This window comes from Scyliorhinus torazame, chromosome 2 (genome assembly GCF_047496885.1).
Source record: "Scyliorhinus torazame isolate Kashiwa2021f chromosome 2, sScyTor2.1, whole genome shotgun sequence".
In the NCBI taxonomy this organism is placed as follows: Eukaryota; Metazoa; Chordata; class Chondrichthyes; order Carcharhiniformes; family Scyliorhinidae; genus Scyliorhinus; species Scyliorhinus torazame.
Genome location: NC_092708.1, coordinates 83,883,103 through 84,112,840, shown reverse-complemented (window position 1 = coordinate 84,112,840; position 229,738 = coordinate 83,883,103). Strand labels below are relative to the sequence as shown.

The 229,738-nt window shown below is 48.0% G+C and overlaps 1 protein-coding gene and 1 pseudogene across 1 annotated transcript; one reads left to right on the top strand and one right to left on the bottom strand.

Moving 5' to 3' along the window:
* Positions 1-43,676: 43,676 nt before the first annotated feature.
* heg1 (heart development protein with EGF-like domains 1) lies at positions 43,677-222,464 on the bottom strand. The gene is made up of 13 exons (XM_072473269.1): positions 221,767-222,464; positions 118,016-122,368; positions 86,628-86,741; positions 82,588-82,710; positions 65,510-65,595; positions 61,940-61,998; positions 61,652-61,809; positions 59,366-59,500; positions 58,451-58,493; positions 58,316-58,353; positions 52,807-52,894; positions 49,918-50,095; positions 43,677-46,057 (listed from the first exon to the last, which is right to left on the bottom strand). Exons 1-13 carry the CDS (start codon positions 222,050-222,052, stop codon positions 45,914-45,916), a joined length of 5,805 nt encoding a protein of 1,934 aa, XP_072329370.1. The 5' UTR covers positions 222,053-222,464; the 3' UTR covers positions 43,677-45,913.
* Positions 222,465-223,437: 973 nt separating this feature from the next.
* LOC140406688 (nuclear cap-binding protein subunit 2-like) lies at positions 223,438-224,286 on the top strand (annotated as a pseudogene).
* Positions 224,287-229,738: the final 5,452 nt, after the last annotated feature.

The window sequence follows — 229,738 nt, the reverse complement described above, 5'->3', positions numbered from 1 at the left end:
CCGCAGTGCTAACTCACTGCGCCACCATGCTGCCCTTGTGCATGTATTGTCTTAACCGTGGCCCGATCTGCTGCCTACCTCGATACAGGGCAGGTAAAGCTGCACTGAAAATGGTAGATAACTTGTAGTTAGTAAAATCTCCTTCTGCACATCTCTATAACTACAACATCAAACATTAATTCTAAGAATGATGATCCTTTGCCTTTATCTTTTTCATCTAACCTTTATAACTTCATGAAATAATTTATTGCAAAATATCATTAAAGTCCAACTAGTGATAAAATTTGGGAGTTTGTCATTTAAAGCACACAAACCCCTTAATGTCTACCTGATGAGTAAAGGACTCCAGGAAACAAAATAGACCAGAGGTAGAGGAATGTACTGACAGAGAGGTGTAAAGTCGACACTTTTATTTAAATAGTACAAGGTTCTGATCGGTATTCAATGTGAATCAGAATGTTATGGTCATTACAAGTTAGTTTTATCCTTATTTCAAATTGAATCAATAAAACATTTCTTGAGCTATTTTTCAACATAACTAAAATCCTGAAAATGGTTCCTGATTTAGTAAGGCTTTGAATTGGCATTCTGCTTGAGAAACGTTTTGTACCCAGCTAAAATAAAGAAAAGTTCTCAAAAGTAAAGTTTATTTCAAACTGCCACTTTTGTTTCCATTGACTTTTGAAATCAGAATTGAGGTTGGAAGAAATTCTCCTCCCCCCCGCTTAAGACTCTAAGCTTATAACACTGGGGCTTAAATTCTGCCCCACGTGTCAATGGGGCAGGGCTGACAATAGTTGTAGAAAGTATGTGGAAAGTATACCAGCTTAATGCTGGTATAACTCTACAGATGCATTGCCCAGGACTTTCCAACCACTCACACTTGGGGTGCACTTGGGGCTTATATTTCTCCAAGTTGAGCCTCATTTAACCATTCAAATTTCTAGGTATCAAGGAGGGCCCCCTTTGCTGGGTAATTCTTGGCCATTTGAGCTACTGAGGTCATTGTTGTGTATAAGGGTGGGAGGGTGAGCTGTGAGGAGGATGCAGAGATGCTTCAGTGGGATTTGGACAGGCTAAGTGAATGGGCACATGCATGGCAGTATAATGTGGATAAATATGAGGTTCTCTGCCTTGGTAGCAAAAATAGGAAGGCAGATTATTATTTGAATGGGTGTAAATTGAGAGAGGTGGATACTCAGCAAGACCTTGGTGACCTTGTGCATCAATCACTGAAAGTAAGCGAGAAGGTACAGCAGGCAGTAAAGAAGCAAATGGTATGTTGGCCTTCATAGCAAGAGAATTTGAGTAGAGGAATAGAGGTCTTTTACTGCAATTGTATAAGGCATTGGTGAGGCCACAGCTGGAGTACTGTCTGTAGTTTTGGTGTCTTTATCAGAGGAAGGATGTTCTTGCTATGGAGGGAGTGCAGCAAAGGTTTACCAGGCTGATTCCTGGGATGGCAGGACTGTCATATGAGGAGAGACTAAATCAGTTAGGATAATATTCATTGCAGTTTAGAAGAGTGAGAGAGAATCTCATAGAAACTTACAAAATTCTAACAGGATTAGACAGGATAGATTCAGAAAGAATGTTCCCGATGGTGGAGACACCATGACTAGGGGGTCACAGTTTGAGGATAAAGGGTAAGCCTTTTAGGACTGAGGTGAGGAGACATTTCTTCACCCAGAGAGTGGTGAATTTGTGGAATTCACTGCCACAGAAAGTAGTTGATGCCAACACATTGTGTAATTTCAAGAAGGAATTAGATATAGCTCTTGGGGCTAAAGGGATCAAGGGATATGGGGGGATGGATCAGGGTATTGAACTTGATGATCAGCCATGATCATAATGAATGGCGGAGAAGGCTCGAAAGGCCAAATGACCTCCTCCTGTTTCTATTTTCTATGCTTCTATGTTTCTAAACAGTGCACGCCAGCATTGAACAGGGGCAAGCCTCCAGACATGACTACCTGCCCTTGTTTAAAGATTCCTCATTATGATTACAAAGTATATTTTTTGTGGAAGGGTGCTAATTCTTGGCACCCCTTTGTTGCATTTATTTCACATCATTCCTTTTTTCCTCACATTTCAGTTTCTTTTACCTTTATTGTTGTCTATTATTCAGGAATGGTTCAGAGTAATATTGAATAACCCTTGCTGATAGGGTGAGACAGCATTGTGCAGGAACTCCTAGGGCATTTAGCGAAGAGAGGTCATTTTTCTGGTTGTCGTGTGTCCCCAAAGTGACCATTAGAAATTTGGTGCTGGGGCATTTGGAGGTAAAAAAGTAGAGAAGTAGAAGGAAACGATAGGGCAGCTCGGTAGCATAGTGGTTAACACAGTTGTTTCACAGCTCCAGGGTTCCAGGTTCGATTCCTGGCTTGAGTCACTGTCTGTGTGGAGTCTGCATGTTCTCCCCGTGTCTGCGTGGGTTTCCTCTGGGTGCTCCAATTTCCTCCCACAGTCCAATGATGTGCAGGTTAGGTGGATTGGCTATTCTAAATTGCCCTTAGTGTCCAAAAAGGTTCGGTTGGGTTACTGGTGTAGCCATCTCAGATGGCCACCTGCAAAGGACCATGGGAATTGTGGCCAGGACTCAGACAGACTTAGAGCTTCTGTGTGTATTTGCAACCCAAATGGCTAGACGCGGTCGAAAACCCCACTTGTTTGCATTCTAATGGCCCATTTCCCCCCCAAAAAAGAACTGTACTCAGGTAACCGATACAGATACAGACTAATCGGCGCCACTCCCTTTACTCAGGGAGCCCAAACAGTCAAGGTCAATGACCGTTAAGGACACGCCCAGCCATCAAGACACCCACCCCTTTATTGGCCAAAATCAAAGGCAGTGATCGAAGCCTGTTGAATTATTGGGTTCAAGTTAAGGACCGCCGCAAAGAACGCAAATTCCCAGAGGGATAAGAAGAGACACAGCCATGTGCTTGGTCTCTTTTGGATCCGGCCTATGCCAACCCAAGTTCATCATAACGACCAGACAGACAAGTTCAAGACCAACGATCGCTACCAGACAGATGATCCCAGCAGAAGCAGAGCCACTTCTTCCACCCAGCCATGCAATGTCCAGACAAAGGCCTTGTCCATCTGCATAGAGCCGGTTGCCCTGAAGTTAAGTATAGGTTATTGTAGTTGTTAGGTGTAGTTTAACTTGTAGTGTTTTCTGTTGCAGGTCGAAGTAATCCTTGTGTGTAAATAAACCATCTTTGAACTTGAACTGACTAACTGGTTGTGTGGTGCTTTGATCGATATCCGGTAAAGTCTTGTGGTGGTATCATTTGAAACCTGGCGACTCTAAAGGACATCATTATTAAATTGGCAACATTGTTGGTGACTCTGGTGCCGATTGGCAACATTATTGCCGACGCTCATGGGTTGGTTTTCCCTTAAATTGGCAACATTCTTGGCGACATCTGACAGGACTCGAATTAGAAGTGATTTTGTCACTCCGAGAGAACCCACAAACTTTGAAATCCAATTGCATGAAAGAGAAAGAACCGCAAGTGCAAGCCCATATCGACCAAATCACCGAATTTCGGAAGTGTGTACTAACCTGCATGTGTACTAACAGGGATGTAAGGTAAACTCGTTAGATTGTGTCAAAACTATCGAGGGAATTGTAAACCGGAAAATAGCTTGGGCCATACCCGCAGTTCAAATCGCCGCCTTATCCCCCTGTCCCAAATTAATGATAGGAAACAGAGATTAACGGTAGGAAAAGAGATATTAGAAGTAATGGCCACAAAAGCGATGGAACGTTCAATGAACCCACAGGAACCCGAGGTCGCAGCGACCAACAGAGCAGAGCAATGCCCCATATGGGAGGAAGAGTTGAGGAAGTAGTTAAAGGGGAAAAGATGGCCCCTTTGGTCCAATATTTGTGCGAATGACGAGTCAGGTCCAGGAAGCATAGGACAAACTTGGTGGGACAACCTAACTGAGGTCCATAAGAAAAATGCAGCGAAAGTCCGAAAGCCGATGGCAATGGTGTCCTGTTTGGCACAGTTGCGAGGCACAGAGGAGGTCGTGAGGACACTCCGCAGGCAGATAGTTGAGAAAGAAGAAAAGAATGAGGGAAACAATAGTGTAATCTAAAAGATTATTGAGCAACTCCAGGATCAGTTGACAGCTAAAGATAAAGAGATGGCTGATGTGAAACGAGCACACCAATCTTGTTTAGTTCACCTTCGCAGCTTTCAGGCCCAGTACGATAAAGCCTACCAAGATACACAGCGTGTAATTTTGGTATGAGAAGAAACAGAACAGCAGGTAGCACAGTTAACGAATCAATGCACGGATTTAAAGGCAGCTTTATGAGCGCTCCACAGCTCCTCTACAGAACAAAGACAGAGCACAGTAGACCACACAAAATGTAGACAACAAATAGAGAAGTTGCAGTCACTGCTTTCAGTGCAAAATGGATTTAGGTATACTTTTGGACAAAATTTAGATGAGAAAGGTGCCCCCAATTGGCAAGAACTAAATGAAACCGCCCAGAGATATGTGGAGGACACAGAAAATCACAATAGAGCCCCCCATGCCGCGAAAAGGAAAGCACCCGCACCACCGACTGCACAGGCAGCACACACCCGCATGAATCGAGTCACCACACAGCGCAAGTCATGGGATCGGGAGGAGCCCAATTGCGTTTACGCCACCCCATTATCCATCACTCAATTGAGAGATGCCTGCGCTACAATTGATCCATTCAAACCCACTGCAGACCCGCATAATTTCTTTGAGAGAGTACGCCAGCAAAAAGTTATGTATGGTCTAGACGAAAGGGAAGAAGTTAAACTTATAGTAATGAGCCTTGACCAGTCCATCAGCTCAGCTTTGCCAGAACCCCAGAATGTAGGAGGAGGAACCCTGCAGGAGATGAAAACGGCCATTTTAGATGTGATTGGGTACAACAAGGGAGACCCCGTAGAAGGTTTAAACCGCTGTAGGCAAAAGAAGGAAGAGCATCCAACCGCATTTGCAGGTCGCCTTTGGATCCATTTTTAGGCAGTATTTGGGAATTTGCACCGCGCACACTTAAATGAGGACGACACCACAAAATGTTCCGCACTTACGTCTCGCACGCCACAGAAGCAGGTCAAAATGCTTGTGTGAATTACCACCCGCAGACCACACACACAATGAAGTGTGGGTATTAAAGAGACTCTCCAGAGCTTGGGAACAATCCCTACACAGGAAGGCAGATCAGGAACAGACAGAAGCAAATATGCACCCAGTCTGGACTAACCAGGATCCAGCATGGATAAATGAGGGTAGACATGAAGGACAGCACCCCAGAGCACAGGCACCACGAGGTTGCTATAATTGTGGACACATGGGACATTACACCCGCGGATGCCAACAAAACCCCCCGAAACAACAACCAGGCCCCCCACCTAGGAACAATGTTAGGCCCATACATAGTGTTAGCACCCGTTCAGATAATTCAGCAATCAACACCACAGATTGACGGTGTTCGGACTCCCCAACTTGGGTCTGCGACACACTCGGGGACAAATTAGGCAGACCAGTAGTCACAGGCACAGTCCGGGGACATCCAATAGAATTTCTTTGGGACACAGAGGGGTCCTGGACCACTTTAAACTCCTCCACAATGTTCCAGCGTGACAAATGGCCCACCACAGACACCATCACCCTTAGTGGATTTACCGGACACGTACAACAGGGATACATCACAGCCCCCGTAGATATTCAGATAGGAACCATAAGCACCAGGAACCCCGTTGTTTTGCCCCAAACAACCGAGCGCATTCTAGGAATCGATTTTATGAGCTCCCACAACCTTTCCTTTGATCCCGTGAATAGATGTGTGTGGAAAATGGCCAAAACAGCAAGAGCCCCCGCTACGCTCACAGTAGGGGACTATGAACATCAGGGGCGAGATTCTCCGACCCCCCGCCGGGTCGGAGAATCACCGGGGGCAGGCGTGAATCCTGCCCCCACCGGTTGCCGAATTCTCCGGCACCGGAGATTCGGCGGGGACGGGAATCACGCCCCGCCGGTTGGCGGACCTACCCCGGCAATTCTCCGGCCCGAATGGGCCGAAGTCCCGCTGCTAGAATGCCTGTCCCGCCGGTGTGGATTAAAACACCTCTCTTACCGGCGGGACAAGGCGGCGCAGGCGGGCTCCGGGGTCCTGGGGGGGCGCGGGGCGATCTGGCCCCGGGGGGTGCCCCCACGGTGGCCTGGCCCGTGATCGAGGCCCACCGATCCGCGGGCGGGCCTGTGCCGTGGGGGCACTCTTTTCCTTCCGCCTTCGCCACGGTCTCCACCATGGCAGAGGCGGAAGAGATCCCCTCCACTGCGCATGCGCGGGGATGCCGTGAGCGGCCGCTGACGCTCCCACGCATGCGCCGCCCGGCAAAGTCATTTCCGCGCCAGCTGGCGGGGCACCAAAGGCCTTTCCCGCCAGCTGGCAGGGCGGAAATCAGTCCGGCGAGGGCCTAGCCCCTCAAGGTTAGGGCTCGGCCATTCAAGATGCGGAGGATTCCGCACCTTTGGGGCGGCGCAATGCCGGACTGATTCGCGCCGTTTTTGCCGCCGGTCGGCGGATATCGCGCTGATTGCGGAGAATTTCGCCCAGGATTTGCTCACTAGGAGACTATTGGTTTGATCCATCCGCAAACAATTAGTGCAGACCAAACAATTAGAGAAGTCCTCAGAAAACATAAAGCTTCCTTCACCCAACACAAACACGATTGCGGGAAGATCCCAGGAATGGTCACAATTTCAGGTCCCGATCCTAAGCCACAGAAGCAACACGGTTTCCCACAGCAAGCCGAGGGTGATATTTCAAAAGTCATCAATAGCTTATTAGATCAAGGAGTAATTCGGCCAGTAGCCTCAACAAATAATGCTCAATTAGCCCCGTGAAAAAACCTTATGATTCTTGGCGACTGACAATCGACTACCGAAAACTTAACAAGGTCACCCCTTTAGCAGCCCCCACTGTTGCCATGTGTCCCGAGACCATGCTCAAGCAGGGAGTACAGGCAAAGTACTTCACAGTGCTGGACATCAGCAATGGCTTTTGGTCCATCCTGCTGGACAAGACCTGTCAATATAAGTTTGCGTTCACATTTCAAGGGCAGCAGTATACGTGGACATGCCTCCCGCAAGGATTCCACAACTCCCCCTCCATTTTCCACTGACAATTGGCCAACGGATTTTCCAAATTGTCCCGCCCCGAATGCCTTATACAGTATGTGCATGACTTACTCCTACAGACGGACATAAAGGAAGAGCATGTAAAGCTTCTTTTGGGATTACTAGGTCTTTTGCAATCCATTGGCTGCAAGGTCAACCCAAAAAAAGCCCAGATCTTAAAAGAAAAGGTCCTTTATTTAGGCACCATCATCACCCACAGGAAGAGAGAGATTGAACAGAAGTGAATTGAGTCAATAGTTAAATTGACCCTGCCCCACAATTTCACTGCACTCCGGTCATTTTTAGGATTAGTTGGATATTGTAGGAACCATATAGATAGTTTTGCCACAAAAACAGCCCCACTCTCAGATCTCCTTAAAAAGAACGCCCCATGGGAATGGCTTCCTCAGCACACAGAATTAAAACGTGCCCTAGGCACAGCCCCTGCTTTGCAAGTTCCAGACCCATACTCTCCCTATGCCATAGAAGTAGCAACCACCGACCGAACCCTATCAGCAGTACTCCTAGGAAAGGCATGACCACTTAGCCTATGCCTCACGAATTTTGGATCCCATACAGCAAGGATGTACAGCCTGTGAATGGCACTTGCTTGCAGTCTTTTGGGCAGTACAGTATTTTTCATACATCACAGGCCTTTTGCATACATCACGATTTTAACCGAGCACACCCTAACGCAGCTATTGTTAGATGGTAGGTTAAAGGATGGTTCAGTCAGCCAGGTCATAGCAGCTCGCTGGACACTGTTGTTACAAGGATGGGACATTACAGTCAAATGTACAAAGACCCACACATTTCGAGCAGATAACCTTCAGTATGCAGGGACCCCACATGAGTGCCAGATCATAGCAGCCCAACACCACACAGGACACTTTATTCCGAAGTCACTGCACACACAAACAAGCAGGAAGTAAAAAGCAGAATCCACACAACTATGGACAACGCTTTAAAGATTTATGTAGACGGTTCCTCCACAATAGAAAATGGAAAGAGAATAACTGGTTGTGGAATTTATGTAGAAGACGCACAGGGACGCGCATTAGAAGAAATATCTTTAAAATTTCCCGGCCACTTAGGATCACAAGCAGCAGAACTAGCAGCCATTGCAGCTCCCCGATTCCTTTCCAACCCTCACAGACATATATTCAGACAGTTTATATGTGTGCAATAGCTTGACAGAATTCCTGCCCCTATGGGAATATCGAGGATTCGTATCCGTTGATGGTAAACCCCTACCCTCAGCCCCATTGTTGAAACACATTCTTAGGACAGCCAAAGACCACACGTACGGTATTATTAAAGTGAGAAGACATCATCGTTCCTCCCCACCTGGTAATGTAAAGGCAGCCACCTTAGCTAAGTCAGGGTCACGACACGGTCACTTTTGGCAACCCCCCGAAAGTGAACTGATACACGCAATCCAGGTTTCTCAGACCAATATCGACGATCTATCCCAGGCCCAAAAGGCAGACGACACTCTCAAACAAGTTTTAGACGGTAACTTCCCAGCCCCCTACGACAAATGCAAGGACTCACTGACGGTACAGGACGGTATAGTTTTGAAAAATGGAATTTATGTGGTCCCCACCCAGGACAGAAACCAGATAATTTACCAGTTTCATGACGGACACGGACATCAGGGGATAGACAATACCATTGCCCATTTAAGACCTTGTGCTGGTGGCCCGATTTAAAATCCGTTATAACACATTATGTTGAGAATTGTTTAATCTGTGCACAGACCAATCCTGAAAGATACTCCAAGAAGGGACAATTGAGACACACCCAACCTGTTAATGGCCCTTGGACAAATTTGCAACTCGACTACATTGGCCCCCTCCCCCCTTGCAGAAATGGTTTCAAATACATATTAGTGGTAATCGACATCTTTACAAAATGGGTAGAAGCATTTCCCTCACGGACAAACACTGCAAAGGCCACAACTAAGATTTTGACTCAACAGATATTCACACGCTGGGGACTCCCCCGCAGCATTGAGTCAGACCCAGGGGCGAAATTCTCCGTTACTGGCGCGATGTCCGCCGACCGGCGCCAAAAACGGCGCAAATCCCACCTGCATCACGCCGCCCCAAACGTCGCTAAGTCTCCGGCCCGGAATGGGCTAGCAGCGATGTCACGCTATCCGCGCTGGCTCACGTGGTTCACGGCGTGCGGCGTCATGCACGCCGTTCGGCGTGATGCCTCAAAAGACGCGCTGCTCCCCCACCCGACCAGAAGACCCGACCGGGTGGCCGCCCGCCGCTCAGCCCCGAGGTTCCAGTCCCGCGACATTGAGGCGCTCCTGGACGCAGTGGAGCAGAGGAGGGAGGCCCTGTATCCCGGACACGGCCACAGAGTCGCCCCACGCCACAGCCGGCGTCTGTGGAGGGAGGTGGCAGAGGCCGTCAGCTCTGTGGCCCTGACACCACGGACAGGCACCCAGTGCCACAAGAAGGTGAACAACCTCGTCAGGGCAGCCAGGGTGAGACCCCCTCCCTGCCCGATATCCATAGACCTAATATCCCCCCTCCCCATATCCCCCATATCCCCCCTCCCCATATCCCCCCTCCCCATATCCTCCCTCCCCATATCCCCCCTCCCCCATATCCCCATATCCTCCCTCCCCATATCACCCCTCCTCCATATCCCCCATATCCCCATATCCCCCCTCCCCCATATCCCCCCTCCCCCATACCCCCTTCCCCATATCCCCCCTCCCCCATATCCCCCTCCCCCATATCCCCCCTCCCCCATATCCCCCTCCCCATATCCCCCTCCGCCTTATCCCCCATATCCCCCTCCCCCATATCCCCATATCCCCCCTCCCCGTATCCCCCACATATCCCCATATCCCCCCTCCCCCATATCCCCCTCTCCCATATCCCCCCTCCCCCATTTCCCCCACTCCCCCATATCCCTCTCCCCCATATCCTCCCTCCCCATATCCCCCTCTCCCATATCCCCTCCCCATGTCCCTCCTCCCCATATCCTCCCTCCCCATATCCCCCTTCCCCCATATCCCCCCTCCTCATATCCCCCCTCCCCCATATCCCCCCTCCCCCATATCCCCCAAATCCCCCTCCCCCATATCCCCCTTCCCATATCCCCGATATCTCCCCTCCCCATATCCCCCCTCCCCCATATCCCCCCTCCCCATATCACCCTCCCCCATATCCCCATATCCCCCCTTCCCCATATCCACCTTCCCCCATTTCTCCAAGTGAATCCAGCCCTAACCTTAACCTCTGCAATACACGCGCAACCGATGGCGTGCATTCATATACCTGCCTAACACTGTTGCCTTTTACCCCTGCCACCACCCCCCACAGGAGAAGCGCGCACACAACACCAGGGAGCATGTGAGGATGGAGGAGGCCCAGCTGATGAGAGGTCACTGACCGAACATGAGGGAAGGGCCCTGGAACTGGCTGGCGGACCTGAGGACCGGGAGGTTGCTGATGCAGAGGTCGGGGGCCAACCGGCAAGTGAGCCACCGACAGCCCGTCCCCATATCCCCCCTCACCCATATCCCCCCTCCCCCATATCCCCCCTCCCCCATATCACCTGATCACTGCATGCTTCATTGTGTATCGCAGGAGCAAACGTCGAGGCACCCATCCCCGCAGATGCAGACCGCCCACACGATGCCCCTCGGAGACCACGGGAGACGGAGAGACCCGGACCCTCTGGCATGCGACGCCCGCACGATGCCCCTCGGAGACCATGGGAGACGGAGAGACCCGGACCCTCTGGCATGCGACGCCCGCACGATGACCCTCGGAGACCACGGGAGACGGAGAGACCTGGAGCAACAGGGAGACGGTGCCCCCGTCTCATGCGGGTGCGGCGACGCAGGCGTGTGCCACCCAGCGACGAGAGGGGCAGCCACAGGCCCCCGTCACAGCCGAGCCTCGAAACCACAACCCAGGACACCCCTACCCAGGAAACTGAAATACAGGACAGTGACACAGATTGCATGGGCGGAGACGAACCCCCACCCCAAAGTGCCATGGACTCAGAGTCGGACGATGCGCACGACACAACGCCACTGCTGTCACCAACACCCTCCACCATCGCAGAGACGCTCACCTCGGTTGGGCACTTTAGTGATGAGGCATCTGGTACACTCACTGGTGCGCACAACACAGCCGTCCCGGTACAGCAGGTGGAGGTAGGAGCAGCAGAGGGGCCGGGCGGTCGGAGGGCAGCCCGGCGCAAGCGAACATCTGCCGCCCAGATGGATCCCGGGTTCCTGGAGTTACCACACCCACCCATAGGTCCGATGCAACCACCGACCCGGAGACGAGCGAAGAGGGTGACGGCCGGCTTGCGGCGGCTGCAGTCGCAGGTGGAGGAGTCCACCCGCGTCCAGGAGCTGGGAGTGGTGCCGGTCATGCGTGCCACCCAGGCCGACACCGCACGGGTGGCGTCCGCGGTGGAGGCAATGGGTGCGACGGTGTCAGACATGGGGAGCGGTTTGCGAGGCCTGGGGCTTTCCGTGCAGGCGGCGTCTGTGGCCCAGGACATGGCTGCCCTCTCACAGGAGGCCATGAGCCAGCGCCAGCGGCAGATGGCAGAGGGGCTCAACTCCGTGGCACAGTCTCTGCAGGCCATGGCCCAGTCTCAGCAGACCATCGCTGAGGGCATCGGCGCCATTGCCCATGTGCTAGCCAGCGTTGCACAGTCACAGACAGGGATTGCCAACCCCCTGAGCTCCATGACTGCAAACCTGCAGACCCCTGTCGATACCAGCACAGGCCTCCAGGACTGGCAGCGCCAGATGTCGCGGGGGCGTCGGATGGCCAGTCCGTTTGCATCCCCCACCCAAGTAGAGGCCTGGGGGCCATCGGGCACCCCGAGGGAGGAGGAGGTGCTGGGGCCTGTTCCGGGTCCCATTGTAGGGGAGGTCCCAGAACACCTCAAGACCTCGGGCTCCCCACCTTCCGTCCCAGGTGCATCGGGTGGGCAACAGGCAGGACAGGCTGGCAGCTTGCCATCCCAGTCGCCCGGGCCGCAGCATGGCCCATCTAGGCCAGGACGCCCCAGGAAACGGCCGCCAAAGGGATCCCGTGTCAGAGGGCAGGAATCACAGGAGTCCACCTCCAGTTCTGCTGTACCGTCTGGGGAACCACCTAGGCGTAGTCAAAGGGCCCGTAAGGCCAAACAATTAGACACTGAGTAAGTTGGCATGGGTGCAGGGCACAGATGAGTTTTAGGGGCTAGGGCACGTGCATGAACTCCTTTCTTTATTAAAGTCAATGTTACACCTACAGAAGGTGCCTTTGTGCTCTGTCCAAAGCGTGCGGGGGTGTCATGCACGTTGAGCGCCAGTGTGTGTGTGAGGGGTGGTCTTACCTCAGCCCCAGGTGAGTCTGCCCCCTTCCCCCTGGGCCGCCATCAACATCCCCCCGGGCAGAGGACGGGACCGTGCACTGCAGTGTCACAGCCGCATGCAGGGATGGTCCGGGTGGATGGTGGTACTGTGGCCATGGGTCAGACATAGTCCAACGATGTGGAGCCAGGAGCTCATCGCAGGGCGGGTTGTCATCATCCTCCATGGCCTGCAACTGTGTGAGCCCGGCCCGTTGTGCCGCAGGTGGATCGGCAATGGGGGGGGGTGGTGTGCATGCGGGTGGGGTGGGTGGGGTTGGGGAGGGGGGTGAGGGTGCTGGGTGGGTGGATGGGTGGGGGGTGTGGGTGGTCGGGTGTTGCCATGGTGTGCGGTCTGTGGCCATACTACCCGATTCCCACGCCCATCTAGTCAGTGAAGCGGGCGTCTATCAGCCTGTCCCGTGCCCGCTGGCCCAGCCGGTAACGGTGGACAGCCACCCGCCCATGTCTAGCCCATCTGCCCTGACAATTGCCCTCATCCCCCTCTTCTGGGGAGGACTACGCCTCTTCCTGCTGCTCCTCCACTCCGCCCACCTCTGCCTGCGGCACATCACCCCTCTGCTGGGCTATATTGTGCAGGACGCAGCACACCACAATGATGCGGCCGACCCTATCTGACCGATACTGGAGGGCGCCCCCAGATAGGTCCAGGCACCTGAAACATATCTTCAGCACGCCAAAGCACCTCTCTATCACTCCCCTTGTCGCTACATGGGCATCATTGTAGCGGTTCTCCGCCTCATTGCGTGGCCTCCGTATGGGCGTCATCAGCCACGATCGCAATGGGTAGCCCCTGTCGCCCAGCAACCAGCCCCTCAGCCGGGGATGGCGTCCCTCGTACATGCCGGGGATGTATGACCGCCACAACACATATGAGTCGTGTACACTGCCCGGGTAACGGGCGCAGACGTGCAGGATCATCATGCGGTGGTCGCAGACCACCTGTATGTTCAGCGAATAGGTCCCCTTCCTATTGGTGAACACGGCCCTGTTATCTGCAGGTGGCCGCACGGCGACGTCCATCCCATCAATCGTGCCCTGGACCATGGGGAACCCGGCCACGGCAGAGAAGCCCACGGCCCGGGCATCTTGGCTGGCCCGGTCCACAGGGAAGCGGATGTAGCGGTGCGCAATGGCATATAGGGCGTCTGTCACTGCCCGGATGCACCGATGCACCGATGTCTGCGATATGCCGGACAGATCCCCACTCGGTGCCTGGAATGACCCCAGTGCATAAAAGTTCAGGGCCACCTTAACCTTGACGGACACGGGGAGAGGGTGTCCCCCGCCAGTGCCACACGGTGACAGGTGCGCCAGCAGGTGGCAGATGTGTGCCACAGTTTCCCGGCTCATCCGGAGTCTCCTCCTGCATTCCCGGTCCGTGAGGTCCTGGTATGACAGCCGGGGCCGGTACACACGGGGCATCCTCGGGTGCCTCCGTTGCCGTGGGGCCGCGACGCCCTCCTCCCCTTCCTCGTCCTGTCGGTCAGGTGTCCCTCCAGCCTGGTCGGCTGCCGCCTGCCCCTCTGCGGCAGCCTGCGCCGCCTCTCTGGCACGCTCCTCATCCTCCTCCTGATCCAGGGCAACATGGACATTAGCGGCGGCCGCCACAGCGGCCAACATCGCTGGCTGACCGGAAAAGATGACGGCCTGTGCGGGGGTCGGAGAATCTCGCCCCAGGTTCCCATTTCACCGGCAGTCATGCAAAATGTCCGAACGATTTTTGGAATCAAAGAAAAATTTCACATCGCGTATCTCCCCCAATCTAGCAGCATTGTTGAGAGAATGAATCACACTTTAAAAGCGACCAGAAAGGTGGTGCAACAGAATAATACCACATGGGACACAGTTCTCCCATTTGCCCTTATGTTTATTCGGAACACCGTTTCCAGTTCCACAGGTTTCACCCCCCCACACTCTTGTGACCAGGTGGCCCAGGTGAATATTTATTAGGTCTTGATTTGGCAAGCCCCACAGTCACCGCCCTCACCCATGAAAAAGCAGTCCAACAAGTCACAGATAACATTAAAGCAGCACAGCTCGCTGCAGCTGTCCGACTAGGCGCTAGAAAGAAGCCGAGTAAAGCCTGCTTTGACAAAACCGTCCACCCCGTAGAGTACACAGTCGGCCAGCAAGTAATTGTTTCCCTTTACAATCCCAGTTCTTTCCTCCCTCCCAAACTTGCAGGACTCTGCAAGAAGGTTAAGAGGTGACTTAATTGAGGCATACAAGATGATCAGAGGATTGGATAGGGTGGACAGTGAGAGCCTTTTTCCTCGGATGGTGATGTCCAGCACGAGGGGATATAGCTTTAAATTGAGGGGAGATAGATATAAGACAGATGTCAGAGGGAGGTTCTTTACTCAGAGAGTAGTAAGGGCGTGGAATGCCCTGCCTGCAACAGTAGTGGACTCGCCAACACTAAGGGCATTCAAATGGTCATTGGATAGAATATGGACGATAAGGAAATAGTGTAGATGGGCTTTAGAGTGGTTTCACAGGTCGGCGCAACATCGAGGGCCGAAGGGCCTATACTGCGCTGTAATGTTGTATGTTCTATGTTCTACTCCATTTCGGACAAAGTAAGCCCCTCTGTGTACAAGATAACGTACCCCAATGGTAAAACTGGTTGGTTCCACATCAACCAATTCAAAATCAATAGAACCCAATGTAGCCACTCCCACCACATCTCCCTCGCAATAGCAGACGATTCCGCCCCGCCGATCGACAACCTAGTCCAATCCTCCCCCAGCCCTGACAGCAAGTCCATGCCCACAGACCCGACGGCCTACGTGGCCACGGCACAAAACGGCAGACACGAGTCTGGCAAACGGGAGATGGTGATGATTCAGATTCTGACTCTGGTTATGGTAATCATTTTACAACGCTTTTTGATACAGAACCCTGAGGTGTCCAGATGATGAGAAAAGACGCCGCATAAGAATTACGGTGTCCTACTTTCTGATGGAGCCTTCCCACTTTTTAAATTTCTTTCTTTCTTTCTTCTTGTTACATGGCTTTAATTAATGTCGGCCTGACACCCAATTTCGTGATGCAGTCATAGTTACTCTTCCAACACCATTTACTGACCAATGGCTGTTAAAGTAACAATTGTTTGATCTCACTTGTGTTTCAAATTCTTACCGCTCGTTTAGGTCACCCAGGTAGGGAATAACGGCACTAATCCCCACCCTGCCTGAGGCCCCAAATGCATCTGGTCAGTTAAGCTCGGGTAGTGGAGCAACGGCACTGATCACCGCCCTACCCGGGGATTCCACCCACTCGTGCCCTGCCGCGGCCCACACGCACCTCATGTTCCCATCACTTTGCGTACTCTGGAATGGTTCTTCACACTTTGCACTGTCTTTGGCAGGTCTTTGTTTCCTTTCTCTATCCTTTTATTGTGGTTTAAAGAATGCCCTTTGCCACAGTCTGTACACTCATCCCTTTACCTTCTGCGACCCTCTGGTCGTTCCCCACCTGCTATTTACACGTTTGACACACTTGGTTGCCACATATGCTGCTACACGCAAACTACCTCTGGACCCTGGGCCGAAGAAACTTTATAAAACTGGCCGCCCTAAAATTCGGCTGGTTAAGATGAGTCTCAACCACCACTGGTTGCAAGTAAAGAAAAGACTGGTCGGAGAAATTGTCCGCCCACTCCCCGCATCAACCACAAGCTGCGAGAATCTCTGTACTTTAAAAATTGGTATTTCTTGTCTCTCAGAATGTTATTTTTTTTAAAAATGAGGGAGTCACACATGGTGACGAATTCTACTGGGTACTTGAAGTTAAGGAGAGAAAAACAAATAAACGAGATGTTAACCGAAGATAATAACCTTATGCTTGCACCCCCAGGAATATAAGGAAAACGGAAGACAGAAGACAAGATGAAGAGAGGACTGATGACCTACATTGTGATCATCGCTGGACTCCTACAACTGCGCGCGTTACAAGCCTCTGTACCACACACCACACCAGCCCCGAACACCACCACACAACATGACACCCCTAGCCCGGACACCACACCACACATAAAGATAAACACTGAAAGTCCCACTTTGTGTGAAAACATTGTCAAATGGTACCCCCTTCCATACACAGTAGAGGCCCTTCTGGTAATTGCAATAATCTGCAGTGTCATCCAGACATTTGGGGCGTCATTCTCCGACCCCCAGCGGGTCGGAGAATGGCCGTTGGCCGCCGTGAATCCCGCCCCCGCCGGTTGCCGAAGTCCCCGAAGGGAGAAAGTCGGCGGGGCGTTAATGGCGCCGCAGACGTCGGAGAATGGCACGGGTGTGCGCAAGGCAGCCGATTTTGGGCCTGCCGATATTCTCCCTTCCGGATGGGCCGAAGTCCCCGTCGACGTGATGACGGGTCACGTCGACGTAAATCAAACCTCCTTTTCATCGGCGTGAACCTGTGCTCCAGGTTCACCCCGACCAGCGTGGAGGTGGGTGACGGCCCTGGGGGTTGGCCGCTGGGCAGGCGATGGCGTGGCTGCAGCCTGAATGTGTGGGGAGAGGTGTGTCTAGGGTTGTGTGTGTGTGTGTGTGTGCGGCGGGGGGGGGCTGGTTAGAGTGGGCTGGGCTCCGGGGGAGTGCCGGGAGGGGGGTCCGTGCCGGGGAGAAGGATGGGAGGTCCGTGCCGGGGAGGAGGATGGGAGGTCCGTGCCGGGGAGGGGATGGGGTGTCCGTGCCGGGGAGGGGGATGGGGGGGGTTCCATGCCGGGGAGGGGGGTGGGGGGGTTCCGTGCCGGGGAGGGGGGTGGGGGGTCCGTGCCGGGGAGGAGGATGGGAGGTCCCTGCCGGGGAGGGGGATGGGGGGGTCCGTGCCGGGGAGGGGGATGGGGGGGGGTTCCGTGCCGGGGAGGGGGGTGTGGGGGGGGGGGTTCGTGCCGGGGAGGGGGGATGGGGGGGGGGGGTCCGTACCGGGGAGGAGGATGGGAGGGTCCGTGCCGGGGAGGGGGATGGGGGGGTCCATGCCGGGGAGGGGGATGGGGGGGGGGGGGGGGGTCCGTGCCGGGGAGGGGATGGGGGGGTCCGTGCCGGGGAGGAGGACGGGAGGTCGTGCCTGGGAGGGGGGATGGGAGGTCCGTGCCGGGGAGGGGGATGGGGGGGGATCCGTGCCGGGAGGAGGATGGGAGGTCCGTGCCGGGGAGGAGGATGGGAGGGGGGGGGTCCGTGCCGGGGAGGGGGATGGGGGGTCCGTGCCAGGGAGGCGGGGAGCCTGGGCGGCTGCCGCCTGCCCCTGGGCGGCTGCCGCAAAGGGGCAGGCGGCAGCCGCCCAGGCTGGAATGCCGGGAATGCAGGAGGAGACTCCGGATGAGGCGGGAAACCGTGGCACACATCTGCCACCTGCTGGCACACCTGTCACCGCGTGGCACTGGCGGGGGACACCCTCTCCCCGTGTCCGTCAAGGTTACGGTGGCCCTGAACTTTTATGCAACGGGGTCATTCCAGGCACCGAATGGGGACCTGTCCGGCATATCGCAGACATCGGTGCATCCGGGCAGTGACAGATACCCTATATGCCATGGCGCACCGCTACATCCGCTTCCCTGTGGACCGGGCCAGCCAAGATGCCCGGGCCGTGGGCTTCTCTGCCATGGCCGGGTTCCTCATGGTCCAGGGCGCGATTGATGGGATGCACGTCGCCGTGCGGCCACCTGCAGATAACAGGGCCGTGTTCACCAATAGGAAGGGGACCTATTCGATGAACATACAGGTGGTCTGCAACCACCGCATGATGATCCTGCACGTCTGCGCCCGTTACCCAGGCAGTGTACACGACTCATTCGTGTTGTCGCGGTCATCCATCCCCGGCATGTACGAGGGACGCCATCCCCGGCTGAGGGGCTGGTTGCTGGGCGACAGGGGCTGCCCATTGCGATCGTGGCTGATGACGCCTGTACGGAGGCCACACAATGAGGCGGAGAACCGCTACAATGATGCCCATGTAGCGACAAGGGGAGTGATAGAGAGGTGCTTTGGCGTGCTGAAGATGCGTTTCAGGTGCCTGGACCTCTCTGGGGGCGCCCTCCAGTATCGGTCAGATAGGGTCAGCCGCATCATTGTGGTGTGCTGCGTCCTGCACAACATAGCCCAGCAGAGGGGCGATGTGCCGCAGGCAGAGGAGGGCGGAGTGGAGGAGCAGCAGGAAGAGGCGCAGTCCTCCCAGATGAGGGAGATGGGGGCAATGGTCATGGCAGACGGGCTAGACACAGGCGGGTGGCTGTCCACCGTTACTGGCTGGCCCAGCGGGTACGGGACAGACAGATAGCCGCCCGCTTCACTGACTAGATGGGCGTGGGAATCGGGTAGTGTGGCCACAGACCGCACACCATGGCAACAGCCGACCACCCACACCCCCCACCCATCCACCCACCCAGCACCCTCACCCCCTCCCCAACCCCACCCACCCCACCCGCATGCACACCACCCCCCCGATTGCCGATCCACCTGCGGCACAATGGCCGGGCTCACACAGTTGCGGGTGGACGCGTGTCTATTGCAGGCCATGGAGGATGATGACAACACGCCCTGCGATGAGCTCCTGGCTCCACATCGTTGGACTATGTCTGACCCATGGCCACAGTACCACCATCCACCCGGACCATCCCTGCATGCGGCTGTGACACTGCAGCACACGGTCCCGTCCTCGTACCGTACATGACACCCCCGCACGCTTTGGTCAGAGCACAGAGGCAGCTTCTGTAGGTGTAACATTGACTTTAATAAAGAAAGGAGTTCATGCACGTGCCCTAGCCCCTAAAACTCATCTGTGCCCTGCACCCGTGCCAACTTACTCAGTGTCTAATTGTTAGGCCTTACAGGCCCTTTGACTACGTCTACGTGGTTCCCCAGACGGTACAGCAGAACTGGAGGTGGACTCCTGTGATTCCTGCCCTCTGACACAGGATCCCTTTGGCGGCCGTTTCCTGGGGCGTCCTGGCCTAGATGGGCCAGGCTGCGGCCCGGGCGACTGGGATGGCGAGCTGCCAGCCTGTCCTGCCTGTTGCCCACCCGATGCACCTGGGACGGAAGGGGGGGAGTCCGAGGTGTCGCGGTGTTCCGGGACCTCCCCTACAGGGGGAGCCGGGAGGGACCACACCACCTCCTCCTCCCTCGGGGTGCCCGATGGCCCCCAGGCCTCTACATGGGTGGGGGATGCGAACGGACTGGCCATCCGACGCCCCCCCGACATCTGGCGCTGCCAGTCCTTGAGGCCCGTGCTGGTATCGACAGGGGTCTGCAGGTTTGCAGCCATGGAGCCCAGGGGGTTGGCAAACCTTGTCTGTGACTGTGCGACGCCGGCTCGTACATGGCCACTGGCGCCGATGCCCTCAGCGATGGCCTGCTGAGACTGGGCCATGGCCTGCAGAGACTGGGCCATGGCCTGCAGAGACTGGGCCATGGCCTGCTGAGACTGGGCTATGGCCTGCTGAGACTGGGCTATGGCCTGCTGAGACTGGGCCATGGCGTTGAGCGCCTCTGCCATCTGGCGCTGGCACTGGCTCATGGCCTCCTGTGAGAGGGCAGCTATGTCCTGGGCCACAGACGCCGCCTGCACGGAAGGCCCCAGGCCTCGCAAACCATTCCCCATGTCTGACACCGTCGCACCCATTGCCTCCACCGCGGACGCCACCCGTGCGGTGTCGGCCTGTGTGGCACGCATGACCGGCACCACTCCCAGCTCCTGGACGCGGGTGGACTCCTCCACCTGTGACTGCAGCCGCATGTGACGGGGCCGCCGCAAGCCGGCCGTCACCCTCTTCGCTGGTCTCCGGGTAGGTGGTTGCATCGGATCTATGTGTGGGTGTGGTAACTCCAGGAACCCGGGATCCATCTGGGCGGCAGATGTTCGCTTGGGCTGGGCTGCCCTCCGACCGCCCGGCCCCTCTGCTGCTCCTACCTCCACCTGCTGTACTGCGACGGCTGTGTTGTGCGCCCCAGTGAGTGTACCAGACGCCTCATCACTAAAGTGCCCAACCGAGGTGAGTGTTTCTGCGATGGTGGAGGGTGTTGGTGACAGCAGTGGCGTTGTGTCGTGCTCTTCGTCCCACTCTGAGTCCATGGCACTTTGGGGTGGGGGTTCGTCTCCATCCATCCACTCTGAGTCACTGTCCGGTATTTCGTCTTCCTGGGTAGTGCTGTCCCGGGTAGTGCTGTCCCGGGTAGGGGTGTCCTGGGTAGTGGTGTCCTGGGTAGTGGTGTCCTGGGTAGTGGTGACCTGGGTAGTGGTGTCCTGGGTAGTGGTATCTTGGCTCGGCCTCTCATCGCTGGGTGGCACACGCCTGCATCGTCGCACCCGCATGTGACGGGGGCGTCGTCTCCCTGTTGCTCCAGGTCTCTCCGTCTCCCGTGGTGTGCGAGGGGCATCCTGCGGGCGTCGCATGCCGGAGGGTCCGGGTCTCTCCGCCTCCCGTGGCCTCCAAGGGGCATCCTGCGGGCGGTCTGCATCTGCGGGGATGGGTGCCTCGGCGTTTGCTCCTGCGATACACAATGAAGCATGCATGGTTAGACATCAGGCAGTGATCAGGTGATATGGGGGAGGGGGCTGTAGGGGAGGGGGGATATGGGGACGGGCTGTCGGTGGCTCACTTGCTAGTACGCCCCCGACCTCTGCATCAGCAACCTCCCGGTCCTCAGGTCCGCCAGCCAGTTCCAGGGCCCTTTCCTCGTGTTCGGTCAGTGGCCTCTCATCAGCGGGGCCTCCTCCAGTCCTCACATGCTCCCTATTGTTGTGTGCGCATTTCTCCTGTGGCGGGGGGGTGGTGGGGGTGGTGGCAGGGGTAAAAGGCAACAGTGTTAGGCAGGTATATGAATGCACGCCATCGGTTGCGCGTGTATTGCAGAGGTTAAGGTTAGGGCTGGATTCACTTGGGGATATGGGGGAGGGGGGATATGGGGGAGGGGGGATATGGGGGAGGGGGGATATGGGGGGAGGGGGGATATGGGGAGGGGGGATATGGGGAGGGGGATATGGGGGAGGGGGGATATGGGGAGGGGGGATATGAGGGATACGGGGGAGGGGGGATATGGGGGAGGGGGGATATGGGGAGGGGGGATATGAGGGAGGGGGGACATGGGGGAGGGGGGATATGGGGGAGGGGGGATATGGGGAATATGGGGGAGGGGGGATATGGGGAGGGGGGATATGGGGGAGGGGGGATATGGGGAGGGGGGATATGGGGGATATGGGGGAGGGGGGATATGGGGGAGGGGGGATATGGGGGAGGGGGGATATGGATATCGGGCGGGGGAGGCTTACCCTGCCTGCTCTGACGAGGTCGTTCACCTTCTTGTGGCACTGGGTGCCTGTCCGTGGTGTCAGGGCCGCAGCGGTGACGGCCTCTGCCACTTCCCTCCACAGACGCCGGCTGTGGCGTGGGGCAACTCTGCGGCCGTGCCCGGGATAGAGGGCCTCCCTCCTCTGCTCCACTGCGTCCAGGAGCGCCTCCGCATCCCGTGACTGGAACCTCGGGGCTGAGCGGCGGCCAGCCATCCAGACGGGTGTTCGGGTCGGGTGTTCCAGTCGGGTGGGGGGAGCAGCGCGTCCTTATGAGCCGTCACGCCGTGCGGCGTGTATGACGCTGCACGGCGTGAACCACGTGCGCAAGCGCGGATCCCGTCACGTCGCTGCTAGCCCATTTCGGGCCGGAGACTTTGCAACGATTTTTCCGGCGTGACGCAAGTCAGATTTGCGCCGTTTTTTGCGCCGATCGGCGGACTTTGCGCCGATAACGGAGAATTTCGCCCTTAAACTCTGCAAATGGCGAAAAAGAGCCTCCCGCTCCTCGATATATACACTCCCAGCCCCATTCTTTGGAATTCACCCAACTCAACAAACACTGTAATCGCTGATAAAAATAAAGACCACGGGCGAAATTCTCCGTAATCGGCGCGATGTCCGCCGACCGACGTCAAAAACGGCGCGAATCAGTCCGGCATCGCGCCACCCCAAAGGTGCGGAATCCTCCGCCCCTTGACCGGCTGAGCCCTAACCTTGAGGGGCTAGGCCCGCGCTGGACTGATTCCCGACCCGCCAGCTGGCGGGAAAGCCTTTGGTGCCCCGCCAGCTGGCACAGAAATTACATTGCCGGGCGGCGCATGCGCAGGAGCGTCAGCGGCCGCTCACGGCATCCCCGTGCATGCGCAGTGGAGGGAGTCTCTTCCGCCACCGCCATGGTGGAGACCGTGGCGAAGGCATAAGGAAAAGAGTACCCCCACGGCACAGGCCCGCCTGCGGATCGGTGGCCCCCGATCGCGGGCCAGGCCACCGTGGGGGCACCCCCTGGGGCCAGATCGCCCCGCGTTGCCTTGTCCCGCCAGTAAGAGAGGTGGTTTAATCCACGCCGGCGGGACAGGCATTCTAGCAGCGGGACTTCGGCCTATCCGGGCCGGAGAATCGCTGGGGGGCGCGATTCCCGCCCCCGCCGAATATCCGGAGAATTCGGCAACCGGCGGGGTTGGGATTCACGCCAGCCCCCGGCGATTCTCCGACCCGGCGGGGGGTCGGAGAATCTCGCCCCACATACCTCTCTAACTTTGATGGATTAAGTAGGAATGTAATGCTGCTGTTTTGAAATATTGTTTTGTTTTTTTATTCTCCTCCTTTTTCACATTTTCTCCCACATTTGCATCCATCAACAATAAACAATAATCAGCAAGATATGTCAGTCCCCATAATAACAACGATCCCATCCGCCCACCAACCCCCAAACATCAGCCCGCATGTTTACATAAACAAATGACAAAAAGGAATCAGGGATTACCCGTAGTCACCCTTAATCTTACACAGCTACCCCCCCCCCCCCCACCCCCACCCCCCACCCCCTCCCACCCCAGGTCTCCAGCTCCTCCCCTCCACTGCCTCTTGTAAAACTCCTCTTCCCAACCTCGGTTCCTTCCCCCCACCTTTCCACCCCAGCTAGACCACTCGGACCCTGTTCTGCCAGGCTCCGATGGCCGCAGCCCCTCCCCCCACCTCACTCCCGTTCACTGGCCGGCTTAAACCGGCCAGCGTGGAGGCCCCCGCCCGGGTCCCTTTCCCACTTGCCCGGCCCTAGGAAAGTCCAAAGATCCCCTTTTAGCACACAAACCCCGCATATCCACCTACACCCCAAAGAACTCTCATTTCGAGTGAAAGTCCCGTCCCTTCCCTTGTCCAAATATATACCACATTGGCTCCTTTAATCTCTACACCCGCGCGCAGTGATACAAAAAAGAAGAAAATACAGTCATGAGGTTACATCGGCACATGGCCATTCCTCAATTTGTCAGTTCTGCCACAGTCCTTCTGCTTTCGCAAACTCCTCCTGCTGCTTCTGCCGTTCCAAAATAAACGTCCCTGAGCTTGTAAGTGACCCTCAGCTTCGCTGGATATACAATGCTGCACCGCACCTTGCTAATGTACAGTGCCCTCTTCACCCGGTTGAAGGCAGCCCGCCTCCTCGCCAGCTCCACCGTAAAGTCCTGGTATACACGTATACCAGCTCCAGCCCACTGCACCACCCGCTTCTGCTTGGCCCAGCTCAGGACCTTCTCCTTCACCCTGTACCTACCGAAGCACAGAATCACTGCCCTTGGCGGCTCACTCGCCTTTGGTACAGGCCTCCACGACCGATGAGCCCGATCCAGTTCATATCGGGAGGGATCCGCCCCCTCCCCCAATAGTTTCGCCAGCATCGCGGCAAAGTACTCAGTCGGCTTCGGTCCTTCAACTCCTTCGGGCAGCCCCACAATCCTCAAATTCTGTCGCCTGGATCTGTTTTCCAGATCTTCCATTTTTCCTCGCAGAACCTTGTTAGTATCCATCACCTTCCGCATCTCTTTCCCCATCGAGGCAAGTTGATCGCCGTGCTGCAATAACGTCTCCTCCACTTCCTTCAGCGCCTCCCCTTGCTCTCGCACCTCCGCCACTGCACTCGCCACCTCCGTCATCACCGGGGAAACCGCCTCCTCCACCAGCACACTCAAAACCTCCCTCATCTCCTTCCTCACCGTCTCCATGCATTTCGCAATCTGCGCCAACTGCTTTTCAAATTCCGCAGCCATCACCTTAGTTATTTCTTCAGCCGTAAGCAGCGCGGCCTTCCCTGGTGCTCCAGCCTCCATTTTTCCTGGTGACCCCGCGGTGACCTTTCCACTCCCCGACGGACCTCCAGCTGTTTTTTTTCCGGCCGTTTTCTTGCTCACCCTCGACATTTTTCTTTGTTCTTTTTTTCCTCCTGTGTCTTCACTGTGCCTCCTCCGTGCCTTCTCCCTGCTTTTGCCGCCTCCGCGGACCCTGGGACCGGGCTTAAAGCCCCGAAAATGCCGTTCCCGAGCGGGAGCCCTCCATTGTGCGGCCGCCTCCCGCCCGCCGTCACCGGAAGTCTTGAAATATTGTATTGTACATAAGTTCTTCTTGATATTTGCCAGCAGCATGAGAGTAGCTTAGATAGTGCCAGTTAGATATTCAATTGTGCGGAACAGTGAAATGTTTTATAGTGACCCGTTAGAAATTATGAATGTATGATGTTTTAGTAAAAATGTTAGGTAAATGCTCCAAAAACATAGGACAGAGTAGTGTAGAACCTGTCCGTGACCAATGGTAACCGGCACACCAGGGATGGATAAGTCAACAGTGTGATCCACCACGCTTTGCGTTCAGGATCAAGAGGATGGGATGTAGCCATCTCAGATAGCCACCTGCAAAGGACCATGGGAATTATGGCCAACCCAGGACTCAGACAGACTCAGAGCTTGTGTGTATATTTGCAACCCAGATAGCTAGACGCGATCGTAACCCCTGCTCCTTTGCATTCTTAGGGCCCCATTTCCCCAGAACAAAAGAACTGTACTCAGGTAACCGATACAGATATAGACTAACCGGCATCACTCCCTTTACTCAGGGAGCCCAAACAGCCACGGTCAATGACCGCTAAGGACATGCCCAGCCATCAAGGCACCCGCCCCTTTATTGGCCAAAATCAAAGGCAGTGATCGAAGCCTGTCGAATTATTGGGTCCAAGATAAGGACCGCCCCAAAGAGCACAAAACCCCAGAGGGATAAGAAGAGGGGCAGCCATGTGCTAGGTCTCTGTTGGATCAGGCCTATGCCAACCCAAGTGCAGCAAAACGACCAGACAGACAAGCTCAAGACCAACGATCGCTACCAGATGGATGAGCCCAGCAGAAACAGAGCCACTTCTTCCACCCAGCCACGCAGGATCCGGACAAAGGCCTTGTCCAGCTGCATAGAGCCGGTTGCCCTGAAGTTAAGTATAGGTTATTGTAGTTCTTAGGCGACTCTAAAGAGCATCATTATTAAATTGGCAACATTATTGGTGACTCTGGTGCTGATTGGCAACATTGTTGGCGACGCTCATGGGATAGCATTCCTTTAAATTGGCAACACTGGGTTACGGGGAAAGAGGGGATGGGGTGGAGGCATGGGGCTTAAGTGGGGTGCTCTTTCCAAGGACCGGTGCCGACTCGATGGGCTGAATGGCCTCCTTCCGCACTGTAAATTCTATGACTCTATAGAGAGGTCATTGTGAGGAAGTTCAATTATTCTCAAATAAAAACAGAACATGCTGAAAACTCAGGCGGTCTGGCAGAATCAATGGAGAGAGAAACAGAGTTAATGTTTTGAGACTGACATGATTCTTCATGAGAACCTATGGGGGGGATTTTCTGCGGTCCCTGTGGCATATTTCTCAGCGGCTCGCTGTTGGCCGGTGGCAGTCCGTCTCTATCAATGCAATTTCCCAACGAATCTACCACCGCCACTGGGAAACCCACAACAGGGGTTCGCCGTTGTTGGGACCGGAAGATCCCACTGGCAAAAATGGCCGGAAACCGCCCCCCACCTCCCCATAATTATTATTTTATTTCAGTTATTCTTTTTTTAATTTTAGAGTACCAATTATTTTCTTCCAATTAAGGGGCAATTTATCCTGGCCAATCCACCTAACCTGCACATCTTTAGAGTTGTGGGAGCGAGATTCACGCAGGCACAGGGAGAATTGCAGGCCTCTACGTGGACAGTGACCCGGGGCCGGGATCGAACCTGGGTCCTCGGCAGCGTGAGGCAGCAGTTCTAACCACTGCGTCACCGCGCAGCCCGCTTTTTTCAGCTATTTTAATGTAGACTGGAATAATAACACTGTGTGGTAGTCGGTATTAGAGGTATTACGGTACCCTGTAATGCTGTAAGACCATTGGTGTAGGAGGTACTGTTTTCATTGGTTAGGCCTGTCTGCTGGTTCCGCCCAGTAAGGCGGAGTATAAGAGCCCGTGTTGCCTCAGCAGCTGCCTTCTGTACCTGGGAAAAAACTAGTGTAATAAAGTCTTCAATTGTCTCCAATCTCGCTTCTGGAGTTATTGATCGAGCATCACACTGTAAATGATAAGGAGAGAGAAGAGTTTCGGATGTGCATTAATTATCTTGATTAGTACAATGATGGTTTAATGAGGAATGGGCATTGCTGGATTTGGTTCTGGAGAAGCTGTTGCATCAAATGGATCAAGGGTCAGATAGGGAACATTTAGGGAACAGTGAGTATAGGTTTAGATTAGCTATGGAAAAGGATAAGAAGGAATCCAAAGCAAAAATACTTAATTGGAGTGGTCCCAATTTTGGTGGATTCAGAACGGTCTGGGGTAAATTGGAATCAAAGATTGAGTAATGGGTTGCCTTTAGAAAGGTAATGGTTTGGGTACAGTCAAGGTACATTCCCATGAATGGAGAAGGTAGGACAGCCAGCCTAAAAGTGAATCCAAAAGACTTCTGTAGACATATAAATAATAAAAAGGCAGTAAAATGGTGGGAGGGGGATGGATGGGGGGGAGGGGGAGGACAGATCAGGGACTGAAAAGGGGATGTACACATGGAGGCAGGTGACATGTGTGAAGTACAAAATTCACACGCTGCATTTACCATGGAAGATGTTGCCCAAGTCATAGTGAAAGAGGAGTTAGTTAAGACACTGAATGGGTACAAATTGATTAAGACGATTGCGGGAATTCTCCAGCTGTTGCGATTCACTTTTCCCACCGGCAGCGCACTGTGCCCACGGGTTTCCCGGCGGCATGCGTGGTTTCAATGGGAAATCCCATTGACAAGCAGCGGGAAGATAGAATTCCAGCACCAGTGAATGGCACACCACCAAGAAACACGCGGCAGGCAGATCGGAAAATCGGCCCATTAACTCTGTTTCTCTCTCTCCACAGATGCTGCTGGATCTGCTGAGTTTTACCAGCATTTTCTGTTTTTATTTCAGATTTCCAGCATCCGCAGTATTTTGCTTTCATATTATATTAGGTTTTTAGTGGGGTTTCCTCGGAATTTTTACTGCTTCTTTTGATATATATTAATGATTAAACTTGGGTATACGAGGCACAATTTCCAAATATGCAGATGGCAAAAAATGTGTAAATACTGTAACACTGAAGACGATATGGGGTGCACTGGTGTAATAGGCAGACATGTAGCAGGTGAAGTTAATGCAGAGAAAAATTATTTTGGTAGCAAGGACAATGAAAATCAAGATAAAATAAAGTGGACAATTTTAAAAAATCAATTTAGAGTATTCATTTTTTTTTTCCAATTAAGGGGCAATTTAGCATGGCCAATCCACCCAACCTGCACATCTTTGGGTTGTGGGGGTGAGAGTCACGCAAACATGTGGAGAATGTGCAAACTCCACACAGATCAAGGTAAAGTGTACAATTTTAAAGGGAGTTTAGGAACAGAGGGACTTGGTGGCAGGGCTGAAAGAGTAGTTAGAAAGGCTTTATAAATAGAGGTCTTAAGTACAAAGCAAGGACATTACAGTCGGTGATTGGGTCAACGTCCGGCGGAATTTTGGATCGGCCATTTCAGGCTAATAGAAGAAAGGTTTTCTTTAATTAAGGACCTAGTTACAGAGTCACCATTTTCACCTATTTTCAGTTATCTTGGCACATCTTTTATTTCTATGCAGGAAGGTGAGGCATTAGGTTGCGTTAAAGGCCTAATAAAAACAGCAGAGGCAGAGATCTGTTATCTTGAAGAGAAGGAAACACCTTCAAAGTCCACAACTCAGGAATGAACAAGTAGAATGCATTTGGTATTACCGTTAAAGCCATCTGGATCCTGGCATTTACAATTTAAACTGCCCAAAGCAGGTGGGATTCTAATTCACATATGCAAATTAGGCTCAAATGTCATAAGACCATAAGACCATAAAACATAGGAGCAGAATTAGGCCACTCGGCCCATCGAGTCTGCTCCGCCATTCAATCATGGCTGATATTTTTCTCATCCCCATTCTCCTGCCTTCGCCCCATAACCCCTGATCCCCTTATTAATCAAGAACCTATCTCTCTCTGTCTTAAAGACACTCAGCGATTTGGCCTCCACAGCCTTCTGCGGCAAAGAGTTCCACAGATTCGCCACCCTCTGGCTGAAGAAATTCCTCTTCATCTCTGTTTTAAAGTATCGTCACTTTAGTCTGAGATGGTGTCCTCTGGTTCTAGTTTCTCCTGCAAGTGGAAACATTCTCTCCACGCCCACTCTATCTAGGCCTCACAGTATCCTCTAAGTTGCAATAAGATCCCCCCTCATCCTTCTAAACTCTGAGTACAGACCCAGAGTCCTCAACTGTTCCTCATACGACAAGTTGTTCATTCCAGGGATCATTCTTGTGAACCTCCTCTGGACTCTTTCCAAGGCCAGCACATCCTTCCTCAGATAAGGGGCCCAAAACTGCTCACAATACTCCAAATGGGGTCTGACCAGAGCCTTTTACAGCCTCAGAAGAACATCCCTGGTCTTGTATTCTAGCCCTCTTGACATGAATGCTAACATTGCATTTGCCTTCTTAACTGCTGACTGAACCTGCACGTTAACCTTAAGAGAATCATGAACTAGGACTCCCAAGTCCCTTTGTGCTTCTGCTTTCTGAAGCATTTCCCCATTTAGAAAATAGTCTATGCCTAAATTCCTCCTTTCAAAGTGCATAACCTCACACTTTTCCACGTTGTATTTCATTTGCCACTTCACTGCCCACTCTCCTAGCTTGTCCAAATCCTTCTGCAGTTCCCTTGCTTCCTCAATACTACCTGTCCCTCTACTGATCTTTGTATCATCTGCAAACTTAGCAGTGCCTTCAGTTCCTTCTTCCAGATCGTTAATGTTTATTAATCAGATCCCGACCGCCATTTTAAGTTGAATGGGAAAGCCAGGGAAGCTTTCCCACTGGATGAAGATCACTGTGAAGAGGAGAGGGAAATTAAAGAGACCACCCCGTGCCCTCCATTAAAGTTTTTTTCTTTACTTTGTAAGACCTGGAGGAGCAAGAAAGCCCTGGGCCCCACCATATATTTTTAAGATTTCCCAGTCTGGAATCTCCCTTTCCCTAGTTTGAGACTGTGCCTCCCACTGCCACCTCACTCCTGGGACTCCACTCTGATCTTGCGTTCTAGCAGGCTGCTCATAGCTTTTTGATTTTCCTGAAGATGGCAGCCAAACTCCTGCCCACTTCCCTTCGAATAAAGGCAGAAGGTGGATGGTCCCAAGGTAATGATGCCTTGTATCCTGGCAACTTACTGCTGCAGGTAGGCGGGAAACAAACTGAAACCAGCAAATTTCTATTGGATACCTGCTGGCAGTTCACCATTACATAGATTCACTGTTACAACTCAAATTTTCCAATGTCTTCCATGTGTGACAGTACTGCTTGAGAAAGGAAAATAGCTAGACTCATGAACTCCTCATTGCTGTCCTGTTCAGCAAAGTTGCGAAAGGACTTCACTCTCTGGTGAGCTGCCTGCTGGGCTGTCCCAGCCATTGGCAAGGAAAAACATAGGGCGGGGTTCTCCGTTTCTGAGACTAAGTGTTGATGCCAATGCAGAATCCGTGGATTTTTACGACAGAAAAACCAGTGGAGTACCTGGACTGATTCCGCTGCCGTGGAGGGGCTCGCACCAGTGTCAGGTGGAACACAATCGATTTCAATGAAAAATGGGGCGAGATTCGCCGGGTCCATGATTGACACTCGGGAGGCTGATAAACTGCAGCCGCACATACACATTACACTCCCCACACACACCATCCCAGCCAACAAGATGGCACTGGTTGCGTTGGAGCTTGCCCATACAGCTGATGGTTCAGCTGGGGCCAGAGGGCACCCAGGGGCGTGGCCTGGGGGAGGGGGGGGTGCTATACGACCCGTGGCAGTAAGTTCACAGTGGGCTGTTAGCGGCGTGCGCAGCTTCATGGGCTGCGGCAATGGTGCTCCGTGCCCGTCCACCCCGACACCACAGCCCACCTCCTGCCCACCCCTCCTACTCCCTCCGGCCCTGGCAAAAGCCCCCCAGCCAGCGGCACAACTGTCAGCAAACTGTGGCGAAGTTGGATAGCTTTCGTTCCCCCCTCTCTGTCCCTCAGTAGCCACCAGGCCGATTTCATGATTTTTAAAAGCACAAGTGAACCACGCCATCGGGAACTCGGCCTATCGGAGGCGGAGAATTGCAGAGACCCCGGAGAATACCGGCTCGGGCCTGCTAATGATATGCAAACGGTGTCTACTGTTCGCGTGTGCCGGAATGCATTGACTCCGCTGTCGAGGTGCTAGAGCATTGCGATATGGTGTCAAATCGGCGCCTAACGGAGAATCCTGCCCATGGATTGCCATCTCTCCATTGCTCTCATGACAATTGACAACACACCCCCTTCATCACCATTCTTGGCAACTTCTTCCCTTCCATAAAATCACACGTTTACACCTCTATCATAGGATCAGAGAATGGATAACTGCACAGAAGGAGGCGGTTTGGCCCATTGTGCCCATTCCAGCACTCTGCAAGAGCAGCTCAGCTAATCCCACTTCTCTCTCCATTTCCTGCAGCTCTGTTTTCAGATAATTAGACAATTCCTTTTTGAAAGCCATGATTGGTTCTGCCTCCACACACTCTCAGATCCTAACCACGTGACAGATGAAACGTCTTCCTTCATGCCATCTTTGGTTCATTTGGCATTTGGCTCAATTTTGTGTACTCTGGTCCTTGACCTTCCACCAATGGGAACAATTTCTCTCTATCGACTCTGAACAGACCCCTCATGACTTTGAATACTTCTGTAAATTCCCCTAATCTTCTCTTTTTTTTTTAAATAATATTTTATTGAAAATTTTTGGTCAACCAACACAGTACATTGTGCATCCTTTACACAACATTATAACAATACAGATAATAATGACCTTTTTTATTTAAACAAGAACAAAAGAAAACAACAACAAATAAATAAATATTAAATAACAAAAAATAAAAACTAGCCCTAATTGGCAACTGCCTTGTCTCAGGCCACAACCCCCCCCCCCCCCCCACCCCCACCCCCCACCCCCCAAGTCCTGGGCTGCTGCTGCTGCCTTCTTTGTTCTCCCCTATCTATCTTTCCGCAAGATATTCGACGAACGGTTGCCACCGCCTAGTAAACCCTTGAGCCGACCCCCTTAGGACGAACTTAATCCGCTCTAACTTTATGAACCCCGCCATATCATTTATCCAGGTCTCCACCCCCGGGGGTTTGGCTTCTTTCCACATTAGCAATATTCTGCGCCGGGCTACTAGGGACGCAAAGGCCAAAACATCGGCCTCTTTCGCCTCCTGCACTCCCGGCTCTTGTGCAACCCCAAATATAGCCAACCCCCAGCTTGGTTCGACCCGGACTCCTACTACTTTCGAAAGCACCTTTGTCACCCCCATCCAAAAACCCTGTAGTGCCGGGCATGACCAAAACATATGGGTATGATTTGCTGGGCTTCTCGAGCACCTCGCACACCTATCCTCCACCCCAAAAAATTTACTGAGCCGTGTTCCAGTCATATGTGCCCTGTGTAATACCTTAAACTGAATCAGGCTTAGCCTGGCGCACGAGGACGACGAGTTTACCCTGTTTAGGGCATCTGCCCACATCCCCTCCTCAATCTCCTCCCCTAGCTCTTCTTCCCATTTCCCTTTTAGTTCGTCCATCATAGTCTCCCCTTCGTCTCTCATTTCCCTATATATATCCGACACCTTACCGTCCCCCACCCATTTCTTTGAGATGACTCTGTCCTGCACCTCTTGTGTCGGGAGCTGCGGGAATTCCCTCACCTGCTGCCTCGCAAAAGCCCTCAATTGCATGTACCTGAATGCATTCCCTTGGGGCAACCCATATTTCTCGGTCAGCGCTCCCAGACTCGCAAACTTCCCATCCACAAATAGATCTTTCAATTGCGTTATACCTGCTCTTTGCCACATTCCATATCCCCCATCCATTCCCCCCGGGGCAAACCTATGGTTGTTTCTTATCGGGGACCCCCCCAGTGCTCCGGTCTTTCCCCTATGTCGTCTCCACTGTCCCCAAATCTTCAGTGTAGCTACCACCACCGGACTCGTGGTATAGTTCCTTGGTGAGAACGGCAATGGGGCTGTCACCATAGCCTGCAGGCTGGTCCCCCTACAGGACGCCCTCTCTAATCTCTTCCACGCCGCTCCTTCCTCCTCTCCCATCCACTTACTCACCATTGAAATATTAGCGGCCCAATAATACTCACTTAGGCTCGGTAGTGCCAGCCCCCCCCTATCCCTACTACGCTGTAAGAATCCCTTCCTCACTCTCGGAGTCTTCCCGGCCCAAACAAAACCCATAATACTCTTTTCTATCCTTTTGAAAAAAGCCTTCGTGATCACCACCGGGAGACACTGAAACACAAAAAGGAATCTCGGGAGGACCACCATCTTAACTGCCTGCACCCTCCCTGCCATTGACAATGCTACCATGTCCCATCTCTTGAAATCTTCCTCCATCTGTTCCACCAACCGCGTCAAATTTAGCCTGTGCAATGTGCCCCAATTCTTAGCTATCTGGATCCCCAGGTAACGAAAGTCTCTTGTTACCTTCCTCAACGGTAGGTCTTCTATTTCTCTACTCTGCTCCCCTAGATGCACCACAAACAGCTCACTCTTTCCCATGTTCAATTTATACCCTGAAAAATCCCCAAACTCCCCAAGTATCCGCATTATTTCTGGCATCCCCTCCGCTGGATCCGCCACATATAGTAGCAGATCATCCGCATATAAAGATACCCGGTGTTCTTCTCCTCCCCTAAGTATTCCCCTCCATCCCTTGGAACCTCTCAGCGCTATCGCCAGGGGCTCAATCGCCAGTGCAAACAGTAATGGGGACAGAGGACATCCCTGCCTTGTCCCTCTATGGAGCCGAAAATATGCCGATCCCCGTCCATTCGTGACCACACTCGCCACTGGGGCCCTATACAACAGCTGCACCCATCTAACATACCCCTCTCCGAACCCAAATCTCCTCAACACCTCCCACAGATAATCCCACTCCACTCTATCAAATGCTTTCTCGGCATCCATCGCCACTACTATCTCCGTTTCACCCTCTGGTGGGGCCATCATCATTACCCCTAACAACCTCCGTATGTTCGTGTTCAGCTGTCTCCCCTTCACAAACCCAGTTTGGTCCTCATGAACCACCCCCGGGACACATTCCTCTATTCTCATTGCCATTACCTTGGCCAAGACCTTGGCATCTACATTGAGGAGGGAGATTGGTCTGTAGGACCCGCATTGTAGCGGATCCTTTTCCTTCTTTAAAAGAAGCGATATCGTTGCTTCTGACATAGTCGGGGGCAGTTGTCCCCTTTCCTTTGCCTCGTTGAAGGTCCTCGTCAGTAGCGGGGCGAGCAAGTCCAAATATTTTCTGTAAAATTCAACTGGGAATCCGTCCGGTCCCGGGGCCTTTCCCGTCTGCATGTTCCTAATTCCTTTCACCACTTCTTCTACCGTGATCTGTGCTCCCAATCCCATCCTTTCCTGCTCTTCCACCTTGGGAATTTCCAGCCGATCCAAAAACTCCATCATTCTCTCCCTCCCATCCGGGGGTTGAGCTTCATACAATTTTTTGTAAAATGTCTTAAACACTTCATTCACTCTCTCCGCTCCCCGCTCCGTCTCTCCATCTTCGTCTCTCACCCCCCCTATTTCCCTCGCTGCTCCCCTTTTCCTCAATTGGTGTGCCAGCAATCTGCTCGCCTTCTCTCCATATTCATACTGTACACCCTGCGCCTTCCTCCATTGTGCCTCTGCAGTGCCTGTGGTCAGCAAGTCAAATTCCACATGCAGCCTTTGCCTTTCCCTATACAGTCCCTCCTCCGGTGCTTCCGCATACTGTCTGTCCACCCTCAAAAGTTCTTGCAACAACCGCTCCCGTTCCTTACTCTCCTGCTTCCCTTTATGTGTCCTTATTGATATCAGCTCCCCCCTAGCCACCGCCTTCAACGCCTCCCAGACCACTCCCACCTGAACCTCCCCATTGTCATTGAGTTCCAAGTACTTTTCAATGCATCCCCTCACCCTTAAGCACACCCCCTCATCCGCCATTAGTCCCATATCCATTCTCCAGGGTGGACGCCCTCTTGTTTCCTCCCCTATCTCCAAGTCTACCCAGTGTGGGGCATGATCCGAAATGGCTATAGCCGTATATTCCATTCCCCTCACCCTCGGGATCAATGCCCTACCCAACACAAAAAAGTCTATGCGTGAATAGACTTTATGGACATAGGAGAAAAACGAGAACTCCTTACTCCTAGGTCTACTGAATCTCCACGGGTCCACCCCTCCCATCTGCTCCATAAAATCCTTAAGCACCTTGGCTGCTGCCGGCCTCCTACCAGTCCTGGACTTCGACCTATCCAGCCTTGGTTCCAACACCGTGTTAAAGTCTCCCCCCATTATCAGCTTTCCGCTCTCTAGGTCTGGGATGCGTCCTAGCATTCGCCTCATAAAATTGGCATCGTCCCAATTCGGGGCATACACGTTTACCAACACCACCATCTCTCCCTGTAATTTGCCACTCACCATCACGTATCTGCCCCCGTTATCCGCCACTATAGTCTTTGCCTCGAACATTACCCGCTTCCCCACTAATATAGCCACCCCCCTGTCCCTAATCTTCTCTAAGGAGTACAGCTCAGCTTTTCCAATCTATCCTGAAATAACTGAAGTTCCTTCTTGTACATCTTATTAACGGGCCTTTTTCAAATTGGCAGGGATCGGGGCTGGGACCCCAGCTATTCAGAATACATATTAATGATTTAGATGATGGAACATAATGTAAATTCTCCAACTTTGCAGATGACACAAAATGGGGTGGGAGGGTGAGTTGTGAGGAGGTTGCAGAGATCCTTCAGTGTGATTTGGGCAAGTTGAGAGAGTGGGCAAATGAATGGCAGATGCAGAATAATTTGGATAAATGCGACGTTATCCACATTGGTATCAAAAATAGGAAAGCAGACTATTAATTGAATGGCCATAAATAAGAAGAGAGGAATGTGCAACGAGACCTGGGTGTCCTCATACACCAGGCATTGAAGGTATATATGCAGATACAGCAGTGGGTAAAGAAGGCAAATGTCATGTTGCCCTTCATAGCAAGAGGATTTGAATACAGGAGCGGGGATGTCTTGCTGAAATTATACAGGACCTTGGTGAGACCACACCTGGGCGAGATTCTCCGACCCCCCGCCGGGTCAGAGAATCGCCGGGGGCTGGCGTGAATCCCGCCCCCGCCGGTTGCCAAATTCTCGCCCCCCCCCCACCCCCCCCCCCCCGCAATTCACGGATGGGCCGAAGTCCCGCTGCTAGAATGCCTGTCCCGCCGGCGTGGATTAAACCACCTCTCTTACCGGCGGGACAAGGCAGCGCGGGCGGGCTCCGGGGTCCTGGGGGGGGGCGCAGGGTGATCTGGCCCCGTAGGGTGCCCCCACAGTGGCCTGGCCCGCGATCGGGGCCCACCGATCCGCGGGCGGGCCTGTGCCGTGGGGGCACTCTTTTCCTTCCGCCTTTGCCACGGTCTGCACCATGGTGGAGGCGGAAGAGACTCCCTCCACAGCGCATGCGTGGGGATGCCGTGAGCGGCCGCTAACGCTCCCGCGCATGCGCCGCCCGGCAATGTCATTTCCGCGCCAGCTGGCGGGGCACCAAAGGCCTTTTCCGCCAGCTGACGGGGCGGAAATCAGTCCGGCGCGGGCCTAGGCTGTCTCGGTTAGGGCTGGGCCCCCCAAGATGCGGAGGATTCTGCACCTTTGGGGCGGCGCGATGACGGACTGATTTGCGCCGTTTTTGTCGCCGGACATCACGCCGATACCGTAGAATTTTGCCCCTGGTTCTGGACACCCCACCATTGGGAACATCTTTCTTGCATCTACCCTGTCTAGTCCTGTTAGAAGGGCCAGGCCACCGTGGGGGCCCCCGCCCCCCTGGGGCCAGATCACTCCGCGCCCCCCCCAGGACCCCGGAGCCCGCCCGCGTCGCCTTGTCCCGCCGGTAAGAGAGATGGTTTAATCCACACTGATGGGACAGGCATTCTAGCAGCGGGACTTCGGCCCATTCGGGCCGGAGAATCACCGGGGGGGGGGGGCCCGCCAACCGGCGCGATTTCCGCCCCCGCCGAATCTCCGGAGAATTTGGCAACCAGTGGGGGCGGGATTCACGCCAGCCACCGGCGATTCACTGACCCGGCGGGGGGTCGGAGAATCTCGCCCCAGGTGTCACAGTCTGAGGATACGGAGTAAATCATTTAGGACATAGAGTAGGAAAATCCTTTTCATCCAGAGAGTCGTGAGCCTGTGGAATACGTTACCACAAGAAGTGGTTGAGGCCAAAACATTGTTTTCAAGAAGTAGTTAGATATAGCACTTGGGGGAAAGGGGATCAAAGAATATGGGTGAAGGTGGGATTACGATTGAGTTAGATGATCAGTCATCTGCAAACTGCAAATAGTGGTCCTACAAAGCTTTCGCATTGTTCGTACTCCCTTTTGCCTTTGTGGGATACACCTTGTCTGGATTTGAATCATCTCCTTTTTAAAGGTAGCCCATGCTCCAACATGGTTTTGCCTGCCAAGCTTTGATTCTAATTTACCAGATCTGTTCTCACCCCACTGAAGTTAACCCTCACTGCAGCACCCCCCCCCACACACACACATTAACCCTTGCTGCCCCCCGCAAATTGATCATTTTTACATTGCATTCATTGAATCCCTACAGTTCAGAAGGAGGCCATTCGGCCCTTCCTAAAGAGCATCCTACCTCTGATACCTAGAGCTTGAGCTGTACCAGTCAGTGGCATGTTCTGCACACGTGGTTGCCCAGGGCTTTCACACACTGACAACACATATTTCTCACATCCAAGCAATTGCGGAAGCAGCAATTCCTCCCAGGACTCTTTTCACATTTCACATTCCATACACTTAGCTGAAGTAGCTGCTGCTGGAGGTCTTTCTTTACACAGGTGTAGTTGCAGAGTGCATCCTTATGGTTATTGCCCTCTTCAGGACAGCCTTGTTGCTAAGGATGAAATGGAGAAACAAGAATAAATAAAAGATTCAGGATCTGATCTTGTGCTACTTCCACAGAAAAAAAAGAGTGAGAATTAGTGAGAGGTTGGTGAATGGGTAAGTGGAGATGTGTGGGGCTTGTTTACTTAGTGCATATATTGTGTGTTGGAGAAGAAGCAAGGGCTGGATTTTACACCCCTCCTCTCTGATCTGTCAAGTTTTCAATGGGGGAGCATGCAAAATATGGTGGGTGGCAAGCCCACCATCTTCCTGTCCATCCATGAGCTGTAATATGCCCCATAATATGCTGGGTGGGCAGGTGCCAAAATCAGCAACCTACCTGCCATATTTAAATAAATAATTGCCAATTAGGATTGTTAGCATGGTTGGAGGGTACTGTTTTAGTTAAGCCTTGAGTAGCCACCAGAAAGCGAACAGCATGAATCAATGAGGTACACATTTGTTGATGTGATCAAAGGGGAAGACTTGTTAAATTAGGCAGAGAGTAACCTAGGCTGTGCGTCGCACTAGTTATGTCATGGGGGCTCACAGATCACCCTTTCCTGCTGTCTTCCCCAAATTAAAAATTGAGCTTGGAAAACATCCTGCCAATGTACAGAAAGAAACAAAACCTGTTCAAAGGAACTTTATTTAAAACCCATTTGGGAATTTCCAACTTCATCTAATCTCAGGTTTATGGCCATATAACTACATTCAGTCACACAGTTCATAAATGAGTATTTCAAGCTTCTGTCAATCATTAACCTCCTGTCAGCAATTTCAGTGACAATAACGGCTGAAGATTTCCATAAATTTTGTTTCTCTTTACCAGCAAGAGAAAAGCTTTGTGCGGAATTAGTCAACTATAAATCTCAGAATTGAATGACAATCAAGTTTCACAATCAAGTCTTACACATATCTAGCATTTACCACTTTACCTATCACTACCAAATATTTCTGATGTTACTGTTTGGTACGATAGGATAATATAAAGGCTGCTAAATTGATGAAAAGCTGCCACAAGTGCATAATTTTACATTTCTGTCTCTGTACGACTTTATTTTATAGTTTTTCATCTAAATGGTTTCATTAACAAAACATCGATTGAGGGTAAGCAGATGTTCTATAGACAGCACATTATTTCTGGGTTAAGCTATATTGCAGCAGAGTATCTGAGACCATCAATGATGCTGTGACACATGCACATATATCTCAGTTCTCGCTCAGTCTTTCGGAGTGAGCATGCAGATGGTGGCTGGAGGGAAATTTAGAAAGTGCCTTGATTATCTGAGGATGTTTTGCTATACAGGGTGTGCAGAGGAGGCAGGACTGACGTATGTGGAGAGATTGATTTGGTTCGGATTTTATACGCTGGAGTTCAAAAGAATGAGGGGGGAATCTCATTGAAGCCTATAAAATTCTAACAGGAGCAGACAGGGTAGATGGAAGAAGGTTGTTCCTGATGATGGGGCTGTCCAGAATCAAGGATCACAGTCTGAGCATATGGGGTAGACCATTTAGGACTGAGATGAGGAGAAATTTCTTCACCCAGAGAGTGGTCAGCCTGTGGAATTCGTTACCACAGGAAGTGGTTGAGGCCATAACATTATGTTTTCAAGAAGCAGTTAGGTCTCGCACTTGGGGTGCAGGGGATCAAGGGATATGTGTGAAGGCAGCAACAGGCCTGTTGAGTTGGATAATCAGCCATGATGAATGGCAGAGCAGGATCGAGGGGCTGAATGGTCTCCTCCTCCTCCTCCTAGTTTCTATGTTTATATGATGTAATTAATGGGAGGACCCAGGTCTGTCTGTACTTTGCAGTTTTGTTGCCTGGTCTGGAGAGTGTTAACTATGCCGAGAGACTAAATAGACTTGGACTGTTTTAATTAGAATGACAGAGGTTGAGGGGTGGCCTAATATAGGTTTACAAGATTATGAAAGGCATGGATAGAGTGGACAGGCAGGCACTCTTTCACAGGGTAGAGGGGTCAGTTACTAGGGGGCATAAGTTTAAGGTCCGTGGGGCAATGTTTAGAGATGTGCAAGACAGGTTTCTTTACACAGGTGGTGAGTGCCTGGAACGTGCTGCCAGGGGAGGTTCTGGAAGCAGTTAAAGGGCAGCAGGGTAGCACAGTGGTTAGCACAGTTGCTTCACAGCTCCAGGGTCCCAGGTTCAATTCCCGGCTTGGGTCACTGTCTGTGTGGAGTCTGCATGATCTCCCCGTGTCTGCGTGGGTTTCCTCCGGGTGCTCCGGTTTCCTCCCGCAGTCCAAAGATGTGCAGTGTCGGTGGATTGGCCATGATAAATTGACCTTAGTGTCCAAAAAAAGTTTAGGTGGAGTTACAGGGATAGGGTGGAGGCGTGGGCTTAAGTAGGGTGCTCTTTCCAAGAGTCGGTGTGGACTCGATGGGCCGAATGGCCTCCTTTTGCACTATAAATTCTATGATTCTATGAAAATCTCGACAAATGCATGGATAGGATGCATATAGAGGAGGGTGGCACAAGTAAGTGCTGAGGGTTTTGGCCAAGGGTGGCATCATGACCGGTACAGGCTTGGAGGGCCGAAGGGCCTATTTCTGTGCTGTATTGTTCTTTGGCCAAATACTGATAGGTTGATCAGAATATTCTGACAAGACAGAAGTGTACTGAATCTGCTCTTGAAAGGGTCTCACTCCAAAGGGGGGAAGGCAGGATCCGGCTATTGAGTTGGATGATCAGCCATGATCATAACGAATGGTGGAGCGGAATCGAAGGGTTGAATGATCTCCTCCTAATTTCTCAGCTTCTATGTTTCGATTTGTCTCCTCATTTGTGCTGGTTCATGCAGAGCACACTTACCCATATGAACCATTATGCTTGAACAATTATTCAATTTTGGGACCATCAGATGTGAGCCCCATCCAGTCTTTGGCAGGCACTCACACATACACCTTCTACCTTCGCCTAACAATCAGTTAGGGACACATAAAGGCAAATTGTGAAGCCCCGAAAGATACCGTGGTTGGAATCACTTAATGAAGCACAGACCAAGGGGTTTATTTTAACCATTTCCAGTGGTAAGGGACTGGATACCTATTTACACCCTGCCTGAATTTCCTTTGTATTGATCAATGGAAAGGAAGATAGAACGTAAAATATCCAACCTTTTATTACCCAATAGCTACCTAATGAAAAACTGTTAAAATTGATGCCCGAGAGGTTGAACCTGCAGCCTTTATACATTTTACAGCTCAGTTCTTAATACTGCAACAGATAGCAAATGAACCCACTGTATAATTGTTAAACTCATATGACAATTTCAATTTTAAAAGTTTCTTTCACTTGTGAAGTACCAACACTTCAGCATAGTTCACCATGTCACCGTGCTACCGACTGCAGCAAATTATATGGTTCCTTGCTGTGCCCACAGAAAAGAGAACAATCTCCAGACAAGTATTTTATTTTTCTGCTATGCGATCCTGACTAGAACGCCAGTTTTTGAAACTCCTTTGGAAAAACAAATGTTCATTTTCTAAATACGTTAAGCTGCAAATATAGTTCACTCCAAACAAAGTATTCAATATTCTTTGTATACACAGGTAGCCGCTGTCGATCAGAAAGACACAGCAAAAAAATAACAGAAGCAACAATAATTTAGACAGAAAGAACATAACTTGTTGGGTTCACATGACATTTCCAGTGTTGAATCATATCAATAAATGCATGGGTAGTTACAAGAGTCCACACTTAAAGCACAAAGCTGGGTAGATTTATTATCGTGCTGGCTTTCAGAATCTCACCCATAGTCATCAAAAATAAGAAAGTAAAACTTATGATGCAGTAACTTGGGACAGGCAGATGGACTTTTAGATTGTCCAGTAACACCATCTGGTATCTACTGAGCCCATAGTTTCCCAAGGAGTTCCTACATATCTTTGGTGTGGTCACCTTAAAGTAGCATGGTTGGAACAGCAGTAATTGCCACTTGCTCCTGGTTTTCCAGTGCAAGGTCTGACACTATAAATAAGGGGCAAAAGAAAGGTGACCTTAGAGGTAACCATTTTTCAAATAGGAGTTTGGCGGCAGCCTTCAGTGTTATGTTGAACAGGTGTTGAACATTTCCTGGGCTTAGCTGCCGAACTCTGATAAAAGAATAAAACCACCTTAAAATTTCCATGTAACAAAAATATCTCCTATAAGCTAGAGACATCGTCATGTTTTAAGAAGTCTATGTAGAAAAGTAACTGGAAATAAGGACCTCTCCCAATCTTTTCATCTGTTTTAAGATCAAAACACTCTCTATTATTCACAGTACTTTAACTGAGTCACAGAATTGTTACAGATCAGAAGGAGGCCATTTGGCCCATCTTGTGTGCACTGTCTCGCCACATGAGCAATTGATTTAGTGCCATTCTCTCACCTTTTCCCCGTAATCCTGCACGTTTTCCTGTTCAGATAACAGGAATTCCCTTCTGAATGTTTCGATTGAAAACATTGGGAGAACTTCCAAACGTTTCCAAAGGACACAATGTAAAAGCTGCAAGAACCATCTTCTACACATTTGTAACAATTCATATTTCGAAATTACAAGAGTTGAATGCCCTCAGAAATGAGCTGGACAGTGAGCAGTGTAGACTCCAACAGATATGCTGCAATGTTAAGGTTTCGATGTAGTCTAACATTTTGAACATAAGTGTTATTTTTTCAAAGTCTCACATTAAACTTTAGACGACCCAGTAGATTGAACTGTTTAATATGTTGGCACTTATGAGGGAGAGTAGGAGAGCACGGACACTGATTTTCCTCTTCAATCTGCTATTACAGCTATATCTATTACTGTCCCATTATAAAGTAGCATTGAGGGCTGATCTGCAGTAGTTCATGACCTGCACTGTCCCACTGGCTTTGCTGGAGTAAAGATATTAGGAACAAATTTTCATTGTTGGAGCAAATATTCGCAGGGTTTTGGCTCATTTCATTTCCTGCTGCTTATACTTCCTATGGCGTGCACTTCATGGAAAGTACGCACATTGATTGAAACTGTGAGCCATGCGACTATTGGCCAAAGACATTAACAGAGGTAAAAAATCAATAGAGAAAATGAGTATATGGAAACTATTGTTTAGCCAGCTAATTATTAGTCGTAAGTAAAATCTACAAAATGACTTTGGGGGAGGCTAGGCATTGGTAAAATCTAATGATTTTAAAAGTTAGTCACCAAGGTTTACCAGTAGGAAGTCACACTTATATAATCTACTGTTTTTTTCCAAATATGTAACGGACATAGGGGACAAGTATAATGCAGTTGGTATAGCCTTGGATTTGATAAGGTGCATACTAATGACAAGATAAAATAAACAACTAAAGCAAAAGATGGATAGATAGCTAAATAGATAGATGGTGAGAGAGAGGGAGAGAGAGAGAGAGAGAGAGTGACAGAGTTAGATACAGATAGAGATAGAGAAAGAGAGAGATAGAGAAAAATAGAGATAGAGACAGATACATAGATAGATAGATATAAATGGAAATTTCTCAAACTGCAAAGTAGTCTTAAAATAGGGCAAGCACTTGATTTAAAAGAAAGAATCATTATCAATTTGGTGATACCAGATGTATTGGTATCTTTTTGGTAACTGGGCCAAGAATACGATTCACACAATCCTTGGTTGCAATTTTAAAATTCACTCAGATTGTTATGGCCCCTTGGGGGGGGGGGGGGGGGGGGGCAGGCAATGATGTGCTCCATATGATTCCCCCCTTACACAGCTGAGTATGAACTCCTCCAGTAATTGGGGTGGGGTTTCCCCTTAACAAGGGGAAGCTACTCAGTATAAAATTCCTGACTGGGTGCAGGTCAGGGAGGGTGGCCCTTCGGGGAGAGGTGTCATAGTTTTATGATTTTGTGTATACCGTAATAAACCAGTCGTTCATTTCTACCCTACCGTGTGCTCCTGTTTTCTCTCCCGTTCGGGAGCGACACAGATCATTTTGTAGATTTTACTCACAGTTAATAATTAACTAACTACATTTTAATTTCAATTTTACTTCTGGTTTTCAGTTCTCTATAGGCTACATTAGCAAATGAACAGAATCAAAAAAAATCAATAGAGGTAATTTTGTTGCTACAAAAGGCATTGTTCAGATTCCATTTCTGTTTAGTTCTGTTCAACTATTCAATCACATGTAAGATAGCCCAGTTGATTACAGGTATCGGTAAATTATAAGGAAGATTAATGAAGTTGTCTGGTTCTGAATGGAAAGTTACCAAATTGAAATGTTGAAAATACTACAGGGTGAACAAAATTGATCCAAACAAAGAGTTCTAGTGCCAATGTACATAAGTTTTTTTAAAAAAAGGAATATCAAGCAGGGATATCACTTAGAACTATGTAGAGTATTCATGGGTGGCACGGTAGGACAGTGGTTAGCACTGTTGCTTCACAGCTCCAGGGTCCCAGGTTCGATTCCCGGCTTGGGTCACTGTCCGTGCGGAGTCTGCACGTTCTCCCCGTGTCTGTGTGGGTTTCCTCCGGGTGCTCCGTTTCCTCCCACAGTCCAAAGATGTGCAGGTTAGGTGGATTGGCTATTCTAAATTACTCTCAGTGTCCAAAAAAGGGTAGGGGGGTTACAGGAATAGGGTGGAGGTGTGGGGATAAGGTGGAGGTATGGGCTTAGGTAGGGTGCTCTTTCTGAGGGCCGGTGCAGTCTCGATGGGCCAAATGGCCTCCTTCTGCATTGTAAAATCTATGATTACCTCAGAATAAATTTAAATCGGTAGAAAATTCTTATCAGTTCAGATGATAGCTGCCTGAAGAAAGAAAAAAATGATAGATTGGATGAACGAATGTTGTCTGTAAATTAGGTTGAGATCAATCAAAATGAACAAGGTTTGTTAGCCCTAATTGTCTTATACTGCTTTGTAGAAAGACCTTTAGTTCTCAACATGTTGGGAGCACAGATGCCAGCTGTGTTTAAACAAAAATGAATAAGTACAGCAAAGGCGGGGGAGGCAACAGGGAGAGTATTGTCATTTTATAGTTGTGGATTAATCAGGACCAATTGAAGTAATGCAGTAGTACTTGTGATGGTACCCACTTAGCCCCTCAACGGAAATGGTGCAGAAATTTCAATGGTTTGCAATGAGAAGGTATGAAAAGAATCCAAATCTTCTGAAATTACTTGCAATGAGAACAACCTAATGAGAATCAAAACCAGATTCTAGCATTCTTCATTTCCCAATGGGCTGCTAAAAAGCTCCGAATAGAGCATTTCAACTAAAAAAAGGGATGGCTCTATTCACACTTCCCACAGTATCAGAAATTGTCCATTCCAGCTCTTTTTTTTTGTAGTTGCTGAAAGATCTATTGTAGTTGATGAGAAAAAACAAGGGGGGGTATCAGGACGCTACATGACCCAGACACCAGAGGTACACAAAAGGATTGAGAAATGTGCCAGCATGTTCAGAGAATTTTCCAGCGTGAATAAGGTCTGTATCCTGAGAGATCTCAATGCCCCAGTTCACATGAGCAATCTGACAGCACCAGGTCAGAGTGTCCAGTTCTTCTACAAGTTCATCAGTTAGTGTTGCTTACAGTTGTGCAATATCATCATTTGGCCAGTCTGAAAACACTGTAGCTGTTTAAAAGTTATTAACAAACTAGAAACATGAACCACAAAAATACACAGTGTATATTGTCCATTTGTAAGCAAAGTTTTCACGTGCTGACGCAACTAAGCCCATTCAGTACAGCGGATGGTGTCAGTTCCATCACTCGTCCGTCACAGTGTGACCTGTGATAGCTGCTGTGAACAGTGCGCTGTCTACAGCTTCTCCTTCACATTCCACCGGTCCATTACTATAAATGTTCGGAATCCAGCTTTTCTGCAGTAATTCCTCATGTTGCTTCATATATCCCACATTTTGGTCTGACACAAAAATAAATCTCTATTTTAATTTGGCTAAAAATAGTCTCGTCTTCTTGCTTCTTCACTGCTGAAGGATGGGTTGTATTGTCCAGTGTAGATGCAAGAGTAGCGTGAGCCTGGTAGGCCACTGTAAGGGTGCAAGCCATTCCGATCCACTTCTGAAACTCTCAGGCCAGACTGGGGGGGAAAAGAAAACAAAAAGCCATAAGTACTCCAAGGCTGGCATTTTTATGTAATCTTTACTTTCTTAAAGAGGCAAAGGTATTAAATAAGATTTAAACTGGTCAAATTTAAATCTATTCACAGTTTTATTACTGAGGTCAGCAAAAAATATATCTCCCATGCTATCAATCGAGAACCAGGAGGGTGTTCTTGGTCCAAAATAGGAAGCCTGTTTCACAGTGATTCTGTTTTCACAACAACCAGAGTTTATTTTCAGAAGATAAGAATGTCCCCTTGAGCCTGCTCCATCATTCAATACGATCATGACTAATCTTCGGCCTTAACTCCACTTTCCTGCCACTCCCCATATCCTTTGATTCTCTGAGAGAACAAAAACATGGGTGGGATTCTCCGCTCTCATCCATGGCGGGAATCGTTGTGGGTGAAAACAAAAAATTTGGAGTTCCAGCCAAAACTCCATTCACTGTCAACAGCATCGGGAAGTCCAGGCCGTGAGGGCGGAAGATTTAAGCCTGTCTATCCCAGCCTTACATATAGTCAAATAAAGATAGAGTTAAAAATTTCAAAGTTGCACAACCCTTTGAGTGAAGTAGCTTCTCCTCATCTCAGGTCTAATTGATCACCCTCTTATCCTGAGACTGTGCCCCCATGTTCTAGATTTCCCAGCCAGGGGGAACAACCTCTCCATGTCTAACCTGTCAAGTCCCTTCAGAATCTGCACATTACAGTGGGATCACCTCTCATTCTTCTAAACTCCAAAGAGTACAGGTGCAATTTGCTCAGCCTCTCATCATAGAACAGCCCTTTCAACCCAAGAGCCAATCTAGTGAACCTTCGCTGTACTGCCTCCAAGGGAAGTAAGTATATCCTTCCTCAGATATGGAGACCAACATAGCAGTACTCCAGGTGTGACCTTATACAATTGTAGCAAGACTCTCTTATTCGTGTACTCCAATCCTCTTGCAATCAAGGCCAAAAGTGCTCTTTGCCTTTTTAATTGTTTGCTAACCTGCTTTCTAACTTTCTGCACAAGTAGAGGTAAGTCCACTTGAACATCAATAGTTACAAGTTTCACACCTTTTAAAAAAATTCTGCTTTTATATTCTTACGATCAAAGTGACTACCCTGATATTTCCCCACATTGTACAGGTTAAATCACCACCAGTCAGCTCTCCCCCTCAAAGGGGAGAGCAGCCTATGGTCACCTGGGACTATGGCAACTTTAGTTACTTTACGCCATGTGTCGCCCTGCTGCCAATGCTCATTTATTAACTTCAAACTATTCTGAATCATATGCCATAAGGTTTGATGTAACTTTATTTTTGACTGAATACAACAGAGGATTCATTGCATTTTAAAGCCTTTCGAGTAATCGGCTAACTGTTGTAAGAGTGGGGACCGTCCTGCCAGTTAGTGCCAAACTATGCCAGTTAAACGTGTGGCATGTGAAATATTCGGCATTTGAAGATCAAGAACAGGTGCTCCTGGAATCACAGGACCCAATGGTAAGTGAAATATTTCCACCTTTGATTTTCCCAAGGTGTGCTTCTGGTGTCATTTGCAAGCACATTCCAGAGGGAAGTCTCTGTGCACTTTTTGCTCAGAAGGTTAGGAGGTCTGAAGCACAAATTTTCTGGATCAAGATTTATTGATTGTTAAGCATGAAATTTACAATGCCCAATAGTATTATGCACATGTCTAACATGCTTCAAGATCACGTTTGCCCACAGAACAGAACTGCTAACCTGATCACTTTATGCCGGTTAACACCTCAGTTAAAATAAAAAGACAAAAATATTTGATTCATATAATGAGACTGAATGGTGTAATTTGTTGCTTTAATTATAGCTGGAAAATCCAATACAGGTTTAGAGCAAAGGTATGGAGATTTTAATGGGTTTTGAATGAGGTAACTTTGATGTTCCCGGTCCTCCAACTGTGATGCTCCGATTCACCCATAATTTGAAGCACTGTCGAGTTGTGGAGGAGTCAGGGAGAGGCTGGAGAATTAGAGCTACGTTTGTTAACAAGCAAGTGGAAAGAGACTTCTTGGCTCCAGATATTGGCTGGGCTGAGTTCCATGGAAGGAGGAGTTTTGCTTGGGAAGACCAGGGCCGGGATTCTCCCCTACCCGGCGGGGCGGGGGGTCCCAGCGGGATAGAGTGGCGGGAACCACTCCAGCATCGGGCTGCCCCAAAGATGCGGATTTCACCGTGAGGGGCTAGGCGCGCGCCGGAGTGGTTTCCGCTCCACCGACTGGCGTGGAAGGCCTTTGGTGCCACGCCAACCGGGGCCGAAAGGACTTCGCCGGCCAGCGGAAGTCCGCACATGCACGGGAGTGTCAACGGCTGCTGACATCATCCCCGCGCATGCGCGGGAGGTCTCTTACGCGTCGGCCATGGTGAAGGCTGTGGCCAAGGCAGAGGGAAAAGAGTGCCCCACACGGCACAGGCCCGCCCGCGGATCTGTGGGCCCCGATCGTGGGCCAGGCCACCATGGGGGCACCCCCCGGGGCCAGGTTGCCCCGTGCGGGGGCAGGACCCGGAGCCCGCCCCCGCCGCCAATCCCGCCGGTAAGAGACGTGGTTTGACTCTCGCTAGCAGGACAGGCATTCCAGCAGCGGGACTTCGGCCCATCGCGGGCCGGAGAATCGGCGGGGGGTGGGCCCGCCGACCGGCGCGATTCCTGCCCCCGCCGAATATCCGGTGCCGGAGAATTCGGCAACCGGCGGGGGCAGGATTCAAGCCAGCCCCCGGCGATTCTGCAACCCGGCGGGGGGTCGGAGAATCCCGCCCCAGGAGTTTACGATTCACTGCAGGCTGTATAGTTTTAAAATGGACAGAAAAAAGGTCATTCTACACTCTTCCAGAGGATGCACTGTTGAGGTATACCACAGAACACTAGCCCTAAACAAGCAGTTTAAATGCACTAAAACCTTGACCGGAGTTCTCTGGCCACTCACACCAGGGGGGTTCTCTAATCCCGCTGCCAGTTCACACCCTGTCGCAGGTTTCCCAGCAGGGTGGGATGACTTCAATGGGAATTCCCAATGATTGCGGCTGGACCAGCGAATCCCGCCACCAGCGAACGTTGTGCCGCCTCCCGCCACCAGGAAACACGCTGCTGGGAGGCCGGAGAATCCCGCAACCCCCACTCTGACCCTGCCAGTCTCATTGAAAAAAACCTTGAATAGTATGGTGAAAAGAGTATGGTGCTTTAATAATTACTGCCAAACCACCTCACCCTGAAAAGCTAACTGTATATTTGTGGAATTCCAACTATTTCCATTATGGTAGAAACAATTCTACATATTTTTGAAATAATACTTTGCAAACGTTTTAGCCTAAATCTAAATCCAATCACATCCATTTATTATGCTATCTGAAAATTTTAATCTAAAGTGAAGGGATTCAGTACTTTTAACTTCCTGGTTTGCTGTCTGTGAGAATACTTCAATGTGATTGGTTGTTTATGTTGCTTGCTGACATCATTGCTGCTGCTGGATGCTTGGAGATCCCCTTTACTTGGCACCAGGCTTGAATTGGTATCAGGAAAGGGGAAATCAGTGCCACATAGATCACTAGATCTTGAGGGCAACTTCTTCAAGGTAAAGGAGAGCACCGTTGCTTTGCTGCTGATTGCAAAATCCAACTCATTGCGGATTCTATTCCTGGGCACTCAAGCCCATATAAATTTCTATGCGTAATGACTGCTTTAATGCATCTCTCTTGTCATTTCAAATTTCAGTTGAATTTTGATAGAAACCCAAGGAAGGAAAGAAAATATTGAATAACTGAAGTTCAATATTTGATTAGTGCTCATTTTTTCACCCCACATTTTGCTTTGATACTTGCCGAATAGTACACATCTGTCATCTGCAGCAGGTTTTTTGTGCTCCCATTCTCCTGCATCTCAATGGTTTCCCTGCCCCACTCTACAGATATCCGAGGATTTTTGGGGAACTCGGCATAAGGTGATCTCTGAAAATCGCCACTCTTGAAGATTAATTTGCTGATGTCATTTTTGTTTTTCCTGAGAGAAAGAAAATTCAGGACAAAAGTTTTAGTAACATGGACAACATTCATACAGAGCAAGGTTTTGGAAAATAACAAAACTGCCGTCACCAGTACTGCTGTTTTTAGCTATTACAGTGTTTTACCGCCACCGTGTATTCCTCAGAACTGGATTGGGAGTCTGGATTTTTAGCTTACTATTACTTTGAACTAATGTTATAAACTTTCAGTCATCAGTTCTGATTAAAGGGACGCACCCATCATGCGAGGAACCTTACATACCCTAGTTGATCTGCCATCTATTTTCCATTTTTGTTTTTATTTAATATAGTATTTGTTTTAGTTTTTAATTAATATGCCTCCGTTACCTCTAAACTTGACTATTCCAATTTACTCCTGGCTGTCCGCCCACGCTCCATACTCTGCAGGAGTGAGGTCATCCAAAACGTTGCTATCTGTGTCTTAACTCGCACTAAACCCAGTGCCCTGATCACCTACACCGAGTCAAGCAACACCTTCGTTTAAATTTCCTTTCTTGTTTCCAAATCCCTCCATGCCTCTGTAACCTCTCCAGCCCCACAACCCTGCAAGATATCTGCACTCATCTAATTATAGCTTCTTGAGTAGCCTTGATGGTAATCACTCCACCTTTGGTTTTTGGACCATTAGTTGTCTCAGCCCTCAGCTCTGGAACAGCCTCCCTACATCTCTCTCCTCCTCGCTTTCCTCCTTTTAGACATTCCTTAAACCCTGTTTATCTTTAACTAAGCTTTTGGTCATCAGACCTAATGGCCAAATTCTCCGGCCATTGGGATTCTCTGTTCCCGTCAGCAGTGCACCCGCACCCAAGGGTTTCCCGCCCTTGTGGAGTGGCTTCAATGGGAAATCCCATTGACAAGCAGCGTGCCGCCGAGAAACACGAGGCTGGGGAATCGGGGAATCCAGCTAAATGTTTCCTAATATAGCTCAATGTGATATTTTGCTTTATAAGGCCCCTGTGACGTGCCTTGGGATTTTTATTGTATTCAAGATGCACTATAAATACTTTGTAAATCTCAGAATAAAGTATATAAAGGCCCCATTCGTTAACACTGTCACGTTTTTGATCTGTTAATATTCATTGTTAAAATATTCAATGTTAAAATAGCATTGGTTTATTTGATTGTCCATGTTGTTGGTCACAGATAGTTTGAGAACAAGAGTATAATTTTAATGTTTAGCTTGCCTTGTTCTTTAAATGCCTGGGTAATTCCTGTAATCAATTTATTTGTTGCAGGACGTTTCTCTTGATCGGCAGCTACTTGATGCCTCATCTTATTTTCACAACATTTTCCAGAATATTTCAAGGTCAGAATGCAAAGAAGACGCAACTGTGTTTCGCTCTCATTTTGCACATCTTGAGTCAATGTGCTGAAAGATTTATTATACTATCAGAAGCAGTTCCCGCACTAAGGTTGATTCTGCATTAGAAACTCTTCGAACAATTGTTTCCTTTCATCTGATCCCAGTAAACCTATTTTTACAGCCACATATTTTCATAGTCTCTCATTGTATAAGACAAAACTAATTGGAAACTTTCTGCACCATCACAGCACAGGTCAGTAGCGCGCAAAGTACGGTCTGCAAACCACTGGCGGTCCACAGAATTATCAAGAATGCAAGTCACTGAGGTGCAACATGACGGGAGAGGTCACATGAGAAAACAGACCAGAATCCTCATCCCCACAACTCACTTGGCATCACAGAACCAGACTGGCTCCAATGTGCACTGTGAGAGTTGTCATAAACACAAACAACTATAATGTATTTTTATAAGCGAGATTTATGTCACAGTTGAATTTATTTGGTTAATATACCTGGAAGATAAATATTATTTTCTCAGAAGATCTATTGTGGTATTTTATTAGAATGTTTCAAATAAACATGTTCTCTTGCAGTATCGTAAGGTTCATAAGACAGAGAAGCAGAAATAGGCCATTTGGCCCATCGAGTGTGCTCCACCAGTCGATCATGGCTGACCTCATCCCGGCCTTAACGCCACTGTCCTGCCCGTTCTACATAACCCTTCAACCCAGTATATTAGTGTTCAGAGGATCAGGGGTTATGGGGAGAAGGCAGGAGAATTGGGGATGAGAAAATACCAGCCATGATTGAATGGCGGAACAGACTCGATAGGCCGAGTGGCCTAATTCTGTTCCTATGTCTTATGGCATAAATTAATAATTTATGTATCATATTTAATTTTTTTTTTAATGCACATAGGTTTATTAAATTTAGTCGCGAAAAGCAGCACAATAATTATAGTTTCCATGAATTCCCATTAATTCTGATGAGTTATTTTGTGGTGGCAAGTGGAAATGGGCGAGGTAGGACTGGTAGATGATTCACGTGGTCTCTTGTCTCACCTAAGTAGTCCATGGATTAAAACGGTCAAGAACAATAGAAAATACAGCATTTTGTGAAAATCAGCTACATTTAGCGCTATTCCCAACGCTGTCGTGCAAATGGAAAATTCAAATGGGCATGTAAATAGCATAATCATTGCTTTTATGATTTAATGTATTATTGGGATATCTAAAGTGTGTCATAACCTTATTCCAAAGTCCAGATAACTTTATGTAAATATTTCACAAGCCTTCCTGAATGTATGTTGCGATTGTTTTTTTGGTCACGTCAATAGGCTGTGACGGGAATGGTCGGATGGGGCAAAGGGCGAGTCCTTGTACACACCTGCAACATGTGATAGTTAATGCAATGCCCAAGATAAGCAGCAATCCTCCTCCAGCTGCCGCAATCACCACGGTGATGAGCTTGTAGGCTAAAAATAAGGGAGAATTTTTTTTTTTAAATACATAAAGGCAGGGGAAAATAACATTTTTATTTTTCTATCGCACAATATTCTCTGGTGCATAGAGCTCAGCAGCAGTAAAGCCTACGGTTCACAGATGTGTTTAATCTTCTTTACTTGGCGATCTTGTGGAATAGAACTTGCTTATACAGTTTAGGGTGGGAAACTTAGCTGTCGCTTCTCAAATCAGTAATGCTGAGTTTTCTCATTTTTCTTTGTTGCTTAAAGTGAAGGCCTGTTTCGACCCCCCGAAGCTAAACACCTCACGTGCTCCTGCCTAATCTGTAGCGGAGCACGTATTACCATCATGCATAACATGTATGATATTGGAGTTGATCACTCGATGCTCAGAGCTGCTAGCATGGCATGTTGTTCAATGACACAGATTAGCAGGGCCTGCTGTGTATATTCATAGACTGACATTTCCCGGTGTGCTGAGGAGCACCTGGTGCACCTGATGTACGCTTAGGCTCATCAACGCTGCACAACATGTATTAATGGGGTGTCGGTTCCATAATAATCTCTCGTTGCCTCAACTGCTTTCCTGTTTTTCGTCACCCACATAGTGAGTATGCTGGATAGTAATTCCTTTTTTAAAATTGGGTAAGCTTAGTAGCTGTATTTTGATAGAGAGATTATTTCTCCCCACCCCCCCCAGTTCTTTCCCCTGGTATTCCCCACGAGTGACGGTAAGCATGCTTTTTTTTAAAGGTGCGCCCCAGTTCTCTTTTGGGTACTTTGCAGCCAAGCTCCAAATGTACTCAGTCCAAATAGTATTAATGGGTGCTCTACTGTGCAACCTTTTTTATCTGTAAATTCTAGGGGAAGAAAAAATGAACATCTGAACTAGGAGCAGGAGTGGGTCATTCGGCCTCACGAGCTTGCTCTGCCATTTACAAATCTGACATCTGGTGAAACACAAAGCAGGCATTTTTACACCGCCAAGTGTTTACAAAGTCATGTTTAAGGGGAAATTGATTAGATAAAACATATGCCAAAACATAGTTAAATTATTCCTTTACATTACTGAAGACAAAGCAATTATGTAGAAACAGTGCCAGAATCCAACATTGATCTTTGCATCAGAACGTCCACACCAATCATTTTATGTCAAAACTGCAAATTTGCCTCCCTCTTGTGGTCAAACCAGTGAGCTACATTAGGACAGGTTGAAACTCTATGGGACTGAAAATTTGCAGACGTGCATCTCCGTGTTAATGATTTCCATCACTGACCCCACCAGAGCTGTCAACCAATGAAAATTACAGACAAATAGTGGAGGCCCAAAAAAGGTAAGTATAACATTTTTATTTGTTGGCTGGTGCTCTTCTGAAAGCCATGAGGAAAGTTGGGACCGGTAGAAATCACAGCAGCTCTTTCCCAACCACGGAATATCCAAATCCCCACCCTTGCCCCTTAGCACTGTCAGAGGATCCGATCAATCTTACTCACTTGTTCTGGGCCAGGTGTGTGCCGAAGGTTAGAAGTGAGGATGTTCATTGATGAATGCACAGTATTCAGTACCAGCAGCTCCAACAAAACCCAAAATGCTTGATGCCATCCAGGGCAGAGCAGCCTTTTGATTACAAATCCACCATCACCTTCAGCATTCACTCCCAGCATCGCCAGTACACAGTGGCATCACTGTGTACCATCCACAAGATGCACGGCAGCAACTCATCAAGAGGTGCCTTCAACAGCACCTTTCAAACCTGTGACCTCTACCACCTAGAAGGACAAGGGCAGCAGATGCATGGGAACACCACTACCTTCAAGATCCACCGCCAAGACACTCACCATCCTATTGGAACAAATTTGTTATTACTTCACTGTAGCTGGAACTGTCTCCCTAACACCACACTGGTGAATCTACACCAGATGGACTGAGCACCATAGCTCAGCAGTACCTTTTTAATGGCCAACAAATGCTGGTCTACCCAGCGATGCTCATATCACAACAAAAGAAACATTCCCCAATGCATTGCACAGACTGATTACCAATAGAGAGCTGTGGGAGTCAATCTATGGGCACGATTCAGCGGGAACATTTCTCAGTGACATTTTGGGGGTGTTTGCAGGGCTATTTCCTGACGGCCATCAGCCTGTGTTCTATGGTACTTAGTGCCGAAAAATGAGCCCCCATGAACTTTGGCCAATCGTGGCCAAGTCTGATTCGCCAGACCCGTACCTCAGCAGCTCGCCGCTAAGAGGGAGCTGCTTTTAAACTTTCCGTCACCACTCATTCCCAGTCAACACACAAGCATGGCAGCACGCAGACCTGCTTCTCGCTTTGGTGATGCCAACCTGGCCTGGCTTTTCGACGCTGCGAATGAGAGGCGGGACATCCTGTTCCCCCGAGGGGGTCAGAGGACCAGCAGCAGGGTCAGCAATACCGCCTGGGAGGCAGTGGCAGCAGCTGTCAGTGCGGGCAGCATGACCAGGAGGACCGTGTCCAATGTCGGAAGAAGACCAATGATGTCCACTGAGCTGCAAGGTTAAGTTACCACCTCTCTCCTGGCATCAGTTCCACCTGCCACCCCTCAAACTCCCCCGCCCCACACCATAAATCACTGGCTGATACCTTGCACTCTCCCCACATCCGATCTTCGTGCTTGCTCCTCAGAACCCTCTGGCACCACCAGCACAACCCCTTCATGTCCAGGTGCAGTGTCCACACATGCCACCTGCCATTGACATCCCAACCCATCAAGCAAGCGGCTCACAATGCCCTCTCTTTGTCCCCGCAGGAGAACATAGCCCGTAATGAGCAGGAAAGGGCCAAGACGGGGGTGGGATGCCTGAAATTCTAGCTCTCACCCCCTGTGAGGAATGGGCTTTGGAATTCGCAGGGTTGACCAAGGAGGGGGTAGTCACCAAAAGCGAGGTTGGCCTGTGCCAGAGAGGTGAGGATCCACTACAACGTCAGCCAGGTGACCTGTCAAGTGAGTTGTTCATGTCAAACAAAGTGATCCTTCCCTCTCACTAACCACATGTCCATTCTCTCACAGGATCTTCATCTGATGAGCTAAGCCATCTGGAATCATTCCCCCCCTGCCACCCAAGATACCACTTCTAAGGAGAACTCCAAGGAGACCACCTTGAGGCGTCACAGCTCACCCCCACCAGCACAGAGACACACCTCGGTGGGCGACATTAGTGGACAGGCTTCTGGGGCACAATCTGGTGAGCACCACACAGCACCTGATGCACATCAGGTGGAGACAGGAACATCCAAGGGAATCAGCAATCGGAGGTCTGCTGGATCCCAGGACTCAGCTGGGTTCCAGACAGATGCCGAGTCTCTGGACAAGGTTCACCCCTGCACATGGGGTGCCTCCTCCAGCCTGCATCATCGCTGTTGCCTTCTCTGGTGCCTGGCCGCCTGCGCTGCCACCAGCAACGTGAGGGCAGCTGCTGTGAAACTGACACCAGGAATTGGAGAAAGAGATAGACCGACAATCAGTTTGGGCTTCCATACCGGGACCCTCAAATCACTCAAGCCTCCCCGCACTTACATGTCCCGCCTTCTAGTGCCATCCAGCAAGCCAGTTGTTTTGGCAAACCTTGCCCTGCACACTCACCACCGTCACATCAGGAGCCCCAGACCCCAGCGCTCTGCCGGGAATGTTACGGAGACCATGCTCAGGGCCCTCCCCTGATCCACAAACTTACCCTTTGGCTGCGAGATGAACCCGAGTGCTGAAGCCCAGCTCTTGAGTGTTTGATTGTTAGCAGCTGCCTCTATGGTGCTGACACTCCTAGAGTTCAGGTACACTATTGAAGAGGTAGAATTCCGAATGGACTACAGAAGATACAACATGGATGCCGCCTGATATAAAATGGACACTGTCAATGTTCTTGACCCTCTGTTATTATCAGTGTCTGCTGCTGAAGTATTAAAGCTTTGTGCAAAACAAGTGATCCACAAGCTGCATTCGGAGAGACAATTAGCCGTTAGCAAACTTGCCCAATGTCGGTATTGTTAGCTACTTAGCTAACTGACAAAGGGGCCCCAAATTAAGGAACTAGCAAGGAATGAGGAAGAACATGTTCAAAGTGGCTATATGTAACCGTTATCTATGTAATGAATTCATCGGTTCAGGCAAACTACCAATTACAGGCTATAGGAGCTAACTTGTAGCCATTTATGGCATTGAAGATGCATGTTATGAATTTGTGACGCGAACAGAATTGATTGGGTATATGTAAATGCGAATGTAAACTAATTCCGCTTTCCTTCTGTATATTAACCTAGTGCGACCTCAGCTCAGGCGAGAAAGGGTGCTGCAGACCATGGGGGTCAAAGGCCTTTCTCCCAGAATTCTGAAAATTAATAAATCGCTTCTTTACTCACTCAGAGGTCTATTCGTGAGTATTTTCACCTACACTATTCAGGCATCAAAGGCTGCTTGAAATGCAATGCAGTAATCATCCTCTGAGACATGGCATGTGTGCCCTCGAGGGGTGTGAAGTGCACTCACAACTAACAAGGCAAATTCGTCATTTGCAAGAGCCTTAAGCTGTGAAGTAAGAGGCCGGCCACAGTCAAAGGGTGTGAAATTGACTTTCAGCATTGAAGCCACAGCAGGGCTCTGTCCTGGAAGTGTTTGGTAGGACAGACAGACTGCAGCTGTGGTTGCTCCTGTTATGGGTCTCCACAATATTTAAAGATGGCTTGAAGGTTCACAGACGTACCGCCCCCCCCCCCCCCCCCCCCCCCCGGTCCAGGGACGACCCCCGATCTGGAATACTTCAGCCTCCCAACCACCCTGAGGGGTTGAGCAAGCCCAACCACCCTGAGGGGTTCCCCACCCTCAGGCACTGGGGCATCAGATCCGGTGCCCTTGAGTTGTATGTCGGAAAATGGAAATGGCTACTGATCTCCTCACCCCCTCAGTAGCCTTTGCGCCAGCTTCACGCTTTTGAAAAAAGGAGTAGTAAACACTGCCTGCGTGACTTCCCGGTGGGGAGTTGGGTAATTCCCGGGAGGTCGCTGCATTCGACTTCAATCTCGCGAAAGAGATTTAAATTAATGCAAATGAGGGTTAGTGATATGCTCACCATTTTGGTGTGAGATCTGGTATTGGCCCTCGGGAGCGGGCCGGGTAAATTGCAAACTGGTTCCGGCCCGGCGCGAATCTCGATTTTGGCCTTTCCCGCCCAGATCCGCGCCGGACGCAACACGATGGTTAAATCGCATCTGTAAATCATTTATGGTGTCAGCCAGAATGTTCAAAATTTTACCTTTGGGCATTAACACTGACAATTCATGGAAATAAATTATGTCCCATGACTCCTCCTTATATGTTGATGTATTATGAATGAGCGAGCTACGTAACACTGAACAGTGTTTTCACATGATATAGAACATTAAAGAAAAAGGAAACTTACGATTTTTGCAGTTGAATCCACCAAATCCAAAAATACAACTGTTAAACACAAAAAAGAGAAATCAATAGGTTTCCCCACAGGTCAATGATTTCTTACATCTGCAATTAAGATAAGGATTATTTACAGTCTACTTACGGTGCACAGGTTCCATTCTCTAGCTTGTAACCATCATCACATGCTGCAGTAAGATGAAAGCATAGAAATTACTGGCTGCTACTACCAAAATATTCAAACAATTTCCATGTGCTGTCATTCAGTAAAATCATTTTGGAAAAGACTCAAACCGATGCCATTTTCTTACCAGAAACAATTGTAAAAATGCATGGTAACGGGGATTCTAATGCACTTCCCTTTCTCACAAACAGGGCAAGATTCTCTGACCTCGCCGCGCGCGGCCTGTTTCTCAGCAACAGGAGGAGGCCCGCTGTTGGCTGGCTGCTGGATCTTCGGGCCCCGCTGCTCTCAATGGGATTTCTCATTGAATCCACCCCATGCTGCCGAGAGATCCGGGGAGGGGATGTACCAATCGGCGGGACTGGAAGATCCTACTGGCGTGAACTGCCAGAAGATCTCGCCCATAGTCACCAAGAACAAGTCGTACGACTGGCTTTTGAGAAAATTGCCAGATCATGTGGTCCAGTATCTCTCATTATTCAAGAAAATTGAAGTTGATCTCTTTGCAACTGATGCAAAATCTTAAAAGTCCTTTTCCAACATTTTAAAGAAATTGCAAATTTTTCTTACTGTCCTGCTTCTGGGTCACAGGTCAACACATCTGTTCAAACCGGTATTCAGATACCAGCCCCAACAAATATTCCAACTTGCCTGTCAAGCTCTGGATAATTCTTCCAAACTCATACAGGGCTGCAAGATGGAGAATTGCGGAGCAACACCAGCAGTGTTACATCTTACGATGTAGGTATAGCCAGCAATTCCTATTCTCATTCCAGGAAGATACCGCTCCTATCCACAGACCAAAGAGCATCACTGACTGCGGCCATGGGGAAAAGGTTATAGATAATAAATAGATCTGTTGTTAGCAGAACGCACCTCTGCATGAATGATCCATGGCATTGTATTTGAAGTAACCACCTTTACACTGGCAGACTGCAATCCCATTATAATCGTTACATTCCGCAGTTGTATTGTCACATTTGGGCACTTTCACTCGACATAACTTTTCAGCTGTGAATGAAAATAAGTGTTGATTTAGCAAAATATTTAAAAGTGTATTCACCTATTTAGTAGCCCCTAGTTAATTGCCGGTTCCATAATCTACTGGTCAATCGTAGTACATTTAATTTATTAATTTCAAATCCCAGGCCATTGATTAAATCTCCGGTGGATTCAGTGATCGACTATTAGGACCATCATAAACAAATCCATTAAAAATAAAAATGCTATTTAATGTAAATAACATCCAATATAATAACTGCATTAAAATTACTATTTGGTGTGCATTCATTATTAGAAACATATAGACTTTTATGCAGTGTTAATTCTTTGAGGTTCAATAACAAGGTGACATCTTCAATTGCAACAATAACAAATTTGAATAACATTCCTGGATACCGCAAGTCAATACCTCAATGCTAATATCACCTGTGGAACAGTTATATTCTTCACTTTTCATTGTATAAATTATCCAACATATCAAAAAAGATAGAAAATGCACATTACGGAGATTGATGGATAGGAATTCTAATTTGTAATTTGTGGGAGAGGGGGGAAGGAGTCAATATACATTTTTGTTTTAGTATCCTTGAAAGAGGATTTACTTTTGTTTAAATGTATGCATTTGATGACTGGCATCATTGAGGCCTGTTGGTGTAATTTTCCATCTATTGCCACTGAGTTCTCAATATCACAGGTAAAGAAACCAAAAAGACTGCTGGTGTTGGGAAATAGAAGTGCCACATTGGTGTGGCAAAGAAGTAAACTTCTGATTTCAAAGTGCGCGGTTGGTCAGCGCGTAGCCTGAATCAAATTCATTCTATTGCTGCCCTGAAAATGCAAATAATCATGGATGCTGGAATAAATCGACAATACTGTCAGTTTTATTGCACACCTAAGTATTATCTTGAGCACAAAAAAAAATCTTCCTGTCCAAAAAGGATGGCTTTCAAAAGGCAACTGGATAGGCACCTGTCGGGGAAAGAGGGGTCCCTTTCATCATACAGGGCTATGATGAAAGGGACCCATAGCTAAACTGTTCTTACAGAGAGGCAGCATGGGCTCAACAAGCTGAATAGCCACCTTCTGTGCTATAACCATGATTCGCTGATGCATGGATAGATTGGGGAAATTAGGTCCGTTCTCCTTAGAGGAGAGAAGATTGAGAGGAGATTTGTTAGAGATATTCAGAATCATAAAGGGTCTGGACAGAGCAGATAGGGAAAACTGTTTCCGCTGAAGGAAGCGTCAAGATCTATAAGACAATGATTCAAGGTGATCGGTAGAAGAAGTGGCATGACATGAGGAAAACCCTTTTTATGCGTAAGGTAGTTAGGATCTGGAATGCATTATCTGAGAGTGTGGCAGAGGCAGATTCAATTGTGGCTTTCAAAGCAGGAGTTAGATAATCAACTGAAGAGGAAAGATTTGCCGGGCTCCTGAGAAAATGTGCGGTAACGGGACTAAGTGAGCTGCTCCCGCAGAGAGGACAGCAAGGAGTGCACTTTAAACGTTCTGTAATTCCGTGAGATGGAATTTCTGCAAATTCCGAACCAAGGATAACAAGTGGAGTTGATTGTTCTTTCATTCAGGGATCTGTTTTTGAATCATTCGAAATTGAGGTTAAAGGTCCGACATAAAATATGTTTTGATGGTCTCAACTTAGCATTAGTCAGCATGGACCAACAACACTAAACTTATATTTTGGCAGAAAATGAGTCTCGAATTTGTGGTGCCATTTGGAGGGATGGCCTGCATGAAAAACAGAAGTGTCCATTTTGCCGGCATGAAGGCACAAAGAGTTATGATGCGTTAGATTGATGTATCGTTGTGGTCCAAACCCTTTTAAATGTCCATACAGGAGATTGGAAATCTCATAACACATTGTTATCGTCCTACTTCACTCGATATTTAAATTTTAAATTGGTCAATGCAGCCAGAATTGAATATTGTTTTGTTGCTGTCGAACATTAAATGGATAACAGGGAAGTCTGTCGATGACAGTTATTCTGCTTTCAACTGTAGTTGGCTTTTATAGTAGGTGGTCAAAGTCCATTGGATAAATTTATTATTTAATCAGTAATTAAGTAATCATAACTGCTAAGTAAAAAATAATTGACTGGATTGAAAGTAATAGTGGCTGCCTGAAAAGCTGCCTTTTACCTTTATATGATAGCTGATGATTTAGCACAAACTGGCAACTTCCAGTGTTAGATCTGCAGTTCGTAATGTAATTTTGCACACTGCTCAATACCTCAGGGTTCGTCACATTGGATGAGAGTATAAACATGTTCAAGACAGACACACTGCCGTCAGCCTCACTGTAAATGACATGTTAGATTGTTAGTACTGTCACCCAGTTTAGTTAGAAGTCCATAAAATATTTATGTGATTATCAAATCGTATTGTGGCTCTCAATAATTCAGTATATAATATTCTGTTTTACTTTACCTTAAATCTGCAACAACAGATGTGTGGTAACCATTCAGAAAAAAGAGAGAAGCATTAAGCTGTGGGAAGAAAAACATCATAAATGTAATAGCTAAAGACTGTACTTGTTTTACAAAACGTCTTAAACCCAAATAACTTCTCAAACCAGACCCAAAGAGACTATCTCGACTCTAAACGACATTTTCCTTGGCTCCAACATCCAAACAGAGAGTTAGGAATTGGCCTCCATTCAGAAAAATGTTATCCTTGGATTCCAATTTCATAATGATTTTATGTTGAACCACTTCTCCAAGATTAGTGTAATTCTTCCAGAGCACCCTTTTTCCCACCTCTTCCACGGAAACAGGCTGGCATGTTGTGACTGACAGTGTAAACAGGAAATTATATACGAGACTGAAATATCAATCAAATTCTCAGCTCCAATCACTGGAATGACGGAGGGATCCTCACAGAAAAACACAAGTCAGTCAAACATTCAAAGAGTTCAGGTCATCAATTCGAGTCACTGGCCTTTTCTTTGGATGCAAAATCCATGTCAGGGGATCACCGTGGCGGCACAGTGGTTAGCCCTTCTGCCTCACAGCGCCAGAGACCCAGGTTCAAATCCGACCTCGGGTGGCTGTCTGTGTGGTGTTTGCACTTTCTCCCCGTGTGTGCGTGGGTTTCCTCCGGGTGCTCCGGTTTCCTCCCACAGTCCAAAGATATCCAGGTTAGGTGGATTGACTATGCTAAATTGCCCTAGCTGGGGTTACAGGGATAGGATGGGAGATTGGGCCTATGTAGGGTGCTCTTTCAGAGGGTCGGTGCAGACATGATGGGCGGAATGGCCCCCTTCTGCACTGTAGGGATTCTATGAGAGGATAGGGATTCTATGATCCATCCAAATTAGGCTGAATGCAGATTTCACCAGAGTGCAAGGGAATTTAGTGAGGTGGAATTAAGAGATTCTGCTTGATGCACGGAAAAAAATAAACAAATAAGGTTAAATTAGGATTGTGGGTTAAGATACGATGAAGACATAAAGCATATAACTAAATGTAATAAATTAAACAAGATGCTTACTGAGATTAAAAGCTATGGATAGACAATTGAGTGATTTTCAAAACTTGAAAGCCTAGTTAGTTAAATAAAATCACAATAAAGATGGCAGGGCAGGTGATGTATTCCAGCTGTAGCACATGGATACTGATGGGCACCTGTATGGTGCGCAGCAATCGCATCTGCAGTAAATGTCTGCAGCTTAAGGTTCAAGTGTTGAATTTATGGTTCAGTGTTGATGAACTGGAGTTTGAGCTTCGGCCATTGTGATATGTCAGGGAGGGTGATTGTTATCTGGTTACTTTGTTCCAGAGTATGATCACACCTCTTGGATTAAGTACTTCAGATTTGGTCCACTGTCAGTGGCAGGAGGGTGTGACTGTGAGTGAAGCAGGCATGGGGATCCAGAAGGTAGCACTGGAGGATCCTCAACCTTTACACTTGTCCAATAGGTTTGGGGTTCTTACAGTCTGGTTCTATGAGAACAGGGACTGCAGGGTGGATGAGCAAACTGATCACAGCATCATGGCACAGGGAGGCTACTCAAACTGAGGGAGTAAAATGAAATGTAGTCATGGTGAGGGACAATATAATTAGGGGGTTAGGGACTGTTCTCTGCAGCTGAGGGTGTGAGAACCGGAGGCTGTGTTGCCCATCCGGTGCCAGGGTTAAGAACATCTCAGGGCTATCGGGGATTTTGAAATAGGAGGGGAAAGATCTAGTTGCCATGCGCTACGTCAGTACCAACAACATAGTTAGTTCTAAGAAAGAGGTTATGGTGAGGGAATATGAGCAGCCAGGGACTAAATTAAAAAGCAGAACCACAAAGTACTACCTGTGCAACAAGAAAATTGACATAAGGTCAGTGAGATGAGAGATAAATGCATGGGTCAAAGAGTGGTGTGGCAGGAAAGGGTTTCAATTCATGGGTCAATGAACTCCAATGCCTTCACAAACAGGGCAGCTGTCACCTCCCTGATGCTATGATGGGTGACCATTTGTAAAATTCCACGCAGGTACACTGCTCCTCCTAGATACTCTCCAGAGGCAAAGAAGTTCAAGGTTATTGTTATTTACCCGGCCACTGCCAGGATGTGCCCATGCGGCTGGTGAGACCTGTGGTCCTCATCATGGGCGCACACAATCAGAAACCACCGGCCTCGATAGACACAGCCTCCAGTAGCAATGTTGCTCCAGCATGTCCCAGAAATGGGGACTTTAGCGATACACGGGATGGTGAGCGTATCACCGTTGCGCCCTCTCTGCTCTTGGGTATCACCTCTGCGACCCTCTGCACCAAAGTGCTACCTGTGTTGCTGGAAAAGCTGTTCCTCATCACTATATTTCACGGCCTCGGAGAACTGAGCCACCGATCCAGGGGTAGCCTCATTTGCCACCAACTACTTGGGAATGTCTGCCTCAACATCTCTGCTTTGTCCAGCAGAGCACTGCCCCACAATTACCTCAGTGCCTCCACCTAAACTGCTCTGGAAGTTCTCCGAGCGCAATGATCACTGTGTGCCAATGCGTGAGCTGCTCTTTCAATGTTCTCCCATTTATGCAGCATCAGGACTAGCTCCGACTTAGGTGAATGGCTCTCCGCTGTGCAGCCGACTCCTCTCCCTGGTCGTGCTGCTGAACCCGTCACTTTGGCTGGGTTGCTACGACCACCAAAAAGCTTCCTCCACCAAAATCGTTGCAATGTGGGAATGTATTAGGAAACCATCGCGCCAATCAATGCCGTGAATTTCTCAGCATTCCTGCGTCAAAATCTGCCTTCACCTTGGCATGAAAATGTATGCAGGAGATCAATATAAAATGTTACCACTGTTGCTAAGCAGACCATTAAAAAATTCCTTCAGCTATTTAAATCTGGAATGAAACGTCATGTCTAGCTTCTTCCCCAATGAGCTATGGATCATTCTCTTGAGCACTTGTTATGTAAAATTTGCAGTGCCTGAGGCAGCCTTTGATACCTCAGCCAACTTGATTGCCTCACACCTTTGGTACTTGGCAACATCTTCAACCTCATAACATTTTTCTTAGATTGGAAGGTCTGAAAAGAACCAAGAAAAGAAGATACCAAAATCAAGTAGGAAAGTTATAACGCAAAAGATCTTCCAGGAGAAGGACAAAAGTAAAGAAAACATGAGGAAGATGGTACAAGCTACTGGCAACAAATAGATAGCATAGACCCAGGTGCATAGCATACCGAGGCTGTTATGTTAAATGCAGCAAACACTGATCTCACACAAATAAATGGGTGGAGGGCGGAAGGTGGGGGGGGGGAGGGGGGAGGGGGGCTAATATCCTCTCTTTTTTGATGATTTAAAAATCAATCTTTCATAATTTCAAAATTTTAATTAAGGATAGAAGATAAGTTAACAATTCAATGACTAGACAACAGTAAATTATGGCAATGTATACAGGTAAATTATTTTAAAATTATTATTTAAAACGTTTTTTTTTTCAAAATCTGCATTACAGAGTATTAATTGTTCATAGCATTACTCTTTATCAAGCTAAACTTACCATTTTTAAAATATCCCCTTCTAACTCCTGCATTCCTGAAATTCGGGATTTGTTGTCATTGTAGAAAACACCTGCGAACGTCCGAGCTATGGAGCAATGAAAATAGATTTAAACAACTATTGTGAAAAATTGCAACGCAGAACAATCATTCAACTCCTCAGTGCAGCACTGAGGGATACTGCATTGTCAGAGGTGCTTTCTATCGGATGTTAAATCAAGGCCCATTAGCCTGTACTGATACCCAAAACGAAATCTCGTCACTATTCACAGAAAATCAGGGGAGGTTTCCTGGTGTCCTGGCCAGCAGGTTTCCCTCAGCCAACACCATCAACAAACAGGTCAACTGGTCTTTCATAAATAAAGACAGAAAATGCTGGTAGGACTCAGCAGGTCTGGCAGCATCTGTGGAGAGAGAAACAGATTTACCCTTTCCACTCTGTATGACGCAGACTCAAAACGTTAACTCTGGGCGTGATTTATTGGCCACGTCCCACTGAGGCCCGAAACAATAACTGAGTCCGGTTCGATAGCGGGGTGTTTCGTGGTGCTACATGCGCCGAGAACGACGTTGCTAAGCCTGTCCAAAACGGGCACTCTGTTTTTTTCCTTTAAACGACGCCCTCTGTTTCTCTCTCTCCACAGATGCTGCCAGACCTGCTGAATCTTTCCAGCATTTTATGTTTTTATTTCAGATTTCAAGCATTCACAGTATTTTATTCAACTGGTCATTCATCCCATTTCCTGTCTGTCAAACCTTGATGTGCACAAGGAGATGCATTCACCGACAAAATAACTTTGACTACTTTTCAAAAGAACGTGCAGACTCCGCACAGACAGTGTCCCAAGCCGGGAATCAAACCTGGATCCCTGGTGCTGTGAAGCAACAGTGCTAACCACTGTGCTACCATGTCACCCCTATTCAATGAAGGCACATCATAGTATCGCGAGGTTTAGGTTTGCAATAGAAAAGGTCATTAAGCATTCAAGAATAAAGATAATTAATTGCAGGAGGACCAACCTCACTGGGGTGAGGATGAATCTGGGCCAGGTTGTCATGATATGCAGACACACACATAATGATATACAGACAAGCAGCTAATGGACAGAGAGAACAGGACATAACCAATAAGCAGGCAGGACACTCAGGGGTGGGATCTGACTATAAAAGACATGAGGCACTCACACTCCTCCTCTTTCCACTGATGAACATCTAGAGAGTCAGTCAAGGATGTTGTTACAATCTCACACCTCCACCACGTGGCTAAGAGCTAGTCTGGTTCAGTCAGACAGAGTAACCACACTTAAGTTAGCAGAGAGCTGAACTCACAGAGAACGGTGCTAACTGTGCTATTAGTTCAATAAATCTGATTGAACTAACTTCAAGGTCTGGAGCATTTTTCTGATCTAAGCTGCATCCAGTTGCAGCCAGTGTTAGACCAGTGTACCTAACACGACGTGATACCAGGAGACTACTAATTTAAGGTGGCTTACCTCAGTCTATTCCATGACGACCAGCAAATGTATCCCGGCACCATGAAGAAGATTCAGGCTCCTCACTAGCTCAGGACCTCCGGCACTCTCAGTGCCAACTGGCGGATATCCAAGCAAAAGCTTTTGCTGTACTTCAAAGCCTCAGACCTCGAACGTGCGTCTAATGCAAGAAAGATCGCGCTTTTCCTCTCAACAGAAGGTGATCAAACCATCGAACTCTTCAACTCGTTTAACTTCACCGAAGGCCAGGACACGACAAAGTTTCAGACCATCCTGCACAAGTTCGATAGTCACAGTGAAGTGGACACCAATGAAATCTTCGAGCGCTACATATTCAAACGTCTTTCAATGCCTTCTTAACTAGCCTCCGCCTGCTAGCGCTGTCCTGCAACTTTGGTGATATTGCTGACTCCATGATCAGAGACCAAATCGTGTTTGGAGTTCACTCTGATCCTCTGAGAGGGCAACTCTTAAAAATCAAGCATATGACCCTGCCAGTCGCGATTGAAACATGTACAGTGCATGAGCACGCGGAAAATCGGTATTCCCAATACAAATCGGCTGAAAATGAGAAACCTGCCTCCCACGAGGCAGTGAGTGTGCAGGCCATCTCCCAGATGCAGCGCCTCAGCATTGAAGACATCGTCCATCTTGTGCACTTTTCCCGGAGCCCCGCGCATGCGCGATGCGAACGGGATAACGAAGCGGCCGACACCCACACTACGCAGGTGCAGACGTCCGCCAACCGCACTGCGCATGTGCGACGACATACGCCGCGTCACGACGTCGACGTCAATGCGTGCCCAAACTGTGGCAACACCCACTTAAAGGGACACTGCCCTGCAAGAGACAGGCAATGTTTAAACTGCGGGAAACCTGGATACTATGCAGCCTTGTGCAGGTCTGCACCACCAGTCAGAGGCCAGTGCTCCCAATTCCGACGACAGCGTGTCCAGAATGTGCAACGACGATTACAGGATTCTGATCCTTGCAGTACAACGGATCCAGAGGACGAGTCCTTCCAGCAGCCTGCCAGCTCCTGGACTATAACGGTAATGCCATCACGGCACTGGGGTCCTGCCATCTACTCGTCTCCAACCGGAGGACCCATGCACGGCTAAGGTTTGAAATTGTCAAGCCGGACAGGGCATCCCTACTGGGCACGCATGCCTGCAAAAAGCTAAACCTGGTGCAGCGGGTTTATTCAACGACATCTTCCAAAGTTGAACTTCAAGCTGGCATTGACGACATCCTCGCTCAGTATCCAGCTGTGTTTGACGGGATGGGCACTTTGCCATATCGGTACAAGGTCCTACTGCGACCTGATGCCAAGCCAGTGGTCCATGCACCACGCCGGGTCCCGGCTCCGCTGAAGGAGCGCCTGAAGGAACAGCTCAAGGAGCTGCAGCAGCAGGGGATCATTTCCAGGTTAACCGAACCAACTGACTGTGTCAGCTCGATGGTGGTGGTTAAAAAACCCTCTGGAGACCTGCGCATCTGCATTGATCCCAAGGATCTCAACCAGAATATAATGCGTGAACACTACCCCATCCCGACGCGGGAGGAACTCACCAGTGAGATGGCACATGCATGGTTTTTCACGAAGTTAGATGCATTGACATATGGACGATAAGGGAATAGTGTAGATGGGCTTTAGAGTGGTCTCACAGGTCGGCGCAACATCGAGGGCCGAAGGGCCTGTACTGCGCTGTTATGTTCTATGTTCTATGTCACATGGATTCTGGCAAATCCAGCTGGATGAGTCCAGCAGAAGGCTCTGCACCTTCAACACACCGTTTGGCAGGTACTGCTATAACCGTATGCCGTTCGGCATCGTCTCGACATCGGAAATATTTCATCGCATCATGGAGCAGATGATGGAGGGCATCGAAGGGGTTCGTGTGTACGTGGACGACGTCATCATATGGTCCACGACCCCTGAGGAGCATGTTTCCCGTCTCCAGCAGGTATTCCACCGCGTCCACGCCAATGGCCTGAATCTGAACAGGGCCAAATGTTGCTTTGGCATGTCGACACTCAAATTCCTAAGAACCAGATCTCTCAGCAGGGCGTGTGCCCCAACACAGACAAGGTCAAGGCCATCGCAGCCATGAAGGTCCCAGAAGACAAGAAGGCGGCATTGTGCTTCCTGGGCATGGTCAATTTTCTGGGCAAGTTCATCCCAAACATGGCCTCACACACCACGGCCCTACGAAACCTAGTGAAGAAGTTCACTGCCTTCGAGTGGAAGGCGATCCATCAGGCAGAGTGGTTGGAGCTGAAAGCCAAGCTCACCACTGCACGCGTATTGGCATTTTTCGACCCAGACAGGGAAACCAAAATCTCGACAGATGTGAGCCAGGTTGGCATCGGTGCGGTCCTGCTGCAACGCGAGGACACCTTATCCTGCGCACCGGTTGCCTACGCATCAAGGGCAATGACGCCCACCGAACAAAGGTATGCACAAATCGAGAAGGAATGCCTGGGCCTTCTCACTGGCATTCTCAAGTTTCACGACTATGTCTACGGCCTGCCGACATTCTTAGTCAAGACAGATCACAGGCCCCTGGTCCACATTATCTACAAGGACCTTAATGACATGACACCTCGGTTGCAGTGCATCCTCCTCAAACTCAGAAGGTACGACTTTGACCTGGTCTACACGCCTGGCAAGGAGCTCATCATTGCCGATACACTGTCCCGCTCCATCACCGTGCCTAGTGAACCACTGAATGTCATCCGGCAAATTGAGTCACGGTTGAGTCACAGGTGCAGCTGTGTGCTAGCACCCTCCCGGCATCTGATGAGAAGGTGATTCGTATCCGTGAGGAGACAGCCAAAGACCCCCTCTTGCAGCGTGTTATGCAACACCTCGCCAATGGATGGCAAAAGGGCAGTGCCCTCAATTTTTCAATGTAACTGACGATCTGACGGTGGTTGATAGTATCCTCCTCATGACGAATGTGATATAAAATAGTTACTTTAGAGTTACTAGTTAATGTAATGTAGAAATAAGCCACTTTGATTCTTGCAGTTAGGGACAAAGGAATTTGAGACCGCATGGAAAAAGCAGGAAGAGGTGTGTCTATGAGAGTGATGCTGCATTGATAGGGGCCAGAGAAAGGGATTGGAAGTGAGCCAATCAGAATAGATCGAACAGGTCAGGAGGGACATAGGCTGACCTATGTCCGTCGAGTATGTGAAACTTGATACCATTTGAATTGATTTTGCAGAGATCCCTTTGTCTTTTAGTTCAGTCGTTTTCTGGGATGTAAGAGGCTGGATGTCTCTTACGTTTCTGTAAGATGATTCAAGCTTGCAAGCTAAATAAATAACTTCTGTTTACGTGCGAATCCGTCTCAACTTTTATTGAGGCCAGACTGACAGAGAAAGAAATTTGGAGATCTACATTTGGTGCCGAAACCCGGGATTTCTCTGGGCGATCCTGATCCAACTGCGGAATCAGAATTAGACTGATTATGAACAGGAAGATGGGGAACAAAGGGCCCTCAATGTAGAACTGGAAAACGACCGCGCATTGATTGTTCCCCTCTTCTTATCGTCTGATTAGTCTGGTCACTCGCGGTTGGCACAGAAAGACCGCCTCGACGAAATCACAGGTCAGTCTGGGGATTAGCACTTTAATTGATGGGATTTCATATTGTTGTTTCGGCTTGGGTTAGGGTTTTGGGCTGATGGGACTTTAATAATGAAGGTTCAGTCTATTATCAGGGTTCAGAGGCTGATGTGACTTAATTAATGAAGGTTCAGTCTATTATATGGGTTCAGAGGCTGATGTGACTTCATTAATGAAGGTTCAGTCCAGTATAACTGTTTTTAAATCTGAAGATGGTTCAACTCTATGTGTGAGTGTTTTAAATATATAGTTGATTAAGCTAAAATTGTCTCCTTGGACTGTAAAGTTCCGAGGTCTAGTTGAGATTGTGAGGAATGCTGCATATTGGTTGAAGCAGAAGTCTCTCAAAGGGTTAACAGCAGCAGGCGGAGTTGAAAACAGACAGTGCTTCTCACTCAGGCTTTGAGATAACAGCAGCAGCCGTAGTGTAATCGGATACCTTTCCTTTGAGTCAGTGAACACCAGCAAAGTTACGTTTTGAATTAATTAAAGGAAACCAGTGGGTTTCTCCACCTCTTTGATAAAAGTTATTATTTTCGAAAGCAATTGATTGAAATTGCCAGAATCTTAAATTTTACTTACTTGAAATAAGGTTTATCTCATTTTATCTGGAGATTAATAGAAACTTAAAGAAGATCATGGACACCATTTTAAAAAGTGTCAATCTGGAGATGATAGTTGATTTTGCTAATACTTATGATAGTTGATTTTGCTAATACTTATGTGTATGTAAAAGAAAAAAAACTTGTTAAAAGAAAAATTGTTAAGATAAAGAAATAATTAAGTTGTAAATGTTATACAAGTTTGTGTTAAGCAAATTGTAAATTTAGTTCTGAGTTGAGATCAGAGCTAAGCTTGCAAGTTGCAGTAATTCAATTTGAATTTTCAAACATTTTTAAGTTTTAAAAAAAAAGAGAGCAAATAGAGAAAAGAAGGACACAGATCTTGAATGCGTTGAATAGCACATTTCAAAGGCCCATAAATCTTTCTGTTATCTTAGACCTAAAACCTAGGAAGATTGACGAGCCATAGGAATTTCTGGGGCGTTTTAATGAAATCTACCGGGGGCAGTTAGGCGATTTGCTGTATCAAAATGGTCAGAATTCCCCTCAATACTGTGCTATGTTAATGCATTGCCTACCACCTTCTGTGGTTACTGCTGTGAAATGTAATAACATGAATTGGACGGAGAACGACCCTTCCCAGATGGCAAGGGCAGTCAGATTTTACTGGAAGGAGGGTGTAGGCCAAGAAGGAGGCTCAGTTACAAAGGTTAAGACTGAGTATGTAATGAAAAAGGATGATCTGCGACCCCAACAAGCGGCAGAAATGGTAGTTTACCAGCAGGAGCTCCAATATAGTGACTTTGGGTGGGTGGATCAGCGAAGAGGAGGATGAGACAACAGTGCTATATTTCTATCACCCCCCCCAGTGGTGGACGTTAGACATTGAACAGTCACTGCATCACGTTACCCTGGCCTATGACAGAACTGGACGAAACAGGGAGTTGGTTGACAAATACCGGCCATTACTTGAGACCGAATGGCCAGTCAAGGTTACAGCCACAGTCACGGGAAAAGAAGGTACAGCCGATTTTGTTACAATATCACCACATTTATGGCCACAGTCAGCTTCGGTAAGCCCTCATATTACACGTCAGGTCCATGACCAGTACCATGCCAGGGATATGGGGCGAATGGTCAGCATCTTACCGCAGCTCGTCAGAATAGGTATGAGATATACCTTTTGAACAATCCACGTCTGACATTTAAATACTGTACCACTATCAATCCAGCCTGTTTTCTTAGTGGTCCCCCTGTCCATGAAGACGCACCTGGCCACGACTGTTTAGCCTTGATTCAGGAAACTACCACAATAAGGGGCGATTTGAGTGACATTTCGTCAGAACAACCTGATATGATTATATGTGGTCAAATATCCCACCGGGGTTTAGTTAATGACCTACTGCAGGCCCTCCTTCTGCCAGCGCAGATTTCCGTTATTAAATGCGCTGTCCACACGAATGGTACAACCCCAGTTGACGTTGGTAATGAACGAGCAGATTGTGCAGCGCGCACAGCCGCACAAATTCAGCAAGTGATGGTGCCTAAAATGTTAAGTCAGACTAAACGATCTACTATGAATGTGTGTGCTTCTGACAAGCCAATGCCAACCATCCAAGACGTCATAAGGTTACAGGAGGACGCTCCTGAGAGTGATAAACAAATGTGGAAACGGTTAGGTTGTACATATGATTCTGTTTCCTCTTTATGGACCACGCCTGCACATCAGACTTGTATGTCTGATGTACTGGCTTTATGGGTCATCGAATGTGTACACTTTGCAACTCATTGAGGGGCTCGAGGGACTAGTGATTTGTTGCTGGACACTTGGTGGCACCCTAAAATGCAGGGGTTGGCCCAAAGTATCAGTAATCGGTGTTTGATTTGTCAGCAATATAACACCGGAAAAGGTATCCCTTGTGGGAAGGGGCAAACCCCGTTGCCCAGTGGTCCCTTTGAGATGCTCCAAATGGATTACATTGAGTTGGAAAGGCGTCAATGTTACAAATATGTTTTGGTCATTGTGGATGTGTTCAGCAGATGGGTCGAGGCGTATCCGACTATCTATAGTAAAGCTGCTACTGTGGTTAAAGTCTTGATGAGGGAAATCATTCCCCGGTACGGTATACCAGCTCAGTTAAGTTCTGATAATGGGCCTCATTTTATTGGACAAATTAACAAGGAGTTTTGCTCCCAGTTGGGCATACGCCAGCAGTTACACTGTGCTTACAGACCGCAGGCAGCCGGGTTGGTTGAGAGACACAATCAGACCCTCAAAACTAAATTGGCTAAATTAAGAGCAGACACGGGACTGACATGGCTTAAGTTGCTCCCCGTTGCCCTCTTCCAGCTGCGGGTTACACCTGCGGGACCAGCCCGGCTCTCTCCCGCCGAGATTCTTTATGGCAGGCCTCTTAGAACTCCTTGGAGCCTGCAGGTTCCCAGACGGGTTCAGTTTCATCAGATGACTGAAGAAATGACCACCTATGTTCTAGCCCTTACGCAAGTGCTCAAGGAACTCCATGGCCCAGTCCGTGCGGCTCACCAGCCATTGCCCCAGTACCTAGCTCACTTTCAGTCCAGCCCGGTAGTTATGTCATGGTCAAAAAATTGGACTAGGAAGGGGTCGGAGCCGCGATGGGACAGGCCCTTCCAAGTTCTCCTTACCACCCCCACAGCAGTTAAAGTGGAGGGGCGAAGTGCTTGGGTCCACCTACATCACTGTAAATTGAGTCCATCTCCACTACTGTAAAAGGTCGGATACTAACCTGCCTCCCTTCTCCAGTGCTATTTTACAGGTGTGGAGCATGATGGAGTGGCTACGCATCGTCTGTCTGATATTTGGCCTCACTTCGCTTGGCGTGTTATTGGCGATGGACATGGAAAAGGGGAATATTATGTATCTGTGTAGCCCCAAACAATCTACAAGGATACATCACCTATGCAAAGGTGATGTTCTTCACTGCCCCCATATACGAGGACATGGTATCGACTCATGGAAGGTCATCAAAGTTAAGGAGAATGCGGGAGTCATGAAGCAGCTGCACCGGTCCCGGCGATGGGAAGGGAACATTATATGGACATTGCCTTGTTTTTGGAATACATGTAAATTTGATTTTGGATGTGTTAAAAGTGGTACAATAAAGGTAACATCAGGCTGTCAGAAGAGTGTAGGAAGAGACCATGAGAAAGAGAAAGGGACTAGAGAGAGGACGGGGCATGTGAGAAGGGAAGTACAGCTAGAACGTAGGTTACCGGGAGATGCACTTAAGTTAATTAAAGGCCAAACTGAGGAAAACCCGGGTAGTATGAATCTCTTCTACCAGATTTACCACCGTCTGTATGGCCAGGGACGGGTTGTCTGCTACCCAAACCCCGCAGCGGTGTCTAGGTTATTTTCTGTTTCACCGCTTTGGGGCACTCCCCAAACGGTGGTTCATTGTCGGCGTTCCGAGCCATTGCCCGAGCACGTCACTCTTCCTTACGATCCGGATTCAGCACCACCGGCTATTTGCCTTCCCCTCCCTCGGGATAATTCCCATTCACAGTACGATAGGCTGCGACGGTGGAGGGCGTACATACCTAGCCACTTCACTCCCAATAGGGATTCCCGGTCGTACGAGAATTGCTTCAGCAGTGAAGGATATGGCTGTTTGCTGGTAGAGGTGGACACAAATATAACATGTCTGTTTCCCACCTGTACGGACAGGAGGTGCCATATCACCCAGGCGTCTGGCCAATGCGTTTGTTATAACACCACTTGCGTTCCATTGAACGCTGGCCTCCAGCTCCTTTGTGGCTGGGCGAATGTCTCTCATATCACTGTTGGGAATAGGGTTTTCCGCATTGCTGGGCGGCCCGAATGGGCATTTCAAAATTGGATAAACTGGGCTACTGGGAGGTCCTTACGCAACCGATATGCTGATTGTGATGCTAGTCTCCACACGGAACAAGGATACTACTTTTTATTTAATGGTACGGCGACCAACGTTTTGTCACCCCATTTCCCCGCCGAATTGCTATAGGGACTCTAGTCCCTACCACAGTCCCCTGCCCTTCGGCGTGGAACCTGCATAATCAGTTAGCACGCCGGGCAGTCTCTGCTGAATTTTGCGAGAACTGGAAAAAACCTCAGGTTCTTGCACCCAACCGGGGCCACTCAGCCGGGTGGGGCATTCTGAGCGTATTGACACTGGGAGGTGTGGGGGGTTCCTTGGCTGTTAGTGATCGGAATTATTTTATTTGCGGCCTTACCATCTTGGGAAATGAAACCTTGGGAGCCCTCGGGGCAATAACTAAGGAGTTGTCTCAGCTACGGTTGTTTGCAATGCAGAACCGGTATGCTCTTGACTATCTTCTGGCCCGTGAGGGTGGGGTATGCGCCATAGTACAGGGCAAGTGTATCATGGGTGTTCAGGACTTGACCGCTAACATTACTAAATTTATGGATCGCATACGGGATCACTTGGACGGGATGCAGGATCCTGACTCTTGGGGTAACTGGGGATTTGGAGGATGGAAGGACTGGTTGATAAATATGGCCATGTATCTAGTGGTAGCTATCGGCTGCATCTTTGTGGGCCTGGCCATCCTTAAATGTGTGATGGGTAGAATGCGGGGTGCACTAGATCAGATCACCGCCCCAATCACCGAAAAAAAAATTTAACTGTTAAAATCCATGAGGGTGAGGCAGATGAAGGGGGGCTAAGACAGGAATTGGAAATGCAGCGACGGATCTTTTTAGATGAGGAACCGTAGCTATAGATTGGATAGTTCGGTTATCATGGAATGATAAAAGGAGGGAATGACGAATGTGATATAAAATAGTTACTTTAGAGTTACTAGTTAATGTAATGTAGAAATAAGCCACTTTGATTCTTGCAGTTAGGGACAAAGGAATTTGAGACCGCATGGAAAGCAGGAAGAGGTGTGTCTATGAGAGTGATGCTGCATTGATAGGGGCCAGAGAAAGGGATTGGAAGTGAGCCAATCAGAATAGATCGAACAGGTCTGGAGGGACATAGGCTGACCTATGTCCGTCGAGTATGTGAAACTTGATACCATTTGAATTGATTTTGCAGAGATCCCTTTGTCTTTTAGTTCAGTCGTTTTCTGGGATGTAAGAGGCTGGATGTCTCTTACGTTTCTGTAAGATGATTCAAGCTTGCAAGCTAAATAAATAACTTCTGTTTACGTGCGAATCCGTCTCAACTTTTATTGAGGCCAGACTGACAGAGAAAGAAATTTGGAGATCTACACTCAAACTGGACCGGATTGTAATTCCACACAGTCTCCAGAGCTTGGTGCTCCGTCAAATCCATGAGGGCCACCTGGGATCAGGCAGTACATCGTGAACATGTTCCTTAACTGTGCGATCTGTTAACATTTCCAGCCAGCGCAGAGTAAGGAGACAATTCAGCAGCATGAAATCAAAACTTCTCTGTGGTCCAAGGTTGGCATCGACCTCTTTCAGGCAAATGGTCGTGATTACGTGTTAATCATTGATTACTTTTCCAATTACCCTGAAGTCGTGAAGCTCTCAAACCTCACATCTCGGACCGGCTTCAAGGCCTGTAAGGAGGCGTTCTCCAGGCATGGTATCCCACTCACTGTCATGAGTGACAATGGCCCGTGCTTCAGCAGCCGTGAATGGTCTCTGCCCAGTCGTATCAGTTCAAACACGTCACTTCCAGCCCACACTATCCACAGTCAAACGGAAAAGTTGAGAAAAGGGTGCACATAGTGAAGCAGCTCATCTGCAAGGCCGCGGATTCTGCGTCTGACATTCAGCTTGCGCTGCTTGCATACAGGGCGACCCCACTGTCCACTGGCATGTCACCGGCTCAACTCCTGATGAACAGGGACCTGCGAACGACCACTTCCAGCCATAGACGTGCCCAACCTGGGTCACAGAGAAAATAACTCTGCCAGAGGGGTGAGGAAGGGAGATTACAGTCAGGCGGTGAGGAGGCAGAGAACAATGTCCGGGAAGGTGAGGGAGGAAGATTACAGTCAGGCGGTGAGGAGGGAGTGAACATTATCCGGGGAGGTGAGGGAGGGGTAGAACACTGTCGGGGAGGTGAGGGAGGGGTAGAACACTGTCGAGGGAGTGAGGGAGAGGGCGAACACTGTCGGGGAGGTGAGGAGGGGGAGAACACTGTCGGGGGGGTGAGGGTGGGGAGAACACTGTCGGGGAGGCGAGGGAGGGGCAGAATACTGTAGGAGTGTTAGGGAGGGGTGAACACTGTCAGGGAGGTGAGGGAGGGGGAGAACACTGTCGGGGAGGCGAGGGAGGGGCAGAACACTGTCGGGGGGGTGAGGGAGGGGTGAACACTGTCGGGGGGGTGAGGGAGGGGGAGAACACTGACGGAGTGTGAGGGAGGGGAGAACACTGTCGGGGGGGTGAGGGAGGGGGAGAACACAGTTGGGGAGGTGAGGAGGGGGAGAACACTGTCGGGGATGTGAGGGAGGCGGAGAACACTGTCGGGGGGATGAGGGAGGGGAGAACATTGTCGGGGGGGTGAGAGAGGGGAGAACACTGTCGGGCAGCTGGGGGAGGGGGAGAACACTGTCAGGGAGGTGAGGAGGGGGAGAACACTGTCAGGGAGGTGAGGGAGGGGGAGAACACTGTCGGGGGGGTGAGGGAGGGGGAGAACACTGTCAGGGAGGTGAGGAGGGGGAGAACACTGTCAGGGAGGTGAGGGAGGGGGAGAACACCGTCGGGGGTGTGAGGGAGGGGAGAACACTGTCGGGGGTGTGAGGGAGGGGAGAACACTGTCGGGGAGGTGAGGAGGGGGAGAACACTGTCGGGGGGAGTGAGGGAGGGGGAGAACACTGTCGGGGAGGTGAGGGAGGGGGAGAACACTGTCGGGGGTGTGAGGGAGGGGGAGAACACTGTCGGGGGGAGTGAGGGAGGGGGAGAACACTGTCGGGGGGGTTGAGGGAGGGGAGAACACAGTCGGGTGGGTGAGGGAGGGGAGAACACTGTCGGGGGGAGTGAGGGAGGGGGAGAACACTGTCGAGGGGGTGAGGGAGGGGGAGAACACTGACGGAGTGTAAGGGAGGGGAGAACACTGTCGGGGGGTTGAGGGAGGGGGAGAACACTGTCGGGGGTGTCAGGGAGGGGGAGAACACTGTCGGGGGGATGAGGGAGGGGGAGAACACTGTCGGGGGGATGAGGGAGGGGGAGAACACTGTCAGGGGGATGAGGGAGGGGAGAACATTGTCGGGGGGGGTGAGAGAGGGGAGAACACTGTCGGGGAGCTGAGGGAGGGGGAGAACACTGTCAGGGAGGTGAGGGAGGGGGAGAACACTGTCAGGGAGGTGAGGGAGGGGGAGAACACTGTCGGGGGGGTGAGGGAGGGGGCGAACACTGTCGGGGAGGTGAGGAGGGGGAGAACACTGTCAGGGAGGTGAGGGAGGGGAGAACACTGTCGGGGGGGGTGAGGGAGGGGGCGAACACTGTCGGGGAGGTGAGGAGGGGGAGAACACTGTCGGGTGGGTGAGGGAGGGGGAGAACACTGTCGGGGGGTTGAGGGAGGGGAGAACACTGTCGGGGGGTTGAGGGAGGGGGAGAACACTGTCGGGGGGGTGAGGGAGGGGGAGAACACTGTCAGGGAGGTGAGGGAGGGGAGAACACTGTCGGGGGGGGTGAGGGAGGGGGCGAACACTGTCGGGGAGGTGAGGAGGGGGAGAACACTGTCGGGTGGGTGAGGGAGGGGGAGAACACTGTCAGGGAGGTGAGGGAGGGGGAGAACACTGTCGGGGGGGGTGAGGGAGGGGGCGAACACTGTCGGGGGGTTGAGGGAGGGGAGAACACTGTCGGGGGGTTGAGGGAGGGGAGAACACTGTCGGGGGGTGAGGGAGGGGAGAACACTGTCGGGGCGTTGAGGGAGGGGAGAACACTGTCGGGGGGTTGAGGGAGGGGAGAACACTGTCGGGGGGTTGAGGGAGGGGAGAACACTGTCGGGGGGTTGAGGGAGGGGAGAACACTGTCGGGGGGTTGAGGGAGGGGGAGAACACTGTAGGAGTGTGAGGGAGGGGAGAACACTGTCGGTGGGGTGAGGGGGGGAGAACACTGTCGGGGGGGTGAGGGAGGGGGAGAACACTATCGGGGGGGTTGAGGAGGGGGAGAACACTGTAGGAGTGTGAGGGAGGGGAGAACACTGTCGGTGGGGTGAGGGAGGGGAGAACACTGTCGGGGGGTTGAGGGAGGGGAGAACACTGTCGGTGGGGTGAGGGAGGGGAGAACACTGTCGGTGGGGTGAGGGAGGGGAGAACACTGTCGGTGGGGTGAGAGAGGGGAGAACACTGCCGGGGGGGTGAGGGAGGGGGAGAACACTGTCGGGGGGGTTGAGGAGGGGGAGAACACTGTAGGAGTGTGAGGGAGGGGAGAACACTGTCGGTGGGGTGAGGGAGGGGAGAACACTGTCGGGGGGGTGAGGGAGGGGGAGAACACTGTCGGGGGGGTGAGGGAGGGGGTGAACACTGTCGGGGTGGTGAGGGAGGGGGAGAACACTGTCGGGGGGGTGAGGAGGGGGAGAACACTGTAGGAGTGTGAGGGAGGGGGAGAACACTGTCGGGGGGGTGAGGAGGGGGAGAACACTGTCGGGGGGGTGAGGGAGGGGGAGAACACTGTCGGGGGGGTGAGGGAGGGGAGAACACTGTCGGGGGGGTGAGGGAGGGGTGAACACGGTGAGGGAGGGGGAGAACACTGTCAGGGGGAGTGAGGGAAGGGGTGAACACTGTCGGGGGGGTGAGGAGGGGGAGAACACTGTCGGGGGATGAGGAGGGGGAGAACACTGTAGGAGTGTGAGGGAGGGGAGAACACTGTCGGTGGGTTGAGGGAGGGGGAGAACACTGTCAGGGAGGTGAGGGAGGGGAGAACACCGTCGGGGGTGTGAGGGAGGGGTGAACACTGTCGGGGAGGTGAGATGCGGGAGAACACTGTCGGGGGGTTGAGGGAGGGGGATAACACGGTCGGGGGGGTGAGGGAGGGGGTGAACACTGTCGGGGGGGGTGAGGAGGGGGAGAACACTGTCGGGGAGGTGAGGGAGGGGGAGAACACTGTCGGGGGGGTGAGGGAGGGGAGAACACTGTCGGGGGGGTGAGGGAGGGGAGAACACTGTCGGGGAGGTGAGGGAGGGGGAGAACACTGTCGGTGGGGTGAGGGAGGGGGAGAACACTGTCGGGGGGGTGAGGGAGGGGAGAACACTGTCGGGGGGGTGAGGGAGGGGAGAACACTGTCGGGGAGGTGAGGGAGGGGAGAACACTGTCGGGGAGGTGAGGGAGGGGAGAACACTGTCGGGGGAGTGAGGGTGGGGGAGAACACTGTCGGGGGGGTGAGGGAGGCGGAGGACACTGTCGGGGGAGTGAGGGTGGGGGAGAACACTGTCGGGGGAGTGAGCCTGGGGGAGAATACTGTTGGGGGAGTGAGGGAGGCGGAGGACACTGTCGGGGGAGTGAGGGTGGGGGAGAACACTGTTGGGGGAGTGAGGGAGGGGGAGAACACTGTCGGTGTGTGAGGGAGGGGGAGAACACTGTCGGTGTGTGAGGGAGGGGGAGAACACCGTCGGGGGGTGAGGGAGGGAGAACACTGTCGGGGGAGTGAGGGAGGGGAGAAGACTGTCGGAGTGTGAGGGAGGGGAAGAACACTGTTGCGGGTTGAGGGTGGGTGAGGACACTGTCGGGGGGTTGAGGGAGGTAGAACACTGTCGGGGGTGTGAGGGAGGGGGAGAACACTGTCGGGGGAGTGAGCGTGGGGGAGAATACTGTTGGGGGAGTGAGGGAGGGGAGAACACTGTCAAAGGGGTGACAAAAGAGGAGAACACTGTCGGGGGTGAGGTACGGGATTTATATTGTCCAGGGGCGTGAGTTAGGTCGGAGAACACTGTCGGGGGAGTGGTGGGAAGGAAGGGGGATAGTTTGGGGAGAATGAGGGAGAGGGTAAGATCATTGTCGGAGGAGTGAGGGACAGAGGAGCACGCTGTCAGGAGCTGAGTGAGGGAGTGGACATTGTTGGGGATGAGGGGGGATTTGCACCATCACTGGGGCGAGGCTGTGCAGTTTTACAATTTGACAGTTCGAGGCAATTTTAAAACCATAAGTTTTTCCCTCAAACTCGGCCTGTTCATTAAAAGAATTGTAAGTAATTTGATTTAGAAATCCAGGCCTTGCGTTATTTAATAATTGTAGATACAGAAAAATCACATTTTCTACTGTGAAACAGATCTGTGAAACAATTAACACAAGCTTTGTGACATTTAAATTCTTACTTCCCAGAATACAGCGGCTAATGCCACAAAAAGAAGACACGGTTTAACATCTACACTGTACCATAAATCCTGACTGATTATCTACGATGGGGGCGGAAAGGATTGAAAATCAGGCCTTAAAAATTCTGGCAATATGTTTACCTGTCATTAGTGTCAGTCAGAATTGTTTGGATGCTAATCGGGAGAATTGGGCCATATTGTTTATGGGTTTGTGCCAATGGGATGACTATCAAGGTGAGCAAGTCAGCCGAATGTAAAGTTAAGAATCTTTTTACATAGTGTTAGGACCACTTGAATGAGAGCGGTTAAATAAACCCGGTTTGTTCTCACTGGAACGACAGAGGTTGAGGGGTGACCTAATAGAGGTCTACAAAATTATGAGGGGCATAGACAGAGTGGATAGTCCAGTGGCTTTTCCCCAGGGTAGCGGGGTCAATTACTAGGGGACAGAGGTTTAAGGTGCGAGGGGCAAGGTTTAGAGGAGATGTACGAGGCAAGTTTTTTTACACAGAGGGTAGTGGGTGCCTGGAACTCACTGCCCCGACAGTGTTCTCCCCCTCCTCACCCACACGACAGTGTCCTCCGCCTCCCTCACCTCCCCGACAGTGTTCTCCCCCTCCCTCACCCCCCGACAGTGTTCTCCCCTCCCTCACACTCCGACAGTGTTCTCCCCCTCCCTCACCTCCCTGACAGTGTTCTCCCCTCCCTCACTCCCCCGTCAGTGTTCTCCCCTCCCTCACCATCACTGGGGCGAGGCTGTGCAGTTTTACAATTTGACAGTTCGAGGCAATTTTAAAACCATAAGTTTTAAGGAGGAGATGGTGGAAGCAGGGACGATAGTGACATTTAAGGGGCATCTTGACAAATACATGAATAGGATGGGAATAGAGGGATACGGACCCAGGAAGTATAGAAGATTTTAGTTTAGACGGGCAGCATGGTCGGCACGGGCTTGGAGGGCCGAAGGGCCTGTCCCTGTGCTGTACTTTTCTTTGTTTTTTGTTCTTTGTTAAATTTAACTAAAGAAAAATAGCTTCTCCGGAAAGCTAAGCAAAAGTCAGAAGCTAAGGTTTTCATCCATTGCATCTCCAGAATGGCAAATCATGTTCTTACCCAAAGTGCATCTTGCTCCCTTCTCAAGGTAATAACCAGGGTAACACTTGCAGGTGAAAGAGCCCAAATTATTGACACATTTTGTCCGAGATGGACATGGATTGGAAAGACATTCATCCACATCTGCTTGAAGAGAACAACAAATTACTAAGTAAAAATTCAAACTGGATTGGAAGTTTAAAGAAAGCACGTTGTATTTCATTCCCAAGTCACTGACAACATGATAATACAAACCAAAATATGATGGCCTGTGAATTACGTAAAGATACAATATCATGATTAACCAATATTGGCTGATGATGATTTTTTTTGTTTTGCTCTTAGTTTCCCTCTGTGTATCCTCAACTATGGCAAAATTTAAGCCAGGTAACTTGCTGCGCCATCTGTTGGTGCTGCAGCAGCAACAAAGACTTGCGTTTATTTGGCATCTTTAATGTAATAAAACATTCAATGCACTACACAGGAGCATTATAAAGACAAAATGGATATCGAGCCACATTAGAGCATATTAGAGCAGATGGCCAAAAGCTTGGTCGAAGAGGTAGGTGTTAAGGAGCAGCTTAAAGGTGGAAAGCAATATCGAGACTGGGAAGTGTAGGGAGGGTGTTTGAAAGCTTGTCGGCCATCCAACTGAAGGAAGAGTCACCAATGGTGGAGCAATCAAAACTGGGGATGCTCAAGAATCCAAAATTAGAAGAGTGAAGCTGCCTTGGAGGGTCGTAGAGGGATGGAGGGAGTGACAAAGCCATGGAGCAATTTGAAAACAAGGATGAGAATTTTAAAATTGAAGTGTTGCAACCTTAGTATAGGGTCTTTTGATTTGGTCAGTGGTCAGGGACAGGAGGATGTGACTGCAAGTGAGGAAGGTATGGTGATTGAGAAGATCAGAGTGGACAAGCTGCAATCAGATTTGAGGTTCTTTCTGCTTGTCTGGATGAGCAAGAGAACCATGGCACTGCAGTACAGGAAGTCGTTCAAGTGGGGAGAGTAAATAGCAATGTCGTGGTAGTAAGGAGAATAGTCAGGGGGATAGACACACTTCTGTGTCGCCAAGATCGAATGTCCAGAAGGCTGTGTTGCCTGCCCAGTGCCACGGATATCGGCTTAGGGCTAGAGAGGAACTTGCAGTAGGAGGGTGGGATCCAGTTGTTGTGTTCCATGTTTGTGCCAATGGCATAAACAGGACTAGGAAAGAGGTTGTGCTTAGTGAGCGTGAGCAGCTAGGGGCTAGGTTAAAAATCAGAACAACGATGATGAACCATGACCAAATTGGCATAGGGTAACTAAGATTGGGGTGTTGTGTGCTTGGCTGAAAATTTGGGGTAGGCAGAATGGGTTTTGATTATTGGGGCACTAGAACCAGTACTGGGGATGGTGGGAGCTGTAACATTGGGATGGTTTTCAACTGAACTGTTCTGGATCCAGTGTTCTGGCAAATCATCAAACTAGGGCTGTAGAAAGGGCTTTGAACTAAACAGTTATGGGGTTTGGGGGGAGGGATCACTTGAAGGAATGTGTGGTAAATTAAAGGGAAGTAACAAGGCAATTGAGAACGGTCATAATAAGGCTCATGATAATCAAAGCAAGGCAGGAAGGCGTAGAGTGTACAATGTGGCACCAAAAAAGTAGGACAGAGTTTGCAGAAGCAGAGGAAAAAGACAGAACTAAAGGTTCTATATCTGAATGTGCATAGTATTGGTCACAAGATGGATGAAGTTTCAGCCCAAATAGAAATAAATTTGTATGATCTTATTGTTGTTACAGAACGTGTAAGGTGACCAAGGCTGGGATCTGAATATTCTAGAATCTTGACATTTTGGAAGAAAGTTAGAAAAAGATTGTGGGGTAGCTCTGTTTTTAATAATGACATTAGGACGATAATGTGAGATGACCTTAGTTCTAAAATGAAGACTCAGTTCGTGTAGGGATAAGCAATAATAGCAAAGGCAAGAAATCACTTGTAGGAGTCGGCTCCCTAGCAGTAACTGTGCTTCAAAGACAGAGTATTCAAGAGTAAATAATGGGGGCTTGTAGACATAGACATAGAATTTACAGTGCAGAAGGAGACCATTCAGCCCATTGAGTCTGCACCGGCCCTTGGAAAAGAGCACGCTACCTAAGCCCACGCCTCCACCCTATCCCCTTTATCCCCATAACCCAGTAACACCACCTAACCCTTTGGACATTAAGGGCAATTTAGAATGGCCAATCCACCTCACCTGCACATCTTTGGACTGTGGGAGGAAACCGGGAGCACCCGGATGAAACCCACGCACACACGGGGAGAACGTGCAGACTCCACACAGACAGTGACCCAAGCAGGGAATCGAACCTGGGACCCTGGAGCTGTAAAGCGACTGTGCTAACCACTATGGTACCGTGCTGGTACTTGTACCTTATTTGTAAGAAAGGTACTGAAATAATCAAGGTTCATGGTTGGCTTTAAGCAACAACATGGCGATTGGGCGAATCAGATTGGCAAAGCCAGTCTGGAAGATAAGTTCATAGAGTGTGTTCAGAACAATTTCATAGGGCAGCATGCTCTAGAACCAACCAGAGTCCCCAGGACCTGAATGCATGAATCCTAGTGTCTTAAAAAAATTGGCTGTTGAGATAGAAGGTGTATCCATTGTAAGTTTCCAAAATTCCCTAGATTCTGGAAAGATCCCATCAGATTAGAAAATAGCAATTGTAACTCACTTATTTAAGAAAGGAGGGAGACAAACAGCAGAAAACTACATGACAGTTAGCCTCGACTATCTAAAATCTATGTTAATGACTTAATGAAGGGACCAAATGTATGGTTGCTAAATTTGCTGGTGACACAAATATAGCTCAGAGTGAGTAGTGAGAAGACAGTAGGAGTCTGCAGAGGGATATAGATAGGTTAAATGAGTGGGGAAAACTTTGGCAGATTAAGTATGATGTGGAAATAGGTGAACTTGTCAACTTTGGCAGGAAGAATAGAAAAGCATCATATTATTTAAACAAAGAGAGATTGCTGAACTCGAAGGTACAGAGCGATCTGAGTGCCCCGGAACACGAAACACAAAAAGTTAGTATGCAGGTACAGCAAGTGATTAGGAGGAAAAATGAAATGTTGTTATTTATTGCAAAGGAAATGGAACAGAAAAGTGGGGAAGTTTTGCTATAGTTGTACAGGGCTTTGCTAAGACCACTTCTGCAGTATTGTGTACAGTTTTGCTCTCTTTACGTAAGAAGTAATATCACTGCATTAGAAGCTGTTCCGAGAAGGTTCGCTTAACTGATTTCCGTCATGAAGAGGTTATTTTATGAGGAACAATTGACAGATTGGACCTCTATCCATTGGAGTTTAGAAGAATTAGAGATGATCTCCCTGAAACATATATCTTAAGGGACTTGGCAGGGTGGATGCTGAGAGAATGGTCCCCCTGTGGGAAAGACCAAGACTAGGGGACACAGTTTTAAAAAAAAGGTTTCTCCCATTTAAGACAATGATGAAGAGATTTTATTTTTCTCCCAGAGAGTTGTTACTCTGTGGAATCCTCTTCACAGAGAGCAGTACCACTGAAAATGTTTAAGATTGAGTTATAAAGAGTCTTGATTGACAAGGGAGTCAAAGGAGGTTGACAGGAAAGTAGAATTGGAATAATAATAATAATCTTTATTGTCACAAGTAGACTTACATTAACACTGCAATGAAGTTACTGTGAAAATTCCCTAGTCGCTACATTCCGGCACCTTTTCGGGTACACAGAGGAAGAATTCAGAATGTCCAATTCACCTAACAAGCATGTCTTTCGGGACTTGAGGGAGGAAACCGAAGCACCCGGAGAAAACCCACGCAGACACGGGAGAACGTGCAGGCTCCGCACAGACAGTGACCCAAGCCGGGAATCGAACCTGAGACCCTGGCGCTGTGAAGCAACAATGCTAACCACTGTGCTACCATGCTCAGATCCACCATGATCATATCAAATGGTAAGGCACGCTTGAGATGTCAAATGGTCTTCTCCTGCTCATAATTCATATGTTCGTATCACAGCAGAATATGTTACCTTTGCTGCAGTTCACTCCTTGCCAGTTGGGTGGGCATGCACACTTTTTGCTATTATTGCAATGATTGACACAAGTGCCTCCATTAAGGCAAGGATTTGATTTGCAGAGATTCTCTGTTTAAAAGAAAATATAGAATTTATTAACATCTAATAACTTGACAAGGTTCTAAAATATTTGTAACATTAGCTTTAATAAGGACATGGGGGGTCTATACCAAGTATAATAAAGAACTTTGATTTATTTACAATTACGGTAGATACATTTCCTGGTAGATCCTTACTGGCCGACCTTTTATACAATGCTACATGGAGTTACCCTGCCCCGCAGTGGGGGAGCTCGTTCTCCGCGAGAACCACGGTAAGATAATCATTCCCAGCCCGGACGTCTTGTGTGGGATGTTACATTAGCAAACAGAGTACTCAAACCAAAATCATAAGTGATCAATCAGGTTGTGTCATTAAATATAGAATTTTGAGCTGACAAAATGACAGGTAATAGATGAAATTCTCCAACTTGGGATGGAGAATTGGGCGTCGGGGCAAAATCGGGGTCGGCATGGAAATAAATCCAAATGGGTCTTAATAATCTATTTGCATCTATTTAGCGGGCCCAGCGCTCTATGCTCCAGCCTCCCACGATTCTCCAGTCCCCGTGGCAGTGAATTATGTGAAATCCGTTTAAATGAGGTTTCTGCCACTGTGGGCATCAACTTCATGGGGTCGCCGTCGAGAGGCAAGGAAAATCAGGAAACATGAGAATCGCATGTCCTGATTCTCTCTGGATTTTCCACCCAGATCGCCGTTCTCTCTGATGGCAATTGCAGGCTGAAAATCACCCCCAAAGTGTCTGGGTATTTGTATAAATTAATTGTAGTAATAATGATACATAAATATAAAGAAACTAGCAGTTTTCAAATAAAGTTCACCTTTCTAGGCATCATTTATTTATGAACATTTCTTAATGAAATCTTACAGGAGGTAACTGGCAACATAAACTAAGGATGTCTTATAAATAAAGATAGCAAACAGTAAAAGTGTTGTGAATAAAAAGATCCTTCTCAGACAGTTTCAGGCTACTTTTTATATTGCATCACGAAAGGTGATAACATAAAGTGAATCATGATACAGTTGCAACGACAGATATAAATATTGTCCTCTGATACGTATATCTTTAGCAACGTAAATCCCAGTTTAACCCAAATGCTATCGGCAAAAGTCACACCTCAACAGTGGCTGGAAATAGTGCTTAACAAAATTGTTTCAGCAGCTTGACTCTGCTTTAAAAAGATGGGAATCCATCGTATGAAAATACCCTCATTCAAAAAGCAACAGAGTTAAATATACTGCGAACTTCAGCATCAGCAGTCAAGGAGCTAACAATTGGATTCATATATCTTGGAAATAACTGGGCACTGAAAAGTTTGATCTGGTGATTATTTGTGAATCGTATTCTTCTCAGACTGGTTATACTGTAGGACACTTTGGCTCAAGTTGATTGGTTGCTGCAGTTGTTATGTCGTTCTGCAACCTTTCCACTTTCTGATCCCCTCACACGTATTCATTGTCAAAGAGGCTACTAGCATGTAGGTAGATGCAGCATCACATCCTAACCAGTGCTACATCTGTCCAGTCATCCATAGCTTTAGTACATACCTCGAGGTTATTTTCCAAGATGACTTTGTGCCATATCTGCCTATGACTGGAACACACAGCATTTTTCAGCTCAGTGTGAAAAACCTAGTTTATAAAATTTCCCTCCAGCCTCCCATGACCAGTTTACCAATGAAACGGCTTTATAGAGTATTGTGTTGATGCTAATTGCATTGGCCGATTTCATATTGATGCCTCTGCCATTCCCTTTGCTGCAATTTTAATTACAGGGGATGCTTGTGAAATCCATTTACAACCTTTCACATGGTATCTAACGGAAGATTGCAACCAACACTCCTAAATAAAATTAGAAATAAAATCTGAATCCTATCAGACTTCACTCTATCGAGAACAGAACCTGAACGTGTCAGTGACAAAATATTAATACTCAAATAGCAAGGTTAAAATTTGGTGCACACGATGAGATGATTAATGAATTGTCAGCTGGTGTTCATCAGAGGGAGATCAAGGAAATTTGCTAGTGACTGGGGAATGCCCTCTGGCTAATATACTGTAAGTCATTATAGTTACTAAAAAGATTTAAAACTTGTTTTTCTGCAATACTTACCTTTGTTAGGTATCGCTTAGGCGTTTTTTTCAGTTGGTGATTTTTTTTAAATCTACTTTTTATCAGTGATATAGTTAATTGAATAAATAAACTAGTTTTTCAATATAAATTACACATGGGTCAAAATAGCCATCGACCAGTTTAAAAGTGAAACAGCCATTTTCTAATACTAGCAAATTCTGATTAAACAGGAACTTATAGTGGTTCGACAATTGTTGATTAGTAATTTAAGGGTTAAAATATTATAGAGATTGATAACATTTTTGTCCCTGAATTATAATCCTTTCAGTAAGAAATTGACCCCCAAAAATCTATGGGCCTTTGATCTCAGCGTAAATCACCCAGATTCTCCATGCTGGTTCTGAGGCTATGATCTAACTTAGTGATAAATTGCACGCTCACTCTTTTGAATTATGGTAAAACTTGACCTTTGCAGCTTCATAGTAATACAATTTGGCAATAACGTGATTGTTTGCGTTGAGTGGCAATTTAGATTTACGTATTTTTGAACATTTTCAGCTGAAGTAATTTTGTTTTTGTAGCTCAGATATATTCTGAAGTAACCTGGAGGTACAGTGCATTCCAAAAATGAATACAGTACTGTATATACTTGAAGTATATCCCACAAATCAACCAAATGAAAGTATTAGCATAGCAATGCGTTTTATTTTTAAATACTTCAATTCAGAATTTATTTTATTCCTGTAAACGATGCACATTTGGAATCCTGCATCAAGAGTTTTTGTTTAGGAAATATTTTATTGAGGCATTTATAATTTTAACATTTTAAACAGCGAGATCCAGCACTCGCAAGAACCCCGCAATAACACACCAACTCCCCCCCACTCCATCAGTTCCTTGTATATTTCCATGACCCCCCCCCCCCCCCAACCACTGGTTTAGACATCATCTTATCCTATAGCCCCCTTTGTGGGAGGAGAGGAAAGTTCGGGCCCTGCCTCTGAACAAAATCCTGTCCCTGCAGGTACCAGAACCTATCCCCACCGGCAACTCAAACTTGTCCTCTAGCTCCTCCAGGCTCGGGAAGCCCTCCTCAATGAAGAGGTCCCCAAATCTCTCAATCTCTGTCCGCTGCCACCTCCTGAAGCTCCCGTCCAGCTACCCCCCGGAACAAACTGGTGGTTATCACAGATTGGTGACCACACCAATGACCCCTCCAGTCTCATGTGGTGCCTCCATTGCTCCCACACTCTCAGGGCTGCCACTACCACTGCGCTTGTGGAGTACCGAGCCGGGGAGAATGGCAGAGATGCTGCTAACAAAGCCTTCAGACTCGTGCCCTTGCAAGATGCCGCCTCCATTCGCTCCCACACCGACTACTCCCCCACTATCCATTTCATAACCATCGATATATTAACCGCGCAGTGGTAATTAATAAAGTTCGGAAGGACCAAGCCCCCCTCTCCTCGTCCCCGTTCCAGAAGGACCTTCTTCACTCTTGGGGCTTTCCCGGCCCATATTAAACCCGAGATCGCCGCATTCATCTTCCTACAAAATGCCTTGGGGATGAAGGTTGGAAGACACTGAAACACAAACAGCAATCTCAGGAGGACTGTCATTTTCTCAGTCTGTACCCTCCCTGCCAGTGACAGTGGGAACACGCCCCAGCTACGGAAGTCACCTTTCATTTGCTCAATCAACGTGCCCAAATTTAGTTTCGGAAGCTGACCCCAGTCCTTTGCCACTTGAATCCCTAGGTACTTTAAACTCCCTCCCACCACTTTGAACGGCATCTCCCTCAGTCTCCTCTCCTGCCTCCTTGCCTGGATCGCAAAAACCTCACTCTTGCCCATATTCAGTTTGTAACCTGAGAACCGGCCAAATTCCTCCAGTATTCCCATAATGCCTGCAATTCCGTCCAACAGGTCTGTTATATAAAGGAGCAAATCACCTGCATAGAGCGAGACCCAATGTCCCACCTCCCCCTCACTATCCCTCACCATATGCATTAAGAGTAAGGTTGATTATGAACTGTTTTACAAGCATGGGTTGATTTTGATGTGATGACATCACTTTAATTTTCAACAATATTTTGACTGATATTTTGTGGTGACATCACTTTGAAATGATTCGCATTGTTACACATCTATTTACGGAATATTTTTTCAATAAAGGACTTTGTCCATCATGAACTCCATAAAACAAAGTGGGGTGCAGTACAAAGATGGGTAGCATGTGAAAAATCATGGTAATCTCTGTTTGAGGACTCTAGGTCTGTTCTCGATGGAGTATGGAAGGATGAGTGGGGATCTTATTGAAACTTACAGAATACGGAGAGGCCTGGAAAGAGTGAATGCGGCAGAGAGGATGTTTCCACTAGTAGGAGAAACTAAAACCCGAGGCCACAGACCTAGACTGAAGAGACGATCCTTAAAAACAGAGATGAGGAGAAATTTCTTCAGCCAGAGGGTGGTGAATCTGTGGAACTCTTTGCCACAGAAGGCTGTGGAGGCCAAGTCACTGAATGTCTTCATGAAGAAACAGATAGGTTCTTGATTATTAAGGGGATCAGGGGTTATGGGGAGAAGGCAGGAGAATTGGGATGAGAAAAATATCAGCCATGATTGAATGGCGGAGCAGACTCGATGGGCCGAGTGGCCTAATTCTGCTGCTCTCTCTATTCTCTCTTGGGCAGTCCCTCAACGTAGAGGATGACTTGCTTCCACTCCGGGAGGTGGGTTCTGTGGTGGCTGAATAGTCCAATCCTGGAACTGCAGACTCAGCCACAGGTTTGGCAGGTGTTGCTTGATGAACTGGTTGGGTGGGACGCTCTGGATTCTGCGCTCTCCTTCCGCTATTTACGCTTGGCCTCTGCATGCTCCACCCTACGGCGCTCAAGGTGATTAGCGCCTTTGGGAATGCTTTTTCTCCAGTTTGTACGTTCTAAGACAAGTGATTCCCATTGTCAATGGGGATGTTGCATTTATTTAGGACGGCTCTCAGAGTGTCCTTGTAGCATTTCCTCTGCCCTCCTAGTGATTGCTTGCCATTGTGGAGCTCAGAGCAGATCACTTGTTTTGGGAGTCTTGTGTCAGGCATGTGGATAATGTGGCCCGTCCATCACAGCTGGTCAAGTGTGAGCATTGCCTCGACACTGGGCATATTGGCCTGGGAGAGGACGCTCACATTGGTACGCCTATCCTGCCAGTGAATTTTCAGGATTTTGCAGAGGTAGCATTGGTTTTATTTTAATTTAAACGGGCAGCATGGTCGGCGCAGGCTTGGTGGGCCGAAGGGCCTGTTCCTGTGCTGTACTTTTCTTTGTTCTTTGTTCTTTGGTGATATCTCTCCAAGGATTTGAGGTGTCTGATGTACGTTGTCCATGTTTCTCATGCATACAGGAGGGCGGGTCCACAGCTGCTCTGTAGACCATGAGCTTGGTGCTGGGGTTTGAGGTCTCGGTCATTGAATACTCTGTTCCTCAGGCGTCCAAAGACAGCACTGGCGCATTGGAGTCGATGCTGGATTTTGTCGTCAATGTCTTCTCACACCGAGAGGAGGCTCCCGAAGTATGGGAAATTATCCACATTGTACAAGAGCTCACCGTGGATCTTGATGGTTGGGGGGCAGTTATGTATACTTATGGTCTTGACAATTAATGTGCCATCAATTAACACAAGACGAGTAGTGAACGAAACTGTGGCTTTAATAAGCTAAACAGGAAGCCTCCTGGCCACTGATCCCGAACTTGGGCAGTGCCGGAGGTCAGCCACCTTTATACCGAGCCCGAGGAGAGGAGCCACAGGCGGAGCCATCAGGCAGTGGTTTACCACAATACATGTAGTACAGTAACAGTTTACCACAATACATATAATACACTAACAGTGGTTTACCACAACAATGCTGGGTGCTAAGCTTGGAGCATATATAACAAGGAGCATTATACATTTGGAACATACCTACAAAGTAAATGCAGTGTCTGGATAAGAATTGAATATAAAGGGGTGAATGGGAAGTGACCTGGTAGATTGGAATTCCATGTTTGGATCAGGAATCCACGTTTCTGGAGTGAGTTGTATTGTATTTGGCGACATATCAGTAACACTGCAGATTATTGTGAATATCAATATCATCCAAAAAGCTAACACTCTCCAGTCTATGAAAATAACAAATCGCAAATGCATTGGAGGAAAATATTATTAAAGCCTTCCAGTATTGCAGCAGCAGTGAAATATGCAGATGTAAGTTTTGGTTGGAGGCACATTTAAACTGCAAAAATCACATAATTACTTTACGTTTACCCGGCTTTACATATTCATAACAAAGCACTGTGGAAATGTCTCCACCTCACAACGCCAAAAACGCGAACCGCGATCGGGCAGAAAATCGAGCTTGCAGCCAAAATCGAGGTCCACGGCCGGTGCCGATTCAGACACCATGCTCCAGTCCAGGCGATAATGAGGTTTGTGCCCCATGCTAGCAGCAAAACAGGTATTTGCATGCATTTAAATGTGATCAGCAGGTTGGACACTATAGGTCCCGTGCTTTCACGATGTTCCGCTCCTCTATGGCGGAAGTCTCGCGGGCGTGAATTACTACAAGTATTGAAAAATGTGGACTGGGCTCCATGGCTGCGGAGGGAGAGCCTTGAAAACTGTCGGGCTTGCTGGGGAATAGCTGCTCGGGTCGGGGCAGTCACGGGCAGTGACTTGGCGCCAGGGCCGTGGACTCGGGGTGTCTACCTCAGGAATGGGATGGCCTGGCTCAGACCGCCATTGCTGAAATCTGTCTTTTAACCGCATCCCTTTGGTGCTACAGGCTCCTGGCTGCTCACACTGCTGAAAGCTGCCTGTGCCCTTCAAATGCTCAGAAGGACTATGGTCATCTGGGAGTCTACCCTAGCTGCCCATCTGGACACCCTCGTATCCCAGCTGTATCATCAAGAGCCAAAGTCAACGGAAATCCCGTTGACAGGCCGCCTCCGCCGCCGAAAAAACATGCAGCGGGTTGGTTGTTAAATCCCACCCTTAAATGTGAGCTAAACCGGTGAGAAACTCCCAGGGCCCAAAAAAGTGACTAAATGTTGTTAAGATAATGGTGGGGAACTCTCCGAGAGAGCTGAAGGGAACGCCCCCCCCCCCACCCACCCAAGCAAAACAACCACAAATGACACTTTGAGGGCAGGATTTACCAACTTCCCCGCCACATGTTTTCCGGCGGCGGAGATGGCCCGCCAGTCAAGGGGATTTCCGGTTGATTTCACCCTTCGTCACCGAGAAAGACAGGGGAAGCTGTCAATCACAGCCAAGTAAGGGAAATGGATGAATGGCTTTCAGCTCAAGGATCTGAGGGATTTAAATACAGGTCACTGGTTTCCCTTTCAAGGAATTGATGCGTGGTGCTTTCTGTGTCTGAGCCAGTCTCCCAAACGCAGAATCCTGCCCTTCACCTCCCAAACGTAGAATTTCGCCCACTACCACATTCAGTCACCTATGTGGAACTTTACAACATGATGTGATTGAAGCCAACGTGGCTTGAAGTATTGTCAAAGCAGCAGCTGATCAGCTATACCTCAAAGGTGTTTTTTGGACCCGTATTCATGCTTATTTACCTTCACAGTTGTTTAAGAAGCATCACTTCTTCTTTTAGTGATGTTTAAAAGCTAAATTTAATATAATCCTTCCGATATCCATAATGTCCATGTTGTAAACATTCACAGGTGAGAAAATAAAACGTAATGGCATCCTGTGGTGAATTCACCACCTCCCCAGCCACGTGTTCCTTGGCTGCGCGCCGTCGATGGCAGCGGGATTCTCTGTTCCCGCCCTGGCCAATGGGATTTTCCATTGTGGCTACCCCATGCTGCTGGGAACCCCACGGGCGTGGGTGCGCTGCCGGCGGAATGGAGAATCTGGCGGGCAGAGAATTTAATCCCCTGTCTCTGACAATGCCCTTTATTCTTGGGTAACTGCAAGAGAACTTACCCATAGGTTGATTCAAACCGCACTGATTTCCAAGAGTGATTTTTTTCCCACAATACCAATGTCGAATTTGACTTGAACTAGATAGTCAAATTCAACAGTGGCATTTTTGATAAACCGGTGAAAACAGAGCATGGGTGGCAAGGGTGGCACAGTGGTTAGCGCTGCTGCCTCACAGCTTTGGGATCCGGGTTCAATTCTGGCCTCAAGTGACTGTCTGTGTGGAGTTTGCACGTTCACCCCGTGTTTGCGTGGATTTCCTTTGGGTTCTCTGGTTTCCTCCTACAGTCCAAAGATGTGTGGGCTAGGTGGATTGGCCATGCTAAATTGCCCCTTAGTATCCAAAATGGTAGGTGGGGTTGTTGGGTTACGGAGATGGGTGCAGGGCTTAGGTAGGGTACTCTTTCCAGGGACAAGTGCAGACTCGACGGGACAAATGGCCTACTTCTGCACTGTAGCGATTCTATGACAAAAATCATTGGGTATGGGGCATATCTTGTTTCACCCCAGTAAGTTCATAATTTGAATGACAATGACTTCTCCCAGGTTTTATAATGTTATTACTACTGAGGCTAAATCGCAATAAAAGGAGGATTATTATTTCCTATTTTCTTCTAAAAATGTGCAAACAAGAATCCTATTATTCAAGGCAACTCAGAACTAATTTAAAAAGGTTAAAAAAACATTTCTTCTTAGAGATAGCGATAGGGAGGTGTCGAAGGCAGTCGTCTGGGAGGCTCTAAAGGCGGTGGTGAGGGGTGAGGTAATTTTGTTTAAGGCCAGGGTGGACAAAGAGCAGAGGTTGGAGCGGCACAGGGTAATAGATGAGATGTTGGAGGTAGATAGGAGGTATGCAGAAGATGGGGACCCAGCGAAGCTGGAAAAGACGAAGGAACTACAGGCGAGCTTCGACCGACTGTCCACCAGGAAGGCGGTGCGCCAACTGAGACGAGCAAGGGGTGCAGTTTATGAACATGGAGATAAGGCAGGTATGTTGGCAGGTCAGCTCCGGTGGGAGGCAGCGGCAAGGGAAGTTCTTCAGATGAGGGATAGAGCAGGGAGGTTGGTGGTGGCTCCGGAGCTGATTAACAAGGTTTTTGAGAAGTTTTATGAGAGGTTGTACAGGTCAGAGCCACCCGGGGGAGACCGTGAGATGCAGGAATTTCTAGATGGGTTGGAGTACCCGAGGCTAGGGGAGGGCGACAGGGCTACATTAGAAGGAGCAATAGTGTAGCAGGAGATAAAGGATGCGATTGGAAGTATGCAGTCGGGGAAGGTGGCAGGGCCGGATGGGTTTCCGGTGGAATATTATAAAAATTCAAGGATAAGTTGGCACCCCTGATGGTGGGGATGTTTGAAGAGGCGATAGGGAAGGGGGTGTTACCACAAACATTGGGGCAGGCATTGATTTCACTGTTGCTAAAAAAAGATAAGGATCCGACGGAGTGTGGGTCGTATCGGCCCATATCACTTCTGAATGTGGACGCAAAAGTATTGGCGAACGTACTGGCGGGTAGGCTGGAGGAGTGCCTCCCGAAGGTGATAGGGGAGGATCAGACAGGGTTCGTGAAAGGGAGGCAGCTGTTTTCGAACATTAGGAGGGCTTTGAACGTTGTTATGGCACCGGCGGAAGGGAAGGAAAGAGAGGTGGTTGTGGCATTGGACGCCGAGAAGGCGTTTGATCGGGTAGAATGGGGGAACCAGATGGCAGTGCTGGGGCGGTTTGGGATTGGACCAAGGTTGGTGAACTGGGTAAAGCTATTATATAAGGAGCCGAAGGCGAGTGTCCGCACAAATAATATCAGTTCAAGATACTTTTCTCTCCACCGTGGGACGAGACAGGGATGTCCTACGTCCCCCCTGCTGTTTGCACTTGTGATTGAGCCGTTGGCCATCGCATTCAGAAGTTCGGGAGCATGGAAAGGAATAGTGCGGGTGGGGGGGGGGGAGGAGATAGAGCATAGGGTTTCCTTATATGCCGACGACTGGCTGCTGTATGTGTCGGAACCAAGTGCGCGATAGGAGGAATATTGGAGCTACTGCAAGAATTTGGGTCTTTCTCAGGGTACAAGCTGAACCTGGACAAGAGTGAGTATTTTGTGGTATCTCGGCGGGGGTGGGGGCAGGGGTGGGGGGGCTGCCATTCCGTAGGGCAGGGACTCACTTTAGGTATCTGGGGGTGCAGGTTGCCCGGGAGTGGGGGAGGCTTCGCAGGTACAACATCACTAGTTTGGTGGGGAGAGTGAAAGCCGATCTGGCAAGGTGGGATGGTCTCCCTCTGTCACTGGCGGGTCGGGTACAGGCGGTTAAAATGAATGTGTTGCCGCGATTTCTGTTTATTTTTCAATGCCTACCGATTTTCCTGCCAAAGTCTTTTTTCAGGGAGATTGAGGGAAGGATTACTTCGTTCATATGGGGAGGGAAGATGGCCAGAGTGAGAAAGGTGCTGCTACAGAGGGGAAGGAAGGCAGGGGGTTTGGGTCTCCAGAACTTGATGTACTACTACTGGGTGGCGAATGTGGAGAAGGTGTGGAGCTGGATTAGAGGGGTTGATTCCCAGTGGGTCAGAATGGACGAGAGTTTGTGCAGGGGGTCGGGGCTGAAAGCACTAGCAACAGCGCCGCTCCCGATAGCTCCGGGGAAATACTCAGGGAGTCCGGTAATAATAGCTTCGTTGAAAATCTGGAGGCAGTTTCGTCAACACTTCGGGTTGGGGGCAGGGTCAAGGGAAATGCCGATTCGGGGGAACCACAGATTTGAGCCAGGGAGGTGGGATGGAAGTTTTCGGAAATGGGAAGAGAAGGGGATTAAGACGCTAAAAGATTTGTTTCTTCGGGGTCGGTTTGCAGGATTGAGGGAGCTGGAAGCGAAGTATGGGCTGGAGCAGGGAGAAGTGTTTAGATACATGCAGGTTCGGGATTTTGCCAGGAAGGAGATACAGAGCTTCCCAGAGGAACTGACCTCCACATTGCTGGAGGAGGTGTTGACGACAAGGGGACTGGAGAAGGGGGCAGTGTCAGCGGTGTATGGAGCTATTCTGGAAGAGGATAAGGCACCACTGGAAGGGATCAAAGCAAAGTGGGAGGAAGAGCTGGGAGAGGTTATAGAGAAGGGGGGTCTGGTGTGAGGTGCTCCGGAGAGTGAATGCCTCCACCTCACGTGCGAGGTTGGGGCTGATACAGCTGAAGGTGGTATATAGAGCGCACCTCACGAGGGCAAGGATGAGCCGATTTTTTTAAGGAGTAGAAGATGTGTGTGAGCGTATCGGGGGGTCCCCCGCTGATCACGTTCATATGTTTTGGTCCTGTCCAAAGCTAGGGGAGTACTGGAAGGAGACTTTTAGGGTAATTTCCAAGGTGGTGCGCGTGAAACTGGACCCAGGACCCCAGGAGGCCATATTCGGGGTGTCGGACCAGGCGGGGTTGGAAACGGGTGCGGAGGCAGATATCATGGCCTTAGCCTCGTTGATCGCCTGAAGGCGGATCCTGCTGGGGTGGAGAGCAGCCTCTCCACCCTGTGCCCTGGTGTGGCGGGGGGACCTGTTGGAATACCTAACCCTTGAGAAGGTTAAGTTCAAATTGAGGGGAAGCTCGGAGGGCTTCTACAAGTCATGGGCACTATTTATTATGCACTTTCAAGAACTGGATAACATCGAACATTAGTTGGGGGGGATGGGTGGGGGGGTTGGGGGAGAGGAGGGCTGTGTATATTAAGGATGACTATGGATAATCCCTGATGCCTTTTTGTCATTTGTTTATGTAAACATGCGGGCTGATGTTTGGGGGTTGGTGGGAGAATGGGATCGTTGTTATTGTTATGGGGATTGACATATCTGTTGCTGATTATTGTTTATTGTTGGTGGGTGTAAATTCGGGAGAAAATGTGAAAAAGGAGAATAAAAACATTTTTTTTTTTTTTAAAAAGAGATATCGATCAGTAATTCTTTCCCCCTTTCCAAATTTTATTCAACTCTTTTTTTCCCTGACCTGCTGCGTGACATTGCCGTACCTTCGATATGATTCAGATTCCGAAATGAGCAGAGGGTCACCCAGTTCTGCATTAGGTTCCACATATGGTAAACGCAAACATGTTATTAGGTGCTGTGCATGATGTTTTGTCACTCAACCATCTGGAGAAATGGTTTGTCGAGACTTTTATTGGAAAGAAGTTTTATAAAAAGAGGAACATTTGTAATTATTGGAGTATCACATGGGTTGTGAATTTGACTTTTATTCTTTGCAGTCCTGCTCCATTTTCTTCTCATTGCCTCTATTTTCCAGATCCTGTGCTAATATTGCCAGCTGGAATGGCGGGTTCATTTTCCGACTTCCATGCAGAGTGTCATCAATACTATTCATTGCCAAGTGGCACAATGAATCACTCCCTCCTCCTCAATCGTTACTCTTCTTGGATCCTGCTCTATGTCATTGCCCCATTCCTACACTCCTCTACTCTTTCAAAGGAGATTGGTTAATTCAGTTTGCTGTTGGTGATACAGAGTCACACCAACAATGCGGGTTCAATTCCTGTACTGGCTGAGGTTATTCATGAAGGCCCCACCTTCTCAATCATGCCCCTGGCCTTAGACGCAGTGACCCTCAGGTTACATCACCAGTCAGCTCTCAAAGAGGAGAGCAGCCTCTGGGACTGTGGCAACATTAACACTTAATGTTTTTCGCTCTTAACTATTCAAATTATATCAGCAGATTTCCACAGCAGCTCTTCCTACCACCCAGGTGCTGTCACCTCCATTTTAGTACAATGCTCCAGTGTTGACCCCGTCCCCCTCCCTTGTTTTCTCCATCTGCAGGCATGGTGGCATTATTTGTCAACTTGGTGATCACATTCAAATCTAACTTTATACTATGACTATTTAATTACCTTCTCCAGTGCTTTGAGATGCCTGCTGTGGGTTGTCCAAATACCACCAGTAGTGCTTTCACCAGATCCTCAAAATCCAGCGTAAGGAAAGACCGCCTAACAGCGGTGCCCTATCCCAAGACAACATGCCCTGAATTGAGGCACTCATCACTCAAAATCAGCTCCGCTGGGCAGGACATGTAGTTCGTACACCTGACACCAGATTCCCAAAGCAATTGTTCTACTCCAAACTCAGTCATGGCCAGAGACTCCCAGGGGGACAACAGAAACACTGAAGGGATGTATTCATCCTCAAAGAGGTCAAACATCCCCATTGACTCAAAGGAATCCCTGGTCTGTGACCAACCAAAATCGAGAAGGTTCATTCAGGAAGGCGGCGAACACATCGTGGTAAAGCATCACATTGCATGCAGAGATGAGTCGAGATATCAGAAAGAGTGCACAAATCTCCAGACAATTCATCTACCCAATCCTCCAAACACCACTTGCCCCTGAAACAGATGTGCAGCTCGCCCATCTTAGAACCCATTAAGTCGGAGTGAAAGCAAGTCGTCCTGAGGGACTGCCTAAGATTTAATCAGCTCGAAACTGTCTAGCCAATTAGCTGACATCAGGTTGCACAGGTGCAGCAAGTTCCTTCAACTCAGTATTGATAATTTTGCAACTAGCCTGTTTGGATCCTCCTTAAAATTACACACCTTATCCCCCGACTTCATTCTTCACTCTAACTTCTTCCTCGGACTTAACCTCACCCTTCAGAACCTCGTTGACCTCTTTGCCCCTGAGCTCAGCTATAAAACCCCACATCCTAGCCGCCATCGAGATCACCTGTTTTAATATCTGCAAAATTACCGTTCTCTGCCTGAAAAGCATCATCCTCAATGCCACTGGAACTCTTTGTCACCTCTAGCCTGGTCTCCAAACATTTCCTCACTATCCACTTGAGTCTCACACTTCACATATCACGACACTACCGCCATTGTCCTATCCGGTTACACCCAGGAAGATGGGAATGGGGTGGTGGTGCGCCTGGTGCCTCCTGCGCCAGCATGGTGGCACAAGCAGAGGCAAGCTAATTCCAGCGCAGTCAGGTAAAATGTCCGTCTCCACCGCCATCTTTGTGCTCCAAGAGTTTAAAGGTCTGTAGTGAAGGTGTCAAAAATCCTCAGAAATGCTGGCTGAAATTTAAACTGTAAGTAGTAACTGTCACTGTTGATATCATTGCTGGCCAATTGATTGATTTTCCTGTTATAGTTGGCCCAGCATAAAGGAAACGCGCAGTATGCTCCCAAATCATTGCAGGATCTCCTGAGTTTCTGCTCCACTGCATATGCCAACCAACTCTGATGGACTGGTTAATCTGGCTCTGCAATCCCCTGTAAGTGGCTGCACTCTGGCTTGTGCAGCTACAGCAGGTCCCAGCACAGTAGAACATAGAACATTACAGCGCAGTACAGGCCCTTCGGCCTTCAATGTTGCGCCGACCTGTGAAACCACTCTAAAGCCCATCTACACTATTCCCTTATCGTCCATATGTCTATCCAATGACCATTTGAATGCCCTTAGAGTTGGCGAGTCCACTACTGTTGCAGGCAGGGCATTCCACGCCCTTACTACTCTCTGAGTAAAGAACCTACCTCTGACATCTGTCTTATATCTATCTCCCCTCAACTTAAAGCTATGTCCCCTCGTGCTAGACATCACCATCTGAGGAAGAAGGCTCTCACTGTCCACCCTATCCTCTGATCATCTTGTATGCCTCAATTAAGTCACCTCTTAACCTTCTTCTCTCTAACGAAAACAGCCTCAAGTCCCTCAGCCTTTCCCCATAAGATCTTCCCTCCATACCAGGCAACATCCTGGTAAATCTCCTCTGCACCCTTTCCAATGCTTCCACATCCTTCCTATAATGCGGCGACCAGAATTGCACGCAATACTACAAATGCAGCCGCACCAGAGTTTTGTACAGCTGCAACATGACATCATGGCTCCGAAACTCAATCCCTCTACCAATAAAAGCTAACACACCGTACGCCTTCTTAACAACCCTCTCAACCTGGGTGGCAACTTTCAGGGACCTATGCACATGGACTCCGAGATCTCTCTGCTCATCCACACTACCAAGAATCATACCATTAGCCCAGTACTCTGTCTTCCTGTTATTCCTTCCAAAATGAATCACCTCACACTTTTCTGTATTAATCTCCATTTGCCACCTCTCAGCCCAGCGCTGCAGCTTATCTATGGCCCTCTGTAACTTGTAACTTCCTTCCGCACTGTCCACAACTCCACCGACTTTAGTGTCATTTGCAAATTTACTCACCCATCCTTCTATGCCCTCCTCCAGATCATTTATAAAAATTACAAACAGCAGTGGCCCCAAAACAGATCCTTGTGGTACATCACTAGTAACTGGACTCCAGTCTGAACATTTCCCATCAACCACCACCCTTTGTCTTCTTCCAGCTAGCCAATTTCTGGTCCAAACTGCTAAATCACCCTGAATCCCATGCCTCCGTATTTTCTGCAGTAGCCTACCGTGGGGAACCTTAGCAAACGCTTTACTGAAATCCATATACACCACATCAACTGCTTTACCCTCACCCACCTGTTTGGTCACCTTCTCAAAGAACTCAATAAGGTTTGTGAGGCACGACCTACCTTTCACAAAATCGTGTTGACTATGTCTAATCAAATTATTCCTTTCCAGATGATTATACATCCTATCTCTTATAAACCTTTCCAAGATTTTGCCCACAACAGAAGTAAGGCACCGGGGTTACCGGGGTTGTCTCTACTCCCCTTCTTGAACAAGGGGACAACATTTGCTATCCTCCAGTCTTCTGGCACTATTCCTGTAGACAAAGATGACTTAAAAATCAAAGCCAAAAGCTCAGCAATCTCCTCCCTAGCTTCCCAGAGAATCCTAGGATAAATCTCATCCGGCCCAGGGGACTTATCTATTTTCACACTTTCCAGAACTGCTAACACCTCCTCCTTATGAACCTCAAGCCCTTCTAGTCTAGTAGCCTGAATCTCAGTATTCTCCGCGACAACATTGTCTTTTTCCTGTGTGAATACTGACGAAAAATATTCATTTAGCCCCTCTCCTATCTCCTCGGACTCCAAGCACAACTTCCCACTACTGTCCTTGACTGGCCCTACTCTTACCCTAGTCATTCATTTATTCCTGACATATCTATAGAAAGCTTTAGGGTTATCCTTGATCCTACCTGCCAAAGAATTCACATGTCCCCTCCTGGCTCTTCTTAGCTCTCTCTTTAGGTCCTTCCTAGCTAACTTGTAGCTCTCGAGCGCCCTAACTGAACCTTCATGTCTCATCTTTACATAAGCCTCCTTCTTCCTCTTGACAAGTGTTTCGACTGCTTTAGTAAACCACGGTTCCCTTGCTCGACCACTTCCTCCCTGCCTGACAGGTACATACTTATCAAGGACACGCAGTAGCTGTTCCTTGAACAAGCTCCACATTTCCATTGTGCCCATCCCCTGCAGTTTTCTTCTCCATCCGATGCATCCTAAGTCTTGCCTCATCGCATCATAATTGCCTTTTCCCCAGATATAACTCTTGCCCTGCGGTATATACCTATCCCTTTCCATCACTAAAGTAAATGTAATCGAATTGTGGTCACTATGACCAAAGTGCTCACCTACCTCCAAATCTAACTCCTGTCCTGGTTCATTACCTAGTACCAAATCCAATATGGCCTCGCCTCTCGTTGGCCTATCTACATACTGTGTCAGGAAACCCTTCTGCACACATTGGACAAAAACGGACCCATCTAAAGTACTCGCACTATAGCGTTTCCAGTCAATATTTGGGAAGTTAAAGTCCCCCATAACAACTACCCTGTTGCTTTCGCTCCTATCCAGAATCATCTTTGCAATCCTTTCCTCTACATCTCTGGAACTTTTCGGAGGCCTATAGAAAACCCCTAACAGGGTGACCTCTCCTTTCCTGTTTCTAACCTCAGCCCATACTACCTCAGTAGACGAGTCCTCATCAAACGTCCTCGTCAAACGTCCTTTCTGACACCGTAATACTGTCCTTGACTAACAATGCCACCCCTCCCCCTCTTTTACCACCTTCCCTGAGCTTACTGAAATATCTAAACCCCAGCACCTGCAACAACCATTCCTGTCCCTGCTCTATCCATGTCTCCGAAATGGCCACAACATCGAAGTCCCAGGTACCAAACCAGGCAAGTTCACCCACCTTATTCCGGATGCTCCTGGCATTGAAGAAGACACACTTTAAACCACCTTCCTGCCTGCCGGTACACTCCTGCAACTTTGAAACCTTACTCATGACCTCACTACTCTCAACCTCCTGTATACTGGAGCTACAATTCAAGTTCCCAAGCCTCTGCTGAACTAGTTTAAACCCTCCCTACAGTGCTACACTGCTGGCTCAGGGGCAGCTCCCCACAGTCAGCTCTCAACTCTGCAGTTCCCCACAGTTCCCACTATCCCTAGGAGAGAAACAACTGAACAGTCCCCTGGTTACACCTGGCCTCACATCATCTCAATGCATCTGTACCCCTCAAGAAGCTTTGAGAATCCAAGAATACTGCTGTATATTATCAACACATGCCACACTGGCATTCACACGCCAATGGTGAGGTCACTGAGCCTACAGATGTCGAGCCCATCACTGCTATTCAAACCAAAACTCACTAGCCTGTCACTATTATGTAATCCTGCAAGCTAATGATGCAACTCACACGAAGCGAACACTCAAACTGACCCATGTATGTCATCTACGCCAATGTCAGAATATTTCAGCAAACCAACAGCCTGGAGTGCTGGAGTTCGTCACTCTAAAATTCTCCAACCAGAACCTCGATCTATTCTTGCAAGACGTTAATGACAAGAGGGACATCCTGGACATGTCCAGCCTCCAGTTGACCTTCACGCTCACCAAGAGGGTATGGTTCCAAATCTCAGAGGTGGTGAGTGACTCTAAGGAGCACTGCCAAAATGGGTGCAAAGAGTTTTCATGGCCTGTTGTGTTTGTAAAGGTGAGTGAGACCTCCAGCTATTCAGTGTTTTCCACTGGCTCTCAGCCTGCATTATGCACACCAGCAGAGTGACACAGGGTGACTTCTGTGCCTCAGCGTTCAAGGAGATTGGAGATTGTGCAGAGGACAATGACGCAGTACCCTGTGTCTATGGGTTTGGCTGCTGATAAATAAATGCTTTATTAAAAGGAGCTACCCTTCTCCATTCATTCTGCAGAAACTTTTCTCCTCCCTCTTTTCCTTGCAGGAGAAATGGGTGCACAACCCCGACAGGAAGGCATAGGCTGAGGGGGAGATGCCATTGCTGAGGGTTATATGGATCATGAAGGAGAGGACTATGGGCAATACCAGATCCCCTTGCTTGCTCACTTCAATGAAATGCTTCCATATTGCTCTTCATTAAACAGGAAAAGTAAAGGTTCGTGTCCTTGTCAAATTAAAGCAAACATTGGTCTTTCTGAGTCTTCAGGTGAACTGTTCCATTTTACAAACTAAGAACTAATTACTAAATCACATGAAAAATGATTCTTAATGAAGCTTAATAACTTTACAGTATTTTTTGCTTCAGCACATCAAAATAGAATAATGATGAATATTTCCCTCAATCTGACATTCTGAAAATAGGTGATATAACAACTTGTGAGGAAAGTTTAATTTTATAAAAGAGCAGTGCAATGTTTAACACTCAAATGTAATTTCATACCGTGCATCAAGTATTGGGATATAAATACAAACATAGCCAAAAGCGAAGCTTGACGAAGACTGGTAATGTTTGGAATGGGCTGTTGAGTATTTTCACAAACAACAAAGTCGTGGCCCCAAATTCCAACTGTGTTGTTGTGCAATAGAAAGTGAGGCAAGCTAGGGCTTATGTCACTGACCCTATTATAAATTCATAGAATCATAGAATGGTTACAGCACACGAGAAGCACATGAGATTATTCAGTCCTTCATGTCTGTGCCAGCTCACTGAAGGAGCAGTTCACTCCATGCCTTATCTCTGCAACCCTGCGTTTTTTTCTTTTCAGACAACGATCCAATTCCCTTCTAAAAGCTTCAATTGAATCTGATTGCATCACACTCTCAGGCAGTCCATTCCAGACACTCGCCACTCGCTGTATGCAAAAGATTTTCCCCATTTGGCCATTTCTTATTTTGCCAATGCCTTATATCCGTGCCCTTGTGTCCTCAGTCCTTCCACTAATGGGAACAGTTTCTTCCTATTCCATCCACACCCCTCATGATTTTGAATACCTCCATCACATCTGCTATCCACCTTCTCTTTTCTAAGGAGAGCAATGCCAATTTGTCAATTTCTCCAATCTACCTACATAACTGAAGTTCCTCATCAGAAACAGGAATGTTTCTGCAGACCCTGTAAGGGAACTTGCGTTGTATAAGGGGCCTGAACAGGGAGCGCACAGCTGAGACCACACATAGCCCTGTTTTGTACAATGAGGAGATCCGCTCGCCGGAACTCCCCAGTGTAGCGAGAGATCGGGATGCCATTTAAAAATGACATCCAAATCTCCGAATCCCCCAAAGCAATCCCCAACCTCCCCCCCAGCCTGAACACACTATGGGAGGACCCCCAGCCCCCATGCAGCAACCCCCTCCTGACATCCATACAGGGCACCCCCGGCCCAATCGCGCACACCCAGCCCAATCGCGTGCACACACAGAAAACGGCAGCTTGGCACATTGGCAATCCGCACCAGTCCTGGCCCCACACCTAAGGGACATGTTCGCGGACTCACTGGCAGGGGGCACCCTTCCCCCAATGCTAGCGCAGGCCACAATCTCACCAATACCCGAAAAAGATAAAGACCTGACGGAATGTGGATCATACAGACCCATTTCACTGCTGAACGTGGATGCGAAAATACTCGCAACGGTCCTGGCCAAAAGGCTGGAGGGCTGCGTGCCAGAGGAGGTCGCAGAGGACCAAACGGGCTTTGTCAAGAGTAGGCAGCTCACAGCGAACATCAGGCGGCTGCTGAATGTGATAATGACCCCCTCTGGGGAGAGAACACCAGAGGTGATCATCTCCCTGGACGCAGAAAAGGCCTTTGACAGAGTCGAATGCAGCTACCTCCTCGAGGTACTGGAACGGTTTGGGCTAGGAGCGGGATTCACCGCCTGGGTGAGGCTCCTGTACAACGCTCCCAAAGCGAGTGTCCGAACTAACACCACCAGCTCTGAATACTTCCAGCTGCAGAGAGGAACAAGACAGGGCTGCCCCCTGTCCCCACTCTTGTTCGCACAAGTGATCGAACCCCTGGTGATAGCCCTGTGGATCGCAAAAAGCTGGAAGGGAATCCAGAGAGGAGACAGAGAGCACAGAGTCTCACTCTATGCAGATGACCTGCTCCTCTATGTCTTGAAGCCACAGGAGGGACTGAAGGTAATACTGTAAATATTGAAAGAGTTTGGAACCTTCTCGGGCTACAAACTTAACCTGGGCAAAAGCGAGATATTCCCAGTGAACCCAAAAGGGGGAGGGACAGAGCAGAAGGGGCTCCCATTCAAAACTGCCCAGAACAGATTCCGTTACCTGGGGATCCAAATAGCCAGAGACTGGACACAGATCCACAAGTGGAACCTGACCAGCCTGGTGGAGGAAGTAAGGAAGGACCTTCAACGGTGGGGCTCACTCCCACTCTCCCTTGCAGGAAGACTGCAGACGATCAAGATGAACGTACTGACAAGGTTCCTCTTCCTGTTTAGATCCATCCCGATCTTCATCCCCAAGGCCCTTTTCCAAAACGTAGACAGGCTAATCATGGCGTTTGTGTGGGGGGCAAGAACCTGAGAATTCCCAAACCGACACTGCAAAGAGGGAAAGTCAGAGGGGGCCTGGCTCTACCGAACCTACAATACTACCACTGGGCAGAAACGGCAGAAAAAGAAAGAGAATGGGTACAAGAACCCGAGACAGATTGGGTACAAATGGAGGAGGCATCCTGCAAAGGAACGACCCTCCGGGCCCTGGCCACAGCAGCACTCCCATCCTCCTCAACAAGGTACACAACGAGCCCAGTGGTAGCGGCCATGCTGAGAATGTGGACAAAGTTGAGACAGCACTTCGGGATAACCAGAATGTCCCTTATGGCCCCCATCTGCGGCAATCACAGATTCCCCCCAGACATGCTAGATACCACCTTCAAAAGATGGAGGCGGGACGGGGGCACACTGACGGTCGGGGACTTCTACGTTGGGCGCAGACTGGCGACACTAGACGAACTGACGAGGAGGTGGAAACTAGCAAGAGGACAGGAATTGAGATAACTTCAAATAAAGCACTTCCTCCGCAAAGGGACAGTAGAGTACCCTGGGGCACCAGAAAGCACAGGACTAGAGGACCTGATCAGCACAAGCAGTGAGAAGGGGGGGCTATGTGGGAAAATATATGGACAGCTACTGGACAAAGCCCGAACACCACTGGACGGAACCAGACAAAAATGGGAGGATGAACTGGGGACTGAGGTAGGATGGGGACTCTGGAGCGAAGCACTGAGCAGGGTGAGATCCACCTCCTCCTGTGCAAGGCTAAGCCTAATGCAGCTCAAAGCAGTGCACAGAGCGCACCTGACCAGAACCAAAGGACTGCGCAACCCGTGGGGGGGGAAGAAAAATGTAATGTATATCAGTAACAACTGTTTATCAAGATGAGAAAAGCCAATAAAAAGATTTTCCAAAAAAAAAAGAGAATCGTGAACAAGGACTCCCAAGTCCCTTTGTGCTTCTGATTTCCTAAGCATTTCCCCATTTGGAAAATAGTCTATGCCTCCATTCCTCCTTCCAGAGTGCATAACCTCACACTTTTACACATTGTATTCCATCTGCCACTTCTTTGCCCACTCTCCTAGCCTGTCCAAGTCCTTCTGCAGCCTGCCTGCATCCTCAATACTACCTGTCCCTCTACAGATCTTTGTATCATCTGCAAACTTAGCAACAGTACCTTCAGTTCCTTCTTCCAGATCATTAATGTATTTTGTGACCGATCCCCGAGTTACACCATTAGTCACCGGCTGCCATCCTGAAAAAGACCCCTTTATCCCCACTCTCTGCCTTACGCCAGTCAGCCAATCCTCTATCCATGCCAGGAACTTACCCTTAACACCATGGGCTCTTAACTTATTTAACAGTCTCCTATGTGGCACCTTGTCAAAGGCCTTCTGGAAATCTAAATAAATCATGTCCACTGGTTCTCCTTTGTCTCGCTTCCTTGTTACCTCCTCAAAAGAACTCTAACAGATTTGTCAGACATGACTCCCCTTGACGAAGCCGAGCTGACTCAGTCCTATTTTATCATGCACTTCCAAGTACTCCACGATTTCATCTTTAATAACGGACTCTAAAATCTTGCCAATGACCGAAGTCAGGCTCACCGGCCTATAATCTCACGTCTTCTGCCTCCCTCTCTTCTTAAACAGTGGTGTTACATTAGCCACTTTCCAGTCCTCTGGGACCTTTCCTGCCTCCAATGCCTCCACAATCTCCTCAGCTATCTCTTTTAGAACCCGTAGGGTGCAGCCCATCCTGTCCAGCTAATTTAACCTTCTTCAGACCTATTTGTTTCCCCAGAACCTTCTCCTTAGTGATGGTCACTACACTCACCTCTGCCCCCTGATTCTCCTGGTGCTCTGGCATCCCACTGATGTCTTTCACCCTGAAGACTGATGTAAAGTGTCATGAAAATGTCGCTTTAAGAAATGTTTGGCTGCTCATGTTACTGCAGTAATGTCAGAGTATGGGTGGAGCTGAGCTCTGGTTCTGCTTTTTAGTTTCATTTTGAGAAAAGCTTGGGTGTGTCTGTCTTTTGGCTTCGTTTTTCAGTGTGTTGCAGTTGAAGTCAGCCAAAGCAGCTGTATTGTTGAGCTCTCTGCCATGAAGGACTATCTCTTAATCATTTGGTGAATTCAGAATTATAAATGTTTTCAGTATTGAATGTAAACTCTAATGTGCTTCTGTTTAAAGGTTTGTTAAGTCTTTTGGGTGTAAAAGGACAGCATACATGTTACTTAGTGTTGTATTTCTTTGGGGGTTTTCTTTGAATTAATGGTTGCAAAGATATTCACTGTTTGTTTTTAAAAGGTTAACTTGAGTTCATAGAATAAACATTGTTTTGCTTTAAGAAAGAACTTTTCCATTTCTGAAATACCACACTTGTAGAGTGGGCGGTGTACTCCCCATACCACAATCTATTAAAATTTGTGGGTCAGGTGAATTCCATGATACACTTTGGGGTTCTCTAAAGATGAGGTAATTATGGTGGTGACTAAGCATTTAAAGTTGCCTGAGATACAGTCTGACTCATTAGAAATGGTAAAGATCCAGTTGCAGATTATGCAACTTGAACATGAAAAAGAATTAAAGTAGCTTGAATATACAATGAGAGAAAAAGAAAAGGAGAGCAAAGAAAGAAACAAAGAAAGAATAGCCCTAGCAGAACAAAAAGAAAAAGAAAGGGAGATACAGATCAGGAAAAGATAAAGAGAGAGAGTTTGAATTTCAGGAAATGGCCATGAAACATGACAGTCAGTTAAAATTGGCAGACGTAAAGGGAAACATACAGTTGGATGATAGTGATGAGAATAGTGAGAAAGAGCGTCATCGTCGAAGCCGTGGTGGGGATCTATTTAAATATGTCCAAGCATTGCCAAGGTTTGACGAGAAGGAGGTTGAAGCCATTTTCATTTCATTTGAGAAGGTAGCTAAACAAATGAAATGGCCACAGGACATATGGGTATTACAGATTCAAACAAAGCTGGTAGGTAGGGCTAGTGAAGTGTTTGCATCACTACCAGAGGAGGTGAAAAAAATCCATCTTGGGTGCATATGAACTAGTGCCTGAAGCCTACAGACAAAGGTTTAGAAATTTAAGGGAAGAATCTGGTCAAACATACATGGAGTTTGAAAGGATCAAACAGAGTAATTTTGATAGGTGGATAAGGGCTTTGAAAATAGACCAAACGTATGAAGCTCTCAGAGAAATTATACTTTTGGAGGAGTTTAAAAATTCAATTCCTGATGTAGTGAGAACTCATGTGGAAGAGCAGAGAGTTAAAACTGTGAGGTTAGCAGCCGAAATGGCAGATGATTATGAATTAGTTCATAAATCAAAGCTTGGTTTCCGACATTAGTTTCAGCCTGTGAGGGATAGAAACTGGGGATATGAGAAATACTCAAGTGGTAAAGGTAAAGGTGATCTGATGGGAGATAATAAGGAGAGTGTACCTCAGATTAAAAAAGAAATCCAGGAGGGTGGAAACGAAATGAAAAGTTTCAAATGTTTTCTGTAATAAACTAGGCCATGTAAAGTCACAGTGTTGGTGGTTGAAGAAAAGCACTGGGAAGGCTGATATGGTAAAACAGGATAAGACAGTGGGGTTTGTTAAAGTGGTAAAGGAAAGCCCAAGTGAAGCGAAGGAGGAGCGAAAGATTGTACAGCCTGATCAAGAAGTGATTGATAAGAAGGTGCCAGAACTCTTTAAAGAATTTACTTGTGTGGGTAAAGTTTACTCATGTGTATCAGGCGGAGTAGGTAAAGAAGTCACAATTTTAAGAGATACGGGAGCTAGTCAATCTTTAATGGTAAGAGATGAGGAGTTATGTAATTTGGGAAGAATGTTGCCAGAAAAGGTGGTAATATGTAGAATTCAGGGTGAGAGGAGTTGTGTTCCAGTATACAAGGTAAGGTTGGAAAGTCCAGTGAAGAGTGGTGAAGTGGTAGTAGGAGTAATAGAGAAACAATCTTGTCCAGGAATACAGTTTATCTTGGGTAATGATATAGCTGGATCACAAGTGGGAGTGATGCCTACTGTGGTTGATAAGCCAGTGGAAAAGCAGACAACTGAAGTGTTGAAGGACGAATATCCTGGGAATTTTCCGGATTGTGTAGTAACAAGATCGCAAAGTCACAGGTTAAGACAAGAGGAGAAATCAAAGAGTGACGATGAAGTTGAAGTGCAATTATCAGAAACGATTTTTGATCAGATGGTTGGAAAAGAACAAGAACAGGTGGAGGATGAGGCGGATATTTTTAGTTCAGGAAAATTGGCGGAGTTACAATAAAAAGATATAGAAATATAATGGATGTATCAGAAAGCATACACGGAAGAGGAATCTGCGTGTATACCAGAGTGTTATTACCATAAAAGTAATGTCTTGATGAGAAAATGGAGACCTTTACATATGCAGGCAGATGAAAAGTGGGCAGAGGTTCATCAAGTAGTATTGCCGGTAGGGTATAGCAAGGAGGTGTTGTGAGTTGCACATGAGGTACCAGTGGGGGTCATTTGGGAATAAGGAAAACTCAAGCTAAAATCCAAAAACATTTTTATTGGCCTGGACTACATAAAGATGTAGTTAAATGTTGTCAATCATGTCACACATGTCAAGTGATAGGGACACCTCAAGCAGTGATAAAACCAGTGCCCTTAATACCCATTCCAGCATTTGAGGAACCTTTTACAAGTGTCCTAATTGATTGCGTAGGACCGCTTCCTAAAACAAAAAGTGGGATCAATATCTTTTGACTATAATGGATGTGTCTACTAGGTTTCCAGAGGCCATTCCAGTACGTAATATTACAGCTGAAAAGATTGTGGCGGAGTTACTTAAATTCTTCACTAGATATGGACTACCCACAGAAATACAATTGTATCAAGGATCAAGTTTTACCTCGAGGCTATTCAAAGAAGTAAAGGATAGCTTAGGAATAAAACAATTTAAATCAACTGCGTACCATCCAGAATTGCAGGGAGCATTAGAAAGGTGGCATCAGACATTAAAGACAATGTTGAGGGCTTATTGTCAAGATTATCCAGAGGATTGGGACAAAGGAATTCCATTCGCACTGTTTGCAATTAGTGATGCACCTAATGAGTCAACCAAAGTTAGTCCTTTTGAACTAATTTTTGGTCATGAGGTAAGAGGACCACTTAAATTGATTAAGGAAAAATTGGTGAGTGAGAAATCGGAAATTACATTATTGGATTACGTGTCAAATTTTAGGGAACGATTAAATAGTGCAGGTGAATTGGCTAGACAACATTTAAAAGTTGCACAAAATGTGATGAAACGGGTAGCGGACAAGAAATCCAAAGTTCGTAGTTTTGCCAGTGGAGATAAAGTTTTAGTGTTGTTACCAGTGGTAGGTGAACCTTTAAAAGCTAGGTTTTGTGGGCCTTATCAGATTGAAAGGAAATTAAGTGAGGTGAATTATGTGGTAAAACACCAGATAGAAGGAAGAATCACCGAGTGTGTCATGTGAATATGCTTAAAAGGTACTTTGAAAGGGAAGGAGAGAAAAAGGAGGAGGTTTAATGATTCTAACTCAAAGTGACGAACCAAATCCAGATGACTGTGAATTTGACATACCTCAAATTAAATTGGAAAATGAGGATGTTCCTAAAAATTGGGATAAATTGTTGAGTTATCTTCCAGAGGAAAAACAAACTGACCTGAAAGAGTTATTGATATCACATGGGCAAGTTTGTGGAGATAAATTGGCAAGTACTAAAATGGCTATACATGATGTAGATGTGCGAAATGCTGTTCCAATCAAACAACATCCATATAGACTTAATCCTTGAAAATTGGCACAGGTTAACAGAGAGATTGAGAGTATGCTTAAAAATGGCATAATTGAAGTGGGTTGCAGTCAATGGAGCTCACCCACAGTGATGGTACCCAATGGTTAATACAGTTACAATAACGGACTCTTATCCTATCCCACGTTTGGAGGATTGCATTGAGAAAGTAGGACAATCAGCTTTTATTTCCAAACTGGATTTAATTAAAGGTTACTGGCAGGTACCTTTATCCGAAAGGGCGAAGGAGATTTCAGCTTTTGTGACTCCAGATGGTATATACCAAAGTTATACCATTTGGCATGAAAAACGCCCCAGCCACATTTCAACGGTAAACTAACAACGTTTACCCAATTGTGCGGTTTATACATCGACGATCTGGTAATTTCCAGCCAGACATGGAAAGACCATTTAAAACATCTGATGGAGTTATTCAATCGACTTCAGGAGGCGGATTTGGTGATAAACCTAGCCAAAAGTGAATTTGGAAAAGCCCAAGTCACTTTCCTTGAGGAGTTTCGATACCCTCGAGACGAAGGGAAATAATGCGATTTCTTGGCATGAGTGGATTTGATCGAACATTTGTGCAAAGGTTTTGTAGCGTGATTGCTCCACTGATGGACTTGTTTAAGAAAGGTCGAAAATTTCAATGGGCAGCGGACTTTCGACAGGCATTTGGCTGCCTGAAAGCTGTGATAACCAATGCACATGTGTTGGAGAATTACAAAGAACTCTGCGATCAGATTGAACTAAAGTATCTGATTTTAAAGAGAAATGCCGAGGCGTAGAGAAATGGACGGATCGTGCGGAGACATGATCAGGGGCTGATTTAGCACACTGGGCTAAATAGCTGGCTTTTAAAGCAGACCAAGGCAGGCCAGCAGCGTGGTTCAATTCCCGTACCAGCCTTCCCGAACAGGCGCCGGAATGTGGTGACTAGGGGCTTTTCACAGTAACTTCATTTGAAGCCTACTTGTGACAATAAGCAATTTTCATTTCATTTCATTTCTTGTTCAAAGAGACTGTCAATCATGAAGGATTTCAGTTGGAGGAAGAAGAACGGGAAAAAAATGGACTATATTATTATACCTGTTTGCGTGTGTTGTTTTTTGCAACGATAAAGTATATTTACTGTGTGCATTTCATAAAGGATGGTGAAAAGGTGAAAAATGAAACCATCTTGAAGTTGATGATTTTTTTTTTCTTGGGGGGCGGTGTCATGAGAATGTCGTTTTAAGAAATGTTTGGCTGCTCGTGTTACTGCAGTGATGTCAGAGTGTGGGTGGAGCTGAGCTCTGGTTATGCTTTTTAGTTTCACTTTGAGAAAAGCTTGGGTGTGTCTGTCTCTTGGTTTCGTTTTTCAGTGTGTTGCAGCTGAAGTCAGCCAAAGCAGCTGTATTGTTGATCTCTCTGCCATGAAGGACTAGCTCTTAATCATTTGGTGAATTCAGAATTATAAATGTTTTCAGTATTGAATGTAAACTCTAATGTGCTTCTGTTTAAAGGTTTGTTAAGTCTTTTGGGTATACAAGGACAGCATACAGGTTACTTAGTGTTGTATTCTTTGGGGGTTATCTTTGAATTAATGGTTGCTAAGATATTCACTGTTTGTTTTTAAAAGGTTAACTTGAGTTCATAGAATAAACATTGTTTTGCTTTAAGAAAGAACTTTTCCATTTCTGAAATACCACACTTGTAGAGTGGGCGGTGTACTCCCCATACCACAATCTATTAAAATTTGTGGGTCAGGTGAATTCCATGATACACTTTGGGGTTCTCTAAAGATGAGGTAATTATGGTGGTGACTAAGCATTTAAAGTTGCCTGAGATACAGTCTGACTCATTAGAAATGGTAAAGATCCAGTTGCAGATTATGCAACTTGAACATGAAAAAGAATTAAAGCAGCTTGAATATACAATGAGAGAAAAAGAAAAGGAGAGCAAAGAAAGAAACAAAGAAAGAATAGCCCTAGCAGAACAAAAAGAAAAAGAAAGGGAGATACAGATCAGGAAAATAGATAAAGAGAGAGAGTTTGAATTTCAGGAAATGGCCATGAAACATGACAGTCAGTTAAAATTGGCAGACGTAAAGGGAAACATACAGTTGGATGATAGTGATGAGAATAGTGAGAAAGAGCGTCATCGTCGAAGCCGTGGTGGGGATCTATTTAAATATGTCCAAGCATTGCCAAGGTTTGACGAGAAGGAGGTTGAAGCCATTTTCATTTCATTTGAGAAGGTAGCTAAACAAATGAAATGGCCACAGGACATATGGGTATTACAGATTCAAACAAAGCTGGTAGGTAGGGCTAGTGAAGTGTTCATAGAATAAACATTGTTTTGCTTTAAAAAAGAACTTTTCCATTTCTGAAGTGCCACACTTGTAGAGTGGGCCGTGTGCTTCCCATACCACAATCTATTAAAAGTTGTGGGTCAGGAGAACTCCATGATACACTTTGGGGTTCTCTAAACCCTGGCCCATAACAAAAGTAACTATTCAGTTCCTCTGCCATTTCTTTGTTTCCTATTATTACTTCTTCAGCCTCATTTTTCAGTGTTCCAATGTCTATTTTTGCCTCTCCCTTACCTTTTATATATTGAAAAAAACTCTTCCTATCTTCCTTTAAATTACTAGCTAGCTTGCACTCATATTTCATCTTCTTTCCCTTTATTGTTTTTTAGTTGTCCTCTGCTCGCTTTTAAAGGCTTCCCTATCCCCTTCCCACTAATCCTCGCCACTTTGTATGCTTTTTCTTTTGATTTTATGCTGTCCTTGACTTCCTTTGTCAGCCATGGATGGCTTGTCCTCCCCTTAACATCTTTCCTCCTCCATGGGATGAATTTCTGTTGTGCCTCCTGAATAACCCTCCAAAACACCTGCCATTGCTGTTCCACTGTCTTCCCTGCTTGGCTCCTGTTCCAATCATCTCAGGCCAGCTCCTCTCTCATGTCTTTTTGTCTATTTTGTCCCTTTTTGTCTACAAAATTATGTAGGGCATAGACAGAGTGGATAGTCAGAGGCTTTTTCCCAGGATAGAGGGGTCAATTACTAGGGGACATAGGTTTAAGGTGAGAGGGGCAAGGTTTAGAGTAGATGTACGAGGCAAGTTTTTTATACAGAGGGTAGTGGGTTCCTGGAACTCGCTGCCGGAGGAGGTGGTGGAAGCAGGGACGATAGTGACATTTAAGGGCCACCTGCCCCGGAAGAGATCCCAATGGTCCAGAAATCTGAAACCTCTCTCCTACACCACCAGTTTAGCCACGTGTTTAGCTGCACTATCCTCCTATTTCTAGCCTCACTGGCATGTGGCACAGGGAGTAATCCTGGGATTACAACCTTAGAGGTCCTGCTTTTTAGCTTACTGCCTGACTCCCTGAACTCCTTCTGCAGAACCTCATCACTCTTCCTACCTATGTCGTTAGTACCTATGTGTACTACGACCTCTGGCTACTCCCCCTCCCCCTTCAGGATGTCCTGTATTCGTTCAGAGACACTTGACCCTGGCTAGAGGGAGGCAACCATCCTGGAGTCTCTTTCACGTCCACAGAAGTGCCTGTCTGTGCCCCTTACTATAGAGTCACTTATAGCTATCGCTCTCCTGCACTTTGCCCTCCCCTGCTGAGCAACAGAGCCAGTTGTGGTGCCACTGTTCTGGCTGCTCTTGTTTTCCCCTGATAGGCTATCCCCCCCAACGGTATAATTGTTAGAGAGGGGGATAGTCACAAGGGATTCCTGCATTGACTGCCTGCCCTTTCTAGTGGTCACCCATCTGTCTGCCTGCATCTTGGGTGTGACCACGTCTCCATAACTCTTATCGATGACGCTTTCCGCCACCTGCATGCTCCTCAGTGCATCCAACTGCTGCTCCAACCGAACCACGCGGTCTGTGAGGAGTTGCCATTGGTTACACTTGCTTCAGGCGTCATCGACCGGAATTCTGGAAGCGTCACAGAACTGCCACATCTCACAGTTCGAGCACTGCACCCCGCTGAGTGACATTTAAGCACTAGTTAATTAATTTAAAATAAACACTTAAATTATTGTTAGATTAAGTTACAAGTAATTATATGGCCCTGGCGCTAGAGTTTTACTGCAAAATTAAATGCTAAATACTAATCTCTGCCCACAGGTTAAGTTACTCCTCCACCTAGTTAATTAATACTTTTTAATTCGTTTTTTTCAATGAATAATTCTATGTTCATTTGTATCCTCATTATTTGGCCATATTTCTGACATTTTTACGGCATAGTTCCTACCACCCAACAGCCCCCAGTTCGGGCATCTTATTACCAATGTTTCTGGGCAGCACGGTGGCGCACTGGTTAGCACTGCTGCCTCACAGCGCCACGGTCCCAGGTTCGATCCCGGCTCTGGGTCACTGTCCGTGTGGAGTTTGCACATTCTCCCCGTGTTTGCATGGGTTTCTCCCCCACAACTCAAAGATGTGCAGAGTAGGCGGATTGGCCACAGTAAATTGCCCTTTAATTGGAAAAAATAAATTGGGTACTCTAAATTTATCTTTTTTAAATTACCAATGCTTCTAACATTCATCGTAACAAAAATAATTATTATCTGCCAACAAAACGAATTTCAATAATTATCGATTAACCAGATCTGGTTAGGAAAACACAAAATATACCACTGCCTGTATATGATGCGAATTTTAAGTATGCTATTTTCATATAAATCACAGTCACCATTTTAAATTACCTGTGGTTGCTCTGGAGATTTCAGGTACACTTGTACTGGTAACATGAATCACAGTCATTGGCTCAGAAGTAACTCTTCCTTTAGTAGTCGGAGGCTTTGTGCTTGTCAGCGTCCTTGTGGGAGTAGTTGGAATCTCTGTGGTACTGTCTGAAATTTGTGTGCTTGTTGGTATCATTGTACTAATTGGAGACATTGTACTAGTTGATGTCCTTGTGCTAGTTGAGGTCCTTGTGCTAGTTGAGGTCCTTGTGCTAGTTGAGGTCCATCTGCTGGTCAAAAACTTCACGCTAACTGAAGTTCTTGTACTAGTTTGTTCAGTTGTCTTAATAACAGCAGTTGTCGGTGTTTTGACTTCTTTTGAAGTACTCATAAAAATAGGTGGATTAGTCCATTCAGTGGCAAATTCAGTCCCTGTTGTACTAATTATTGCAGGCTTTGGTGTGACAGATGGAACTTGCAAAATTGTAGTATATCTTCTGGTCTGAGACCTCGGTGTTATTACAGTTGGTGCCGAGGATGTTCTTTCTACTTCTCTAACAGGTAGTTCCATGGTAGAAAATGACAAATGGGCACTTGTTGTCATAGGCAGTGAAGTTCTAGAATTGTCTGGTGTTCCTTCAGGAAGTACACTCCTCAGAGTAGTGCTTGGCGTTGTTGCAATTTGTGTTTTAACAAAATCCTTGGTTTCTGATTCAACTAAATCTAGTTCAGAAATATTAGCTGCTGTAAAGTTAGAACTTAACTCTGTGAAATCATTCACTAAGCCTTCAGAATCTGAATGTACCGAAGACAATGTTGTTGCAATCAAGTTCTCAATGTTGTATATTTCAGACAGAACAGTAGTGGTTAAGAAACCATCTGTAATTCTGGGAAGTAAATGACTTGTTGCTGTGACGGCTGTTATAGTTTCAGCACCTGAGATAAAAAGGGAGCGACTTGTCGACCTTGAACCATTTGTCTGAGTATCAACTGACTGTGTGGAAGATATACTTAGTGACCCTAATGCATTTGACCCATTAGTAACATCATTAATTTCAATAGGTATGGATGTTGCATGTGAATGAATTGTCTCTTCAGAACTATTTGTTGCAATACTGAGTATTTTAGAATGGCTCAATGGAGTACTTAAAGGGTTTTCGGAACTATTTGTTGTAGAACTTACAAAAAGTTTAGAATCATTGAGTGAAGTACTTAGAGAGTTTTCCGAATAATTTTGAGCACTATTTAAAGCACTTTCAGAAAAATTTGGTGAAGTACTCACTGTTTCAGAATCATTCAATGAAGCATTTAAAGGCTTTTTTGAATAATTTGGTGAAGTGCTTAGAGATCTTTCACTATCACTTGGTGAAGCATTTGAAGAGCTTTCAAAATCATTTGTCAAAGTACTTGAACTTATCGAATAATTTTGAACACTTATAGTAGATACTTTATAAACATTTGGCAAAGTAGTTAAAGATCTTTTAAAATCATTCAGTGAAGTACTTGATTTTTCAGAATCACTTGAAGAGTTTGAAGATTTTTCAAAAACATTAATCAATGTACTTGACCATTCAGGACCATTATGAGCACTATCTGTAGATATTTTGGAATCATTTGGCAAAGTACCTAAAGATCTTTTAAAATCATTCAGTGAAATAGTTGATTTTTCAGAATCATTTGAAGAGTTTGAAGATTTTTCAAAAACATTCATCAATGTACTTGACCATCCAGAACCATTATGAGCACCATCTGTAGATATTTTGGAATCATTTGGCAAAGTACTTAAAGATCTTTTAAAATCATTCAGTGAAGTAGTTGATTTTTCAGAATAACTTGAAGAGTTTGAGGAATTTTCAAAAACATTAATCAATGTACTTGACGATTCAAAACCATGAGCACTATCTGTAGATACCTTCGAATGATTTGGCAACGTACTTAAAGATCTTTTAAAATCATTCAGTGAAGTAGTTGATTTTTCAGAATCACTTGAAAAGTTTAAGGATTTTTCAAAAACATTAATCAATGTACTTGCCCATTCAGAACTATTTTGAACACTGTCTATAAATACTTTTGAATCATTTGGCAAAGACGTTAAATATCTTTTAAAATCATTCAGTGAAGTACTTGATTTTTCAGAATCATTTGAAGAGTTTGAAGATTTTTCAAAAACATTAATCAATGTACTTGACCATTCAGAACCATTTTGAGCACTATCTGTAGATATTTTAGAATGATTTGGCAAAGACGTTAAATATCTTTTAAAATCATTCAGTGAAGTACTTGATTTTTCAGAATCATTTGAAGAGTTTGAAGATTTTTCAAAAACATTAATCAATGTACTTGACCATTCAGAACCATTTTGAGCACTATCTGTAGATATTTTAGAATGATTTGGCAAAGTACTTAAAGATCTTTTAAAATCATTCAGTGAAGTAGTTGATTTTTCAGAATCATTTGAAAAGTTTAAGGATTTTTCAAAAACATTAATCAATGTACTTGACCATTCAGAACTATTTTGAACACTGTCTGCAAATACTTTTGAATCATTTGGCAAAGACGTTAAGTATCTTTTAAAATCATTCAGTGAAGTACTTGATTTTTCAGAATCATTTGAAGAGTTTGAAGATTTTTCAAAAACATTAATCAATGTACTTGACCATTCAGAACCATTTTGAGCACTATCTGTAGATATTTTAGAATGATTTGGGAAAGTACTTAAAGATCTTTTAAAATCATTCAGTGAAGTAGTTGATTTTTCAGAATCATTTGAAAAGTTTAAGGATTTTTCAAAAACATTAATCAATGTACTTGACCATTCAGAACTATTTTGAACACTGTCTGCAAATACTTTTGAATCATTTGGCAAAGACGTTAAATATCTTTTAAAATCATTCAGTGAAGTACTTGATTTCTCAGAATCATTTGAAGAGTTTGAAGATTTTTGAAAACCATTAATTAATGTACTTGACCATTCAGAGCCATTTTGAACACGATCTGCAGATATTTTGGAATCATTTGGCAAAGTACCTAAAGATCTTTTAAAATCATTCAGTGAAGTAGTTGATTTTTCAGAATCACTTGAAAAGTTTAAGGATTTTTCAAAAACATTAATCAATGTACTTGACCATTCAGAACTATTTTGAACACTGTCTGCAAATACTTTTGAATCATTTGGCAAAGACGTTAAATATCTTTTAAAATCATTCAGTGAAGTACTTGATTTCTCAGAATCATTTGAAGAGTTTGAAGATTTTTGAAAACCATTAATTAATGTACTTGACCATTCAGAGCCATTTTGAACACGATCTGCAGATATTTTGGAATCATTTGGCAAAGTACCTAAAGATCTTTTAAAATCATTCAGTGAAGTAGTTGATTTTTCAGAATCACTTGAAAAGTTTAAAGATTTTTCAAAAACATTAATCAATGTACTTGACCATTCAGAACTATTTTGAACACTGTCTATAAATACTTTTGAATCATTTGGCAAAGTCGTTAAATATCTTTTAAAATCATTCAGTGAAGTAGTTGATTTTTCAGAATCACTTGAAGAGTTTGAAGATTTTTCAAAAACATTAATCAACGTACTTGACCATTCAGAACCATTTTGAGCACTATCTGTAGATATTTTAGAATCACTTGGCAAAGTACTTACAGATCTTTTAAAATCATTTGGCGAAGCACTCAATCTTTCAGAATCATTCGGTGAAGTACTTAAAGACCATTTCATATAGTTCTGCATGCTATTTAAAGACCTCTCATCAATATTTTGCAAAATACTCATTACTTCAGGATCATTTGGTGAAATACTTGAAGATCTTTCTAAATTGTTCTGCTCAGTACTTAAAGATATTTTGGATACATTTGGCAAGGTATTTAAAGGCATTTTTAAAACATTTGGTTCAGTATATAAAGATCCTTCAAAAGTGCCAGATGAAGTAGTTAACAACCTTTCAAGATTATCAGTCCCCTTTGACGTTTTGTCATGACTCCAGCTTCTAAATTCTTCAACTTTCCTTGAAGCCTCATTGTCCAAAAGTGATGTTAACGGGTGACTTCTGGAATCAAACAGATCTGTAGATATGATGCCTCTTGAAGGTATTGTGGAATATGAATGATTAGTTGATTCAGAATCAGTTCTAATACTTTCTCCAAATTCTGATGTTGAAGTCAGGGTCGGTAAAGGACTTTGTGAACTGTTGGTAACTGGTATGAAGGAAGTGGACACTCCACTATTTTCCATAAATGTGCTATTAGTTAACATATGCAGTTCCACTTCTCCAGTCCTGGAGGTATATGTGCTGTTATTTTCAGAATCATGTATCCAACTTTCTGGTGTGACGCTGCTGTTTGTCTGAATTCTCCTCCCAGGCCCTAAAAACAACGAACAAAAAGCACTGTGGTTAATTCCATGTACCTTTTTGTTTTATACATAGGCAGTGGGATAATATAACAGTAACATTTGAAAATGTCAAGTAATTTAAGTTTGCAAGAAGAAAAATTGCTCCAGAATATATCATTTTAGGTGTATATTCAGAATGCCAAATGTGCAATAATAAAATACATCATGTTTCGATTTCAAGGCTGGGTCTGTGAAGTGTTGAAATCCTACAGTTATCAACACTCTAAGAGCATGGACGCTGGTCTGTCAGCTGAAAGGGAGATCAAAACTAACATCCGCTCTCTCTGTCAGGGCAACCCCGTTTCCCACCAGGTGTTATGGACCATGGATTCGATATCTGGAGGGATAGAGATATTTGAAGGCTGAGCAATATATTTAGTAATGTTTTCTTGTCATCTTTTGAACAGCTGTGCCAATAGTTTGCCATACCAAGATACTCCTTTTTCAAATATCTGCAATGAAACCTAAGCAATTAATCAGCAAGTTTTATGACACTTTATGTTTTAGATCCTGTTTGAGGATATTAGAAACACTGCGACCTTGGGAAAAAGACTTCACAGCCAGTATTGTAGAGGAGACCTGGGGTAATATATGGGAAAATGCCAATGAGATTTCAGTCTGTAACAGAACAAAGGTGACTCAGTTCAAAATATTACACCATCTGCATTTCACACCAAGCCTGAGATCTCTATATCATTGCTGTGCCAAAGGTGCAAGGTAGTTGAGGGAGACTACATACACTGTGTGTGGTCCTGTGTCAAAATTAAATCCCATTGATCTGGTTTACTTAAAGAGTTGAGAAGATATTCATTATGGCCTCATAATTTGATCCTTTGTTCCTAACTCTGGGGCTCCCGGATAGAAGAATTATTGATGCTAATGAAAAAAGGCGGGAAAATATCCTAACTTTTGCAGCACCAAAGAACATCCTTTGCTCCTGGATTAGCGGCAAATATCCTTCAATTCAGAATTGACATAAAATTATCATGGAATGTATCCCTATGGAGTTCCTAACTTGCATACTGTGGTAGTATGTATTGGGGGTCATGTGGGACTGGAAGCCCTAATGTCATTGGCTGACAGATCCCGGGTCCTGGTTGGCCGTTGACCTCTAGCTCCGCCCTGAAGGCGGAGTATAAGAAGCCGGAGTCCTCCCCCGCAGGCCATTCTACTATCGAGCTGCGGGGGAACAGACACGCTTAATAAAGCCTCATCGACTTCACTCTATTCGTCTCACGGAGTCTTTGTGCGCTACACATACTCTGTTAAAAATCCGATGCATTCCAAAAGGTTTGGGGGCCCTATCTCAAATTTATAGGTTCCGTATCAGAAATATAGAAACTTATAAAATAGGAGCAGGAAGAGGCCATTTGGCCCTTCAAGCCTTTTTCCCTCTTATTATGATCATGGCTGATCATCCAACTCAATAGCCTAATCACATGTCTGACTTGTTCCTCCTGAAGCACCGTCTTAAACTTGCTACACGTGAGGGTGCATATCATATTGGGGCAGCACGGTAGCCTTGTGGATAGCACAATTGCTTCACAGCTCCAGGGTCCCAGGTTCGATTCCAGCTTGGGTCACTGTCTGTGCGGAGTCTGCACATCCTCCCCGTGTGTGCGTGGGTTTCCTCCGGGTGCTCCGGTTTCCTCCCACAGTCCAAAGATGTGCAGGTTAGGTGGATTGGCCATGATAAATTGCCCTTAGTGTCCAAAATTGCCCTTGGTGTTGGGTGGGGTTACTGGGTTATGGGGATAGGGTGGCGGTGTTGACCTTGGGTGGGGTGCTCTTTCCAAGAGCCGGTGCAGACTCGATGGGCCGAATGGCCTCCTTCTGCACTGTAAATTCTATGATCTATATTACCATGTTTTCATGACTTTATCTTCCTCTCCCCGTCCTCTAACTTATCTGTTTACGTTTCTTTATAGTATAATCAGAGGCACCAAGTTTAATGATTAAGCTGAATCAACTACATTGGGGTTTGTCTTGTCTTCTTCTGTATTCATGTACGCAGAAAGGGCGGCATGTGGCACAATGGTTAGCATTGCTACCTGCGGGGCTGAGGACCCGGGTTTGAATCCCGGCCCTGGGTCACTGTCCGTGTGGAGTTTGCACATTCTCCGTGTCTGCGTGGGTTTCACCCCCACAACCCAACGATGTGCTGGTTAGGTGGATTGGCCACGTAAAATTGCCCCTTGATTGGAAAATATATAATTGGGTACTCTAAAATTTTAAAAAAGATTAATGTACGCAGAAGCACTTATGCTCTACTCTGCCAGTTTTGAGGGTTTGTTGCGTTATTTGTAAAAATGGAAAAAAATCTAATTTTTAAAAATCTAAAAATCATGTCACTACCACATCAAGAGTGCTTACATTTGTACCATTGTAAAATTTTGTCAATTTAATTTCAGGTTTTAAGATGGATGAAGGTATATTATATGATGATTTAAATATATATAAGTATCACTGTCTTGTATTGAATAGCAACTAGATTATTTCTGCACATGTTTATCAAAGAAAATAACACTGCTGTACATGTGCTAATGATGATGAACTTGTATAATAAAGCCATTAATTAGATAGAGTAAAACTTTAAAGATCTTGGTACTAAAAATTGTACTCCAGTTACAATGCCCCAGGGCTCGGAGGTCATGGGTCAAAATGTTCATTAAATTGGTGGACAAATTATTTCTGCATCAGAAACTGTTACAAAACGGGCAACATGCCTGGAACACGCAAAGACATCGATCTGAAGTCTCAAATTATTTACATCAAACCAACGAGCTGTAGACATCAATCCGGCATACCCATGGAGCTTGACAGTCAGAGCATTGAAAAATGCGGCAGGGCTGGCCTACAGGCAAGTCATGGGGAGTGGGTTGGGAGGGAGAATTGTATGGGATGAGGCAAATGTCTGATGGCAACAGCTCACAGGATTGCTGTGGATCTAGAGGCAGAATCTTCTGGCCCCACTAGCAGCGGAAGCTTGGTGGGTAAAGGAACTTAATTTGGCAGGGGACCAAATATCAGTTTCCCGATAACAGATGCATTTTAGCAATTACGTTTTCCTGAGCTTGGTTCTCATCTCATGTTAAGACTCGCTTCCCATTTTGAGGAATCACAGTTTCAGTGTGACAGCATTGTACAGCAGAGAAAGCGACAACAGTGCACCACATTCTCAATTTGCTCGACTACCTTCTCCCCCTGTCACCACCAACTTTAAACAATCAAAACTCCCAACACACTTGACGCACCAAATCAATTGTCTTCCTTCTGACACCCTTGAACGTCCGCCATTACCTTTACACCTATAACTATCATCCTTCACATGCCTACTCTCCACTCTGAGCCTATATCCGTTATCATCCCCATGCCCACCTCCCATTATCCAAGCTGTAGTGATATGCATAAACAAGTGTATGTGTAAATATGTAGAGCCTCCGACCAGTAGGTGTCAGGCAAGTCAATGGCACTGCATCATGGAGGGAGTCTGGAGAAGAAGCCGTTGTGGTCAGTCGTGTTTGTGTTAGTTCCGGTTTGATAGCATTAATTTCCTACCCACGGTTTGGTATACTATAATAAAATCAACTAGTCTTGAACTTGATGTTCTTTAGTATGCCAACTCAGTAATTGTCTCTGTACAAGAACATAACACAAGCCTTATTTTTTTCCATTTATGTGACCCCCCACCATGAAACCTTCAGCTACCCGACTATCACCCTGGATCTGCCACCCGACTGCATCCCACTACCGACCCCCCAACCCCCTTCACGGTAACTGTTTGCTCCCTTACCATTAGTTCAATCCCTAGGTTCTACCGTAGACAGCACCAACTCCACCATCTGGGACCAACTCTCTCCCACCATCCCTACTCAGAAGCCCCCTCAGCCAAACATAGGAGCTCCAGAGGAAAGAAGCAAGACCCTGTTCACCATCCCTGCATCGTTGGATACCCTCACGGTCTCCATCCCTTCCCAGCTCGTCCTCTGTTGCTGTCCTGGAGAGTTTGATTTCCTTCCCGCCTCTACTGGATGAAAATCTCCAGGGAGGTTTTGCTGAATTGTGGTGCCACATGTTGTCTGGTCTGCCACATCCACCTCTTGGTAGAATCTGGAGCTCCTGGTTTACAGCCAAGGAATGAATGACTGGGTGGCTTTTAAATACGGTGCCCAGACCTTCAATCCCATGAGGTAATGGCAGGGACAGTAACTTTGTATCCGCTACCTTCCACCTCTGCTGCAAGATTTGGCAAGCTCCTTACAAACACATATGTAATGGGCTGAACTGTGCAAGGACGCATGTGCTCAGCCATCCTGCACCCCCTCAGTGGAAATGGCTGCCATCTCCACACCCACCACCGAACCAGAACGGAAGATTGCGGCCTGTGATTATGCTCCTCCTGACTCCACATTGATGTTTGTGAAAAACACTTTACTTAGCATTTCAGAAGCGCTGTCTATGCCTCTATATACCCACAAAAAGTGAGTAGAGCATGAGCATAACATTCTCTTCCCAGATTGGCAATGACACTCTAATGGGCCCCTGATTAGCACATTCAGTGGTTCTAATGCCTGATTTAGGCCTGTGCACTTCCGGGGTTGTGGTGGAATTTCACATAAAAGATTATGAAACTAAATTGCGCCCCCCCCCCCCCCCACCCCCCCCCCCCCCCACCCCTCCGATTCTAACTCTTTAAAAAGAAAAGGAAACACTTGCATATATGAAGTGCTTTTCACAACAACTGCACATCCTCATAGCACTTTTATTGCTCATTAAATCCTTTTGAAGTGCAGTCACCACTGTAAAATAAGGAAAAAGACCGTGCTGGTACCAATATCTCCCCCCGTAAATTCTAGATGCAAGAAACTAGAATGGGGAGGGGCGGAGGGGTATTGCTATTTTGTACTTGAATAAAGTGAGAGAAAAAGTATAATTATTACTGATCCATTCATGTCCTTTTTGAAGATATTGTCAGGTAAATGTTTGGAATTTGGACTCTCAGCACAGGGTTCTCCTACTTGGATATGATGGGGAAGGACCTGCAGGATTTTAGTGGCCGGGCCTGTTGATTTCAACAAAGAACAAAAAACTGTACCGCACAGGAACAGGCCTTTCGGCCTTCCAAGCCCGTGCCGACCATGCTACCCGACTAAACTACAATCTTCTACATTTCCTGGGTCCGTATCCCTCTATTCCCATCCTATTCATGTATTTGTCAAGATGCCCCTTAAATCTTTCCCTGCAAAAATTCCCAATATCCATCCTTAGCAGGAAAAGTTTCACGGCATGAGTCCAAATACATAAGATTACTCCTGATATCTTCTTGTCTAAAATTTAATTGACGCTTTCACACAGGTTCCTGTGACTCTCTGCTGACCTGGATTAATGGTCTCCATCACTGAGCAGTACATTCATAAGTGAAGACGTATAATAAAGAGAAGAAAGGACTTTTTACATCTTGTCAAAAACAAGATAGGCGTGAGAATGTACAACATATTCATGTTCCTAGGCCTGCCGCTTTCCAAATATTTATCAGAAGCATCTAAATAATTGCGGACACATTTATAGATGTTACAGGATGGAAAACAATCCCTCTTTTAAACACCCACATAAATAAAGTCAAAAGCAGAGCTAATCCAGAATTTATACATAGGTTTGCACAAATATAGATTGAAAATTGTACTCTATATTTCAACTGGAACCTTCTAAGAATATGAGCAGTGTTGCTCAGGGTAAGCTAACTATTGTAAGGGCCCCTCCTACTTATTTCCTGTTTATTCCCGCTTTGCCTCTTTCTTTTCTTTTTTGCTATTATATTTTTGATCCATGGAGGATTAATGGACATGTGACTTTAAGGCAAAACAGCTTGTAAGTGGTCTGTGCCTTTAATTCGAGCAGAGGATTGCAGCAGCAGGAAGGCATCAGTGATGGCTCACTTTGATTGCCTTGGCTGGTGACCACTGAATTGGCTCAAATATCCGTGCCCTGACCTGTGACCAGTGGTCATTGGTTCTGATCTCACTGATATGTGCCTCAGTGTCACAAGGCTGAAGTTTGTTTCACTTTGATTCTGAAGCCTCGATGGAGGAGTTCCAACTCTTTCCAAAAGGTCTGATGCATTTTCTCTAGAAATCCAGTTAGCTGTGCAAAAATCTGTCCTGGTCCACCCACATCGACGCCTCGACCAAGGAACACAACAGCGCCTATACTTCCTCAGGAAACTAAGGAAATTGACATGTCCACATTGACTCTTACCAGCTTTTACAGATGCACCATAGAAAGCATCCTATCTGGCTGCATCGCAACCTGGTATGGCAACTGCTCAGCCCAAGACCGTAAGAAATGACATAGAGTCATGAACGCAGCCCAGTCCATCATGTGAACTCACCTCCCATCCATTGACTCTATCTACACCTCCCGCTGCCTGGGGAAAGCGGACAGCATAATCAAAGAGCCCACCCACCCGGCTTACTCACTCTTCCAACTTCGTCCATTGGGCAGGAGATACAGAAGTCTGAGAACACGCACTAACGGATTCAAAAACAGCTTCTTCCCCATTGTTACCAGACTCCTAAACAATCCTCTTATGGACTGATCTGAACTCGTCACACACCTTCTCTACCGAGTAGTACTACACTCCTGTATGCTTCACCCGATGCCTGTGTCTATGTATTTACATTGTGTATTTTATATTGCCCTATTATGTATTTTCTTTTCATGCACGGAATGATCTGTCTGATATGCACGCAGAACAATACTTTTCACTGTACTTCAGTACACATGACGATAAACAAATCTAATCCAATTCAAGAGTGCTTCTCTCTAGCAAGACTGGGCACAGTTCTCTTGGGACTGCAGAGATGTAAAGCCAAACCAAGTGCTGAAGAGAGGGTTTGATGTGAAAGAAAGAAGGAGGCCTAAATATGAACCTTCGAGTTGAGGACCCAGTTTGATAAGAACTAAAGTGACTCTCTGGAAATCTGCTGCCTGTATGTCCTACATTCTCTAACCTGTGGGACCCTTCAATTAATTATTCTGCAAGGAAGGGGCTGTTTAGCACAGGGCTAAATCACTGGCTTTGAAAGCAGACCCAGGCAGGCCAGCAGCACGGTTCAATTCCCGTAACAGCCTCCCCGAACAGGGGCCGGAATGTGGCGACTAGGGGCTTTTCACAGTAACTTCATTTGAAGCCTACTTGTGACAATAAGCAATTTTCATTTTCATTTCATTCATTCATTTCATTTCATTTCAGGAAGGGCATTGCCAACTGTAAACCAGTGACTTTGATCAACCAGCGGGATTTAAGCAAAGGCAACTAAAAGATCCACCATCTGAAGCAAGGGCTTTATTTTTTCAACTTAATCCTTATTATTTTTCCACCCTTTCCACTCCCCTCTGTGTTTGTCTGTCTTGTGTGTGTGGGTAGAAGTTGGGGCTATTAAATAGGAAGTCAGGTATTCGCTCACCGCTAACTAGTTGTTTTACTGAATATTTTATATTTGTTCTGCTTATAAATAAACAGTAATTGTGTTTCAACTTACAAACCTGGTGACTGTAATTATTGGGCAGTCGAGAGCCAATGTATTTTTTAATGAATTATTGGTTAATTCACTTGTGTTGTGATTCCGAGACGAGTGGGGCTGGAATTGACCGCGCACTTGCCCAGGGTGACGTGGCACTATACATTAAAACAAATGAAGATTAACAAACCAAAACGCTGGACTGGATTTTCAAATGGCAGTGGCCTTGAGACCTAGCATGGGCTCGAATTGAAAATCGTGATCCAGGAGGCCATCAAGGGATGCAGATGTCTTCAGGAGAAGTTTGATTTTTTTTTTTAAAGAGTTGATGGCTGGTGGACAGAATATTCACTCACTACAAATTAACTTCCTATTAAACTATTTTAGGAGCTTTTTATAGGCCTGTGTGATCAGAAATTATATTTTTACTTTTTATTTAGGCAAACCCAAAAGGTCTGGTGCATGTTAACAAATAGCCATGGGACCAAACACAGGTTCCATCTTGTGACAGGGAAGTTATCAGACCCTTGGATAACCTTGCAGAAATATATGAATTACCTTGGTTTGGCCCAGTTGCTGTCTTGAGTAATCCGTTAGCCTCCCTGACCTTGTGATGAGCCCCGTTCTTTCTTCGATAACAAAGCAACAGGTGCCAACATGGCTGCTACCTGTCCTTAGTGCTGGCACCAGGCAGGTAGCTCGCACCTCCTGGAGGTACTCGGTGCCATTAATTGGGTGCCAAGTTCACCTCCTATCCAATCCGGGTATTTAAATGTAAAAGTAGCATCATTAAAAACAGCAAAGCAGTTGAGATATTGGGGCGGAATTCAGAATAAATCTGGTTACTGAGTTCCTGACTCCACTTTGCCAGCCCCCCTTAACCCTGGACTCCTTTGTGGGTCAAAAATCTGTAACTGAGCATTGGATATATTTAATAACCCAACCTGGCCCTTTAACTCTGTTTCTCTCACCATAAAAGCTGCCTGACCTTGCGACGAAAAGTGGCAGCTATGAAGGAGTAAGTCACATATTTGGTGGCTCCAGCTCGGGTCGGACTTTTGGACCTTTTCCCCCGATTTTCTACCGGACTTGAACTGTAAAACTGAAGACAGAGGCAATTGTGTACTTAATTCCCACATCGGTGGGAAGGGCAGCATGGTAGCATTGTGGATAGCACAATTGATTCACAGCTCCAGGGCCCCAGGTTTGATTCCTGGCTTGGCTCACTGTCTGTTCGGAGTCTGCACATCCTCCCCGTGTGTGCATGGGGTTCCTCCGGGTGCTCCGGTTTCCTCCCACAGTCCAAAGATGTGCGGGTTAGGTGGATTGGCCATGATAAATTGCCCTTAGTGTCCAAAATTGCCCTTAGTGGGGTTACTGGGTTATGGGGATAGGGTGGAGGTGTTGACCTTGGGTAGGGTGCTCTTTCCAAGAGCCGGTGCAGACTCGATGGGCCGAATGGCCTCCTTCTGCACTGTAAATTCTATCTATGAATGGTGCATGGAGAGAAGGACTAGAAGTGCTCGTAAAAGCAGAAACAGGAAGACAGAGAAGGCTTGGGCTGAAGCTGCAGCGGGAGACAGCATGGCAGAGGACCGGACCTCTGGTTTGTCGACCCAGCGGTCAACGGAACAGCTGATGCAAGTTATTCAGGAAGGCTTTGCTAAGCAGAAACGGGACTGCTTGGACCCGATAAAAGAGTCGATTGAGCAGCTTAGATTGGACGCCCAAGATCGGGCGATCCAGAAGTGGAGAAGGCGCTGGCTGAGCAGGAGGAACATCAAACTGCGGTGGAGTTGGAGGTGGGGATGCTGAGAGCCCAGCAAAAGAAGCTCCTGGAGAAGATGGAGGACCAAGAGAATAGGTCCCACCGGCAGAACTTGAGAATCGTTGGGCTCCCGGAGGGGTCCGAAGGAGTGGAAGCTGAGGCATACATCGCAGATATGTTTGAGAAGCTGCTGGGGGATGAAGCATTCTCCCGACCCTTGGAGATGGACAGGGCTCACAGAGCACTCGCGAGAAAGTTGCGAACGAGAGACCCCCCCCCCCCCCCGAGGGCAATGGTGGTGACATTCCACAGATACTTGGATAATGAGCGCATTCTACAGTGGGCCAAGCAAACACGGAGCTGTAAGTGGGACAATAGTATCCTGCGGGTCTACCAAGACCTGAGTGTAGAGGTGGCCAGGAGAAGAGCAGGCTTCAACCAGATTTGGTCGATCCTTTTTAAGAAAAAGGTGAAGTTAGGACTGTTGTATCCGGCCCGTCTCTGGGTCACGTACGAGGAACAGCACTTTTATTTCGAGTCGCATGAGGACGTGCTGGACTTTGTGAAAAGGAAAGGACTGGTGGTGGACTGAGAACTTTTGAACTTTGCTGCAGCGTTCATGATTTTTTTTTTGTTTTTGTTTCTCTATTCTTTAAAAAAAACGTTTCTCGTTTTTCGTTTTGTGGAAGCTGTTTGTAATGCCTTCTGTATTGATTTGGGACCAGTGGCAGAGCTGAGTGAGTTAAGGTTTCCATTTGCACTGTTGGGGTAAGGAGGTGTGCTTGTTTAGATCTTGGTATTTTTCTGTCGGGCAATTGTGTGGGGATTGTTTGATGTTGGAGTATGTTTGTATGAGCGGACGGGAGGGTGGGGAGGGAACAATAAGTGGGAGACTATCCGGCGCCAGTGATGGGGGCCACCAAGCTAGCTGGGCGGGCTAGCTCACGGAAGCGCAGTGGGGTGTGTGCGTGTGTTTGGTTTATCAAAGGGGTTGGATTACAGAATATTGATACTGGGGGGGAGGGGGGGGCAAAGTGTTCTGCTGACGAGGGAGGGAATTCGGCCAAGGGACAGAGAGGAGGTTGGGGGCGGAGGCTACCTGGGAGCGGGCTGGTGGAGGCGCAGAGCATGGGCTGGAGGCGGGCCCAAAAAAGGGGATGGCTGATCGGCGAAGGGGGGGGGGGGGGGGGGGGCGATGAGCCCCTCAACTAGGCTGATCACCTGGAATGTTCGAGGGTTAAATGGGCCGGTCAAGAGGGCATGCGTGTTCGGGCATCTTAGGGGACTGAAGGCGGACGTGGTAATGTTGCAGGAGACGCACCTTAGAATAACTGACCAGATTAGATTGAGGAAAGGTTGGGTCAGTCAGGTCTTTCACTCGGGACTGGATTCAAAGACTAGAGGGATCATGATCCTGATCAATAAGCGGATGATGTTTGAGGCGGGTAGAATAGTTTCGGATGTGGGAGGTCGGTACATTACGGTCAGTGGGAAACTGGAGGGGGTGCAGGTGGTATTAGTGAATGTATATGCGCCAAATTGGGATGATGTGGAGTTTATAAAGAGGATGCTGAGGAAGATACCGGACCTGGACTCACACAGGTTGGTCATGGGAGGGGACTTCAACACTGTTATTGACCCTGGCTTGGACCGGCCAAGCTCGAAAACGGGCAGGGTGCCAGCAATGATAAAGGAACTAAAATTCATGGAGCAGATGGGGGGGGGTGAATCCATGAAGAAGGAGTTCTCCTTCTACTCACACGTGCATAAAGTGTACTCCCGCATCGATTTCTTCATTTTGAGCAGGGCCTTACTGGCAGGGGTGGTGGACATGGGGTACTCGGCGATCACAATCTCGGACCATGCAATCTCAGCACTGGGTAGACCTGCAGGTTAATAAAGACAGTAACCAGCGCCCGCACTAGAGGTTGGATGTGGGGCTTTTGGCGGATGAAGGGGTGTGCGAGCGGCTAAGAAATGTATTCAGAACTACCTGCAGGTCAATGACACGGGGGAAATTTCAGCAGCGGTGGTCTGGGAAGCACTGAAGGCGGTGGTTAGAGGGGAGCTGATCTCGATATGGGCCCACAGGGAGAAGGTAGACAGGGCAGAGACGAACCGACTGGTTAAGGAGATACTACAGATCGATAGGAGGTATGCGGAGACCCCAGAGGCAGGGCTGTTAAGGGAACGGCGGAGGCTACAGGCGGAGTTCGGCTTGTTAACCACAGGGAGGGCAGTGGAGCAGCTGAGAAAGGCGAGGGGGGCGATCTATGAGTATGGAAAGAAGGCCAGCGGAATGCTTGCACAGCAGCTTAGAAAGAGGGCGGCAGCCAGGGAGATAGGGAAAGTAAATGACGGCGATGGGAACCTGGTTGGAGATTCAGCAGGGGTGAATAAGGTGTTTAGGGATTTCTACAGTTGGCTGTATAGGTCGGAACCTCCTACGGGGCCACACGGGATGAGGCACGTCTTTGGGGGTGGGGGCTGAATTTCCCAAAGGTGGACGGGGAGCTGGTAGAAGGCTGGGGGCCCCGATCGGGATGGAAGAGATAGTGGAGAGTGTGAAGGCCATGCAGGCGGGCAAAGCTCCGGGGCCGGACAGGTACCTAGTGGAGTTTTATAAAAGGCTCTCTGGGATATTGGGACGGTGTTGATGAGGATGTTCAATGAGGCAAGGGAAAGAGGGGTGCTGCGTCCGACGATGTCACAGGCAGTTGGTGGCCAATGTAAGAAAGCTGTTAAATGTGATCATGATGCCCCCGGAAGGTAGGGAGGTGGAGGTAGTGATCGCAATGGATGCAGAAAAGGCTTTTGATCGGGTAGAATGGGATTATCTGTGGGAGGTACTGGGACAGGGGGTGGTGATGGAGCACAGAGTCTCGCTCTATGCAGCCGACCTGCTTCTGTATGTATCGGTCCCATTAGAGGGGATGGAAGAAATCATGAGGATTGTAGGGGAATTTGGCCGGTTTTCGGGGTATAAGCTAAATATGGAGAAAAGTGAGATGTTTGCGATCCAGGCGAGGGGACAGGAGAGGCGATTGGGGGAGCTGCCATTTAGATGAGTAAGGGGAAGCTTCAGGTACCTAGGCATTCAAGTGGCGCGGGAATGGGACCGGCTGCATAAATTTAATCTGGCCCGGCTAGTAGAACAAATGAAGGACGATTTTCGGAGATGGGCGCGCTTCCGTTGTTATTAGCTAGGAGGGTGCAGATGGTGAAGATGACGGTCCTCCCAAGATTCCTGTTCGTGTTTCAATGTCTCCCCATCTTTATTCAGGTCAACAAAGTGATCTCTGGCTTTGTTTGGGCGGCAAGACCCCGCGGATAAGGAAGGTAATGCTTGAAGGAAGGTAATGCTTGAGCGGAGTCGGGGAGACGGCGGGCTGGCGCTGACAAATTTTAGTAACTATTACTGGGCAGCGAATACAGCCATGATCATGAAGTGGGTGGTGGGGGAGTGGTCGGCATGGGAACGTATGGAGTCGGCTTCATGCAAAGGCACCAGTTTGTTGGTAATGGCACCTCTGCCGTTCCCGCCGGCACGGTACTCCACCAGCCCCGTGATGGTGGCGGCCCTGAGAGCCTGGGGGCAATGGAGGAGGTATGTGGGAGCAGAGGGAGCATCGGTCTGGTCTCCAATCTGTAATAATCACCGGTTTGCCCCTGGAAGTATGGATGGGGGGTTCCAGATATGGCGGAGAGCAGGGATTGAGAAGATTGGGGATATGTTTATAGAGGGGAGCTTTCCGTGTACGAGGGCGCTGGAGGAGAAGTTTGGGTTGGCGAGGGGAAACAAATTCAGGTATCTGCAGGTGCGGGACTTCCTACGTAAACAGGTGTCAACCTTCCCGCTCCTACCGCTAAGGGGGATTCAGGACAGGGTAGTTTCCGGAGGGTGAGTAGGAGAAGGGAGAGCCTCGGACATTCACAAAGAACCTATGGGGTCAGAGGAGACGAAGACCGAGGAGCTGAAGCGCAAGTGGGAGGAGGAGCTGGGAGGAGAGATAGAGGATGGTCTATGGGCAGACGCATTGAGTAGAGTCAGCGCGTTCGCAACGTGTGCCAGGCTCAGCCTGACACAATTTAAGGTCATTCACCGGGCTCACAGGACAGTGGCCCAGATGAGCAGATTCTTTGGGGTGGAAGACAGGTGTGCAAAGTGTGCGGGAGGGCCAGCGAACCATGTCCACATGTTCTGGGCATGTCCGAAGCTTAGGGGATTTTGGCAGGGGTTTGCAGATGTCACGTCCACGGTGTTAAAAACAAGGGTGGCGCTGAGTCCAGAGGTGGCGATTTTCGGGGTGTCGGAGGAACCGGGAATCGAGGAGGAGAAAGAGGCAGACGTTCTGGTCTTTGCTTCCCTGGTAGCCCGGGGACGGACACTATTAGCTTGGAGGGACTCAAAGCCCCCGAAGTCGGAGACCTGGCTATCGGACATGGCTAGCTTTCTCTGTTTGGAGAAAATTAAGTTTGCCTTGAGAGGGTCACTGTTAGGGTTCACCCGGAGGTGGCAACCGTTCGTCGACTTCTTCACGGAAAATTAATCGTCAACAGAAGGGGGGTGGTTAGTTTAGCTTGGAGTAGGGGGTTAATAAAGATGGGAACTGTAAGGGAGGGAGATGGCTTTTGCACTATGTTTATAGTGTCATGTACATTGTTTATTGTGTTGTCGTTGTAATACCAAAAAATACCTCAATAAAATGTTTATTTTTTTAAAAAGCTGCCTGACCTGCTGAGTATTTCAAGCATTTTCTTATTTTATTTCAGATTTCCCAAATCTGCTTTTTTTGGTTGATCATATGCTACTTAAGAGGGATCACACTATTTATTATTCTGCTACTAAGGTGGAGTGGTCTCCCTTTGAGGCTTAAAGGTCCACAGTGGTTAAATAAACACAGGCTCAGTTCATTCAAAGATTAGTTGTTGATTGATTAGTATTTGATTCCATAAACATTGACTTGTCAAACTATTAAAATGAATGCATTTATTTCTTACGGAAGATGAATATTATATATGCATTAAAAAATTAAGATGAATCATTTATTAATTACAATAATCATTTCTTACGTATGTGCAACATATACCTAAGTAAGATTTGTTTGGTCAGGTTATTGGAACAGCTGCCCAATAGCAGATATTTTAATGCTGTGCTTGGGAAGAATGGGTATATTTTGTGTATCAAATATAAACCATCATTTTTATCTATTTAGACTGTGTGAAAGAAGCACATTCCTTATTGAGACTGACAGAAAATCAAAAGAGTCACATCATTCTTGTGCACTCATGGTTAATCCGAGATTGTTATCTACAAAAGCCAAGTATTCAGCCATAGGTCACCCTTTGCATTGGGGAATGGTTTATGTAACAGAAAGAGTTCGAAGAGGAGAAAAATCAATGTAAAATGAGGTAAATGTAAATAACTAGTTAACTATCCTTGTACTTCGATCCTTGAAACATATATCTTATTTGGCTACATAAATGTTGTTGATATCTAACTAAACTCTTGTGTACAAAATATTTGAAACCCTTGTGGAAAATATGATTGAACTGACTTTTGGTGCACAGAGAGGTTGAATAAAATCAAAATTGTTTCAGGATTAATTTTTTCTGTGATCAGTGGAACTACCACCCCAGTGTTGTATTCACGAACCCGCAATAGTGTGTGGGGAGATTTAGCTTTAGCATCATTAACATGTACAGTCTATGCTGCCACAGAAGGTGGCGCTGTGGTGGCTATTCATTTGTCAATGGACAAGAAACCCTTGCAGTGCACTGTTTTGAAAACTTACTGCGGATGTGGTAATTAGGGGTGGGGAACAATTGGCAGCAACAGGGGGTCTAGGTTAACAAAAGCTCCAGCACTAAATATGGAGGTTGCTCAGTGCAAGGGGATTTGAGATTTCCTTCCTATCGTTTGTTCTTACAGAGACAGTGATGAGATTTCTTCATTAAAAAAATATATATTCCTCTCATATTTCAGACCAACAGGAGCTGAAGAGAAGCAGCGAGAAAGAAGTTCAGGATTTCTTGTATTCCTCATGCTAACATTTATAGCAATAGCACTCATTCATGTCCAAAGTTTGAGTTATAGTTTTTTAAAATTTCCTGTTTTGTATTTGTCCTGAAATGACGTGGGAACTTTGGTAATTTTGATAAGATTACAATTTTTCCAAATGGCCGTTACTGAAAAGATGAGAATCTAGTTTTCAGTATTTCACCATTTTTACAATTCATTTTGATTTGGACATTGGTACAATGTCAGACATTGCTCAGTTGGCAGCACATTGCCTCTGAGTTGGAAGGTTGTAGGTTTAATTCCCATTCCAGATTCTCGAGCACGTAAATTAGGACTGACTCTCCCGCACAGCACTGATGAAGTGCTGCACTGTTGGAGGTGCTGTCGTCCAGGTGAAATATTAAACTGAGGCCCTGTCTGTTCTCGAGGGAATATAATAGATCCTATGGTGCTATTTTGGAGAAAGGGAGTTCTCCACTCTGTCTTGGCCAATATTTATCACGCCCATCACCAAAAATAGATTACCTGGTCATTATTATATTGAAATTTGTAGGAGTTTGCTGGGGTCAAATTGGCTGGTGTGTTTCCTAGATTACAACATGTCATAAGTGTGGTGTTGGGTGCTCTGGTGCACAGATGAGCCAACACAGTTGTATGTGGTACAACTCTATTTTATTATAACTCTTATAATACAGTTCGTTCTGGATACTCTGCACGTGCTGTCTCCCTGAGTGTGTTTGGTAACAGATGTGTCCTGGTTCTCCTCTGCAGCTAATACTGACCACCGGGGGTCGTGTCTGTGCTTTTATATCTTTCTGTCATTGGTTGTGGTGTTGTGTGTTCTGATTTGTCTGTTGGTGTGTCTATCATGATGTGTGTGTTTGAATATCATGACATCCCCCCTTTTTACAAAGATATGTGCCTACGTGGTTATAAATATAATTGTGTCGTGAGTGCATCGAAGAGTGTGTGTGTGTGTTATGTACAGCGTGTGTATATGACGTAACTATTTACATGGGGCGATGTCGGGTGCGTCACACTAACAAGGTCATACCATAACAAAACTTGGATGCGAGAGAAAAAAAAAAACTTGAACATTGGTCTGGTCAGACGATATCTGGAACAATAAACAACAACAGGTTATAATACAGAAGTGTTTGACTTTTTGAACGTATGAACAGCGTTATAAGTCCAGTCTAATGGGTGACCGCCTCAAGAATGGGCTGGTCCTCAAGCCGGTTCAGCTGTGGAGATTTGGGGTCACACTGGTTCACCTTGGACTGTTGGAGGTGATGCTGTTGCCGAAGTCTCTACTTTACCATTTGTTGTACTTCGTGCAGTGCTTGGTTTTTTCATTCGTGCAAATATAACATTCAACATCTTTGTTAGTGGTGCCTTGGCTGTGGTTTGGTTCTGGTGGCGATGGAAGGGGCATGATCCGTGGCATCTCCACGAAGTCATCCTTGGGAACCAGTGGAGGATCCGGCGTGTGCGTACGGTTCAGTTGCGAGCGTGGAAGGCGGCGCAAAGCTCGCTGATTGCGCCTACGCACCAATCCATCCGCCCTGCATGCCAGGAACAAGGTGGAGTCTTTTTCTTTTTATGTTTGTGGTGGACGGCATCTTGTAGCCGATGGGTCGTTGCCATCGAAGTAGCACCATCACTAATATCATGCAAGGCGATGACTGTGCCAGATGTGGAAGTTGGCCGAGACCGTGTACGCTGGTTCCGGCCACCTGCTGTGCCGGAAGGGCGACTCCGCAGAGAAACGTCGAAGCATGTCGCCTTGGAGAGAGAATTGTTGCTCGCATCAACGTCTGGCGATGGCGCGAATTGGTGTGTCCATCTTGGACCGCCGGTGCTGGTTGCCACTGCCGACCCAGTGGGACTGCCACGCGATCCATTCCCAGTCGCCGTGGCATCCGCCGTCACCCTGAGCGTGCCATCACCGAGGCCGCGACACCGCCCGTCCGGAGCAAGGTCTGGCGTGCGCGAATCAGAGTCGGCGCTTGGCTGCTCCCCATCTGGAGTCCGGTCTGCCTTCCGTCGATGCCCCCCGTCCGGAGTCCCAACAGGTTCACTGGAGGCAGCCGAGATTCCCTGAAGCTGCACTTCTGGAGTCGGAACATGCAGGAATGCACCAACCAGTGGAGAGGGTCGAGCCATCGAGGGTGGAAGCGGTGCGCTGCCACCGCAGTCATCAGTGGTCCCACCGTGATCGTCGAGTGCCTCGGTACGCACTAGGCGAGGTCTGTCACCTTGCACCTTTTGCATGGGAAGTGGGATGCTGTCGTCACTCGTCTCACATCCAGTGGATAGATCCTCATTAGCAGCTTGCTGTTCACTAGGGTTGGGTAAATTGTCAGAGTTTTCATCTGGTGGTGCACACCATGTCGGTGGACTGTCATTGTCTTGCCGTTGTCCTTCATTTGGGCTTTTCTTCTTTGGAATTTTAAATCTTCCCCCAGACATTGCAGAACCTTGTTTATTACCCCCAAATTCTCCCATAGGTATGGTCTCGAATATAGGATCCAATGTTTCTATCGACATTGTACTATTTTCCAAAGAACATTCCGTTTCACTTTTCTTCTCAGGTGCCTCATATGTATCTTTGTCTAATGTACATGCCTTCATGGTCTCTGGGTCTGATTTTGCTGGGACTGGCATGGTCACAGTCTCTCTTTTACTGTTCTCAATTGCCCACATTATACTCCCCATACATAACTGCTTAATCACTGGGGTTAGTGTGGTACAATGGATAATCGGGTCGACCTTATCTGCATCTTCACCATTAGTGGAAAGCACACTTGGTTCACTTGAAACTGCTGTGGGTTTTAAATTCGTTATCTGGCTACTCGATGTCGGTGTCCTCAGGATTCTTGCTCCAATGTTCTGCTCAATAATCAGTGGAGCGTGTATAGGTTCAATGCAATTAATGTTCCCCTCAAGGTTTGAAGAGTCATTACTGACTAACTGCTGGTCTCCGAAGTTGGGATTTTGCGGTGTTGTGTTGAAGGGAGACATTTGTCCCTGCTGTAGATATGATTCAGGTTGTGTTATTTCCATTACCTGAGGATCAATGTCTTGTCCATTTTTTCGATCCGTACTAAAACACTGGCAATTCTCAGTCTGCTCCTTGCAAGTTAAACATTCAATTAATTTTGTTAGCAAATCCTCAGCATCCTTCTGTGGCCGTGCAGCATTATTAATCTCTGTTCGGCTATAATGATCCTGAAGGTCAGCGCATAAACCTTTTTTCTTCGGGCTTGGACGAGGCGATTCCTTTGGCTTGTCTTCAGTTGGGCTTGAACAGTCTTCAGCGCTGTGCCCTTCATTGTAGCATGAGAGACCGTCATGTTCATGCTGCTGTGTAGTGGAGCATGGTAGGCTGTTATAGCCTTCTTGCTGTTCACGTGAGCATGGCAGACTTGCATCGTCTGCCGCTGGTTGGTCAGGAGAGGTTGCTAGACCCTCATGGTCTTGTTCCTGCAAGGACTGCGCTCTGGAGTCTTGCGTTCCTTCCATCGTGGAGTCCGTCCACGAGCTCTCTGTGGAGGCTTGTGACACTGGAGTCACTTCTTGTTCGTGCAAGGACTGCGCTCTGGAGTCTTGCGTTGCTTCTATCGTGGAGGCTGTCCACGAGCTCTCTGTGGAGGCTTGTGACACTGGAGTCACTTCTTGTTCGTGCAAGGACTGCGCTCTGGAGTCTTGCGTTGCTTCTATCGTGGAGGCTGTCCACGAGCTCTCTGTGGAGGCTTGTGACACTGGAGTCACTTCTTGTTCGTGCAAGGACTGCGCTCTGGAGTCTTGCGTTGCCTCTATCGTGGAGGCTGTCCACGAGCTCTCTGTGGAGGCTTGTGACACTGGAGTCACTTCTTGTCCGTGCAAGGACTGCGCTCTGGAGTCTTGCATTTCTGCAATTGTGGAGTCTGTCCACGAGCTTGCTGTGGAAGCTTGTGACACTGGAGTCACTTCTGGTTCATGCGAGGACTGCACTCTGGAGTCTTGCATGTCTTCTTTCATAGAGTCGGGAACGTTGAGCGGGACGTGGACCACGCTCTGTGTGGCAGCAGGGCACTCTCCGTGTGCTTGCACCGCTCCCTGTCTGTTAATGTCAGGCTGCAGCATCATCCGGTACTGATAAGTTGGAACGTCATATCTGCTGGATTGAAGATCCTCAAATCCGAAAAATGAATCCGCATCTGCGTCGGATTCAATGTGGGGGCCGCCAATGTGCAACACGAAAGGTTCGTCCGAGTCATAGTCATATAGGACCACGGAGCTATCATTGGGCTCGCGAGGTCCGGAAACACTGTAAAGATCGTCATCGAAGTATTCAAGGTCGGAATCATCGGCTTGTGCGTAGGTAACTGCTTGTCGGAGGGTTCTTCGGAGGTCAAATTCATCTCCTGGGTCAATTTGCGGCACTGTGCTGTCATTCCAGGTGAGGGAAGGTTGTTTTACAGCTTTAACAGATTTTTGTTTTTTTGATTTGGGACGTTTCCCTTTTAAATTGGATTTGGGACATTTCCCTTTTAAATTGGTGCAGTCTGGGGCCTCTGACATCCTGACGCTCGGTATGTAGCACGTAGGAAGCGACTGCGCATGCTCAGATTGCTGTTCCTTTACCGATGGCCGTTTTCTTGACTGCGCATGTGCAGCATCTCGCGCATGCGCAAACGAAACTTCCGGTTCTGCGCACTGCTCGCGCAACTGTGCTAGCGTTATACCTTTAGCAAGATGGCCGCCGACCTCGACCCAGCCCTCTCTCAGGCCCGGGATTTCAGCCTCTGGGAATTTGGGCTCCGGGATCCCAGCCACGAGGTGAGTACTGCAGCTTTTCTTACCTTTATTTGCCGATTGGATTGCGTTTTCTTCACAGTACTTGGAGAATTTGTCCAGGACTGCCTGGTAATTGTACCTTTGCTGCCTCCTGAAGAACCTGAACCTTGTGAATATTTCTCTTGCCCTTGCACCGGCGATGGTGAGGAGAAATTCAATTTTTTCGCTATCATCCAGGTCTTGGAGTTCAGCTGCCACCAGGAACAATTCGAACATTTGCCGGAATCGCCGCCAGTTTTCGCGGAGATCGCCGTAGCACTGGAGCGGCTGCGGAACCGGGAGCTCTATCATTTTGCCTGGGCACTGCTGGTTGTCTGTGTACACTGAGGTATGCCGGCAGGTATCGATCCACTCCTGTACCATGTGGTGTTGGGTGCTCTGGTGCACAGATGAGCCAACACAGTTGTATGTGGTACAACTCTATTTTATTATAACTCTTATAATACAGTTCGTTCTGGATACTCTGCACGTGCTGTCTCCCTGAGTGTGTTTGATAACAGATGTGTCCTGGTTCTCCTCTGCAGCTAATACTGACCACCGGGGGTCGTGTCTGTGCTTTTATATCTTTCTGTCATTGGTTGTGGTGTTGTGTGTTCTGATTTGTCTGTTGGTGTGTCTATCATGATGTGTGTGTTTGAATATCATGACAATAAGTACTTCATTGGTTATAAAGCACTTTGGGATAGTCGGAGGTTGTCAAAGATGCTATACATATACAATTATGTAAAGTTGCCATAATCCCAGAGGACCATAGGCTGCTCTCCCCTTTGAGAGCTGACTGGTGGTGATTTAACCTGAGGGTCTCCACATCTCAGGCGAGGGACAAGGTTGAGAAGGTGAGGTCTTCATGAATAAGCTCAGCCAGTACGGGAATTGAACCCGCACTGTTGGCATCGCTCTGCCCACAAACCAGCCAATTGAGCTAACCAAATTGAGGGTTGGTAAGCTCAGTTGGCTGAATGGATGGTTCATGATGCGGAGTGACGTCAACTGTGCGGGTTCAATTCCTGTATCGGCTGAGGCTATCCATGAGGGCCCTGCCTTCTCAACCTTGCTCCTCATCTTGGTGTGTGGTGACCATCATGTTAAAACACCTCGGGTAGCTCTCAAAGGGGAGAGCAGCCTGTGGTCCTCTGAGATCTCGATGACTTTCACAAATGCAATTTTTTCTTTTTTTTTTAACCACTTGCAACAGTCTTGTTAATGTAATATATCTCCGGAATGTATAAAGTATATTGTGATCATCAACCTATTCCATTCAGAACTTAAATCTTGTAGACGTAGGTCTCTTATTTGCACATTCAGGAACTTCAGTATGTATTTCAGGTGTGGGCTCCATGTGCCTGTTTATGGCTATATATCAAATTGGTAGGTGCAGTGCTCTTGGCTCATAATGGTGGTGATTTAACCTGAGGGTCTCCACATCTCAGGCGAGGGACATGTTTCCTGCTGAACATATTAGACCCTGAAGCACATGAAAAAAGGTCACAGCATATTGAGTTTCATAGGTCCTAGTTTTTAGATCAGATGGGATTTTAATCCTTTTCTGTCCAGGTTGTTCAATACTGCACTGAATGTGAGTTCTCCTACTTAGTTATAAATAGCTAATTGGTTTCTAATGGAAGGTGTGAAGCAGAACCTCTTCCACTGGTGGACTTTCAAGTTCCAGGACCACGCTGTGGCCTGTTTTTCCAGCAAAAATGGAAGTGATTGCAAGGAGGACTTCATACTCCACCTACTAAAAATCCCTGAAATGGGAAATAGCCAGCACATCTTTTCACCAAAGTCTCTTACATGAGAAGTTTGATTAGGTGTATGGCATTGGGTTGAAACAAGCTTTCCTGTGTGAGGTCCTTCCAACATGCTGAAAGCAAGTGCCCAATGTGCAAACCTTGAGACCTGGCTTAATAGCTACTGGAATCTGTGACTTGGAGTCAGTGAGTAGAAACACACCTCTATATATCCAAAGTTCAGTGATGATTTAGTTGCTAAGAAGCAGCTGCTGAGGCTCAACACCTCTAACTGGAAGAATGAATGTACAATTGAATGTGTAGTGTCCACAGTGTGGTCAGGAGAACTGTGACAATGCACTCACACATCTTCTGGCTCACCATGTTGCTCATAAGGAGCTCCTAATATTTGTTTTTCATCCAGCAAGGGCACAAGCCAGTGCTGGTCAGTTATCCAATCATTAACTTTGCAGAAGATGAAGATGAGCCTCCCAACTAGGCTGATCACCTGGAATGTACGAGGGTTAAATGGGCCGGTCAAAAGGGCTCGCGTGTTCGCACATTTGAGAGGACTGAAGGCAGACGTGCACCTTAGAGTAGCTGACCAGATTAGATTAAGGAAGGGATGGGTCAGACAGGTTTTTCACTCGGGACTGGACTCGAAGACTAAAGGGGTCGCGATACTGATCAACAAGCGAGTGGTGTTTGAGGCGGGAAGAATAGTTTCGGATGTGGGAGGCCGGTACATTATGGTCAGTGGGAAATTGGAGGGGGTGCAGGTGGTACTAGTAAATGTGTATGCGCCAAATTGGGACGACGTGGAGTTTATAAAGAGGATGCTGGGGAAGATACCGGATCTGGATTCGCATAATTTGGTCATGGGAGGGGACTTCAACACAGTTATTGTCCCTGGTTGAGACCGGTCAAGCTCGAAAACGGGCAGGGTGCCAGCTATGGCAAAGGAGCTAAAAGGGTTCATGGGACAGATTTGGGGGGGGGGGGTCACCCCTTGGAGATTTGGGCAGCGGAGAGTGAAGGAGTTCTCCTTCTACTCTCACGTGCATAAAGTGTACTCCCGGATTGATTTTTTCATTTTGAGCAGGGCCTTACTGACGGGGTGGTGGACATGGGGTACTCGGCGATCACAATCTCAGACCATGCTCCGCACTGGGTTGACCTACAGGTTAGTAAAGACAGTAACCAGCGTCCGCACTGGAGGTTAGACGTGGGACTTTTAGCTGACGAAGAGATGTGCGGGCGGCTGAGGAAATGTATTCAGAACTACCTGCAGGTCAACAACACGGGGGAAGTTTCGGCCGCGGTGGTCTGGGAGGCATTGAAGGCGGTGGTTAGAGGGGAGCTGATCTCGATAATGGGCCCACAGGGAGAAAGCAGACAGGGCAGAGATGGACCTACTGGTAAAGGAGATATTACAGGTAGACAGGAGGTATGCGGAGACCCCAGAGGCAGGGCTATTAAGGGAACGGCGGAGGCTACAGGCGGAGTTCGGCTTGTTAACCACAGGGAGGGCGGTAGAGCAGCTGAGAAAGGCGAGGGTGGCGATTTATGAGTATGGAGAGAAGGCAAGCAGAATGCTTGCACAGCTTAGAAAGTGGGAGGCAGCCATGGAGATAGGGAAAGTAAAGGATGGGGACGGGAGCCTGGTTGGACACTCAGCAGGGGTGAATAAGGCATTCAAGGAGTTTTATAGTAGGCTGCCCCTGGTCGGAACCCCCAGCTGGATCGAAGGGGATGAGGCACTTCCTAGGGGACCTGAATTTCCCGAAGGTGGACGGGGAGCTGGTAGAAAAGCTGGGGGCCCCGATCGGGATGGAAGAGATAGCGGAGGGTCTGAAGGCCGTGCAGCCGGGTAAAGCCCCGGGGCCGGGCGGGTACCCAGTGGAATTCTGTAAAAAGTTCTCTGGGATATTGGGGCCGCTGTTGATGAGGACCTTCAATGAGGCAAGGGAGCATGGGGTGCTTCCTCCGACGATGTCACAGGCCACTATTTTGCTGATCCTGAAGTGGGACAAGGACCCGGAGTTGTGTGGGTCCTACAGGCCGATATCCCTATTGAATGTGGACGCCAAACTGCTGGCCAAAATTCTGTCCTCCATGATGGAGGACTGTGTGCCGGACGTTATTGGGAGGACCAGACGGGGTTTGTTAAGGGAAGGCAGTTGGTGGCCAATGTAAGAAGGTTGTTAAACGTGATCATGATGCCCCCGGAAGGTAGGGAGATGGAGGTAGTGATCGCAATGGATGCAGAGAAGGCTTTTGATCGAGTAGAATGGGAATATCTGTGGGAGGTACTGGGACGGTTCGGATCTGGGCGGGGCTTTATTGACTGGGTCAGGTTGCTGTATCAAGCTCCTGTGGCGAGTGTACGGCCGAATAGGAGAACATCGGACTACTTTAGGGTTTGCGAGGATGGGAGATGTGTTCATAGAGGGGAGCTTTCCTAGCCTGAGGGAGCTGGATGAGAAATTTGGATTGGTGAGGGGAAACGAGTTAAGGTACCTGCAGGTGCAGGACTTCCTACGTAGGCAGGTTTCAACCTTCTCGCTCCTACCACCAAGGGGGACACAGGACAGGGTAGTTTCCAGAGTGTGGGTGGGAGTAGGGAAGGGCTCCGACATCTACAGGGAACTCATGGGGTCGGAGGGGATGCAGATGGAGGAGCTGAAGTGCAAGTGGGAAGAGGAGTTGGGCGGAGAGATAGAGGATGGTCTCTGGGCGGACGCACTGAGTAGGGTCAACACGTCCACAACATGTGCCAGGCATGGCCTGATACAGTTTAAGGTTGTTCACCGGGCTCACATGACAGTGGCCCAGATGAGCAGGTTCTTTGGTGTAGAAGATAGGTGTGCAAGGTGTGCGGGAGGACCAGCGAACCTTGTCCACATGTTCTGTACATGCCCAAAGCTTAGGCGATTTTGGCAGGGGTTTGCGGATGTCATGTCCACGGTGTTGAAAACAAGGGTGGCACCGAGTCCAGAGGTCCAGAGGTGGTGATTTTCGGGGTGTCGGAAGATCCGGGAATCCAGGAGGAGTAAGAAACAGATGTTCTGGCCTTTGCTTCCCTGGTAGCCCGGAGATGGATATCATTAGTTTGGAGGAACTCAAAGCCCCCGAAGTCAGAGACCTGGCTATCTGACATGGCTAACTTTCTCTGTTTGGGGAAAATCAAGTTCGCCTTGAGAGAGTCACTGTTAGGGTTCGCCCGGAGGTGGCAACCGGTCGTTGACTTCTGGAAAATTGTCAGCAGAAGTCGGGGGGTGGTTAGCTTAGTTTAGTGTAGGGGGTTAATAAAAGTGGGGCCTGTAAGGGAGGAAGACGGCATTTGCACTCTGTATATAAATTCATGTACATTGTTTATTTTGTTGTTGTTGTAAAACCAAAAATACCTCAATAAAATGTTTATTAAAAAAAAAACTTTGCATCTGATGGTGATGTCATGATAACATCAGTGGGCTGGTAATCCAGAGGCCTAGGCTAATGTTCTTGGGAGAAGGGATAAAAATCCCACCACGGCAGCTGAATAAATCTGGAATTGGAAGCTTGTTTCCGTCTCAGTGATGGAGATGATTACAATGAACATCAATCTGGAAAAGCACATCTGGTTCACTAATGTCCCATCCTTAACTGGTCTGGCCCACATGTGACTCCAGATCCATAGCAATGTGTTTGACTCTTAACTGCCTCTGAAATGACCCAGCGAGCAACTTAACAACTAGGGATGGGCTACAAATGCTGGCCTTGCCAGCAAAGCCCATATCCTATAAAATAATTTAAGATTCATCAATGAACAACTATCCCCATTGGAGTGAGTTAGTTTTCGGTGTTGAGGTGACTGTGATATGTCTGGGAAGATAGTTTGAAACAAAGTCAGGCTCTTTGACAATAATCTACTAGTAAAACCAGGGCACTGTTGAGAATGAACACAGTCAGGCTCAGCACTGATATTCTGGAGGGATAGGCCTGACTGTGGGGACTGGAATTGGTGCTTTCAAGTTCCAGGTTTCCCTGCAAATCAATGGGAGTCACTAAACTTCAGCCCGGTTAATCTGTATCTCAACTCTATACAATTAAATAATGTGCTCATGGGAAAAAGCAACAGAATCCGAAAACATTGGGGGGAAAAATGGAGTAAATAGTTCCATCAATCTGGCAAACATAAACACAGTTCTGACTATAGGAGGCACTGCAACAAATAACAGAGGTTTCTTCTGCAGCACATCATAACCTCTCAGCATCCAGCACTGGAAGGACAAGGACAAAAGGTGCATGGGAACCAGAACAGCTCCAAGTTTCCCTCCAATTGATGCACCCTTTAGACTCAGACATATAGAACGCGATATACCGACCGCGTCGTGCTCAAATGGGAACACGCCGTGGCCAGTAGATGCCAGGTGAAGCCACCCGTGGGCTTCCCGGCAGCCAGATCTACCCAGATCTCGTGAGGCGCGAGATCAGGATTCTGCCCACAATGGGCATGACCAAGCCACGCTCGCTTAAGTATATTTTAAACCTCCTTAAGCGAGCTCACCTGGGACCTACCGGTCTCCCCAGGCGGTGGTCCACCCAAACATAAACCAAGCAGAACTGCACCCAGGTGGTCTCCCAGCCATCGGAGGCCCCTGGGCGGTCAGGGACAGTGCAGGTCCCTGTCCCTCCCCCTGGAACGTGGACACCTTGGCACTGCTACCCTGGCACTGCTAAAGTATCCGGCTAGCACTGCAAAGCCAGCAGTAGCACAGCCAGGGTGCCAGTACAAGGGTGCCCGGGTGCAAGGGTGCCACTGCCAAGGGTCAGGGCCTGCTCATGCTCATGAAAGGAGGGTGGAAAGTGGGGTATGAAGGATGGGGTGGGCAGGCGCAGGGCAGGTAAGAAGGGACTTCTGGGAAGGTGGTGGCCTGGAAGGAAGGGAGGGGCCTGTAAGAGGATGTAGGGGGGACATCACTGGGGGGGGAGGGGGGGGGGCGGCCGCAATGCCCCTGGGTGGGGGTGGGAACCACATGTTCACTTAGAGATCGGGACACCCTCTCAAAATGGTGGGCGAATCCCTGAGGAGCCAGTCTGGCCAGCGCGTTCAGCTCCCCAGTGATGAAATAATTCTTTCTAAGTGTGGACTAAACTGGGGAGAAACTCCCCAGGGCCCAAAATGTTGACTCAGTATGGATAGATAGCAGTGGGGGCTCGCCGACAAAGCCGGGGTGAAATTCCCAGCAAAGCCTGTCACACATGGCACTTAGAATGCTCATAGTGCTGTTCCTTCATCATAGTTGGATCAAAATTCCTTCATTGTAGCTGGGTCAAAATGTGGGGCAGCACATTGGCACAGTGGGTAGCACTGCTGTCTCACAGCGCTAGAGACCCGGGTTCAATTCCAACCTCGGTGACTTTGTGTGGAGTTTACACATACTCCTTCTCTCCGTGTGGGATTCCTCCGGGTGCTCCGGTTTCCTCCCACAATCCAAAGATCTGCAGGTTAAATGGATTGGCCATGCTAAATTGCCCCTGTTGGGGTTGCAGGGATGAGGTGGGGGAGTGGGCCTAGTTATGGTGCTCTTTCAGAGGGCTGGTGCACTCGATGGGCCGAATGTCCTCCTTCTGCAATGCAGGGATTCTATAATTCTAGAAATTTCGAGCTACTAGCATTAGAGCGAGTAACATCACCACATGGACAGCAGCAGCTCAAAAAATTAAGGCTCATCACTGCCTCCAAAAGGGATGGTCAATAAATGTTGGCCTTAACAATGACACTCAGGAGCAGCACGGCGCCGAGGTCCCAGGTTTGATCAAGGCTCTGGGTCACTGTCCATCAGGAGTTTGCACATTCTCCCCGTGTTTGCGTGGGTTTCGCCCCCACCACCCAAAGATGTGCATGGTAGGTGGATTGGCCACACTAAATTGCCCCTTAATTGGAAAAATGAATTGGGTACTCTAACTTTATTTAAAAAAACAATGACACTCATATCTGGAGAATCAATACTGAAAAAAAAGATCTTTCTCTACATGAACATTTGATTCATAATATACAATACAATGATTTAAATGTCTGAAGAATCGTAACCACTACAGTATTAAATTTGTTTTACTGAATGAAAATGTATCACTTTTGGAGAAAAGAGGCACTCACCCAATCGCAAAGACATTCCTGTCATTGACCTGAATGTTTTTGAGACATTACTATTTATTTAGGTATTTTTAATTGTTGTAAAGCTGAATTCATCTGTCACACAGCTGGGAGCGCAGTGCAAAGGGAACATGGTGCCGAATTACTGTACATCAACCAGAGAGACAATCTGCTCAACCTTACACATAGATTTATGCCAGAAAGTATTGTTGCAAGCATATGTAGCATATGGTCCACGCTCTGTCAAGCCGGTCTCACTTTGTCCCTCCAGAATATATGTCCAATCTTATAAATATCCCAGAAAAACCCGTTCAGTATTGTAATTCATAAACATTCCCACTGGAAATAACCTGGAAAATGAAACAACTTGACAAAGAAACAATCTTCAATAAATATTACTGTCATTAAGAGAATGTAATAACCAATTCGGAATGTTCATTAAATGCAAAATAATTCAATGGAAAGTATGGGCATAAAAGACCCTACAAATCCTAAGGGTAAATACACTTGATGATAACTTCTGACCTAAATTATTTTTTAATGTTACAGGTTGGTTATTTGATTTATAACAGACTAGGGTTAGTCTAGTTCAATCATAAAAACAGCAGCAAACTAAATGGTGAAACTCCTGGGCAGTGGTGATCTGAGGTCATGTGGGAAAAGTGGTTAAAATGGAATTCACGGGCCACTTGCTTGCAAGGCTGTATATGTTGCAGAATCACACTTTGCACAATACAAGTTGCTTATGATTACTGTGCAATATGTAAGTGTCGGTGGAATGTAATTCTGCTTTAGAAATCTTTGGAATGATAATGTAAAATATTTGTTTCGATTTCACGTAGCATCTTACATTATTCACACTATTCAATGTAGCTCGTGAGATGGTCCAGTAAGCCCAGCAGTAGGTTGCTTCTCAGCACTTGCACACCCTTACTGAGAAGCTGGGATTCGAACTCGCATGCCGTCACTGCACAAGAATTGCCTTCTCTCAGCCAGGTCACGACGGGGTTACACAGCAGTGGTTGCTCTATCACAGGAGGCAGATTAGTGCGGCCCTTCAGGACCCACTGGCTGATTACTGAGCACAACAGTTGCCATGGAGATGTCCATAATCCAGCTGAAGGAGGAAGGGTGGGACAGCAGGCAGTATTTTAGGAAACTGAAAAGGGAAGTAGACAAAGAAAACTCAAAAGATCTAAGAAAAGAAAATACAGTGCATTGCCAGAAGTGAGCCTTCTGAATTTGCAGATAAATAAGCCCCAGTTTTAATGGGAGTTGGTGTGCACACTTGGGGTTAGCTGAGTGCCAAACCGTCCTTACCTTATAAGCAAATATAATGCCCAGGCACCACCTTCATGCCCCAGTCTGCTGCCTGTCTAAAGTGCCAAGCAGGCCGGAATGGAATTTTGGGTGGGATCTGATACAGCCGCTCCCAATGGATCCGGTTAGCAGACTTTACCAAGGCTGAAGTAGCAGGGGGTTGCAAAGTGTTAGCTAAAAGCGAAGAGAAAAGGAAACTCCGTGCTCAGGCTTGAGGCCACTTCTGTCACTGACTATGTCAACTCCAATTGCAACAGATATCCTTACAACAGATTGACACAGCTCTGACTGGTTCTATGCTGACCCAGACTTTGTGAAGATATTTCTTCACAGCGGTTGCTAGGTAGACACGTTAGAGCCGGTAAATGTGCTGGTGGCGTCTTGGTGGCTACCTGTTGATCACCATGATGTAAGAAAGGTAAAAGATTCCAATTGGGAGACACATTGGTGCTAGCAAACGAGCTGCGCCAAAGCGCATCAAAATGTACTGCCACATAACATGGATATCAAGTGAAGGTGCTGTCTGGTTAAAGCAGGAGCTACCTTTCCCCAACCCGTCTCTACCACACCTCGCCCTTCCTTGGGCTGCCAATATGCACAAAAGGGATGTAGACACATTGTTAAAAGCCTCTGCTCCTGTTTCCTGTCTGCCATACCCATGAACTGGAATACGTGAGCCAGTCCCGACAGAAAAATAATGTTCAGTGTTTCCAGAAGTCAAAAGGACATTTAAATGGGAAAAGAAAATCTGCTGAGCAACGTAGGAATGGGTCAGTTTGTCTGTGGTTTTTCAATGGTGTGAGAGCAATCAACAATTAATCCTACTAAAAAAAACTTGCCCTTGGGCTCATTACTTGAAATGGTCAGATAGTAGCTCCCTGATTGAGTAACCATTATGTTTTATACTGCATTTATACTGCCTGTCCTCCATCATAGAAATACCAACTTTTACAGGCACACAAGCCAACCATTCTGAATCATACTGCCAGCCCATTGTCACTCCAGTCAGGGCAGGAAACATTCTGACGTAAAAGGACACGTTTCAGTGACATTATGCATTAAGCTTTGTTTAAATCAAAAGGTGTCAGCCAAATATAGATGCAAGAATGTATTACATTTAGCCCATTTTAAATTAAAACAGATAAAATTCCAAAAGGCACATGGGAAGACGTTTGCGCATCTGCAGTTATACCACCTGTTTTAGAACAAGCCTGATGACGTGGCAATGGTAAACTGGAATAATCCCTGCAGAATGTCCCAGGGACAGGTCGTTCTGTGGAGTCTTGGAATACAGTGACGTAATACCTTCAATCTGAAGTTATTGAAGTCTTAATTGTTGCTATGGAATCTGAGCTCTTTCTGTTTAAAGTCAAATATTCTAAGCATGATGCATGATGTAAGATGCAACAAGTAGACTGGATAACATGAAAAAAGGCAAATCTAAAATATAGTACCGTTGTGTGGTGAAGCAACCTGCTGTGAAACCTAGCAGACGTTAAGAATCATAGGCCACCGGAGACTAGTTTGAGTATAACAGGAAGTTTGTTAAGGTTTCTCACTACCTACCTCCCATACCGGTGTGTTTCTCATTATCTTCTGTGTGTTGCTTTTAAGGCAAAATGAACTGAGGGAGTCTGAAACTTTTCTTCACACAATATTCAAAACAAGCTACGTGTGGTGGTATGCATTAGGGGTATTACGGTACCCTGTGATGCCGAGAGGCTATTGGCGGATAGACACTGGATCCCGATTGGATCAGCCACCTGCTGGCTCCACCCAGTAAGGCGGAGTATAAGAGCCCGGGTTCTCCCAGCAGCCGCATTCTGTAACTGTGCTGCTGGGCAACAAGTCTGCGTAATAAAGCCATCGTTTGACTCCTTCTCATCTCGTCACGTGAGTGATTGATTGTGCTACACTACGTTTTCAAATGTGTGAACTATCTGAGCCCATGTGAGTATATCTGTTAGACAGTGTGCAATAAATTAAGGACAGCTGGGTGATGTTTAAAAGGAGGGGGAAGAAACAGTCAGTGCAGGGATCCCCTGTGGTTGTTCCCCTCAATAACAGGTATACCGTTTTGGATACTGTTGGGGAGGACCTACCAGAGGTAAGCCACGGTGACCAGGTGACCAGCAGGAGAACATTAGTTGTTGGAGACTCTATAGTTAGAGGTACAGATAGGCGGTTCTGTGGCAACAATAGAGGCTCACGGTTGGTGTGTTGCCTCCTGGGTGCCAAGGTCCATGATGTCTCTGATCGTATTTTCAGGATCCTTAAGGGGGAGGGGGAGCAGCCACAAGTCGTGGTACACGTCGGTACCAGCGACATAGGTAGGAAAAGGGACGAGGATGTAAAACAGGAATTCAGGGAGCTAGGGTGGAAGCTGAGAGCCAGGACAGACCGTGTTGTCATCTCTGGTTTGCTGCCAGTGCCATGTGCTAGCGAGGTGAGGAACAGGAAGAGAGTGCAGTTAAACACGTGGCTACAGGGATGGTGTAGGAGGGAGGGTTTCAGTTACTTGGATAATTGGTGCACATTCTGGGGAAGGTGGGACCTGTGCAAACAGGACGGGTTACACCTGAACCAGAGGGGCACCAATATCCTGGGAGAGAAATTTGCTACAGCTCTTCAGGAGGGGTTTAAACTAATTTGGCAGGGGGGTGGGAAACTGATTTGTAGTCCAGGAGATAGCGTTGCTGGAGTTCAGGAAGTTGAGGGTAGTGCAGTACTGAGGAAGGTACCAAGGTCACAAGAGTAGACCTGCAGGCATGAAGGTGGTTTGAAGTGTGTCTACTTCAATGCGAGGAGCATCAGGAATAAGGTTGGTGAGCTTGAAGCATGGATTGGTACCTGGGACAACGATGTTGTAGCCATTACGGAGACATGGATAGAACAGGGGCAGGAATGGTTGTTGGAGGTTCTGGGGTTTAGATGTTTCAGTAAGATTAGGGAAGGTGGTAAAAGAGGTGGAGGAGTAGCATTGTTAATCAAGGATAGTATAATGGCAGCAAAAAGGCAGTTTGAGGAGGATCTGCCTCCTGAGGTAGTGTGGGCTGAAGCTAGAAATAGGAAAGGAGCGGTCACTGAGTTAGGAGTTTTCTATAGGCCCCCAAAGAGTAACAGAGATGTGGAAGAAAAGATTGCAATGCAGATTTTGGATAGGTGCGGTAGTCACAAGGTAGTTGTCATGGGTGACTTGAACTTTCCAAATACTGATTGGAACCACTATAATTCGAATAGTTTGGATGGGGCTGTTTTTATCCAGTGTGTGCAGGAGGGTTTCCTCACACAATATGTGGATACACCGACAAGAGGCGGGGCCACATTGGATTTGGTACTGGGTTATGAACCGGGCCAAGTGTTAGATTTGATTGTGGGAGAGCACTTTGGAGACAGTGACCACAATTCGGTGGCTTTCACTATAGCAATGGAGAGGGATAGGAACATACGGCAGGGCAAGGTTTATAACTGGGGGAAGGGTAATTACGATGCGATTAGGCAAGAATGGGGGAGCATAAGATGGAAACAGGAACTGTCAGGGATAGGCACAACTGAGATGTGGAGCTTGTTCAAGGAGCAAATACTGCGTGTCCTTGATCTGCATTACCCTGTCAGGCAGGGAGGAAATGGTCGAGTAAGGGAACCATGGTTTACAAAAGAGGTTGAATGTCTTATCAAGAGGAAGAAGGGGGCTTATGTAAGGATGAGAAAACAAGGTTCAGTTAGGGCACTTGAGGGATACAAGATAGCTAGGAAGGAGCTCAAGAAAGGGCTTAGGAGAGCTAGGGGAGGGGGGGGGCATGAGAAGTCCTTGGTGGGTAGGATCAAGGAAAACCCCAAGGCTTTTTACACTTATGTGAGGAATAAAAGAATGACCAAGGTGAAGTTAGGGCCGGTCAAGGACAGTAGTGGGAACGTGTGCATGGAGTCTGAAGATATAGGAGAGGCCCTAAATGAATACTTTTCTTCAGTGTTCACAAAGGAGAGGGGCCATGTTGTTGAGGAGGATAGTGCGATACAGGCTGGTAGGCTGGAGGAGGTAGATATTTGGAAGGAAGTTGTATTAGAAATTTTGAGAAGCCTGTGGATAGATAAGTCCCCTGGGCCTGATGGGATATATCCTAGGATTCTTTGGGAGGCGAGGGATGAGATTGCAGAGCATTTGGCTTTGATCTTTATGTCCTCACTGTCTACAGGAATAGTGCCAGAAGACTGGAGAGAGGCGAATGTTGTCCCCTTGTTCAAGAAAGGGAATAGGTACAACCCTGGGAATTATAGGCCAGTTAGTCTCACTTCGATCATAGGTAAATTATCGGAAAGGGTCCTGAGGGATAGGATTTATGATCATTTGGAAAGATACAGCTTAATCCAGGATAGTCAGCACGGATTTGTGAGGGGTAAGTCTTGCCTCACAAGTTTGATTGTATTCTTTGAGGAGGTAACTAAGTACATAGATGAAGGTAGAGCAGTTGATGTCGTATACATGGATTTTAGTAAGGCATTTGATAAGGTGCCCCATGGTCGGCTCATGCAGAAAGAAAGGAGGCATGGCATCAAGGGAAATTTGGCAGATTGGATCAGTAACTGGCTATCACATAGAAGACAGAGGGTGGTGGTAGATGGTAAATTTTCATCCTGGAGCCCAGTCACCAGTGGTGTACCACAGGGATCAGTGCTGGGTCCTCTGCTATTTGTGACTTTTATCAATGATTTGGATGATGGAGTTGAAGGTTGGGTTAGTAAATTTGCTGATGACACCAAGATTGGTGGAGTAGTGGATAATGTGGAGGGCTGTTGTAGGCTGCAAAGAGACATTGATAGGATGCAGAGCTGGGCTAAAAAGTGGCAGATGGAGTTTAACCCTGATAAGCGTGAGGTGATTCATTTTGGTAGGACAAATTTGAATGCGGATTACAGGGTTAACGGCAGGGTTCTGAAGAATGTGGAGGAGCAGAGAGATCTCGGAGTTCATGTCCATAGATCTCTGAAAGTTGCCACCCAAGTGGATAGAGCCGTGAAGAAAGCCTATAGTGTGTTAGCATTTATTAACAGGGGGATTGAGTTTAAGAGCCGTGAGATTATGCTGCAACTGTACAAGACCTTGGTTGGACCACATTTGGAGTATTGTGTGCAGTTCTGGTCACCTCATTATAGGAAGGATGTGGAAGTATTGGAAAAGGTGCAAAGGAGATTTACCAGGATGCCTGGATTGGAGGGTAGGTCTTCTGAGGAAAGGTTGAGGGTGCTAGGGCTTTTCTCATTGGAGCGAAGGAGGATGAGAAGTGACTTAATTGAGGTGTATAAGATGATGAAAGGGATAGATAGAGTGGACGGTCAGCGACTTTTTCCTCGGGTGGATGTAGCTGTTACAAGGAGGCATAACTATAAGGTTCATGGTGGGAGATATAGGAGGGATGTCAGAGGTAGGTTCTTTGCTCAGGGAGTGGTTGGGGCGCGGAACGTACTCCCAACTATGGTAGTGGAGTCGGACACTTTAGGAACTTTCAAGCGGTTATTGGATAGGCATATGGAGTGCACTAGAATGATTGGGAGTAGGTTGATTTGATCTTAGTTTCAGACTAGTTCGGCACAACATCGTGGGCCGAAGGGCCTGTACTGTGCTGTACAGTTCTATGTTCTATGACACTTTCATCAGTGCTTCAATGGAGATATCATAAACTTTGTTCAAAAATGATTATTTTTTAAATAATTTTCACATTAACAATTGTAGAAATGACTTAGAATCTATTGGAAACATTTTATTTGCTAATATAATTGCAGGATTATTCACTACCTGCCTGTTGAGGTTCCCAATTCCAAGCCTTCCAGCTTTACTCCCTGAATCCCAGGCCCAACAAATTCCCAGAATTGGCAGTCTTTGAATGGAGACCTGGAGGTCAGAGGAGGGGGGGGGGGGGGGGCGAGGGGGGGGGGGAGGGTGGGGGGAGGTGAGATGAGTGGATTTTAACCTCAAAATATGAATGGTTTTGGGTCACGCATGGAGGTTAAAGTGTTACAAATCGGAATCCAGACCCCTAACTGCGCCCTGGCTTTAACCAGGCACGTGGGCCGGCACAGTGGTTAGCAATGCTGCCTCACAGCGTCAGGAACCCGGGTTCAATTCCGGTCTTGGGTGACTGTGTGGAGTATGCACATTCTTCCTATGTCTGCGGTAGTTTCCTCTGGATGCTCCAGTTTCCTCCCACATTCCAAAGATGGTAAGAAGTCTTACAACACCAGGTTAAAGTCCAACAGGTTTGTTTCGAATGCACCTGAAACAGTAGTTTCTTTTTAACATTGACGATCCCCTCTATAAGGTCTGGCCCCTGCCAGTGCTCTCACACCCCTGCGCCTCAACTCCCCACCCCTCCAGAGACCCCACACACTTACCTGGTCCTGGACTCCCAAGGCTCAGACTGTGGGCACTATTTGCAGTCTCAGTCCTGTCCCTGCATTCTCCGGTGCTGCACGGTCTGAACAGCTTTATGGCCAATCAGATTGGGCAGCAGCTCTCTGAGATATAACCTCCTGCGGAGTGAGGGGTGAAAATTCAACCTCTAGCCAATTAACACTTGTTGGAGCATTAAATTGTGCAGGGCATTGTTGCTGGAAGTGTGTTCTCCACTGACTCCTTGTACAACCAGAAGGGAAACCTCATCACCCTAAAGATCCTGGTCAAGTTTCAGATCAATACCTTTTCATCAGAACTGGACCTGAAACATTAATTCTGTTTGTCTCTCTGCAAATGTTGCCAGACTGGTTGAGTATTTCTAGTAATTTCTGTTATTATTTAAAATCAATAGTATCATTTACTGTTTAATTTTCTGTCCACAACCATATTCTGTGAAATTTTCCATTTCTATTTTCCATTTCCAGATCGAATGGCCTTGTCGCGCCCGACTCAGTGACACAAATCTCGGCTATTAAATCTCTTGCAAGACCTGCGAAGCTCGGAATGCCTCGCTAGGAGAGATCCAGATTAACATACTTAAATGAGCCTTGAAATATGCCTGCGCCCAATTCTCCTGAGGCCCGGGAACTAATGCCCGTGCCTGGGAGACCTCACCATAACGCCATTTAATACTGGTCCACACAAGTATGGACCAGGCCCGTGAACACCGACGCCAAAATTTATCGACCTGCCGTTGACAACAGGATTTTCAGTTGACTGCACCCCTCGCCACCTGGGAGGGATGGAATATCCCGCTGACCTGAACAGCCGGTAGGTAGTGGCCAGAGTCTTAAGCTTCATATAAATGAAACTAATGAGCTGCAGGTACGTGCTACGTGACTGTAGGAAACATGAGATTGCCCCCACAAATTTGGCAATGAAACCAACACCCGCAACAGGGCACGGGCCTACAGTCCAATTATTATGTTTTGTGCTCAGTTTACATCTGAAAAAACAGATGCGTGTATACCAATCTCTACCCTATGGGGGCGATTCTCCAAAGTGGAGACCAAGTGTTTGCGCCGTCGTGAACGCCGTCGCATTTCACGATGGCGCGAAACGGGCCTGGGTACGACCGATTCTGTCCCCCACAGGGGGCCAGCACGGCGCTGGAGCGCTTCACATTGCTCCAGCCTCCCTTCCCGGTGCCAAATGGACGGCCCGCCAACCTGCGCATGCACGGGGGACTTCGGCAGTGCGCCGACCCCGACTCAACATGGCGTCGGTGTTCACGGGCCGGCCGCGCATCAATGTAGGCCCGGGGGGGGGGGAAAGCTTGGGCCCCCGATCGCGGGCCAGACCCCATCGGAGGCCCCCCCCCCCCCCCCCCCCCCCCCCCGGTGAAGGAGCACTTTCCCCCCCCCCCCAACCCTTCGTGCAGAGTTCCCGCAGGCAGCGACCAGGGGTGAATGGCGCCTGCGGGACTCTGCCGTTTCCGCGCGGCCGCTCGGCCCATCCGGGCCAGAGAATCGGTGGCCCCGCCGATTCCAGCGGCCCGCGGCCAGCGCCGCGTCAAACGCGCCAGTGCAAATGGCACCAATTCTCCGCACCTCGGAGAATCGCGCGCGGCGTCGGGGTGTCGTGGCGTGGTTGCAACGATTCTCCGGCCCGGCGCGGGGCTCGGACAATCGCCCCCTATATCTCCTTGCCTTATTTAATTTGGAGCCTAACACTTCCAGGTATAAATATGTTGTTAGTATTGTCTATTTGATGTGTCATGAATGGAGAGCTAAGAATTAAACTTAAGTGTCAAATGTGTGTGAAGCATTTGCATTGTTACATAAAACAGTCACTGCTATATGTTTCTTAAACAATTCTTAATTGTATCTTTGCTTATGTGGTGCAGATTAATGGGCTTAAAAGCCGACAGAAACTTTGTTCAGATCTTGAGCCAATATTACAATTCCTGCAGTTCTGTGAAGGGAAAGCTTTTTGGCAGAGCTCAGCTCTAAGAAAGCTGTCATGGGTCATTAGAACAATGGAGGCAGAGGGGAGGAAAAACATCCGTGCTATAAAAACACGGCAGCTGGAGGAATGTGACTAGCTGAGAGCCTGCCGGCTGAAGGAACCCGAGCAACAATTTGATTCCTGCAGCTTTTACCCAGTTTTGTGAGAAGGTGCCGTTCAACCTTGGGTACCCTATGCATGAAAAAAAAAACTGACCTGACTGGGAAAAGTTGTAACAAGTGATTAACTATATGATGGACTGAACCCAGAGTGTAGAATTGCAGATGTGTCGTCCTGAGCAACATTTGCAATTGACCTAACCCTCAGCCACATCCTGTGGTGTTTATTTGTCCGCAGATTAGTGAACCACCCTTCTTGTCCACAAAACAAACTGACTGCTTTGTTTAATTTCCCTAGCCATTACTTTCATAAGATCAACCCCTCAGTTTAAACAAACCAGAAGAGACGCATTCCACTAACATAAACACTCAATTCCTCAGTAGCACTTTGCATTAAATCATCTCAAAACACATTGGGAAGGAATGGACTCTGCAGTGGAACCACCTGCAGGTTAATTTAGTTAATCAGGGGCCAAACAAAAGACGAAGAACCCCTTTGTAAAATGAGTAATTGATGAGGCACCATTATTTTTCTGTGGCTCACAAGGACAGCAATTAAACGGAAGTTGAAAGAATTATTCCGGGAGAAATACCCTTCCTGCGCAGCAAGCAGGAGCGAGACAATTCCCCCGACTCCACAGATTGGATTGGTTCCCCCCACCACTCCCTTCCAACCGGCCATAGACTTCCCCCACTCCCACAGGACTATGGGTTTAAATTTTTTGATAGATAAGGCGAGCTATTTATGGACAACAGAGACTAACCCAAGTACAAAGATGAAACCTGAGGGCAAATTTCAATCAATCCTCAGGCCTCTTGGTTCAGGAGTGCACACGGACTAACTTCTTCGCCACATGATTTCTACCATTTCAAATTCACTCTGTCACTTATTTCAGAAGTGTACATTCCTTGTGCAACCAGCAGACCATTAATTTTTCCTGTAGCTGGATTATTTTGAAGAGATTTTCATTCTGTGGAATAGTGGAGAACTGTTTGTGTGGGCCCTACAGATTCCACGTGAATGGCAGCAATTCATTTCCAGGTTGTGGTGCTTGTATTTACATCGAGCAAGCCAAAAACAGGAGAGGAAAGAAAAAAACAGGTGGCACAATGTCACCTCATGATGTGAAACTATCTTTTTTGATCCAATAGAAAACCATAGTATTCAAGGCCAAAACCACAGCAAACTGAGCAAACAAGGGTGTAAAACAAGTAGCCAAATAAAACAGTGGTCCCAAGAAACCTTTGCATGCTACAGACCCGACCATTCATGATACTAGGCAAGATCTGCACACTTAGTGAATAAGGGATGATTTAGGATCGTTTAAACTGAATATCATTGTGCTTAATATTAAAGTTTAAACAACCAAAGGTTGATGCACTCTGCTTTACCCGCCTCTGCGTGTAAGAAGAGCACTAACAAGCAAGTGAGCCCTGTTCATCAGTTGGTGCATATTCTGTGGCATTATATATGGTAAATAAGAAGTCTTACAATGCCACGTTAAAGTCCAACAGGTTTGTTTCGAATCACTAGCTTTCGGAGCACAGCTCCCAGGAGCTGCGCTCCGAAAGCTAGTGATTCAAAACAAACCTGTTGGACTTTAACATTGCGTTGTAAGACTTCTTACTGTGCCCACCCCCGTCCAACACCGGCATCTCCACATCATTATACACGGTGAATAAGCGTATATACACTGAACAGCAGAGGACTGTTGCTGCCAAAACTAAAATACAAACTAGAGCATTGCCTTCATCCAAAGCAGTCAAAATGGACAAAGAAAGCAGTCTGATTAGAGCATTTTTCTCCGGTGGGTGTGAGGGAGTAAATAGAGCGACAGATCATTTTATAAGCAATTAAACATCTTACATCTGTACATGTCTCGTGTCTGCACAACTTTACATCCTGTTTTCAAGTTTCTGTTAAACGTTTTGTACCAATTTAGAACTCCCCATGTTGACATTTATTGAGGTTTTACCCATATAATCTTATCACACTATAAATATACAGTCTGTCTGTGGGGGTGGGGTTTTATCGTGCACTGTCCCTTCTCTCTGCGAAAACAATCTCACTACCTAGGACAGGTATCCACAACTCAGCAATAATGTTTGCTGTCAATCTTCACTCTTATTATTTTTATTTTTTACTTGTCTCTTTTTTAAACTAGTGAATTTAAAAAATGAAATATGCACTTTCACATTTCCAACCTAGTCTTCCCATCCTCCTCACCATAGCTACGTCCTCACATGGGATGGGGCAGACCAGAAAAGAATAAATGCAGTTAGAGGCCAATCAGTTACTTAGAATAGCGGAAGTAAACTATTTATTTACCTTAACTTCCTTCTCACTCTATGGCATCCTGGTGCTGTCACAACTAATTCACCACTTCTGATTGAACCCCCAAAGTAACAAATGACTTTGTGGCCAAACCCCTAGTACCAGATGCAACTTGGGAAACTCAAAAATTGCACATCATACCTGAAAAAACCTCAATGAAATGAATGAAGTAATTCAGTCATATAAACTAACTTACTGTCCCTGGAAGACGATGCCAAAATCACCAATTTTAATTAAGAAGTACTCTCGTACCGCAATGTGACCCTGTGAAGGATCAGGATCATTCTAACATAGATATTACTGTTATCCAACTTACACGATCACCATTCTCCCTCCCGCCCATCAATTCCCCCACTCTTCCCAATCACTCCCCCAGCCCCTCCACCTACCCTCACATAAATCCACATCCACCTCTCATTCCCATCACTCCCTCAATCCCTCCACCTTCCAGGCCCACGCTCCCCTCTGGAGGGTAGAAGTGGAGGAGCGGGAGGGGAAGGGGAATTTGGCTGACTGAGAATTAAGGTAGCAGGGCAGTATAACTCAACACTATTCACTCATAAATTTGAAAGCACCCCATTTATGTGGTCAATAGGGCCATTAAATGTGCCCCAATAAAAGATGACTCAAATCCTCCCTTATCGTGAGAACAGGATGAAAACTCATGTAGCTGCAAGTGTACCACAAGCAGCATTTTTAACAGTTGAATCACGTGAACCAAGCTTGAAAATTGATGTAATCCAGGATAAGATATGAATGGTTCAGCCACACGACCTATAACACGAATATTACAAAATACTGAACCTGAATACAGAAATACATCTGAAGATAACTAATTGGCCGCCTGCTTGTCTTCGAGTTGGAAGGTTGTAGACTGGAGCCCCACATCTGGACTTCTTTCCAGATTTTTCCATCCATCTAAAGTGCATCAGGCAATCTTCATAAAAGGTGGTTAGGAGCCAGACTTGAGATTCTTGTCCCGTTTACAGCACTGGAAATTTTTATCATGTGGGAAAGGGGCCATGCCGGAGCCCACATGCTACTGTCCCAATATTGCTGGCACGATTGTGGAAGTAAGCCTTTCGACCAGTCATCTGCAATTTTGATGGAGGTGCCAGATTTTGACCAGCAATAGAAAACAATTTTTTACAGGAACTTGTTACACTTCTTTCAGCTAAACAAAGTAGATGACAGCCATTCCCTGGTTCATTCCCCAGGGTAATGTCTTGAACAATGGTTTGAATCTAAACAAAGCTTAGCAGTTAACTGTCAGTCATCAGTTAACTGGTGCATTCTCCTTCACAATGTCTCTACCATTCAGAGTACACTTGCCAACTAATCAGCATCCTCTTCTCATGCAGTACAAATTGTTGTTCCCTTTTGTTTCCTTTCCCCACGTATTGTCCTGATGAGTTCAAGGTAAAAAGCTTTGACAGCATCTTTTTTGAGCAATACTCAAGTTCTGTATTCCCCAAAAATTATAAGAACATGGATTTATATGCTTCTTATCACAACTTCACCTTAAAGGAGACGAGAGACGTGGAGAGGCAGAGGGGTGTGGGGAAGGAATTCCAGAGTTTATGGTCAATGCAGTTGAAAGCACAGCTGCCAATGGTGATGTAATTAAAATTACAGATGCACAAGAGGCCAGAATGGGATGTGTGCCAACATCTTAAAGCCTTGTAGGACTGAACAAAATTATAGAGTTGGGAAGGGCGAAGGCATGGAGAAATCTGAAAACTAAGTAATTAAAAAAGTAGCATGATGCATAGCAATCAAAGGGTCAGTTAACTTAGAAGTGGCCACTCCAACGGCTATGGGCCCTACCATATGGCAAATATGTTTATTAATCCACATCACAGGACTGTGGGCTGATGCTTCACTGTCCCTCTGTTTATTACTTGTTTCGTTAAATCAGGAATTCAGCATAAGCTAAAAGCTTACATATGGAACACATTATTTTGCAATATTCTACCTGTGATGCAATCACAAAATTGGCCAATTCATCTCCAACTCGTTACTGGGTAGCTAACTCTGGAAGAGCTGCTAACCCATGTAACCTTGAAGATCGGCATACCACTATCCCCGCACCTTTTTCTAACAAACTGACTACCAGAAACTGTGCATTGCGCACAAAGGATTCTGTAGTTAAACTAAGCCTGACCCAGATGATCACTGATATTCAGTAGCAATATAAATCCAGAAATGTTCATTGCAAAGCTCATTAAATATTAAACCGAATGGAGGATAAAATTCCAAACTAGAGCTCTCTTTGTGCACTCAAGATAAAGGGCAAGATTCCCTGGCCTATTTCTCGGTAGCGGGAGGTGGCCCACCGTTTACCTGGTCGTCTGGTCCCACTGCTATCAACGGGATTTCCCATTGAATCCACCCCACACAATCGGGAAACCCACAGCGGGGTGCACCGTCGGCGGGACTGGAAGTTCCCGCTGGCGTAAACAGCTGGAAGACCTTGCCCAATATATTATTCCCTTGCCTTAAGAATCGCACAGCAGGAACAAGCCATTCGGCCCAACCAATCTGTATCAACTCCCTGAAAAAGTCACCAATTAGTCTCACTTCCCTGCTCTTTCCTTATTGTCCGGAAAATTTTATCCTTTTTATATATATATCCAGCTCCTTTGTGAAATTTACTTTTGAATCTGTTTCCACCACATTTTCAGTCTGAATTACAGAACGTAAGAACTTACAGAACAAAAAACTTCTCATCTGTCCCTTGACTTTTCTTGCCAATTATTTTACTCTACTTCCTTTTCCTGACCCACCTGCAAATGAAAATAGCTTCTCTCCATCTAATCTATGGAAACCTCTCAGAATTTTGAATGCCTCTATTAAATCTCTCCTAAATCTTCTTTGCTCTAAGGTGAAAAAGTTTAGCCTGTCAAGTCACCTGGGATTTTCAAATCTGCTTTCCTAAATTTACAGGAAACCAAGAGAGGTACTGAAACCTTGCACCATTGTCTCAACCAAACATTGTCTATGATGAATACATTCATTACATTTTCTATAAATGGCACTAAACTACCCTTATACAATGCACACGGCACATCAAATTGCTTGGTCAAAGTGCAGCACAAAGCTTGTGCCTTTAATATATAAGTGAAATGGATTGCCCAGTGTTACGAATCCTGCTGGTGTTACCTGTGAGAGTGTCTCAAAACTCCCAAAGGATAACTTGAAACACTGATTCTCAGCTGTGTATTTTTGTTTGCAATAATGTGAGGAATCAGTCCAGTCGTTGTGCAAACAATGAATAAAGAATATTTATTCAATTAAAAGAGAAGAAAAAATACACAACAAAAGACTAATATAAACTATGACACTTCGTACATAAATACTTAAACACACTGTTTTATCTGAAGTTAGCTCTTGTTCCCAAAATATCCCCACGTTCCCCAAACTCACTTGAGACACCCATTTTCGCAAGCAACATCTAATTTTAGTAACTCTATAGGTCAACTCGAGTTAACAGTTACCAGATAATACCGCTTAGGTGACCATGTCTGGGAAAACCTCTCTTCCTGGTTCAGCTAAGGCATGATACCATGGGCGGGATTCTCCGACCCCCCGCCGGGTCGGAGAATCGGCGGGGGGGCGGCGTGAATCCCGCCCCCGCTGGCCGTCGAATTCTCCAGCACCAAAAATTTGGCGGGGGCGGGAATCGTGCCGCGGTGGTTGGCTGCCCCCCCCCCCCCCACCGCCGATTCTCCGTTCCGCGATGAGCCCCGCTGCTGGAATGCCTGTCCCGCCGGCGAGGATCAAACCACCTCTCTTCCCGGCGGGACTAGGCGGCAGGCGGGCTCCGGGGTCATGGGGGGGGGCGTGGGGCGATCTGGCCCCGGGGGGTGCCTGCACGGTGGCCTGGCCCGCAATCGGGGCCCACCGATCCGCGGGCGGGCCTGTACCTTGGGGGCACTCTTTTCCCTCCGCCTCGGCCACAGTCTTCACCATGGCCGACGCGGAAGAGACAACCCCCATGCGTATGCGCAGGGATGACGTCAGCAGTCGCTGATGCTCCCGCGAATGTGCGGACTTCCACCGCCCGGCAAAGTCCTTTCGGCCCCAGCTGGCGTGGCGCCAAAGGCCTTTCCCGCCGGCTGGCAGCGCGCCAACCTCTCCGGCGCGGGGCTAGCCCCTCAAGGTGAGGGCTTGGCCCCTAAAGGTGCGGAGAAATCCGCACCTTTGGGGCGGCCCAACGCCGGAGTGGTTCACGCCACTCCATCCCGCCGGGACCCCCGGCCCCGCAGGGTAGGGGAGAATCACACCCCAGGTCTTTTCGAGGAGAGTATCTGCATCCTGATGTTGCTCTAAATGTTAGCTGGAACAGGTCTCCAAGGCTCGCATCACTGATGGAATTGTCTGTCTGACTTAGGTAGAGAACTAGCTTGCTTCCCCACTGAGGGTGCGAGCAGCTATACTGTTCAATCTCTTCGCTCTTCCCTTCTGTGGATTCCACTGTCTACCTTGTTCAAATTCTGTGCATTTAGAAGTTATCATTCGTATAACCCCAATGATCTTTAGTAAACAATATTTTTGATATGGCCATTCTCACCTCGATGTCGTATTACCTTTTCGTTATTTTATTTCTGTTATAACCCGTATGAGACCTCTGGAATTGGATCTATCAAACTGCAGTGAGTCTCGCCGAATACGAGCTCCCTGCTAAAGAGGCAGGGAACCCAGGTCTGGTACCGGCAGTTTCAGACTCGGTTAGGATCTGGCATATGTTGTAAATATGTAGTGTGTGTTAATAAACCAAGTTTCTTAAATCTTCTCGATCCGGACTTATTTATGGTCCACAAAAATTTCCATCACAAGGTCACTGTTAATCTCATTAATTTCCCACATTCCTGACATCCAGTGTTTATCTACATACATGCCAAAGTGTGGTAAAACAGATTATGTTCACAGCACCATCCAACATTTCATAGAATAATGCAGTGCAAATTAAAGTGGCAACCTTTTCATTTTATTTTAAATAAAACTTAAAATAAATGGTCAACTCAATGGGAGCTTTTGGGAAAGACCAATGCTGCCAGAACCTATGGTCAGTCTACTCCAAAATTCAACTAAACTGGTGTTAGATTGGCAGCACTGGAAGTTCAAATTGCAGCAGATCTTGAAGTAAGTAAGTATTGCATCCGATTTTGGGCTGGGAAGGAAATAGGTGCAAGCCATACCAATTTAGCAGTGGAGAGGACTGTAATCAATCTACCAACCTACCGAGACAATCGTCGCACTGCTAAATTTGTATGGTACTATTATGAATTGTGACTGCCCTGTAGCACTATCCTCAAAGTCTGAGCTGCTACTTAAGAAGTTGTTTAGATCTGTTCCACATGAGTTGTCATTTTAAAACCCGAGATTATGTTCCCCTGAATCTTCTCTTCCCCTGTAAAAAATGACTTAAAAAGGAATGTTTTAATAGCTAAATCCGAAATATCAGAATCATCCTTGTTGCTTTTCTGTGAGTACCCCTCAGGGGTACCTACTACCTTTCTGATTGTAATAGAATGGTTACATATGATTATCTGCCAAACCATGGGAAAATCATTCTCCACTCAAATAAAAGCAAAATACTGTAGTTTCTGGAAATCTGAAATAAAAATAAGGAATGCTGAAAAAACACCGCGGGCGGGATTCTGCGTGAATCGGCGCGATGGCCCGAAACTGACGCCAAAAACGCTGCAAATCACTCCGTCGTCAGGCACCCCGAAACGCTGCGAATTCTCTGGCCCCGAATGGGCTAGTGGTGGCGTGACGCCATTCGCAATGGCGTCACCCGTCTCGGACGCGCGCGCACGGCGTCACTGCACAAAAGACGCCCCCCCCCCACCCCCGGCACGCCCGCCGCACAGCGCTAAGTGAGACCCCCCCACTGCCTGCCCCCCTTTCCCCTTCCCACATCCCCCCTTCCCCCATATCCCCCTTCCCCCATAGCCCCACTTCCCCCCATATCTCCCCCTTCCCCCCATATGGGGGATGGGGGGATATGGGGGAAGGGAGGATATGGGGCAAAGGGGATATGGGGAAGGGAGGATATGGGGGAAGGGGGATATGGGGCAAAGGGGATATGGGGAAGGGAGGATATGGGGGAAGGGGGATATGGGGGGATATAGGGGAAGGGGGATATGGGATAGGGGGAAGGGGGATATGGGGGAAGGGGGATATGGGGAAGGGGTGATATGGGGGGATATGGGGGAAGGGGGGATATGGGGGATGGGGGATATTGGGGAAGGGGAATATTGGGGAAGGGGTTATGAGGGGATAGGGGGAAGAGGGATATGGGGGAAGGGGGATATGGGGGATACAGGGGAAGGGGGGATAGGGGGAAGGGGGGATAGGGAGAAGGGGATATGGGGAAGGGGAATTGGGGGAGGGGGGATATGGGGGAAGGGGGGATATGGGGGAAGGGTTATATGGGGAAGGGGGGATATGGGGGAAGGAGGAAAGGGGGATAGGGGGAAGGGGGGATAGGGGAAGGGGATATGGGGGAAGGGGAATTGGGGGGAGGGGGATATGGGGAAGGGGGGACAGACCCAGCCCATCAGGCGGACGCTGTCCCCAGGACGATCCAGGGCGGCCACGAGCCAGGGACAGACCCGGAGCACCAGGCGGACGCCGCCCACATCTAGTGTGAGTGCGGCGATGCCGGCGGGCCACACCCAGCGACGAGGAGGGCAGCCATAGCAACAGGCCCCCGTCGGAGCCGACCCAGGAGAATGACACACAGGACACTGACACACAGGAAACTGATGTCCAAGACATTGATGTCCAGGACACTGACACACAGGACACCGACGCACAGGACCCGAACACACAGGACACTGACACACAGGACACCGACGCACAGGACACCGACGCACAGGACACCAACGCACAGGGCACCAACGCACAGGACACCAACGCACAGGACACCGACACACAGGACACTGACGCACAGGACACCGACGCACAGGACACCGACGCATAGGACACCGACGCACAGGACACCGACGCACAGGACACCGACGCACAGGACACCGACGCACAGGACACCGACGCACAGGACACCGACACACAGGACACTGACACACAGGACACTGACACACAGGACACCGACGCACAGGACCCGGACACACAGGACACTGACACACAGGACACTGACACACAGGACACTGACACACAGGACCCTGACACACAGGACCCTGACACACAGGACACCGACGCCCAGGACACTGACGCACACGACACCCACACACAGCGGACGGATGGACAAGAATCACCACTCCAGGGGATCCTGGACTTCAGGTCGGATGAGGAGCACGCCATTACGCCACTGCTATCTCCTACACCCTCCAGCATCGCATAGACACTCACCTCGGTTGGGCACTTTAGCGATGAGGCATCTGGGACACTAACTGGCGCGCACAACACAGCCGTCCCGGTACAGCAGGTGGAGGCAGGAGCAGCCGAGGGTTCGGGCGGTCGGAGGGCAGCCGAGGGGCAGGCAACCACCTGCCGCCCAGACGGGTCCCGGGTTCCTGGAGTTACCACATCCACCCTTAGGCCCGATGCAGGCACAGACCGAAGGGGGTGACGGCCGACTTGTGGCAGCTGCAGACAAAGGTGGAGGAGTCCACCCGCGTGCAGGAGCAGGTAGCGGTCATGCGCGCCAACCAGGCTGACACCGCACGGGTGGCGTCTGCGGTGGAGGCAATGGGTGCGACGGTGTCAGATATGTGTCGCAGTATGCAAGGTGTGGGGCTTTCATGGCCCAGGACATGGCTGCCCTCTCATTGGCAGCCATGAGCCAGAGCCAGCAGCAGATCGCAGAGGCGCGCAATGCCATGGCCCAGTCTCACCAGGCAATGGCCCAGTCTCTGCAGGCCATCGCTGAGGGCATCGGCGCCATTGCCCAGGTGCTGGCCAGCGTCGCCCAGACACAGACAGGGATGGGCAACTCCCTGAGCTCCATGGCTGAAAACTTGCAGACCCTTGTTGATACCAGGGCGGGCCTCCAGGACTGGCAGCGCCAGGTGTCAGGGGGGCGTTGGGTGCTCGGTCCGTTCGCATCCCCGACCCATGTAGAGGCCGGGGGCAATCAGGCACCCCAAGGGAGGAGGAAGGTGTTGGGACCCGTTCCGAGTCCCCCTGTAGGGGAGGTCCCGGAACACCGCGACACCTCGGACTCCCCCCCCTTCCGTCCCAGGTGCATCTGGTGGGCATTGGGCAGGACAGGCTGGCAAGTCGCCATCCCAGTCGCCGGAGCCACAGCCTGGCCCATCTAGGCTGGGTCGCCCCAGGAAACGGCCGCCAAAGGGGTCCCTAGTCACAGGGCAGGAATCACAGGAGTCCACCTCCAATTCTGCTGTGCCGTCTGGGGAACCACCTAGACGTAGTCAAAGGGCCCGTAAGGCCAAAAAATTAGACACTGAGTAAGTTGGCACGGGTGCAGGGCACAGATTAGTTCTGGGGCTAGGGCACGTGTATGAACTGTTTGTTATTAAAATCACTTTCACACCTACAGAAGCTGCCTCTGTGCTCTGTCCGATGCGTGTGGGAGGGGGTGGTGTGAGGTGAGCGCCAGTGGGTGTGTGAGGGATGATAGAACATCGGCCTCAGGTGAGTGTGCCCCCCGAGTCGCCCTCGCCATCCCCCCAGGCAGACAACGGGACCGTGCGCTGCAGTGTCACGGCCGCATGCAGGGCCGGTCCGGGTGGAGGGTGCTACTGTGGCCATGGGTCAGACATTGTCCAACGATGTAGAGCCCAGAGCTCATCACAGGGCGGGTTGTCCTCATCCTCCATGGCCTGCAATAGACACGCGTCCACCAGCGACTGTGTGAGCCCGGCCCGTTGTGCCGCAGGTGAATGTGCAATGGAGGGGTGGTGTACATACGGGTGGGGTGCGGGTGGTTTGTGTTGAGTGGGTGGGGTGAGGGTGGTAGGCTGGTGCTGTAGTGTGCAGTCTGTGCCCATACTCGGCGATTCCCATGCCCCCCTAGTCCGTGAACCGGGCAGCTATCAGACTCTCTCGTGCCCGCTGGGCCAGCCGGTAACGGTGGGCAGCCTCCCGTCCATGTCCAGCCCATCTGTCCTGACCATTGCCCCCACCCTCCTCATCTGGGAGGTCTGCTCCTTGTCTTGCTGTTCCTTCCCTTCCCCTCCTCTGCCTGCGGCACATCGCCCCTCTGCTGGGCTATGTTGTGCAGGACGCAGCAGATCACAATGATGCGGCCGACCCTATCTGACGGGTACTGGAGGGCCCCTCCGAGCGGTCCAGGCACCTGAAGCGCATCTTTAGCAGCCCAAAGCACCTCTCTAACACACCCCTGGTCGCTGCATGGGCATTGTTGTAGTGGTTCTACGAGTCAGTCTGTAGCCTCCGTATAGGCGTCATCAGCCACGACCGCAACGGGTAACTCGTCGCCCAGCAACCAGCCCTTCAGTCGGGGGGGGGAATCCCTCGAACATGGTGGGGATGAAAGATTGCGCCAATATGAATGAGTCATGTACACTGCCCGGGTACCGGGCACGGACGTGCAGGATCATCATGCGGTGATCGCAGACCACCTGAATGTTCATGGAATAGGTCCCCTTCCTATTCGTGAACTTGGCCCAGTAATCCGCAGGTGGCTGCACGGTGACGTGCATCCCATCGATCGCCCCCTGGACCATGGGCATCCTGGCCGCCGCAGCGAAGCCCACTGCCCGGGCACCCTGGCTGGCCCGGTGCACAGGGAACTGGATGTAGCGGTCCACAATGGCATACAGGGCGTCTGTCACTGCTCGGATGCACCGGTGCACCGATGCCTGCGAGATGCCGGACAGGTCCCCACCCGGCGCCTGGAATGACCCCGTGGCATAGAGGTTCAGGGCCACGTAACCTTGACGGCCACGGGGAGAGGGCATCCTTCCCCAGTGCCACGCGGTGCCGGGTGTGCCATCAGGTGGCAGATGTATGCCATGGTTTCCCGGCTCATCCGGAGTCTCTTTCTGCATGCCCGGCCCATGAGTTCCTGGTACGACGTGCGGGGTCGGTACACACAGGTCCTCATCGGGCATCTCCATCGCCGTGACACCACCACCACCTCCTCCTCCTCCTTGTCATGTCGTGCGGGCGGCCTTCCAGCCTGGGCAGCTGCCATATGCCTCCCTGTGGCACGCTCCTCTGTGGCAGCCTCCACCGCCTCCCTGGCACGCTCCTGTTCCAGCTCCCCCAGGGCAACATGTAGAAGTGCGGCTCCCACCACGGCGACCAACATCGCTGCGTGATGACAAAACATAACGGCCTGCAAAGGGGGGGGGGGGGGGAATAGATGACATGTCACCATTGCCCATATCCCGTCCCCGCAGCCAGGTGCCATGGGCTGCATGGTCGCGACTGTTTCCAGCTGGCACATGGCCAGGCGGACCCCCCCCCCCCCCCCCCCGCCCCGGCACGCACCGTCCCCAATCCTCTCCATCACGCACCCTCTCCTCCCCACCCCAGCCCCTACCCCCTGCCCCTCCCACCTGCCCCTCCACCCTGCTCCTCCCCCTCCCCTTCCCCTCCCACCTGCCCCTCCACCCTGCTCCTCCCCCTCCCCTTCCCCTCCCACCTGCCCCTCCACCCTGCTCCTCCCCCTCCCCTTCCCCCCCCCCACCAGTCCCTCCCTCCCTCCCCCCCCCTCCCCACCGGCACTCACACTCCAACGGCTCCTGCGACCCACCCCCCACCACCTGCGGCCGTGCCATCACTTCTCCAGCGACCGCCCCACGCCAACCCCTACCTCCGCAACTGGTTGACGCCGTTAAATAGGTGGTCTGATTTACGCCGGCGTGACCACGAGTTCAGCGCATCCGGCCCAGAGAGTTGGGGCGGCCCCGGGGCCTGTTGCGTCGCGCCGGTCCTCGACATTCTCCGAGGCGCGCGGCGCGATTCACGACAATGGAGATTTTTGGGCGGCCGGGCAGAATTTACGCCGCACCCCGGCGATTCTCCGACCCGCCGGGAGGTCAGAGAATCCCGCCCAGCATGACTGGCAGCATCTGTGCAAAGATAGATGGTGTTAACATTTTGAGCCCAATATGAGTCATATTACGAGAAATATTGGGCGGGATTCTCCAATAATGGGGCTATGTCCCCACGCCCGCGAGAAAACGGGCGCAAATCACTCTGGATTTCTTGGAGAAAGTCCAGAGTGATTCTGCTATCTGAAGGGGGCTAGCAGGGCCCCGGATTTGTCCACGCAGCTCCGGCTGCCAATACGGGGTCCTGCACTTTCAGCCGCGGTTGCGCGCATGCATGCGCCGGCCACCTGCGCCAACGGCCCCGCGCAATATGGCGGACCCACACAGCGGGCCAGCGCAGTAAATATCGGCCGCCCCCAGATCGCGCACGCCCGCCGATCGTAGGCCCCCAATCGCAAGCCTGGCCTTCCTGGAACCCCCCCCCTCGGTGATGGATCCCCCGCCCCCACCAGGGCGGCCGCGGACTGGGTCCGCAACTGTCACTCTGAGCTCCCGCCGGGTAGAACCATGAGTGAACCACGCTGGCGGGAACTCAGCCAGTTGCCGGCGGAGTATCGCCGTGGGGGCCTCTTTCAGTGGCCCCCGACCGGCACTGCGTCGACCGCATGGGCGCGACTGCCGGCTATTCTCCGGTCCGCGGAGAATCGCGGGAAGGCGGCGGACCCTATCACAGGTCTGACACCCCGGGCGGGATTCTCCGCAATCGGCACGATGTCCGCCGACCGGCGCCAAAAACGCCGCGAATCAGTCCAGCATCGCGCCGCCCCAAAGGTGCGGAATCCTCCGCATCTTGAGCGGTCGAGCCCTAACCTTGAGGTGCTTGGCCCGCGCTGGACTGATTTCCGCCCCGCCAGCTGGCGGGAAAGGCCTTTGGTGCCCCGCCAGCTGGCGTGAAACTGACTTTGCCGTGCGGCGCATGCGCGGGAGCGTCAGCGGATGCTCACGGCATCCCCGCGCATGCGCAGTGGAGAGGGTCTCTTCCGCCTCCGCCATAGTGGAGACCATGGCGAAGGCGGAAGGAAACGAGTGCCCCCCACGGCACAGGCCCGCCCGCGGATCAGTGGGCCCCGATCGCGGGCCAGGCCACCGTGGGGGCACCCCCCGGGGCCAGATCGCCCCGCGCCCCCCCCCCCCCCCAAGGACCCCGGAGCCCGCCCGCGCCGCCTTGTCCCGCCAGTAAGAGAGGTGGTTTGATTCTCGCCGGCGGGACAGGCATTCCAGCAGCGGGACTTCGGCCCATCGCGGGCCGGAGAATCGCGGGGGGGGGGGGGGGGCCGCCTCCCGGCGCGGCGCGATTCCCACCCCCACCGAATATCCAGTGCCGGAGAATTCGGCAATCGGCGGGGGCGGGATTCATGCCAGCCCCCGTCGATTCTCCAACCCAGCGGGGGGTCGGAGAATCCCGCCCCCCCATTCTCAGCCCCCGCGCCGAGCGCGATTTTGGCACGGTGGGTCGGTGAATCCCATCCTTAACTCCTTTCAACAATGTCCAAATTCTGTTCTACCAAGCGACTGTTAATTTGTGAATGATAGATTAGATAAAACTGAATTGCATCTATTTTTAATGATTGTTACAATTTCTATTATAAATCTATTTTTATTGTTAAGAATTTGGGATGTTGACGACATAAATAATGAATTTGAGATTAAATTAAAATAACAGGCAAATAACAAGACTATCAGCATCTAGAGGAATAATGAGATGTTATTTTCCCAGTGACAAGATTAGTAGGAGTCTAGGGCCATTGAGATCAGGGCCGGGATTCTCCCCTACCCGGCGGGGGGGTCCCGGCGGGATGGAGTGGTGTGAACCACTCTGGCGTCGGACCGCCCCAAAGGTGCGGATCTCTCCGCACCTTTAGGGGCCAAGCCCTCACCTTGAGGGGCTAGGCCAGTGGCAGAGTGGTTGGCGCGCCGCCGGCCGGCAGGAAAGGCCTTTGGTGCCACGCCTGCTGATGTCATTCCCACACATACACAGAGGGGGGTCACTTCCGCATCGGCCATCGTGGAGGCTATGGCCGAGGCAGAAGGAAAAGAGTGCCCCCATGGCACATGCCCACCCGCGAATCGGTGGGCCCCGATCGCGGGCCAGGCCACCGAAGGGGCACCCCCCGGGGCCAGATCACCCCGCGCCCCCCCCCGGACCCCGGAGCCCGCCCGCGCCACCAGTCCCACCGGTAAGGTAGGTGGTTTGATTCACGCCGGCGGGACTGGCATGACAGCAGCGGGACTTCGGCCCATTGCGGGCCGGAGAATCGCCGCGGGGGGGGCCCGCTGACCGGCGCGGCAGGGGGCCGGAGAATACCGCCCATGAATAGCCATATCAGAAACATTGTTTACCCCCAGTGATCAGTGAGGCTATAAAATTGACAACTTATAAAGGCAAGGAATTTGAGAGAGGTAGACAGCCGAATCCACAGGATAGGATGTCAAAAGAGACTGAACAGTATAACAGTTAACACCCGCATTGGGGAAGCGGGTTAGTTTTCCAACAATCAGACAGGCCAGCTCCATATGTGAGCCACAGCAGAGTGTAGCTATTCTCTAAACTATGTAGTTTTGTGCCTATGCTGAACCAGGACGAGAAGTTTCCCCAGACCTGGTCACCTAAGCAGTTGTGTGGTAATTGGATTTGACCTATAGTTACTAAAATTGGATGTTACTTGGGAAAAGGGGTGTCTCAGTGAGTTCAGGGAATGTGGGTATATTCTGCGAACAGGAGATAACTTCATATAAAATAGTACGTTAAGCTATTCATATTGTTTACACAATGACTGATCTGGCTCCACACTGGGTTATACATGGTTCCTCACATTACTCCAATGAAATTATCCTTCGGGGTTTTGAGACACTCTCACAGGTAACATCAACAGAGTTGTTAAAGTTATAAATATTTTCAATTATCCTAACGCATCTCCATTATAGCCAGCTGAACAAAGAAAGATTGAGTCCAGAAATTGTCAATCCTTCAAGGTTCAGCGGGTCCTTCAGCTATTTATTATCAGTTATTCACCAGCAAATGAGATATAACAGTTCCCTGCATGCACCCACAGTAATGGTGCTACCTTCTTATGTTCTGTTGCCTTCTCTGCTATCCTTAGCCAAAGTTTTCAAAACAATTATCATTTCCAGTGCCAGAAACCTGAAAATGAGTGAAAACCAAATCATTTTTTATCCCATTAGTAAGTAATTAATGTAAACTAAATTTAATGAAATGAATGTAATTAAAGTAAATAATAGCTAGGTATAGCCCAGAAATACACATGACTCCAGATATTAGTTACTAACAACTTGGATTTAGATAGCAGCTTGAATGAAGAAAAATGTGTGAAGGTGTTTCAGAACTCTTTGAAAGAAACACCATGTAAACTGGTCGATGGAGGAGCTGTTCTAAGTTTTTATTGGATCAACTGTATGTAGTCTTGTAAAAGTACTGAGGTAATATGCTTTTGACTTATCATACTAATGATCAGAGATCATAGAATTTACAGTGCAGAAGGAGGCCATTTGGCCCATCAAGTCTGCACCGGCCCTTGGAAAGAGCATCCTACTCAAACCCACACCTCCACCCTATCCCCATAACCCAGTTACCTCACCCAACACTTTTGGACACTAAGGGCAATTGAGCATGGCCAATCCACCTAACCTGCACATCTTTGGACTGTGGGAGGAAACCGGAGCACCCGGAGGAAACCCACGCACACACGGGGAGAGCGTGAAGACTCCGCACAGACAGTGACCCAAGCCGGGTATCGAACCTGGGACCCTGGAGCTCTGAAGCAATTTTGCTAACCACTATGCTACCGTGCTCCTTTTGTTTACGGTGTTATCTGGTTCGTCGCCAACAATGGAGTTCATCTTCGTTCAAACCAACAAAAATATGGTATCATTATGGCAAAGGTAGTAGCTCAATTTAATTTTCAGTCAGGCCATTAGAAAAACAAATTCAAATTATATATGTATTTCATGGGCTGGATTCTCCGCTGTCGGGATTCTCCTTTGCACCGGCAGCGCACCCATGCCCAGGAATTTCCTGACAGCGTGGGGTTGCTCACAATAGGAAATTCCATTGGCCGGCTGGCAGGACGGAAAATCCCACTGCTGCGGGGCGTGCCACATCAGAAAACTGGTGCGGCGGGATGGAGTATCCCGCCCCATATATTTGAACCTGAACACAATATTTGATTAGTCAAATATGGACTACCTTTTCGCCAAGGTTAAGGTACCCAAGCAACCTAGCACTCTACTTTACATAGTCATGGAGTAGTTTGGAGGATGCAAACTTCCCCAAATTACCCATCCGGATCGTAAACATGCCCCCCCTAGCAACCCCTCTACCTCAACCAGCGCCTGGGACCCTGCCAGATGCGACCCCGGAAACGTAACCAGCGCCCTGGACCCCACCAGACGCAACCACCTACCTTCCACAAGGTCAGATTTATCCCATCGGATCTCAGGATCATCCAGCCGCAGCCGCCGACCGATGAAGCGAGGGAAACGCGACGGTCTGCAGGTTAGACTGAAGCAACGCGGTTTCAAGACCCCTCTCCCCAGCATACGCCTGGCAAACATCCAAGCGATCGAAAACAAGCTGGATGAACTTATCGCCAAACTTACCTCTCAAAGGGAAGTAAGAGACTGCTGTGGGCTCTGTTTCACAGAGACATGGCTCACCCCCGCCTCACCGGACTGTGCCATACAACCTGAAGGTTTCTCAATTCACCGGGCGGACCGCACCGCGTCATCAGGCAAAGCAAAGGGTGAGGGGTTTGCCTCCTCATCAACTCCTCCTGGTGCTTGGATATAGCGACCCTGACGACCTACTGCTCCCCGGACCTGGAATACCTGACCGTGAAGTGCCGCCCATACTATCTTCCACGTGAGTTCACTTCAGCCATTATCACAGTGGTCTACATCCCACCCCAGGCAGAAGTGAGGAAGGCGCTGGACGAACTGTACACAGTTATAAACAACTACGGAACAGAACACCCGGAGGCCTTGTTCATCGTGGCCGGAGACTTCCACAAGGCCAACCTCAAGAGTGTACTGCCAAAATTCCACCAGCACATCTCCTGTCCCACCAGGGGCGACAACACTCTTGACCACAGCTACGCAAAAATCAAGGGAGCCTACCGTTCCATCCCCCGACCACACCATAAGACGGTGCTCCTTCTCCCAGCATACAAGCAGAAACTCAAGCGGGAGAATCCAGCTAAGAAGGTCGTGCAGTGCTGGTCTGAGGAAACAGAAGAGCTCTTACGTGACTGCTTAGAGACAGTGGACCAACTTAAATGGGTATGCCACCACCGTCACAGACTTCATCAGCAAATGTGTGGACGACTGCTTGCTAAAGAAAGCAGTACGTACGTTCCCCAACCGGAAACCATGGCTCAATTGCAAGATTGACTCCCTACTGAAGGACAGATCTCAGGCATTCAAGTCAGACGACTCTGACCTATACAAGAAATCCAGGTACGACCTCCGCAAAGCCATCCGAGATGCCAAGAGAGAATATCAAACCAAGCTAGAGTCACAGACAGACTCTCGGCGATTGTGACAAGGACTAAACAACATAACGGGCTACAAAGCGAATCCGAGCAGTATCTCCGGCAGCAGCGCACCCTTCCCTGATGAACTCAATGCATTCTATGCTCGGTTCAAGCAGGTAACCAACAATCCACTGTTGAGTGCCCCAGCAGCCCATAACTCACCCATACCCACCATCACAGCTTCCGAAGTCAGATCGGCCTTCCTGAAAGTGAACCCTCAAAAGGCGACGGGCCCGGACAGGATCCCTGGTCGTGCACTCAGAGCCTGCGTGGACCAGCTGGCAGAGGAGTTCGCAGACATCTTTAACCTGTCCCTAGTCCACTCCAAGGTCCCCACCTTCTTCAAGAAGACCACCATCATACCGGTGCCAAAGAAGAACCAGGCAATGTGCCTCAATGACTACCATCAGGTGGCCCTGACTTCAGTCGTAATGAAGTGCTTCGCGAGGTTTATCATGAAGCGCATCACCTCCGTACTCCCAGAACGCCTTGATCCACTGCAATTCGCATACCGTCGCAACCGGTCCACAGCAGGCGCCATTTCCCTGGCCCGACACTCATCCCTAGAGCATCTCGACAACAAGGACTCCTACATCAGACTCCTATTTATTAACTACAGCTCCGCCTTCAACACCATAATCCCAGCCAAGCTCATATCAAAGCTCCAAAACCTACGACATGGCTCCCCACTCTGCAACTGGATCCTTGATTTTCTGACCAACAGACCACAATCAGTAAGAATGAACAACAACACTTCCTCCACAATAGTCCTCAATACTGTGGCCCCGCAAGGCTGGATACTTAGCCCCCTTCTCTACTCCTTGTACACACACGACTGCGTGGCAAAATTTGGTTCCAACTCCATCTCCAAGTTTGCTGACGATACGAGCATAGTGGGCCGGATCTCGAATAACGACGAGTCAGAATACAGGAGGGAGATAGAGAACCTAGTGGAGTGGTGCAGCGACAACAATCTCTACCTCAATGCCAGCAAAACTAAAGAGCTGGTCATTGACTTCAGGAAGCAAAGTACTGTACACACCCCTGGGGCAGCACAGTAGCATTGTGGATAGCACAATTGCTTCACAGCTCCAGGGTCCCAGGTTCGATTCTGGCTTGGGTCACTGTCTGTGCGGAGTCTGCACATCCTCCCCGTGTGTGCGTGGGTTTCCTCCTGGTGCACTGGTTTCCTCCCACAGTCCAAAGATGTGCAGGTTAGGTGGATTGGCCATGATAAATTGCCCTTGGTGTCCAAAATTGCCCTTAGTGTTGGGCGGGGTTACTGGGTTATGGGGATAGGGTGGAGGTGTTGACCTTGGGTAGGGTGCTCTTTCCAAGAGCCAGTGAAGACTCGATGGGCCAAATGGCCTCCTTCTGCACTGTAAATTCTATGAAATTCTCTGATATCTATGAAAGCATCAACGGAGCCGAGGTGGAGATGGTTAGCAGTTTCAAATTCCTAGGGGTGCACATCTCCAAAAATCTGTCCTGGTCCACCCATGTCGACGCTACCACCAAGAAAGCACAACAGCACCTATACTTCCTCAGGAAACTAAGGAAATTCGGCATGTCCACATTAACCCTTACCAACTTTTACAGATGCACCATAGAAAGTGAAAAGGGTCAGTGAAAACAGCGCGGGAGGAGAGTGAGCCGGGACTCTGAAAACAGCGCGGGAGCTGAGTGAGCCGGGACAGTGAAAACAGCGCGGGAGGAGAGTGAGCAGGGACAGTGAAAACAGCGCGGGAGCTGAGTGAGCCGGGACAGTGAAAACAGCGCGGGAGGAGAGTGAGCAGGGACAGTGAAAACAGCGCGGGAGGAGAGTGAGCAGGGACAGTGAAAACAGCGCGGGAGCTGAGGGAGCCGGGACAGTGAAAACAGCGCGGGAGCTGAGTGAGCCGGGACAGTGAAAACAGCGCGGGAGGAGAGTGAGCCGGGACAGTGAAAACAGCACGGGAGCTGAGAGAGCCGGGACAGTGAAAACAGCGCGGGAGCTGAGTGAGCTGGGACAGTGAAAACAGCGTGGGAGCTGAGTGAGCCGGGACTTTGAAAACAGCGCGGGAGCTGAGAGAGCCGGGACAGTGAAAACAGCGCGGGAGGTGAGTGAGCCGGGACAGTGAAAACAACGCGGGAGGTGAGTGAGCCGGGACATTGAAAACAGCGCGGGAGCTGAGTGAGCAGGGACATTGAAAACAGCGCGGGAGCTGAGAGAGCCGGGACAGTGAAAACAGCGCGGGAGCTGAGTGAGCCGGGACAGTGAAAACAGCGCGGGAGGAGAGTGAGCAGGGACAGTGAAAACAGCGCGGGAGCTGAGTGAGCCGGGACTTTGAAAACAGCGCGGGAGCTGAGTGAGCCGGGACTTTGAAAACAGCGCGGGAGCTGAGTGAGCCGGGACAGTGAAAACAGCGCGGGAGCTGAGTGAGCTGGGACAGTGAAAACAGCGTGGGAGCTGAGTGAGCCGGGACTTTGAAAACAGCGCGGGAGCTGAGAGAGCCGGGACAGTGAAAACAGCGCGGGAGGTGAGTGAGCCGGGACAGTGAAAACAACGCGGGAGGTGAGTGAGCCGGGACAGTGAAAACAGCGCGGGAGGAGAGTGAGCAGGGACATTGAAAACAGCGCGGGAGGAGAGTGAGCCGGGACAGTGAAAACAGCGCGGGAGGTGAGTGAGCCGGGACAGTGAAAACAGCGCGGGAGGAGAGTGAGCAGGGACATTGAAAACAGCGCGGGAGCTGAGTGAGCCGGGACAGTGAGAACAGCGCGGGAGGTGAGTGAGCCGGGACAGTGAAAACAGCGCGAGAGCTGAGTGAGCCGAGACACTGAAAACAGCGCGGGAGGAGAGAGAGCTGGGACTCTGAAAACAGCGTGGGAGGTGAGTGAGCCGGGACAGTGAAAACAGCGCGGGAGGTGAGTGAGCCGGGACAGTGAAAACAGCGCGGGAGGTGAGTGAGCCGGGACAGTGAAAACAGCGCGGGAGCTGAGTGAGCCGGGACAGTGAAAACAGCGTAGGAAATTTTAAAAGCGCGGGAGCTGCGAGTCGGAGCGGAGATTTTAAAAGATCGCGACCTAGTTTTGGGAGCCGTTCGGAGGACGAGGAGCAGTCTCCGTCAGGGAGAGAACCTGAGAACATCTAAGACACTAAGAAGGTAAGTAAGTGATTTTTACTCATTTTTACTTTTGTACCTTTTTCAAATTGTGTGTGTCGGGGGGAAACTGAAGTGACATCACAGAAAAGCTGTGGCCTGAGTAGCTGGTTGGCAATCTACACTAAATTAAAAAAATTAAGCATTGGTAACTAATTAAACATAATTACTTAATTATAATTTAGAGGAATATCTAAGCCAGAGATCGGAGAGTACTATATTTAGTTTTCGCATTTCTATTAGAAATCTAGTGCTAGGAAACAGATAGTTAACAGTAACTTTGAAATTTAAAAAAAAAAAAATTTAATTTTAATTTTAATTAATTGATGCAATGTCAGTTAGAGGGGTGCAGTGCTCTGACTGTGAGATTTGGCAGGTCCGGGAGGCATCCAGCGTCCCGGATGGCTTCATCTGCAGAAAGTGCACCCAACTGGAGCTCCTCACAGACCGCATGGTTCGGTTGGAGCAGCAATTGGATGCACTTAGGAGCATGCAGGTGGCGGAAAGCGTCATAGATCGCAGTTATGTAAATGTGGTCACACCCAAGGTGCAGGCAGAGAAATGGGTGACCACCAGAAAGGGCAGGCAGTCAGTGCAGGAATCCCCTGTGGTTGTCCCCCTCTCGAACAGGTATACCCCTTTGGATACTGTCGGGGGGGATAGCCTATCAGGGGAAAACAGCAGCAGCCAGAGCAGTGGCACCACGGCTGGCTCTGATGTTCAGAAGGGTGGGTCAAAGCGCAGAAGAGTAATAGTAATAGGGGACTCTATAGTCAGGGGGCACAGATAGGCGCTTCTGTGGACGTGAAAGAGACTCCAGGATGGTATGTTGCCTCCCTGGTGCCAGGGTCCAAGATGTCTCCGAAAGGGTAGAGGGCATCCTGAAGGGGGAGGGCAAACAGGCAGAGGTCGTTGTACATATTGGTACTAACGACATAGGCAGGAAGGGGCATGAGGTCCTGCAGCAGGAGTTCAGGGAGCTAGGCAGAAAGTTAAAAGACAGGACCTCGAGGGTTGTAATCTCGGGATTACTCCCTGTGCCACGTGCCAGTGAGGCTAGAAATAGGAAGATAGAGCAGCTAAACACGTGGCTAAACAGCTGGTGTAGGAGGGAGGGTTTCCATTATCTGGACCACTGGGAGCTCTTCCGGGGCAGGTGTGACCTGTATAAGAAGGACGGGTTGCATCTAAACCGGAGAGGCATAAATATCCTGGCCGCGAGGTTTGCTAGTGTCACACGGGAGGGTTTAAACTAGTATGGCAGGGGGGTGGGCACGGGAGCAATAGGTCAGAAGGTGAGAGCATTGAGGGAGAACTAGGAAATAGGGACAGTGTGGCTCTGAGGCAGAGCAGACAGGGAGAAGTTGCTGAACACAGCGGGTCTGGTGGCCTGAAGTGCATATGTTTTAATGCAAGAAGTATTACGGGTAAGGCAGATGAACTTAGAGCTTGGATTAGTACTTGGAACTATGATGTTGTTGCCATTACAGAGACCTGGTTGAGGGAAGGGCAGGATTGGCAGCTAAACGTTCCAGGATTTAGATGTTTCAGCCAGGATAGAGGGGGATGTAAAAGGGGAGGCGGAGTTGCGCTACTGGTTCGGGAGAATATCACAGCTGTACTGCGGGAGGACACCTCAGAGGGCAGTGAGGCTATATGGGTAGAGATCAGGAATAAGAAGGGTGCAGTCACAATGTTGGGGGTTTACTACAGGCCTCCCAACAGCCAGCGGGAGATAGAGGAGCAGATAGGTAGACAGATTTTGGAAAAGAGTAAAAACAACAGGGTTGTGGTGATGGGAGACTTCAACTTCCCCAATATTGACTGGGACTCACTTAGTGCCAGGGGCTTAGACGGGGCGGAGTTTGTAAGGATCATCCAGGAAGGCTTCTTAAAACAATATGTAGACAGTCCAACTAGGGAAGGGGCGGTACTGGACCTGGTATTGGGGAATGAGCCCGGCCAGGTGGTAGATGTTTCAGTAGGGGAGCATTTCGGTAACAGTGACCACAATTCAGTAAGTTTTAAAGTACTGGTGGACAAGGATAAGAGTGGTCCTAGGATGAATGTGCTAAATTGGGGGAAGGCTAATTAAAACAATATTAGGCGGGAACTGAAGAACATAGATTGGGGGCGGATGTTTGAGGGCAAATCAACATCTGACATGTGGGAGGCTTTCAAGTGACAGTTGAAAGGAATTCAGGACCGGCATGTTCCTGTGAGGAAGAAGGATAAATACGGCAATTTTCGGGAACCTTGGATGACGAGAGATATTGTAGGCCTCGTCAAAAAGAAAAAGGAGGCATTTGTCAGGGCTAAAAGGCTGGGAACAGACGAAGCCTGCGTGGAATATAAGGAAAGTAGGAAGGAACTTAAGCAAGGAGTCAGGAGGGCTAGAAGGGGCCACGAAAAGTAATTGGCAAATAGGGTTAAGGAAAATACCAAGGCTTTTTACACGTACATAAAAAGCAAGAGGGTAGCCAGGGAAAGGGTTGGCCCACTGAAGGATAGGCAAGGGAATCTATGTGTGGAGCAAGAGGAAATGGGCGAGGTACTAAATGAATACTTTGCATCAGTATTCACCAAAGAGAAGAAATTGGTAGAGGTTGAGTCTGGAGAAGGGTGTGTAGATAGCCTGGGTCACATTGAGATCCAAAAAGACGAGGTGTTGGGTGTCTTAAAAAATATTAAGGTAGATTAGTCCCCAGGGCCTGATGGGATCTACCCCTGAATACTGAAGGAGGCTGGAGAGGAAATTGCTGAGGCCTTGACAGAAATCTTTGGATCCTCGCTGTCTTCAGGGGATGTCCCGGAGGACTGGAGAATAGCCAATGTTGTTCCTCTGTTTAAGAAGGGTAGCAAGGATAATCCCGGGAACTACAGGCCGGTGAGCCTTACTTCAGTGGTAGGGAAATTACTGGAGAGAATTCTTCGAGACAGGATCTACTCCCATTTGGAAGCAAATGGACGTATTAGTAAGAGGCAGCACGGTTTTGTGAAGGGGAGGTCGTGTCTCACTAACTTGATAGAGTTTTTCGAGGTCACTAAGATGATTGATGCAGGTAGGGCAGTGGATGTTGTCTATATGGACTTCAGTAAGGCCTTTGACAAGGTCCCTCATGGTAGACTAGTACAAAAGGTGAAGTCACACGGGATCAGGGGTGAGCTGGCAAGGTGGATACAGAACTGGCTAGGCCATAGAAGGCAGAGAGTAGCAATGGAAGGATGCTTTTCTAATTGGTGGGCTGTGACCAGTGATGTTCCACAGGGATCAGTGCTGGGACCTTTGCTGTTTGTAGTATATATAAATGATTTGGAGGAAAATGTAACTGGTCTGATTAGTAAGTTTGCAGACGACACAAAGGTTGGTGGAATTGCGGATAGCGATGAGGACTGTCCGAGGATACAGCAGGATTTAGATTGTTTGGAGACTTGGGCGGAGAGATGGCAGGTGGAGTTGATTCCGGACAAATGTGAGGTAATGCATTTTGGAAGGTCTAATGCAGGTAGGGAATATACAGTGAATGGTAGAACCCTCAAGAGTATTGAAAGTCAAAGAGATCACTTCCGGGTGCGGCGATGACCAGCTGAGTCGCACGTTTCGGCAGCTCCCGGTGAAACGGACTTTTGGGCTCTTGATAGGAGCCCCAACGGCAATTTTGACGGCTAAAAACACTGTACGGTAAACCAGAAGGGAATCCCCCCTGGATACGGATGAAAAAAGGAGGAGAAAGTGGCCAGATTGCAGTGGATCCTTTAGAACAGCGGCAAGGAAGGCAAGCAAAAACCAAGATGGCGTCGGAAGGTGGCAGTTTAACATGGGGCCCTGAACAACAAGAGTTCTTGAAATGCTGTGTGGAATAGCTCAAAAAGGAAATGAAGAAAGATCTGTTGGCCCCGATACTACAGGCGATCGAAGGGCTAAAGGAGGAACAAAAGACCCAGGAGCGGGAGCTTCGGGTCGTGAAGGCAAAGGCAGCCGAGAATGAGGACGACATACAGGGCCTGGTGGTGAAGACGGAGACGCATGAGGCACATCAGAAACGATGTGTGGAAAGGTTGGAGGCACTGGAGAACAACGCAAGGAGGAACAACCTAAGGATTCGTGGTCTTCCTGAAGGTGCGGAGGGAGCGGACGTCGGGGCATATGTGAGCACGATGCTGCACTCGTTAATGGGAGCGGAGGCCCCGGCGGGTCCGTTGGAGGTGGAGGGAGCATACCGAGTGATGGCGCGAGGACAGAGAGCAGGAGAAATTCCCAGAGACATAGTGGTGAGATTCCTCCGTTTTAAGGATAGAGAAATGTTCCTTAGATGGGCAAAGAAAACTCGGAGCAGTAAATGGGAGAACGCGGTGATCCGCGTTTATCAAGACTGGAGTGCGGAGGTGGCGAAAAGGAGGGCGAGCTTTAATCGGGCCAAGGCGGTGCTTCATAAAAAGAAGATAAAATTTGGAATGCTGCAACCGGCAAGACTGTGGGTCACATATCGAGGGAGGCACCACTACTTTGAGACGGCGGATGAAGCGTGGACTTTTATTGTGGAAGAAAAACTGGAATGAGCGGGTTATTAAAAAGAACGTTTGAACAAAGTGGTGGGGCGAATGTGGGGGGCGAAGAGGGGGGGTTAAAAAGGGGGGAAAGAGGAGTTTTTTGTACTAATCCTGCGATGTGGTAACTTTTCTCTCTTCCACAGGTGGTGATGGGGGAGGAGGGGAGGTGGAGGAGATGGGGCGTTGGCCATTGGGGGCGGGGCCAAGGGAGAAGCACGGGCTTGGTTCCCGCGCTATGATAATCATGGCGGGAATAGAGAAGCAGGAAGGAGGGGGCGTCGCACGGTGCGAGCCGAGGTCACGGGGGGAAGCCGAGGTCGGCCAGAGTTTGCTGACTTCTGGGAGCAACATGGGGGAGTAATTACGCTAGCGGGGGATCTAGCGGGGGGGGTGGGAGGGGGGAATTACTGGGTTGTTGCTGCTGGGGAGAGGGGGGAGCTGGTATGGGAGGGGATGGGCGGGGGGCACCGCCTGGGGGAGATACAGCTGCGTGGGAACTGGGTGAGGAGCTGGAAAAAGGGGATGGCTAATCGACAAGGGGGGGGGGGCGGTAGAAAGCCCCCCAACCCGGCTGATCACTTGGAACGTGAGAGGGCTGAACGGGCCGATAAAGAGGGCACGGGTACTCGCACACCTTAAGAAACTTAAGGCAGATGTGGTTATGTTACAGGAAACGCACCTGAAACTGATAGACCAGGTTAGGCTACGCAAAGGATGGGTGGGGCAGGTGTTCCATTCGGGGCTAGATGCGAAAAACAGGGGGGTGGTTATATTAGTGGGGAAGCGGGTAATGTTCGAGGCAAAGACTATAGTGGCGGATAACGGGGGCAGATACGTGATGGTGAGTGGCAAACTACAGGGGGAGACGGTGGTTTTGGTAAACGTATATGCCCCGAACTGGGATGATGCCAATTTTATGAGGCGGATGCTAGGACGCATTCCGGACCTAGAGATGGGAAAGCTGATAATGGGGGGAGATTTTAATACGGTGTTGGAACCAGGGCTGGATAGGTCGAAGTCCAGGACTGGAAGGAGGCCGCAGCAGCCAAGGTACTTAAAGATTTTATGGAGCAGATGGGAGGTGTAGACCCGTGGAGATTTAGCAGACCTAGGAGTAAGGAGTTCTCGTTTTTCTCCTATGTCCATAAAGTCTACTCGCGAATAGACTTTTTTGTGCTGGGAAGGGCGTTGATCCCGAAGGTGAGGGGAACGGAGTATACGGCTATAGCCATTTCGGATCACGCTTCACACTGGGTAGACTTGGAGATAAGGGAGGAAACAGGAGGGCGCCCACCCTGGAGAATGGACATGGGACTAATGGCAGATGAGGGGGTGTGTCTAAGGGTGAGGGGTTGCATTGAAAAGTACTTGGAACTCAATGATAATGGGGAGGTCCAGGTGGGAGTGGTCTAGGAGGCGTTGAAGGCGGTGGTTAGAGGGGAGCTGATATCAATAAGGGCACATAAAGGGAAGCAGGAGAGTAAGGAACGGGAGCGGTTGCTGCAAGAACTTTTGAGGGTGGACAGACAATATGCGGAAGCACCGGAGGAGGGACTGTACAGGGAAAGGCAAAGGCTACATGTAGAATTTGACTTGCTGACTACGGGCACTGCAGAGGCACAATGGAGGAAGGCACAGGGTGTACAGTACGAATATGGGGAGAAGGCGAGCAGGTTGCTGGCACACCAATTGAGGAAAAGGGGAGCAGCGAGGGAAATAGGGGGAGTGAGGGATGAGGAAGGAGAGATGGAGCGGGGAGCGGAGAGAGTGAATGGAGTGTTCAAGACATTTTATAAAAAATTATATGAAGCTCAACCCCCGGATGGGAGGGAGCGAATGATGGGCTTCTTGGATCGGCTGGAATTTCCCAAGCTGGAAGAGCAGGAAAGGGTGGGACTGGGAGCACAGATTGAGGTAGAAGAAGTGGTGAAAGGAATTAGGAGCATGCAGGCGGGAAAGGCCCCGGGACCGGATGGATTCCCAGTCGAATTCTATAGAAAATATGTGGACTTGCTCGCCCCGGTATTGACGAGGACCTTTAATGAGGCAAAGGAAAGGGGACAACTGCCCCCGATTATGTCTGAAGCAACGATATCGCTTCTCTTAAAGAAGGAAAAGGACCCGCTACAATGCGGGTCCGAGAGACCTATTTCCCTCCTAAATGTAGGTGCCAAGATCCTGGCCAAGGTAATGGCAATGAGAATAGAGGAATGTGTCCCGGAGGTGGTCCACGAGGACCAAACTGGGTTTGTGAAGGGGAGACAGCTGAACACAAATATACGGAGGCTGTTAGGGGTAATGATGATGGCCCCACCAGAGGGGGAAACGGAGATAGTAGTGGCGATGGATGCCGAGAAAGCATTTGATAGAGTGGAATGGGATTATTTGTGGGAGGTGTTGAGGAGATTTGGTTTTGGAGAGGGGTATGTTAGATGGGTGCAGCTGTTGTATAGGGCCCCGATGGCGAGCGTGGTCACGAATGGACGGGGATTTGCATATTTTCGGCTCCATAGAGGGACAAGGCAGGGATGCCCTCTGTCCCCATTATTGTTTGCACTGGCAATTGAGCCCCTGGCGATAGCGTTGAGGGGTTCCAAGAAGTGGAGGGGAGTACTTAGAGGAGGAGAAGAACACAGGGTATCTTTGTATGCGGACGATTTGCTGCTATACGTGGCAGACCCGGCAGAGGGGATGCCAGAAATAATGCGGATACTTGGGGAGTTTGGGGTTTTTTCAGGGTATAAATTAAACATGGAGAAAAGTGAGTTGTTTGTGGTGCATCCAGGGGAGCAGAGTAGAGAAATAGAGGACCTACCGTTGAGGAAGGTAACAAGGGACTTTCGTTACCTGGGGATCCAGATAGCCAAGAATTGGGGCACATTGCATAGGTTAAATTTAACGCGGTTGGTGGAACAAATGGAGGAGGATTTCAAGAGATGGGATATGGTATCCCTGTCACTGGCAGGGAGGGTGCAGGCGGTTAAGATGGTGGTCCTCCCGAGATTCCTCTTTGTGTTTCAGTGCCTCCCGGTGGTGATCACGAAGGCTTTTTTAAAAAGGATTGAAAAGAGCATCATGGGTTTTGTGTGGGCCGGGAAGACCCCGAGAGTGAGGAAGGGATTCTTACAGCGTAGCAGGGATAGGGGGGGGGCTGGCACTACCGAGCCTAAGTGAGTATTATTGGGCCGCTAATATTTCAATGGTGAGTAAGTGGATGGGAGAGGAGGAGGGAGCGGCGTGGAAGAGATTAGAGAGGGCGTCCTGTAGGGGGACTAGCCTACAGGCTATGGTGACAGCCCCATTGCCGTTCTCACCGAGGAACTACACCACAAGCCCGGTGGTGGTGGCTACACTGAAGATTTGGGGACAGTGGAGACGGCATAGGGGAAAGACTGGAGCCTTGGGGGGGTCCCCGATAAGAAACAACCATAGGTTTGCCCCGGGGGGAATGGATGGGGGATATGGAATGTGGCAAAGAGCAGGAATAACGCAACTGAAAGATCTGTTTGTGGATGGGAAGTTCGCGAGTCTGGGAGCGCTGACCGAGAAATATGGGTTGCCCCAAGGGAATGCATTCAGGTATATGCAACTGAGGGCTTTTGCGAGGCAACAGGTGAGGGAATTCCCGCAGCTCCCGACACAAGAGGTACAGGACAGAGTGATCTCAAAGACATGAGTGGGGGATGGTAAGGTGTCAGATATATATAGGGAAATGAGGGACGAAGGGGAGACTATGGTAGATGAACTAAAAGGGAAATGGGAAGAAGAGCTGGGGGAGGAGATCGAGGAGGGGCTGTGGGCAGATGCCCTAAGCAGGGTAAACTCGTCGTCCTCGTGTGCCAGGCTAAGCCTGATTCAGTTTAAGGTATTACACAGGGCGCATATGACTGGAGCATGGCTCAGTAAATTTTTTGGGGTGGAGGATAGGTGTGCGAGGTGCTCGAGAAGCCCAGCGAATCATACCCATATGTTTTGGTCATGCCCGGCACTACAGGGGTTTTGGATGGGGGTGACAAAGGTGCTTTCAAAAGTAGTGGGGGTCCGGGTCGAACCAAGCTGGGGGTTGGCTATATTTGGGGTTGCACAAGAGCCGGGAGTGCAGGAGGCGAGAGAGGCCGATGTTTTGGCCTTTGCGTCCCTAGTAGCCCGGCGCAGGATATTGTTAATGTGGAAAGAAGCCAAGCCCCCGGGGGTGGAGACCTGGATAAATGACATGGCAGGGTTTATAAAGCTAGAACGGATTAAGTTCGTTCTAAGGGGGTCGGCTCAAGGGTTCACCAGGCGGTGGCAACCGTTCGTCGAATACCTTGCAGAAAGATAGATGGAATGGAAAAAAGAAAAAAGCAGCAGCAGCCCAGGATCGGGGTGGGGGGGGGGGGGGGAGGAGGAACCAGAAGGACTCTCAGGGTTGTTAATATATGCTGTATAATATGTATAGGTTGTTGCTACAGATAATTATATATTGGACTGTTAAATTATATTTTTGGAGAGTGTTACTTGTGATAAGGCAGTTGCCAATTAGGGTTAGTTTTCATTTTTGTTATTTATTATTTATTCTTTTTTTTTTGTTTATAAAATAGGTCATTGTTATTTGTGTTGTTATAATATTGTGTAAAGGATGCACAATGTACTGTGTTGGTTGACCAAAAATTTTCAATAAAATATTTATTAAAAAAAAGAAAGTCAAAGAGATCTAGGAGTACAGGTCCACAGGTCATTGAAAGGGACAACACAGGTGGAGAAGGTAGTCAAGAAGGCATACGGCATGCTTGCCTTCATTGGCCGGGGCATTGAGTATAAGAATTGGCAAGTCATGTTGCAGCTGTATAGAACCTTAGTTAGGCCACACTTGGAGTATAGTGTTCAATTCTGGTCGCCACACTACCAGAAGGATGTGGAGGCTTTAGAGAGGGTGCAGAAGAGATTTACCAGAATGTTGCCTGGTATGGAGGGCATTAGCTATGAGGAGCGGTTGAATAAACTCGGTTTGTTCTCACTGGAACGAAGGAGGTTGAGGGGAGACCTGATAGAGGTATACAAAATTATGAGGGGCATAGACAGAGTGGATAGTCAGAGGCTTTTCCCCAGGGTAGAGGGGTCAATTACTAGGGGGCATAGGTTTAAGGTGAGAGGGGCAAGGTTTAGAGTAGATGTACGAGGCAAGTTTTTTTACACAGAGGGTAGTGGGTGCCTGGAACTCGCTACCGGAGGAGGTGGTGGAAGCAGGGACGATAGTGACATTTAAGGGGCATCTTGACAAATACATGAATAGGATGGGAATAGAGGGATACGGACCCAGGAAGTGTAGAAGATTGTAGTTTAGTCGGGCAGCATGGTCGGCACGGGCTTGGAGGACCGAAGGGCCTGTTCCTGTGCTGTACATTTCTTTGTTCTTTGTTCTTTGAAAGCATCCTATCGGGCTGCATCACAGCCTGGTATGGCAGCTGCTCGGCCCAGGACCGCAAGAAACCTCAGAGAGTTGTGAACACCGCCCAGTCCATCACACGAACCTGCCTCCCATCCATTGACTCCATCTACACCTCCCACTGCCTGGGGAAAGCGGGCAGCATAATCAAATACCCCTCCCACCCGGCTTACTCACTCTTCCAACTTCTTCCATCGGGCAGGAGATACAGAAGTCTGAGAACACGCATGAACAGACTCAAAAACAGCTTCTTCCCCACTGTCACCAGACTCCTAAATGACCTTCTTATGGACTGACCTCATTAACACTACACCCTGTATGCTTCATCCGGTGCCGGTGCTTATGCAGTTACATTGTATACCTTGTGTTGCCCTATAATATATTATCTTTTATTCCCTTTTCTTCCCATGTACTTAATGATCTGTTGAGCAGCTCGCAGAAAAATACTTTTCACTGTAGCTCGGTACACGTGACAATAAACAAATCCAATCCAAAGCAATCCAATTATACTTCCCAAACAATAAGTACCCAACCCAAATAGACCATGCCATTCCTGCTAGTGGGATCTTCTGGTCCTGCTGATAGCAAAGCCCTGCCATGGGTTCCCTGGCGGTGGAGGATGAGAACTATGGCAAAACCCATTGATAGCGGTGGGACTGGACGATCCTGCCCACGTTTGGTGACAACAATCTGAAGAAGTGAATTCCTTCTTCAGAGAGTTATAGGGAAAATCAAATCAGGTGATGTAACAGAAAGACTTACAGTTAAATATCTCGATGTGCTTTACAGCGATGTAGTCACTATTATAACGTAGGAAACACAGCAGCAGCCAATTTGCACATAGAAAACTCCCACAAACAGCAATGTGATAATGACCAGATAATCTGGTTTTGTGAAGTTAATTGAAGGATCAATATTGGCCACGATATCAGGGATAACTCCCCTGTTCTTTTTTAAAGTTGCACAGGATCATTTACATCCACTTGGAAGGGCATATGAGGCCTCGAGTTCAACCTCTCATCCGAAACCTGAAGTTGAACAACTCATTCGAAAAACAGCATGTCTGACAGTGTAGCACTGGAATATCAGCTTAATTTTTGTGTTGAAATCCAGAGGGTGGGATTGAGCCTGGGGCCCTGTGACTCAGAGTGTTACCAACTGAGCCACGGCTGAGACACAAATTCTAAAGAGAGAGAGGAATCTTACAAAGTAGAAAAGCAAATGAAGAAAAAAATACTTCTAATACACGATTTGACTGTTTACAATTACGCTTCTGAGGAATTTTCTGGAAATGTGCATCTTACGGTGCATGCGATTACAATTTCTAGGAAATTCTAGTGTCTGACTCATTACTACCATCATGCCAAAAGTTCCTGGGAACCTATTCTGTAAACCTGGCTGCAAGAGTGAGAATCCCATCATCATGGCTCTGTATCCACCCCAGTAAAACCACTGGCGATGTCTAATGTGCTGGATAAAATAGCTTTGATCACCGTTGAGCTTAGACTGAACTGGAATGGAACTGGTAACCTGGCAGCAACTTGATTTATTGCTGCAAGAGCAATTTCCCCAAACAAAGATCATTCTACAAAGTATTGCCAAGCTAATGTGATGTGCTATGTACTCTGGGATAACACAGGCTGCAACTGGATGCAGCTTTAACCAAAAGATGCTCCAGACCTTGAAGTTAGTTCAATCTGATTTATTGAACCAGTAGCACAGTTAGCACAGTTCTCTATGAGTTCGACTCTCTGCTAATCTAAGTGTGGTTACTCTGTCTGACTGAACCAGACTAGCTCTTAGCCACGTGCTGGAGGTGTGATACTGTACGTACACCCTGACTCACTCTGTAGATGTTCATCAGTGGAAAGAGGCGGAGTGTGAGTGCCTCGTGCCTTTTATAGTAAGATACCACCCCTGAGTGTCCTGCCTGCTCATTGGTCATGTCCTGTTCTCTGTGTTCATTAGTTGCCTGTCTGTGCCTGTCTGTGTATCATTATCAGCATATCATGACAAATGCAAAAGCTATTTTCTTTCAGATGTATTAACTGGGCCAAAATGTTTGCTGTTAAATAGAATTGAATGTATAAAAGCCTTTTAATGTTTGTAGTGACTCACTGATCTCAGGTCACGTTTAATTGCTCATTTTAACATGGAGTATTGATTCAGATTCACATTTCTTTCAGGATACATACTGATAAATACATTTAATTCCACATCAATGGCATTGTGCATCAGTCAATATTTTGTTGGGGAAACAAACGTAAAATTCGTCTATGTAAAACATTAAACGACTATTTGAAGCCATGCAGCTCTAGTTAAAAGGCAGTGATATCTGAGGAATTATTAGATAATCATTTCCTACAGTTCTTGCACTGAATATTAATATATTTCCCTAAAAACACCGGATGCATCCTTTGAAATGAATTTGCCCAGCAACATCAGAAAATTATTCCAACGTTGCCGCTTTTCATTGTATCTGCAGCCACGTGTGCTGCCCACATCACACTTAGGACTAACTTAAAAATCAAAATAAGTCAAAGGTTTAAGACAAATTCTCAAAATCACTGGTCAAATAGAGTCATTAATAAACCAGAACTGAAAGTGAATGGATGATGCTATTCAAGTGATTTAACTGGGGAGGACCTCAAAGCAATGCGCTGACGCCGTCGCAACGGCGTGCGGCACGAACCTCAATGATGCCGATTTGGAAGGGGCGGAGCTTCCGAAAAAAAGCACCGGCCCCGATTCGGTCGCAAACAGGGATTCTCCGCCCGATCGCCGAATACGATTTTGGCGTCTTTATATTTTAGAGAATTACTTGATTTGAATTCAGAGTCATGAATTTCTTGCGGTAAAAAATATAACGATCATAAAATCATAGAAAAGTATGCCAGCCCTGGGACACCCAGGTGCCCTTTCTAACCCCACCTTCCTGCACCCAGTCCATTGCCCTGTAGCTTAGAGCACGTAAGGTGCAGATCCAGGTACTTTTAAAAAGAGTTTAGGGTCTCTGCCTCCACCACCAACTCCGGCAGTGAACTCCAGACTCACACTACCCTACCCTTTGCCAAGTTAAGGTTTTCCTCATGTCCCCTCTACACCTGAAATGAAATGAAATGAAAATCGCTTATTGTCACAACTAGGCTTCAATGAAGTTACTGTGAAAAGCCCCTAGTCACCACATTCCGGCACCTGTTCGGGGAGGCGGATACGGGAATTGAACCGTGCTGCTGGCCTGCCTTGGTCTGCATTCAAAGCCAGCGATTTACCTCTGTGCTAAACAGCCCCTAAAAATAAATAACCTTTATTGTCACAAGAAGGCTTACATTAATATTGCAATGAAGTTACTGTGAAAAGCCCCTAGTCGCCATATTCCTGCGCCTGTTTGGGTACACAGAGGGAGAATTCAGAATTCTCAGCTGGTTCGGGAATTGAACTCGCGATCCTGGCCTTGTCCTGCATCACAAACCAGCTGTCTAGACCACTGAGCTAAACCAGCTAAACCAGACACCTTCTGTCTCTTATCTTGAATCTATGTCCCCTGGTTCTAGAATTCTCCACCAGGGGAAACAATTGTATCCTGTCCACCATATCTCTTCCCTTCATAACTTTGTACACCTCAATTAAGTCACTCCCTCGGCGTTCTTTGTCCCAATCTTACAAAAATGGTGCAGTTTTTGAATAAAATCTAGAAGAGATTCCATATAATTTAATTTTTAAATATTTCATGAAATAACGGGCGGGATTATCCGAGCCTCCCCGCCAAAATCGCAATCGGCGCGGGGGCGGAGAATGGGCTTGACGCCGAAATCTGGCGCAACGCCATTCCCGTGATTCTCCAGTTCCTAGAGAATTGGCGAGAATTGCAAGCAAGCGGTCTACGCGGCATGGGTAGGGGGCCATTGACAGAGGCCCCTGCGTCGATTCTCCGAGGACAACTGGCCGAGTTCCTGACGGCGTGGTTCTAACCACATTTTGCCTGTCGGGAACGGCCAGTGGCGGCTGCAGACTCAGCCTGCGGCTGCCCTGGTGTGGGGTGGGGGGGGATCTTTCACCAGGGGGGGGCCTCACAGATGGCCAGGCAAGCGATCAGGCGGCACCGATCCGCAGACGCACGCGATCTCGGGGGGGGCCTACATTCCTGGTGCCGCTCTGCGGGCTGAGTCCACCAGGTTGCGCGGGGCGACCGCCGCAGGACGCCGCCGTGCGAATGCGCAGACTCCCGACCGGAAGTGCAGGGTCCCGTATCCGCAACCAGAGCTGCGAGAAGCAGTCTGGGGCCCTGCTAGCCCTCTGCAAATTGGAGAATCACTCTGGACTTTCTTAAGGAAAGTAGAGAGTGAAACACCCACGTTTTGACACTAGCTTGAGGACATAGCCCCATTATTGGAGAATCCCGCCCAATGTCTCTGAGACAGTCAGACTCAGTGGGCTGGCAAAAATGGGGCTATGTCCCTTTTACGCTGGTGTTTCATTCTTGACTTTCCTTCAAAAAGTCAAGAGCGATTCTCCTACCTGCAGGGTCTGGCAGGGCCCCGGGGAGCTGCTCGCAAATCTGGCTGAGGAAACGACTCCCGCACGTCCGGTCGGGAGTCCGCACATATGCAAGGCGGCGGCCTGCAGCGGCAGCGCCGTGCGACATGGCGGACTCGGACCGCGGAGCAACATCCGAGATGAGGAGCACCCATGGATCCGAGCCGCCCGTTCGCTGCCCCAGCCGCCCATGAGGCCCCCCCCCCCCCCGCTGCTTGTTCCCCTTGCCCCCCACCAGGGCGACCGTGGACTGAGTCCGCAGCCACCACCCGATGTTCCTGACAGGCAATACGTGGTTGGAATCACGTCGTCGGGAACTCGCCCAGTTTTGCCCAGAGAATCACTGGGGAAGCCTCTGTCAATGGCCCCCACATAATTCTCCGGGGACCGGAAATCACGGGAGCGGCACTGGCCTCGATCCCCGCATAAAAATGGATTCTCCGCCCCCGCGCCAAACGCGATTTCGGCACGGGGCTGCGGAGAATCCAGCGTTTTGAAAAGTATGGTACTTCTTTAAACCAGACATAAATGGGATTTATAGAATTGCTTGGCTCCCTGAATATATTGTTATGCGCCAAAACTGTAATATAGACTGAACACGAATAGCAAGGGAAACTGGGCGGCATCTCCTGAGGTGCAAAATACTCTTGTGGCTAAAATGTGTCCTCTTACACTATTGTACACAATACACAATCCTCTGAGGGTGACACCAAATGAACAATGGGTGCAATCAGTTTGGGTAAAATATGCAGCCTTCCTTCAATGAGCAAAGGACAAAAAGAGGGAGAGGAATGAGGGGCTGCAGTGAGAGAGGAAGACTTTTCTAAGACTCCTTCTTCTTTTCCAGCATGTTTAAGATGTTTGCTGTGTTCGCTTTCTTTCTAACATTTTTAAAAAATATGTAGAAAATTGAGTCTTTGATTTCAGATGATTTAGTTACAGGTAAACATGGATTGCTAGTACAGTTGGGGAGGGTTTCATCTAAATTGGTAGGGTGGAAAGGGAGAAAATAGAATGGATCAGAAATGAGATCAGAAGTCAGTGAGGTATAAAAACAGTAAAATTAGAAATATCAAAAAAATTGTCAGGCCTAGTTTGATGAAAATAGCAAAAATGACAAAGGAGGCATTCAATTACATACATGTACATCAATGTCTGTGGCGTAACTAATAAGGTTGATGAGCTGCAGGCATGTATTGCTACCTGAGATTACAATGTGGTTGCATTAACTGAAACATAATTTAAACAAGGCTAGGAATTTGCTCTTGATATTTTTGATAATATAGTATTCATAAATGATAAATAGAGCCGGGTGGGGATGACAATATTGATTAATAAATTGATGATAAAGGGCAGAATTTCATGAATGTGACGGGAGTCTCGCCCAGCGCTGGATGAACTGATGTGACACCCCTCGCCTCGCTTGGAGGCTTGATGCTATTACCAGGTAATCAGGTACTTACTTATCTTGGCAGTGTTGGGCATCCTGTCAGGGTAGGAAGCCACCATCCTCCCTTCTGTAAAACATACTCCTGACCCTAGCCTCCCTACAACACACATACTAACCGCACTCACCTCTGTCTGCAGATCGATGACCAATCCCTCCTGCTTGCTTTAGTGTAATACAGGCAGTGGCCACCACTCTTGGTGGTGTGGTGTTTCAGGAACTGGAGAGGTGCTGGTGTCAGATTGGCTGGCAGCTGTTGGGAGTGTGATTTTCACCCTACTGTGGTATATGCCACTGTCACCCTCCTCACTGTGATATATTCTACCCTGACAGGATACCCAACACTGCCAAGATATTATCAGGTAATCAGGTACTTACTTATCTTTCCACAACTTGCGTCCTCCGGAACTGGAAAGCACCATTTAGCAGGAATGTGCGCAAATTAAAATTTGCCACCTGGAGCCTGAAGAACTTAAGTAGCAGGTTTTCTGTGTGACAACATAATCCACCCAGGAGCTTCTCATGAAATCCAATTTTTGTTTTTGAAGACAAACATCTAGTCAATCTATGGATGGACATACAACACACCATTCCCTACAGATCAAACTAAAATATAAAACAGACTTAGTGATTATTACAGCAGCTAACACACCCACTGGCCCACACTGCAGCCAACTGTCAGCAAAAGCAATGGCTTGCACTGCCATCTGTAAAGTGTTAGTGTTCACATATCATTTCACACAATGGAGAAAAACTGATGTTGCAGCTACCTGGCATCGCAATACGACCTCATTTAATTAGTCAATGGAACCAATTCCTCCATGGGTAACAACTGATGATATTTTATTAAATCATGCCAAACACCTTCAAGAGAGCCAATTACTGAGATAATTCCATGAAGCAATTGGGACAGTTCCGCACCACATAATTTAATACCTAGGGGTTCAGTTATGCTTTTCTTAGAATATATAACATAAACGTCAACTGCCCAAAAACCATCAGGTTACTGGGATCCAAGGCATCTCATTGCTTGGCCAACAGGTGCCTTTCTGTGGGGGAAGACTGGATCAATCAGTTCACCAATGCTTGCAGGAGAAAAATGCCACATAATAACCGTTGTTTAAATATCCTCAAGCAGGAAACAATACAATAGCTGATTGACCATTTTTTGCAGCTTGTTAACTTGACGCAACAATACGGAGGCAGTAATAATCTGTGGAACATTTTGTTTTTATAAAGTTGCCGGAAACACGCTAGGTACCAGGAGACCCGGTACCAGCAGGGGCAGCACGGTAGCACAAGTGGATAGCACAGTGCTAGGGTCCCAGGTTCAATTCCCCGCCGGGTCACTGTGCAGAGTCTGCACGTTCTCCCCATGTCTGCGTGGGTTTCCTCCGGGTGCTCCAGTTTCCTCCCACAGTCCAAAGACATGCAGGTTAGGTGGATTGGCCATGATAAATTGCCCTTAGTGTCCAAAAAGGTTAGGAGGAGTTATTGGGTTACAGGGATAGGGTGGAAGTGAGGGCTTAAGTGGGTCGGTGCAGACTCAATGGGCCGAATGGCCTCCTTCTGCACTGTATGTTCTATGAGACATTTTCTTTGGACCAGTGAATATAGGATCAGCAGGACTTTGGTCTGGGCCAGAAAGTAAAACAGAAACCCCCCCAGCTTTAATAGTGAAAGCTTCAAAATACCACTTGCATTTATTTGTTGTTTCTGATTATTTGAGGGGCTGTTTAGCACAGGGCTAAATCGCTGGCTTTGAAAGCAGACCAAGGCAGGCCAGCATCACGGTTCAATTCCCGTAACAGTCTCGCTGAACAGGCGCCGGAATGTGTCGACTAGGGGCTTTTCACAGTAACTTCATTGAAGCCTACTTGTGACAATAAGCGATTTTCATTCATTTCATTTGAACTGATCTATATGTGATACTCCAGAGCAGCAATGTTAAAAAATCTGCATTTCATGACTTCACCCCGACGAGACTTGAATCCCAAAGCACTTTACTTCCAATTAAGTTAATTTGAAGTGTAGTTTCCATTGTAATGTGGGAAACATAGTGTCCAATTTCAAGTAACAACAACATAATATAAAAAGGGGCCAGGAGAGTGGGGAGAACTTTCTCGCTCTTCGTCAAATTGTGCCAATTAATTATTTGATGCCCACCTGAAAGAACAGTTGGAGTCTTCATTTTGCATTTATCTTAAAGACAACACCCCCAGTAACTGACCTTATAAAAGGAACACCCCCAGTAACTCCTCATGCACTCCACTAAGTGTTCAGATCTCTGGAGTGAGAGTTGAACTCACAACCTTTTCATTCAAAGCTGAGTGTGCTACCACCAAACAAAGACTGAACATTTAGTACTTGGTAATACTTGCATAGAATACAGATAATTTACTCTGCTATGTGAGATGCATGCATGATTGGGAATTTGTTTTTTCTTTCCATATCCCATATTCACTACTGATGCATAGAACCCTATCCACAGGACGAGGATGTAAAATTAAACCATTATGGATCAAAGGAATAATTATGTATAATTACTGTTTGATATAACATGTAGTTTCTTAATTAATGAAGCACACAAGAAATCCACTGTGGAACATTCACTGGGCTGAAGCATAGTTTTCCACTGGCTCCCAAAGGCAACATAATAAGGGAGTGGTCGTTGTATTACAATAGCAAGTAAGAATTCAAGAGCTTTTAGGAGCATTACAATATGTCAGCACCATAGTAAAGGAGGCTCAAGTCTGTCTCTTTGGCTTTTCTCTGCATTCTGAGAAACTATTTGAACCTGACTGCTGGGAAACATAAGTCTTAAAATTTTCTGATCTTTAATATTTTAGTTATGTTGATAATGACCACCTTGGAACTGGCTTTGCGGGCATCCCCTTGTACTAGTTAAAATGTGTTTAATTCAGTATTTAAATAATGATCAATATAAATAATCTATACAACATGGACTTGGAGGCCTTGTGTGCAGTGGGTAGTGTCCCTGCTTGTGAGCAAGAGGCTCCGGGTTCAAGGACCAACCCAGAACGTAACAGACGGGGTATAGAAGGATACAGGCGGTTGGTCTTTATAGGACACATGATCGGCGCAGGCTTGGAGGGCCGAAGGGCCTGTTCCTGTGCTGTATTGTTCTTTGTTCTTTGTAAATGCCAAGGGAGATGCATTCATAACATGGTCAACAGGTTGAGTATCAACCTGCAAAACCCTTCCAACAGACGAATGATGAGTGGTAAGAGCAGGAGAGACGCCTTGTCAGCCATGCTTGATAGGATTGACAGGGTAGTGGCCTGTTCCTGGTAAAAACTCACTATGGAAAAGATAAACATCTGCCTTGTGCACGATTAGATAGGGGACGAGAAACAACAACACTGACTTCACAATATAAGTCTGTCCTGAATAGTTAATTAAAAAGTGAGTTGAGTTCACCAAGCCTAATCCTGATCAACAAAAATGCATGAATGCATTAATCTTATCTACAAAATCCAAACTATAATTAGAAATCCTGGAATGTGTGGGTGTTAGCACATTGTCTTTTCATTCATGAATCTTCAATACAGTTCAGACTTCTGATGATCACTGAGAAATTTCAATTCTGTTTTTAATGGGCATATTTCCTATAAGTCTGAACTAAATTGCCATTCTCATTCAGAAAGGTCACATTGATCACTGTTGTTTGGGGATAAGGTAATTTGGGCTTTGATCCCTGGGCTGACCTAAAGATCCTCCATATAGTCAGGGGTGAGAACAAGTAGTTTCAGTGCAATTTGCAGGGATTCTGGAAGAAGCCACTAGATTTTGAGTTGACCCATTATTACCTGGAATGATCGGAGTTCCAGCAAAGAGCTAAGCAGGTAGACCTAAAACTCCAGGCAGAGCTCATACAGTAGCCATTCTAGAACTGCAACTCTCCAAACAACAAGGATTGGTGAAGTATTTGTGGGATATAATCCAGTTGGACCACTAAGTCTTCCTGTAATGACAGTTATACTCGTTCAGCTGATGGAGGAGTACCTCCCTCTCCAATGGGGAGGCCCAATCAACAAATGTCCAGCTCTGAAGGAATTAGCAGGCCTGCCACATTGCCCATCTCCACCCAGACAATACTCCAATATGCTTAATTGTCGGGATAAAAGCAAAGGAAGAGCACCATTTTTGATGTCCTTCGAACAGTCACGTGCAAAGTAAGAGCAGAATGTCAGAAACGTCTGCGTGTGAGCAGAGTGCATTGTATTATCCCGAGAAGGCTCTTGCTCATTTTGCTGCATGTGGTAGGGCCAGCTTGTACTATCTCTTCATTCCTGTTACTTGACAATCTCGATCTCATTCCCAGATCCGTTGTATATTTTTTTTCACACAAGAGATAAAATGATACAAAGACTGTGGAGACAGGTATCTGGCCATGGAGTGGGGTTTTAACTCCAGGACTTTGACTTATACTTCAGGTACTGGTAATTGGCTGGGTCCGAGAGGAAATATTTAATTTGTAGGTATTTATTTTGATGCATGAAGTGCAATTTCTCTGCCTGGTTTTGGATGGGAATAATCTGCCTCTTGCTAAGAATTTCACCAAGACTGGTGACATCTTTCTACGTTGGGGATCAAATATAGTATGGATATATCAATAGCACCTCATTGTGATAGATTGGAATATGCATCAATTTTCCCTTAAAGGTTTTCAGCGGGATAGTTGATCCCTTTCCATGCTGGTCAACTCCGATGTTTGAGAACATAATCTAGGCTTCAGTGTGTTGTGTATTCATGCATGTTCCTAGTTGGAGCAAGGTCACTTTAAGAGCCCGATTATGTGATATATTGGTGATGTCATCAGCCATTTACGCAGGCAAACGGACAGTCTATCTTTACAGCCTGTTGAGTAAACAACTTTCCAATGAAGTTCTTGTTTGTTTGTACCTTCGTGGTCAGAAAGCCTACCCTTCAAAAATATCACAAAGAAACCTGGCGACGAGGACGTTGGAACCACATTGGTAGACTCCCAGAGAAGAAACAAATATATAGAAAAATCATTATTCCATGCACAGACATCCAAAAAGAATTAAGAAGCTAAAAAACGTTGTTACACCAAAGCTGGCAATGGAGGGGCTGCAGCCATCGAAGGAACCAAAATTTAAACATTAATGTTGGAGAAAACAATATCAAAAAGAAGCTTGCCACATGCTCTGCCTGGAAAGATCTGGAACAATACAGAGAGCAAGTACTCTGCAACAACAGTTTAGAGCTGGGGGTATTCTAAAAATTGGAAGGAAACCACTGAGCTCAGAAGGTACCTTGTTTGAAAATGATTTTGTGACACACCCTTTGTGCAAGCCCTTTCTGCAGTAAAAATGGCAGGAACCTTTGGCACTACAGGACCGTATGATGAGAACACCGGGAAGTGGAGTTGATATACTGAAAGATTCATTTATTTTGGCCAAATTAATAAAATTACAACAGGTATTATAGTCCCAACTTTCCTGGGGGTGGGGGTGGGGGTGGGGGTGGGGGTCGGGGTGGGGGTGGGGGGGGGGGGTGGGGGGGGTGTTGGCTGGAGAACCTTCAACCTCCTGCAAAGTCTGGTGCCGCCAAAAAAAACAGTCTCAAAAACCCATGTTGAGATTGTGGAGATATTGCAGGGCCACTTCTGATCTAAACCTTTGGCCATCGCAGAGAGGTTCAGGTTCTATAAATGGGCAGGATTCTCCACTGGTGGGATTCTCCGTTTTTCCGGCGCCCGGGGGTTTCCCGATGGCATGGGGCTGCCCCACAATAGGAAACCCCATTGACCAATCGGCATAACGGAGAATCCCGCCGGCGGGTCGAGGCAGAAATGTGTCGCGGCGGGGCGGAGAATCCAGCCCAATGTAACCAACAAGAAAGTGAATCGATTGCAGTATTTGCAGCTGCTTCGAAGAAATTAGCTGAATACTGTGAATTTGGAGATGTCTTGCATGACACCATTGGAGACAGACTAGTGAGTGGGTTAAGGAGTGAAGCTATCTAATAAAGGCTGCTAACAGAAAGCAACTTAAACCTAAAGAAGGCATTAGAAGTCACAGTCTCTATAGAATTAGCAGTTAAGGAAGCCCAACAACTAAATTCAAGCACTAAAATGCATCAAATGTTGGCTGAGATCTGAAGACAGACACAGGTTTGAAATTACCACTGATGTGCAAAAACTGATCATGCAGCAGCAGACTGCTGGTGCAAAGATGCTAAATGTAGGAATTGTGGTAAAAAGGGGCATACCGAATGTGCATGTTGGAGAAATAAGCAACACGTTTCAAATAAGAACTATAAAAAGCAAGAACCAAATATATCAAATGGAAAACGGAATAGATACACGTGATACAAAAAAGGTGCAAAAATGGACCAGTCACTGTCAGATGACAAACTCTCATTGAACGTACTGGCCATTGCGGGCAGAACAAACCTTTACTGGGTCATCAGTTTACTGGAGGAAAACCGGTGAAAATGGAGGTGGACCCTGGTACAGCCATCTGAGCCATTACCATAAAACCCTCAAAGATGACTCTTAAAACATGTACTGGGAAAGTAGTTCCGTTGACGGGCTGTATCAATCAAATGTGCAACTAAGTGAACAGACAACAGAGTTGTCTCTGCACATCATTAAAGGTAACTATCCAGCCCTAATTGGGAGGATGATTGGAGAGAATCAAGCTAAACTGGTGGCATGGTGGTTAGCACTACTGCCTCACAGCACCAGGCACCCAGGTTCTATTCTGGCCCTGGTTGACTGTCTGTATGGACTTTGAATGTTCTCCCCGTGTCTACCTGGGCTACCTCTGGGTGCTCTGGTTTCCTCCCACAGTCCAAAGATTTGCAGCTTAGTTGGATTGGCCATGCTAAATTGTCCCTTAGTGTCCAAATATGCGCAGTTTAGGTGGATTTGCCATGATCAATCTGCGGGGTTAAGTGGAAGGGGCGGAGGTGTGGACCTGGGCAAAGTGATCTTTTGGAGGATCAGTGCAGATGGGCCGAAAGGCCCCCCTTCTGCACTGTAGGGATTCTATGTAAACCTAGTGAAGATTTTAAAGAAACATTCCATGGTCTTTAATGGAAAGCTGGGAATCATGAAAGAGATCTGAGTCAAGCTAAAGACTAAGGATGAAGGCCAAGCAAGATGCTTAAAGGCTAGGTCGGTGTTGTACACCATCAGGCCAAAGGTCGAGGCAGAATTAGAGAGGCTGGTCAAGGCGGGGGCCTTCAAACCCATTCATGGAAGTGATTGGGTCATGCCCATTGTATCCATGATGAAGGAAGATGGGTCAGTACACATGTGCGGTGATTTTAAAGTCACCATCAATCCGGTTCTGTGTGTAGACAATACATTCACCTTTAATTGATGATTTATTTGTCGGGTTGGCTGGAGGCCAATGTTTCAGTAAAGTTGACCTTAGTCAAGCTTATCTCCAGATAAATGTAAATCCAGATTCACAACAATATTTGACAACTGTGACACACAAAAGGCTACTCAGATATAAAAGACTTCCATTTTGCGTCATGTCCGCACCTGCATTGTTCCAACGTGGCATGGATCAAATTCTAAGCAGACCTGAAAAAGTCCAGTGACTTATTTAGTCCAGTGACTTATCTTAGATACTGGACAGGATGAAGAAGAGAATCTTCAAAATTTAAATGCCATACTCCAGAGACTAGAATAATGTGGACTATGATTATGGAACGATAAATGTGAATTCTTCAAATCTTCTATTAATTACCTGGGGCACGTCATAGGTGCATAAGGACTGCACAAATCACCCTCAAAAGTAAAAGTAAAAGCCATAACTGAGGCAACCTACACCTCAAAATGTAAATCGGCTTTGTTCATTAAACTATTATGGAACGTTTGTCCCTAATCTAGCAACTATTCTCAAGCCTTTACAAAACTTATTGTGTCAAAACCGGAAATGGAAATGGGTGGAGCAGTGCAAGAAGGCCTTCTTGCGAGCTAAAGAGGCACTCTTTAGGGCGGATGGTGGCATACTGGTTAGCACTGCTGCTTCACAGTGCCAAGGATTTGGGTTAAATTCCATTCTCCCCTGTCTGCGTGGGTTTTCTCCGGTTGCTCCGGTTTCCTCCCACAGTCCAAAGATGTATAACGGGGGGGGGTTCAGTTATATGGAGAATTAGAAAAGCAAAGTTAAAGGAGAGGGTAGAAGTGCAGGTTAATGATGACGCCTTTCAACCAGTTAAAGGAGCCGAGGGCTCAGGAGAGGTTAGTAAAGTTTCCAGACCACGTAATACAACAGAGGGTAAAGAAGGTGGCAGGAATCTAACCTCAGGCAGAGAAAAAAAGGTGACAAGTATGAGAAGGGAGGTGGTCAATGCAGGATTTAGGGTGTTGTACCTAATGCGTGCAGTATTTGGAACAAGGTAAATGAGCTTGTTGCGCACATTGAAATTGTCCGGTACGATGTTGTGGACATCACAGAGATGTGGCTGCAAGGGTATCAGGGCTGGTATCTAAATATCCAAAGATATGTGTTCCTAGTGAAAGGACAAGCAGATGGGCAAAGGGTGCGGGGTTGCATTGTTAGTAAGGAATGAAGTTAAATCGATAGCAGGGAGCGATATAGGATCAGAAGCCCTAGAATCTCTTGTTGGTAGAGTTGAGGAATCGCAAAGGTAAAAAGACCCTGATGGGAGTTATGTACAGCCCCCCTAGCAGATGTGGGGCAGAAAATAAATCAGGAGATAGAAAAGGCATATAAAAAACGCAATATTACAATAATCATGCGGGTTTCAATATGCAGGTGGACTGGAAAAATTAGGTTGGCAGTGGATCCCAAGAAAAGGAATTTGTTGAATGTCTAAGAGATGCTTTTTGGGATCAACTGACAGCCTACTAGGGAATAGGCAATTCTGGATTTGGTTTAATGAGGGAGACTTGATTAGGGAACTTAAGGTGAAGGAACCCTCAGGGTTTAGAGACCTAGGGGCGAAATTCTCCTACCCACCCCGCCACATTTCTGCGCCGACCGGCCGGCGGGAGTCTCCGTAACACCGGCCGGTCAATGGGGTTTCCCATTGTGGGGCAGCCCCACGCCGTCGGGAAACCCCCCGGTGCCGGCAAAACGGAGACTCCCGCCGGCGGAGAATGACGCCCCACAACATGATAGAACTTACCCCGCCGTTTGAGAGGGAGAAGCTGGAATCAGATGTAACGGTATTATAGTTAAATAAGGGTAACTACAAAGACATGAGGGAGGAGCTGGCCAGAGTCGATTGGAAAAGGAGCCGAGCAGGGAAGACAGTGGAACAGCAATTGCAAGAGTTTATTGGGGGTTATTTGGGAGGCACAACAAAATTCATCCCAAGGAGGATGCAACATGCTAAGGGAAGGACGAGGCATCCATGGCTGACGAGGGGAGTCAAGGGCAGCATAAAAGCGAAAGAAAAAGCATACAAAGGGGTGAGGGTTAGTGGGGAGCAAGAGGATTGGGAAGCCTTTAAAAACAAGCAGAGGGTATTTGTTTATTTGTTTATGTTAACATGCGGGCTAATGTTTGCGGGTTTGGTGGGAGGATGGTGATGTGTTGGGTGTTCTGGATCACATACAGGTCACCAACACTTGAAGTAGTGCAACACTATTTTATTAGAAGGTTAACTATTTAAACATACTTGAACTGTGGGTAAATACAATACCAGCTTTAACTAAAGACCTTTGCCTTGTCCTAACCAGTTGATGCACTCAGCACATGGTGAATGTCTGTGTTGCAGGCTGTGAGCTCTGTGCTCCTAGCTAGCTGCTACTCGAATGAGCAGGAACTCTGATGTCCCCTGTCTTTATAGTGCGTGTGCTCTCACTGGCGATTGGCGGCGGTGCTGTGTATGTTGATTGGTCCCACTGTGTGTCCATCAGTGTGTGTCTGCACCATGATATACTGGTGTAAATTATGACATCCCCCCTTTTATATTAAAAAATGTGCCTGCGTGACAATAAATCGTGTGTGGTGAATGTTCCTGACTATGTGTGTGCGAAATATTTACAGGACAATGTACATTAAACTAAGCTATTTACAAGGGAAGGTGCCTGGTACAGAAAAAAACAGTGTGTCACACAAATAACGAGATGAACACTATATACAAACCACTTGAACGAAAGAACAGAACAGACCAGAGAGTCCATTAGTGCAAAGTTCACAAATTAAGTCTCCGAGGTGGCGACGAATTCTGGTTGACCGCCTCAAGGGTGGGTCAGGAGCCACCAGCTGAGGAGCGGGCTGGACTGCGTCAGAGTGAGGAGGATGCAGAGTAACCGGAATCTCTGCATAGTCCAGGTCAGGAACAACAGGAGGGCGTGGCGGAGGAACAAGTAGCGAGCGCGGATCGAGACGAAGGGCACGCCAATTACGGCGCAGAATGGAACCATCCGGTAGACGAACCAGGAACGAGCGGGGAGCCACCTGCCGAAGAACCACAGCAGTTGCAGACCAGCCACCATCCGGAAGATGGATGCGGACGTTGTCATCTGGAGCCAGAGCAGGGAGATCAGCTGCACGGGAGTCATGAGCCGCCTTGTGCTGTGCACGAGACAGTTGCATTCGTTGAAGGACTGGAACGTGGTTGAGGTCTGGGACGTGAATGGACGGCACCGTCGTCCTCAGGGTGCAACCCATGAGCAGCTGGGCTGGCGACAGGCCAGTGGACAGTGGGGCCGAGCGATAGGCCAGCAGGGCGAGGTAGAAGTCGGATCCCGCATCGGCAGCCTTGCAGAGGAGCCGTTTGACTATGTGGACGCCCTTCTCCGCTTTGCCATTGGACTGGGGGTACAGGGGACTGGATGTCACATGCACAAAGTTGTACCTCCTGGCAAAGTTGGACCATTCCTGGCTTGCGAAGAAGGGGCCATTGTCCGACATCACAGTGAGTGGGATGCCGTGACGAGCAAAGGTGTCCTTACAGGCACGGATGACTGCAGATGATGTGATGTCGTGCAACCGTATCACCTCCGGGTAGTTTGAAAAATAGTCTACAATCAGAACATAGTCCCTGCCAAGCGCGTGGAACAGGTCCATGCCGACTTTGGACCAAGGGGACGTGACCCATTCATGGGGCTGTAGGGTCTCATGTGGTTGGGCCGGCTGGAACCGCTGACAGGTGGGGCAGGTGAGCACTGTGTTGGCGATGTTGTCATTGATGCCGGGCCAGTACACTGCCTCTCGGGCCCGTCGGTGGCACTTCTCCTCGCCAAGATGGCCCTTATGTAGCTGTTCCAAGGCGAGCTGGCGCATGCTGTGCAGGATAACAATACGGTCCAGCTTCAGGAGGACACCATTGACTACCGCCAGATCGTCTCTGATGTTATAGAACTGCGGGCATTGGCCCTAAGCCACCCGTCTGTTAGGTGGCGCATGACACGCTGTAGCAAAGGGTCAGCCGCAGTCTCGCGGCGAATTTGGACGAGGCGTACATCCGTGGCCGGTAGATTGGAAGCCACGAAGGCCACATGGGCGTCAACCTGGCAGACGAATCCCGCTGGGTCACAAGGGATGTTGACTGCCCTGGGCAGAGCGTCGGCCAAGATCAGGTCTTTGCCCGGGGTGTATACGAGCTGAAAGTCGTATCGCCGGAGTTTGAGCAGAATGCGCTGGAGGTGAGGCGTCATGTCGTTCAAGTCTTTCTGTATTATATTGACCAGCGGGCGATGGTCGGTCTCGACGGTGAATTGGGGAAGGCCGTACACATAATCATGAAATTTGATGACACCAGTCAACAGGCCCAGGCACTCCTTTTCTATCTGCGCGTAGCGCTGTTCCGTGGGGATCATGGCGCGTGACGCATATGCAACGGGGGCCCATGATGAGGTCTCATCGCGTTGCAGGAGCACTGCCCCAATGCCAGATTGGCTGGCATTGGTCGAAATTTTTGTCTCTTTCGTTGGATCAAAAAAGGCCAATACCGGGGCTGTGGTAAGTTTGGTTTTAAGCTCTGTCCATTCGCTCTCGTGGGCAGGAAACCATTGGAAGTCTGTCGTCTTCCTGACCAGGTTCCTGAGAGCTGTGGTATGAGAGGCGAGGTTAGGGATGAACTTCCCTAGGAAGTTGACCATGCCCAGAAATCAGAAGACCACCTTCTTGTCCTCTGGCTTTTTCATGGCTGTGATGGCAGCCACCTTGTCCGCATCTGGCCGCACACCCAACTGGGAGATGTGGTCACCTAGGAACTTGAGTTCCGTCCGGCCAAAGGAGCATTTGGCTCTGTTGAGGCATAGGCCCTGCTCCCGTATGCGTTTGAACATGCGCTGGAGGCGACTGACATGCTCCTGCGGGGTGGTGGACCAAATGATTATGTCGTCAACATAGACGCGAACACCTTCAATGCCTTCCATCATTTGTTCCATGATCCTGTGGAATACTTCTGACACCGATATGATCCCAAATGGCATCCTGTTGTAACAATATCTGCCAAAAGGGGTGTTAAGGGTACACAGTTTCCTGCTGGATCTGTCTAGTTGAATTTGCCAGAATCCTTTCGAGGCGTCAAGTTTGGTGAAGAGCTTGGCGCGAGCCATCTCGCATGTGATCTCTTCGCGTTTGGGGATTGGGTAATGCTCCCTCATTATGTTGCGATTCAGATCCTTTGGATCAATGCAGATTCTGAGCTCGCCGGAAGGCTTCTTTACGCACACCATGGAACTGACCCAGTCGGTTGGTTCCGTAACTCTGGAGATCACTCCTTGGTCTTGGAGGTCCTGCAGCTGCTGCTTGAGGCGGTCCTTAAGGGATGCTGGGACTCTGCGAGGTGCATGCACCACAGGCGTAGCGTTCTGTTTGAGTATGATCTTGTGAGTATATGGGAGCGTGCCCATGCGTTCGAAGAAGCCGCGGTGCTGGTCGATGATGGCGTTGAGTTGCGCCCTGAAGTCAGCATCCTGGAAGGCAGACGAGTCATCAGGAGAGAGAGAGTGAACTCTTTGAACGAGGTTTAGCAATTTGCACGCCTGTGCACCAAGCAGAGAGTCCTTCGAGGAGACCACGATTTTGAAAGGAAGGATGGCTTTTCATGACCTGTGCGTCACTTTGAGTTGTCATGAGCCGGTAGCAGGAATGAAGTTGCCATTGTAGTCCAATAGCTGGCAGGCCGATGGGAGAATGGTTGGTTTGACACGAAGGCTTTGGAAAGCAGACCACGCCATGAGATTGGCGGAGGCACGAGTGTCCAGGCGGAATCGTATTTGGGACCGTGTTGACCGTCAGGGTGGCACACCACTCATCGTCTGGATCGATGCTGTATACCGACAGCGGCTGGTGTCTTTGCTTCGGGGACAGCCTGTTTTTCGTTGCGACACCGACTCGAAAAGGCGCCTTCGGGTCCTCGGTGTCACTGCTGTGTGGGAGGTCGGAATCGGACTCGCTGACCGTGGGTTGAATTGCCCGAACATTCCTGCGAGGCTGGCTGAAGCGATATGAACTGGAAGGCTGAGCTGCTCGACAGCAGGCAGCATAGAGGCCAAGTCTTCCACATCGTAGGCATTGTCGAGATTTTGCGGGGCATTGCCGCTTTAAATGGGCGGAGCCACAGTTGCCGCACGTCGTGACGTCAGCACGTTCGCTGCGCCACCGCGCATGTGCGTGTGGTCCTGCGTGGTGTGCGCCTGCGCATTACGTTCCTCCATGTCGCCGTCCCCTCGTTTGGTGCGTACAAGCGCGGGAGTCCACGAAAAGCACGCAAAATGGCCGCCCTCATCCAGGCTGAGACCCTGGAGGTGTTCAATCACTTGGACCTGTTCCGCCTCGTGGGGACCTTGCCACGCCCTTTCAGCCGCTTGTATATGGGAGCACCGACTGGTGGCATTTTCATGTAGGACACAGATCTCGATGGAGTTCGCTAGGGTGAGTTGCTTTATTTTGAGGAGCTGCTGACGTAGGGGATCCGACTGAACACCGAAAACGATCTGGTCGCGTATCATGGAGTTGGAGGTGGGCCCGTAGCTGCAAAATTGCGCAAGGATGCGGAGGTGCGTAAAAAAGGATTGGAAAGGTTTGTCCTTACCCTGCAAACGCTGCTGGAACACGTAGCGTTCAAAACTTTCATTCACCTCTACGCTGCAGTGAGTGTCACATTTGAGGAGAACCGTCTTGAACTTCGTCTTGTCTTCATCATCTGCAAAGGTGAGAGAGTTGAAAATATGGATGGCATGGTCCCCGGCCGTGGAGAGGAGAAGAGCAATCTTTCTGGTGTCCGAGGCACCCTCCCTGTCCGTGGCTTCGAGGAAGAGCTGGAAGCGTTGTTTGAAAATCTTCCAGTTGGCCCCGAGGTTGCCGGCGATGCAGAGTGGCGGCGGCAGGCTGATGTTGTCCATGTTGCAGAATGACGGAATGCTGACGGAAGGCAGATCACTTGCAGGTAGGTCTAAGAAGTGCTAGTATGCAACCACACCTGCTATCATGATATGTTGGGTGTTCTGGATCACATACAGGTCACCAACACTTGAAGTAGTGCAACACTATTTTATTGAAAGGTTAACTATTTAAACATACTTGAACTGAGGGTAAATACAATACCAGCTTTAACTAAAGACCTTTGCCTTGTCCGAACCAGTTGATGCACTCAGCACATGGTGAATGTCTGTGTTGCAAGCTGTGAGCTCTGTGCTCCTAGCTAGCTGCTGCTCGAATGAGCGGGAACTCTGATGCCCCCTGTCTTTATAGTGCGTGTGCTCTCACTGGTGATTGGCTGCGGTGTTGTGTATGTTGATTGGTCCCACTGTGTGTCCATCAGTGTATGTCTGCACCGTGATATACTGGTGTATATTATGACAGATGGGATTGTTGTTATTGATATGGGGATTGACATTGCATTCGTTACTGATTATTGTTTTTTGTTGGTGGGTGCATTTGGAAGAAAATGTGAAAAAGGAGAATAAAAATATATTTTTTAAAAAGCAAGCAGAGGGCCACTAAAAAAGCAATAAGGGGAGAAGATGAAATATGAGTGCAAGGTAGCTAGTGATATAAAAGAAGGCAGGAAGAGTTTTTTTCAATATATAAAGGGTAAGAGAGAGGCAAAATTAGACATTAGACCACTGAAAAATGAGGCTGGAGAAGTAATAATAGGAAACAAAGAAATGGCAGAAGGACTGAATAGTTACTTTGCATCAGTCTTCATGGTGGAATACACCAGTGGGATGCCAGAGCTCCAGGAGAATCGGGGGCGTAGGTGAGTGTAGTGGCCATCACTAAGGAGAAGGCTTTGAGGTAACTGAAAGGTCTGAAGGTGGATAAATCACTTGGACCAGATGGACGACACCCCAGGGTTCTGAAGGAGTTAGCGGAGGAGATTGTGGCGACATTGGTGGGGATCTTTTATGAATCACTGGAGGCAGGGAGGGGCACAGAGAATTGAAAAGTAGTTAATGTAACTTGGCTGTTTAAGAAAGGAGGGAAGCAGAAGACAAGAAATTATAGGCCGGTTAGCCTGACTTCGGTCATTGGTAAGATTTTATAGTCCGTTATTAAAGTTGTGATCGTAGAGCACTTGGACGTGCATAATAAAAGAGGACTGAGTCAGCACAGCATTGTCAAGGGGAGTTCATGTCTGACAAATCTGTTAGAGTTCTTTGAGGAGGTAACATGGAAGTTCGATAAAGGAGAACAGTGACGTGATTTATTTAGATTTCCAGAAGGCCGTTGACAAGGTGCTACATAGGAGACTGTTAAATACGTTAAGAGCCCATGGTGTTAAATGTAAGATCCTGGCATGGATAGAGGATTGGCTGACTGGCAGAAGGCAGAGAGTGGGGATAAAGGGGTCTTTTTCAGGATGGCAGCTTTTTCATGAGTCGGTGCTGGCACCACAACTTTTAACAATATAATTAACGATCTGGAAGAAGGAACTGAGGGCACCATTGCTAAGTTTGTAGTTGATACAAAGATGTGTGGAGGGACAGGTACTTTGAGGAAGCAGGGGGCAGCAGAAGGACTTGAACAGGCTAGGAGAGTGGCAAAGAAGTGACAGATGCAATACAAAGTGTAAAAGTGTGAGGTTATGCACTCTGGAAGGAGGAATGGAGGCGTAGACTATTTTCTAAATGGGGAAATGCTTAGGAAATCAGAAGCACAAAGAGACTTTGGAGTCCTTTGTCACGATTCTCTCATTGAAACTTATAGGATACTGTGAGGTCCGATAGAGTGGACGTGGAGAAGATATTTCCACTAGTAGGAAAAACTAGAACCAGAGGGCCCAATCTCAGACTAAAGGGACAATCCTTAAAAACAGATATGAGGAGGAATTTCTTGATCCAGAAGGTGGTGAGTCTGTGGAACTCTTTGCCGCAGAAGGCTGTGGAGGCCAAATCACTCAGTGTCTTTAAGACAGAGGTAGATAGGGGGCGGAATTCTCCGTTTCTGCAGCTAAGTGCCGACGCCGGCGTTTGACCGTGTGTTTCATGGTCGGCAAATCGGCGTGAACCCCTCACTGATTCCGGTACCGGTGCTGTGTGAAACGGCCACAGATCGCGCAGAAAATGGCCAGAGAATGGCCAGGTCCCAGGTCGCGCATGCGCACGTCTGACGACCTGTAGTGGTCGCGCCGTGCAATATGGCGCTGGCTGTGCGCTGACCCGACCCGCAAATGCGACCCAAGGGAACACCCCCTGGCCACCCCCACCAATCCCCCGAGCCTTCGCTGAAGGACCCCCGGCCAGCAGCACGGATCCTGGCCTAATGTGGCGCCGCTGGAGACAGTCCGCAGCCGCCACGCTGAGTTCACGATTTTTGTGAGGACACATGTCCCACGCCATCGGGAACTCGTCCCATCGGGGGATGGAGCATCGCGAGTGGGCTGGCCGATGAGGCACCAACGGCATCGCAACTGTGCGCAGTGCACATCACGATGATGCCGGTTTGGAGCGGGCGAAGCCTCGCAAACCTGCGCCACGCCCGATTCCAGGTTCGGAATGGATTCTCCGCCCGATCGCCAACTACGATATCGGCGCCGGGCAACAGAGAATCCCGCCCAGGGCCTTGATTAATAAGGGGATCAAGGGTCATGGGGAAAAGGTAGGAGAATGAGGATGAGAAAAATATCAGCCATGATCGAATGGCGGAGCAGATTCAATGGGCTGAGTGGCCTAATGCTGCTCATATGTCTTATGGTCTTATGTGCAGGTTAGGTGGATTGGCCAAGTTAAAAGATATCCCCTTAGTGTCCAGAGATGTGCAGGTTAGGTGGGGTCATGGGGTTAGGGCAGGGGAGTGGGCCTATTTTCAGAGGGTTGCTACAAATTCGATGGGCCAAATAGTCTCTTTCTGTACTGTAGGGATTCTATGGTTCTACTAAAGCCAGAAGTCCTGACACACTTTGACCCAAAGTTACCATTGGAACTGGCGTGCGATGCGTCACCTGATGGGATGGGAGCTGTAGATTCTCACATAATGTCCAATGGTAAAGAGAAGCGTTTGCATCAACATCCTTGAACAAAGCAGAAATGAGCTACGCACAGATAGAGAAGAAAGCTCTAGGCATCATTTTCGGAAATAAATGTTTTTACCAATATCTATATGCACGGAAGTTGACTTTACTAACAGACCTGCAACCACTGACAACGATACTGGGGCCTCACACCGGTATTCCATCTCTAGCAGTGAGCTGAATGCAGAGACGGGTTTTGATGTCAGCACATACAATACAATATCGTCAATCAAATCTCCGTGGCAATGCTGATGGACTCTCTAGATTACCTTTACCTATCGAGTCATGAATGAATAATTTGAGTGGTAATATTTTCTATTTCTAACAAGACGATAACAACAGGACAAGGAAGAAGTATAGCATAAATAATCCACTACTGTCAGAAGTTATGGACATAGTACTTTGTGACAAGACCACGGGAGCTAACCCGGAGTTGAAGCCATATATTAATAATAATAATAATAATAATCACTTATTGTCACAAATAAGCTTCAATGAAGTTACTGTGAAAAGCCCCTAGTTGCCACATTCCAACGCCTGTTCGGGGAGGCTGGTAGGGGAATTGAACCCACGCTGCTGGCCTTGTTCTGCATTACAAGCCAGCTTTTTAGCCCACTGTGCTAAACCAGCCCCTTCATAGTACCCGCCTTCCCCCCATATCCCTTATTCACTTTAGTCCCAAGAGCTGTTTCTAATTCCTTTTTGAAATCACACAATGTTTTGGCCTCATCTACTTTCTGTGGTAGCGAATTCCACAGATATTACCTGAAGATCTAAACTATTCGTGCAGGCTGGTTGTCTCTTTTGGGAATGAGGGTCATAATTCTGCCGTTGTTAAGGAAATGTGTCCTAAACCAACTTTATGAAGGACATTGTGGGGTAATAAGAATGAAGGTGATAGCCAGGATCTATCTTTGGTGCTCAGGGATCAATAGCAAAATCGAGGAGAAGGTGGGCATGTGTTTGGTTTGTGCAAGGTTCAAAACCTGCCACCACGAGCACCTTTACATCCATGGGAATGACCAGAAGGGTCACGGCAAGGAGTTCATATAGATTATAGATTATACATGGAAACAAACATACATAGAAAATAAAAGCAGGCGTAGGCCATTTGGTGCTTCGGGCCTGCTCTGCCATTCATTATGATCATAGCTGATCATCAAATTCAATACCATGGTCCCGCCTTCCCTTATTCACTTTAGTCCCAAGAGCTATTTCTAATTCCTTCTTGAAATCACACAATGTTTTGGCCTCATCTACTTTCTGTGGTAGCAAATTCTACAGATTCAACACTCTCTGGGTGAAAAGATTTCTCCTCACCTCATCCTAAAAGGTTTACCCCTTAACCTCAGACTATGACCCCCTAGTTCTCAACTCCCCCATCATCGGGAACATTTGTTCTGAATCTAACCCGTCTACCCCTGTTAGAATTTTATAAGTTTCTATGAGATCCCCTCTCACTTTAAACGCCAATGAATATAATCCTAACCGATTTAATCTCTCCTCATAAGACAGTCCTGCAAACCCAGGAATCAGCCTGGTAAACCTTCGCTGCTCTCCCTCTGTAGCAAGAACATCCTTCTTCAGATAACGACACCAAAATTGCACACAATATTCCAGATGTTGCATTATCAACACCCTGTACAATTGCAGTAAAACATCTCTATACCTATACTCAAATCCTATGAAGGCCAACATACCATTTGCCTCCTTTACTACCTGCTGTACCTGCGTGCTTACTTTCAGCGACTGATGCACGAGGACACCAAGGTCTCGCTGACTATCCACGTCTCTTAATTTACACCAATTCAAGTAATAATCTGCCTTCTTCCTTCAATATTGTATCAATGTCTTCTTTAATCGACAATGCAACTCCAGAATCTTTTCCTTTATGTCTGTCCTTCCTAAACATTGAATAGCCCTCGATGTCTAGGTCACATCCTTGGTCACCTTGGAGCCATGTTTCCTTAATCCCAACTATATCATATCCCTTTATATTTATCTGCGCAACTAATTCATCCATTTTATTTTGAATGCTCTGTGCGTTCAGGTACAGAACCTTAAGGCTAGTATTTTTAACGTTCCTTGTCCGATTGCTACTATTTTTTAACTGTGTCCTTATCTGATTCTGGCCCTTGATTCCTCTGCCTATCACTTTCTTATTCTCCTAGCAGTCTTTTTCTCTTGTTCTTGATTCCCCTTGCTTTGAATCCTTACATAGGTTCCCATACCCCTGCCATATTAGTTTAAACCCTCTCCAACCACTCTAACAAGTACCCCCTCAAGGACATCAGTCCCAGTCCTTGACCGTTCCAGACCATTCGAAGGACAAATGTTTTTCATTGTGATAGATGTGCATTTGAAATGGCCTGAAGTCACCATTATAAAGACTATCATCCTTGGAGAGAACGATAGAAAGACTGGGTGAGATTTTTAAAAATACAGTTACCCTGAATAACAATTGACCACAGTTCATTTCACAAGAATGAACAAGTTATCTAAAGGAGAACGGAATCCGACACATCTGATCCGCTCCTTATCATCCTGCCACAAATAGGCTGGCTGAATAGATTGTTCAGACAATGACACATTCATTGAAGGTAACTCATGAACAAGGATCATTGTCAAAACGACTAAGCCAATTCCTGATGACATACAAGTATACAACATATTCGACAGCCCAAAGTTCTCTGGCATTACTCATGATAAAACGTTAGTTACGCACAGCCACTTGAGACAAGAGAAATTATTGAGAGGAAACAGCAAAGTCAAATTTTGCAATGTGAGAATAGGGCTACATTTTGTGTTTTTCAGAAAAGATGTATTGGCAAGGAACTATGCAACCAGTGAGAAGTGGATACCTGCCATCGTCTTAGCACAGACAGGACCGGTCTCATACACTGTTCAAACTTGGGACGATATAGTGGGGAGTTGACAAGTTGATCAACTTTTATCAACCATAACTAGTTTGCCAGAGACAGAATCAACCGAGAGGCTGAAACCAACTGTGCCAAGTGAAGACCTGGACATTCCTAAGGACCTGACAATACCAGAAACAACTGTGGAATAATAATAATAATAATAATAATAATAATAATAATCGCTTATTGTCACAAGTAGGCTTCAATGAAAAGCCCTTAGTCACCACATTCCGGCACCTGTTCGGGGAGGCCGGTACGGGAAGACAGTATTCCAGTTGAGGACACTTCAACACCTAGTCAACCTCCAAACCTACGTCAACTCTGGATGACGTCAAAACTACACCAAAAACACTAAAGGTTGCAGTCACACATGAAAATGCAGACGCCTGAGGTTTGCCAACACTGAAATCAATGTCCTCTGAAATGTCTAACTTATTGACTGTTGTGACAATAAATTGTTCATATTGTAAATTTTGACTGTTACTGTTCTATTATGTTTCATTGCATGAACCTCTAATATAAAGGGGGAGGAAAGTGTTGTGTATTCATGTTTGTTCCTAATTGGAACAAGATCACCTAAAGAGTCCGATCACGTGGCGTATTAATGACATCATCGGCTGTTTGCACGGGCAAATGGGCAGACTATCCTAACTGCTGCTGAGTAAACATCTTTCCATTAAAGCTCTTGTTTGTTTGTACCTTTGTGGTCTGCAAGCCTACTCTTTAAAAATACCACACAGTGCAGCATTGAGAAGAGTCTTGCATTGACTGCATTCTGGATGGGATATTAAACTGAAGTCCATCTGGCCAATCCAGGTGGATATTTAAAAATCCCCAGACACTATTTGAAGAAGATTCTTGGCCAGCATTTATTCCTCAACCAACATAATCAAACCAGACTAATTGATAATTATGAGATCTTATTGTGTGCAAATTGTTTGTTTATATTTTCTCAAGAGATGTGGATGCCACTGGCAAGGCTAATTGCTCTTCAACTGAGTGGCTTGCTAGGTGCACATTACTGTGGGTCTGGAATCACAAGTAGGCCGGACCAGGGAAGGAAGGCAGATTTCCTTCTCTTAAGCACATTAGTGAACCAGATGGGTTTTTAGACAATTGAAGTTGATTTAATCATCACTGTTACTGAGACTAGCTTTCAATTCCAGATTTATTAATTGAATTTAAATTCCACCAGCTGCTGTGGGATTTGGCCCCAGAACATTTGCATGAGCCGATGGCACTACCATCTTAACATGTTTAGCTAAAGAACAGTGATAATTCTTCAAAGCTTCATACTTCATTGGTTGCAAAACCTTTTGGAATGGCCTGAAGACATGGTATAATATAAGTGATACAAGTGCAAGTTATTTATTTTGGAGTGCTGTTGTGCAGCCGTTGAGCTTCTCTGGGGGGCTATATGTTGTCTACCCTTTCACAGATGCTTGCTGCCAGGATCCCTATAGTCAACAATTCTAAACACACAGCTTTCAAGCCAAGTTGCATATTTACTTCTGTTTCCAAACGCGGCAAATAAGATGATTCAAGAGTCTTCCAACATCATTGTTCTGTTGGGAGGTCACCAATGAAACTTGTCTGCTAGCTTGTCAGCTATGGCATGCTTCAAACTGCCCAGACAATCGCTTTGTTTTTAATTAGTATCTTTTCTCCTCAAAGTACTGAGACGCTGGGGTTTGTGCACAACAGTATAATTTGCTCTCCCACACCTTGCCCAAGAAGTTAAGTGTGAGTTTGGGCAGAGTGTTGGTCGAGCTATGAGAAAGTAAGGAGCATCAGAGCTGAGTACATACATCCTTCACCAGATATCCACAGAGTGACTTTCCCCATAGGAGCTCATTGGATAATGGATCAGGCAGGAGTTGGAACCATGGCTCACGGTGCCGACTTTATCAACAGGCCCAGCCTCTAATGTATATATTCTGTTCAAATGAAAATACTAACTCAAAGAGCCTGGCACAAGTTTATACTAAGTTAAAGTGACCAAATCCATTCACCACACTATACTCGCCCACCACATCCGCCTACACACAGTAGTTCATTTTACTCAAATGCTGGTTCGTAATTGTACCGACCTCTGAAATAAATATAGAACTCCAAGTTCATTTGCACACATGAAAGAATATATGACAGTCCAGAGGGGCGCCCAGCCAAATAAATGAAAACGCTAAAAAAAAACCTACAGATGCTGGAAATCTGAAGCAGAATGTTGAACATTTCTGTGGAAGGGTCTTCCATCTAAAAGGGTTGGTTGCCTTTTCCCTCTCAATATACCGAGTGCCGTCATCTTCAGCTTCTGTTTCTGACCTACACTTAACGTCTTGTGTTTTCTTAAAACAATCGCAGGAGAAAATAACTCGTACTTGCAGCGTTTAAGTAAAAGCCATTTTGGTTTAAATCTGCGCCGCCAAATTAAATACAGGGGCAAACGAGGCGAAATGGTCAGGGGCAAGACACCGTCAATAATATAAATCTTTGGATATAATTTGTATTCTGCAGGATTTAAAACTTCTGGGATGTTGTAGTACTTTGGCTGGCCTGTCACAAAACAACTTGATTGGCACACGCAAAAAATCACCTCAAACGCTAACTTATAATTGATATTTTAAAATTCCCAGTGATTTCTCTGGAGGATTTAAATGAGAATCTGGGTCCATGCCTGGCTCTTTCACTGGTGAATTGGTTCTGGTGGATGAGGGATAACCCCAGTCAGAGTGTTTGGTGCAGAAAGGCTTCAGGACTGTTAATACTTTGAACAGGACTCTCTTTAGAAAGAACAACATTACATGCTAGCATCGCAAACTGCTGGCGTTCTTTGCCTACAACTTGTTAGCAATGTGGGGGACAATGGATGAGCATAATCCACACACACCAATTAAAGACTATTCTAGGTTAATGTTAAAGATAGCCCTTTTCTAACTTTTACATCGTCGCCTGTTAGAAGATTATGAAGAGCTGAAGCAAGCTGCGAGGTAGTTTTTAAACAAAAGTTACTTTTGGATTTTAAACAAAAACCCACACACGTGCAGCTGCTGTGGGGACGCGGTGTTACAGAGGATGGGCTGGGCATGTGAAGTGCGGTTGCGGTGGAGAGAGAGAGAGAGAGAATTGTCCACGTCGGTTCACTTACCGCCAGCGGGCTGAGGAGGTGACTGCCGCCGATTAGTAGAGCTCAGGTCCGAAGTGGAGAGTGAGTCCGCCCCGGGGCTGCGAGTCCTCCAGCCGGGCTGCCAGCTCTGAGGAGAGTTCGCCTCCTCCCAGCTTATGCTTTCAGCCCCGGGGTTGCCTAGCGAGACGGGGGAGTGTGTGGAAGCAGAGCGGTCCGTGGAAGGGGCGTCAGCTCCGCCGTGCAGGGGTTTGGACAGGAGCAGCAGCATTAGGCTACTGATGGGGCAAATCAAAGCGCACGTTGCCATGATGATGCCTTTTCGCTTCGGGGGCTCTGGATTCCGTAAGCCAAACAAATATACAAAAACATACACACATACAAATAAAACGCCTTAGAGCCAAATCTGTGAGTGCCAAACAGTCGATCTTGAGTTTATGTGTGTTTACAGAGCTGGTCCCGCATTCCCCAGCTAGTTTAGCAGCTCCGATGTAGATATAATCCAGGGTAAAAATCCATCTTGAACTAAAACTCATCCGGCTGCATCCGAGTGACTACAGAGAGACAGGCTGGCCGATTTGACTGACTGACTCCTCCTAGGGGTCGGTGCTGATTTCCAGTTGAAGCCACGCTGATCCTCAAGAAACTCAAATAAACTACATCGGAACTAAAAACATGCCTTAGGAGGATGGAGGTGCATTTGTTTTTCAGTGCAGAATGGAGCACTTCATTTCCAAGATACATCGTCCTGGGAACGAGCAATGTGATTTTCTTTCTTGAGAAATAAATACAGATGGACTGCTGGGTGTGAACCATATATTGTAAGCTCAAGAGGGATTCACAATGCTGCACCTGATTCCTTTAAACTTCAAAAATCTCTGAAGTCAAATTTGACCCAACTCAAATAGCTTTCCAATATTTAAGTGGAAAATCTTCAAACTATAAATGTACCAAAGGGTACAAACCCGCGATCTGATTTTTTAAAAGCTCTAATTTCACAAATCAAGTTCCAGCACCTGCAATATTTTGCTGTTGTTTTGTTTCATATTGCAACATATCTGCATTCTAAGTGTATTTCATTTCCCCATGTGACTTGAAGCCTCTTAGTAAAGCAATGAAAGTCTGCCATGTTGGCTTTTGGGGCAAACTACAGCATAAACTACAAAGGGGATGTAAGGAAAAACCTTTTCACCCAGAGGGTGTTTTCACAGTAACTTCATTTGAAGCCTACTTGTGACAATAAGCGATTTTCATTTCATTTCATTTTCAGGCTGGTGGGAGTCTGGAACTCACTGTCTGAAAGGGTGTCGGGGGCATTTAAGAAGTATTTAGATGTGCACTTGTGATGCCAAAGCATGCAAGGCTATTGGCCAAGTGCTGGGAAATGGGATTAGATTACTTAGATGGTGTTTCTGACCACCACAGAACTGATGAGCCGAAGGACTTTTTCTGTGCTGTAGACCAGGGTTTTTCAAACTTTGGGTGCTGACCCATGGGCTGGTGTCGGGAGGGTCACAGAACGATCGGTCGTGGCATTCCCGATTACGGGAGAAGCGTCCAACGGCTGTGACTAGTTGTTAAAAATGCTGCCCACTGTCTGCCTTTTAAAGTTCAGAATGCTGGCCACGAGGGGCCGGTTTCCAGTGGGTGATTTCCTTGCTCCGGTTGCTAACCACCGCGGCTCTCTCCGGCGCTATGTCTGTGGGGCTGAACGTCCTCAACAGTGACTCAGACGTGGAGCTGCGCCAATACCGAGACCAGCACTTTCGCGGAAGCTGATATCATGGATTATCATAGAATTTACAGTGCAGAAGGAGGCCATTCGGCCCATCGAGTCTGCACCGGCTCTTGGAAAGAGCACCCTACCCAAGGTCAACACCTCCACCCTATCCCCACAACCCAGCAACCCCACCCAATACTAAGGGCAATTTTGGACAATAAGGGCAATTTATCATGGCCAATCCACCTAACCTGCACATCTTTGGACTGTGGGAGGAAACCGGAGCACCCGGAGGAAACCCACGCACACACGGGGAGGATGTGCAGACTCCGCACAGACAGTGACCCAAGCCGGAATCGAACCTGGGACCCTGGAGCTGTGAAGCAATTGTGCTATCCACAATGCTACCGTGCTGCTAATGAGCAGGACACATTACTGAGGTACAGCTGCACTCACTATGTTGGGAATCTGTCATTTTATACTTCCGAGGAACAGATATATAAACTCTTCTGAAAAAGCTGCGATGTAAAATGAATCATCATTTGGACAGAACTAAGAAACTTCATGCGGTTTCTGTTTTGTGGAATATTACAGACATAGTGATGCTGAACAGTGCATTAGATTTATTAATGGAACATGCTTGGATGATGGAATAATCAGAACAGATTGGGATACTGGCTTCAAAGAAGGCAGACAGTTTGGGTGAGGGAAATCTGGTGGTCAGGTATGTTGATGAATCTAGCACAGATTATGACGCTGGCAGAGGTGGATTTGGAAAACTGGTCCAGATGCAAAGAATCCCAGAACCAAGACAGAATTTCTAGACTTTCCCTGACTGTACATCTGAGAAAATGAAGCTAGAATCTTCATAGAAACCTGGGATTGAAGAAACCTGGGCAGCACAGTAGCACAAGTGGATAGCACTGTAGCTTCACAGCGCCAGGGTCCGCGGTTCGATTTCCCCGCTGGGACACTGTCTGTGCGGAGTCTGCACGTTCTCTTCGTGTCTGCGTGGGTTTCCTCCGGGTGCTCTGGTTTCCTCACACAGTCCAAAGACCTGAAGGTTAGGTGGATTGACCATGATAAATTGCCCTTAGTGACCAAAAAGGTTAGGAGGGGTTATTGGGTTACGGGGATAGGGTGGAAGTGAGGGCTTAAGTGGATCAGTGCAGACCCGATGGACCGAATGGCCTCCTTCTGCACTCTATGTTCTATATAATACAGCTGACATGTTAGTGCCTATAGCTTTGTGATGTGCATTCTTTCATTGGCCCAATTAACAATTTTTTACAGTTTCAAAAAAGAAACGCCGTGTTTCTGAGGTGCAATCATTGTGTCCGATTGTGGTTTCTAAAGTTGTAATTTTTGTCACTCCTAATAAAAATGGATTACAAAAAGAGAATGCTGGCCGCGACCACGTTTTAAATGTGAACGATGCAGTCTTCCTGCCAGAAGCAGTGGCAGAGAGCAGGTCACAGGCCTGGCACATACATTGACATCACACGCCCGGTATGTCCGTGCTTTCGGCGCAAAAAAATCAGAGCAGAGACTCCTACATTTTCTAGCTGCAAGCAAGCAAGTCAACAGGACTGTGAAGAACTGAACAAGGATCGATAAGGAAGAGAGAGCCAGAGACACAATCAGGCCAGGATCTCACAGAACAAACCATTACAAGGGGGCATAAATTTAAGGTGAATGGTGGAAGATATAGGGGGGACGTCACAGGAAGGTTCTTTACCCAGAGAGTAGTGGTGGCATGGAATGCACTGCCTGTGGAAGTAGTTGAGTCGGAAACATTAGGGATCTTCAAGCGGCTATTGGATAGGTACATGGATTACGGTGGAATGATGGGGTGTAGATTAATTTGTTCTTAATCTAGGACAAAAGTTCGGCACAACATCATGGGCCGAAGGGCCTGTTCTGTGCTGTATTTTCTATGTTCTATGTTCTAAGTGTATCTGCTGGAGAGTGCTGCACAGGAGTGTCTATGGCAGGACAAATTAATTCTAGTGTTAGCTCTGTACAGAGCGTCTGGCGACTAGCCAAGAAATAAAAAACTGAAATCAAGTACAAAGCAGTAGAAAGATGATTTCTTGAGGTATGGCTTTGTTAATTGTACCAATGCAAATCAGGATGCAACATGTATGTTATATGCAAGGAAGTACTGGCAAATGAGAGTTTAGAACCCTCAAAACTTCAAAGGCATTTGAAGATGAGCATGGCGAGTTTGAAGACAAACCTCTTGATCTTTTACAAAGGATGCAGAGAGAACTTAAATCATCAGCTGAAATCCTTAGCATAAATGCAACATTGAATAACAAAACAATTTTGATCATAAGGACCAAGCAGGCATTAAAGGTAAGCAAAAATTATCATGATGCCCCCGGAAGGTAGGGAGGTGGAGGTAGTGATCGCAATGGATGCAGAAAAGGCTTTTGATCGGGTAGAATGGGATTATCTGTGGGAGGTACTGGGACGGTTCAGATTTGGGCGGGACTTTATTGACTGGGTCAGGTTGTTGTATCAGGCTCCTGTGGCAAGTGTACGGATGAATAGGACAACATCGGACTATTTTAGACTGCACCGAGGGACGAGACAGGGATGCCCCCACTCCCCCTTGTTCGCGCTAGCTATAGAGCCGTTGGCAATTGCTCTGAGAGCCTCAAGGGGCTGGAAGGGGCAGGTCCGTGGGGGGGGGGGGGAGCACAGAGTCTCGCTCTATGCAGCCGACCTGCTTCTGTATGTATCGGACCCAATAGAGGGGATGGAAGAAATCATGAGGATTCTAGGGGAATTTGGCCGGTTTTGGGGGTATAAGCTAAATATGGGGAAAAGTGAGATGTTTGCGGTCTAGGCGAGGGGACAGGAGAGGCGATTGGGGGAGCTGCCGTTTAGATTAGAGGGGGAAGCTTTACGTACCAGACATTCAAGTGGCGCGGGAATGGGACCGGCTGCAAAAATTAAATCTGGCCCAACTAGTAGAATGACGATTTTTGGAGATGGGCTGCGCTTCCGTTGTCACTGGCTGGGAGGGTGCAGACGGTGAAGATGACGGTCCTCCCGAGAGTCCTGTTTGTATTTCAGTATTTCCCCATCTTTATTCCACGGTCCTTTTTTAAACGGGTCAACAAAGTGATCACTGGCTTCGTTTGGGCAGGCAAAACCCTGTGAGTAACGAAGGTAATGCTTGAGTGGAGTCGGGGAGGGGGCGGGCTGACGCTGCCAAATTTTAGTAACTATTACTGGGCGGCGAATATAGCCATGATCAGGCAGTGGGTGGTGGGGGAGGGGTCGGCATGGGAGTGTATGGAGGCGGATTCATGCAAGGGCACCAGTCTGGGGGTGTTGTTAACTGTGCCTCTGCTGTTCCCGCCGGCACGGTACTCCACCAGCCCCGTGGTGGTCGCGGCCCTGAGAGTCTGGGGGCAATGGAGGAGACATGTGGGAGCAGAGGAAGCATTGGTCTGGTCCCCAATCTGTAATAATCACCGGTTTGCCCCAGGAAGTATGGATGGGGGGTTCCGGATATGGCGGAGAGCGGATGAGGATTGAGAGAATGGGGCACTTGTTTATAGAGGGGTGCTATCCGAGTATGAGGGCGCTGGAGGAGAAGTCTGGGTTGGCGAGGGGAAACAAATTCAGGTATCTGCAGGTGCAGGGCTTCCTACGTAAACAGGCGTCATCCTTCCCGCTCCTACTACTAAGGGGGATTCAGGACAGGGTAGTTTCCAGAGGGTGGGTAGGAGAAGGGAGCGTCTCTGACATTTACAAGGAACTTATGGGGGTCAGAGGAGACGCAGACAGAGGAGCTGAAGCGCAAGTGGGAGGAGGAGCTGGGAGGGGAGATGGAGGATGGCCTATGGGCGGACGCGTTGAGTAGAGTCAACACATCCGCAACATGTGCCAGGCTCAGCCTGACACAATTTAAGGTCATTCACCGGGCTCACATGACAGTGGCCCGGATGAGCAGATTCTTTGGGGTAGAAGACAGGTGTGCCAAATGTGCGGGAGGACCAGCGAACCATATCCACATGTTCTGGACATGTCCGAAGCTTAGGGGATTTTGGTGGGGGTTTGCAGATGACATGTCCACGGTGTTAAAAACAAGAGAGGCACTGAGTCCAGATGTGGCGATTTCCGGGGTGTCGGAAGACCCGGGACTCCAGGAGGAGAAAGAGGCAGACGTTCTGGCCTTTGCTTCCCTGGTAGCCCGGAGGCGGATACTATTAGCTTGGAGGGACTCAAAGCCCCCGAAGTCGGAGACCTGGCTATCGGACGTGGCTAGCTTTCTCTGTTTGGAGAAAATCAAGTTCGACTTGAGAGGGTTCGCCCGGAGGTGGCCACCGTTCGTTGACTTCTTTGTGGAAAATTAATCGTCAGCAGAGGGGGGAGGGGGGTGGTTAGTTTAGCTGAGAGTAGGGGGTTAATAAAGGTGGGACTTGTAAGGAAGGGAGACTGCTTTTGCACTACGTTTATAGTTTCATGTACATTATTTATTTTGTTGTTGTTACAATACCAAAAATACCTCAATAAAATGTTTATTAAAGAAAAAGGTAAGCAAAAATGGTGTGGCATGAAGATCAACCGGCGAGGGGTGCAAAGGTCTGCCGGTGTGAGTCTGAAAGGCCGGCTGGCTGGTAAAAGTGGGTCCCGAGAAATAACGTTTGAAAAACACTGTTGTAAACCTCTATGATTCTACGACTCGAAATGCTGAGAGACTATTACAAAAAGGCTGTTTGCATTGCCAGAATAAAAATAGTTCGCAATAGAATCTCCCTGCTAAGTTGGACTTATGCGAGACTCTTACTTAGGTTTGCATCGGGAAATTAGAGGCTGCGCATTCTGTTAAGAAAATGCTACATGGGTATTCTTACCCCCCCAGACAAACAGCATGATCATTTTGTCTACCTTGTGGAAAAAGACCATGGGGATGAAGATCAGTATGGATCTAAACAGGAAGAGGAACCTCGGCAGCACGTTTATTTTGATCCCCGCCAGGGAAAGTGGGAGTGCATCCCATCTCTGTAGTCCTTTTTGACTTCCTCCACCAAATTAGTCAGATTCAACTTGTGTCTCCGAATCCAGTCATGGGCTAGTTTGAATGGTAGTCCCACCAGCTCTGTCCCTCCCCCATTCGGGTTCACAGGGTTTGCCCTGTTCTTGCCCAGGCTGAGTATGTAGCCCGAGATGGCTACGAACTCTTCCGGAAGTTGCATAATTGCTTTCAAGAAGATTAAATACACCATCCGAGGGTTGGCCGAGGGCTTCCACAAAGCATGGGAGCCATTCATCAGCCTGTTCCAAGACCTGTTCAAGGCCAATAGCGACGAGGAAGAGAAGGAGGGGGTGAGAGGAAGGAAGGAAAAACAAAGGAGGACACACACAGGGGAAAGAAGCAGAGGGGGAGGGAGAAGGAAGGGAACCCAAGGGAGTCACAGAACGAAACATTGGAGAGGGGGGGGGGGGTGGGGGTGGGGGGGGGGGGGAGGGGGGGGGCATGTAGACCCCCGACGACAACATCTAAAAACCATAACAGAAAGAAGTGGAATGCAGTATGTCATGCCCAGGGCAGAAGTCAGCACTAAGAGGGAAATTAAGCTACCAATGGAGGAAAGGGAGGGAGGGGGGGGGGGGGTTGAAGCAGAAGCAGGGGACCACATGTAAAAATATCTGTATAAGAAATGACTTTATTTGTAAATACTAGATACACCTGAGCTATTACTCTCGAAAAACTGGAAAAGACAAAAAAAAATTGTTTTTTTTAAAGAAATTGCTGCAAGAACCCACCAGGTCCCTGTCCATTTTTGTGTCCATCAAATCTTCTAAGATCACTTCTGTTGAGCTTACCTGCAAAATACATTATGGCTTCATACAGATCACAGATAATGCACAGGAAATCGATTGTGACAAACTCGAACTGCGCTCAGTTTCGAATTTTAAAAGTTGCATTTTTATACTTTAAAATCAGCAAGTAATCGGTTATCTCTCAAATCTAATACAATGCCTTGCAAGATATTTTATCAAACAGGAATTCCCCTCGAAACTGCTACAGCAACAAGAACGCAATCAAACATGTCAACATTCACTGATTGGTCCTTTTGTTCATGTTTGTAATTGAAACACACCAACGGCAATCTGATTGTAAATGAGCCTTCCCAGCCTTTTAATAACATTTAAGATATGTTGATAAATTAAGACAGATAACGTGGCAGCAAAACTGATAAACAAAACATTAGTGAGAGCATGTAACTTGAAAAGTTCTTGAACTGAACTTTC

Bases quoted from the DNA above. Each gene is read 5' to 3' on its own strand.
- heg1 (XM_072473269.1), bottom strand. From the start codon at position 222,052: ATGGCAACGTGCGCTTTGATTTGCCCCATCAGTAGCCTAATGCTGCTG. The intron at 82,711-86,627 runs GTAACATATTCT...CTCTTCAAGCAG, and splicing joins AGGAGTGAACTGCAGCAAAG to ATGTGGATGAATGTCTTTCC. The intron at 58,494-59,365 runs GTGCGTTCTGCT...ATCTTACTGCAG, and splicing joins CATGGATCATTCATGCAGAG to CATGTGATGATGGTTACAAG.